The sequence below is a fragment of the Drosophila arizonae genome, chromosome 4 (genome assembly GCF_054131065.1).
Source record: "Drosophila arizonae isolate 15081-1271.41 chromosome 4, UAZ_ARI_1.0, whole genome shotgun sequence".
In the NCBI taxonomy this organism is placed as follows: domain Eukaryota; kingdom Metazoa; phylum Arthropoda; class Insecta; order Diptera; family Drosophilidae; genus Drosophila; species Drosophila arizonae.
The window spans coordinates 22925392-23185982 of NC_142924.1; the positions used below are offsets into that span (position 1 = coordinate 22925392).

Sequence of the window (260591 nt, forward strand, 5' to 3'; positions counted from 1 at the left end):
CTAGCAAATACCCTATAGCAGCTGTTGATTCAATTTGAGTATATAAAATTTACTTTTTATTTTATATAAAAACATTTAATAATCTAAAAGGCTTCAGCCACTTTTATAAGTATATATATATATTTTTAATCTTGCACCTTTATATGCTTATCGCTCTTTTCTCTTTGCATCTTTGACTCCCCGGAGCTTGGCCATCACACCAAATTTAATAAACTAGGGCAACATGCACATAAAACTGATAACAGCATTTCGAAGCAGCTGATTAAACACAGTCAAACAGAAATAAAAAATGTTTGACAGTCCAAAACCGTCCAACTTTCGGGTACTCTACAAATGCTCTAACAAACCTTAGTTAATTATCTATGCTAACAAATGCTTATATATGTACATATATATGTTAATGAGTTAATGTTAATATAGCATGAATGTTATTTCTTTTAGCTATTTTGAAAAAGAAAAGATTTGAATATATTTGTCTAACTCTTATTATAATTTATATATATAGTTTAAATATGTTTTCTAATCAATTATTTTTCATCTTTTTATATATATTTTTATATATATGTATGTATATATATAGTTGTTGTTTACTTTTTGATGCCGACGGGGCCTTATATATTTATATTTATATATAATTATATAAAACATCTCCCGGGATCGGCAGCAATAACAAATCACTTTTAAATTTAGTCATTGAACTTAACATTGGAAGAGGAAGCAGGTGAATGGCCAATCATAAAACATATATATACTATATAGTGCTGCTAGTTGCGCGACTGGCTAGCAACAACAATAATTTAAACATAAAATAAAAATAAAAAATAAAAAAAACCAAAAAGACCTCACATAACATTTCCCTGATAAGACCCACATCTACTTGATAAGCTAACGATTAGATATGTATAATATTTAAACAATGGAAAACTTTTCACAAATTATCTTTAATTTACATATATAAACTTCAACTTTCGTTTTGCTAAACCAATTTCATATCCTCTTTCATTGTAATTCAGACTTTTGATTTTCTGAAGTCTTTCCGTACCTAAATTATAAATAAATGTTTATAAAGGATAATTAATTTTTTCCATCAATACCTTTCAAAACCTTTCTTCATTTGCTTCAGACTCGGTAAGAGCTTTTCTTCACCTAGCTGATCTTTACTTATATATAGTATTCACCATATTCATTTACTTATAATCATGCATATAGAGAATGCACTACATATAAAAATGATCCCGTTATTCCTACACGTTGCTGTCAATCACAGACGTCGTGTCTATTCGATTGACGTCATAAAGGCAAATTTTCCAGTATTCACTATAATTTGTAACATTTGGCAGATAAGAGTGCCAACCCTTTACTAATTTCCATCAAATGGATTTAAAATTCAAAGGAATATTTTGTTAATTGTTTACAGGTTGCTCAATTACATAAATTCAATATTTAATCAATACTCTTTGTCCTGACTGAGTGACTTATTGTCTGACTGGTTGATGGATAGAGATTATAGAAGGTTTCTCTATTTATAAACAAAATATTTACATATGCTTTAACGAGGCTTACAATAACGTAATATCAATAAATTGAGAAATTATTTTGCTTCACAAATAGGAAAGATTATTACTTCGGCCATTGTGGGCATAGTAAATAGCTTATGTGAAGAAATAAAACAGACATCACCTTAAAAATGTTACCTTTTGTGGAAGAAAGCCCAGCTATATACTTTAGTCACATGCACTAAACATTTGACTGCATCATACTATGCATGCAATCAACCATCTAATCGCCTAATCAAAAGTTTCTAATACAAAAATAAACTGTTATCGCCTAGAATCTATAATTACTTTAGTAATAAAATGATTTATAAGCGTCGAAATCGAACGAAAGCCATTTAACAGCTGTTTTCAAGGAGATTATACTATAGATGTTTCTATTCGAGATCTTAATTTCGTTTATTTATTTCTTTTTACTCTTAATTCGCATTTAATGATAATGGAAATGAAGGAAATTGCACTGCTATCGGTAGTTATTTATAAACGCTTTTATAAAGACGCCAATATAATCATCATTTAATCATCATTAATGGGCCTGATAAGCCAAAAGGTGACCCAGTTGAGACGAATGGGTGCTGCAAAAAAGCCAGCTCTTTAAGAGTATATGTCAAATGGAGGAAAATCACATCGCAGAGACTGAGGTTACTCTATTCATGGGCATCAAAAACTGATGATGCTTAGGCATGCACTTATATCTTTTAATATCAGTCCCCGAACAGAAAAAAACAAATACAAATATTTTAGCTATTCACAATCGACTGCATATGCGTATATCATTATTTAATTAAAGATCACTGTTTTGAACAGTTTTCTAGCCACAATATTGACCCATTTTATCTTTACATATATCATGTGTAAGGATAGCATTTTTCAAAGACTCATATACAGATGTAAAAATTTCGTATTTCAAATATTGTATACTGAGAATTCGAAAAGTTGATTTTCCATCAGTACTCTCCTTATAAAAAATAAAAACTACAAAGATTAACTTTAACTTTAAATGGGAATCTAATTGAGATATTTCTACTTTTAGATCTTGAACTAAGTTTCCTAGTAGTTCAATTTCAAGCAGCAGTGTTGCCAAATTGGCTATATATAATAAACTATACTTAATATGAGTAAAAAATTATAGTATATTATATATTCTGTATTCAAGGAAACCACTTAGATTTGCCCAGCTAATGCAATACAAGTCACCAGCATAATGAAAGGACTTTGCTTATAGGCACATAGCTAAAAGCCAATATACTCACTTTTCACCTGGTAACGAGCATAGCGAACCATAAGATACAATGCCGCAGCCGGCATTCAAATAAACAAGTAAGTTTGCCAAGCAAGCAAATAGTACGGGAAATAAACAAACTAACTGCAACCTCCTCAATGGTGACCACATACTAAGAGAGTTCAATGAACTACGCAAATTGCCACGATATTATTTAATGATTCGATATATCTCATATACAACTTAAGGTTAATGATTTTTTCAGTTCATATGAATATTTGCGAGTCGAGTAAGTCAAATGCACAATATATACAAGTGTGTGTGAGTGTGTGTTTGTAAACTTATTTACCTGCCCCAACACGCTTTGTAAATTGTTTATACGAGTGACGCATTGGCGAGTCTAGTCTACGCGTTTCTAGCACTCGCCAGCTCTCAGATACATTTGTATCTATGTATCTGTGCAGTGCATTGCACGGCTGTAGCATTGAATGCAATGCTCGAACATGCTTTTTTTTCTCATTTTTAGCCTCGTTCGCTTTTATGTTAATGTCCCATTAAACCGGAACCGGAATGAAACTCAAAACGTATGCTGAGCATAAGTTTTATAGTTATAAATAGTAAAAAATATCTTTCCCAATCATAGTTTGGATCGTTTTTTTTTAAAGAAAGACGGAAGTTTATTTAAGTATATTAAATTAAAATATTTAGAAGTGAATTTTGAAATATTATATTAAATTATTTGTTTTACTTGCGACTTTCTTCTTTCTTCTATGAAATCTGTAGAAGGTTCTAAGAAAATAATCAAAGGAACAGCCTAAACATTTGCTTCTATTTTTGTTTATTTTTATTGACTGGTCTTAATACTCACTGGTTTTAATAATAATAACATTAATATTGAAATGTCAGTAAACCTGTTTACTACTTGAACTTAGAATGTATTTAATCTAAGCAAACAAAACTTAAAAACTCAATTTGCTGCTCGCCTCTGTCAATAGCTGAGCAAACAGATTTCAGACATATAAGCAAACATTGTGGCTAGTCTCGTCTGGATTGCTGCAGACTATAATTAGAGCCTCATTCCGAAAAAATAACTGAAATATATTTACATATATATCATTAGTTTGTCCATTGATAAGACCACGAACTGTTCGCTCGACTATGGACATGACGCGCAGAAGAGTTTGTTTTTTAGGTCTCGGCTGTTACATTGTTCGGCGAGGAGTGGGCTCGCTTATCAGCAGACACAATGGGCCGCTATGAGCGATATCATAATTACGAGCAGACGTCGCGTCTCTGCGATGTCAATGAAACAGATTTTTCAGATTCTCAAACTATTTGCTCTGGGTGTTTACTTAGGCGTTACTCTGCTCCACTCGATCGAGGGTGTCGATCGAACACAAGTGAAAAACGTGATCGGCTCGTGTTCGTGGCTTCGACCAAACCACAAACAAGGCCCGCGTCTTTAAATAGATGTAGACTTGCGACGCTTAATTGTATACATTCATATAAACATATACATATAGACATATGGACGTATATATTTGCATAATAAGTCGCATAATTAAGTTTCGAGCGAGAGCTACAATGGAAAATTACGAGGCAATATTACGCGATGCAAAACAGAAGCAAAACTGCAAAAAATAACACACATATTAATCGATCGACGATTATATTTTCTAAGCGCCTATTCCATTGACCCTCACGCCAACGATAACCGTTATTTGAAATGATTAAACGGCATTACATACACGACGCTAATGCGAATTGAATGCATGTAGTCGTAACCGATTCCTTTAGCTATTCAAATCGATTTCGAGAGAGAGGAAGATCTGTTGCCAAATAATTGATCACGCCGCGATCAGGTGCTCTAGGTCAGTTACGGCATGATTTTCCTCGGCCAAAAATAAATGCAGCTATATTTATGAATTCTGTGTTTAGTTTATGCTGCGCAGTTTATCAGCTACCCTTGCGCCCGCCCCAACTTGACCTCAGATCTCGCGCTCTGCCTGCATTGATAAGAGCTGATAGGCGTCAAGTCACACGCCTCGCTTCTAAATTTAAACTTTCGGGCGGGCATCGAGTATACGTTACAGTTTTACACAGTTCCACAGCTAAACAAGCTCTAGGTACGCCCATTTTTTAATAGACTACATAATCACTGACTATCACCTCACTAATCTCACTAATGGCGCCGACGATGTTGCTGATATTGACGGCTCGGCTGATTTCATCAGCAGGTTGTTGAGCGTTCAGGTCTAGACCCTTTGCCAGACAACGTGGACATTATGTTTGCAATATTTTATATTTTTTCTATTCACTAAAATTGAATTGGCTCTGTCGAGGGCACAACGTGGCTCTTGTTTGATTCCAGCGAAGAAATGTGTGTTAACATCGGTTACTGGCTGCCATTCACGCAGTCAGAGAGTGTTACCCGGCTCGAAAAATTATCAAATATCAATATCAAAGTATATTGGAGTTCTGCGAACAACCCTATGTATGATGTATATGCAGATACAGATATACATACATAGATGTATAATCGATTTCTTTTGGATTATTATAATATTTTGCCGCCTTCAAAGTGGTATTTCGATTAACTTTCTTCCTCCTTGTCTCTTGCTTTTATAGTACTTAAACTAGTTTTAAGCTAATATCTGTACTATGGCATATCAAGTGGATCTGTGTCCCACACGCAGGCCAAAACTGGAAAGTCGTCGATTAAATAATGCATCGCATCCGCTGTGCGTCTAAGGGTCTATTCACATACATACATACATTCATACGTATAACAGAAATAGACAACCAGCTGGCTTGGCTATATTATATATGATATTTGCAGAGCTTCAAGTGTACTTCATGGCCAACGCTTCAAAGGGCACTGCACCAGTAGAGAGACAGAGAGATAGAGAAAGGGAGATCAAGATCGGGCTGCATATAGGAATGATATATAGGCGAATGCTGATGAAGTGGCCGGAAAAAAATGCGGCATGCGACGCGAATCCAGAAACGATGCATGGCTAAACCGGCTTCCAGCCAAGGCGATCGGGTGGTGGTCAGGAAGGAGAGGAGACTAGGTGAACAAGTGCCAGACACACAGACAGCCAGACAGCCAGCTAGATAGCTAGCTTAATAGCCAGCCAGCCAGTCAGCCGGCCGGCCGGCTTGTGCACTCTGGAACCAGACTGCTGATGCTGTGGGGCTCGAAAGCAAATAAGTTGCTTGGACTTGGGGCGGCGTGTGCGACACCCCTCGAAAGTGGCACAGTGGTTACAGATCAATCGAAACACTTGAGCAAATAACTTGTTAGAGCCCTCCTCATGAAACTCACCAAAACTGCATTATCATTAGAGACTTGAAAGATCACGCATCGTGAGAGCATTTTCGTCGACTACCTAGGCACGACTAAGACCTAGGCCGCCATTTCTGAATGTCAACGAGTCACGCACGCCATACCCATACATACATGCAGACACACACATATTCACGCTATGTCACTTTCTATGCACTGCAACAAGAAATAGATTCAGTCCCCGACGATGCGTGGCAGAGACCGTCGAAAATTTCAGAGAGTTGTCGTCGTCATCTATGCTTCGAATGATGTGGGTACTTTAAATCACGAAATGGAACGCTCCCAAGTCATTTTAAATGGAATTTTAAGGGAAGTACTGGACAATTGTGATTCAACAGTTAGCTCATATGAACACAAAGTAACAGTACTTGTGATTAAGTGCATGATATATTTAATTGAATTTATAAATAGAATTTGTACTCCTCAAAATGCATGTTTGAAGTTTATTTTAATTTAAACGTATTCCAGGTGTATGTTAATTTAGTTGTTCAAATTTTAAGCACTACGATTGTGTCATGCACGTAGCACAATCAATATGCCAGCTGCATTTAAACGTAGCGCATGAGAAAGTCGATGAAAAGAGAAGATTACGAAGCGACAACTTTTACACAATTCCCCCAAAAAAGCATAATTGATTTAGAGCTGTCGACTCGACAGAGACAACGTAAAACAAACATAAATTGCATAAAGAAAAGCGTAGGCCGTAAAGGTGTTTGGGTTACACGATTGCAGCCAACTATGTATGTATGTTTGAAGGTATGTATGTATAATCCCCCAGACCTTACAAAGGAAAACCACTCGAACCATTGGAACGCCAGCAAGTAGTTGTGGGCACTCAAACGATTGAGTGGGTACTCGTTCGGTGAGTTTTGGTTTGTTGTTTTTTTATCGACCTGGCGAAAGGATGAAAGAGCAAAGTAAATGAAACGTATTGAAGAAAAAAGCAAAACAGCTGGCTACAAACTGCAGACGTAGGCACTCTTAATAATATGGAAAGTTGTTTGACATAACGACTAAATGTGTTGCGATGTGTGTGAATAGTGGCACGAGTGATCGTATTTATTAATAAAACAACAAATTTCGAAAACGAGCGCACGAGCTAATGATCGTTGCTGCTCGCTGATCATGTCCATTCAGCCTGACTGATTGACTGAGTGACTTTGGCTCTGTGGCGGCGCCTAGCCTGACGAAAATCGCTGTCAAACCAAACGAATCAAACTAAACTAAACTAAACTGGACGCCAGGGCAACAACTGTAAAAGCAGCAGCAACAACAACAGCAACTACATATAGCTGCACTGTCATTAAAATGCAGCCACACGCTTACAGCGAGAATAACGGACACAGTGAGAGAGGGCGGCAGAGGCTGTTAATGAGAGCAAGAGAGAGCGAGCGCTTTCCAGAGCATACGACGACAGCGCTGAGCGCTCAGCGCTCTCTGGGATCGCAGTGGTTGGTTGGGTAGGCCCGACCGCCAGTCTTGGCGGCGGGCTGCTCTAACAACATCAGTTATTCGTCTTTGAGTCGTCGAGGCGAACGGTACTCACAGTCGGAGTGCAACTGGCAATAACAAAACGCGATGCGGTCCTAATTGCTCGTGTCGTTGAAACCACAAATAAATTACTAAAAATAAAAATAACATAACATCAGATATAACTTAAGAAGAAAAACGCGCGAATTCTTACTTCCTACAGAATAGGGGGAAATAATTCAATAATTTTAAATTATTGTTAATCCGTTTTGTCGTTTTGTTTTGTGCGGTGCTGCCAAAATTGTGTGTGCCAGTGTGTTGAAAATTTGAAATTTTTTATAAAAATAAATACAAATTTTTATCTTTACACAACCCAAAATTCATTGTCTGACGCGCGTTGCCAAACCCATGAACAGCGCGCGTGATGCACATATGAAAAGAAATCTCTAAGAAGAAGTTGGGCTAAAAAAGAAAAGTGATACCAGAAAAAGTTCCTTAATACAGAGAGATTGATATATATAAACGGAGAGTAGGAGAAGAAGACACAGAGAGTGCGAGGAAAAGAGAGAGAAGGAACGAGAGCGCAATACACAACAAAGTCATAAAAAAGCAACGGTAAGTTTTCGAGGCAATGCCTATGTTGATCAGCAGCTCACTGAAACATAAACAAACTGTATAAAGTATACAAATATTGCCATAAAATAATAAATATTCCATTGCATTCCTAATTAGAATCGCTTTTGTAAACGTTCGCATTCAAGCATTTTGTTTATAGCTAATTCCAATTAACATTTTACGCTTCGGTTAAGATTCTTACCTTATCAATTTCTGTTTTAATTTTGCAGGCCCTGCTGCTAATTACAATCAATCAGAGTTCCTTGTTAGAGATCAATAGAGAAAATCCATCTATAAAATGATTTCGCACAGTCCACCTATATTCAGTCACAGTCCACCCGTTAGTTTCCTAGCGGACTATATGAGCGGACATCAACGTCAACCCCTGAAGTAAGTTTCATAAAATAAAATACAAATATATTTTCGGAATATGAAAGGAAATTGGGTTGACTAATTGAATTCAATTGAATACACGAGATTCGGCAACGAATCAAAATTCAATTGTTTTTAATTATATTTATTTATTCTTTAATTTTATTCTTTTTTTTTTGTGAACAGTATAGGTACACCTAAAAATAATTCTCCATTTTGCTAAAACCCTATAAACGAAAACTTTCTCCGTCTTCGAGCTAGCCTCACTTCTTAAATATAAATTGTGGAATTTCTCTTATCATTAGATAGCGAAAAATATTTTCTGATATATTCCAAATTTTGCCTACGTGTCTTACGGAAAAAAACTGAATGAATGTTAAATTGATTAAGTAAATCTCTGATAAATGGTGTATTACAAAATAAAAATGAAATTCTTTGAGGTCTAAAATATAGATTAAATTACATAACATACATAATCAATAATGAATCGGAAAATGTGCGATATTATTTATGACATCAGTAAGACCTACCATAAAAAAAGTAATACCCAAGTGAAATACATTTTAAAGATAATATAAACAGAAATGCAAGGAAATCGTTTATAGATATACCCATGTATTTATCTATAATCTGGAATGAAACTGTGCTAAAAGCTTGACGTCTCCATTTTGACAGACTCAATAAAGCCGTTACAAAATACCTTCATTCCTAAAATACAATATAAACAATGAGCGCGATTGCCTTATGCAGTATTTAAAGTAAATATGGATGTTTACCTTTCAGTCTCTGTCTGATTATTCATATGGATAAATATTGATACTTCACTTATACAATACATAGAAGTATTACTAAGGTCGGATCAACGACGGACTTTAGTTTTCGTTACGCCATAAGGTACTGCAACAGGTGCAAAAGGGTTAATGAAATTTCCTCCATACAGATAGGACTCAGTGCGAATGTACCGAAAATAAAATAAAATTATGTTTGGCTATGCCTCGGTTGACAACAGCATTTAAAAAAGCATTCTATATCAAGGCAATGGCATAATCAAAACAAACTTTTATTTTTTTGCCCAGATTTCGAGAGCAAAACTTGACAGCGAGAATTTCGCTTGAGTAAAAAAATAGCAGTTTTATGAGAGAGGGAAATTTACTGGTTCCCAACTGTTTGAGGGGGTCTGTGGAGCAATTGCTTCGAACCATGCTTGATCGTCGGCTAGAAGCTTTATTTGCTGCGCAGACATTTGTTGCATCAATCAGCTGACATTTTTTAATAGCTATACAGCGATACAATATATCAGAAAATATTCGGGCTATATATATGAATAATAAAAATTCTAAAATCGTCCGAAACAGCATATAGTTAATAATATAAATAGCAACTGGCCTAAAAAAGAAACCTACGCAGTTACTGAAAATATAAATTTGTTTATCTCAGTCGAGCTAAAAGATCTGGTATTTTCTCAAATGATTTATGTTACTCTAAGCGTACTCAAAAATTGAATTGTTTTTATTTTGCTCTAACTATATCTGTAGGTATTATAAAGTTATTATAATTAATACTTACATATTTTTTATTAATTTTTTATTTTTTTTTTTTAGTATCAATATAATTTTAATTACACTAATATTAGTATTCATGTTTTATTTATTAGATGTATTCCCATCATTATATTTTTTATAACCATCATCATTCCTATAATTGCTGTTTGTATTAATATGATTGGACTTCACAAACAGTGACAATTAAAAATTGATTGCCACTAAAAAGAAATTTGTTATCATCTGTAAAGTTACAAACTCTAATTGGCAATGAACTAATTAAAATTTAGTTCCATAGATTATGAAAAAATCGTAAGAGTTGGCTTATCAGGCATTGGCTTTATAGTTAGCCTATGTCTAGCCGAAATAAAATTTTTGATATGAATCAGCAAAAAAAATAAAAAAATTGCTAACAGTTTAATACTATCCCATGGTGTTTCCAAAATTAGAGCTCTATGATGAATCATAACAGCCAGAGAGTAAAACAAATTTGAATAGACACAAACATATGTAAATATGTTTAGACATATGTGAATATATGTGTGTACATACATAGGCAAAAACCTATCCACGGGGTACTATTCAAATCAAGAGCAGAGGTCGTGCGTAATAGATTCAACAACTTTTGCGCTTATCAATAATAGCAGAAGCCTGGCGCTATTTCTTTATAGATAGTGTAGTATGTATATGTAGGTATGTAAATATGTATATGGCCACTGAACAATGCCATGCTATTATCTCACTGAAATAAAAGACGGACCCAGAATAAAGACAGCCTTATCAAGCTGATAAAAAGAAAGTAAACGTGAGCGCCGCGTGGCCCCAAGCTCGTACGATTGCCGCTATAATGCGCGCATTATTTAAGAACCCATACGGATATATGTATATGTATATATAGTATTTATAGAAGTATTATACAGATATGATTGACGAACATAACAGATGTACTCATGTAGAAATTTCTGATCTTTGCTCTGTTTGCAGTTACAATGACGAGCCCAACAGCCTGAGTGCGCGCTATTGCCGCCCTCAAGCCGTAACTCTGGCCTCCAAAGCTATGGTCAACAACGCATCCAACGCTGCCCAGGGCCAACAGCTGCCCGCCAAAACAGGTGGCACGCCCCTCGGCGTGGGCAGCCGCTCTGGCCGCAGTTACCTGGAGCGCATGGTCTCTGCCCCAGCGCTCAACACACAGCCTAAATCGTGCCTCAGCCGCAAATCCTGCCTGCACAAAGCCAACCAGCTCCCCAGCATCCCCAGCACAGATGCCGCTCCCACGGAGAGTGCGGAGCCAACAGACGCAAGCAGCGACTCGGACGGTTTGGCCAGCTGCAAGCAAAGGTAAGCTGACTATATGCAGATTGCATAATGTCTCGGTAATCCGAGTCTCGATCCCTTTGACGTCACGTCGCAATGGCGCCGTCGACTTTTTTGACGCCCCCGACCGCAAGTTGAACTAGATTGCGGTTGGGGGCATGTGAACTGCGAGTCTGATTAAAAGTGAAATTCAATAGTAGGAATGTAGACTCGGCCAAGTCGTTTGTGCCAAATTTGGCCAGAACTCAAGAGAACCCAACACACAAATCGAAAACAAATCGAAATATTACGTTTGGTACTCGCCTTATAGATCCCATGGACGTCACAGCGTGCGCATGACGCCGAGGTAGAGTACATAATAAAAGTAGATATACTAGATGCGACATATGCAAATAACCTCAAACGTGTACTCGAAATATCTGATAGCAAAATATGAAATGAGATAACAGAAGGAAGAGAGTTTACAAATCCGGTCATTACCATCTTTAATCTTCCATAGAATTCACCGTGTCAGAGAGTGTTTGTTATGCTTTTAATTTTACTTATATTTTTATTTTTTACATTTAAAAATTCGCTTTCCATTCGCAATGCACTTGAATTTGGCATTTTGAAAACTGGCTATAAATAAAAGAAAAATACGGCGCAACTACACACATCAGTTGGAGCTCATTTTATAGAGATTTTATTTTTGGTGAGGCCATGTCTAGACGAGGCTAAACACCAGCTGATATCACCTAAAAGCAATGGCGACACACGCACACACGCATGCCTATTATCAATGTAAACCAGACACACACAATCACACACACACATGTCTAGTAATGCTTTTTGAGTGAGTGTGTTTACGATTGCGTATTGCACTAATTACATCCACTGCAGGTGCTGAGGTAGTCGAGAGTATGTGACTAGCAGATACCCTGTAGAAAAATGTTAATTTATTTAAGAGTCGGGATTGGTATGGGCTACCTTAACCTTTTATAGACATTGATATTAATGTTCATTTAAAAGTCTACCTTGCATTTCAATATAAAGCGCCCTAGAAGATATTTCTGTATCGATATTTATTGTTGCATACATATATCATTCTTTCAATAGAGATACTTTTATGTGAAACACCCATCGTTCCATCTTCTAGAATCGATATTTATCGATCGTCGTAATCTCATTGAAGAATTTAGATATTTCAATAAGAATCTCGCTGAAAGACCTTCTACATCAATTTGGCGAACTTGAAGCAAAGCCAGTTGACGTTGTGAGTTAAGTAAATATCATAAAAAATCATTAAGTTAAATTTACATTTACATATATTTGTAATGAAACAAAGCTCTTAAAATATTGCGATTCCTTCACCCGTTAATTGTGCTGTCATTTATCAGAATAAGAATTCCACTTCCTTCCACGAGTCTGTCGAGACATGCCACACTTTTAATTAGTTCACTGAGACAGACACGGGCCAGGTCAAGCCAAGGACACAGAACAGACGACAGAATCCACAAAACTAAAAATTTGATAATTGCGCCGTGTCCACTTTTCGGCTATATAAAAAGCATATTTCAAAATACACATGCACATGTACATACATAATTACATGGGTCCATAAGATGTAGATGTAGGCAGTGAGTATTTATAGATAGATTGTGCATGCGCCATTCACGTGTTCCGATGTGCTACAGCATCGAAAAGATTTCAAAAACGAAATCTGTAAATGTGTGTTCCGAATGTAATACACAGCTATGCACATACATAATATATATATATGTATATGTATATATTTATGATTTCGACTAATTATTGTGTCACCCACGTAAAATCTAATTTTGTGCGCTCTCCACAAAGTGTGAGCAATTTGCGTAAGTAAAAGTAAGAGCGCCGAGACTTTAAAGACGGAACCACCTTGTCGTAATTATGAGTTCAAGACTCGGACAAGGCTGTATGTAAAGGTCACCAGACGGACCGTCGGACGCAATATTTGAGAAGGTCATATTCATATAAATGCCTGTTTAGCGGACCTAAGGACTGTCGATAAGCCAACTATGTGTCGGAAAAGGTTTCACCTGAAAAACCTGTCTTATCATTTTCTAAAATTGGAGGCGCTTTTGTAATCCCTTTTTCTCTTTCTTTGTTTTGGAAAACTTGTTTCTCTTACACCATTTTGTGCAGTGCATATTAAGCAGTCGCACGTTATTTTATTGTGCCTGGGCGTCAACCGGACCCATATGCATTTATTTTGTTTTTATTTTGGGGGTAATGCGATCATATATATGGATATGTAAATGAATGCATGCAAGAAGTAGAAGAAGAGAAAACAAGAAAGGAATGTAAACTCGTTTCCATGTCCGCTGCTTCCTCAAGCCAAGCTAGCCTATAAAACCAGCCTGGCAACGGCATGGAAAATGTGCACTGGAAAATCGGAAAAATTATAATCTATTAAATTTGATATGCGACAACGCCGCAGCCACAAATTCAGCAGTTGACACCGGCAACGCGTAAAAAACGAGACAAGATTTCGAGGCGGTGCCCACACAAAGTAGAGACGATCGAACGATCGAATCGATCGCCTGAACATCGAGCAAAAAATTTAAAAAAAGCCAAACCTGTTGAAGAAAATGCAGCAAGCAGGCAGGCAGGCAGACTAGTGCACACGCCTTCAGCGCGTGATCAGCGATCGGCGATCGGCGATCAGCAAACGTTGGCAGCTCGAACAGCCGGCTGTTTGATATTGGCGTCAGACTAATAAACTGATTTAACTTAGCAAATAGCCACAATAGAAATTGTTGGCCACAAAGCGAGAGCGAGAGAGAGAAAGAGAGAGGGATAAACAAACATATTCCTACCATATTACTCTATTTGCTATTCATTAAAGTAAAAATATGTTTAATTACCTTTTAGCATATTTATTGTGTGAAATGCACTTCTTAGACAGTTCTATGGGGCCTGTCGGCTCAATTAGTTCTATGACAAACTTTAATACAAGAAATTTATTGCCTAACAAATTGCTTGATAAATATTAATCTTATCATTGAAATAGACATGCCTTCTTTCTTACAGTTAATATATACATTTATATATATACTTATATCTCTAGTAACTGCAATAGAAAGGTCTGTCTCATCCACTTACGAATTTTAGCAGAGTGTACTTCTAGGGGTATACGAAAAAAAAAAGTATAACGTACTTATCTCCAAATGTAGCAGAAATATGTCGACTTCCTGCCATAAAATAAGATATTTTAATGCAATGTGCTGTCTCCCGTTTATTTATTTGTTTTTATTTTTCTGGATAAAAATCTGGTACGTGGCTACCAAAATAGCACAATATATATACATACATACATATATACAGAAATATTTTGTTTGCGCCTACTTAACTGTGACGTAAAATTAAAAAATTAAATTAAATTAAAAATAAAATAAAATAAACATGAAATTTCTGTCTACATTGTGGAACGGAAAGATATACAAATAATCTCATTAGACGCCAATACAAGCTGACCAGGTCTTTTAGTATACAAGGTTGCCACAAAGATTATAGATTCAAGTGTCTTTTTTTGGGTTCAAATAGGGAAAGAAACGAAATGTTTAAATGCCAAATTATTGGCAATGGGCGGTGACAGCTTCCGATTAGCTCGATTCTCTGCCAACGCAGGTCACAAAGTAACAACAACAACAAAAATATCCCAATTGACTTTGTGTTTGTCAAATTTAAACATCGATTTGCTAAAAATAAAAGAAAGAAATATAAACAAATCAAATGCAAAGTCGCAATTTCAATATTAATTCCAAAAAATAAAGACAATAAACTTGAGTGCATAAAAGTAAAAATAACAATCGTAAAAGACGGGGGGTCCGAAACACGAGAGCTGATAAGGATAGGTTCAAGGCTGCAATGCAAAATCTCTCTCTCTCTCTCTCTCTTTCTATCCCTCTCAATTAGTTAAATATTTAAGAACTTTGGCAGGCAACCAGCTGCTTCAGCTTCAAATCAAATGAAGTCTCTTATCCACTCTCTGTAATCGAATTTTCTATTTTTCATTTTCAGTCACTTGCCCAAAAAGCATGTGATCTTTGCTGACGACGAGGGTCTGTCTTTGACGGAGGTGCGCGTGATGTCCGAGCCCTCGAATGTGCCGCCATACTGGAGCATGAAGTTTTTGGAGCAGATCACACAGGGACTAGTCAGCCCGCATCCGCCGGATCAGTGGACCGTGGACTTTAAGCAGCCAGCATCCGACTATTTGACATTCAGGTAAAATAAACCTCCGCTTCTAATAAAACTTACTTGAACTTACCCATTGACATATTGCTCAACAGACAAAAGATCGAACGTGACTTTGTCTCACTGGAGAATGTCATTGTAAAGGATGAGGAATCGATTGTGGTGGGCACCATCAAGGTGAAGAACATTGATTTCACCAAGGAAGTCATTGTGCGCGTCACCTGGGACAACTGGAAGAGCCAGCAGGACATATTTTGCACATATGCCAGAGCCTACGGCCCCGCCACCTGCGCCCACGTTGTCTTCGATACATTCTCATTCAAGATTACGCTGCCACCATCCTCCAAGCGTCTGGAATTCTGTATTTGCTATCGCACAAATGATAAAGAATTCTGGGACAATAATGATGTAAGTGCCAGGAACAAAATCCAAGAATTATCCAAGTAACATCTCTCCCATCTCTATCTCTTATCAGGGTAAAAACTATACCATCAGCAAACGGTCGCCCTTCTACTACAATGCCCTGTCGCCCTATGATAAGGGTCAAAATCGTAGTTCCAGCCAGCAAATGCGATCCACTTTAACCGATGCACTTGCCAAAGCACAACAGAAGAACTGGACCCAGGAACCAAATACGCCATATTGGTAGAACATATATACATCTATAAACATAGTTAAATATAGTATAGAAGGTCAAGCTAATCGTATAGCTAAGCAGGTCTGTGGCTGGATCGGACACTGGGATCTATTGTGATTCTCCCGATTGTTCGATTGCGCGAGAAATTTGATTAATGTCCATGCCAAATGGCGCTCCACCCAAGAAATCGCCTCTGAGTGTTACGTCCCACAATATTGAGAGCGACAATTCGTAATTTTTCATCGTACCACACCTCATTCATTTTCTTAAGCCAGAATCTGGTAAGGTGCCATTGAGTTGAGGTTTTTTTTCTACATACAATCAAACAGAAACTACTTTTATCTTAAGCACAAATGAGTTTTGCGAAGGAAGAGAAAAGAATATGAAGAAGCTCATTAAATTTCAAGGTCCATATCTATATACCCATATACATATCTCCAAAATATTTGTTGTAGTCCGTTTGATTGTGTCACGATATCGATATCAATTTTTATTTTCTGTACTCTTATGTTTACCTGTATGCCTGTGTGATTGTCTACCATCTAAACTGATATTAGCTTAAAAACGAAACAGCTCAAGTAATAATAAATTTAAAAAAAAGAAAAATTATAAAAAAAAGCGTGAGTTATCCTAGCAAACCATTGTTTCGAAATTCTCTTTATATGCAAATGAAGAAACAGAAAAACAAGAACTCTAAAAGAATATACAAAAATTTAGTAATTAAGATTTTGCACAGAAAATTTTATAAGATTTTTTTTTTTTTGTTAATTATTATTTTGGTTATTTGAAACTCTAAGACTGAAATGGCTTGTTATGGAAAACACGTCCTCATATAAAAACACGTCATAATAAAATAATACATATACTACAAGTCAAAACATGATTCGAAACATCACTCATAATAAATGATCTGTGTCTCTAAATGTTTTCATGCGTGTCAACCCGACTTTGAAACTTAGAAATTAAGCGATTTGTACATAGAACGTATATATCTATACTTGCATATATAAACAGATATGTGTATACAATATAGATAGATCATGCACCAGAAAATTGCCTGTTAAATACATTTATACATTACCTACGCGTTTAGTTTTGTAAAAATACCTAGCTCTAGTGCCTAGCGGTTATTTAATTATAAGCCCCAATACCACTTCCCGGCTTCTTAACAGCTGACGAGAAAAACTAATTCTCTTCTAGAAAACTTAATGATTATTTAGTTTTTAACAAACGCCAACTACAACCCAATATATGTACACAGAGAAATTATGATACAACGAACCAATATGTTACATAATTATTTTCAATGATTAAATATATATTTAAAAAAAAAAAAGAAAAAGATATACAATTGTATTTATTTCAAATGCTTTAACCCAGATTGTATGCTATTCCTGGAGCTAGACTAGTTATTGGTGAGCTATTTAAGCATATTAATATTTATGTATACCATGAAAAGAAAAAATTACCGTTCAAAAAAAGGTATAGTCATGGTGTACCATACCAAAGTACAGATATTTTTATTACTGAAATTTCTTACCTAATACTTATTATATTAATTCATGAAAAACAAGATTAGCCAAGCTTATACATATATTCATTCCGATTTGTCTGTATGCATATTGTGAAAAATATGTATGTACCACATAGTATATGTTTTGAAGAAGGAATCCTTAGACCAAATCAAAATGTAGTATTTACTGTAGTCCACGAGCTAATATTTGAGGTGAAAGTTATAGTTTTAGCTGAACGGAACTATAAAATTATTCGCTTGGTACTGAGATAGTTCATCCTTTGACTTGATAGACTTGACTGATAGACTTCTGAATGGAGAAGAATGGAAGATTATATACCTTTTATTAAACCGACATTTCAAGTTCGCACTCTTAAGAAATTCTTTTACATATTAGCTAAAACTGAAATCGTAAATGAACTTCAAATATCAGCAACATTTCCGGTTAGGTTCACGGGTTATCTGAAAGGTAAACTGTCTAATATACTGAACAAACTGCGTTTCGTTAATGCAACTGCCAAATGCGCAAATAAAACTCAAATATTTACTGTTGTTTGTATTTTTTAGTTTATTCAATGTCTGTGGAATTTTCTATGCGGCAATTAAGCGTTGTATTATATTATCTATTACATACCATATTCTGTAAATCGGTAATTATCATTGAGTTTGGAAAAACAACATACAAATAGATATCGAATACGAAAGACATTTTAGGGTATATGTAGGCTTATCAACGTAAACATACATATGACCACTAATAGTATGAATGTAGTTTTGGAATGGAGTACATTATAATTAGTTTAGATAAATAATTAGTTTTCTTGGAATCATTATGAAAAATCTTCAACTAGTAACATCGGAATGCATGATAGCCGAGAGTTGATTATAAATAAAATGCGAATCAAATGCACACGCATTGAGAATTAAATTAATATATGGTATGTTATCTTCGCTAACTCATTAATTTAGATTTGCCGTCCCGTTTTATACTATTGGGTTGATCTTGAATTTGAATTAACCTTAATTCAAAGATTTAGTTTTTGCTTTCATTGTTTTCGGTAATTATGAGCCATTTACTTGTTCTTCTCCTTGGCCTTCAGGCTGGCGGGCATCTCTGGTGGTGGTGGGCGGGGAATACCCAAAGCTACTTTGACGCCGTCATAAATGAACCATTGCAAGGCAGTGAGTGTACCAATCATAATGATACGTGGTGTCAATCCATTCCACATGCCCATGAAGCCCAGCGACTTGACAACGCTTCCGGCGCTGGCACCCTTGCTCTGGTTCAGCTTGGAAACGACCACATCAGCTGGATGCGACACAACAGCGCAGAACACGCCAGCAATATAACCAGCGGCAAAGGTAACTATCAATTGTTCACCCTTAGAGCACTCTGTACGTGGCTTGGGCACCACATATCTGCCAATCAAAACAAAAGTGTGTAAATTCAGCAAAATTCCCAACGTTCATATTGTCCTACTCACTTATAGAGAAGCTCCACAGTACGCTCGAAGCACGCAAACTTCATCATGGTGTATGGGATCTGACGCATCCACAATGGCACCAAACCCTTGTAGAAAGCTCCGATGCCCTCTTCCGACAACATCTTTGGTACTGCTTCACGGAATGTGTTAGCAAAGCCGGGAACTGTCTGAATCTTAACCTTGGCCGCCTCGAACGGAGCCAGCGCAATATCAGCGAATACCTCAGCAGATGCCGATGCGGCAAGATAGATGTAGGTGCGATACAAATATGCATTCTCCTCGCCAAGGATATCGGCGTACTTAATTTTGAACACCTCATAGAAACCGAACTTGCAGAGACCCTGAAATGTATACATCAATGCACGTGAGTGATTTAACGATTATTGATGTTATGTAAGCGTTAAGACAGTTACCTGCAACGAGTATCCAATCAAAGTTGGGAACCAGCCCTTGGCCAGACCAACAGCACCTTCCTCAGCTACCGTGACCTTGAAGCCATGAACTAGATTCTTATACTTGGCTGGGTCCACCTGCAAGCGACACTTGACCAAATCCAATGGCACCACAAATGTGTGAGTGGTACCACAACTCAAAATGCCACCAATACCACACAGCGCAAAATATTTGTTGCTGCCAAACTCACAAGAATCCGTTGACGCTGCTGCTGCGGCCGCGATCTCACGTCCAACAACGGGGCCAGACTGTCCTACCGCAGGATAAGCCGACAACTGGCCGACAGCTTTGCCCTCATCGCACTGGGCTTGGCTGAATGGCGTTTTGAATGGCGAATTTTTAGCGGCTTGAAAAAAAGACGAGAACATATTGTCTTTTTTTTGTGTCTACTATTGCGTCCGAGCTGCAAAGAGCAGAGGAAAATGCAAAATTAGAGAAGGTTTTTATAACTAAATCTGCTTCTGCGCGATTAGCGAATTTTCACAGCGTTCACCGTTCACCGTTCACTTGTGAGTTACATAATGTGTCATGCACATCTAAGTATCAATGGTTGCTTGTTGGAGACAATTGGCTTACATTTTCTCAATTCAATGAAAACTAAAAATTTGAACACAAATATCCTATCTATTTGAGCATGTGATTTATTTCTCTTACGCAATTAAAATTACATTTTATTTTCTCACTTACGTAGTGGCCGTCCGTGGCGTGGCGAGGAATAAGATTCAAAGAATGAGCTGTAGTGTGACCGCAAACTGCAATTGCAAATATACCAAAAGGTCGGAAAGAAAAATACCAAGCTTGGCTTTTAAAGCAAAAAACCGGTCGGAGGGGCAGCAGATTCGTCAAAATATGTAGGTCAGTGACAATAGTTGGATTGCGGATTATCTATTCCCCGAATTATGGATCGTCTAGAATTTAGCTCCACAGTGAACAAAAGGATTCAGGCTTCGGTCGCAGGTAAAGTGTTATTGGTTTGTACTAATATAAATACAATTTACATTTCAAGGAATAGCAAGCGATGCTCTACGCCTCGTGCAACCAGCCGTCTCAAGCATTCAACATAAAATAAAAACAGACTTACACGAGTGTAACATTGATATCTGTTGATACTTTTAATACTTATCGATAACATAAACGATGAAAGGCTTTGATGACTTACGCGCCCAACTTCGCATTTAAAATGTATAGCAATATATAAATTGGAATTTGTACTCAAAAAATATTAAAATCATTCTAGACCATCAAACTTTAGAAATAATAATATAGCTGCATCATTGCATCAAATATAAAGCACACCCTACGACCTTTTGTTGTTCTTAAATATATTATTATAATAATATCAATATAATAGATGAGAAGACCCTCAGCTTGAATTTATTATTTAAATGAACATATATAGTCACACTGAATAGCCACACATGATCTATTGATTTTTTTTTTAAATTGTGAGTATATTGCGCGCGATATAAGGGTAATAACATATGCACAAATATTTATTTATGTAGTTTAAGTTTTTAAGTTTAAGTTTTTAAAAGTATGCTACAGAAACGGTTAAAAGCTTTACCAACAGTGAACAAGAAAAGCTTTCATGCAACAGCGCTTTCTGCTGTTAATAGTTAAGTTGCTGCTGCTGTTAACAGGTGGTTCGACTTCGTGGATGTTAACAGGCCGCTGAGATAAAACAGTTTATTTGATTAAGCAGACATTTAATTACGCGGTTAACACGTTGCCAAACAAACGCTAGCATAGAATATAAAGATGATGTCAGTACTTAAACAGTGATGGACATCATTTACCATAAGGGTCAGCCCGCGAACCGCTCCTGAACAAGTGCTTGTTGCTTCAAATATTGCCGCCTGTGTTGTCTTTGTCGTCATCTTTGTCGTCGTTGTTTGGCTGTCGGCGTGCGAAACGCCGAACGGCCATTCAGTAGCCGTTAAAACGCGTCGCAGTGCGGCAGGAAGTTGAGTATACGACGCGTTGCCTCGTATTCAAAGTTAAACTGAAATAACTTTGATGTCTGCTTGCCAGAGCGAAGCGCGCCTTTTTGAAGTTAGCCTTTCCTTGGCGTCGCAAGGTGTTAATTGGTTACGTTTAAATTTATTTCAAAGAATTTATAAATAAGGTCCATAGTGCACGCAGGATTTCTCCGAAATAATGTGCGCGCGTTATATGCGAAACCGAGCCTGAATTCAAATTCTCTGCATAATTAAAGAAATTAATTTGAGTGAAGTTTTGACAAATTGAATTAAAAACTAATTATTTGCCCAGTTAAGCCCGTCGGAAACTCAATTAGCTCAAAAATAAAGTAAATATAAAAAATTGAGTAAGTGTAGAGTGTGAATAATAAAAATATATTTGAGATTTCAAAATACTCGTGAAAAATATATAAATATTTATATGCAAAATAAAAGTAATACTAGTGCGATGTAAGAGTGTTGATTTATTAAAAATTTAGTTAGTGTATAAATATATGTACTTATTTAATATATATATAAAATATAACTTAAACAATTACAACAAATCATGTAGGAAACCGCATATACTATGGATTCAAAGTAGGTATTTTTATTAATAAATATTCATTTAAATATTCTCAAATATAGCGAATACCCCGGACTCTGAGAATTTTTCCAGTTCTCTGGCAAATCTGGCAAAATTTGATTAGCCTAAAAACCATAAAAAGTAAACAGTTTTCAACACGGACTTTCAGATTTGTTTGCCAAAAATTCTGGTGATAAAAAATATCAAATCAAAATCAAATAAAAAAAGTTTTTTTGGCCAACCGTAGGAAAAATCGAATCGAATCAAGCATGACCTATTAATGTCACGTCCGGTGGGAGCCAGGGAAGAGCTAACAACTTTTGGGTCACGTTTGACATTTGGCCAAACAAAATGATGGAAACCAAACTCTAGTAGCCAAGACTTGCACATCCGCAGACACGCAGGCCAGTTGTATATGTGTGTGTGTGTATGTGGGTGTATGTACTAGAAGCTCAGCAACTACAGCAACATTTCGGACGCGCAGCAATTAATTAAAAAGTTTCAACGCGCCCAAATCAAATCAACAATATTCGCAGGTATTTTAGCGTCAATCAAGCTGGAGTTCGAGTACGAGTCCGAGCTCGCGTTCCCGTTCCTCTTCCCGTTCGAGTTTGGGCTAAAGATTTAGTTGACTCATTTAGTAGTAAACAGTAGCTCGCCGGATCGATGGATGGGCTCGAATGAAAATCAATGCGCATTACTGCAGCCTCGCTGCGCCCCAAAACCAGCGGCCAACCCGGCAAACTTGGCAGTAACGAAAATACATTCAATTTTTAAATACAATGCGCCGCGGGGGCTGGTCGACCAGGCGAGGCGATGCGATGCCATGCGAATGCTATGTCGTCTGGCTGAGGATTCGCCACTCTTGGCCAGCTCTTGACCCCAAACCCGAGTCCAAAAATAGGCGCATTGCCATGCCATCGTACACTCCTTGATTATTTTTAAGCTGCGCTAAAAATTTGCTGCGTAAAATTTTCAAAATATCTCGAAATTGCTTCTAATTATAATTAAACTAACAAAAAGATTTTATGTTAACAGATATTTGTGGCGAAAATATAAATTTGCTGCATAATCATTTCATTCATTGACCAAGTCAAAAGAATATTGATATATGTATGTCTGTCTGCCTCTGCAAAAAGAAAACTAAATGTGGCATTTTTAATGACAACAAAAAGGGAACATATAATCAAATAAATCTTTAGGAGGAATATACAAATACTTCAATTTTAGTTGTGTTTGAGCTTTGAACGAGAATGAGGCAGTTGGTTGAGCCCGACTGCAACTTCCTTAATAGTTTAGGTGCCTTATAAAAGGTTTATTAAACTTAAATATATAAATATAAATATGCATAAATAAATATTTATATCGAAATGTTTGATAGTTTTTCTGTATTGCCATTTAATTTGAGTTAACTAACTTGGTAAGAAACATTTCCCACAAGTCGCAACTATGCGAAACTCAAAAGAAATACACAAAATAGATGAAGAAGAAGGAAAAAAAAACAACAAAGGCCAAGTCTGCGGACACGCCTTTGGCTAATTGTCTACGTGGATGTATGTCAGCAAGAGTGTGTGTGTGTGTGCGTGTGTGTGAGCGTGTGTGTGTTTGTGTGTGGCTCTATGTCATAATCAAGTGAATGCCTCGCAATAATTTAACACGCAAGTCCTGTGTCCTGTTGTCGAATGACTAATGGCTATGACTAGGAATCGGGACGACAAGAATTCAAATGCGACTGCTGCAGTTCTTAATTAGCCATTTGGCGCATTATGTCGGTCGTAGGCATGTAATCGCATAAACTAGAACACCTGCTAGATTAGTTTAACTCAAACTGAGCTCGGCCTACATAATCAACTGCCACGAAACGTGTACGAGCAGACGCCAGTCAAACTTTATTAAATGCTAGACTTATGATACGTTTAAATAGCATTCGCTTTATTGTGATTGACCTGAAGATACCCAGCAAAGTATTGGCGAAAGATTCGTAATGGGTCTACGAGAATTTCTTTGTTTGCAAGAGAAAAACTATTTTTTTAGATGGAGATCTTAGCCTATCTTAGCTTATAGATTTATAGACATAATATATTGAGATATGATATTCTGACTTTATTATTATTTTTATACTTGGTAAATAAGATAATGATACTCTATACTATATAAACTTAGTTATCTTGCCAGCTTATCACTACGACTAAGATTATATAACCTATTAAAAATCTATATAGATCAAAGATTTTTCCTTCGGCTATTCACTTTTGGAAAACTAAATCTTCAGTAGCAAATCCTAAATTCTATACACGTTCTGTAACTCGAGTCTTAAGTAGTTTGAGGCTTTGACGCTAAAATATGCCATTCAGCTGTATAAATCAATGTTTATGAATTTAGAAGTAGTTTCTGTCGGATGACAAGTGCATGACAAAGTGTCAGACACTAGTCGCAGACTCGGGGCAAATCATCCGTCACTCGTGACGCAGGGTCACAATCACATTTTCGAACAGCCTTGACATTGACGTGTCTTGCGAGATGCCAATGCGGAGGCGTTGGCGGCTGAGGATGGGGATGAGGTTGAGGATGAGAGGGGAATGAAATATGTTTCATTCGTGTCATTCGTGAACAAGCTGCTGTTGTTCCCATGATTGAATCAATCAATAAGACGCATGCCGAAGGCCAAAGAAATGGACTCAAACGGACTTGGCTGCAGGCCAATACGAAGGTTGATCAGAGCACAGAAATAATAAAAAGAACGAAAGAACAAAAAAAAACCTGTTGAGTAAATTCCTCAACGGGTAAAGCACTAATCAAACTGCATTTCAATATGCCATAGCTGCGGGAATATGAATGCAATATGCCATGGCATTTAATGGACTCATTCACGCACCAATCACATGCAATTTAATTCAATTCAAGAGCAATTCGAACACTAAACAATGCTCAATTGTAGCACAAAGCATTGAAACTCGACATCGTAAATATATTGAGAAACCGAGAGAGAGTGAGAGAGGAGGATAGAGAGCGTGGCCCTCTCAGATGTACATTGAAATCGGCCCAGGCATCAATGTTGGAAACGAAGCTGTTAGAGCGTGTCATATGGCATAGACTCATAAGCCACGTGTCGCTAAGCAGCTCAGCGCAACAGGCAACAGTTAACAGGCAACAGACAACAGGCAACACGAGCTGTAAGAGATGCCCTGCAAACGATATGATAATAAACAATGCTGTCAGCTACTGGAGTAGGCCACGTTTATTAATTTACTGTCATGATGGGAGATCACATTTGGCTCTGCCGTTCTAAATTACGCTCCCAACTGAAACAAGTTAGAGGCGTTGGCTGCTTGGCCGACGGCCAGTTGGCCAACAACTAACAGCAATTATGGCCAAAGTCAAGTCGAGTTCGCTCCCCAGGCGTACATAAACGCGATATTCTCTCTCCTCCAGTTCTATTCGCTTGCCAGTGAAAGTGACTGACTCAATAGTTGCTTTGCCAATAGTTGCTCTTCTTCTTCCTCTTCGACTCCTCGTTATTTGTTGCTTTTCCGTATCTGTTTGATAGCCTAGTTTTCGACAGAGAAACATGTGACTCCAATAACCTCTTTGTCTTTCGCCATTCACTGCCTCCACACTTCGCTCAGCATAACTCATTCTGTTAGTCATTGTGCTTAAACGTATTCGCAGTAAAAAATCTTGACTTAATGTATTGTATTTTTCTCATAAAAAGCTGCTTTAAACTCCTGAGCAATTCTTAGACAATTAACTAAAATTTAATGGCAACACTTTTTATTTAAAAATTTATTTATTATTAAAATAAAAAAATTAAATTAAATAAAAAATTGTAAAATTGTATTTATGTTATGTGCAAATAGGTTTTATGATAAGACATTTGAATTTTATGCTTACTTATAAGATCTATAAAATACCACAAAACTGGAATATTGAAGTGCCTAATACAAATTTGGGACTCATAGTCTAAGAAATTTAAGCAACGGAGTTTGATTAGAGATCTAGTATAGAAGCTATTGATGGACTGATGATTCTGAATTAAGAATACTGCAATGCTACAATAATTTTCTATGGGTCGAAAACATCGAATTACTAGATATAAATATCGTGAATGCTTTCATTATATTATATGGCAAGATTTGCGTTTTTGTAACATATGAAAAATAATTTTAGCAGACCAATTAGCACTGAGCATTGAGGGGGTCAACAGTAACATATATATATATATATATATATATATATTCACGATATATATATATATATCGTGAATGAGCATACGAATTCGATATAGTCTTCTCTTCAAAGAAATATATGGCGCATTCGCAATTCTCAATTCAATATGGAAGTCTTCGCCGCAGTGCTTATCGTAAATGCCACTCTCAATTGCCCACAAGATTTTTATGTGCTCCATCAACTGTCAAAGTGCAAGTTCTTTAGTTTTTCAACTATGCTCAATGCACATAAATTGACTTTTATTGAGGGAGATATTCTCAAAGTTAAAACTAACGAAAACTTAGTGGCGCTTCAAATTATCTCTACTGCAGCAGAGTATGGATGTCTGCGGCACGTGCACGGAACTAAATTATTCACCGATTTTTGTTGTTGTTTACTTCTGTCTGTCAAATTGCTGTCAAGGCTGCAGTTCCGCCAAAAGCCAAAACGCCAAACACGAAAGAGCGAAAGAGCGAGAGAGACAGATCAGGGAAAGGGAACCACTGTGGCCAAAAACTTTCATTGGCTTTGCGAGGTTTTTAGCAATCAAAAATTGTTGCCTTTGTGCTGTTTGGGCGCATCAAATGCAGTCGGCCGACTAAGCAAATTAGTTTGGCTTTAATGAAAATGCCCAAAATCATTTAAGCCCCTCGGAATACACAAACAAATACAAAATGTGTGCCAGTTGAGCAAAGTTCAGATATGCAAGAATGTGTACATGTGTGTGTCAGTGTGTGTGTGTGTTTATATAGTTATCATGATGTGTTTGATTGAGCGCTTTGATTAGCAAACTGCAGTATTTCTTATTGCTTATGGATGCCCATTTAGAGGCAACCAACTTATAAGTAAAGCCATAAAAATCAGCGAATGACTCAGATATGGGCGAAGAGTAAGCACAGTTAGAAACTATAGATATACTGTGTGTAGATAAACTTTTATAGATATACGAAATCTGTGACTATGTAAACACGCACCGTTGTGTATACCTCTATAGAGAGAGTATTAAGAAATATCTATATGTATCTATATATACATAAGTAATTGTCTAAACAGAATGAATAGAAATGTCCAGAGAATAAAATATTAATGCCATATTTTAGTCTCCGACTGCAATTCCATATTGAAGTTAAGAAATTACTCCCAAATCGGAGTACGCCAATAGGAACAATCGATAGAGTATAGGAAAATCAATTAGCAAAGCAATTTCACTTAGGGAATATGAAATTCGACTTGTTGAAGGCGCTCATTTATCTTCGTTATATCATAAGATACCTTATATTATCGCCAACTATACAAATATGTGTTTTGGCTTTTGCTTTATTTTTATATTGTTTATCTCGGGCCACTGTTTTAATGGCCAAGCGACAGCAACAACAGTTTCATTCATATGCGTGGCATTTCGAATTCAATTTTCAAAATGTACTAAACAAAACTTCACGTCCCACATACAAAAAGAAAAGACATGAAAATACATATTTGCGAAAAAGTGGTTACGACTTGTGAACCGAACGTGGGGGAGCGTTGGGGGCGGGGCGAAATGTATTCAATGGGGCATTGCCAATAATTTGTTGTTGTCTATTTGCTAGCTGATAAAAATTCACTTAATACATTTTGTCTGTTTACTCGCCGCAGCGTAAAGCATTTTATATGAAGTGCCCCAGGGAGGAGCAGCTGGAGCTTAAATCGCCCGAGACCCACAGACAATGGCAACGCATAAAACTAGCCAAGAAATATGCAACTGTAAATGCGCTCGAAGGGGTGGGCACAATGTCTAGCCAAGTAACTGAAAGTTGATAGTACAAGAGAGGGAGAGGAGAGAGACTATTATCATGGGAGTGCAGCAACAAATAAAAATAAACAAAGAAGAACTGCGACACACTTTTATACCATTCATAGTGAATAAAAGGTATAGTTCTCGTTACTTGTCTGCATTAGTGGCAATCAACGCAAGGTGAACTCCTGACAGATTTGTACTTTTAGTTAACATTTAGTTAACATGGCTAACTTGAATGGGTATATGAATATCGCACTCTGAACGCTGACCGAGCAGTGGTTCAAGTGCCGCAAATATCATGAATATTAACGACAGCAAAAAATGCTTTTGTTGTGATTTGTTTACTTTGTCAAATACTTGGCGCCCATAGAAAAGAATTGTTTACTTTTGCAGCTTTTCGGCTTCTCTCATAAAAATATATAGTTTGATCAAATATGTTTATAAGATTTGACTATACGAGTGTGTGCATATAGTCATGTATGCCGAGTACGAATATATTCTGTAATACTATGAGTAATAAATAATAATAAATAAATAATATAATTTAATATTTTACTTTATTTATTATTAATTTTTTTATATTTTACTTCATGCTATATATATTTACTTACTTCTTCATTTATTATCATATCGAACAATCTTTTTTATTTGTTTATTCAATTATTAGTATTTTGATTATATTTTATTTTTTCAATTATAATATTTTTTAAATTTTATTTTTTTAATTTTATATACATTTTTTGAATATAATTTATGAAGTTTTATTATTTTGTGTGCTTTAATTCGGCACACAGGCCCTACTGTATGTAGTTATAAAACTAATGTACCGAAAGCTGATGAGGTCCATTAGGTATTCCCTTTATGAACTGACACTTGTTCGGTTTTATAAATGCCAAAAGGACAAATCCTTTGGCATTGCTCACTTTGTGCGTTTGTTTGTGGCAATTGTGTGTTCGTCTCCGCTCACAGTTGGTCCCACACATACACACGTATACATATATTTATATACATATATACACGCACACATACAAACGCACGCAAAGTGCATGTGCAAACACTGACAGAAGTCAACTGTCAACTATCCAAAGTACAAGTGTCCTCCCCCAAGTACTCATAGTTGTTTGTTATTGTTATTTTCTTTGTCTTTGTGCTTTTGTCCCACTGTGCGAGTTGTTTGCTTGTTCGTTTGCTGCTTGTTTGTTTGGCTCCTCTGCCCGGCCTCGTCGCTGTTGTCGTCATCGTCGTCGCTGTCTGTTAACAGTTCTGCAACGGCTTTTGATAAAACACCGATAAAAGTCGCATTAAAGTATCTTCAATGAAAAAAGGGGCAACAACTGCTGCATTAGCGCTGGGCGGCTAAAATAAACACAAGTTAAGGCCTCATAATTGAGTAATTAATTATACAGGCAGCGCACATCTAAATTTATTAATTTCCTACGTATTTACATTTCCAAAAAAAAAGCGAACCGAGAAAAACTGATAAGCGCACGACCGAAATAAATTTCGTAGGGCAAACGTAGCGGCAAAATTAAACAACAACAAAATTATACGTTGATGGTTTGTCATCAAACATTAAATAAAAAATGAACAAAAAAACCATAACAAAAAAAATTTTATAAACATAAAAAAAATTGTATAAAGCGTAACAAACAAACTTGGCTATCTTAAAGTAAATTCCTATTTAATGTTTTTATTTATAAAAAATAAACAATAAAGTCCATTGAAAGTTTATTTAAAAGCTGTAAACTGAATTGACCTAAATGTGTAATTTAATTAAAAACGTATGTCATCTTTGCATCACTTCGTACTCATGTTAGCGTAACAGCACTGCATGCATAACAGAAAAGTCTCATGTTACAGCTAACATAAGCAAATCTGGCTATTCAAATAGAAATTTTAATTTACAGGTCAATGTAATGTTATTACTTGTCAACACAAATGGTGCAACCACCATTAACAGCATTAACATGTCTTGAAATTAATGTGAAATTAATTAATATTAATTAAAACTAATAACATTTTGTGAAGGTCAGTAAAAAAGCTTCATTTACAATTATTTTATTTGAAATATAATGTTTTTCGCCACTTACCATATATTTTTACAATTGAAAAGACTGAGCTATTCAACAGTGGCATGCATATTTCAATTACTGTTGCACTTTCGTTATGTTGTACAGAAATGTAACTTAAACTATTAGTAATGGTAGAGAAACCTCATTTACTGTTGAACTTCGGTTATACTAATGCAATTTGGAAGTGAGTTTCATTTACCCCAAGTTTAATTATTAGCGACTTTTATCACTGTTAAATGACTCTGTGGGCGATGCAAAAAGCAGTTACACTTACATTTTTACTTGTTGCTGTAAAGCTACTTTGTAATGCAGCCTATAAAATGAAATGAAATATGCAAAGCAATAAGACGGCGTATGATTATTATTAATTGTGTTAATACCTTAACATTTAAAAAATTTTTATAGATTGCTAAAAAAATTTATAATGAAGCAAAATAAAGTAAATGAAAGAAACGAATAACAGCAAGTATATCAAATTAATGCAACACTTTTTTTTAGAATATAATTAACTTCTTTGCTTTGAAAGCGTCTGAAGCTTTCATTAATTCTGTGCTAAAAATGTGAAAAAGTCGAATAGTGAATCAGTCAGGAGGGGGAGGACACTCCTCGTTTTAACTTAACCCCATTTCATTTGCGCGAAAACCCCTCACTTAATCCTCCTACTTAATCATAATTTAATGCGCTTCGACGTCACTCAAAGTCAACGCAACTTAACATCACAATTATTTTCAGAGCAGATAACAAAGCAACCCCTCGCATTTCATTTTCCAGCGCACACGCGTCCAATGAGAAACTCTTTGTTTTTGTGCACGGAATAACAAGTGAAAGAGGGTATATTGGTTTATCTCTTTGGTTATTTCAATAAATATTCTAGTGAAAGAGCTGACCTTCCAAAGTGACCAGCTTAAATGCTTAACTAATCTAATAAATTATAATTGAAATTTCACGCTTTCTTTCACTCAGAGCAGGGTATTATGCAGTCCGTCAAGGTCAGCTGCAGTGAATGTAATGCTGCAGTAATGAATGCAGATTTGATCAGTTTTTTATTCTTTTTTTTGCATTTGTTATTAGTTCCTTTTATACTTTGGCACAATGCAAGCCAAAGAGGCGGAAGAACTATGACTGACTATGAAATACCTTTACAAATATGCAGAGGGTAATAACTCTCTTATTTGGATTGAAATTACCATAATATTATTATTATTAAGTAAGCCTTGGCAAATTGCGTTTATCGCTCTCTTTTCTTTGGTCATTGATAAATTCCAGGTAAGCATTATGTCCTTTCGCCCTTTTATACCCATCTTTAAGGTATGCAGGATATTAAAGGATTTACTTTGAAAAACCATACGCAATGCAACGTCATTTTATTTTGGATTATGCCATTGCGTTTTATATATGTATATATATGTATACGAGCTGGCATTTTTATTCTCAGATATTTTCTTCGCTTTTATGAGTTTGTGGAAATGAAACTTAAAATACCCGAGGCTCTCTTATTTAACGGCTGTCATTATTTAAATTGGATTCGCTGTTTGGAGTACGTCTTCCCTTAAATAATCCTAAATTTTATACATTCCATAAGCGACGCTGGGAGCAAATTTTATTTTGATTTTCTAATTCAACCCGTTTATGCAGTTTCCATGCTGTCGCGCTTCAGGGAAGTAAATAAAAGCACTTAGCCAACAATTTATGTTGATATAAACCAAAATAATGTACATTCAGCATTAACATTGTACCGGAATATTTTAGGGGGCAAATAATAGCTGCCTTCAGCACACCGAATTTTAAATACTTTGATTTAATATGAAATCTGACCAGGTTGGCCAGATGGGCAAGGTTGGTTGTTGGGATGAAAATCTTTAATAATTAAATACAAATAAAATATCTCTGTCTCTCTCTCTCTGTAACTCTGCTAAGAACCTTGAAATACGCCCACTGGCCTATTGGCGAATCTGTAAGTCCTTTTCCTCTTTTATAGATGAAACAGAAACGACTTTTCGGTAAGCACAAATCGGATTATTTCATAGTAACATCTGGGACAGCAAAATTATATAGAATGACCTCTTCCACTTCTTCTCCTTTACTTGCTGCCTTATCAAAATATTAACAGCAATTAAGACACATAGATTGAACTTGAATTGATCGGGCTTTAACTTGCAGAGAAATACTAAAATTAATATGCGATAAATTTTGTTACTGTTGCAGCCAAAACTCGATTTGCATAGAGCAGAATAAATACTCAAATATATATATATATATACATTTGTTGCGTATGCATATATTGAAAGCCAAACTTATCCAGTCATGCGTGAGTTCTCATTAAAAATTTCAAATCATTTTTGCTAGTTATTATTGCATTTGCCAATTTTTTCGTTCACATCAGAGCGAACCACATCCATTTGCCGAAATGCAGTCCGTTGGATAACTAATTAGCTCGTCATTTTAATAGCAACAACTAAAATAGTTGCCATATCGGGCGTAGACTAAAATTGAAAATAGAAATGGCCTCACGCATCACTGGATGCGATAAATTAATTCGCTTTACAACTCGGTTAGCTTAAGAAAAAAAAAAAGAAAAATATAAAAACCTTTTATTTACAGGTCACAGAACGAGACATTTTTCGTTTTTGCAAGGAAAAACAAATTTAAATTCAATATAAATTCAATTTAATTTTCAAAGGAATATTTTTGCGAAAACGGAAAATGCATTAAATAATTAATGAGTGACGTTTGTATGTGTGAGTGTTGCATAACAAATGGCCAATAATTAAAGCTAATTAAATGCGACATTTGGCAATAAATCAAAATAACAAAAACGAACCACCTGAAGCTTTATAACGAATTTTACGTAATTTATATTTTGTTGCAAATCAAATTGGTTCATTTTCGATTCAGTTGTTGCTCATCAATATTAATTAGTGCCGATTTATATATATTCAATTACATAAGTAAATGTATTAATGCTAATAAATACAGAATGGAATATTATCATTTGTATGCAAGCATACATGTAATATTCAAAGGGTTACAGCTTAGCATGAGTGGGTGGACATGGGGGGATGGAGAAGCCTGCTGATCATAGAAGCAGAAAGTTACTTACATATAGCCTTTATATATATGTACATATAATGAAAATACATTACTTGTCACATAATCGGCTACAGATCTAAGTTTCCATTATGAATATTTGCCATAAATAGAGTGGACATAGACGAGAAATTAATTTGGAACCTCTTTGTGAAAATAGTAACATTCTGTAATTTCAATATAGATTTATTTTGATATAGTAGGGGCAGTGACTGCAGTGACTGCAAAACTGTAACCTTTAATTTTCTATAATGTATAAACAGTATAATACACATTCAAATGTTTTCATTTGTTAAGCAAACGTGCTTATATTTGCTGCATTTCTTATTATTAACATTTTGTTTCAGCAGTCAATGAGTTTTGTATAAGATAACTGGAGATCAAGATTTAACAGTGCGTTTTGAAGGAGCAACTGGAACCTCGACCGTAATTATTTCAACTTTAGCTTAAGACAGGTCTTTAACTGAGCAGCTATCAGTGCTAATTACCTGTTGAAAATTTGATCATGTCTCAAGCTTTAACTGCATTTTTTTTAATAAGCACCTAATTACCCAACTAATATAACAACAGCAACAACAATACTGCTGCTGCTACTGCAGTTGACTGCGAAATTAATTGATATGTGCTTTGTGTTGGCCATCTACAAAGGCCATGACAAGTTTTTAACACGAGCTGTTCCAAGGAGTCTCACGACTCTCCACTCTCTACTCTCCACTTTACACTCTCCACTGTTAAATGCAACTGCAGGCAGCAACTCGAGCCGCACGGTCCGCTCGCTTTAATGACGACGCTGGCTGAGACTCTGAGGCCCGAGTCGCTTTTTACGCTCTATGGCTACATAAATCCCGGTGTTAATGTGAAAGCGCACCAGCACCAGCAGAGCAACAGCACCAGCAGAGCAACAGCAACAACAACACAAAGACTAAATGGAAACAACGAAAACAAGGGAAACAGGAGCAATGCACGTCGCAGGCTGCAGCCAGTCCTGGCTGCTATGGCTCCTTTGTGCATGTTGGCCACGTCCTTGGCTGTGGCGTGGCAAGTGTAGTTAGCGCACCTTTGTCTGCGACTGGCATCGTCGACATGAATCAAAAACTTAATTATTTTCAGCCGCACGATGGCAAAATGTTTTGCACAAACAAACAATTCAACAGGACACAACACAGCCACTGCCAACCCAGCAACAGTCAACAGTCCACAAACAACAAACAACAGCAGCAGCAGCAGCAAGAACAACAATAATAATAAATCGTAAACGTACATTTTGACGCAGCTCGCAAAATTTTACAACTTCTCTGCAGCGCCACAAAATAGCAACAAGCATATTTACAGTCAATTTGTTTAAGACCCTCCTTGATTCTTCCTCAAACGAATTATATGAGGATTGCTGTGCGTGTTTGCAAAATGCACGTGTGTACGTGTGCCTCAGTGTGTGTGTGTGTGTGTGTGTGTGTCGGCAAAACGAAAGGGTATTTCGACCATATTCAAGCAAGGAGCGTCATAAATTTCAATACACGTTTCTGCCCTTTCAAAAGGTGAGCATAGTATATGGGCTTGGGCTTTATACAAGTCCTGAAAATTCCACGACTAGCACATTCCCATTCTGAAGAGTTGCAGGAGGGCACATAAATATGTGTGTCTGTTTACAGTCGAGAGAGTGGATTTAAACTAATTTTATATATGACTAATAATCTGTCTTATATCTGTTAAAATCGGCTTAAGTAATAAGAGCGTAGCAACAGAACTTAATAACCTGGTTCTATCTTGACCAAAGGCTTCATGACTAATCCCATTGGCAAAGCTCTACCCTAATGATCCAAAAGCTCCTTTCAGAAATATTAGCATAGCTGAAAGGTACCATTGAACTGATAGGACACATAACGAACTCTTTCACAAAGAAGAAGAAGATCCAACTTTCGACATTGCTTTATTTAATTTTCATCTGAATGGTGGAAAAGCCTCGTTTACACGAGCCAACTAATGCAAATAGACATTTTATTATTCTACTGTAATACTTTAATACATTATTAACATTTAGCAACAGCAAAAACTAAATAGTGTTTATTTTTGCTTAAGAAAAACTAAATATAGTTGCAATTCATGTTTTTAAACATATTGTGTTAATCAACTACCTTAGAAATATCTGGGATGCCGTCAGCATTTTCAATCGTATTGCAAAGATATAATTAACATAATATTAATTGATAAATATATATTTAAATATTCATGTACTGAAAATAATCAAATTCTTGTTCACTTAATTTCAATCAACTTTGCTGACCAGTATTATCTGTTATTATTGGATAGATCTATGAAATTGATTTAGATTCATTTATATAAAATAATCATAATAATAAATAATAGTACATGTCTCCATCTTTATTGATTTATATTTTTAAGTTCAATGTGGTATAATAAAATTCTATTAAATTGATTGCAAAGTGTTTTATTAAGGTATATATTTAGTTTTTCAAGAGAGTCTGCTTATGATTCGAATCGACATATTCCATTACGTCTCTCTCTTTTTCTCTCTTAATAACCCGTAAGGTCGATGCTTTGGGAAGCATGAAATTCAAGCGGCATTCTGGTCATTAGTCATATCGATTTCCTACGGATTGTCGGATCACCAATTCGCGTTTTTGTTCAACTGAAACTTATAGGAAATATATTCTGACGAAAAATGAAACTATTAACAATTTCAGGCTTTATGTAAAATAATTTACATATAAATCTTTAAAATGAGAAATATAAACTGTGAATCATTAATTTGAAGTTTGTGCTTCAGCTTTTACGACATCAGCTGATAAGAATTTATTTATAAACTATTTCTGATTTGTGCGGCAAAGTACATTTATCGCTTTAAGCAAATTCAGCTGTGTTTATTTTATTCAGATGAGGGTTTTTTTAAATAGGTACATAAATGATATGCTGACGCTCTGAATTTAATATTGTAAAGAATAATTGAGCATAGAGTTAATCCACTGGACAGACTATATAGCATATAGTTCATACCCGTAGAACATTTATGTATATACATACGTATATCTTTTTACACTTACATAATGCTCCCCATATTCTATATTTTCTAAATTGGCTTCATATTCGATTGGGATCAATTGAGATATATCATTTTTATAGGATACAACTCGAAATTCCCAAATTGTTATGGTATAACCATATAATATATCTATAGATTTTTAGACTGTCCAGAATACGTCTTGCAAAAAAAAATGTTATACAAATTTTTGTTTTGACGTTTTTTAATATTCCAATGATCATACCTTAGAAAAATTTCTAAAATGCCTGCAATATCAGATTGAGGCAGCAGTAGGGTATCCACTGATCGGTCTCATTGTGCTCTAGTCCAACATGTAAGGTCTTGTTTATGGTAGCTTGAGCTTTTCAGCTCACAAATCAATAAAACCCTGTCATAGGGAATATATGGCTGCCTTTAAATGGAGCATATTGTAGCCATAGCTCCGGGCGCATTCAGTGTCTGCATGGCAAGTGCAGGATAAATGCCACAGCAAGGATGTAGCACAGCGTTGTCCAGGCACTTAGGTACATTGCGCCACTCATAAACTTGTTACATTGTCAACCAGCTCGACGGAAAATGCGTGAAAGAAATTGCTTTCCGTGCCCTCGCAGCTCGCTGTCGCAGCTGTCCGCCTGGACACCTTCCGCTTGACACGTTTTTTTCGCGCAACAGGATGCAGATTACTCCGGCAGCGTCCTGCTTTAAAGTGTGCCCCTGCGACTGCAAAGCGCCGGCCTTAAACGGTGCTTTATGGCGAGTGAGAGCGAGTTACTGCCATGAAAAATTGCCTTAAAATGCCAACGAGCTAATAGACAGCCCCGACAGAAATGCGATTACGCGTAAGTGCATCCTGCTGAAGCGCCTCAAATTGAGTTTTATGACTTAATAATGCGCCAAGGCGCAGAACACGGCCCTCCAATTAAGTGTAAATGTCGCTGCCCGCCGACTGCCGCCAGTTGCCAGTTGCCAGTTGCCAGTTGCTCGCCAGCTGCCATGGCCCAGCTCCGGCAACCTCAAACAGCATCGCCAAGTGGCCACCGAGCTGCACGCACTGATTCAATTGCAGCTGATGTGGATGTCGCTTGGCTGGCAATGTGGCCGCAGGGAATCACATGCCGGCTGCTGGATGCTCTGCCCATGCAACCGGATGCAAAGTGCTTTACATTCTCAGTGCTTGCCATGCACAACCAACAAATGTAATATAAATACATACACATGTACATACATATATTCGTTTACCTTTAAAGTTTCACATGTCAAGCAAATGCTTTAAACAGCGCTCGAATCACGGCTTTGGTAACTGAAACTCTTTATAACTGACCAACTGCAGAATGCACTAATTAATTAGATTACTATTTTAATTTGATTTACAAAGGCTGTGCTAACAGAGTTTTCATATTCGTTCACAAAGTAAAAGGTAAGTCTATATTGATTTTGTTCAATGTCCTGCCTGGCCGCCTGCGTGAATATAGGGCAATTTATAGCCATTGAAGCTTAACCCTCATACCTATCTGATAATGTGTCAAGAGTTCTCAGGTTGACCTTACCGGTTCTCAAAAAATTCAAAAATTAATAAAATAAAATGTAAGAAATGTAGTTCAGTAATCATATTAAAGTTATTAAATACGTACAAAAAAATTAATTGATAATGTGAGCAGCCTCTAAACATCACATACTAAAGTCAACTTCAAGATCAAGTCCCAATCTACCAAATCAGCTCAACTTAAGATTAATTGAGCTAAATTAATTAATAAAGAAACATTCATATTTTTTCTACATTACAATATAATTTTACTGTCAACGTTTTATGTCCTCCAAGTATTTGGAAGTTCCTATACAAGAATGAATTTTAATAATCATTAATTCTTAATTATGTTTTTTTTTTTAATAATATACATATTTAAAATATCTATTATATTAATAGTAAATAATAATATTTATTTTCAAATAAGCATTGCCGTATAAAAACACGCTCAGCTTAAAAAATATTTATTGCCGATATCATTGTCTTACCACCGGATAATCTATCCCGACTTCACATGTACAATCCGAAAATGTAAGATTGACAAATATATTTTGATTGATTATATTTCTGAACGTTTCAAGCCAGAAGAAACTATTTGTTTTACAGTTTGTAGAATCATATATCAGATCGGATCACAGCCAATCATTATTAATGATCTCCGATAATAGAATTAAAGCCAGCAGTTACATTAGTGGGCCAACTAGGCCTATGGAAACATTGATTTTCTTATCAACGTATTCATTAATTAATTAATTATTAAAGTTATTATTATGATTAATCATTATGATTATTCACTATATGTTCTATTGTAGTACTATTAAGCTGTTTCTCATTGAAGTAGAAGAATTGGTATTACTGGAAATCTAATTATATATTAAAGTGGAAGCCTTATAATTCTAAATAACAGGGGATCAGACTTAATCTCATTATTTCCATTTCGATTGGACAGGGATTTTACATTTTAGATAAGAGTTTATAAATAGTTTTGAATTTTAGATAAGAATTATAAAAGTGACGTGAAAAATTCTTTTTTCACTACACATAAGTTTATTTTATTTTTGACTAGATAGAATGCATTAAACTAGCAAAGAGAAAATCACAATTGGTAGCATGTACACAGTTATAGATTATAAAAAAATAAATATTACAAACAAACAATTGGACCGATAGATTTCGAATTTTATGGTATTATAAATTTGTATTATTGTACCTCACGACTAGAACAAATTTATGCAACTCGACTGCATATATTTAAATATATCAAATGAATTTTCGTATTCCATACAAAAGGGTATTCTCGGTGCGAGATTAGGCTTAGAAATCCTCGTTTGCTTGGCACTTCTTGCACACGCTTTTGCACTTGTCGTCGTTGATATACGAGTATTGCTTTGTAGAAACATTGTTTTTGTTGTTTTCTCATTTTTCAGTCAAAGCTGATGTTGTTGTGGTGTTGTTGTTGATGTGGCTGTTAGTGGTGTTGCAGGGCCTGCTATCTTGTTGTTGGGGACATGTAGTGGCAGCCACACTTGCCCCGTTTCCACTTGAAATCTGTCAACTGCAACTATTTATTAAATTATATACTGGCATTGTTAAATGCGAATGGCTTGGCTAAGTGGAGGGAACGGGGACAGACAGCAGACAAGCAGCAAGTGTCTCGGCCAACTCAGTGTTGCCGTTCATAGTCCTGCTGACAGCTTTTTGTGGAATTTTAAGCATTTATAGACTCGACTGTGAGAGTCATTTTTTCAAGTATTCAAGTATTATGAAATATATGCGATTTCCTGTTTATTTGCTTACAGCTCGGCAATTCTCTGCAGGCCGCGCCCAAATCATGTAATAGACAACCTCATCTGCCGCTGCTCGACGTCGCTGTGCGGTACTAGGCAAATTGACAACAGCTTAAAACGACTTTCAGCACCTTAAAGCAAGGCAAATATTGCCGAACTCGAGGATTCTCAACTGCTGCCAGCTGTCAGTTACTGGCATCCGAAAAAATCCTCCACCCACGCACTTGACGAGGAGTGGAAATCCACAAAAAACAGACACCAGGCACAGGCCGGAGGCAGGGCCCCAGCCAAACAGTACAAAACAATGAACGCCGAGCAGGAGGAGGAACGTGTTTGCCTTAGGTGAGTTCGACTCTGTCTGTGCGTGCGAGTGTGTATTAAATGTGTGTGGCTGGCATTGTTGTTCTTTAGCTGGCGATAATTTGACAATTGCACCAGCTCCAGCTCTCACCTTGGCTTTCATTAAATTTGGCCATTCAATAAATATACAAATTGCAAGAGAAATAAGTCGATCTTAAAGTTAAGCCTCTGGCATCAGAACTCTGGCCATTTCATTTCATTGACGTCCGCCCAGAGCAGTCAACTAAATTTAATCTTTCACAGCCGACATAAAATGTAAGCACGTACTTATAACATAAATCTGTTAATGAGCTTAGCATAGCTGTTGCCCACTGTTAAGAGACACAATATCACACTATCGTGAGCTGTTGTCCTTAACAGGGCGGAATTTATGTTAAGCGTAAAGGGGTTAACAGAGGGTGTCTGAGACAATTTACTTGCTTAATTCAGACAATTTCTTTGCATCCTAAAGAGATTCAATCTAAATATTGCCATTATATATTATGCTCTGAATTCAGGGTGTTGAATAGAAAAGTATGAATGTTTTGCATTAACTAATTTTTAGAAAATTATATACATATGTATTATATAATCATCCCCTTATTATTAACTGTTTTAAGATGATTGAAATGCGGTGATTAAATTGTAGAAATTCCACTTTAATATCACAAATAAATAAATAAAATAAAAATGAAAATGCAGTGGAGTAGCACAATTCCACTCTACTGCATAAGCTCTTCCGCGCTTCTTACACATAGCGTCGAGCCAATCGTTTGTATTTGTTACTACAATACACAAGTATAGGAGAGTCCCCGACTTAACAATAGAGTTGTTACCTATTCGCAGCTGTAGCCATAAATCATACTCATACACAGGCAAATATAATACCCGGAAATGTCCTAATGCTTGTAATGTTTACTCTGTAGCAATATATCAAATAATTGCCCATCTAGTTATAATGAAATATTGCTGCGATCCAACAAACTTCACTAAATATTGGACGGTCTGCCTGCAAGAGTGAGGTAAAGAAATTTTATAAGACAAACGACTCAATTGTATTTAAAGACCCATAGAGACGGAGGCAGAATAAACAGCAAATTGAATCGCTTAACAATAATGATCAATATAATACCTAGCACATTACTGGGTCAGCAACATCTATTTCCAGGCGTTACACATTAAGTAACAAAGCTATAATATACTCGGCAAGCGTATAATAAACGCTTCAAGCTAATGTATTTAGTCTTCATTTTCGACATATGGCCAGGGGGCAAGGGGCGCAGGGCTACAGTGGGCACGATAAATAAGTGTCCATTACACGCACACATAATGCGAGATCAACAAACTGCACTTGCCTTCATTTTCTAGTCGCTATGCTGAGAAATTAAATATGAGCGAGAGTCGCAATGCTGTTTGTTCATCTATTAACATTAATCAATTAGATGCTGGCGACAACAGCAACAAGCGCCGAGACATAACAAAAATATTGTCGCAATGCCACTGTGAAAGGCTCGCAAGCACAACAAAAGTGACAACAACAACAGCAACAGCAACAACAACAACATTAAATGGAGCAGCAGCAACAAAGCGTTGCTATTCAATGTCAATCTCATATTTCAATTATGTTTTATAAATGGCAGCAGACAGACTGGCGGTTCGCTTTCTATATTTGTTGGTGTTTGCTCTCCAGCTCGCCACTCAATGCCCATATTGAGAAATGGGTGCAGAATTTAAAGCGAAAATAGCTTAAGCAAACAGTTCTAGTTCTATTCCGGTCTACATTGAGCCACCTCACTGGCAGCCAAAAGTATGCAACAGAAATGTCACGCTCATTGAATTGCGCATACGCCCTGTTGTCTCTATTAACTAACTGCTATTGCTATTTCTATTGAATAATAATCAAATTGGAATCGACAAGCTAACTGAACTTTCACCCAGTCGAATCGATGACAGAGCAGTCAGGCTTTAATTCGTGGCTGAGCAATTCAATTGAATAAATTATAGAGATCAACAAGCTGTGCGGGCTGAGGTGTCACTCGTCTCGTCTACTCAACAACTGTCCAACTGGCGAAGGAAATGTGAACTTTTCAGTTTTCATCTGACGACATCTCGATTTCACAATTTCCCACAGAGCAGCTGTGCGCACCAGCCGACGACAGAAGACAAGAGACAGGAGACAACAGCGAAGACCTCACAATGTTGATTTGATTTTATGCTAATTTCTTTTTGCTATGCTAATTCCGAGGAGTAAACAACAAACTGCAAAGCCAACAACAACAGCAGCGGCAAATAGCAGCTTAATACATTCACTGATGATTGACTTGGCAATATCCTAGAATGACTTGCATTATTGAAAATTTAAATACATTTTAGAGCCCTCAACTCTTGTACTAGAACTTTAGCTAGTTTTTTACGCACCACACTTGACTTGAATGATAGCCAAAATATGAATTATATAGATCTGGAAAATCTCTAATATAGATATTTAACATACAATATGAGAAAAACAATTACAAATTGAGGAAAACTTAGGTATTATTTTGTATAGTTAGTGAATGAATGAGTTACTGAATGCGAACAGCTTTCTATGCTGCACTCAGCTGATTCAGAGACGGAGTAAGAACTGTTGATGTGCTTCATTTCACAAATTAATAAGAAAAGTCGCTTACAAATGCTTTATGCTAATCTCTGCTCTTTTACACTTTATAAGTAACTGTTCCTAATTATTTTTTGTTACCGTATAAGATCTTAAATGGCTGTGAGGTGCTCTAGTGTAGCAAATAAAATACATCCATCGATTTGACGATGTGATTGAAATATAATTATGTCCTTATTCAGGCTCCACAATTTGTTTAATTACTTTATCTTTAATTTGGAAAATAAAAATAAATAAAATATATATAAATATTTTTTTATTTTTTATTTTAAAGCTTAAAGGCAAACTAATCAAACATAATGTGGTAGTATATAACTATATACATATATATATGTGTATATAAAATGAACGAGAATGAGAAAGTTAACTAAAATAAAGAGCCAGGGTATATCGCCGTCGCAACTTCAACTGCTTAGCTCTGCTGTCCGCTGCCTGCTGTCCGCTGAGTAGCTCTGCTGACAGCGCCCGCAACACGCTTGGCTTTACAAGACTGAATTTTGACTTAAGAAAACTTTGCACTGGGCCTAGCGGCTCAGCGGCTAGGCCGATTAAATGTCAGTTTGCATTAGAGTGAGCTAAATAATATCGCTTATGGCACAGAAGTTTGCATAAAGTTCTTATCAAAAAGTACAAACAAGTTGCATTCCGACTGCGTGGGTCAAGCAGTTGCTGAAATCTGCAGTCAGAGGAAGAGAGAGAGAGAGTGAGAGTGAGAGAGAGGAAGAGAGCTGACCCCTCTTATGGCAAATGTCAAAAATAAATTGAGGTTTTCCAGTTTTATTGCTCGAATGTTATATCAAGATTTAAGAGACTTGAGTGCAATGGCAATTTATCAATTTTAATGCCTTTTGAATGGCTGACCAAATGCCTATTGCAAAAGGCTGTTTTCTATTCCCATTGTTGTTGTACGAGCGGTGGTTGGTGGTGGTGGTAGCGGTTGGTGGTGCGCCTTATAAAGTGTCCACTTATACGGCTTATTGCCTTTTTCTTTGCGGCTTTCGGCTTTCAAGAATTTGCGACCCGACTGACTGCTCAGCACTTCAGCATTCAGCCAAATCAACAGACGACGGCCAATGTAAATGCTTTGATTTAAGCGAATAGTCCTTGGCAAAGGACATCAAAGCGCTTGCTGACTTGGCTTGTGGGGGCAACTTAGGCACATTTTATGCATAATAATGCGTAACACAAACAAAAAGGTCCAAATATGCGTTTCTTGCCCAAGTCGTACCAGCTCCTGGCCCAAACATCAAGTGTTCCCGAAAACACAAACAACTAATTCTAGACCATGTCTAAAATTTAATTACAGCTAGTTTAGAATTACCTGTTACCGTGACTAATTTGAGCTCAACAGCGGGGCAATTATCTAGTGTGCGAATCGCGAGCGAAAGGGTAAGCCGGAACGTCTCTGGTCGTCCCTTTTTTCTGTGTGTGCCGCTGAGTAATTTTTCTATTTTCTGCTTTATTGCGTCCTTTCAAATGCGCACCCATGTTGACCACCGTTACAACATTAACCCAAATCCGCAAGATATACACACACTCCACTCACACAAACACACACACGCAGAACTACAATGAGCCTCGCCACTTTAACAGGTACTTCCCGTACGCTCTATGTCTCTCTCTCTCTCTCTCATTCTCTGTTTCTCGGCGCGTGGGTCAATGGCACTGCGTAAGACGCCGGTTCGCCCGCTTGTCTCTTTCAGCGTTTTATTGTTTCGTCCTCAGACTTTTAGCTAAATGAATCAGCCGCATAGCCAGCACAGAAGCCTAGGAAATATAAAAAAAATTGTTAATTTTTTTTGGCGAATTTTCCACCTGCTGCGTCTCCTGCGGCCATCATTTGGCAACCATTCAAGGCTCTACCGGAAATTAATTATGCCGACTCATCAACAATATTTACATAAAATACATTAATTGATTATATACACAGGTATGCTCGAGGAATGAACTCAGGCAACAACTTCTCATAATGATAATGCGAGTTTCCTTTTTGATAGAAATATATGTAACTTGAAATATACCTAATACTTATATTTAATACATTAAATATTGCAGTAAAATTAAGTTAAAGTTTTATATAGGCATAAAGACTGTTGAATATGCTCTAAAATTAGGTTGGCAATGGATCAAACTTAGATAATATTCCAGTATATTGAAAATTTATTTTTTTTTTAAATACTCAACGGTAAATATGTAGATTTTTTCGATTTACCAACTGACCTCAGCTGACATGGATAATTCTTTATCAATCTCAGGCATCGGTAGTGACATAAATATAGAATTTTACGCCTCTATCTCCAACACATTGGAAGATATAGTTTTTCCGATTTCTTTACAGCAGCATATCTCCCATTGTCCCAAGAGACCTCTTCTGTAGTCAGGATATACGTCTGATTAGAGAACCCTGGCTCAAATCAGAGTATCTAAATGTCGAATTCCTCTGACTAGAGTTTATGTTGTTTTATTTCCAAATTAAATTAATTAAAACGGAGGCTTTTAATTGAAATTAATTAAAATTGGGACTTCAAAATGTTGCTCAGTTCGTCCTTTGGCCTTTTCATTCTATGGTCAAATGTTTTGAGTCCACTTAAGCGGTCAAATATGTAGTTGCCCGCGTGGGAGAAAATTCCTTGTTGGGATGTTCAAAAAAATACTTTGCAAAGTATTTTCATAGGCTCCATGGCTGGGGTGCTCGAATCCTTGCCTCCATATATATGTTATGGAAACTGGGGGACAATTAAGGAAATAGCCAAATCAATCTTTATTATGCCACAGTAGCACTTTATTATTGGCCAATATAACATGTTCAGCGCTTGGCATTGCTCCCAGTCTAGACTAGTTATCTAATGGCCTCTGCTTCCTCTTCATCCCGGCCAGTTGCTTCCTCTTGAGTCTTGGCATCCGCAGTTAATTATCTTTAAATATTTGTTTGGCACGTTTATCCCGACCTCCCCCTTTGCCGTTCCCCTGCTTGTGGTCGACACATGACTCAAAGTGTTGCCACGCCCACCGCAAGGCTAAAGCGCTTAATAAATAAAATAAGCAGCTTGCGGAACATTGTTGTCATATCGATTGGGGCTGGCCTTGCCTTAATTGTTGCTGTTGCTATTGTTGTCGTTGTTGTAATTGTGGTTGTTTTTATTGCTGCTCCTCCCGTTAGCTGATGCTGTTGTTGTTGTTGCTGTTGTTGTTGTTGCCTAGCAGGGCATAATGCACAATTGAGAAGACAACGTTTCGCCTCGGGACCAAACATAAATATGTCAAGTGTTAATTGCTGCCACTTAACGCAGAGCACAAACTTAAACACACGCAGACAGACAGACACACATACATACACACATGTATATAGGTATGTACGGCATATAAATTTGACTTTAATCTACTTATGAGTAGCCAAGGCAGCCTGCCTCTGTCTCCGCCTCTTCCTAAAGAGTTTACACGCCGCAGCACAAAATATGAAAAGAAAAACAAACACAGCTCACAGAAGTTACACACACACACACACACACACACAACTCTCTCACACACACCCACACTTGTTACACACCCAATAATATGCTTTAACAAGTTCCTTATGGCCATAAATTCAACAAGCCAACAGAAGCTCATAAAAAGTGCCAATACCCTTCCGGCCCATAAGCTGACTGCCTGAATGGCTGCCTGGCTGGCTGGCTGCCTGGCTGGTTGTCTTTGCTGGATGAATTGCTGGCTGGCTGCTTGGCGACTTTGCAACTAACCCCGACAGCAGCAGCTGCCTACATACTTATATAAAAGCGAACGTTGCAGACATGCCTTGACATTTCATATCATATCAAACACACACACATACAGGTACGCTCAATGCGGAGAAAGAGGAATATCCTGCACATAAAAAAAACACTAAACTGCACCCAGGGCACAGGAGGCGCCTCAACTAATAACGTAACTAACACGCATTACAAGCGGACTCCGATGTGGACGCAACAATGAGCTCGGAATAATGAGCTTATCAAACATATTTATCGACCAAGTCAGTCAGCTCATTTCCTATTTTAAATGTCTTACTCCCTACATATCTATTGGCTCGTGGCTGATTGTTCTCAGTTCACTTCCTTTGGCTTCCTTCTGGCTTCTGCCTTCTGACAGGTGAATTGTCGCAGATGACGTTGGCACTGATATGAGCAAATTGGAAACTTAAAGCGTGTATATTTAAAAGGTACTACAAATGTAGGGAAAAGCTTTAGTAAAATTAATTTTAGCATAGGCGTGATAGTTAAGGTATATTAATTAGAGGTATAAACATATATAAACAATTTATCCTCTGCTACGTCATAATGCTTTACACTTAGTAAATACTAATTGAGAATCTCAAGTATTTTGGTGTTCCCATCACTTCGTTTTGTTAGTAACACACACACAATTACAAATTTCCTATTATAAATTCGTTACATATTATTCGATTCCGTGTACTTTAGACATATTTGTTGTAGTTTTTTTTTTTTAATTAATTTATTTATTTTATTTTAAAAAACTCAAATGATACTAAAATATAAATGTTTGTTTTATTGGACAATTTAAGAAAAAAAAAGTAATACAAAAAATAAAAGAACAAAATTGAATTATTGCCAAAATTTCGTGCGTTTTTCCTATAGCGCATTTTCGAAAAGTGTCTAATCATTTATTAAATTTAAATTTAAAAAGTATGTAATATATATTATTATTATTTAGAATACATAATATACACATTATATAATACAGAAAAAGAAATAATAAACATAATATATAATATAATATATAAATACAAATAATAATATTGATTAAAAATAAAGTGTCCCACATAAATAAATATATAATTATATAATATTGTATGCCATAAGAAAGATGTACAAATTAATGAAATATATATTTGTGTATAATCATTACCTAAGCCTACTTATTAAATAACTAAAAATATTACATCGTCAACGTATTAATCAATCAATTTGTTCAAATTTTTCGCACCTCATTAATTGAGTGCAGGTAACTTTTATAAAAATTAACCCTCGTCATTGCAAACTATTGGGATTGTTATAATTCTCTCTCTAATCCATAACAAACAAGTCACCAAGTATAATGAAAATAAAAAATTAATTTAAGAAAATATAAACAAATTCAAAGATTCACTTACTATAGAAGAAGTTCATATCATGCATTCAACTGCTTCAACTCTTCACTAAGTCAAGTCACTACAGGTTAATGAAAGCCGTTGAAGAGATAACTGTTTATGTAATTAGAGAGAACGCGAAAAGCTACTAAAAAAATGCTAAAGTGAGCAAAGTATTGGCTTAGCAAGCGGCCAACAGATTTCTCGCTCTCTATGAGAACTGTAACTGCTGTTTCATATGCGAGTGTCATATTTCATATTTGACACTATGTATATATACGTATATGTATATTCTTTTTTATATATTTATATTATGTGTATTTGATGCTCAGTTTTATAGGCGGTTGAATGGCGCTCTTGGCGCTCAGTTGCCCAACGCCAGTTCGATGTGAAAGACGCGAAACCAGTGGAGAGCAGCGCGTTCCCCTAACTTTATACAGAAATAAATAAATATGTAAATATTCAAATTGTGATAATAACACATATTTGCTGGTCAAATAAAGTGGTGCAAGGTCCAAGATTCGTGTGAGTCACAGCTCCATAAGGAAAACTAGATTCGGTCAGCGAACAGCTGCTCGGGGCTAACTCTGTCCGCAGCGTTAAATCATGGCCAATGCCAGGGCAGCGAATCGATTTTGTGTTTTGAATAGTGTTGCGCCATTATCAACGCATTTATATAAGTGATAATTATATTAGACGTTTATCTCGCCCGCGCGCTGCCTGCCTGCAGTGTGAGCCGAACGCGGCTCGCTTGATAAACAGCGCGTTTGTGTTCTGTTCTGTGCTCGGTGCTCGGTGCTCGGTGCTCGGTGTGTTTATCTTTCGGATTACTCATCCGAAATCAGCAATAAAAAGAAACAAAAAACCAACAAAATAGAGGTAACCAACTGGTTTAGTCCGCAAATACAATGCAGCTTTCAAGCTCAGTCGTGGTTCGTACGCATGAAAATCAACTTAGAAAATGTGCTAATCGCATATGAAAAGAAAAACAAAAACGAGTCAGCAGCTACGGCTGTGTGCCATGTGATGTGAGATCGCGTCAAAAGGTGTGTAGAGTGCGGATTATGCATTTGCGGCAACAATGCCAAACACTCGCCAAAAGCCAATATGCCCCACAAAGGCCAATTGTACTCATTATGGAAGTGTTAAAGCGCTCAAATTATAAACTAGAAATTTACACGTTGCCACGTTCACACATTTGAATGTGGCTAAGATACTTGGAGTCCATTTGACACAAATTGTGAATTTTGAGATATGTGTGTATATTATTATAGCATATTATTTATCTGATGCCATCAACTCAATCGCTTGTTATCTATACATTAATCGAACCTCGATTGCGAGTCGTTTGCCTTATCCGGCATTTGTTTGCCTCATTTGCCAAATGGCAACTGATAACGCGCCCAGACACCAATACAAGCACGAAAATCGAGCTGGAGCATAGATAACAATGCAACTTTCGTAGCTCCTAGAAAAGTGCTATATGATAGCCAACAGCACAAGGGAGACTGAAATAAATCGCGTTTCGCTCCGATATAATTATTTTTATATTTTTACAAAGTTTCTATAAACTTCTTAGCAACTTTTTCAACTTGTTTTTTCCAGTTGCGACTTAAAGAACTCAAACGAAAACATACACACACACACACGCATACAGCGAGCATACAAGCCAAATTGTATTTAAAAGTGCGAAAAGTAAATATGATTATATTTATTTTGTACATGCAGCAGCTGCCTTATGTCAGCATTTGCCAAATTTAATTTCGTGGCTCACATAGAGAGTATTTACATACACCCAGACACATACATACATACACATTGTCCTGGCTGCTGCGATTTATTGGAAATTTTTCTGTTGCGTCTACAATATTCGAGGCAGTGTTTGCTATGCCCAAAGTATGCTACGATTTCTATACATGTCGCATAAGAATGAGCCTGTGTTAATGTGTGTGCTAGTGTGCGTGTGCGTGTGCGTGTGCGAGTGTAAGTGTGGGTGCAACCGTGTGTGTCTAAATGCTAATTTGAATAATGACAACGACATCAACGCGACATTTTCTAGTTGTTAACTGTCAACTCTGCCGCTGCCTGAGCCTGGCGCTGCCTCTGCGCCGTTATGGTGAATTCAACTTGAATATATCGCATAGAATATTAGAGCGAGTAATAGACAAATCAGTAAACGATGCAGGTGTGCTGCCACACTAAAGACAACGAATCTTCAACGTTGAGCACTATTATCCCTAAACATTATTTAAAGATTCGGATTTAGCTCCAAAGAGCTGCGGCTGTGGAAAAACCTCAATTGCCTAATATGCTTACTTTTCCTATTTTCTCATACCTTAATCAATATTTGCCCTAGTGTAGAGTAAATATTGATTAATATATGATTTACATATGTATATAGGCTAATAGCCCGAAACGAATTGTATCCTTACACCTATTACAGGCCTTTGTAAACTATGTCATGATAAAACGCCCATGATATAATCAATGCCATGAAAAGCAGCGTAACATTTAATATATAATATGCATATACATATTGTATATCATATATAAATAGTTATTTTTTTAGATAATACATCCCGTTATAACGACTCCGCTTATGGCGTCCGTACGGCTGGTCCCCTGTCAAGAGAAAATTTATACGGTTAAAGCGTCTTTCGGTTATAACGATAGTCCCTTGAGCATCGCTATAAACAGATTCTTCTGTATATACATACATAAATATGAATATGCCCATATATGTATATACATACATTCTAAACACTTACTTTAATCCTTTATATTTTCAACACCGGTTTTTTCCTGGAAATATTAAGGAAAGTGGTGTGAATTAAATGTATTTCTGACTGAGGATTGCCTTCCTGTCCCCCCTACTCCTGTCAATGGGTTTTATATTTTTTAACGCAATTTATAATTTCCAAGAAGCTAAAAAATAGGTTCTAAGATATCGGTAAGCGTTTACAGCGATTATTGGTCCATATAATCAAGCCTCAAAGTATCCTAAAATCTTTATTAATATCAATTTTGTGGCCTGCGCAAATTTAGTAACTGCCCCATTGAGAGAGAATTCGAATTTGTGTGAGCTAATTCAGATGAAACCTTTCTCTGCGACAATTGGCTTAAACAATTTGCTGAAATGATATGAGATCGTTTTATTTCAATTTAAACGGGAACTTGTTCATGAGCTATAGTTTCATTTGGTTCGGTAGTTCATTAATTCAATAGAAACAGTAGTCTATAAAAGTTAAAAAAAAAATATATCGAATGGTTTATGTTCTACTGAATAAGTGCATAACTAGTTCATTTAGCTGGCACGCTCAATTGAACTACTTCTCTTATGCAGCTTCTCATAATGCAGCTAGGGGGAGTATTACAAAGTCGACTACCGCCAGGCAGATTTCAGACTGTTCTTTAATTTATATTTCATTGAGCTGCAGCTAGAGCTGGAGCTGGTTGCCTTTAGAAACGTTTGCTTAGCTTGAAATCAATTTCTGGCATTTTGCAATTGAATTTTCCCTGTAAGTTTATTAGTTGACATGATATGCTCAAGTCCTCGGTACTTTCAATGCAAAACTAACAGATGCTAATTTCGGGTAAACTTTATGCTTGTATTAGTCATTTTGCACGGAGAGTCTATTCAGTCAATCTATGACTTCCGCTCCCCTCTGAAGGCCAAAGACCTGACAGACATGGCAAATGACTTCACGCCTCGTTGAAAATGTTGGCGCTTGGAGACCATTTGCATTTGTGCCTGGCCTGGCCTGCCACGAGTCTGACTGCGGGCTGTGGAGGGGAAATGTTTGTATTCATTAGACTGTGGCGCCGCCTTGAAAGGCCTAGGAATAGCGAACGTGTTCGGTCCCAGCAATCAGAGTCGACTCACGCAAGCAGAATAAAATCGTTGACAACTTCAAAGCGCAAATTGAAAGTTAAAGCTTCCTGACAATGATGCTGATGATGATGATTAAGATTATGATGATGACGATGAGAATATGCGAGTCCCTCGCTTCCCTTGCTCGCTTTTCAATAACCAACCACTGAATATGTTTACTTCTTGCAGAACCGCCGAGGAGCAGGAACAGGAACAGGAACGGGAACGGGAAAGGGAACCGAAGCAGGAGCCGGAACGCAACATGGACGACGACGACGACAAACTGGTCTCGGACGAAGTGCATCTACGCCAACTGAGCTCAACGCCGGCCTCGGCGCTGCAGCAGCGCCGCCAGAGCAACAGCGTGACTCGCTCCGCGCCACCCGAGCTGACGCAGCGTGGCCCCAGCGTGCAGGAGCCGGAGAGCGAGGCGGAGCAGGGCGTGGTGCTGCGACGGGCCATGGGCAAGGGGGCCATTACCTTGGCACAAATAGACGATCTAAGACTGGAGAGCGACGACGACGACGACGAAGAGGATGACGTGAACGACTACGACGATGTTGACTGTGGCCAGGGCTTGAGCAATCCCGCAGCGCAGACCACAAATGATGAGCAGATTACAGCCGCAACAATGGCAGCTACAGCCACAACAATGTCAGCCACAGCCACAACCACCGCAGCAGCAACAGCAACAACAACAACAACAACAGCAGCAACAGCAGTAGCAGAGGTAAGCGTATTGTGCGGAGGCACTTAGAGCTAATTAAAAGCTAGACTGAAACAAAAAAAACAGCAGGAAGCGGCCGGCAGCGGAACGTGTACGCCAACCACTCTGGACATGTCCAAAATACCACGCCTACCCGGCGACGGGGCACAGATGGACGACAGCGGCGATCTGCCCCACTCGCTGCAGGCCTCCGCAGCCTCGATTTTATCCAATTTGCGCAAGAAACAGCAGGCAATGCTCGCAGTCGGCAGCAACGTCGGCGTCGGCGTCGGCAGCGGCGCCGCCATAAACGTTGACCGACCTGTCGCCGGGGCCATGGCCAAGCAAACGCCGCGGCGAGTGCAGTCCGTGCGCATCGTCGAGGACAAATCTGGCTATGGACCCAAGCGACGCACCGAGAGCTGCAGCATATTCGGCAACAGTAATTTCGGTAAGCACAATGACAAAATATCTCTCCATAAGGCCACAATTGACGGGGAAGAAGAATCGTGTGCAACACTTGCATTGCCTGTTACGAGGCTGGGTAATAAGCAGAGGCAAGTGAAGAACTTTCACATAGATATTGCTAGGTAAAGTTTTTCAAGACTAAATTTAGTCAAATGCAAATGGAAGAACTTAATTCGAATCGAGTTCAGCCTCCATTCGATGCATATCGAATACGATATGTATATCTAACAGAGGATAATTGGGTATTTAATTATAGAAATATATATTAAAGTTGCATCTTGATCCGCTGCTTTAGTCAAGAGTTTCCTAAGCCAAAAATAATTCAGAGCAGACCTCAACGAGTTAGTTGACTCTGACCTTGGCTCAATAAACAGGCTAAGTTCTGTTCACTGTTAATAAATTGTTTCGTTTCAAAGTCTATACTATTTATTCAGTAGGGAAAACAGTCAATCTAGCTATATTCATATTATCGTTTGTTGAACTACTCGTTTGCATTTAAGATTGCAAAAAATATAAATTCAAGTTGAACACATATTAATACATATATTAACTGTATTAGACACGACTTACAATTACAATTAAATAGTATTTAATATTTCATTTCATTTCATTTTATATATTAATTGAAGACTAAGAAAAGTTTGAAGGCAGCTAATGCGGTTTGCATTCGGTTTATTAGGCAGAGCTTCATTTGAGTCGTAATTTAATATAGCAAAATTAGAATAAGATACAGCAGCGGCTCAATAGAACGAACTGCGCAGTCGGAATCCGATAAGCCATAATTTTAAGAATAATTTAAATGCAATTAGAGTCTACGACGACAAAGCTAAAGCAAATGAGCTGTTACAAATAGTTTTCGAAAATATATGCCCTTTCAATCAACGTCAGTTGTGACAATCAGTCGACAATATAGAATGAAGGAAAATGTGGTTTCCCCCAGTGCTGAAGCTACTCGTACTATGGCTATTAGCTTCTGGCTCCTGCACCTCCCTTCAGGCGAATGTGCGACGAGTAAAGCGTCTCTCCTCACCAGAATTTAATACTGAAACATACACGAAACTCACCAAGTACGTGGTGTCCTTCAGGTCGCGCACGCCGGTAAAACACTTTGGCGACAATCACTACTGCGGCGGGTCGATAATATCGCCAGTGTTTGTACTGACTGCTGCAAGCTGCGTCATGGAGTACGTAAATATGCTGACTATATTGACTAACGATCAGAGCCTACAGAAAGTTTGTGTTGCAACAGCGAACGCAAGATACCCCATAGCAATCGAGTGCTGCAGATCGTGGCAGGAGCCCCGGACCGTCTGAGGGTTCTCAGAGGCAAGACCATCAATATTCCGATAAGAAAGATCTTTGTACCGGTCAACTATACCCTCTACCACACTTTCAACATTGCGCTTGTGAAGCTGGGCTTTTCCCTGCCCTCAAAGAATCCACACATCGGAATACTCGAGTTGCCCACAAGTCCGCCAATCCCTGGACAGCTGTACAGAGTCCTAGGCTGGGGTCGCATGTATGCCGTTAGTCTACTAGGTCTCTTATTGTGTTTGTTGTTGGTTGATCTCACGCCATATCCCACTGCTTGCAGGGCGGCTTTTTGCCAGCGAAAATCTTGTACATAGATGTTAAGTTGCAGACGCAAAAGACTTGTAGCTCGCTGCTGGAAAACTACGAGCCCGAAATGCTGTGTGCTGGCCAAATGAATGCCACACTCGATCAGCATCCCTGCCCGGGCGATACAGGCGGTCCACTCATGGACAATACCACGATTTACGGCATCGTTATTTATAGTCTCGGCTGCGGTCACAAGCGAATCCCATCGGTCTATACGAACGTGTGGTATCACTTGAACTGGATCATAGCAATTACAAAACGGAATGGCAGCACATTGATACGGAACCGGCTCCTCCTCTCACTGCTGAATGCAATCATAGCTCTGTGCTCTAAGATGCTCTATTAGTTCGTTGGGATAATTTCATGCATTTCAAGTTATTTTATACTCTTTATAAGTCTAAAATAAATAGCCTATTTCAGGCTAGATCTAGTCTTTGTGAAAGTTGCGTAGTCATTCTCCATTGAAAGTGGGTATGGAATGGAATAGCCAGACATTGAGGCAAACTATGCTGAAGTTCTAGTCCTTAAGAGAACTATAGAAGAGAAGAATAATTATAAATATCATAAATACCTTTAGCCTTGGCAAGCATATACTGTAGAATCCAGTTATAACGACTCCGCTTACGGTTATTGCGACGAAACAAAATTGTGGTCCCCAAACAAAATAATATGAGCAAACTTATACGGTTAAAACTTCCGAGTGTTATAACCGGATACAACTGTATATTCTTGACCAACCTAATGGGGTTATTGCGACGAAACAAAATTGTGGTCCCCAAACAAAATAATATGAGCAAACTTATACGGTTAAAACTTCCGAGTGTTATAACCGGATATATGATTGTCTGTATAACAGTCTCTCTGCCTTGCTCCCAGTCTATCTCTCAATAAGTCTCGCTATTGCAATAGAAGATCATTTAAGTTGTTTATATGTATTCAGCAGCATTCTTTAGGCATTTATATTTGAGTAAAACAAAGCAGAACTCTTTCAGCAGCAGAGACTGTTCCCATCGGTCGCTTAAAGCTCGACTACCTGGCGACGGACTCAACAGTTGAGCGCGACATTGGCTTCGAGTGAAAGTCGCCCTATATAAAGGGCAGCAGCTGCAGCATTTCTTCAGTTGCCCAAGCATAGTGGGGGTCAGTCGTGCAGTGCAATAAAGTGCAATGAATTGTGTGATCGTTCAACTAAGACTTGGAGGAACTAAGTACAGCAATTACGTAGAAGGAATACGTAAAGGAAATATTTATTGAAAAAACGTAATGGACGGAATACGTAGAGGAAATACATATAAGGAATGTTTAAAAAAATACTTGAGTAAAATAAATATTGCAAGTGCGTAAAAGGTTCTCTAATATTGCCTTCCACCACATTAGAAGTTCCGTTCATTTTGGCTCAGCCCTTCGCTAAGTTTATACATACATATGTATATCATTATGAAATCAGATCTATCACACTTTTGAAACAGTTATGTTTCATCGGTACTATCGATAGCGTCATCGATAGATTGAGCAGAATTTCTTTAAGAAGAATTAAATACTGTCAGAAGTTTGACAGTCACCCAGCAAACTTTAATTGTCTTGTCTTTATCCAGCCAGTAAATACCAAGAATATAATATATAATCCTTTAATCCCATATATATTCAATAATTATAATACTGAATGTAAGTTACACCTGGAATCAATCGAACCCATTAAACTATACCTGTAGGAAATAGACATTGAAATCATAAAGGATCACGCCATCACTGATTTTTACTGACCAACTGTAGGTCTTCAAGTCGAGCTAGAATGGATGCAGTTAGATAATCATACTTTACTTTTAAAGAGGTCACATATTTCCCATGATATTTGGATTTTTATTGACATCCCAACTATGTTTAATTTTTATAGACTATGAACTGGAATCGGGCCAATCGATTGCCAGCATGGCGGGTCCTCAACGCCCGCTGAATAATGAAACCTATTCGGCTTTAAGAGCGGCAATGTGGTCAAGGGTATACTCTGTCCCTCGCTGACCAACTCCTTCAAGCAGAGCTCGCTGGAGAGAAGCTACCTGACCTACACACACAGGCAGAGGCAGAAGTCGCTCATCATTGTGAACGTGGTGGACTTTGTGCTGAAGATCGTGATGGCGCTCATCTGGATGCTGCAGCCGAGGGAGGATCGCTTAGACACGGTAAGTGGAGCAAGGATCTAGAAATAACAGAGGTCAAGTAGTATTTAATCCGAGTGTGACCTCCGTGCAGAGCTCGAGCTATGCGAGCACAGCCACGTCGATTACTTGGTCAGTTTGCTGTGGGATTGCCAATCTGGCCATTTGCTTCCTCGGGTACTGGCGCTGCTTTGCCAACAATTATTTGCACTGGGCGGCGGTCTGCACGTGGGTGCTCTTCAATATACAAGGTGAGTGTGTGGGTAGAGGGAGGAGTGAAAGGGAGAGGGGAAAATGACTCGTATAAGGCATAAATCATGCGTCATATGCGCAGGCCATTAAATTTGCTAATCCTTTGGCCGTCATAAATGTTTTACTGCCTCTGCGACAGGATTCATCAGCGAAGGCGTCGGCTTCGAGAATCGGGAGTACCTGGTCTGGTACATTCTGTTCGTCATCTTTGTGCCCTATGCCATGCTGCCGCTGCCGCTCAAATGGTGCGTCGTGGGTGGCACAATCACAGCCAGCTGCCACCTGGCCGTAATTACCATCAACAAATTGCAGGACAAGACGGTACGAATCACCTACTAGACCTTATTGTTTTTGCGCGCTATATAAATGCGTGTATATACGCACATATTAATATAAATGTTCACAGACGCCACTGGACACGAACTGCGTGCTATTCCAAATCATTGCCAATTTCATTCTATACACGGCGATTAACGTGGCTGGCATGTATACCAAATACCTGACGGATCGGGGCCAGCGACTGGCCTTCATCGAGACTCACAAGGCCATGGAGCACAAGAAAGAGTCCGAAAAGGAATTGCAGCGCACTCAAAAACTTCTTGATTCAAGTAAGTGACAAGTTTTTAAAAGAATTTTATTAATTTGAAATATAATAACGCATTTTAAATATAAATATTAAGTAATAATTTTGATTTTTAAATATTAAAATTTATTGAAACGAACCATAAGTTAAATTAAAATATAAAAACAATATTAAATTCAATTAAAATGATTTTTGTAATATTTTGAATAATTGATTCAAGTACGGGACAAGCTTTTAAAAGAATATTATTAATTTGAAATATAATAAAAATAATAATCATGGTCAAATTTAAACAATAAATACAATTATAAATTAAAATTATCTTTTTAATTATTAAAAAATAATAAAATATTATCGGAAAAATTAAATGAAGCTAAAGTAAATAAATAAAATTAAAATATTTTTTAAATACAATAAAATATTCATAAAATAAAATATATAATATATTTTTTCACTGTAAAATCAATCAGAAAATTCCTTTTTAGTTTTTAAATATATGGGATAAAACTCATAAATAAGCGTTCAAAATTCAGCCAAATATTTAATATTTCATATTACTTAATTTTTATAAATATTGTTAAAACAATAATGATAAATAAAAATTATTAAATCAATATTCCAAATTTATAATTAAAAAAGAAGTAATTTAATTAATATATTTTTACGATAGATCTATAAACTATTATAAATTTATTTCGACATATACAAATCAATATAAATATGTATATATTTATATCTCTATCAGTCTACTCAAAGTGTACTTAATAGTTATCTGCATTATCTACACTCGGTAGAGAGTTTCAATTCCTGAAAACTCAGTCACAGGTAGCCCTGCAGGTATGCAGGTAAACATAGCAAAGTTAAGCAGAATTCACAGATTTGAGCTCTGCTCAGTTAGTTTCGGTTGCTGAACGACTGCAGGCCAACGTAGTTACTTAAATACCGATTTCTATATACACTACAATACTTGAGTTGAATTTGTAATTTTTGTAACCATTCGGTTTTCAGTTTTGCCCAACATTGTGAATAATCAAATACGCAGCGAGATGTACAAGGGCACGGACCCCACTGTGGAGACGCAGTTCAACAAGCTGTACGTTTACCCCATGGACAATGTGAGCATACTGTTTGCAGATATAAAGGTAAGCGAGGTGTGTTCCGAATGAATTGCTGTAATTAAAATTTAAATCACAAATCAAAAGGGCTTTACCGAGCTGGCGAGTAAGACATCGGCCCAGCAACTGGTAAAGATTCTAAATGATCTTTTCGCTCGGTTCGATCGCATTGCGGAGGTAAGTTGCCTTCTCCTGTGCATGACCTCTTTCACATTGTTTGCTGCCCCACCCAGGATAATCATTGCCTGCGCGTTAAGCTGCTCGGCGATTGCTACTACTGTGTTTCGCAATTCGAAAGCGACAACTGGAAGACGCGACCGGATCATGCGGTGTGCAGCGTCGAAACTGGGCTGCACATGATAAAAGCCATCAAGGATGTGAGGCTGCATACGCACGTAAGTGACAGGAAATCTCCCCTTTGTTTATCGGTTGTAGTTGATGAATGCTTTTTCATGCGTGAAGGCAGACAACCGATTTTTATTTGTTAGTTAGCATGTAAACCTTTTAAACGGGCGTATGCATAAGATTGCAATGTAAATTTACATACTGTTGCATAGTTTTAGGCGCTTTTTGAAATCAGAGTAAGCTAACAGAATGCTCTTAGTGCATTAGAGCTAGCTGATAGCGACAGTTAAACATCACGATTGAGTGTGTGTCTCTTAACAGTGGGTAAACATTGAATAGATTTACCAGAGCGGTAGAAAGTAAATCCAGACAACTAACAGAATGTGGTTATTGCAGAGCGCTGTTAAGTGGTGTAATACTTTAATAGCACTGCTAACATAACTAAAATTATATTAACATTCTACATAGCACTGTTGAGAAGAGTTGACTGCAATGTATTGGAAAAGCGTTTAGCGTTGGCTGACTGACTAACTGAACAGCGCCCATGCTGTCAGCATTTCAAAACTAATAAAGTTAACAGCACGCTGTTAGTGACAGTCCAACAGTTGAACTGCAGAAAACTTTTAAACGTTTGCGGAGTGGCATAATTTTTTGGAATTTAATGCCACAGATTTTTCAGCCGTCAGCCATTTTGGTGTGTTTTTTTTACAAATTTTGCACATTGTTTTTGCTATGGCCGCAGCGCCGCTTTATGTGGCCTGTCCCTGTACTGCCTGGTCGCTGGACGTTGCTGGACGTGTTGACAATTCATTTGTATGCAAATCTCAGCAGAGCAAAAGGCAGCCGAAAACGGCCAATGACAACGAAAGCAACAGCAGCAGTAGCAATAACATATGCTTGTGTTTGGTTCGTTGAAAATGTAGATACCCTGTAAAATAAAAAGAAGACAGTAATCATATTTGGTATTTTAGAGCTTATATTTTAAAAACTGGTTTCGATGTAAATAAAATTTAGTCGATATTGTAGCCGTTGAAGTTTTTTAATTCAAATGTAGCAATCCCCCTTCATCCAGCTGCCAGCGTTACAGGGTAAAAGAAACAATAGCAAGAAAAAAGTTGACACAACTGCAACAAAAAATAGAATAGATGCAGATTCGAGCAAAAGCTCAGCTTCTCTTCGACCTGTGGGCCTTTAAGCGCATTTAATGAATGCAAAACTTACCGTGGAATAACGACAATTGGCCGACGCAGCGTCCGAATGACAGTCAGTCCAACAGACATTCTGACAACTGCAGCGACCCAAAAAAAGCATGCGGCAGTTGCAGTTGCAATTACTGCTGCCGTTGCGGGTTGCAGTTGCAGTTGCAGTTAAGTTCGTGCTTTGCATAATTTGCGTATTTTGCGTTCGTTAATTTTGCAGGTCGACCTCAACATGCGCATCGGCATCCACAGCGGATCCGTGATGTGCGGCGTGCTGGGCAACAAGAAATGGCATTTCGATGTCTGGTCAAATGACGTTATCATTGCAAATCACATGGAATCTGGCGGCATTCCCGGGTAAGTCCAGTCACGAATTAGTTACACCGAGACCAATTCCATGGCTCACTAATTAGCTCGCTTGTCAACAACATTATGTGCGCCAAACAAGGTGCAGTAGCAAAAGCAAACCGCAGCACATCCAAGTAAACCTAGGCGTATTCAAGCGTATTTATTATCAATCAGACATCCTCAAAAATTATAGTTTAAGTATAACATTGATTTAAAATATATTTTCTATACTAGTAGCATCAGATAGGTGTAGAAGTATAAAAAACTATAGCAAATATAGATAAATGAACAAGTAAATAAATTGAGAAATAAAAATAATAATATGTCCTATTCGACATATCAGGAATGATATCTTCTTGATGACCTCAGTCAACTTTCTTGTCAATCATAATTTGAATTATAATTGATTTTTTTTTTATCCGTAATAGTGAAGATGAATTTATCACTGAGTTTAATTTCCACTTTTCTTAATAAATTTATTATAATTATTTCTTATTAGATTAATCAAGCAACGGATTTAAAAATTAATAATGCCTTTATTATTTATGATTTTGATTAAAAATTTCCTGTATTTTATAATATTAATAAATATTATATCTCTATATATATATATATATATATATATATATATACTAATAAAATGATCAAGCTTTTGACAGGAAATGAAGTTAAGTCAATTGAAATTGTTAATAGTGCATGACTTATACTAATAGGGAATTTCCAAAACAAATAACAAGTGAGGAAATGAAATGAACAACGCAAGGAAGACGCGTTTCTATTTGTGTTGATAGACGTACGGTTACAAGTATTTTGGCAATACGAAGTAACTGAAAGTCGAGGCGGTAGATAAGTAAGAAGTCTCAATCGTGGTTAATATAGAACTTAACTTATAGCAGTCCTATTGGGCGAGCTACAGCAAGAAATTTATCAGTCGGAAGAGTGATGTATTTTATTTTAAAATTTTTTTCAAGATTTTCCATGGCGTGCAATTGAAGCATAGAGCATGGGAATTTCCCATACGTCCCTATAATCTATCGTTTTTTAAATAGTCAAATTCAATCTTCATTCACCTGTTACATAAAGAATCGAGTTAAGCAAATCTATGACGGATCTATAATAATGTATATTCACTAAAACTATTAATTCTTAATTAATCATAAATCGAATCGTTCTACTAAATTTTGAAAAACATTTAACGAATCGCATAAATCGCACATTTTTGGCATGTCTACAAAAATATATATTCTCTATAATTATTATATATTTTTATTATTATTAGTTAATTACGAAATTAATTAATCCACTACATGAATTATTGCACTTTTCTAAGTTTATTACCGAATCGAGAGGCTGCTTGATCAGCATTCAATTTTAGCTGTCGCCCATACCTGCCCCAAAAAGTATGCTATATTTTGGCACACAAGTAAGATTGCTGAAAGTTCTGCAGAATTTTTTTTATTAAATTTGGCAAACAACTTCGCTTTCAACTATGCAAAAGACTTGGCTAGTAATTATATTTCGATCGGATTGCAGCTCAAGATGATTGGCAAAAATTCCGGAATGCAAAAATCTCGAATTGCTGCAAGCCGAAACGAGCTGCCAAATAACTTTGGCTGTGCTTGCGCTTGTGCTTGTGCTTGACTGTCTCAGTGCTGCCTTGGCTTAATTCGCAGTTGGCCACATTTTTAATTGGCCAATTAGGTATGTCCAAAGCTGGCAGCAACCAACAACCAACAATTGCTGCCGTAATTTTTGCTAGCTCAGCGTGCTCAGACACAAGAAACCAGCCACAAAGGCAAAGCAGAGACAGAGACAGAGAAAAGCAACAACAGGAGAGGACAAAACAAATCAGAGAGCAGCCACAAACCGAACAAGATGAAAAGCAAAAGGTTCCATTTACTGCAAAATGTTTTGATTTAATTGTGGCCTAGGCAAAAACAAAGCCCAGAGCCAGCAACACAGCCGCAACCAGAGAACTAGAGAAACAGAAATATAAACATAGGGCAAGGCAGCAGCAGCAGCATCGACCACAAGGGCGTCCCAATTATGAAAGGCACACAAAGGCGGCTGATGGGCGGGGCGGGGCGGGGCGGCAAACTTTACGCACAATCGCAGAAAACGTAGACAAATATTTGAATTTAATTTTCGCCAACTAACCGAGCCTCACCACCTTTCCAGGCGCGTTCACATCTCGGAGGCGACTCTCAACTGCCTCAACGACGCCTACGAGGTGGAGCCGGGCAACGGCGGCAGTCGAGATAATCATCTCAATAAGCTGAACGTGACCACCTATCTAATCAAGCGCACGGAACCATTGAGGTAAGTGCTCCATGGCCATCCCCTTTATCTGGCACTCCAAACACTCTGGCTTCTGCCTTCTCCGCACAGACCCAAGCGACGCTTTGGCACCCGCAGCAGCGTGCATCAGAGCAGCAGCATTGCCGCTCCCGCTGTTCCCAGTCCAGGAACTGCGCCGCTGCCCAAGTCCATCTCGGCCAGCGGCAGCGGCAACGACTGCAGCATCGGCAGCACCACAGCCGGGGCCATGGGCGACGGCAGCAGCATCGACGGACGCAGCTTGGACGTCGCCCTGGCCGTGCAGCCGTCCCAGCTGCTGCAGCAGCAGCAGAAGAAGAACATCTCGCTCAACTCGCTGCCCAACGTAGTCGAGGGCGTGGCCCTGGACAGCCGCCGTCTGCGCAACGGCATGGCCACCGGAAACGCCGGCAATGCGAATGCCAATGGCGCCGGAGCTCCTGCCGGCCTGTCCACCGTCTCCTCGCCCACGGCCATGATGTCCAACACGCTGGAGCAGCAGCTGAGGCCGCGCAACGGCGCCAGCATTCAGAATCTAGCGGACTCAATCAGCGCCAAGGGCCTGGTCATTGAGGACGAGAGCACGACCGAGTGGATTCCGGAAATACCATTTCGAAATGTAAGTAAGCTGAAGAGATGAGATATTATCTTATGATACCTACATATAATCTATATGAAGAAATTAATATAGACTATAGTAGACCAGAGATTCAGCTAGGCTTAGATGGTATATCTATATCGGGTCCAGAAAATTTCGAAATTTTAAAGGCGAACTATTTTATTAGCTTTTGTAGAAAATAAATCTTTTATTATTTCAAGTTCTTTAAAACTCTTAAATCTTAATAACAGAACTTTACATAAACAATAAACTAAATAAGAGCTCATAAACTGAGACCTGCTAAAAGCTGGCTAATATTTTTTAATTAAAAATATAATTATATTAATGAATATCTTTAGTTGAACCTTGAGTTCTCTGTTCAAGAAATACTCAATATTACATTTTACCGATTTATATGTACATTCTCAATGAAAACTTCCGATTTATAGGTTGCCAAACACTTTCTAATAATTCCTTTCATAGAAATATTTTGAATGATATTTTTGATATTATGACATGTTGAAGTCTATTTATGCCTGGCGATGGAATTCTCTCAATGATGCATTCATTAATTAGGTACAACCAATTTAGATAGTATAAATTTGCCGAATAGAGAAAGCTTAGATTTACGTATGAGTTTCCAGATCATACTAGCTGAGTTAGAGTAGTACGATCTAGTTACTGCTTACGAGCTATAGCTACTATTAATTTGTTAATGAACAATCGTAGTAGTAATCGTAGTAATATAATAATATATTATAACAGAAATAATAAATAATATTTCATCTCAATTAACATTTTCAGTTGACCAGTCCCGAGGAGACATTGAATCGCACAGACTCCATATTGGTAGATCCCAAGCTGGATCATCGCGTTTCGGTAACCCCCATGGATGAGGAGGTATGTATCATATAATATATGCTCACAGCTCTCCTATTAATCGAACATTCCACAGATCGACGAGTTCATCGAGCAGAATATTCAAATCAATTCGAATAAGGAAATACGGCGGGAGTATCTGAATGCCTGGACCCTGAAGTTCATCGACAAAAGCCAGGAGCAGAAGTTCTGTCAGCTGCGCGAGGATATGTTTCGGTGCGTATGGAGCGAATTCAATGTGAAAGGTCAACTTCAGCAACCAATAATTCTCTTTTTCTCTCTTTCCCTGCACTTTCTGTCTTTGTCTCTGTCTCTGTCTGTCTGGGCGTTAATTAATGAACTGTTGCTAATTGATTTCTACCATCAGCTCCAACATGCTGTGTGTGTTTGTCATTTGGATATTTATGGTGCTGTGCCAGGTCATAATTATACCGCGCTGCACCACAGTCATCATTTGCCTGGCGGCTGGCACTGTGGTGCTCACCTTCTGCTGTGTCCTGGTGATGGCCGAGGAGTTTCCAGGTAAGTCGATTGCTGACTAACTGCTGCCCTTGTTTGTCAATCAACTCGATCGACTTGCAGGCCTGCCCAGCTGCCTGAAAATCAACTCGGCCAAATTGGTTCATCAGCGTCGACGTCGCACACTCTTCATCTGCGGCGTCATCGTGTCCATGTGCTTGCTGAGCGCCATCGGCCTGGTGCTCTGCCCATCCTCCAGCTACAACGGCACGACGACTGACATGAAGCTCTCTAACGACTCCTGGGACAGGGAGGCGACGCTCTCCATCAAGCATACGATTCAGCAGAACATCACAATACGCACGCCGGCTATCGGTGGCTTGTCCATAGAGTCCATTGCCAATCTGACCTCACCGCTGGAGTCCTTCGAGCTGTCGCATCGACCGTACACCTTAGTCAGGAACAGTCGCAATCCGATTAGCATTCCACCGGATGACACCTTCCGCTGTGTGCACCGCGAGTATATTGTCTTCACCTGGGTGCTCTGCCTCGTCTCGCTGGCCACCGCCCTCAAGCTCTACTACTTGATCAAGGCAATCATGGCCCTGGGCATGGTCGCCTTCTACACCACCCTGATCTTCATCAGGTTCAGCACCGAGGAGAGCTTCAGCCTGGCCAAACTGCGGCAGTACGGCATGCCCCTGGGCGTGCAAATGCTAATCTTGCTCATCACCTTTCTCATCATGGTCTGCTATCATGCCAGACTCGTCGAGGTATGTCCAATATATAATACAATAGATAGGTAACATGATATGGACCTTTAGATACACACATTTACGTGCTTATTAATATTTAAATTATAGTTTTTATATAAGGTAGGAATACTTATAAAGATTTAAGACATAGCATTTTTGCCTACTCATTTTTGACCAATCCAAAGTTCTATTGGAATGGTTTGAAGATATAGGTCAATCATTTTCTTTTATAACTTTTGATAACTTCTATACATTTTGATCCGATAAGTAAGTTTTTCAATTCAACTTTTAAGATATGATCTGCATACTCTATTGAACATTTTCTAATTCAAAATAAATGCAAGCTCATTTAAATATTTGCTATATCTAATACGAGTGTAACATTTGTAGAGCTTCGATCCAAAATCCAGAATTGAAAGTATATTAAAAATCAAAATTAGGATCCACAACAGAACTTTCAAACCTGTAGTACTTGAAGGCGTTGAGATCAACTCGATTCAAACATACGGACGGATAGACATTGCTAAATTGCTGGAAATTGCCGTCTTGGTCAAGAATATATATACTTACGTGGTCTGCCATGCTTCCTTTGGCATACATCTTACCCTAATTTTCCATTTTCAATGATTATAAGGGATATACAAAAAAACAAGGGCGAATCTGTCTTGCACTAAGAGCATTAGTGTCTATGGATAAATCGATTCTTTGTATACATTTCCATTCCATATTTCATTGTCCATTTGCAGGTTACCTCCCGGCTGGACTTTATTTGGAAGGAGCAAGCGGAACGAGAGCTGAGCAACATGAAATCGAATCGTGCTCTTAATGACACATTAATTAAGGTAACAGTTGCTCAGTCCCCCCTCCCCCCTCCCCCGCCACTGCCTTCTTCGCACACTCCCCATGATTACTCATTAATTAAATGCTTGATTTAAATGCTGTCGCAGAACGTTCTGCCGGACCACGTGGCCGAGTACTACCTGTCCGACGAGCACACGGACGAGCTCTATTCCAAGATGCATAATCTGTGCGGCGTTATGTTTGCCTCCATACCCAACTTCCAGGACTTCTACTCGGAGGACATCGACAATGGCAAGGCGTGTATACGCATTCTAAATGAGATTATCTGTAAGTTGATTGATTAAATCCAAATGTCCAAATGGCTAATGATGTCCGGCTCACCCACCCAGGTGACTTTGATGAATTGCTGGAGGAGCCACGTTTTGCATCCATCGAGAAAATTAAAACAGTGGGCGCCACCTATATGGCTGCAGCTGGACTCAATCACGAACACCTGCGTCTCCGCGGAGAGACTCCCGAGGACAGCGTCTGTGACCTGGTGGAGTTTGCGTTCGCCATGAAGAAGAAGCTGGAGGAGATCAACGGCGACGCGTTCAACAATTTCCAGCTGCGTGTTGGCATCTGCAGCGGACCTCTGGTCAGTGGCGTGATTGGAGCACGCAAGCCCGTCTACGACATCTGGGGCAACACGGTGAACGTGGCCTCACGCATGGACTCCACGGGCGAGAACTGGCGCGTCCAGGTGCCAGCCAATACGGCAGAGTTTCTCTGCTCGCGCGGCTATACGTGTGTGGTAAATACTGAACTCTTGCGCAAAAAGAGAGGGCGAATGATTCTAAATCCACGTTGCTCTGCAGAAACGCGGTGAGATTAACGTAAAGGGCAAGGGCATGATGACCACCTACTACGTGCATCCAAAGGGCATCTCCGACAGCCAACTGATCTCCCCTGCGCGTATGCCGGCGGGCATCCCTCTCGCCCAGACGCCCAATCTGCAGCGACAGACCTCGCATCACGGCTCCTTCAGTGCGGTTGTCTTTGGCATGATGCAGGCCACCAAACGCAGCACCGCTATACCCGGCACACGTGAGTACCATGCGGACTGAGAGATAGAGAGAGAGAGAGAGAGAGAGAGAGAGAGAGAGAGCGAAAGTCTCTTCTTATACAAAATATATAATATCGTATATAAATTAAGACAAAACGAGCTCGGAATTCTCTTTAATCTTGATTAACTAACTCCTTCTAGCTACCGGCACGCCCTCTCCGCAAATACGTCGGGGTCATCGAGGCAGCACCTTCAGTTCGGTGCGTCTGTCGCAAAAGTCGACTACTGTTAACCCAGTGCGACGTAATACAACCCGAGTGCGAGGACGATCCTATCGACAGAAAAAGGTATATCTATTTGATCATGCCAACTGCATCTATATCTCTCTCACTTTTTCTTCTCGCAGAGCTCTTCGAACAATTCAATAGTCACGCAGGCCAGTTCCACGTATATGCCCTCATTCCGGCGGATCGATCAGATCGAAACAACAATCTCGAAAAGCCACAATGATGCTTTATAGCCTAGCATGCGCACCAATTGGGTTTAAAGATCATCAATTGCCAAACACTACTGTAGATTCAATTCCAGTATTCGAGTTCTTAGTCGAGTCCTAGCTACCGGAACTGGTGTCCTAATAGATATAACAACTATTTAATTACCATACAGAGCTAAGTCCGTAGAGATCAAAGTTGTTAGCCAATCTATATTTGTAATATATGTATAATTGTATAACATTATCTCAGCACAATTCTAAGTCGTATATATAAATGTATATTAAACTGTATACACATAATGAGATACCATTTTTGTTTGTTCTACTATGTACATTTTCTCCTATAAGGAATCAACGATCTTTTCTTAAACATCTACCAGAAAAATTGATCTTTAAAAATTATAATTATAAAGTAAACTTTCATTTAGCGTAATTTAATTAGAATAGTTAAAAGAAAATCACTTTTAACAATCAGAAGTAAAATAATGATCAAATTTTTCAATTACTGTACAAATAATATACCCCACGATTTCACTTGGCCAATCTCTATATAAATAAAGCACTTAAATATACAAAACTAAAATTAAATGTTTAAAAAAAATCCATAATTTAGTGATTTTATGTGTAAAACGCCAATAAATTTGTAGATAAGCGATCAAAAAACCACACACAGAAATCTGAAAAACCTAATGTAAAAATAATAAAAGCCCACATATGAATATATATGTATGTATGTATGTACCTAAATTTGAAAATTGATGTATGCACCGCAGTGTAATTAAATAAAGGTTACAGAAATAAATGTGATAAATAAAACAAATCAAATATCGGGGAAATGGAGTTTTGAACAAAACAACGGAAGTCAAAGAAAATGACCAAACGAACAGTCTCAACCATATATCGAAAAGATCAAATATATACCTAATAAATGAATGAGAGATGAAACCAGTTAGACGAAGTGGAAATAGTGAGTGCTTGACTAAGGGATACCATATGTTGTAAAAGAAAGGTTTCAAACGTTCCATATTTACATAGATTCGCATATTTACTTAAAGAAATGACTGTACTTCTCTTTTTCTAGTTACTTGAAATGCTGATCGATACTTATTGAGATCGGGCTATCGATAACAATAGATATATATAGCTACATATCAAATCATCATGCCCCTCTTTAGCACATACAATGGGTATAATAAGAAAACCGAAAATGACGCCAACACTCATCGAAATAAATGCGGCTACAATAACAAGAAAATCCAACAGAAAACTCTATTTTTATCACAGATGCAGACGAATGCATTTTGGAGCGAACAGCGGGCAAAAGGAAGGCGAAAGCAACTGGACGGACAGCTGGGCGCCGAAGCACTTGACGAGCAGACGGTCCGGTCCAACTTCCCACGTTGGTTACGTTTCGTTAAGCGAAATGATGAAAATGCAAATGTACATTCGTCCGCACGAACTTCAGTTAGCAACTGCACGGGTACACTATTAAATACCCTAATTAAATGAATGCCCTAGATATATGCAAAGTAAATCATTTCAAATGTGTGTAAATTATTCATGGAAATACATATTTATTTATATGCTATTACTAGAATTTTTATATAAGTTTACTTATATACATTACGTCCATATTATAATCTATGCAAGACGAGCATGCCATGCATAGGCTATAGAGTATGGGGTATGTACACATACGGAAACGAGAACAACAAAAACATCGCAGGCAAATGCCGATGCAGCAACCACTTGTGCACTTCCACTTATTGGCGGCGCCGGCAACGCCTAATGTGAATGTGTGCGGTAGTTGATAAGACACAGTTGTTGTTGCTGCTGCTGTTGCTCTGTGATGCGTGTGCGGTTCAGAGAGCAGCAGCCGCAGCAACTACAGCAAATGCATGGGACAAAACAAACAATGAATGAAGGCGAGTAAATTTTTATTTCAGCCGGTTGTTTTGTGTCGTAAACGTAGATTACCGGTTTCTTGGCCTCTGAACCGAAACACCCACCTAAAATAAAAATACCCTACATGTGAAAACGTAAGGAACTTGAATATATTATTTATTTTAAAAATATAGATAAGATTATTATAGATCATTAGAACTTCTATATCGTATTGATATATATACCAATAATATCTTCAGGTTTGTATATTGTTTGTATATTGATACAATTTTTACCTTAGTGTATTATTATAATACGTTTTTATTTATGTATTAACATTTTATTTATTTATTTACATATAAACAAATTTAAAAAAAAAAAAAAAAAAAAAAAAAAAAAAAAAAAACTATATAGGTGATGCTCACACGTAATTCATACAATGTGAATTCTAAGCATTAATAGAATTATATGTAGGTACATATTTGTACAGCCGCACAATGATTGACCGCCTGTAGCGCACTCAGCACAGCAAAAATGCCCTAACTTTCCCGGAACTCATTTTGCTTCCGCTTGGCGCTAAAGCAACATGTGTGCATCAGTCCGGGTTTGTTTGAATGTGTGCCTCAATGTTCGTCTATACATGTGCATATGTATGTATGCGTTTACCGGCGCAACCCCTGTTGCTAGGCATTCCAATTTCATTCATGAATGTTAAGTTGGCAACAAGAAGTTTACATTTTCCTAGCGCTGGTTAATTGCGCCTTTCATTTTACAGAAAAATATTAGGAGAGAAAAACATGAGAGGATCAAGAATGGGATAATGGTCGTATAATTTGCAACTATTCATTCCGTTTTTTTTTTTAGAAAAAAATACTTCATTCAAAATATTGCGCTATTTGCTCAGCTGTTCGATAACTAAAACACTATCCAGTGTTAATAAACAGTATTTTTTTTTTTTTGCTAACATGGCTCAGTATTTTTTTTTTTTTTTTTAAATTTATTTTTTGACTGGTCATAGAAGTTATATATCATTACAGTTTAATAAAAGAAACGTTGTAAGAAATTCTAAATTTTCAGTTTCAGGATCGCCAGCTATCCATGCATGAGGTTTGCATATCAAAATTTCAAAACATGGCTCAATAACTTAACAGAGTGTTTGAAGTTAACAGCACGCATGCTATCTCTGTCTGCTCGTCTTGCTTCTTCTGTTAGTTTGCTGTTCGCTCTTCATTATCGTTTCATTTCTCGCTTGCGAAGCGGTTGTGCGGTTTGGTGCGCGTATAGATGTGTAAGCATTTAACTAATTCGCTCTTTCACAAATCGAAATCGAAATATAATTCAGCTCTTTGCATTTTATACACCCATTCGTTGTCGTCGGCTTTTTACTATATTGAATAGAAACCCAAAAATTATGTGTATATATGCAAGTATTAATACACACAAAGTGCGTGAAGCAACAATAAAGTGATGTTAAAAGCATTGAAATACAAAAATCAACAAAAAAAAATCTCAAACAAAACGCATACGTCGTAGGTCGTAGTCGGTGTCGGTTGCGGTTGCGGTTGCGGTAGAACGAAATCGAGTTATTTCCATTTACAATTCTTATCTAAATGCAACCCTGTGAACTAGCACTAACATTATGCTGTTGAAAAAGAAGCGATATATGTGCGAAGAGCAGGACGACGCTATCGACATCGTTGCTGGTTTCGAGGCAAGCAACAACAGAAACACCAACGCGAACAACAACAGCAGCAGTAGTTATGGATCCAACATGGCTGAAACACGCGAAGTCCGAATTGAAGAGCAATTAAAAGTGAAAATTGGTATGTAAATCTGTGCAAATCAATGAAAACTTCAGAACAACTACTAAACGAGGCCAATATGTGCATTAAAGTAACTACAATTTGCACGCGTATGATAGTTTGTCGATGTGAAAAGTGTATTGGAATGTGAGCGCGTCGCTATGAGGCGCCCAAGCAAACGTAAAACAGTAAAATGAATAGCAGCTTTTTAAAAGAAAAATGTGCAGCAAAGAGAATAATGAATTAGTGATTCAAAAAATCAATGAAATGCAACTAATTGTTTAGCATTGACAAAATACAGTAACGAATGCTATTTTTTTGTTGGCTGAAAATGCATTATTGTGTGTGAGTGTGAGGCAGCAGCGTGCGGTGCTGTTTTCGCGCACGGCAAAGCCGTATCATGCCATCTCGCTCTGGCAACACTCGCGTGTGTGTTTTCTGATGCAGCAAGCAACAAACGAACATTTTACATTGTTGTCGTTACTGTTGCTGGCAAAGCCAACACGAAGCTAGTTCCGCTGCTGTTTTGTCTACCAGCCGACACCGTTGCCGTTGACTGGCTGAATGTTACGGCATCGCCCCCGCTGCCGCGTGCAGTTGCCCCTTTTTGTGAATGAATTTCGCTTGTGTGTTTGTGTGTGAGTGTGAGTGACGACGCTACAGCTACAGCGCATGTGCCAACACACTTACAGAGGCTCACATGCATACACACACATACATGTGCATATTGAGCGATGTGTGGGTTTTTTCATGAATGGAATTCGAATTCGGTGTACTTTTCTCTGGCGCTGCCGCCTACCACACGCACGCACACAAATATACATGTCATATTACCAACACAAACGCAAATGATATTTTATGAATGATTATCAAGAGCAGCTGGAATTGCGATGTACGATGCTGATAACCTCGATTTTGCCATTTGATTGCACATCCAAGTCCCGATAACAAAACAAAGTTTCTTCTTCATATCGATTAAAGTTTCCGCCATTATCAAAAAAAAAAAAGGTCAACATCTTCACTGGTTCCATGAATGGAGAAGAGTCGCATCTCTATACCTGACTGTCTCTCTCTGTCTTTCACACATACTCTACCTTCCTATATCTTCCTGTCTGGTCATAACTGTAACCACTTCAGCATTTGCGACTAGAGGCGACAGATTCTCGTGCTTTTGTTGCGGTTATTTTGTGTACTTGACTGGTTTTACATTTCCTGTATCGCCTTTTTTGTCGCTCTTTTAGCGTCTTCGTCGTGTGAATAGAGAATTATGAAAGCAACAAAAAAATTCAAAAATAAAACCACAGCCGAAACGTGGGACACAAACAACAACAACTACATAATAAAAAGGGTTACTTCTATTTATATGTATGTGTGTGTGTTTGTTTGTTTGTGTGGTGGCCTCATTTGCCTGCCGCCAGCCTGTGCTCGTCGCAGTCCGATCGCATTTCACACCTGCACGGAGCCCCAACGCTCTGCAAATAAACATATCTTGATACACATTTATTTATTTTTACCTCTTTTCCATATTACTTGTGGCGCGCTCTACCCGGTGCCTTGTTCGTTGCTTTACATTTTCATTTTCCGCCCAAACAAATTCAATCTTTTCGCTTCGTTCATAAGAGGCTTTTGCTACGGTGCTCAGTCGCCCCTACTGCATGCCCCCTAGCCCATGCCCTTGGGCTCATAAATTATATGCAAAGCATGCTGCAACAACAACAGCAAACATTGTAGCAGCTTTTGATTTCCGTTTCCCATCACATGAATTTCCTTTCTTTCGTGTGTGTGCACGGTTTCGGCTCGAGTTCTTTTGCCATAAAACTTTTGCTTTTGCATTTGCTTTGCTCCCCTTTCCAAGACATTTTTTCTGCTGATTTTTTCTTCTTTTTTGCATGCTTCAATTGTTTTCGCATGTGCTTGTGTCATTGTCGGCTTGAACTTTTTGTCTGTCTTCTCTGTCCCTTTTGCCAGCCGTTTCCTCTACTGCTCTTGCACCACAAACTCTCAGCTGTCTTTTTCTTCTTTCTGCTTTCCGCATAATGCTGCTGCCTCAGCAGCTTTTGTGCTGTTTACTTTATTATCTTATACTTTACTAAAGTTGGTGGTTGACGAGGTACTAAAAAAAATATTGTGACAAATATTATATAAATATGAGATATGAAAGGGAAGATTGTTAACACTTATACTATATATATAAAACACTTGAGGAATTAAGCCGATATATTATTATTAAATTGTATTGAATTAAAGCTCTCATATATGGCAATGATTCGATTATTAGCTAATAACTTAAAACCATTTATTATGGATTTCCCTGAATCCAAAAAACGATCAAATCATATCATATAATTAGAGTTCAACAGCAGTTCATTGAGTAAATTAAGGTCACATTGTGGCAAAATGTTGCTTCTTATAATATGAGCACCGTTATACACCTAATGCATGTTGAAGGTTCCCTTCATTCCCTTCCATCCATCCATCGCCGTCCATCCGTTCGTTCTTCGTATGCCCGTTTGTCTGGCTCTGTCTTTGCATATTTTCCTTCTCTCAAGTTTCATATTTCCACTTCATTATGCTTTGCATGCTTAATAATACTTCCACTTCGTGCTCAGTTTCAATTACACAAAGTTTCGCTTTTGTTTGTTGTTGGAGCTTTCCATTTTGTTGGCTGTTGCGATTTCTACACCACATCGCGCCAGCACTGACCGAAATTGGCGTAATACTTTTTCCACTTAATTAAAATGTTTAGCGCATAACCTAAATTTCGCTTTTTCATGCGATCGCAAATGCGAGCACCCTCTCCTCCTCTCCTCATCCACACATTGAGCATTTAGATGCCCAAGTTGCAAAGTTGCAGTTTTTTGTCTATAGAGGGCGCATGCAGCTCAGCTGCCAGTGACTCATAACTGACTCATTTAACGGGGATGCTAGAGACAAGATACAATGCACGAGGCAAACGCAGCTATGCAATTTATGCTGAAATATTGATGACAATTTACATGACGCGACGCCCAGATAACAACTTAGTTGGTGCTGGAAGTGGAGGAGGTGCTGGTGGGCAGGGCTATGGTATGTGTTGGATTAACATGGGCCACACACGCACTGCGGATTCTGTTGAACTTGAAAAGTCTAACAAGTAGCTGACAGTTTGTTGTAACAGGCATAAATGAGCTACGCATGCATACGTGTGTGTATGTGCGTGCGTGCGTGTGTGTGTGAGTATGTGTACAACAAGAAATAGTTTTGCCTAAAAAGGCAATTAATTAAAAGCCGGTTGGTTGTTGTTGTTTGGGTCCGAGCAGCAAATCCCAAACTGGTTGCCAACAACCAACCACTTGAACCACTGAGGAGAGAATTGTCCGACTGCCAGGGACTAAGTATTCTAGTCTCTGCTCTGATCTCTGTTGATCTTCGCTGCTTTGTTGACAATTAGTCTGCCTTGTCGTTTGTCGTGTTCCTTTTGTCTTTGTCGGTTGCTTTATTCACTCTTTTTGTTCGTTGTTTAATCATTTTTCTAATACATATTTTTGTCTTTATAAGCGTGTACGCTTGGCCAAAGAACAATTAAAATGGAATTTTTCATTAGAAAAACTCTTGAATGTTTATGCCATGTGCTGTGGTCGTATTTAAACACAACCTGGCACGGTTATCTGTTGCTTAGTATCTAAATGAAATTAATTACACTTAAAGTGTTCCAGATATAAGTAACTTAGGAAATTTAAAAAGATTTAGTAAATGTTTTTGGTGTTCAGCAAAATTTGACAGATTCGCTGTTAATTGAGAGTTCTAGCTCGTGTGTCATCACTAGTATGGCTTTATTCATGTCATACCGATGTGTATCGACCGATAACTATTGAATAATTGCATTGGGTAATTTTCCAATTTGTGCTTATTGGATAATTTATCGAAATTAATTGTAGTATATACATATATTCAATTTGATATTTAGGGTGACCTTAATAAAATCAAGTTATTTCCATTTGAAAGCTTTAGCAAGTAAATCCAATCTTTAATAAACTAAAAAGTAGTTTGCTCAAATATTTAGCTCACGATCTCAGTCCGATTTAGCAGTAATTAATTGCAATATTCTTTGTTAAGGAACTGTCAAGTGTGACCAGCTGCATTGCTTTAGAATAGTTGTTAGCAAAACTTTCAAAATTGCTGCTGCTGCTGCGCTGTTGTTGCTGATGTTGTCCTTGTTGTCATTGCTGTTGCTGTTGTACTTGTACTTCCAAAGAACAACAATTGCATGTAATTAGCGCGTTACTAAAATACTTTTTATCCAGGTCGCCATGCTATGCACTTTTGTGGCAATGTTGTTTAACTTGTTGCTGCGTCGATTAGCTGCTGCAACAGCTGACAACGTCATCGACTTGAATGCGGCAGCAGCTCGTCATGAGATGAGGTTGCAACTGTCGACACAGCTTGAATGATGAACATTTGTCTTTTACTTTCTTGCCCAACGATTGTAATAATAATAGTGATAATAGTAATGCATTCACCGAGAGTTTAACCCGCTCTCGCTCTGAGTCATTCCCTCTCCTTCCGGCTACCGTATTTTATGACTTAACGCTTGAACTCGCCTCGCGTCACTTTGATGTTCTTTGACTTTGCTTGGGGTCAGCCCTGGGTTGATTGTCTTTGGGCTCCGCTCTGCACCCTAAGCACCAAGGCTTTGAACTTCACGCTGGACTGGCACTTCTTTTTTTATATTACCAACCGACATTAATATATAAAAATTAACTCGTGTAATTTGTAATTAAAACTTCAAGTTTGCCTTTATGACGTTCGCTGACCATAACATAAATATAAATTTAATGCTCTCATTTATGTGCGCTTCGCTTGTTGCAAGTGTCGTTTCGAGATAGTGCTTGTCTAGCATGAAGAGCCATAAAGGTAGTTCGGGTCGGAAGTGTCATGAATTTATTACGTCTTCAGTTAGACTGATTTCTACAACGATTACGATTAGCTCTACTATTATTTTTTGGGGTAAAAACCCTTAAAGAACAATTCCCGTTTTTTTATATGCAGTATTCTCTGGCATGGAACGAAATTATAATCCATTAAAGGCATATTTTAAGAAAACATTTTAGGCCTTGTTAAAGAACTCAGTCGAATGAATGATATTAATATGCATCTATAATTTATACAATTATAGAATAAATATGAGATTTCAGGCAAGATTTACTGTATATAGATAGTTGATATAGTGAATAAAATTTATGTGATGCCATGTCAATCTGGTCAAGCAAAGTAACTCTCATATATATACAGTCGTTCACTATATTTACAGTGAACCCACGCAAGATGGGAACAATTGTTGGTTTGAGCTCGTGTCGCGCTGTATTGTAGGCGTTTTAGCAGTAGTTTATTTGTTATTGTTTCTATTATACACAAACTTGGCGACACAGCAACACAACTTTGTCATTGTTTTTGCTGTTGCTGTGGCTATGGCTGTTGTTTATTCAGAGGTTTGGCAAAGTTAATAGGCGTCTATTTTTGGTCACATCCAGAGGCCTCGACGTGCATTATGTTGTCGGAGCGCTGCTTTAGATGCGAGTCGTGTGTCGCTGTCGTTGTCGTTGTCGTCGTCGAGAGTTGGTGACAAAGTCAGTGACTTGACTGATTGCCAGGCATGGTTAATTGAAGGTTAATGGCGCCAAAAATGAGCATCGCAGGCTGCTTGGCATGCCACATGAGACCTGTCATAATAATACATTTATAATTAGTTGAAGTTGCACTGATGAAGACTCAAAGGAAAAACAGAAAGTCGTAGCTGTTGCTGTCTATAATAAATGAAACACAAGCGAAATACTCCGATACGTCATTGGAACCAACCGCAACCGCAACCACAACTAGCAATGACAAGGCAGAAATGCGGTTACTCATTGCCATATTGATTATATTAAGATGCTGACAATGGCTCAGACATGAAATTGATAACCAAAACCTGGAATAAGCAACTGAAAGCAACGGAACTCTGTCAGAAACGAGAGAGAAGATAGAGGAAATGATTTTTATATAAAAATGGAGAATATTGAATTTGCTGTGATTTCAAACGGGTAAAATCTATAGTGGAATGAATAGTATGTTTGATAAAATGCATACTTCTGTAAAGTATAACAATTATATTGTTCTTCTTATTGTAAACATACATAGTACATAACTGCCTTAATTTAATTTATTAACTAATATTAAGTGTGACTACTTCAGTTAGAGTCTAATCGACTCAAATCCAACGACAAGGGAAGCTTCCATTGCCTATTAGACGAGTCATACAAGTATAGGCTAGATAGCTGTTGGAAAGATAGGGGGCACGTTTACCGCATGTATCGGGCGACATCAAGTGCTTCATAAAAGAAACATCAAAACGGCGATCAACGATCTATGGATCGATCGGACGAACGATGACGCTAATGAAAAGCTGTAAACACGCGAGCAGAAGCCAAACAACAGACGAGGCAACAGGCAAGCGGGGCAGGCCAGACCAGACCCGGCCAGGGCAGGCGAAAGAAGAAAAAGAAGAAGATGATCATGTGGATGAGAAACGTAATCAGACCGGAAATCGATCGGCACGTACAGCAAAGCAACAGACAAAGAAAGACGCAACAGATGAGAGACAGACAGAGAGAGCATAGAAAGAGAAAGAGAAGACACAGACAAGCGCGGCAAACGAGCAGTGAGGGAGAGGGAACTTTTCGGTAAATGATTAAAATGTACTCATTTCATCATGAGCTGGAGAAGAGAGCATCAAATAACAATTGGAATTGCATATTTGGCTCGTTGTTGAAGTAAACTGGATTGCACGCCAACTAACCAGTTACTTCCTTTGGCTCCAATTAGATTGGAGAGTAACCCTTCTTTTGATGTGACCAAAAGGAAGTGGTAAACGGAAAAGGAAGTTGTTCACAGGGCCCAGGAAATGAACAGGCAGCTAAAATGTGCAACGATATTATGAATGCAACAAGAGGTACTAAGACCTATATCATAGATACACACACACAATCACAGACATCTGTTGGAGGGCGTACACCTTTGGCTCAAATCTGCATAAAGTGCAAGTAATCTTTGCTCGACAGGAAGCTGACGTTTAGACAAACGGCCAGAGACCCAGACGTCATCATCATCATCATCATCATCACCACATCAACATCGTTTGGTCTGTCTGTAAATCTCTCATCCGCTGACTCGGCAGTGCGAAAAAAATATATATCCACTCTACATATATAGCGCGAGAGAATTTATCTCTATTTCCGTTTCTTTTGCATATAAATTTTGCTGCCTCTTTTTCTCCTTTTATACACCCTTCAAAAGGGGTATTATAATATTATTTGCTTTTCCAACAAAAGCTTAATGTTAACTCTTATAGCTATAGGTATCTGCAAGGTAAAGCCTCAATAGGAATATTTATAGTTGCTATATTATATATGTATAGATGCAGATATCTGGATACATATAAATATATAGATTTTGAAAGAGTATTTCATATTCAGTTTGCCAATTTACAGCTGCTCTCTGTCGTTTTTCTTTGTTTTTAGAACATCCGCAGACCGCACAACTTCTTTTTACCCCAGTCCAAAGTATCTCCCGTTTTTTTTTTTCCTTTTATGCACTGCTCTTGAAGTAATCGCCTCATTAATTCGCGGGCGTTTCACGCTGCACTGAATCAATTTGCATATTGTGCAAAAGGAAAAACAGAAAATGGAAAACACACAGACAGATCTGGTGGACACGGATAGGCAGACAGCCAGAGGCGAGCAGGAAAAGCGTAGGAGAGTTGGCATCAAAATAAAATCTACTTACAAAGCCTTTAAATTTAATTTTCCTTTTGCCATTTCGGGGACCTGGAAATTGAAAGCATTTAATGAGTCTGTCGAAACACGAGGCGCGCCTTTTTGCGTTAACATATATATATAGCATACATATATATGTACATATAGAGAGAAAGAGAGTGAGGGAATGGGATATTCCCATCTATCTTTGAAAAGCCGATTCTCTTGCTGCACGAATCATGGCGTAATTTTCTGTGCGCCTGAATGACATTGACGGGGCACACTCCATGGGCAAATGTCAAAGTTGTTGTTGGCTTACGTTTTCTTCCCCTTCATCGTCGAGCACTCATTTGATGTCTATCTGTGTATGTGTGTGTGTGTGTGTGTGTGTGTGTGTGTGTGTATGACTGGCCTTAGATGTTGCCACATGGCACACGTGTAAAACGGGCGCTATTATTAGATGCCTCCATCAAGCCGAACCAATTTGGGGAAAAGTCCAAAAAAATATTGCTCTAATCATATGAGCATATAAGCTGATTCTTATTACAAAATATCATACATTATGCTAAGTACTTTGTAAGCCTTGTTATCAATGCGTATTTTAATTTTCAATTATCTCAAAACACTCGAGATGAACGAGAAGAAAGAACTTCTCGTTCTCTGAGTAGTTCAAGTTCAATTTTGTGACCTAGCGCACATATTTTAGAGAATGTGTAGATGGGTATTTCCAATTCCTAGCTTGATTCTTGCTAATATGACAATAATAAGTAATTTGTTCTATATTCTATATGCTATATATCTTTGTAAAATGCAATACAGGAAAAGCTTCATTTCCGTTGGAGTTCCTATCATTGACTGGCACATGAAAGATGATATGATTTATAAACCGATTTCAGGGACGTATAATCGAACGGAAAGCAATTAATTTTCGAAATATGAGTGTATGTGCATGTGTGCATTCTCTAGAAATTCGTTATCTGTTTAACGCACTACGTTGGGCCCATAGACTTTCCCTGCGATTAAATAAATTCGGTATAAAAGCCCAATTATAACGCTTAAATCTAGCCAATGGGGCAGTTCATTCAAATGGAATTTCACTATGTATATCTGCATATATTAGCAAGTGTGTATATTGTCATATAACAACTCACACATTTTATAGAAACATACACATAATGCAAGAGGAAGGAAAACATGCTTTAATTAATTTGGCATAAATAAAACGTCACAGCGCGCGCGTATTTGTAGACATAGTGTAAAAGCGTACAAAATTCGGCAGTTTGTTTGGCTGGCTGCGAGGAGCGTGGAATTCCCTCTGCCAACAAAAACAGCGGCGAAAAAATGTGAAAACGACACAAAACAACACAAACAAACAGCAGCAGTAGCGCGCGATGCCAATTCATGAATCATGAATGAATGAATGAAACTGTCTGTCTGTCGTGGTGCGGTTAGGAGAGCAAGTCGAAAAGAGACAGAGAGAGAGAGAGAGAAGAGAGCTTGTAGTAACGGCAAGCGGCATGAATATCAACCGAGCGGGAGGGACTGAGCAGAGTAAAAGTATTTTTTTATTTTGTCATTTGATTTGTATTTTATTTCATTTCATTCGTTGTCGCTGCTGCTTCGTTTGTATTTTTGCATATAAAATCTGACTCTGTATTGTTTTTCTTGTAGCATTTACGTAGCCTCTGCCATTCATAAAACGAAACTTGGAATGCCAAGACGAAAAAGAAAAACAAAAACAAAATAAAAGCAATGACGACAACCATCGGCTTCATCGTCTTTTGTTATCAGTCGTATTTGAGCGCACGAGCGAGCGTGAAAAGCAGCGTTATTTTGTCACTAATACTCGTACACAGGACAACCAGAGTACGCAAATATATAAGTATGTGTTATTGGTCTCTATGCCAAAAGAGACATTCGCACACACACGCTCTCACTTAGCTAGTTCACCTAGTCCAGCCCAGCCCAGCCCAGCCAGCTGTGTTAATAGGAATGGCCGCAGGGGCACCTTCTCCACTCGCCTCATGGAAAATCAAGAAGAAGAGTCGCACAGCACAATATTTTTGCGCATTTGGCTTTGCCTTCGCATGCCTACATGCTGCCTAGCACGCACACACATGCATAAGTATTCATCATACGCATTATATTTCCGCTCGACTGCCGCTGTTAATTTTTTAATGCTCTGCACAACTGTCAAGAAAGGGTATATTCGCTTTTTGCATCAGACTGTTAAATTTATGTTATTACTAAAAATTTATTTTTATAAAAATGCCATAAATTAAAACGATCAAAAGTGTTAATTTCAAAGTCAAAATGTTAAGTTAACAAGTCGAATGAAATGAATTATTTCTATTATTTTGACACTGCTGACAGAGTATAGCGCAATCGTTCGCAAGGTTTTCAATATTCATTGAGTATACTTTGACAATGCCCTTCCCGCTGGTCATTGCCTGATTAACTTGGCTTATCAAGGCAATAGCAGCAACAGTGAACTCTTATTATTAACTTTTAACACTCAAAAACAGGGACATGCCGTCTATACAAGCATCTGGCATTGTTTTTGCTGTTGTTGTTGCAGCTGCTGCTGCTGCGTGTTTTCGCCCAGGTGGGGCTGCGCATCGATAATGCAATTTATCGGCGCACAGGAAGTCACGTTGGTGTCGGCCTGCCCTTTGGCGGCATCAAAGTGAGCCGACAAAACGCTGTGCTAAAAATGTTGTATTTTAACTGAAACGATTTGTTAAGTGAACGCATAATTAAGCAACTACTCGCAATAGGATTTTGCAATATTTTTACCTTAAGACGTTTATCGATGTTAGATATGATATGATTGAAGCCAAAGCTAATTATTGCAATACGAAGCTGATTCGTTTCGCGATAGAGCGGCAAGCATAATTAAGCAACTATTAATGTCGCAATGAGATTTTTCCATTGTTATTTGAAGATGTCAATCGTAATCTTATCGATGTTAGATATGATTGAAGCCAAAGCATATTTATTGCGATAGCTAGACAGGAAGCTGATTCACTTAATCGTCAGGTTCAGTTCACGGAACAAGCGCGTTCATTTGAAGCTCGAGATAGAGTTTTTATTTAAAATGTTATTTAATGCTTTAGAGTTTTTATACTCAATATATATTTTTGACTTGCAGGTGAAGCAAAAAACCTGAGCAGTCGGAATGCAGCGAACACTAGTTGCAGCACTCAGGGCACTCGAGATGTATACTGCACCATTGCCTTGGACCAGGAGGAAATATGCCGGACGCCCATCAGCGAACGCACCCTGTCGCCTTTTTTTGGCGAGGAGTATCAGTTCAAAATACCGCGACGCTTTCGCTATCTGTCGGTCTATGTGTGGGATCGGGACATGAAGCAGGACAAGCCCATTGGCAAAATAGCCATTAAACGGGAGGAGCTGCACAAGTACAATCACAAGGATCACTGGTTCTCGCTACGCCCGGTCGACGCTGACTCAGAGGTGCAGGGCATGGTGCACATACAGGTGGCATTCGAGGAAAGGCCACAGTTGCTCACAGAAAGCATCGAATTGGTCCAGCTACAGCAGCATTCGCATCATCAGCGCGCCCATCTGAATGACTACAAGGAGAACAACGAACTGAGCAACATTCAACGAGCCGCAGCAGCGACAGCCGCGAGTGGCGCCAACTCTGCGGGCATGACACTCAAGACTCGGGCGGCAGGTCTCTTTGGACATGTGGCCCATCATCAGCAACATCAACAGCAGCTGCAGGCGCATCTGGCCACATCCTCCACGGATCAGCTGGCCAACTGGAAGAACACGCATTCCAGCAATGTGCGCGTGGCGATTCGTGTGCCGGCGTGCATAGACCTGGCTAAGAAGCAGGGCACCTGTGATCCGTTCGTCATCTGCACGGCCTACTACAGCAATAAGCAGGTGATCACGAAACGTACAAAGCAACGCAAGAAGACCGTCGATCCTGAATTCGACGAGGTCATGTACTTCGATCTCTCCATTGACTCCGAGGCGGGCAGCACGGGCACAACGAATAGCAACAAGTCGGCTGCGTCGCTGGAGTCGTCCGCCAATAAGGCGTACGCGATTTATCCACTGGGCGGTGCCGATCTCTGCGAGATTGCTGTCACGCTGTGGCATGACGCCCATGGCGCCATGGCCGATAAGGTATTCCTTGGCGAGGTGCGCCTCCCGATGCTGAACAATCAACAGCAGCAGGCGGTGCAGCCCTCTGCTTGGTACTATCTGCAACCACGCACCACATCCAGTAGTTGCCGTTCCCTGAGTGCCACTCCCCGTTCCTGCGCCACGCCGCCTGGCACGCGACTCAGCGTGGATTCAACCATTGGATCGTTGCGCCTGAACCTAAACTACACAGCAGATCATGTGTTCCCACTTGCCACGTACGATGACTTGCTTAACTTACTCCTGGAGTCGGTGGATCAGCGGCCCATCACACTGTCCTCGGTCTACATTCTCGGCGAGCTGGTGTCGGGCAAGACGGAGGTGGCCCAGCCCCTGGTGCGCCTCTTCACGCACACGGAGCGTATTGCGCCCATTATCAAGGCCTTGGCCGATCATGAAATTTCGAATCTGACCGATCCCACGACCATTTTCCGTGGCAACACACTCGTCTCCAAGATGATGGATGAGGCCATGAGGCTATCGGGTCTTCACTATCTACACCAGACGCTACGTCCGGTGCTGTCGCAAATTGTGGCCGAGAAGAAACCATGCGAAATCGATCCCAGTAAGGTGAAGGATCGCTCGGCTGTTGACACCAATCTGCACAATCTCAAGGATTATGTGGAGCGTGTATTCGAGGCTATCACTAAGAGTGCAGAGCGTTGTCCCAAGGTCCTCTGTCAGATCTTTCACGATCTGCGCGAATGCGCAGGCAAACATTTCCCACGCAACCGCGAGGTGCGCTACTCGGTGGTCTCTGGCTTCATATTTCTAAGATTCTTTGCGCCCGCCATACTGGGTCCCAAGCTGTTTGACCTGACCACAGAGCGACTGGTAAGCAAAGAATTTGATAATTCGTTGATATTCCTGATCTAATTCCGCCCGTTTTCTCTCTGCAGGATGCCCAAACAAATCGCACGCTGACACTCATCTCCAAGACGATACAGTCGCTGGGCAATTTGGTCAGTTCACGATCGTCGCAGCAACCCTGCAAGGAGGAGTACACCGGGGAGCTGTACAAGAAGTTCTGCACAGAGAAGCACGTGGATGCGGTCAAGCACTTTCTCGAGGTTATCTCCACGCCAAACGCCTGTGACACGCCCAGCAAGCAGTTGCAATCAATGCCGCAGTTGCCATTAGAACCAGTATTACTAAAGGAGGGGTAAGTTTTATCTGAAATTGATTAAATACACATGTGTGCATACTGGAAAACAATTGATAGTTTTCCAATAGATTGCAATATCTTGCTATCGATAGTTTTCCATCCTTGCCATTGCTCTCAGTGCAAACATATCTCAAAGTTTTGTATACACCACATTTGGTTGATTATGCTTTATTTTATTCTAATACCAAAACTTTCTTTGTCTTTCTCTTCTTTTACGCGCGTGCTGCTTTAAAAAAAAAAAAAAAAAAAAAAAAACAAAAATAAAAATAAACAACAACAACCCATATCATCACATCACGCCCAACAAATTCCCATCACCACACATCACACATCCACAACAAAAAACACACACACATACGCACATACATCTAAACCATTTGCACATACAAATAAAAAAATACTAACGTCTAGCGAGGGGTAAGAGAAAATTTGCTTTTAATTTTGGAACTATTAAAAATTCTGTTTTGTTGTTTGTTACATTTATATTGCAAAAAAAAAAAAACTAACAACTAAACATTAAATGCATAGCATTTGCTCATTTGTTTTCGTTCTCTTTCTTTCTCTCCTTGCTACTTATTTATATGTGTGTGTCGTGTCTCGCCGTCCGTCTCTCTATCCATCTGGGCACACAGCATGATGACCAAATATCCGACAAGCCGCAAACGCTTTGGAAGCCAATTTAAGCAACGTTACTTTCGCCTGACAACGCACTCGCTGAGCTATGCCAAGTCGAAGGGCAAACGACCCATCTGTGATATACCGCTCGAGGAAATCGGAAGCGTGGAGCAATTGAAAGACAAGAGCTTTAAAATGCAAAACTGCTTCAAGGTGAGTTGCAACTGCGGATCAGACTTTATCGATAACTATCGGCTAATTTGAATTTGAGTGGGACACGCCTCGTTGCAGTTGGCGGCATGAGGTGGGAAATGCAGACATGCATATACAGTGAACAGTTTTAATCGTAGACACTCATTTTTCTTGCCGCGTGGACATAGTTCATGCATAGCTAATATACCCAATTGCATGTAAGACAATAATACCGGAAATGCACAATTCTACAAATGAATTTTTATAAATAAATTAGGTGCAGGCAGCCCACACATGCTCAGCGCGCTAGTTTCGTTGCAGTATGAGTGTGTGTGTGCAGCAAGGTTGCCATATGTCTTACATATGTATGTAAGTATGTATGTATGGGCCACAACTATCAATACGATGAGAAACTCAATCTTTAATGTTAGTTTTTTAAACATTAATTAATATAGATATGCATATGCTTTTGTTTTTTCATTAAAATCTAATCAAAAAGTATATAATTTAAAAACAATTTGATTAATATCATGCGCAGAAATTAGTTGTAATTGCAAAGGGCAGCAGTAAAAGTGAGCTTCGCACAAACTTTCACTTGTCGTTTGAATTTCCATCTAGACGCGTTGCGTCCATGCAAATGACAAGCGCGCAATTAAAAATAATTAACATTATTATGAAAATGAGTTGGCAACATTTCCACACTTCTGCAATTCCCTCTCCGGCTACGGCCAACTATAGTTTCCAACACCAACTCGAACTCCGACTCAACCGCGCCATTGTTAGTCTTCTGCTTCGCCTTTTCATTTGTGTTTTGCGGCGACAAAAAGGGAAATTTCCAAACGCTTCAAGAAGTCGAGGGCGCGCTTGAAAGCAAAGAATTCGGTTACGTTGGAGGAGGCACGCGTGGGACTTTTGGCCGTGTGAAACGACAATTGCGACGGTTTCACTATGGCATTTATATAGGCTGAAAGTGAAAAGAACGCATATAATAATTTGAAAACATGTTCACATCTTCCATTCCACAGATCGTGCACAAAGACCGCCCGCTTATTGTACAAACGACGAACTGCGTGGAGGAGCGCGAGTGGTTCGACCTACTGCACAAGATCTGCCTAATGAACTCCATCCGGATGCAATACTTTCATCCCTCGGCATTTATCAGTGGCTACTACAGCTGCTGCGGGCGCTCCGATGAGAATGCGCCGGGCTGCAAGAACGTGTCCGCCAAGGAGATGGACTACTTCCAAATGGACTTGGTCACCGCACTCGATCCGGCACTGGATCTGCAGCGCATACACACGCTCATCATGTCCAATATGAATCTGCTGGACGCGCTGCTCGACCCGCTCGCCTACCACCAGCACCTGTCCATGCCCCTGCCACAGCACAGCCAGCAGCAACAGCAGCAGCAGAACAATCCGCTGGTCCCGCTGGCCAGCGCCCTGCAGCAACAGTCGCCGCAGGCATTTGTCGAGTTCAAGAAGACGATCGAGAAGCTGCGCGACAAAGCCTACGCGATCGATAGGGATCATCGGGACTACAAGCAGGACATCACACGGCAGCTGAAGTACGGCAGTCGGCAGGCTCCGATCGGCGATGACAACTACTGGCACATGATGCGCGCCGCTGGCCAATTGAATCTGCAGCATCATCACCAACAGCAACAACAACAGCAGCAGCAACAGCACCAACTGCAGCCGGTGCTGCCTCAGATGCAACATGTGCGCGCTCTCCCAGCGACAACGAACAGCAGCAACAGCAACATTAATGTGAACGCCTACTTTATGCACAATCTGCAGCACCAGCATCAGCGATTGCAGCTCCACCAGCAGCAGCATCAACAGCTCCAACATCAACAGCAGCAACAGCAACAACAACTGCAATATCAGCAGCAACTGCGCAACCAGCGACACAATAACAACAATAACATAAACAACAATAGCTGTGGCAACGCCTCGTCGTCGAGCCCATCGTCAACAGCGTCAAGTGTTGTGGCAGCCCCGCCCAGCAGTGTAGCGAACGCCCCCGTTGCAGTGGCAGCAACAGCTGCGGTGCTGCCAAAGCCAGCGCCGCCGATTTATTAGCGTTCAAGATTATGCGTATTTGCCATACCCAGAGCGATAATATTGACTCGGTGAATGCGCATAATTGCTCTACTATTGCCCCCATACCCCACTTCCCGTGCACAAACACACCCCCACACATATTCACAATCACACACACACACACACACATAAAGGTACTTCGAACACTTCCAGCAGCAACAGATGCGTTAAGCGTGTGCTTATTTTAAACTATATTTTTTTTGTACGAATTACAAGTTTAAAGTGTGTAGATCTAAGGTTTTTTAATTAACTATTTTTATACACATTTATATACTACGGAGTAACAAACAAGCTAAATGTTTAAGCCTATTTATTATTCTTTTGTATTTATACAACACCCACACACACAAATTTTTCTACTTTGATTTTGTGTAGCCGAAATATCCATACAAAGAAAAACTGATAACTATGTAAGCTGCTAACAACTGAAACAAAACAAAACAAACCAACTCCAAAATTGCTAAGAATTTTTAATTGCTAACTACTCGTAAGATGTGTAATAAGTTCAAAAACTTGAGTAATATATATTTAGAAGAAAACGTTGTATATAGCAAAAAGCAAAAGTAAAGCGAAGCCTAAACATACTTTAGCTCTATACTATAGATACATATATATTATATATATTTATATATGCATATATAATACATATACCAGTTATGCTAGGCGTAGACAAATTGCAACTATCTAAATTAGTTAGATACTTAAGATTGGTCTAGGCAACACCCACACATACACTTAACTCACATTCAAGAGAAATTAATTGTAGTGAATTGTGAAAGCGAATTCTACAGACACATACATGCAAACATATGTACATTTACATATACTTACACATTACACATATATACATTTACATATATATATTTATCTGTCATACAGCTAATATTATACATATATACTTAGGTATATGTATTTGAAGCTCTGGCACACAAAACAAAAACCAAGCGTTGTTAAGAACAAATTTACTTCCATTTTACATACACATACATATTTATTGAATGCATTTAATTTCTCATGTTAAATTTAAACGAAACAAAAACAAAAAGCAAAAAATGTAAATTGTTAATGCGAAATTATGTTTGTTAGCTTATTAACTTACTTCCACCGATTTGTTTCCAAAGCTCTTCCAATATTGCATAATCGTTATATTTAATAATACATAATTACATTACGTACATAATTTTTTTGTCAATTGCCATATTTAGAATTGTTTTTAATTTCTGCATTGCATAAATGTCTTCCTCTTCACAAACTTTTCGTTTTGTTTATGCATTCCAATTTCTTTGTGCATTTCTTTGTTCTACTGTTGCATAATGTAAATATTCACATACAAACACTAAGCATACGACATTTATTAAATCTAAACAAAATTTAAAACCAGAAAACATTTTTTTTTTTTGCTAAATAATTCATTTGCACTTCGATTCATAATTTTGTTATAAGTGCTTAATTTTAGTATAATTTTATTTACTTATACTACGTAGCTTAAGTTGTTGGTACAAAGAATCGAAAATCATATGTTTTAGCGAGAAAATAAAGCGTATCGCCAATGATTATGTTTCGTTTTTATTATCATTGCTATTATTTTTTAGATTACTTTATTTAGATGCTTTATTTATACCTCATTCTCGTGCTTTAGGAAATTTTCGGCATCCTGTTGTGATATCTTATACGAAAAGAAACAAAAATAAAAATATAGAGAACACACATCTATTAACTGTGTGTTAGTTGGTTGATGAGTATATTTGCAATACATTTATTGTACGTTAAAGCTGTTAAGTATTTACATATATATTCGTATTGTGACAATTAACAGAAAAGCAATTTTTTTCGAAAACTACAAAGAATACACGCGTACTCGCAAAAATACATACACAAATGTAGTTATATTTTCTATTATGTTTGGTAATTAAATTCACACCATCACAATCCGAAGGATACAAAATAAACGGAAACAAATGAAAATCCCTAACTTATAAGCCTGAAAGACAAATATTGACGAGTGTTGTGCTTGGTTTCAATACCATGGAACAGACAAAAAACGGATAACTTCCCTATTTTTTGTAAGCAAACCTTTTGAAATTAACTTTTACGTATAAATAAATATTTATATAAATATACAGCCTGATGAGTCGTATTTTAATACCGATAGTTTCCCATTTGAATTGCGCGCGCATGAGTGCTGCGCTGGTATGTATTTTTTTTAAATGCCGTCCCCTGCACGAAAATACTTCTGCTTGAGGATTATTCGCGATGTGTCCGCGTTGCGTAGTGAATGGCTGCACACCGTTATCGCTTGGAAAATGTACAGAAATTCTATTTTAGCTTAAAATAATAATTTAGAAAAACTATTAAATGCTAATGTGTGTGTGTGGCGAGTATTTACATTTGTGCAGCAACCGAATAATGAAAGCATAGCCTTCCATCCTACTGTAACTGCCACACTGCTGTTGCTGGCTCAGCAGAGTAAAAATAGGAAAAGGCGGGTAGCGGAAGAAGAAGCAATCAAGTGGCAGCAACGATAACAAAAACAACAGCAGCAGCCAGCAGCCGCTGCGGCAGCTCCGCAGGCAAAATGCAGAAAGTTAATTAGCGTGAACAGAATCACCGCTCCGTGGGTGGTCAGTCGCAATTTGTGTGTGTGCGCGCGTGTAGGTCAAGAAGGGTGGGCGCCTGGATGACATGGAGTTCGCTGATCTGATAAAAACACCCAAATTGGATGGGGTATTCCTGCATACCAATGCAACAAATGCAACAGTTGAAGGCACCCTGTGCATAACGGGTCACCATTTACTGCTCAGCGCACGCCAGGAGAGCACACAGGAGCTATGGGTGAGCATCCAGTGAAGCGAATAATTGCTTTTTGTCAGTTAACGGTTAATTGAATTATTGTGTGCATTTTCCAGCTGCTGCACAAGAACATCGATTGCGTGGAAAAGAAGCCGAGCATGGGCCAGAACATTGTCATGGGCGGCATCATAACACTAAAGTGCAAAGATTTGCGAATTATATCTCTCGAGATCAAGTACGCCAAAGACTTCTTCAACGTAGCCGCCTCCTTGGAGGCGCTCAGTGCAATACAGAACGTGGAGCTGGAGTATCCATTCTTCTACAGACCCATGTACTCAATACTGGAGGATGGCTTCACCATGTTTAGGTTCGTTCTAATATAATTATTAAATTACTCATAATAACAGTCTTTATCGCAGGCCTGAGCTGGAATTTGCACATCTTATCAGCGGCATGAGCATGGGCGGTGCCTCGTCACCAAATGTGGCAAACATAACAATTTGCACGCCTTCCACATCGTCTGTTGGCATGGGCCATAGCAGCATACCCCATCCGCTGCAAAATGGATTCGCATTGGACGCGGCGACTGCGTTAGTGGGCAGCTGTAGCGGAAGCGGCAACTTTGTGTCGGCCTGCGAGTGGCGAATCAGCCACGTAAATAGTGACTTTAGCGTCTGCCCCACATATGGCGCCACACTGATTGTACCTAAAGCAATTAGCGATGAACAAATCGCACTCTCCGCTGCATTTCGAGATGGCGGACGTTTCCCATTGCTCAGCTACAGGCATGAGAACGGCGTCAGTTTAATTAGATTGTTGATTTGTTTAAGGACATAATTGAATTAACCTATTTCCCGCACACAGGCCATACTGATGCGCAGCTCACAGCCGTTGTCCATACAGGGTATCAAGCGCTGTCGCGCCGACGAGGCGATACTCAACCTTGTGCTGGGACGCAGTAAAAAGGGCTTCATTGTCGACACGTGGGGCAAGGGCAAGTCGAACACGGAAACTGATCTGCACTACTCGCAGTGGAAGAAGGTGAATCGCGCAATCGGCAATGTCACCTCACCCGCCTCCATTCTGGACAGCTTTGCCAAACTGATTGAAGCCTGCAACGATATTGGATGCAGTACAGACAAGTGGCTATCGCGTTTGGAGAGCAGTGGCTGGCTAAGCCTGGTGCTCAATTCGTTAAATGCTTCGTGTGTGGTGGCCCAGTGCTTGGATCAAGAGGGCAGTCCAGTGCTGGTGCATGGCGCCAAGGGTCTGGACTCCACCCTGATTGTCACGTCGTTGGTGCAAATCATCTTGAATCCAGATTGCCGAACTGTGCGCGGGTTAGCTATGTCCCATCTTATTTCGTATATTATAACTACAATTATTGATGCATTGCAGCTTGCAAGCACTGATTGAGCGTGAGTGGATACAGGCGGGACATCCTTTCGCCGCGCGACATCGCTACTCCTGCTACACTCCACATCAGTTGAGGAACAAGAACTCGGGCGCCACCTTTGTTCTCTTTCTGGATTGCATATTTCAGCTGTTTACACAGTTTCCGTGCAGCTTTGAGTTCAGCACGCAGCTTCTTATATTGCTCTTCGAGCACAGCTACTTCTCGCAGTATGGCACCTTCTTATGCAACTCGGAGCGCGAGCGACACGAGCTGCAGGTGCACACAAGAACCACCAGCTTGTGGTCGTACCTTAATCGACCAGATGTGCTGCAAACCTTACTTAATCCCCTGTATGAGCCGAATTCCAGCGTGATTTGGCCCTCTGTGGCGCCCATTAGTTTGGAACTGTGGAGCGGTGAGTGTTTGTATATTATTTCCATTGAATTATTCACTCACATTTATTTTGTCTTCTTTATTTGAAGAACTCTATTTGCGCTGGGTGATTGATCAAGGCAATTTAGCAACAACCATGACACAAATACAGGAGCTGATAACAAGCGAAAAGGAGCTGAGAACCCAGGTGAAAGCTGTAACTTTCAAGTTATACATTTGAATTCATTAAAAAAATTTCTTATGATTCCATTCCAGGCATTCAAGCTGCGCAAACAAGCTGTGGAACTATGCCAGGAAGTTGCGGCACAAATACATGATCTGGATAATGCATGAGTGGGTTATCTACCTCACTGCGCAATTATCTCTGTGTCTCTCTAACCATATTTTATATACTATATATATATATATATATAACATACATATATACACTTATTTTTGATACTTTCTGTAGCCATTTTGAATCAATTGTTTAAGCAACTTTTATTTTGTATGAAAGTTCAACACTAATGACTAAGTCTCGAAAAGTTCCATTTAAAAACATTGCTGAAACAAAATCAAGAATCAAAGAAAAGAAAAAAAGATCTGATTTTCGATCAAAACAGAGTGCCCGAACATTTTTTCCTAATTGTCCATTGTAATCTATTGAAATGACAGTCTAATCTGTTAATCTGAAGCGCTCTCTCTCGATGTAATTAACAAGCGATCTCCCTTATCTGTGTACTTTAACAAAGCTCTCTTGAAACTAACTTGCACATAAGATTATCAAATGTCTAACAATTTGAGTCAATTTTTGACGCATTTACTTGTATGGAATTTTTAGTAAAATAAGTCTTCAAATTTACAATTATTACTTAACGATAAACACAAAACTCCGCTAAGCAGCTGATCAAATGTAAAATTGTTCAATTTAAAAAATTTGCCTTTTTCGAAAAGTTGGTATTTTGTAAATTTTGATTGAATCGCGTACATTTATTGCTTTTAAAGCGTTCATAAAAGAAGAGAGTAATATATACATAAATATATATTAATAACGTCAAAATCTAGCTTATGCTGTCTTTCCCTATTTGCATGTGTTAATATAAATGTTTGTAGTTAGAATGGTAAAAATATTGAATGTTTCTTTCGAATTGTGATCGTATTTGAAATCATAGAAATTCTTATGTAATTTATATGAAAATATTTATATATATCTATTGTGCGTATTTTGAGTGTACTATGCTAATAACAATTAAGTGCAATAAATGCGTATTATTTTGCCAACTCATCTATTTAGTAAATGCAATCTATTCAAACACCTGGCAAGACTTGCAACGCTGCTGCCACCTGTTGCACTTGAAGTCTCAGGTTTAGCATCAACAAATGAAACGCAGTTAAAATTTGCCGTTTTCTAAAAAGTAAATTAATTTATTTTGACTATACAAAATTGTTTCTTTCCTATTGTATTTGTATTTGTTTTATATATAGTTTATTTTCGGTATTTGTAAAAAAACTCACTTTAAAGAACTCTTAATATGCTCGATTGTTTGTAATTCTGCACAAAAAATAACGAAAATCATGTTTGAAGATGTGTTCATTGTTAAAAAATGCAATAAAACGATAAAGTGACTTTTAAAGAGAAAAACGCGATTAGCTTGTACAGTAAAACGAATAAACCCGAGTTCTCAAACAAAGCTGACGGCAATCAATTCTGTACATAATTACGCAGCCTCATCTTCCAGGAAGAAGAACTGTCCAGAGCGTTTCTGTTCCGTATCCTTGACCGAGTTATTCTTATTGATGCGCGGCCTGAAGTTGTTGGGATCTCGTCGGAAAGTAATGCCCAACAGCTCAAGGAATCGATTCATGCCATTGAGCAGAGATTGGGGCGAGTACGCAGTGGTCTTCACCGAGGGCTGACCCTCAATAACAATGACACGATCCGCCAGGTATGTAGCCATAATGAAATCGTGCTCCACTACAAAGCCAGTCTTCTTGGCATGCAGAATGTAACTGTAAATTAAAAAACCGTCATGAAATGAAATTGAATTGAATTAAGAAGTAAACTACTTACCGCTTTATCACTTTGGCGGCGACCAAACGTTGCTCAGAATCCAGATATGCAGAGGGTTCGTCGATAAGGTATACATCAGCTGGCTTGCCCAAGCAGAGCACCAGGGCTACACGCTGCAATTCACCACCAGAGAGGTTCTGCACCTCTTGGTCCATGATCTCTTCGATCTTCATGGGTTTCATGACATCCGCAATGAACTGCGGATGCACGTAGGCATCGCGAATCTTCTCGTGCAGCAGATGACGCACATGATTTTGGAACTTGGGTGAAATCTTTTGCGGCTTGTACGAAATGTTCAGCATTGGCAGCTCTACTTCACCATCCGGCTGCAGATTGCCAGCGAGCATGCGAATAAACGTTGTCTTGCCCGTTCCGTTCTCACCAAGCAGCACCAGGATTTCCGAGTCACTGAAATGACCCTTCTCTATGGTCAACTCGAATTTGCCCAATGTTTTAACCATTGAGGGGTAAACGTAATGATTCATGCGTTTGATCTCCTCCTCCGTGGCCGACTCGGATACCTTGAAAGTAAGCGACTCCGTACGGAAACGCATGTTCTCCGTTGGCACAAAACCGTCCAGAAAGATGTTGATACCTTCACGCACCGAGAAAGGCATAGTCACAACACCATAGCAGCCGGGCACACCATACAGGCAACAGATGAAATCTGACAGATAATCCAGCACAGATAAATCGTGCTCCACAACGATTATGAACCTGTTGAAACAGTAATACGTTAGCATGGTAAATATGGGCTTGCAAATCATTTATATACTTGGTAGGATGCAGCAACGAGCGAACAGTCAAGGCAGCATTCAGACGCTGCTTAACATCCAGATAAGAGGACGGTTCGTCAAACATGAAAATGTCAGCATTCTGTATGCACACCATTGCAATAGCAAATCGTTGAAGCTCTCCACCAGAAAGTTGCGCAATTTCTCTATCGCGAATGTGGGACAGATCCAACATGTCGCAAATCTTCGTTTGCAGATCTCGTTCATCCTTTTTATCGAGCAGGTCACCAACAGTGCCACGAACTGCTTTTGGAATCTGATCCACATACTGAGGCTTGACCAGGGCTTTAAGGTTGTCTTCCAGGATCTTAGTGAAATAGTTCTGCAGCTCGGAACCTCGGAAGTAGGCCAGGATTTCCGTCCAGTCCGGTGGGTTCGCATATTTTCCCAAGTTCGGCTTCTGCTTACCAGCAAGAATTTTCAGCGCTGTCGACTTGCCAATACCGTTTTGGCCAACCAAGCCGAGGACTTCTCCAGGTCTTGGGATGGGCAGGCGATGTAGCTTGAACGAGTTTTTACTATACCGATGCGTTGTGTGCTTATCCAAATTGCTGGGCAAGTTGATGATTGTAATGGCCTCAAACGGACATTTCTGTAAAGGAATTCGATTAACAGCTGTTGGGCAGGTAGTTGCGAAGAGAATGCATACCTTGACACAGATACCGCATCCGATGCACAGCTCCTCGGAAAGTGATGCTATCTTCGACGTGGGCGTCACTTCAATGCACAGTTTGCCCATGCGTACCACCGGACAGGACTTCTTGCACTCCTGCCGACAACGCTTCGGCTTGCACTTGTCATCGCTGACGATGGCAATACGCGTCTGCTTGTCCGTTTCCTCGTTTTCTTTCCTGCGCGACATGCTGGTGGGAGCGAAATGTGATTTGAATTATTAATGTTCCAACTATCATTCAGCTCCGCGCATTGGGCACTGTCAACGTTGCAAATGTCAAAAGCAGCCGTCAAAACAAAACTAGTGCAATGCGGGAAGGGGCGACGGACAGGGCAATCAAGTTGCGTGCAGTGAAAGTATAACCTCAAAACAAATGCTTTATAGCAAAATATCGAATGAGCTGTGGCACTTGCCGCGAATTTCCAATGATGCCGTGATTATGTTTATACACAAATTTACTTGTAATTTACCTGCGAACTTGTCTGAAATTTATTTTAAACAAGCAGAACGTCAACGCACGCTCTTGCGTTGTCAGCCAACAAGTTTCAAAGGGAGTGCACGATAGTGATTGCTAATGGTGGGTAAGCTCCAAGAAAACCGATAGCATCGATATATGCAGGTGTAGATAATTTTTGCAATTAAAAATAAGCACCTAATAAATAACTATTTCTTTAAAAAATATAATGTAACTGTTTTCACAAATAACTAACACAATCAAATTTAACAATCACTTGGTTACGGCTGAAATAAATGAAAAAACTTGTGATGTAAAATATCGATACTTTTATTTCATTGAGTTCCACCACCGGAATGGAAAACAATGATGACGTTTACGTTTGACGACCCGACCGTCGTGCATTCGTATATTTCTTAAACATCCGTGAATATTTACACGTTGTAGGTGTATTGTTGGCTTTAAAATAATAATAATGGTTGTTGAGGAACCAAGTCCAAATAATGCAGAAGCTGTGGAGAAAAGTGACAGCAGCACTCTGGTGCCAGAACCAGTGAAAATCTTCACAGTTGAAAGTGAGTCTAAGTACCCCACCACGGGAGCTGCTGACAATTAACCTAAAAATGTGTGGAAATTGAAAACAATATTTTTTTGGTGCAATTATTGCAGTCCTGCACATGATCAAGGATGCCCAGCAACAACATGGTCTCCGACACGGCGATTATCAACGATATCGTGGCTACTGCACACGCCGCATTCGACGTCTGCGCAAGGCTTTGAAGTATCCCCAGGGCGACAAACGTCACTTTAAGCGTCGCGATGTAACACTATCCCAACTGACGGGGAAAAAGGCGGACGAGCGATTCATACACATACCGCTGATAAGTGCGGAGCGTGCCTGGGCCTATGCTATGCAGCTGAAACAAGAGGCCAACACGGAGCCGCGAAAGCGCTTTCATTTAATAAACAAGCTGCGTCGCGCCTGTTTTTACGCTCTTCAATTACAGGAGCTGTGCAATGTTAGTAAATTGGCTACTTGTTGATATTACATTATAATAAACATATATATTTATACCACAGACGGAAGCGTTCGATGCGCGCACGAAGCTTGAGTGCGAGGCATATGTGGCCTGGATGCATGGTACATTGCACTTTGAACTGCAGCTGTGGAAGTCGGCTGGTGAGCACTTAAAGCGGGCCCAGGTGGTGTACGAGAATCTGGCGAAAGCACTGCCCGACGACGATCAGGAGCTGTATCGTGCCAAGGTGAATGAGTTTACTCCGAACTTGCGCTATTGTGCCTATAACATTAGCGGTGGCGCCAGCGGCGGTAAGATCGATGAAATCCTAGAACTGCGAGCTCAGGGCGTGTTGGAGAACTTGGATGTGCTGGTTAGTCAAACGAAATCGGAGAGCAGCGAGGGACTCCAGACGATCGATTGGCGTGGCCGCAAGGTCACCGTCCGTCCCGAAAAGGTACGCCTATTCTTGCTTAGCGCCCAGGAGCTGGACAAAGCACTGGCCAAGACAACGAAACAGGATGCCAAGATTGAGCTGATTGAACGCATATTGATGGATTGCAAGGATGCCATACAGGCAGTGCGGGATGAGATTAAACAGGATCCCAAGCTACGCTCTCTGACCACAGGTCAAACTGTTTCGGGCGTGCAATACTTGCTGGCATATTTGAGCTACATACGCCACAGCCGCACTCTGCAGCGCAATTTGTGCTTGGTTGATCAGGTAATTATCCACAGCCAGCTCTGGTGTCGATCACTTTCAAATAATTAATAAATTCATTTACCCAGGCCAAGCTGAACTTCGATGATCCCAATCAGCAGCAAGGGCAAGCTCAAACCGAGGGCAAACGCGTACGGCCGCAGGACTTGGCACGTCTGTACGAGATCATCTTGCAGAATGTTACCGAAATGCAGCAAATCAGCGGCATGGAGGAGGATACTCAGTATCAGAGCGAGGTTGCCAACCTGGCGCTCACGTTTAAGGCCTTCCGCTGCTATTACATTGCGCTCACTCTGATCGATATGAAAAAGTGGAAGGAGGCAGTGGCGCTGTACGAGCGTGCGTCCAACTACGCCAACGATGCGCTCAAGGGCAAATCCTGCTCTGAATTCGATTTGCAATCGGAGCTCAAGAAAATTGTTGCCTCAATCGATGGCAGCAAGTTTTCGGCTCTTGCATATAGCGTGCTGGAAGATGACAACAGCGAGGACGCGAGTGGCGTCTCCACCAAATCGCAGAAGACAACGAAGCCGCTGTACGAACGGCTCTCGCAATATAAGGAGGATCAATCGCTGCACACCCGGTCGCCTAATGTGTTCAAACTGACGCCCGACATGGAGCCCATACCCTGCAAGCCCCTGTTCTTCGATCTGGCCATGAACTACTTGGAACTACCATCCCTGGAGGATAAGCTCGAATCGCCCGGAAAGAAGGGTGCCTCCATCACGGGCTTTGTCAAGGGCTTCCTTGGCTGGGGCGGAAGTGGCAATAAGTGAGACAGTGGCTCGTTTGAATAATCAAAAGTCTACACCCCCCTGCTGAAATTCCATGTTTGCTTTTATAGGAACGTCCAACAAGCTTGTGCGTTCATCTGTTTTTTCTTTTAGATCATGGCTTTTTTATTATAATTACCAACGACCAGCCAACATAGAACACGTATCAACAAAATTCGTTTAAGCTACAATAGTGAGGAATCATTGGTAATAAAGGAAGCAACAAATGCTGCAAATGTCCTTGTTATAACGGGATTTCCCTTGACCAACTGCATCGCACTGAGATAACAGTAACAAAGTGGACTCAGGGATATTGCTTGTGTTTATTGAGATGAAAACAACTTGGCTTAAAGGGTTTAATAACTACTAGTGGTGCACCTAATCACACGCCCAGGTAGCCGTGCTCGTAGAACTCCAGGGCCAAATCTCTGATACGCAGATGATACTCGGGCGTCAGCTTCTGCGTACAGTTAATCTCTTTTCCATTCAGGTTCAGCTCACTTATCACATCCAGGTCGGGTATATTGTTGGGATCAAAGGTGACGGCAGGCAGTATCCACATGGAAATGGCCAATCCGTAGTGCACGTGACGCACATAGTCCTCGCTGAGGCGTTGCAAGGAGAAGATCTCACAGAGCTCAGCCAGCTGGTTGGCCGCCGGCGTATGACGCAGCTGCTGGCCCAGCTCCTTGCGCAGCGCCTCTGCGTAGGCAGCCAGCAGTGTGTCCGTGTGCACGTCGCGCAGCTGGCGGTGCGTGCTAGTGTATATGAAGTGCAATAGATCAAACACGGGCGAGGTGCGTCGCATGGCTTGCAGATCGAAGAAGATGACCTCCTCGGGTTGTGAGCGAAACATTAGATTGTTCAGCCAGAGATCGCCGTGACAGATCACGCTGAGCGGCGTTGCGGCTGCCGCATTGATGCTCTGATGGAGCTGGCCGAAGAGCTTCGGCTGCAGCTGCTCGATGAGGCGTATGGGCGCCGAGAGATAGCCGTCTGCATTCGACGCATTCAGGCTGTCCAGCGCCTGCTGCACCGATGTGTCCAGTATACGCGAATAGAAGTCGGCGGCATCCGGACAGTAGACAATCTCGCTCATGTGCGCGCACTGCTCAGCGAAGTGGGCAGATTCCAGATGCTGCGCGGCCAACGAAGCTGCGTGCAACTGCGCCAGTTTCTGCAAAATTTTGGATGTACATTGGGCGATGTCGAGGTTTGCTTGTTGCTTACCTTCATCACGAGCAGGCAGTGCCGCAAGTCGAGACCGGCCAAGCGGTTCATCATGCGGAATCCCAGCGCCTTGAGGTCCTGCAGCACGATAATGGGCTCGCCACTCGGACTGCCATCCGTATGGGATGCAATGTGGCACTGCGGAAACAGAGGCTGCTGGCTGTAGCGACAGAGCAGCGGCACCACATGCTGATACACGTTGATCTCGTTTGTGAACGCCTCGCCGCAACGGTAAAGCTGCCGACGCGAGATGCTCGCAATCTGACGCTTGATGATGACTGAGCAGCTGGCAGTTGCAGTCGCGCTCTCAGCAGAAGCTGAAAGAACCGAAACAAAACAAAACAAAACAGAATAATTCAAAGCCAGAACACAGCAAAACCCACACACACACAGGCAGAGAGCAACGCTTGCGCCTCTCTCACGCTCCGCTTCTCCCTCGCTCTTTCGCAAGCTGAACAGCTGACTTTTGTTTACGCGCCATAGTAAATTTTATGAATGAAGTTGTTTGCTCTTTGTCAGAATGTGTGTGCTTTTGTATGGATATGTGCGACTGTGTGTGTGTGTGCTGAGAGAGTCGCTCAGTTGCCTGCTGTGTGCGTGTGAGTTTACGTTTGTATTCGTGTGTGGGCGAGTGTGCGTGTTGACCTTTAGCAAATGTATATTACATATACATATATATATATATCTATATTGCATTTAGAATTCGTATAACAAGGTCAGTTGACGTCGCCGCTAAAAGTGTAGCAGCAACAACAACAACAACCACAAGAGCAACGCGAGCAGCAAAATTAATCAATAGGCTGAACGCAGCTTGACTTCAATTTGCTGGACGATGGATACAAGTCTGTCCAGCAAATCAGCAGCTTCTTTACCCGCATCATGGATTGTCACCCGCTTCACCAAGGACATGTAGTTGTCGCCGCTGCTGCTGCCCGCGCTGCACGAGATTCGGCCGATGCTGAACTTTGTTAAATTCTTCGATCGAAACAGTTTGCGCAAACACTCGATGTCCTCCACATATTGATTCGCTGCTGTTGTGCCGGCCTGATCACTGACTCCATTCGATGCACCTGCCGCCATGGCAGTCGTTGTCATTCTGCCCGCAGCCCAAACGCAACTGATTGAAAGTCTGAAGTGGAGCTGAAGCTGAATTGTGCGCCCAATTTATTGGTTTGTGCAACTGCAGCATTTTAGAGACATTGCACCACTGGCATGAATTTCCGAATTGGGCCAGGTCACTTGATCGCGGCTCATATGTTTATTGTCTTGTATTATGATTCTTTATATTTATTTTTGCCTATGCCATTGATTTTTGCTAATTTATGTGCACTAATTGAAATTTCTGTTTCAGTTTCAGTTGCAGTTTTATTCTGACTTTCGCACAGACGTGCAAATGCGCTGAAGTAAACCGACTGTCGGACGGCACAACGACAACTGAACCACAACGTCAGAACGATTTTCCACTGCATTAAGAATGCACTCAGCAACACCCAGACACACGCACGCACACACACACGGACGCACAACTCACAAGTGCATTTGCACTAATAGAGAGCGAGCGAGCGAGCGAGCTATTGCAAAGTTTCTCTTTAATCCTCTCTCTCGCTCGCTCTTTCTATTTCTCTTTCCTGCAGTTCATTTGGAAGCCGGCAGGCAAAGGAGGCAAACACCTCGCTCGCTCTCTTACTGTAGTTCGCTGTCGCCGTTGCAGTTGTTGTTGTTCGGGCTGTTACCGTTCAAGGTGGGGTCAGGCGAACTTTCGCTCATTTCACGAGTGTACACTGTGCGTATGCTTAACCTCAGCAATGGCAAAGCGGATATGATGTTGCTCATACGCCGTGTTGTGCATAGTCGTTTGCATTGTGCCAGAATTGCGTGCACTTGAAACTGCAGGCAACGGCCTTGGCGCCACTGCGCCCAGCTGAGTTATTAAGCTCTATGTGTGTGTGTGTGCGTGAGCTTGTGTAGGCTGAGGTGTTTAAGTAAATACAAGTCGAAATAATACTTGAAGGTTGCTCAGAAGCCACTCAAAACATAACTGTTATGTGAAAGTAAGATATTTGTAAATATTGAAAAACTTAAATTATGCGTAATTTATCAAACATCGCAATTAATTATTAATTATAATTATTAATTAATTAATTATTAATTGATGTTCTAGAAAATAGTTTATGGTAGCTAATTTCATTTAATTTTTATTTTATATCTTTAACTACTATTGTATATGAAAGTATTTCGAATGATGTAACGTACATAGTACATCTGAAAATATTATATTTAAGTGGGCTGTTATGGGTGATGGAAATGCTAATTACATATTATGATGTAATTAGAAAGAAATGTTGGCGTTTAGTAGTTATAAACAGGACATGTAAAATGTCAATGAAATGATTTGTAATATGACTTTAATCAAGAACACAAAGTTTTTATCTTACCTAAAATTCTCCCATTTCTATGCACATGATTTTTGGCAATTTCAAATGTAAGAGAGAAAATTTTCGATCAGATTACTTATAGTGTACATTTAAATTTGTACATGATCAGAGCGAATGATTCAAACTAATGAAAAGATGGCAAATGTAAACATATAATTTGATTCACCACATTACTATCTAATCAAAGCTAAATATATTTAATACCACAAAACCATGCGAGCGGTTTCGCTGTTAATCCCATGCTAACAATGCAGCCATATATAGTGGTATTTGAATAATATCTCTTAAATATGCATCTACAAATCACTATTCATTAAATATCGAATTCGACAGGGCCAACAAATAAACACCGATTTGTTAGACCACACCCTAGATATGAAGCCAAGCCAAGAGTCAGCCAATGTAATTACCACAAAGACATATTGAGCCACGCACCTGTGCCGCCTACGCGCTTAAGTTCAAGGCAATCGAAATACAAGCCCAGCCAGAGCCCAGCTGTTCCCTCGGCCACAGCCCCCCGGGTGGAGAGCTGCTTCCGCATCAGCTGACATCAGCGGTTGAATAACCCCAGCGCTGACTGCGAGCAGCCACAACAAATTAGGGTCAAACATGTGCAGCTTCACGTTCCGCTCCAGTCGAGACTGAGAAGCTGAGAGATTGAGCTGGCTGAGCATTCAGTTTCAGATTCAGTTTCAGGGTCAAACAACACTTTCAAAACTCGAAATTGAAATCGCAAAAGCAATCGCACTTGGATTTGGATTCCGATTCTAAGCAAATTACACATATACATAAGAGAAACAATAAATATACCCTGTACGCACAGCAGACGATAGAGTCGTTTGAGTTGAATTGACTTGCCTGATAGACGTCAGGGTGTCTAGCTTAGACAGTCTAAGGCAAAAGCTGAAATCAAAACAAAGTTTATAATAATACTCTGTTAAACTCTCAATAGATATTGCCCAAAGTTAACTTTATTTAATTAAATTACAGCTATATCACAGTACCATATATCTCTGCATAAAATGAAATGGATGGACAACTAAATGTCCCATTATTACAGTGTCTAGTAATCCATTTCGAAAAGTTCCCATCCATTTTACTGTACCATCCAAAGATCAGTTAAATAAAAATAGATATTAGATCTGTAATTGAAATAGACTAGCTTCAAGGAACCCGTAATGGATACAAGGAAACCATTTAGTTACAAATCAAATACCCTATGATATACTAGATGTGAAATTAAAGTAGTTTGAATGGAGATCACCTCTTCTCGGTACTTGTCCAGGGTGTCAACTAGTCGAGCATGATTGCCCTTTGCACTCTGTGCACAGCTGTAAAGCAACCGGCAACAGGCGACCTTTTTTGGCGGGCATTTTGTAGAGCATGAGAAACTTTACGGCAGTCTGAGCAAAAAGCTGACGCATTTAATTGCACAAACTATGGCCTAGGCCTAGGTCGACACGCAATTGTTGCTCTTTCATCCATAATTAATTGAATACAAAGTAAATACACCCATGTAGACGCCTTTCAAGCCACTCAAGCTTGCAGCGCTCGGCGCACAGCTTTGAGTGCTTCTCGCATGGATTCGACTCAACGCGCGTTGAGTGAAACTCGTTTGCTGTGGCATTCAACGTGAAACACATAAAAGTACGCCACCTCGTTGTTCGAATTTCAGTTACAGTTTCTGTGTCAACTTTGCCAGCCAGCCAGCCAGAGAGTCAGCCAGTCAGCCAGGTGCAGTGTTTGTTCCAGTTCCCCAGTGTTGAGTCAAGTGGTGGGCGGTACCAAAGAGATCGAGATTAAGATCACAATCAACGATGTTTGTTGTTGTTGTTGTTGTGTGTGCTGTTAATGTGCAACCTTGACTTTGGCTCCAGTTCTGTTCAAATGCCAAGCTGCGCGCCTCTCGTTCGAATGCTAATTTTTAATTGTGACTAAGACTGTGAAATATTTCAGCCTATGTGGAGCAGACTGACAATTAAGTCGCTGCAGCTGTCCGCTCTTATCATTCAGCCAATACATAAATAAACAAATAAAGAAACACAAACGTCAATTGCGAAAAGTTCATGGATAAAGCGCCAGTTACTGCAGCAGCAACAGTTGCTATTGCAGCAGCAACAATTGCTGCCAGTTAGGCCAGAGTCGTGCTCAGGCCTGTGCCTAGTCGCTCCACTTGTTGGCGCGATAATTGATTTTTCCGTAAATAATTTATGACGCACGTAACTGACAGTTTCTGCTGAAAGATTACAAATTGCCACTGACCAATGGCCAACGCACCCAAATTATTAGGCCCATAGCCATATCGTTTACTAGCCTTCAATTAAACCAAAATGGAACGGCTCACCTACAATAAGCTCTCCTCTCTTGCAGCGCCTACGATGTGGTCCACCCGCCTGTTTTGTGTGTTCGCCTGCCTTGCACTCGCCCTGAGCACAGCTCGGGCTCAGTTCTTCTACCACCAGGCACTGGGACTGCCAGCCAAGGCGGCGTATGAGCCAGAGTCGCCGTACACGGGATACGCCACAGCCGAGGCGCATCCGTCGGTGGTGAAGAACGCACAGTGGGAGTCGGAGCTGCCTCACGAGTTATCGAAGAGTGCCCGATTCTATGATGATCCCATCATTGCAGCCAATCTGGCCAAGGAGTCGCTGCTCACCCGCAAGGAAATGGCCGTTGTCCACCGGGAGGCGGAGAAGATTCCCCGCGAACAGGTCTACAAGCTCTTCAAGAACGCGGGTTATCTGAGTCGCAGATAAATGGGAAAACATGTCCCGTACCTCCTGTGCCTTGTTGTATTCTAGTTCGTACTTTGTTGCTTATGTGTATTATATAATTTGATATTTGTAAATATAATCAACAATTTTTTATTCGTATACGTTGAGAGTCATTCAGATAAGGAATTGTTGAGGCTATCCTAAGCTGATAAACGGGCTAAATTGTTGCAACTTTTCTGTTGACCTTGTAAACTTTTTATAATATTAATAATAATATATTTTAAATCGACTTAACTAGCTTTGATGATCAAATGGAAATTAAATATTTTCTCGGATAATTATAATTTGTTAAAATACGTTTGATACATTTATCAAGGATTAGTAAGCCTTAACAGAAAGGTTGCAGACAAATTACTTTTGCTTTCTAAGATAAAAAGGTTCGCGATTGAGGTCATCTGCTACTCGGAAACTTCTGACTATAGCATTCTGATCACAGTTGGGATTTTATAGACATAAGGTGTTGAGCTATAAAGATTTTTCAAATAGCTCTTGAACAGGTTTAAAGCGGTCATTTTTATTACTAAAGGTTCGCTTTATTGTTGTTGTTAATTACCTAACACAGTTTCCTATAGATGTGAGCAAGCGATTTTAGTAGTACATGTATTGGCGGTCTGGATTTAACTTATAGAGCTGACAATGCGAGAGCATGTGCATTAAAAGAGTAATAATCCTATCCACTCGATGCGCCGTGAGAACGTAACACACCCATTCAAGGGTGGAGAGAATTCGGTATGAATGGCCAATATATAATTACAAGATAATCTATAGGACGAATTGCCGCTCTTAAATTACATTGTTAAAATGCTATATTGATAGAGCACGAGTATTCATTCATAAAAATATGAAATCCGCAATTATATTGACGATTAACAATCATAATAAAAATTTAAATTTAAGTTAAAAGAAATAGAAAATTAGCTAATAAAGAAAATAATTATTTCAATTTATTTATATTTTGTACTCTTTTACAAAATTTGGGGTATTATGCATTTTTTATTATTAAATTCCATATTCCTTGCTTATATACATTGATAGTACATACATCTTCTTAGTTTGTATATGAATATACATTAGTCTTGTTTCAAAATAAAGGTAAGCTAAATTCAAAATAAGGTAAATTTAATTTCCCAATAAAATATTAAAATCATGATTTTGTATATTTAAAGCAATTTTACATGCATCTATATATTATAAGTAGTGGAACTATGATATGGCAAAATGTGCAATAGCTCAATAAAAATATTATATGGTGTGGCGGTGCTATATTATATACAGGTTTACAAAAGTGTCTTTGATTATTGTACAAATAGCTCGGCGCCGTTACTGGGGAATGTGGCAAAGACGACTTCATTGAAGTCGTTGGGCTGATAGCGCTCCAAGAGATGAGCAGGCAATTGAGCATAGTACTCGCGCTTGAGTACGTTGACGTAATCTGAAGCAGCCTCTACTGAGTCGCACATGGCCACAATGCAACCGCCCCAGCTGTGAACGGAGTTGAATGCATTTTTATTATATATTTGATTAGAGATTAGGCAGATTGAAATATATCAATAACTACTCACCCCGCGCCCGTAACACGTGCGCTGACGCCTTGCTTGACAGATAAGGCCACAAGGCGCTCTAAATCCGGATGTGAGCACTCGTAGAGCTCGCGCAGGCTTTGATGGGACTGCTGCATGAGCTGACCCAGCTGCTCAATGTCCTGTTTGCTGGAGCGGCGTTGCAGCTGCTCGCAAATCTGACGAAACTGGACCACACGCCCCGACTCTGTGGATAACAATTAGATAAATATATACTTGTAATAAATATGTAATTACTGAAATGCATTCAAAACTAACCCTGGATAACATGCAAGGCGCGTTGGCGCAGCTTGAACTGCTGCATGTGCTGGGTGCTGGACGTCAGGAAATCTGTTTCCAGCTCTTGTTCCGTGATGCCGAGGCCCTCGCAAATGTCCTCGCGTGTGTAAAGCGATTTTTTCAACTGCTGATCAATGAGCTTCACATATGAAGCATTATCCAAATGACAAGCCTCCTGGAGATCAATGAATCTAATAAGCTCCTTCCAGTTAGGCAGCTTCTGTGACTTTGCCAGCCAACGCGTAGCCAAACGACACTCGACGACACGTTCGTTGTAGTCGGAAGAGGCTGCTTTCCGCTTCTGCACAAGACTATTGGCGACCACAAAGCAACTTCCGGCGGGCAACGTAACGGGCGTTCCCTTTAACTTCGGATGGAATTCGATGTGTTGAGCGCAGCCCTGCTTCGCCAGATAGGCAATGGCTTGATCCATGCCACCGCTGTGGGTGCCAATATATTGCTCACAGCTTGCCGAAATCGAGGCTAGCTGCTTGCGATCCAACGGCATGCCCTGAGCATGTCCTGTAGCCAGTACAGCGGCGCTGACCAAAGCACTGGAACTGGAGAGTCCGGCGGCCAAAGGAACGTTGCCACTGAGAGCAATGCGCATACCAATTGGGCGCCACTTGTCATTCAGCTCTTCCTGTATGCCTTTGATGCCACATAGAAAGTAGCTGTACCAGGCCGGGCCTCCAGTCTTGGGCAGCTTGATCCTAAGAGTGAAAGATATAAATACAAATACATTTGCTGTCTGTATTTAACCTACTCAAGGTCATTTAGATCGCAATCAAAGCTTTGAAATTTGCCTTCATCCAGATGATGCAGCTCTAGTTGCGCCTGTTGCTTGTTTGTGCCCACGGCTAGAATAATGCTCTGCTCCACGGCCATGGGCAGCACAGAATACCCACAGTAGTCGACATGTTCGCCTATTATGTTGACGCTATTGCAGAATATAAACATATAAGGATCAGGATTATATAAATACCGTTATGATATCCTCTTACCGTCCGGGTACACGCACATAGAACTCTGGTTCATCGCCGTATTGCTCCTTGAAAAAGCCGCCCAGTGTCATTAACCGCTCATAGACCTTGGCATCGGGCTGAAGCTTTTGCACTGCGACATGCTCATCTCCCACCTTGGAGTCTGGGACTGTACCGTTTCCACTATTCAATGCCATTATTTAACTTGCGATTCGATAGAAAAAATATGTTTTCGTTATAAGAATGTGAACGTGTCACAATACCCCGTTAAGCCATAATAATAATAATACAGGCCCATTAAAAAGAAAATACGTACGTAAACAAAATTAACTACACACACACTCACTAGCATATGTATACATATAGGGAAGGTGTGCAAAATGACTGTTATCAGCGTGGCTCTCACCTTATCACAATGTCATTGGAGTGATTAAATATGCAACAACTTGCTAACTGGCAAATATCGGCTTCGGAAGTATATTAAGTTGCATCACTCGTTAAATTGACTGAAATTGCATTAATTAAATTGACCAAAATGACTGCAAAGTGCACGAACTTATCGCTTACATTTTGCACCGGCAAAACCTAACGCGCTCAGAGAGAGAGAGAGAGAGAGAGAATAGCTGAAGATAACAGCTGATATGAAGGCGTTGCCAGATATAAGATAAAATATTGCATTGGCGGGTTTTTTGAGTGTGCATCAGCTAATATACTTTCTCTTTTTTTTTACAATTCTATTAACCGAAAAAACTTTTTGTACACATACCAACTGTTATTATCAGGCTTTCAGAAGCGAAGAACACTTGGACTGAGTTTTTACGTTATCAAGCGATCAACTGAATTGTAGTTGATTGTGTGCGAGCACTACGACCGCTAATGGGAAACTGAGAGCTCAAGTCAGTCCAGTTTCCGTTTTGTTTAGGCAGATATCAAAAAAGTATGTGTTGCGTCTTATTGGTGCGGCGTCTTCTAGAGTTTTGTTTACATTAGCTGTTCGTTATCAGCCTGAATTCCATGTAGGTCATGCTCACTGTAGCCCTGCTATGTGGCTACACTTAAAAAAAAAGACATTTTGATGAGCTTTTAGATACAGGTTTGTACGCAAATGTAAATTTATTCACATACATGTTTATGCTTAAGTAAATATTCAAATCGAAATCTTTAAAATTCGTGCAGTAATCTGCTCAGTTATGCTCTCTTAAATTTTTTGTAGACTTATATATTTTTTATTTATTATGATAGACTCTGTCAATTTAAATTTTTTTTGAGCCGCCGATATATTTGATATGTTACTATCGATCAATATATTCGATATTCATACATAGATTGTACATCCACCTTTATGAATATTATTAACATAATAATTAATACAATTAAGGATGCAAATAACTACTATTTTTAAAAATATATTAATTACTAGCTTCTAAAAACAAATTCAAAATATCGATAAGTATTAGACAACAGCTGCTCTGTCATAGGTACATTTTTACTGTGGTTAGCATAAATTAGATTGTTACAAAGTCGCCAGTTTACCTGTTACAAGGTGCAAAGTTAATTTACGCCCAAAGAAATAAGGCTATTTAAACTAATGTTTAAATGAAATTAATGCAATTTATGCAGTCAATAATTAAATAATTTGTTTATGATTGAGAAAACTCCGTATTTTTCATTGACCCTCAAATTAGATGCACTGTTAATAACATATCAGCAAATGTTAAAGTCTTCTGGCGCCTAACAGAAGCGAAAACATAACGAAAAAATACAAAGATTTTCATATATCATCCGAAGTACTTGACAGACAATCCGTAAGCAATGTCAAGCTTACAACGTACAGTGCTTAAGTCAAAATTGCCACCTACCATTCCGGGTGGCCGGATTGGCCGAGCGTAAGTTTTTTCCGCTAATTATAAGCGTGTGTGTGGAGGATGAAGGACATGACATCTAATTAATATGCCATTGCAGAGATTCATTTAAAAAATCAAGAATCAGGGACTACAGGCCATGCATGTGGAACGAATTCTTCGCCGAGAAGGAAGACGTCGTCGTGGACGAGCACCGAATGTTTCGAGTCTACCGCACTAAAAAACCCGAGAAACCAGGCCCCATATTGTTGTTATTGCACGGAGGGGGCTATTCGGCGCTTACTTGGGCGCACTTTTGTGTATGTATACGTATCCTGTACATGTGAGCAATTATCATATTCCATCACTATCCGTTCTACCTTCCAGTCGGAAGTGACAAGCATGATACACTGTCAGTGTCTGTGCGTCGACCTTCGAGGACATGGTGACAGCAAAGTGGATGACGAGGACGACTTGTCGGCAGACACGCTATCACAGTAAGTGTTAGCCTGTTGCTTCTCTGAGTGTGTGGGACATGCCTAAGTGCTATGCTCTCTATGTACTTATAGGGACATTGGTGATCTAATCACAAAACTCTATCCCGAGGAAGTACCACAAATCTATGTGGTTGGTCACTCGATGGGCGGAGCCATTGCTGTGCATTTTGCTCATATGGCATTAGTGCCGACTCTGATTGGCATCACCGTAATCGATGTCGTTGAGGGCACAGCTATGGAAGCTTTGGCTAGCATGCAAAGCTTTCTGCGCTCGCGTCCTAAGTATTTTCAGAGTATACCGAATGCCATTGAGTGGTGCATTCGGAGCGGACAGGTGAGGAATGTGGACAGTGCCAAAGTCTCAATGCCTGGACAGATAATTAAGTGAGTGACGTCATTGCGAAGAGAGCTTTTATTTAAATTGATTTTCCGATTTAGCTGTACAACGAATAAATTGGCAACGAATGATCTTCCCCTGCCAGAGGAGGTGCTAGAGGAAGCGCATCACACGAGCATGTTTCCCAATGCATTTAGCATTTCTGAAGATGAAGAGGTAGGCAATGCCGGGGAAGAAGGAGCTGAAAGCGTTGACTTCAAGAAGCCCATGACAACTAAAGCTGCAACAGATGCGGCCAAGAAGTATGTATTTCAACGGTAAATTGGAAAAGCAACGCCGACATTTTGAATACTTCTAGCTACACCTGGCGTATCGATCTGGCTAAATCGGAAAAGTATTGGGTCGGCTGGTTTTCGGGTCTCAGCGACAAGTTCCTTAATTTACGAATACCTAAACAATTGCTCCTGGCCAGCATTGATGGCCTTGATCGCACACTTACCGTTGGACAAATGCAGGGGCGCTTCCAAATGCAAGTGTTGGCACGCTGTGGTCACGCCGTACACGAGGACCGTCCACACGAGGTTGCTGAGGTCATCAGCGGCTATTTGATACGCAATCGCTTTGCTGAGGCCGCCGGCGAGTTTCGATGCCACATGCCCTCCTGTTAATCCTCAATCTTGTACAATTGTAGCACAAAATGTCTATTTTTAAATGGAGCATTACAGACGTGTATACATATATACATATATATATAAACTTACGCACGGAAGCATAAGGAATAGGAACAGGAAATACTCTAGGCGTATTATCTATATATATTACCATATACTCCAATAATTTATTCGATTACTTACAACCGATTCATACGTATTTTCAATCGTTATAGTATTCGCTCAGTTAGCCAAACGCCCGATTACAAAAACTCGTAATTTCATTGAGTTGCGCTTCTTAAATTCTTAAGCTGTGAGTTTTTGTCTGTATTGAAAATGTGCCACGATTCAATTTGAACTTATACAAAACGATTATATTATATCAAGTAAATAATTTTAATAAAATTATAAAATTACTACAGTACACGCGCAACCCAATTGTTTCTAGCGCCCCAAACTATGCTTTTTAGTTAATTAAGTAGAAAAATAATGATTTGCTCAACGGTTCGCTCAATTTACTTGTATAACTATTTCTACACGTTAAACATTTAACATATTTTGCTTTTCAACTTCATTCTAGTCGACAAAGCGATAGCCTCCATCTGCCTTCATTTTTATCTTGGTCTCCAGGCTACGGATGCGATGTAAGCGCTCGGAGATTTGATCATGTATCTCCAAACGATATTTCTTACCCTGTCCCAGAGCCTCCATTTCGGCCAGCCATTCGGCACGCTCATTGATTTGATCCAGCACTGAGATGACATATATAGAGAGAGGTTCAAATCGACAAAAACTGATCTGCACTCACATTCATTGATTAGATCATTCTCGGTAACCAAACGATCCTCACGGGTACGTCGTAGCGGCTTGATGGCCGGATCCGGCAGCTCAATGCCAGCCATGGTGAACTGCAGCCTCGACTTGGCCTTGTCGCTGACCATGCGATTGTCCACTTTGGGGCGAAAGTAGGACCTCTCATAGGCGCCACTACTTTCAATCTGGCGCAGATTCTTGCGCTTGGCATTGCGAGCACGCTCCAGTATGGCCTGGGTCTCCTTGTCGATATCGTTGCTGGTATTGGGACGAGGCGGCTTAGGCAAGGGCAGTGGCTCCCCACTGCGCAAGCTTTGATCGATCTGCTTGCGCATAATCATGGACATCTTCGACTCCTTCATGAGCACTGCAACGCAAGCGGGGCAAGCTAAATGGCATCCCAGAACTCTAATTATACTTACGCTTGAGTAAATCAGCAGTTTCCTTGCTGTACTCCACTTTGGGAACATGGAAGGCACCGCTGCCGCCAGGTGCAATGCGTTCACTTGGCCACATGGGCAACTGCTCATTGTCCTTGTCTTTGTCAGTTATATGTCCTCCCTTGGGCAACGGCATCTCCGGCTGTGGCTGATGCTGCTGTTGGTGTCTGAGCAAGCCCGCGGTCAGCCCATCGAGCTGTACGTTATTATAGCGATGCCTGTGCATATTGTTAATAGTTCAAATTTTGCTCTCTATAAATTTTAGTTTTTGTCTATAATATGGATATATATGTTTGGATTGCTTTTCAACAGTTGTGTGTGCCCGATATGTCAGTGGAAAGGCCTCGCACGTTAACTTCAAACAACTTGAACACGCATGGCAACCTTTGTTGTTAGGCAACCAAGTGGGGGTATCACACACACACACGCACACACTCAGTCAAAATAAGCAGTTAGTTTTTGAAATAATTTATTTAAAATAAATAAATATATATATTAATATATATATATGCTTGTTTGTATATGTGTATTGGTAATAGGTACACTCTGAATGTTCACATTTGATAATTCGTTCTATGCCTGCGCCTTGACCTCTCATCTTCTTTGACTCGATTTATTTACTATTTATTAACTTGACTTTATGCACTATATTTTTAGTAGTTGAACTTTTACTTATTAAACCGTTTTTTTGTATTTTGAACTTTGCTATGGCTATCAAATTTGTTTATATATAATTTTTTTCAAGCTTCAACAGAACAGTTTCTTTTTCTTTCTTTTTTTTTTTTTGGTTTATGTGTTTTTGTATGTGTGTGGGTGGGTGTATTTGTGTGGTTGTTGTATTTTATAATTGAAATAAAAATCAATTTGTATATGTTTGTCAAGCATCAGCCATATATGTATATACAATCCTGCAATTCTCATGCATTTCGTTCAGTTTTTACACACAATTTTTAATTTAAGCTAACAATTTGTTTTAATGCTCTTATAATTTTCTATGGCCTACAGCGGTCCATTCTCGTTTTCTAGACTTAGCTTAAGCTTAGTTACAAAGCATTCTCGATCGACATTTGAAAAATATGCATATATACATATATCAACATATAAAGCAATTCTCAAAACAATTTAAAATAACATAACATAATCGATTGCCATCATTATCATAATATACAGCACAATGTTTACAATTGAACAATTCAATAAGCCTAAAAGCAAAACAAAACATATTTAATATTTGTATATATGCATACATACATATATGCAATACAATGTCTAACAACATGTGTGTGTGTTTTTGGCTTATATTCTTACTACTTATACAAAATACAGTATGTGTTGCATTAGCTTAATTAATATGCTCCTAAACCACTTCTGCTCTTCATTACAACTCGAACATAAGAAAATTTCTTTAAGTGTTTACAATTACAGTTTACAGTTTTGTTTTCAGCAATTATGTTCCTTTAAATTTAAAATAAATATGTGTATATATTTGTTTATATATTTTGTTTGTATATATTTATATATATATATATAGTTCATTATGTGACTTTCAGCAAGCAACGTTTTTGATTCGCGTATGTTGTGTGTCTCGTGTGTAGCTTCAAACGTGTTTCATTATTCCAGCTTTTCTAGTTCTTACATAGTTGCGAATATAATAATCTTAGTCAGTCTCATGGTCACGATGCAGAGTTCATAATATAATTTATTAACATATGCATGCACATATATATAAATAATTATATTTATGCATATACATTGTATGCAATTTCGTCGTCGACGTCTGTCTTAGCGGGTGCAGCCGTCAAAATAGCGTAAAATGTTGATCAAATTTGGCCAAATTTTCCTACAGAGAGAAAGGGGTTGTTGTTGTTGGTTTTGGATGCTGGTTTGTTCTTGGGTTGTTGCTGTTGTCTTGCATACAGTTTGCAATTAGTTGGAACTACTTTTCGACATATTCAACTTAAATATTAATAACATTGGCAGCGTTTACAACTGCGCCTCTGAGTCGTTTCTGAAGCTGTGCTCTAGCTGCCCCAAGGGGTCTTGAGGAGGGGACTTATCTGTCAGCTAGACCCTGTCAGTTTAGAACGGCCAGCCGTTTTACTTTGGTTGCAGTAGCTCCAGACTTACACAGCGGTCGCTTCATTTAACAAACAAATTCAAACACATACACTCACGCACATATACCCTAACACTAGATACAGAAGGTAAACTTAATATTTAAACAAACTTTTCAATATCTTACAGAACTAAAAACGATTACAAAACACGGTCAACCCTTTTGGGCTACAATATACACACATACTCGCACACACACGTACACACAAACAAACAGACAGACACAACAATTTAACATTGAGTTTGAAAAACATGATAAAATATTAATTGCCAACAGCCTAATTCATTGCCTGCTCAGTCATTTGGCGGCAGAGCGTCTCCAGCTGCTCCAAGCTCTTAAAGTCGTTCAATTTGTAATCATGCGGCGGCATATTAAAGCCTTCCTTAAGCGAGGCCATGCTTAAGTTAATAAGCTGCGGCTGAGACAGGCAGTGATCTCTATTGTTGTTAATATTATTAAAATTATTATTGTTATTGTTATTATTATTGTTGTTGCATATTGCGCTACAGGCAACGACGTCATCACCACAACCATCACCGGGACACAAACAGCCGCCATTACCTACGGCAGCGGCGGCAGCAGCAGCCGCCAGCAATTGCAATTGCTGATGATTAATCGAATTGTTGTTCAATAAATTATTGTTGTTGTTATTATGGTTGTTGCTGCTGTTATTGTTATTGCTATTATTATTGTTGCTGCTGATTAATATTTGCGGTGGCTGCTGCTGCTGCTGTTGCTGGTTGGATTCAGTTTGATTCACATTACTAACCATTACCACAGCGGCCATCGTTTTCTTTGGCTGCTGCTCCACAGTTGAAATTAAATTGGGTCCAGTGGTAAGGCCATTCAAGCTGGGCTTGCGCTGCTGCTGCTGCTGCAGATTGTCATTGTTGTTGTTGCTGTTGGTAAGAATCCCCTGGCCGGGCTTAAAGATCATTTGCTGAGGCTGCTGCGGCCCGCCTGCAACGACAATTAGATTATTCAGCGAGCGTCTGTGATGAGGCGGCGGCGTCTGCTGCGGCAAGGCTGGAAAGTGCTGGGCATGCTGCTGCAACATCTGCTGCATTTGCTGTGCATGCTGTGAATGATGCTTCGGCGGTTGTTGCTGCGGCTGCTGCTGTTGCTGTTGTTGCTGGGGATTATTCATAAAGTTGGGATACGAGGAGCTCTTGTACTGCTGTGTCTGATACCCGCCGTTGTAGTCAAATTGCTGCTGTTGTTGTTGCTGCTGCTGTTGCTGTTGTTGCTGCTGCTGCTGCTGATGATGCTGAATGGGATGCTGCAAACAGTTCAGCGAAAAGTTCAGCATATCATTTGAGTTCTTGCGATGATTGATGCGATCGTTACTGCCATTTTTGGGATCACATTTGCGAGCCTTGCCGTTCCACCTAACCAAGCAAGATAATGTATATTAGATGGATATTTCAGGATAGAGTATGCGATTTACCTGGGTTTATTCATATTGCTGGTTGGGGCACTCGTTGTCTTCACATGATGAAGCTTGGGCACCATGGACATCTTGATCTTGGACAGCTTAAACTTGAGCTCCTTCAATTGATTGGCATGATTCACAAATGCCTCGTTGTGTATGGAACGGTCCAGTATCCACATGAATACACCCAATGTTTCCTCATCCGGCACGCAATAAGGATCCTGTTGCAATGCATTGCTAACCAAGTCGATCACCTTAAGGAAACGCAACCCAATGTTGTCCTCGCCTGAACTCGATTCCAGTGGCTTCATGGGCGTCAGCACAATGTTTGTGAGTTCCTCGATAGCGGTGCTTATCTTCATCTGACCCGTGTGCAGCTCCTGCTCCACCCTGCTGAGAATGTGCGAGCGCTCCTTCAGCTTCTCAATGCACAGCGCCAACTTGTGAGACGCGCCCTTTGTCACGCCCACACTCTGCAGGAACTCCTCGCTGATTTGCAGCATCTCCTCGTAGGTCATATTCTTGAACAGCTCAATGTACTTGTGCAAACGGAGCGACTTCAGCCACAGGCCGATTCCAGACATTCCCACATTGCGCGTTTGGAACTTAATGTAGCTGGGCTTGAAGTCATCGAGGCGGGTGTCCGAGGTGCTGTTCGGCAGTGTACTGTTAGCGCGATGATGCTCAATGGACAGCGAGAAGCTGCGCGGTTTGTTCGCAAATTGAGCCAAATTCTCCGTCGAGTTGGAGCAGTTGTCGTTAACCGTAATCACAGACGAGTTCGATGAGTTTGACGAGCAGCTGGAGATCGTTTGAGTGGTCAGGCTGTTGGAGCGCCGTGTCTTCAGCGCGGCAATCTTGCTGTCCAGGCTCCAGCGATTCACGTCACCAAACTGATCGCCCACATACCCCATTAGTATGGAGGAGTATGCCAGCTGGTGCGGGGGAGGCGGCGGAGGCGGCTGCAACAGCTGAGGCAGAATTGCAGCAGCTTGCGAAGGAGTCTGCAAATAAAGATGCACACATACATTCTATTAGCTTTCGACTTGATATCAAATGATAACATAGCAAATGCTCTGTTAGACATATTTTACTTTTATTCTAATTATATTTTGTTAGCCATTCTTAGGAAGTGCGTTCATTATTTTCGACCTTTAAACACAGTAATTGTGAACATTGACTTTGAATTGTGACTCGTGTGATTTCTTACATTAGGTGTAAGGTGCAAACTGAAGTGGGTTCATGATTTGAGTAAATGTGTATAATACTAGTTATGAAAGTGTGCGAATTAATCTGGGAAGAAGCGTGCGAATAGGTAAGTGTATTAATTGTGCTGTTTTAAGTCTGAATTCGGGAAAGTTTGAAGTGTTAAATGGCAAGGCGTTGGGATGGTGGTGGATATGTTTCAGGTTTCCTGGCTAATTCTTATTTGTTTTAAGTATTTAAATTCTGCAATAAGCTGTTCACCTACCTGTTGTTGGCTAAGATTAGCGCTGCATATGCCGCTTGTCTCGGCAGTTCCGTTGCCAACGCCATCACTGTGCAGTGGCTCAAAGTCAAGGATTTCGGTGCCATTCTTGCTGAAGGAGGTGTCATGATCTTCGTTGCCACCAAGGCCAATGATGGAGCCCGCCGCAGCGCCAGCAACGACGCCATTGACCAGGGACGAGTTGCTGCCCAGGGAGAGCCCTAAGCTATTCTGACTAGATGCTAATTCGTTCAGTGTAATACCATTTAAATTATCACAGAGTGGATTGATCGAGCCGCAGGAGCCGCTCACACTGCCTCGCCATTCACCAGGTTGCCTGGGCAGCTGTTTGCTGTGGTGTCTGCTGGGCGGCGCAATCGTCTGCCAGTCAACGTTGCGCGTCAAATTGCCCAGCGATGAGGATGACGACGAGGAGCTGTCCGAAATGGCGCCCGTGGCCATCTGCAGCTGCAGCTGCAGCGGATCTGGCTGCACAAAGAAACTGCTGCGCTTGTTTGCCTGTATGTAGTCCTCGAGGTGACGAAGCCACACATTCAGCGAGCGTCGATCATCGCTGCCGATGGCGGGATGTATAAGCATATAGGAGAAGATCTGCTGCACCAGCTCCGTGGGCACCAGCTGCTGGGCGGTGTCCTTCACAGCGAGCGGTATCAGCATCATGTAGGTCTGTTTGGCCTCCTCGTTGCCCGGTTTTAGCAGTGGCAGCATGTTGAGCACCTCGTTCAGGATATCTTCCTTGCGTGCGCACAATTTGCGCTCATCGCCGCTCAGCTGGGCGGCATTTGTGCTGCTGGTTATCTGAAAGTCGCTGCCATAGCAGTGCATCGAGTCCTTGTCCGACGAGGAGGACGACATGCCCTCACCCAAATCATTGGGCTGACACGCTTTGTACGCACTCAACAGATTCTGCAAGTAGGCTGGATTATTCGCATTGATGTCAATGACGACGCTGTTCAGAGTCGACTGGCAGGTGCCCAGATTCTGTGTCAGATTGTTGTCTATGGAATACTGTAGAAACTTGAGGCTGGGATAGCGCAGTCGCTTCAGCAGTGCATACATGACCACTGTGCGCTCACAATCGTTCCACTTCTCGAACAGACTCGTCACTGTCGTCACCTGCTCGCAGAATAAAGCATTGCCTGACGTTGCAGTTGGCGTTGCCGTTGTCGCTGTCGATGTTGCAGTTGCAGTTGCAGTTGCAGTTGCTGGTGTTGCATCGCTGCTGCTAGCAGCATTGGTATCAATTTGGTTGCTGTTGCTAGGATTTGGGCTTGGATTTAAATTGGAATTTGAAGCGGCGGCCGTGCTTAGGCCGCAACTTGTCGTTGCTGCGAGTTGTTGCTCCTGCAGTTGTTGTTGTGTGGCTGTGACACCTGATTGCAAATCATGTAATGCATTTTGGGGATCGGTGCTGCTGTTGCTGCTGCTGCCAGTGGGCAGCGCGTTGTCTGTTCCTGCTGTATACTTCATATCGTTGTATCTGCACTTCTTTAATTACTCAATAAATATTATCGTATTGATCTCTTAGTTAATATTACAATCAGTTTTAGTTTAAAGTGTGTTGCTTATTTCGTTCAGTTGCCAGTACTGTAATGGGAAAACAACAACGTAATAGATAAGTGAAGGAAAATGAATTTATTTAGTATTGCACATATATATATATATCCAAAAAAAAAAAAAAATAAAATAAAATAAAAATATAAAGACAATTCTATTCGTTCATTGTTATTTATTAGATATATGTATATAATTAAATTTCAAATATATTTTATTTTTGTATCTGAATTCAAAAATAATATATTTAAATATAATGGTATATGATGAAAAATATTTTTTTAATTTTATTTTGGTATGAAAATAAATATATATAAGCATAAATATTAATAACATAAATATAAATATAATATATATATATATATATATATATATATATATATATATATATATATATATATATATATAAATAGCAGTATTTTAAATTCAATCTATTTTTTAAGTTTCGATAAAATTTTGTGCAAAAGTAATAATGGGGAGCATTAATGTGATTTGGAGCCACGTGATCCGCACAAATCACGTCACAAATGGAAGCAATTTTTACCCCTCTTTAGCAAGTGCTATTGCTGTTTCTGCTCTCATTTCGGGCGATAATAGATGTCAAGCGACTATGCCGACGTCGACGCCAACGCCGACGACGACGACGCCGCCGACAACATTCAAAGTTAATCAAATCAATTTTTTGCTAATTTATTAAATTTACAAATGTGGCGACAATAACAAGAAATTGCAACCTGACATATACACGACGGCGAAAATAAAAATTATGATTAAATGTGAAAAAGAAAAAAATTAGCATTCATTGTGGCCCGTTCCGAACGACCCTCTGTCCACCCGTCTGTCCGTCCATTGGACGTCGGGCGGCACCTTCGGGGTGGCTCTTATCAGAAAAATAAATAAATAAATAACGAGTTTGGTACATAACACCTTTGCTTGGAGCTTCGCGGCGGCGATGGTGGCGTTCGCAGCGGCGATAAATCAATACTAATACTAGACATCAAATTTTTCAAAATCATTATTTACCTATTAGGTTAAAGCGTGTCTAGCTTTAATATAAGGGCGCGCGGGAGGCGCGCGGCAACGGAAAGATTTAGAATAAGTGTGGTTAGGGCAGGGCTTTTGTGATTTACACTTTTCATTTAATTTTGTTGCGCTTTATTTTATTTCATTTGTATTTTCTTCTTTTATACGCTGTGCTCATTTCGAACGGGTATAATAAAGCTTGTTACAGTAGATGTTGTAGTTGTTTCGCTAGCGACTTTCTTCGATTTTTTCTTTTCATTGCTGTTGCTGTTGTTGTTGTTGTTGCCTACTGTTACAATTTTAAAGCTCTCTCGGCAATGCAGCTGTGTCAATGTACATACCTACATGTATGAATATGCTCTCTATGTATGTATGTGTGCACATGAGCAAGCATTAAAACATAACGGGCCCAATTACAGTATTAAAGAGCGGTCAAGTGGAATTTACTGGTTTTTTTTTACATTTATATTATATATTTTTTTTTTATTTAAGGTGGGATTTCACATTTTTGTTTAATTGCAGCACACAATTACTTGTGTACGATATTAAAGCTAAAATCGAACCCATTAAATACACATACATACATATACATATACATACATATTATTACATGCCGCGCTGCTATGTAACGGTAACTAGGCATGCCTTGCTAAGGAACAGTTTCAAAGATTGAGGTTATGTCAATGTATCACAGTTGCTGCTAATATTACACAGGCACCCACAATTAGTCAAAGTTCAATAAACGATACATATTTACAGAAATAAAATACACACACAGGCACATGAATCAACAATAATGTGGTACTCACAATTGTGCGGTGTTTCATATATAGCCAGCAGCGATCGCATTCGCTTAGCATTTTCTTTTCACGTATTTGTGTTTTGCATGCACAATATAAATTTGATTATCTGCACTCGAATAAACACAAACAGAAATGCGGATTTAACGAAACGAAGCCAGGCAGGCGGCACAGCCTATAATTGATGCAGCGGGCACGCTATGGGGAGCAGCACTGAGGATGGCAATGGCTGCGGACAACCCTAGAGGCAAAACCAGAGCATCAGCAGCAGCCGAGAGAATGACGTTGATTGGCGCTGGCGCTGAAGCTGACGCTGGCGTCGGTGGCGTCAGCTAATGTAGCTATCGTTTTTAAAAATGGTGGAGCCTGTAAAACTAAGTCTCAGCCACAGCAGCGCAAACGTGCCGAACGTGCGCGCCTTTTTCTGACAGCCGAAGGAACATGCAATGACGCTGATTCTGCTGTCTCTGCTGCCGCTATACGCCGACAGCGGGGGAGAACATCGCAATATATTGTAAACATGTACACATACATATACACACATACATGCTCACACAGCTGAGTGCGCTAGTGTGTGTGTTTGTATGCCTGCGAATGTAGCGGAATGCAAGCGACAATATGTCGCGCGCTACAAAACGACCTACCGACCCCAAAGCAAAGCGCGCTCACACACACAACCATACGCAATACGGAAACAGCCAGAATACACAAGTAAAAATTGCGGCAAATTACATGAGATTACAAAGCAGCAACAGCAAAGGCAGGCAGGCATTTGCACTCTTCTTTTCCTTCTTCTTCGCATTGCCTCTGCTTCAGCCTCTGTTGTTGTGCTTGCTTTCGGTAGTCAGAGCGCAGCACAATTGTTTTCATGTCGCTACTTTTCAATTGCACTCACTTTCCGTTCCGTTTTGGGCAAGTGCTTCTGTCGTCCATCCGTCCGCCCGTCCACACATCAGCGACAAACACGCTCGCTGTTTTGTTTTGCTGCTGCGACAACCAGCTGCCCCCAAAATCACGCCCCACCCACCCAATCATAGACAAAACGTTAACAACAACACAATAACATAGCCATAGACTATAGACTGCGCTCTGCGCTTGTGCCAAAATCGTTCTATTTTTCAATTACCTTTTGCTTTCTATTCGCTTGCTAGCGCTGCAAACCTTGAAATTATTTTCACACAGTTTTGATCGTTCCGATACACGAAATACGAGCATATTTCGTTAATTTGATATGCATATGCTATCGGATCACACATCCATTAATTTTTGTATAATTTTCACCTTGACTTGGCTTTGTTATTCTCTGCTTTTCAACGTCTTGCAAAATCATTCTACATCGCCTTTTTTAGCTGACTCTGGCATCACCACGACATATTTGCGCGTGCACGCAACACATTTTGGGATGAAATCATATAAAACTGTACACAGCTGTATCCGCTCGTAGTTGTAGGCATTATTTTTGTGCAAATATTTTTATATATTTTTTTACAGTTAATTAATTATTAATTCCCGCAAACGCGACGACGTTCTCGCTCGTAGAAAGTGCTGCTGGAGATGGAGATGACAAATAAAGTTAAGACAGTTCGGAGCGAACTGGCTCATGAACTGTCTCGCAGACTGATTACTAATTCGATATCTGATATTTCTCCCATCATATCATATTTCGTAAACTGTATTATAATTGTTAATAGTGTAATAATTAATGAACAAATGTGTAATTATGGCATTCTTAAGTAAGTGCAATTGAAAAATATTGCTAATTAATAAACCAATTGCACCATGCTATCGATGAATTCATCGTTATTTCTTCATAATAATGCTGCCACCCTGTTAGAATATTTCTTCAGCTCAACTTGTTCACATAAAATTTACAGTGGCAAAGGAAAATGAAAAATAGTTATTGGAAAATTGAGTGCTACTGCAAGCTGAAAATGCAATGCACATTAAAATAAAGAGTTTAAGCTTTAAATTGTTCAATTGCTGCGCAATATAACCCATCGAAATAACATTACAATAAGGAAAACAACAATCTAGCTACTCCTATCTAGAGCAAAGCAACAAAAACCACATAACACATTTGTATACAAAATGTTTGCACAAACAGAGTCATATAAAAACAACTTTTTGGAACACACAAAAGCTGCGCGGGAGGAGCGCGCCCTTGAGAAGCGGCGGGAAGAGGCTGCAATTTTGTTGCAAGCTACTCTTAAGGGATTTGTTGCCCGCAGCAAATATCAGAAATGCATAATGTAAGAAAAATCACCTATAAGTATATTTTTAATTTAAGCACATTCTTAAAATCACAGCAACGACTTCGACACCCTCTTTATGGGCGGTCATGGGGGCGAACAGGAGGAGAAGGATACAGAGCTGCCGCCCGCTCTTAATGTATATCCTGTGCTGCGTCGCTATCTAACACAAATCAAATTGGATAAAAACGATGGGCGTATGCGAGATCGCCTGGAACGCATTTGCCGCTATATGATCCGCGCAATGGAAGCCGACAATCCAAAGATATCCTATGCTGCATTGTGTTTGCACAAGGATCGCAGTTTGCCTTGGATAGGACACATCAAACAGCTTTTGGGCAATTGCATGCAGTTGCTGCCTGAGCTGAAGCCAGAGAATCATGCTGACAGCATATCGCTTGCTCTGTTCTTACACACTCTTATTGTGTTCACTGCGCCCAAGAGTTGGGCTATATTGCGTAATGCCCAATTTGAACGACTGCAGCCAGCCATGCAGAAGATCTGTTGCAACATCCAGGGACACTTGGTGCATCACGGATTCTACAAAACTATGCGCGTAAGCCTATCAGATATAGCTTCGATAAAGCCTTAGTTTGTTGTGGGTCCAATTATAACTATAATGATTCATTGCTATTCCCGTATTTACAGGTTATACTGCTTAAAGGAACTGCACGCGAAGAATTGTCTGTCAAACCAGTGACGCTTGTGGCTATAATCACGCTCTGTATGCGACCGTTGATCGATGGCGACTTCAGTCGCAATTTACTTTCACAATTTCTAAGCGAAATACTCTCAGTGCCGGCGCTAATTTATCACTTGCATCAGAGCGTTCCGCAATGCATTGAGCAGTTCAGCTCAATAGCGTTGCTAAAACGAGCTCTTGGCATATCAGAGGACTTGCAGTGGTTCGAGGAGCTCGCTTCGAGCATGTCGGGCACCAAAACGCTGGCTTATTTGGGCAACATTGTAAATATGTTCAATATAGAAAATTTGGCAGAGGCCAAGAAATTGGCCTATCCGTTGCTGACTGTGAGTAGACATAGCTTCGATTTGGTATATTTGATTTGTTAATATATTTCTGTCATTGTTGTAGGACACCGCTACATCGCTGCTGGAACTAATACCCAATACAGTGACCACGAAGGGCGTGTTTACTCAGTGGCACGAACTGCTAGGCTGGCACACACCCTGCGCGGAGCCGGCACAAAATCAGAATGTGGCACTCATTAAGAAACAGTTCCACATGCTGTGGGATCATCGGTGCATTAAGTTGTTGCTGGGTGACTTGCTGAAGGGAATCAACGAAAACTACGAACGAATCGAGTTTCACTCACCGCAGCAGCCATCAACGAGCAATTTGCTGCGGCGTGCGCTCGAACGCAGCTCCACACGTGGCAGTGGTTTATTGGCCACAGCCGCTGGCAAGCAGCCGAAGGTACAATGGCGCAAACTGGACAATAGCGATGTCGTTCAGGTGTCACGTATTTGTGCCATGTATTATGCAGCATTAAGCACACTCTCGCAAATGAAGCTGGACATACTGACGGGCATTTGCTACAATGACAACGTTTTGTACGACATTTGGTTGCTGCTAACCTCGCTGGGACCCAACTGCGGCATGAAGGAATATCTGGACCTTTTGCGATGCGAGACATCGACACAAAAACCACAGATAGCCATGCTGATGCTCTTCTGTGACTGCATGACGCACTATGTGACGTGAGTTTTAGTAATGATTCTAAATCAATAATTTTGGCTAATTTAACATTCTTTGCCTAATAGCATTCTGGACGAGTATGAAATGTACACCGAGCAGAATCCCTTTCGGCTTAATGACTACGTTATGCTTACATATTTTCTAAATAATATACTATACAAGCTGATCAATGATAATATTATGGGTATGGCTAGAGGAACTTCTCTTAAAATGTTACTCAATTAACTCGATTTCTTTTTAAAAGGCGCCAGAAACGTTGTAAATAATCCCGTATTTGTTTCGCTTCACACGCTGTTGCTCTGTCTATACCGTCGTGACTGTCGACGGCCCTTCACCCCCGCCAATCACTGGCTCATACCGGAGATCAAGCCATCGACTTTCATCAATGATCTGGAGAAGGCCAAGCGTAACGCAATGCTTTTGCTGGCCAAAATGCCCCACATCATACCGCACGAAGATCGCGTCAAGCTGTTCAGAAAGTTCGTGCAGAACGAGAAAGCTGTGATGGGACTGACAGAGAGTGCGTGTGCCTCGCCGCGATCAGCGCTGATTGTCATACATCGGGAGCGGATTGTTGAGGATGGCTATCGCCAGCTGGCCGCTCAACCGACACATGCGCTGAAAGGAGTGATTCGAGTACGCTTTATTAATCAGCAGGGCCTACACGAGGCGGGCATTGATCAGGATGGCGTTTTCAAGGAATTCCTGGAGGAAACCATAAAGAAAGTGTTTGATCCCTCATTGAATCTATTCAAAACCACTTCGGATCAGCGGCTATATCCATCACCCATTTCCTATGTGCAAGACAATCATTTACAGTTGTTCGAATTTGTAGGCCGAATGCTTGGCAAGGCGGTTTACGAGGGCATCGTTGTGGATGTGCCATTCGCTTCGTTCTTTCTCTCCCAGCTGCTGGGCCAGACCCAGCAAGCCCTCTACTCTTGCATGGACGAGCTGCCCTCGCTCGACAACGAACTCTATCGCAGCCTTACCTTTATCAAGCACTACAAGCAGGATGTGGCCGACCTAAACTTGACTTTCTCTGTAGATCAGGATGTCATGGGGAAGATAGTCACACACGAACTGCATCCAGGGGGCAAGGCACGTGTTGTCAACGATCACAACAAGCTGGTCTACATTCACTACATGGCCTATTTCCATATGAACACCCAAATTCGAGAACAGACACAAGCATTCAATCGTGGCTTTCGCAGCATTGTCAATCCGGAGTGGTTGTCGCTCTTTTCTCCGCCGGAATTGCAGCGACTTATTTCGGGCGATACAGTGCCATTGGATTTGAAAGATTTGCGTAAGCATACACAGTATTATGGAGGCTTTCATGACTCCCATCGCGTTGTCGGCTGGCTGTGGGATATATTGGCCAAAGATTTCACGGAGGAGGAGCGCAAACTATTCCTTAAGGTACGCTGAAGCATATATGTTTTTGGAAATTCTTTATAGAAAAACACATTTACAGTTCGTTACGAGTTGCTCCAAACCTCCACTGTTGGGCTTTGCACACCTTGAGCCGCCCTTTTCCATACGTTGCGTTGAGGTGGGCGATGATGAGGATACGGGAGACACGATTGGAAGCGTTATACGCGGCTTCTTCACGATACGTAAGAAGGATCCGCTCAATAGGCTGCCCACCTCATCCACGTGCTTCAATCTACTGAAGCTGCCCAACTATCAGAAGAAGTCAACGCTACGAGACAAACTGCGCTATGCCGTCAGCAGCAACACGGGCTTCGAGCTGTCCTAAAGCTGCCCTCTGGAGGTGGAGCTACATATCAGTTATGTATTGGAGACTTCAGTTTGGAGTCATTGGTGTTATATCTATTATTATCTATTCTATTCTCTTTGTTCGCGGTCCGAGATTCTTGCTGAAATGTTGTTAAATATTTATTATAATCAAAAGGCACTACTTTTTATATCTTATCAACATTTTTCATGTTGAATTTTTATACTTGTAAGTTTCTTGCAATTGTGTAAATGTATATGTATGTGTGTGAGTTTCTATATGTGCTTGAGCATATGTTGGTATTTTATAAAACACATTTTCAAACAGAAAGAAATTGTCAAACGAAATAATGCAATTCAATTATAAAATATATATCTGTATATGTATATGTTTAAACTTATAGCTGTGATAAACAACAAATTATAGTAAACTAACGATAAATACACAAAGCAACAGAATACGAAACTGAATGAATAACATGAAATACATAAATCATATAGCTAAATATAAATTATGATAAGATTTAAGAGTTATACCGTATTATACGTGGCTTGAGTGTGATGAATTCGCATATTGTATAAGTTATATGTATGTAAAACATTCAAAACCAAAATCCAAAGTAACAGCAACAATAAATCTAAATGTCTGATTCATGTGCAAAACGTAAGCTAAGCTAAGCGCATTGCGAAACAAAATATGGTAAATTGAAAGCCAAGGGGCAACAATTAGTGAATGAATGCTCAAATTTCCCCGGGTTTTTCCGGGAGCAGACAATGAAAGCCGAGAACCGAGCGCCGAGAACGAAATCGTTGCGCGACAGGCGCTAATGACGTAAATCCGTCTGGCCCGTGACTACTGTACAGGAACACTAATTGCCTGAGTCAGAGCTAGAGATAGGAAGTGCACTTAGTGCGGAAATGCTGAGCCTGGCTTCTGCAAAGCTAGTCAAATGACCGGATATTCAGCTGGCTAATGACCCGGACTGCGGATTTCTTCGTTGGATAACGGAGTTTCGGTTTCCATTTACAGTCATTTAGAGTCTATTTTATGCATATTATTAGACAGTTTTATATCGTACAGGACCTCAGATGTTCCGGTTGACCGTTGCGGTTTTTTGTCTGCTCGTCTCTTCGTCTCTTCTTTTTTTTTTTTTTTTTTGTGTGTAGAGTCTAGACAATAAAAATAAATTGTAGAGCCGACCCACAAACATACAATAATCATAACAATAATATCCAAAATGCCCGATAGACAGTCGGAAACAGTCGGCGGTCGGTTGTTAGCTGTCGCTCATCGTTCGGCCATAAAGTGCGCATCTTTTGTGCCCATTGTTCGCAGCAGCAGCAGCAACAACAACAACAGCGGCAGCAGCAGCATCCCTTTGCACAAAGTGTGATCATTTTTATGACTCGCCTGTGAGATGATGCCGACAATGACGCCGTCGTCAGTCATTTTTGTCATCCCACTGTTCCCAGGACAAGTGGCAATGCACACAGCAAAAGGTGGCTGAGACTGCGACTGCGACTGCGACTGCCAGTCAAGTGGACGTGGCGGCTGTCGCTCGGCCCTGGCGCCAGTTTGATGTTCCACAACAAATTGTTGCGCCCCTTTGCAGCCATACTAAAGTACCGTTTAACATTTGATTACGGCAGCTTATCGCCAGTCGCATCTCTCTTTGCTTTCGCTCGCACCGAACGGTAGCGAGACACAAACGGTATCTTGTATGCTGATCCTCGATAAGGCTTATGGACTAACTGATATCCTCTTCAGCCAGCTGGGAGATGATCAGTCGATTGTGATTTCAAGCCAGAGTCGAAACTCATGAATGTAGGATTCAAGAGTTACTTCAAGGATTTTAATAATAAGAAAAACACCTAGAAATACAAAAATGAAATCCTTTTGTAAGCAACTTTTAGATGAGAGGAAGCAATAGTCGTGAAAATATATATAAATAAAAGTTAAAATTACAAAATAAATGTTTACCTATTTCACATTATACTAAGTATTGTAGAGTATTGTAAATTAAATTAACATAAAATAATATTAGAGGTTAACTACTGAAACCGTTCTATTGTGGTTAAATATCAATACACAGTCATATATTACGTGCTAATTTTAAGTAATTTTTCAATAGTAAGTCTTAGTACATCTTTTCTTATATGAGAAATATAAGTTTCCATAAATATTATTATGACATCAATTTTGTTATTCAAGAACGTAATTGACATTTAACTAATTCTAAAGATAGAGATACATATGTCTTCGACGAAAACGATTTGAATGAAATAATTATAAATATATGCCTTATAACTGATGATAAACATTATTATAAAAATTCAATTATGTTATAATTAATTAAATTATATAAACTTGGTTATATTAGTTATGACGAAAAAATATCAGATCTGTACATTTTTTATTGAATATGACTGTTTAATAATTTATTTCGTTCGTTTTACAACATTTTTTTTATTCAAATTAGAGTTTTCGTTCAAGAATGTAACTTATGAACTTTCCAAAATCTCGAACCTATTCATTTGAATGACACTATTGTATATCTTCTCTATTTTTACTACAATTAACTCTAATTGATGATGCACGAGTTATATTAACTTTTACAAGAGTCGACAGTCTACAAATGTGCTTTTTGGCTTTATTTTTAGCACAGTAAATTTAATACCATAAGAAAAAGAAAAATCATTTACCTATTTCGAATTTAGAAAATCCATATTACGCTTTTCACTATTAGCTATTTTAGGCTAATAGGCCATTGTTAGTGAGCCAAATGTAAGAGATTTCCATTTTTATTACCATTAAAATCCGAACAGTTTAGTTCAAAGAGATTCCCCCCAAATGCAATCAATGTTATCAACAACAATATGGGCGCCCATCACTTAGCTCCGCCGGTGAAGAACTCGCTCAAAATGGCGCAATCATTGACAGGAGCGAGATAGCATGCTATGTGTCAGCAGCAGCGACCAATGAGCGCTCCGTAGATGAGAGAGCGCAAACTGGAAGTCGGCAAGAGCGGAGAAACAGGTTGTGCAGCTACCTGATACGACGGCGAAGAATGAGAAGTGAACTGACTGGATTCTGTTGGAATCGAGTTGTGAGCGAACGAATTTCAGAGCGCAACAGTTACAATCTGAACGGCAAGGCGAGCAGTTCGTGAGTGAGCGAACAAACGAAGAGCAGAAAAAAAGAACTGATCGAGATTTCGATTTAAATCAGAGTGAAACGCGCTTTGAGAGTGAACAATAAACAAGTCGTAAGCATTACTAATTGTCAAATATTGTGATTACAATTAAAAATATGTTGGCACTGCCGAACATTGCGGATCTGCGCATGCAGCAGCAGATTGCGCACGAGCTTTATCGCCAGCAAATTATGCAACGTCTGCCAGGTATGTTTTCAGCGTTTGAGTGTGCTCTGCCGACGGCTTTAACATCTCTGTTGCCATCTCCCTGTCCATTGCAGATCCACTGTGCGGCCTTTTGCCCAATTTCGGTTCGCATTTCGTGGCGCCAGCAGTGGCGCAGCCCTCGCTGCCTGGCGTGGAAGCGAAGCTCGAGAACAACGAACTGTGGCAGCAGTTCCACCACATTGGCACCGAAATGATCATCACAAAGAGTGGCAGGTATGTTGAGTTATCATTTGCATTAGCGTATCTCTGCGCCCGCTTATCTCAGACTCACAGCTGTGGCATGCAGAGCAGCGAGATAAGCCCTCGAATGAGATCATTTACCATGTTAGTAACCGCCATTGTAATTGCTTCACTTTATCCAGACGTATGTTTCCATCAATGCGTGTCTCGCTCAGCGGGCTGGAGGAGGAGGCCAACTATTGCGTGCTGCTGGAGATGGTGCCCATTGGCGACTGTCGCTATAAGTTCTCCGGATCCCAATGGGTGCCGGCTGGCGGTGCCGAGCCCCAGAGTCCACAGCGCATGTTCCTACACCCGGACAGTCCCGCAACGGGCAAGCATTGGCAATCGCAGGCTTTGCTGTTCAGCAAAGTCAAGCTAACCAACAATACGCTGGACAACAATGGACATGTAGGTGTAGTCTTTGCATATAATCACCTCTCAGTTACTTATCGCAAATATTCGCTTATCTACACACAGATTGTCTTGGCCAGCATGCACAAGTATCAGCCACGACTGCATGTGATTCGCACAGCCGATCTGACCCAGATACCCTGGGCCCCGCAGCAGGCCTTCGTTTTCCCCGAAACAGAGTTTATAGCTGTCACAGCGTATCAGGTACGTAGTCTTGGGCCTCAATTCATCAATTGATCAATTACTAATCTTCTGCTCTTCGCTCACAGAACGATCGCATCACAAAGCTCAAAATCGACAACAATCCCTTTGCCAAGGGCTTCCGCGAGACGGGCCAGTCACGCTGCAAGCGCAAGCTTAACGAGTCCACCTCTGCCCCCGCGCATGCAGAGGGTACGGGAACCGTCAACAACATGGAGCTCACAGCCTCGCCGTCGGCCAAACGGCTGCGTCTTCCCGAAGAGCTCTCTTTGCTGGCTCCACAGCAACAGCAGCCAGCGAGCGGACTGCTGATGCCGCGCCATTATCTGCTGGATACTCTGGAGGCCAATTTCTATCTGTCAGCGCCACCGCCGCCCCTGCCGTGCATTGATTATGCCAGACACATCGCCAGCTATCCAAGTTGGGCCTATTCGCCGCCATCGCCCGATTCGTCGCGTGCCTCCTCCTCCTCTTCTGGCTGCGATTCCGCCGCCGAGCCAGAGACCGATACCTTTGTAGATGTGGTGGGCACCACGACAAGCGCACCAGAGCCCGACTTGGAATCCGAATCGATTAGCCGAATCACTGGTATGGCCAACGTAGCTGTTGCCGCTGCTGCTGCTGCCGCCGTTGCTGTCGCTGCGGTGCCGAAGCCCAAACGGAGCAGCTTCAGCATCTTGGACATATTAGGAGTGAGCGTCTCGTCTTAGCTGTGGAGCTGCTGCCGCTGCTCCCATTTCAGTTGTTCAGCTGTATAGTTGTCGCTCCTAAGTGCCTTATACATTTAATTAGCGTTTAGTTGCGTAGTCCGTAGGTCGTATTGTGATATTTTGCAGTTAATTAAGATTTCCAGGTATTTGCCATCAGTATTTATCCTAAGTATTTATTATGCAATTTTAATTGTTTAAATGATTTCGTAATGGATTTATTGTCTTTGGCATTTTAATGCGAGTAAATAAAGATTTTTTATAAGAATTTCTGAAAAGTCCTTTCTTATTGAAGCATTAAAAAGGGCCAAGTCGTTGTTGATCTTGTTGGAACAACGAGAGAAATGATTTTACTCGACCACTTTGGGTAGAGAATATACGAAGTATATAAACAGAAGTTACTAGTTAGGTGTCAGGTGGGGTATGTATATATTTCTATAATTGTGCCATTAAATTCATAACTGATATTTTATTATACAATAGGTATAAATCACGACATTATTTTACATGAATCATTTTTATCTGGTGTCCCATTATCTTCATTCACCTTGCATATGAATTGTTACTCATTCTTGTTCTTCCCTTTCTGTATATGCATATATATTTTGAAATTATTTGGTGTGCTTCCATTTTGTTCACTTTTTGTTTTTGTACACATAATTGCGTCTTCTATCTTTCGCGTGCTGGCCAGGAAAACCAGTTCCCAGCATCACAAGCTCACGCTGGTTCGCAGAGAGGGCTGCACAATTCGCTCTCCCGCTTCACTGCGCCAGCAATAGCAACAACAACGAGCGCAGCAGAAGAAGAAGCACAGCTACAACGCCGACGACATGAGCTTATCAGCAGATCAGAGAGAGCCGCATCTTAAATGCTGGCGCCAGCGCCAGTGCCAGTGCGCTGATTGAGCGCGACGATCGCCAGGTAATCCTGGTGAGCAGTTGGCCGCAAGGTAAGAGCAAATGTAATTGATGTTTTCACGTTGTAGTTGTTTGCCATTTACATGCAAAATTGTTCGAGTCGTTGCCTCACACATGCAACTTGTTGCGCTGGCCAACGGAAATGCGGCGGCCCCTTTGAGAGCCCGCCAAACGGAGCTCAGGCCGAATCGATAACCGATAACCGGTAGCCGAGGAGCGAGCGAGACAGGGATATTGCCCAAATTGCAAATCTTCGACGGTGGCATTTCGTTTCATTTCAAATCGCGTTAACAAACAATTGTTAAGCGGCTGATTCCCCAACTTTCAGCTCCAGCTCCAACCACTAAACACCACACACGTAGGTCGCAACCTGTTTTGTTTCTTTTTCTGCAGCTCTCGGTGGGGACATCTGTTGCTTGTCGGCGGCTGTGGAGCTGCAGCTCCATTCATGTTGCCGCTGGAAGTGTTTATGGGCTCCACATTAGCCACACTGCATATTCATGTTAAACGTCGCCAAAAAGACTAACGACGCCAAATATCCATTGTGTTGCTGTTGTTGTTGCTGACTTGCTCGAGGCTATTTGCTAAAATTTATTGAATTCTCATTTGGGAGCCACGGCATCCGAGTGCCACAAACCTGAGACAAGAGGAGCTAGCTAGGCGCAGGTTCAAAAACGTTCGCATGTCAAAGGCAAATGAGCGCCGTTGCAGGTCCCGATCCCAGTCTCGGTCTGCGGCTCTCCAGCGGTAGATAAGCAAACTTTTTATCCCAGGCAGGCCTTGTGTTTGCTGTATATGCTCCAGCGCTTATTGTTTGTTATTTCCCTCTCGTTCACTCTGTTGTGTATGTGTAATTTCGTTGGAAATTAATGTTATGGCGGTCAAAATCAAAGTCGTGGACATTTCGCTGGCGACAATTTTATCGGCATCGCAATGAAATCATTTGGAGTAGAGTTGGGCGCCGGCTTCAATCATCCCAATGCGACATGCTCGTTCGTGCCTCCAATTGCCACACGATGCGTAAGCACTTAAGGAATGCAAGACAATCTGGATGCTCATGATGCCCTCCCGTTTGATTGAAAGTTTCAATTTATATTCGGAAATGCATGAAATTCAGCGGGTGATATTAATCCTGCACAAAAAGATTATATTCATATTCATACAAACCAAAAAATGAAATCGTTCTGCAGGTGATCAAGTTAGTTAATTTTCAAAGATGTAATAACTCAACAAGAATGACAGATTAATATTTAAATGCCCACATATATGTAATATTTAAATAAACAATCTCAGCATAATTAATTCTCATAAAAAGTAATAATATTCATTGTTTCGGTAAGCATTTAGGATGATGACATTTATAACTAAACAACTTAATACATCAATTAGTAAATAGTGGGCATAAGTAATACAAAACAAGAATTCAACTCGATGCTATGTGATATAATAGTAGAATGTATATTCATTGTTACTCTAAAAAAGAACTCAATCAGTCTTTTGAATATTAACAGATAATTCATATTACACGTCTGAAATAAAGTTTATTATTATTTTCATACTAATGCTTAGCTTTAGCTTGTTTCAAGATCTTAAGAATAGATAATAAATGAAAAATAGGTTGATACACTTCAATGTGACTTATGAAAATGCAATATCCGGCTTGCAATTTTAATTATAGTTATGGGTGATAATCGTTTCGAGTAGTTGGGCGGCGATGCCAATGATTGGGATCATTGTACTCGACCAGGTTAGTCAGATCAAAACCAGCTGGCACAGTGATGTAGGCATTGGGTCCGGTCAATATCATATCTTCATGCACAGTAGGCATGTCCTCGAAGGGCGACACGTACGGGGTGCTTTCGGAAACAGTTTGAAAGCTAGCCGATGTAGGGGTAGTTAACTGAAAATATAATTCTTAGATACTATACGAAAAGGAATAGTTTATTTACTTTGCTGGGCTTTATAAAATGTTGTGTGTTCAAGTGGCCCTTTTTTCGATCAAACTCCTTCTCGTCCGTCATACTTTCAAGTTTATTGATTTTTTTGTCCTTATGAAAATAATTATCCAATGCGGCTGTAAATTCCCGTTGCAGCGAACGTTTTTTTCCCGGATTGTTTTGTTGCTCTTCAACCCATATTTCGGTAAAGGCATACTTTTGCAATACTTCCGTGCCGATACTGATATTCATTGGATCATTCTTGTTTGACGGGGCTGCATTCATGTTGAACAGATCCATATCAGGCATTTCCGAATTGCCTTCCACCATGTAATGAGACTTTTTCAAGTTCTTCCTTGACGGCTGCAAGTCGGGGGTTTGATATTGGTTCGGATTTACAAACGACGCATTTGCATCCAAGCTACAGGTATCAGGTGACTTCGGAGCAGAATAGGCTGCCTGGAAGCTTGGCTTTATCTAGATGCGAGAATTTTTAAATAAAATGATAATGATTATATAATTAAAATCAATATTAATGCGCCAAATATATGTTTATGTACTAACTTTCTTATACGCATTCTTCTCGTATTTCGGTGATTCTGTTATGGAGTTTTCTATGTCGGTTAGAGATTCCAAGATGGCTGAATCGAAATCGCTCTGTGCGAAGGAGTGAAACGAATCATTGTCATCGTCAATTTCTTCGCAATACACTTGCTTATCTATATTATTAAAACTCATCGTCTGTACTTGATCTTTAAAAGTAAGAAATGTGTAATTAAAGCGCAAATTTGCATAGAGATGGGCGCGTGACTAAAGATGCGCAAGAACTAATTTAATGATCAAAGCTTATGACGGTCCGATTGGCTTTCGATAGTTAGAAAATGCAAGGGAAATTCAATGCAATAAAAAAGAAATTCTTAATATTCAACCGAAGACAAGAAAGGATTATGTTCAGACATAATAATCATAATCTTAAAAACTAATGAAAAAAAATTCTGTACTAATTTTCTGTACAAAAACAACACAAAATATTTAGATATATATTTTTAAAAATTTTTGAATATGAAATTTTTATAATTTTTCTGATGCTTGTTTTATGATTTAAGATATTGCAGTTGTAATATATTTGATTTATAAATAAATATATATTTATTATGAAAACATAGATACTGTTGATAGCTGGCATCACTTGACATTGCAATTGCAATTTACGTATCGACTCTTTATGATAATGCATTATCGATAAATCAATTGCTGCCGATATCTCTCTGGTTAGCTTAAGTACGCCCCTCTCAGGTAGCAAGTGTTTTTGGACAAACAATAATATGCAAATTATGCAGGGAACTAAAATACATCTATAGTTTGCACTCAATAGACTTGTAGACAAAGGGCACGGACAATGGGCGCAACAACGGAGAGCAGCACACGCACTTGACAGCGGGCATTGTTGGTGTTGCTACTTAGAATTGTTCTCATGGAATTGCTGAAATGAAGCATGGGTCGAATCGGTCCGGCAAACGTATGCCGTTTGCCTGCGTATGTGTGGGTGGATTTTTATTATCCGGTAATTGTTTGTGCCATTGTTCACACGCTACGATCGAAAAATTACACTCTTTGTTAATTGTCCCATCCCCGGACTCGGACACAAACGCGGACGCGGTCTCGCGCCCGGCCCATATGTGAGCCCATTTGCATAAACTGCTCTGCAGGCTTCCAAGTGGGCTTGGCTCCGCTCTAGTTTAAAACCACGGCTTAGGACTACGTTTGAAAAAGGCGAAAGAAAAGGTACATCTATGCACATGCATAGATTATGAGAGATTTGGCATTTATGGCTTGGCTCCGGCGACACGACGCTGAGCTATCTTCCTACCGCCGACCTTTGTTGCATTCTTCTGGCCTACAAAATATGTTTATTTTCGGCGAGGGATCAATGTGGTCGGCCGCTTCATTCGGTCAGCGAATCAAATACTAAATACAAATATGGTAACCTTTTTTCTCCTCAACTCTTTCCCTCTCCTCCTAATTGAAATCGTGTGCGCAACTGCAATGGCATCTACATATTTGGCAAGGAGTGGAAAATGTCTCGCTTGATGTCACAAGGCGCGCTATTTGAGTTTTTCTTTATAATGACTGATGCCACGCGTAAAACGATTTTCTTTCACATTAGCACTTGTTTTTGTTCGCCGGCAGTCAAGCAATTAACTTTCGTTTAGGAATCGGTAATGGTAATGGTTTCGTCATTGTTCGGGTGGCTCCCCATTTTGTGTTTACACAACAGCAATTGGCTGCAGCGACACAGTGTATCTAATTTCATGGGGCACACAAAAAGCAACAACGAATGTCGAGCCGTAAAATACAACAGCCAAATGCATTAATTACGCACACGCCGCACAACCTGCGACATCTGCCAGACGCCGATGTAGACGCAGACGCGGACGCAGACGCAGACGCTTCGCAGTTCTAGCTATTTAATGAGGCATTCAATGCACTTACAACCTTGCGCCTGTCAACACAGCCAGAGCGACATCTGTCACCCGTTCGGTGCGCTATAAAACCGCAGCCCGCTGCTGTTGCTGTTGCTGTTGCTGCTGCTGCTGCTCCCTGGTGAGTACAATTTAGAAATCGATTTGGTGGTAAATTGAAATTGTTTGTTTTCTCTATATATTCTTCTTCTGCATTTTTTGCTAGCCGTCCTCTGGCCGGAGACTACGTCTGCACACGCCTCCCTCGACATCCTCTGTTCGACTTCAGACGTGGGTGGTGACGCATGTCATCGTAAACTTCATCATTGGCCATCGAAATAAACTAGGGAACTACAACAACAAGCAACTGCATCTTACATAACGAAATGTTTCTGTTTCTCTTGTTTTCTTGTTTCTTGGCTGCTGCTGTTGCCGCCGACGCCGCCGTCGCCCTTAGTCTCAGTCGCTGCCCATTTCATAAACATCTTTAACCACTATGAGTCTCCAGAGTATTCTCATTGGGCTGCAACCGAATTTCATGCCTTGTCGAGCTATTTAATTGCAAACAAATTATGTTCTGGCCACTCGCTGCTGCGCGTCCCAGTCCGTTGGTGCAGTGTAGCTAATGGATGCTGCACCACCGGCGTCATCTTCGTCGGCTGATGATGTTGTTGAAATTCTAGCGTTTATCTTGTAAATTGGTTGGGATTAATGTTAAGCGGAAGTTGTGATTTGAGTTGCGTCTACTGGCTGCCGCTGCCGCTGCTGCTGCTTCTGCTGCTGCTGCTAGATGGTGCACCACCGATAAAATCCCAACTGACTGACAACATATTCATTTACCTACAGCAAAGTGTAGGGGCGTGCTGGCTATGAAGCATCCTTTAGATCTGCCAATTAGCCAAAAGGTATTTAGGCTGTCTGTCCTAAATACTTGGGATCTCCTTGTATTAAGTAAGTCAATAATCTAAGAGGCGCCTTCGAGTGCAGAGACTTTTATTAATGTAGTCATAAATATTAGAAAAGTATGTATATATTGATATATATTCATAAGTCATCTGGATCTCTGATGTAATTTTTATTTATCTATATCTATAACCATAGTAATATCTATCTACAATTCAAATACGCTTTCATCTCTGCTCTTCCATTTTTGTGATGTGATTTGATTTTTTCGTTTCTTTTTATTCTTAATTATGAAATTATGTATGAACTATTTATTTAATGCATAATAAGATAGATAACTAGACACTATCAAATATATCCGTACGATTACATGGATGCCTAAAGGGATTCAAATAAGAATTTATCTATTCTAAGATTTATAGTGATATCATTATACCCTGAACCCATTGAAAATGAGAAAGAGGGTAAAATGGTGGAGTACAATTTTTTGTAAGAGACAGAAGGAGGCGTGGCAGTTCACATAAAGTCTATATGTACATTTATGACCAAGATGACAAGCCGAGTCGATTTGTACTGTACGTCTGTTGTCTATCCATCCATCCGTCCGACAATCTCAGAACCTATAGAAACTAAAGACTTTTATTTCTTTGTAGGTTCTTATGAAACATATCGAGTTGTTTAAAGGAATATATAACTATTCCCGTTCCATTGCCTTCAGTTATAAAATTATATTATTTACATCTTTAGATCTACAGTCACAAATGTTGTATTTAGTTATATGTATGTATATATTATCCAGCTTTAATTCTGTATGTACTCCAACTATTATGAAATTATATAAATATGACGTCATTTGTTAATATAGAAAATATGTGAATGAGTTTATTTATTTTCCTATAATGACAAATATTCAATAGTATATGCACATTATATATTTGAAGTTTTATTATTATAATCTATACAAGATAGATGACCTTCAAGACCTTTGTTATTTATGAACGAATGTCAATCCATAGTTACTTACGCATTTAATTAGAATTTAATTTTCCAACACTCAGATGATTAAAATCAAATGAATTAATGAAATGATTTGATTAAAGATGTAGAAGTATTTATTAGGCAAACTTAACATTAGCTTATGGACTAATCAGGCAAAGTTCAGCTTACGTTTGTACACTATATAATATCAAAGGCATTAGCTCGGCACTCAGGTTGCCCCAGGCTGTTGCAACTAGCTGCCTCCGCCTAGAATGGCAGATATGCTGAAACCTTTTCGCTTAGCGGGTGCCTCGGGGGGCGGATGATGTTGTTGTTGATGTTGCTGTAGCGTGGTCGTTGTTGTTGGTGTTGTCATTGTTGATTCGCTGCCAACATCTAGCTCAGCATCGTCCGTTGTCGATTCCTCGTCAGTGTGCTGAACGGAAATGCTGTGAGGCAAGGCGAGGGCCGGAAGTGCTGGCAACGCGGCTTGCAAAATGGACGTTGGCGGATACAAATGCGACGTCGGCGTCGCTCCATTGTATTCATGTGCGGGACGGCCGAAGTAGGTGCAGGCGAGATCGACCAGTGAGGGTCGCAGCAGCGTCTGCATGTTCTGCTGAAAATGCTGCATGAACGAGGCGGTGGCAGTGGCGGTGGCAGCGGAGTTGGCGCTGCCAGGGGGCGATCCCAAGGAGCTGGCGCCAGGCCCGGCAACTGGCTCAGCGCCATCGAGCGATGACGATAACGAACAGGCGGAACCATTTGATCTCAGGCGCTTAATTTGCGGCCCATCTTGCTCGCTGTTGTTCGATGTGAATGTTGCCTCGGCTGTCGCTGTCGCTGCCGCTGCTGCTGCTGCTGTCGTCGTGGATTTGCCTGGCGACATGTCAAGCGAGCCAGAGGACTGCGAATGCGTCTGAGGCAAATCTTGATCATCATCGGTTGGCGATGAAGACATTTTGCGTTTGCAGCGCGACTGTCCCGTTTCGCGGAAGCCCTTCGCAAACGGATTGTTGTCGATCTTCAGCTTCGTGATGCGATCATTCTGCGGAAAGAGGCAAAAGGATAAGGAGTCAATGTAGCACCAGTTGCACTATTGTTGTAAATTGCATGAAATATGACAATTGCTAGTTGCTGACGCAGACGGAGACGGAGACGGAGTCACTATCACATCATCATCTTTGAAGCAACGGCCAGTAGCTGGCGTTAAGTAACAGGGCCACTTGACACCGCTGCCAAGGAGTCGTCTACTTGAGCCGTGGAGTCATGACTTGACAACTCTGTGAGGATGATCTGGTGGAAGTGATCACGCTAATTAGAGCCCAGACTGCCGACTGACAGCCGGACGACTGGCGACCTGCCGGCGCTGTCAATGGGCCCAGACATAGACAAAAACACAGCAAGAGTCAAAAGGATGTGGCTATCCAACTTCCTAAAATAACAAGCAACAACACAGGCAACGTGACACAGGCCGCCCGCCCGGGCCACTTGTGGCATTTGTAGACAAAGGGCGTTGCATGCTAATTTGAGACGTTGGTCAGGCTGCCCACGGCGTGAGCGATCGTTGCCGAAATTAACCAATTAGTGTGCCCAGCTCAATGAATTGGCAAATTCTGATCTTCCAAACTAACTATGCATTCCCTCTCTTTCTCTCTCTCTCTCTATCTCTCTGTCTCTCTCTCTCTCTCTCTCTCTCTCTCTCTCTCTCTCTCTGTGTTTATACCTTGAATCCATTGAAAATGGAAAATCGGGGTATAATAGTTTTGTGTAAATGTATTTGACAGGCAGAAGAAGGCGTGGCATACCACATGAAGTATATATACTTTCTTATTCAGGGCGACGAGCTGGGTCGATCTAGGGGTCTGTCGGATGCCGTAAGGCCGTAAAACTAAAGAGTTAAATAATAAATAAGTATAAGCAGTAAGAATTCGTCAATTGCTTTCCAATTTTTTGCTATCGACCAAAATCAATAACTGTTGGTTTACCTGAGAACCGCTAAAGTTAGAGATCTTCAATTTACTTTGTAGGTTTATTTGATGAATACAAAGATTTTTTAATTATCTAGATTTAGTATAACACGCGTTATAAACGAACTATATTTAAAATATTAGAGTTGTAGCAACTGCACTTATATTAATATATTTGTTAGGTCCTCAGTTATACTAAGAAAGTCTCTCTTCAAGAAAATTTTTAGAGCAAATAATTTACTATCGTCATGTGCCATTGCATAATAGAAACGTAGAATGACTGGAATATCAGTTCTTGGCTGGGATTAGGGTATCTGCTAGTCGAGTAGTTTCGACGGGAGCACTCTTGTTTATTTCTGTTTTGCTTTTGAACTTACCTGGTATGCTGTCACGGCCACAAACTCTGTCTCGCCAAACACAAAGGCCTGCTGTGGCGCCCACGGAATCTGCGCCAGATCTGCGGTCCGTATCACATGCAAGCGCGGCTGATACTTGTGCATGCTGGCCAGCACGATCTGCTTGAGTAAAGTAGAGTGAAAGAGAGAGCAAATGACATTATATTGACTAACTGACATCGCACTGCATTTGGTGGGAGGTACTCACATGACCGCTATTGTCCAGTGTATTGTTCGTCAGCTTCACCTTGTTGAAGAGTATGGGCTGTGCCTGCCAGTGGGCGCCCGTAGCGGGGCTGTCCGGATGGAGGTACATGCGCTGTGGGCTCTGGGGCTCGGCGCCGCCGGCGGGCACCCATTGGGAGCCGGAGAATTTGTAGCGGCAGTCGCCGATGGGCACCATTTCGAGCAGGATGCAGTAGTTGGTCTCGTCCTCCAGGCCTGAGACGCTCAGGCGCATCGAGGGAAACATGCGTCTGCAATCAGAGAAGCGGGTCAGAGGGTCAGGGAGAGTTTCAAATAAAGTCAACAAGGGCCAAATGAAAATGCAATCGAATTGAGGCATCCTTTGGGGGCGTTACAAATATTTAATTGTGAGTTGCTCGTGGCCCATGTAATTAGCCTAGGCAAACGCACCGAAAAGGGCAAACAGAAAGGAACAAATAAAGATCCAGATATCGTCCATATCGCTGGCTCTGTGTGTGCGCTGTGCTAACAAGGATCGCTCCGACCCTGCGCCTCTGCCACTGCCTCTGCCACAGAGGCGCAGCAGGTGGCCAGTGCGCTTGGCGCCAGCCTCAAAATGTTCTCTACGTTGTTTAGAGTCTCAGCATTCGAATTGTTGTTGTTGTTGTTTTTGCTTTTTGGCAATGATTTTGTATTTTTAATGCCTTTTCAGCATTGTTTTTTGGATTCGTCTGTGCTCTGCGCGATGATTAATTAATTTAACTCGACTTCGTTGCGTTTGCCTACATTTAATTTGATTCCTTTTCTGTGTGTTTTTTGTCCGTTTTTCTTGAATTTCATTAGATCGCAGCGGAGGCAACTGCGACGCTTGGCCAAATATTTCGACATTCGTGCGGTTTAGAATTTCATTTTCAATTTGCCCATTTTTTCATGCTCTGCTTGTAGACGTTGTTGTTGTTGTTGTCGTCGTCGTTGGAGAACTTCTCGTGCATTTTTGACAAACGATTTGTTAAGATATTGATCTTTGGCGCGTCTCCGCATAATTAACAAATGCAGGCATTTGTGTAGAAAACAAACAGAAATAAATAAAAACAAAAAACGAAAACCTGAAGAATATATCTGTGGCATTTTAGAGTATTTTTAGTTAGCTGTCAAACAGGTGCAGTTGAAACTATCCAGGTGAACATCGGGTATGCTGATTAGTATCGAGCATTCAAATTCGATAGTATTGATCAGCGAGAGGCCTTGAAATTGATATTGTGTTAGAAGCAGGACTAATGATTCGCATAATGAATTCATAACTCGAATATATATGTATGTATGTATTTCTGTGGCTTTGCTTAGAGGTTTCTCATTCATAAAGTAACATTCTGCGTTTGCCCTCAGCAGCAATAAATTAGCTAAAAGCATTGCTTAGTTAATGAATAAAAAAAATTAAATGGATTCTGATCCATTATTATCAACTATATAATAAATTTAATTTTTGTACTTTAAGGAGAATAGACAATATAGTTCTTTTATTTGAACACATAATAAACCGAAACAATATTGGATGATAAACACAATTATGTTTTCAAGAACCCTTTTTTTGCATTATTTATTTACAATCGTAAATAATCTAGCGACTCATTTTATTTTATTTGATAGATAATTCTGTTTATTAACTCAGAGTATAATATTTGTGTTTTAAATTTTTGTTTGTATTCGAAAAATTATTCTGATTATTTTTATTACATAATAGAGAAGCGAGTAATTTTTTAAATAAAAATAATGAACAAACAAGTAAGAAAGCTCTAGTCGAGACTGATCGACTACGAGATCCCCTGAACCCTTGGAGCAATAGATATTTCAATAATTTTTCGCGTCTTTCAGCTTACACAAGAAACACGCACACACACACACACACAGGCACGTACGCACACACAGGCACACATACACACACACGCATACAGACACACATACACACACACACACACGCATACACACAAACGCATACACACACACATACACACACACATACACAAACACATACCCACACAAGCACCCACGCATAAACACGCATGGGCTGCAGTGTGCGCTTACTATGAGAACTTAATAGTTTAATAACTTTTTTTATGGACGTACGATCTTCATGAAACTTTCAGATTATGATTATAACATGAATATGCATGTAATTGCCAAAGCACAAGTCTCTAGTATTTGAAATACGCTTTTTACAAAAGTGAGGGTGAGGGGGTGAATTTAGAGGTGGGGGGTTAATTTTAACAAAAACCGAAAGTGTATAAATTGCATGTAAGCATACATTAAAAATTTGGAGACTCTAGCAATAAAGGTGTAGAAGATATAATTTTATAACTGGTTTTCGATAAGGTTTTTTATCGATAAAAAAAGATCGGGATGAGTTATCGATTTTTAATGATAAACTTGATATGCGCGCTGTAATTACGGACATTCTAAAAAAAATTTGAAGTCTCTAGCTCTTATATCTTCTGAAATCGACGCGTTCATACATACGGACAGACGGACAGACGGACGGACGGACAGACGGACAGACAGACGGACAGGGCCAAATCAACTCAGCTCGTCGCCCTGATCAAGAATATATATACTTTGTGGGGTCTGCCACGCCTCCTTCTGCCTGTTACATACATTTCAACAAAACCATTATACCCTGATTTCCCATTGAAAATGGGTTCAGGGTATAAAAATGCAAGAAATAAAGGCTTATATTATTTCATAATATAAGCATGAAACTTAATATTTGAATTATTTATTTAAAAAGTAATCATAGTTGACACACAAATTAATTTCTTATATTTATTGTTTTGGTCAATTTCCCCTTTAATTTATTAGCCTTATGCACGAGACTTTCAAATGATTTGTATTTTACAAATGATCTTTTATATATATTTCTCTTAATTTCCTGATCCACATTTTCACATAGACTACTTGTTGCTATCTCTGCTCTCAGGTGGGTCCCTTCTCAGAGTTTCTCTTACTCATTTTACATGGAAGTGTCAGCAGCGACGCTTTAACGTGATTCACCGGTATTACGCCGTGTGTCCGATTGCATTTCAGTTCATTTAGTTGGGCTTGTGTGTTGGGCCGCGCTATGCGATTCTCATGGGCCGCACTAAAAGCTTCGTGACAGAGAGATTTGAGTTTGAAAAACTCATGCATTATACGCTCTGTGATACGCTTTGTTCTATCTATCTATCTTTTATGGTCGTCTGCGCATTTGCCACCCATGCGAACCGAAAAGCGATGCAATCTATGAGCATTTGACTCGGGCCAGGGCATGGGACAGTTGGGACAGGCAACTAATTAGTTTTTATGAGCGCCACTTGGCGTTGGGCATCCAAAGACACACACACACACGTACACAGAGAGCATACCACACGGTGGCACTGTGGCGCCTAATCATTAAAAATTCAAATCGATTGAACGCACAGGGGCTACAGAGTCGCCATCGTTGTCTGTCTCTGTGGCTGCATTTCACATAAAACATTTTTGATGGGCATAAAAAGTATTTAATACGCAGACTTTATGAATAATTCATGGCATATATGAATGTATGTGTGTATGAAAGGAAAAAGAGTTAACTGTCTGCAACTGTCCCAAAAGTTTATGCTAATGAGAAGGGAATCTCTCAGTCCCTCAAAGACTGCTCCGAGTTCCTGTATCTCGATCTTATCGCCACTTGTGCATCTCGCCGGCAAAAGTGTGAAATTGCTCGTATCTGTCGACAATGTGGACAAGCTGTGGTCATTCTGAACGCGCAACGCTCAGATACCGATACGAAATTGAATAGGAATACAAATTCGAGGGCAAGTGCAGCTGAGCCTGCAGCCGGGACAGCAGACAGGCGCCACAATAAAAACGCCGCGAGCAACGAAGATGACGACAAAGTATCCTTGACGCGAAGATTTATGCCACATGCAGCAGCAATATCAGCGGCATCAGCAGCAACATCAGCAGCAGCAGCAGGTCAAGCCATGAGGCATCGCATTCGCTCCCTCTTAAGAACGCCGACCGGCCAAGAGACCGAGAGGACGTCACACTGAGCTCTCTGTCCATACTAGGCCTACAATAAATTACGATGACGCCACTTTACGCACATTTGAGCAAGTGCCGGACACTTTTAGGTAGTTTACAACTACAACTACCACTCGAGAGATACAGCTACAAGATACAATATCTATGGGCGATTGGGCCAGCGCTTTGATATTCCGTGCCCGAGTTTCCTCCATCATGCAAAGAATGTGGCACTGAACTTGTTCGTTTTACGCCTCGGCCGAGATACTACTTGATACTTGATTGCTAGCCGCCTGTACCTGGCCACCAATGCCTCTCACATCCTGCAGCCTGCAGCCTGCATCCTTCCGCCGCTTTGTTTGCCTGTGAAAATTGTTGTCGCGACGTCCCTGTAAATAATTTCGCAGGCGCCTGCATCTAATGAGCATTTAACAGCGCCGACGTCGATCGTCGATTGTCGATGTTGATGTTGACGAAGAGCCTCAAGCCTGAAGCTGAGACTGAGGCTGAGGCCGAGACTGAGGCTAAGTGCTGACTGATGAGAGCTAACAGCTCGGCGCTGGCGGCGCTTTAAGTGCCAACGCCATTGGCAATGAATGCACATTGTTTTTCTTTGCCCAGCGTATTTTTTCCCGTCTGATTTTTTTCGGGTATTGTTTTTCACATGCGTGCTAATGCATCGGCCGAGGAGCAGCCACTTTCATTACATTCCAAAAGTTGTTTTGGGCGCGACTCGAAAGGTACATGCATTCCCGACTCCCGACTCTTATTTTTTATTTACGAAAAATGCTCGAAAACATTTTATTGGCGTTGCATTTCAGGCATATTGATTGTTTCGATGTATATATTTAGTTCGGGTTCCTTACCTGCCGCTCTTTGTAATGATCATTTCCGTGCCAATCTGATGGAACTGCTTCCAGAGCTCGTCGTTCTGCAGCGTCATCTCCACGCCGGGTAGCGAGACGCGTGGGGGCATTATCACGTGTCGCGGCATCGGAATGGGCAGCATCGGTGGAAATGGATCTGCATGGATGGGGGAAATACAATATGAATTAGGGTTTGAGTAAAAAGTGCTCACAATGAAAAAAATATAGGAACATTATTCTATGTTCTATGTTCTATGAGCTACGTGGAAACTTTGAAATGAATTAATGTGAAAATTGAATAATACTTAGCGAGAGCCAACTAATAGATCTAAGTAGAAATAAGTTAGATTAAGTCTAGTTGTCTATAATGCAAATTTGTTTAGTTCCAATTCAAATCGAACACGCTAAGCCAAGTGTAATGTATACATTAGAATGCGATGATATCTCAAAATGGCTCATGTATTTATTTATTCATAAGTAGGTATACTGTGATAGCTGAGTTCTCTAGAAAAGTCCAGCATTTTCTCTTTACAGAGGGCACTAGTGTCACATATAGCTCTAAATTGTTGAGATATGTGAAAAATGTATAGGTATTGGAATTCAAGATTTTCTATTCAATGATATTTCTTGGTATGTGCGTAGACTTGTTATATTAATCTTGTATATACTAATAAAGACTAAAGTAATAAAATAAAAATATTAGAGTTTAAATTCAAGTTTATGTATTTCATGGTATTGTAGGTATAGTTTATTGGCAGTTAAGATCTCCAGAAATTGTCAGCCTTTTAGTTATATATACAACTTTAAACAAAAAATTAAAAATTGTATATATCAGAGTATAATTGGTAGGTTTCATTAAATATGAAAGATCTCTAAAGAATTTTAGTTATATGCAATAGAATTCAAATATAACGTCTCTGCTTATAGCATCCGTACAGTTAACGGCGATGAAAATTCTGGTCCCAAGACAGAATTATATGAGCAATTTTATGGTTTAGCGTCTTCCGGCTATATCGACAGTCCCTTGAGCGTCGGTATTATCGGATTCTACTGTATATTTATCCAGTTATTTAGTATGAAAACAAACTGCGAGAGATATTTAATCAAATTAAAATTCAAACCTTTCTAATTCATAGTATGTAGAATTGCTAGTTTTTTACAGCTATAATGGAGTATATATTTAAGATTACAGTTAGCTTTCGTTGTAATTAGATCTATGCAAATCTCATTTGTTGTTTTTGCCACATGATAGTCCACATTTAAAATGCAGACTGTTTTTAAGTGACTTCCCTGCTGAGTTATGGCGGCTCCAGCAGCTACCTCGGCGGCCCCGCTGTGATCTATCGCATTTGTTTATGCAAAATCGACAAATGCCGTTGCCATATTGGTCAGCTTTATGGGTTAGTGGTCATAAAAGCGCTAATAGCGAGAATGCCCGCTGATATGCCCCAATGCGACAAAGCCAAATGTGGCTGTCATTAAAGCTAATGATCCTTAACAGCTTTTGTAACGATTTCTTGTGCCGCCGGCAGTGACAAAATGGCGCCTTGGCTAATGCACAACTAGAGTGCGGGGTGTGGGGGGACAGCTGCACTTACCCGGAATACGTTGCATTATCTGGTGGCGATAAATCTCGTGGGCGATGTGCTGCTGCATTCGCAGATCGACGAGCTCGTTCATGGTGATCATGATTTAAATAGATTTAGGTGGTGGGCACAATATGTTGGTAAACAGATTTCACACTTTAATAATTTGTTTAAATTTTGGCACAATTCAATCACAGATAACAACAAAACAACACACGAAAGCTGTCAGCATGAGCTCTCAGTTCTATTGTGCGGGCCACGAGGCGAATTCGATTAGCGTCAATTATGCAAATCACAGCTGGCAAAGTGGCGTAGTTATGGCAAATGTCTCATAGGCGTGTGGGTGTTAATTTGATTATGCCCACAACTGGTTGGGAATTGGAAACGTGTCTAGTCGAGTTTGTCAAAGATTTACCGACGCTCGCGTCTTGCGCTCGCCAAGTTCGCATTTCAACTGAGCAAGTTCGACAAAATGTCGCTGCCGCCGTCGCCGTTGCCACCGCCGCCGCCGCCGCCGCCGTCGTCGCCGTTGACCGAAAACGAGCTTGACGAGTTCGAGCCATTGATCGACATTACCTGCAAGATCTGTTCCGTTGTGAATGCTGCTCAGCAGCTCAGTTCAGATCATCAGGCCTCTTGCAGGTTGCCCTCAGCAGCACTGTGATTGGCTGCAAAACCGCAGCGAGAGTGCACAATGAGTAGCTAGCATGCCGTCTCTGTCTCTCACTCAGCACTCGCTCGCTTTGTTAGCGCCTCCATTTTGAAATTGACACCAGCTGCAGACGTTTTTTGTTCGCTCATTGTTAGCTCCGCCCTCAACAGATCGATTGCTTAAGAGAGAGGCAGCGCTCACCGTCCTTCTCTCTCTCTCGCTCTCTGTCACTCGCTCGCTCTTTCTAATTCTTTTTAATTTTGAAGTGCGAAGTTGCACAGGTCAGCAGCCGCTCCAGCTGAAGCAGACAACCACATGCTCCTCCAATACTACTGACTGAGTCTGTGTTGGAGTATGTGTGTGTGTCTGTGTTGGCGTGGTGTTGCCTTTTAATTACACACCATGATCGAAATTGTTTTTTAGAGTTTTCCTTTTTTTCCATTTGGCATCTTTTTTATACTTATTTATGCTTTGCCCATTTGTAGCCTCTGCCATCATGGTGGTCCTCTTGTCTTCGCCACAGTTGCTGCTGCTGTGGCTGCCGTTTTGCTGTTCATTTATTTGATTTTGGTTTTGACGCTGCGTCATTCGGCGGCATTGATATGGCGGCATACGCATGTACCTCGAGCTCCGATATGGACCGAATCTCCTACTCGAGCACGATATCGAGCTCGGCACTGCAGATGCAGCTGGCTGATTATAGTATTTCCCTCTTCCTCTTCTTCATCTTCTTTAATTGTATCTCCTCGTTCTGACCTTTTCGAGATTGACAAAACATTTGTTAAGCTGCGGAAACTCATGTCGTCTACAAATTTGCTGGCCGTTTCGATTCGATTGCATTGGTGCGAAGGCGGCCAACGGAAGGCAGATGAACATTTTTTATGTCCATGGCGGTCGTTACGTAGGGGATTTTACAGCTATAGATGTTCAAATAATCATCAATAATAATTAAATAAATAAATAAAATGACCAAATTCAACATTCAATGATAAATTAATAAAGAGTAATCTGAGAAAATAATTATTAAATGGTTTCTATATCATTGACATAGATATACACATACATATGCCTATTATTCCTACACATACACATGCGCATGCAAGTATGTCTATTATATAAAATATTAGTATTATATTATTATTCAATAGCCGTGAGTAATTTGTTTCCTTTATTATTTTATTTTCCTATCAAATATTCTCAAATATTTTGAATTTATTTGCTAAAACATACCATTTTTTATTTAATTTAATAGCTTATGTATCTTCGAAACGTTTATCAAGCAAAGGTTTATAATTTTACATGAGTCCACATTAATCTACAAAATTATTCCAGCATTATAAATGATTGCTTTGTTTTTAGATGTCATTAGAAATTAATACATATTAGTTTTTAGTAAATTATTCTTAGTATATTATTCTTCTATAAAATACAATTTCAGAAGAAGATAATTATATATAAATAATATGCCATAATATTATATATTTACATTTTTAAGTCACACAGTCGTTCAAAAATATTTTAATATCAACACAATAATTAACTATTATATCAAATTAATTTCCAAAAAAAAAAAAAAAAAATTATTTATGTGCTTAATGAATATGCTATAAAATAAAATTAATTTTCAAATAGCTTTATATTTACAAAATAATTAATAAATCTAAAAGATGTAAGTCAGGCAATATAATGCACAATATTTAGTATTTAATTTTAGTTCCCTTTAATGCATATACAAAATAATTGTATTTGATATATCTGTAGGATATAGTTTTCTATTATTATTATTAGTTTCAGTCTGGTATGCAGCACTTCAATTTTCATGAACACCCTGTAGCATATATCTAGTATTTAGATGTATTTACGCAGTTAGTATTCTATACAATTAAAATTTGTATATTTGCTTATAAAGCAAATTTGTTTGACCATCTGTTGGAAACTAATTAAATTAATCATATTGTTGGACTGAACTTTAGCTTTAGTGTTAAGTATACGCCACCTGCGATCGCTGCTAACACAGGAGAATAACTTTCGCTTTCAGTGCCAGCATCTCGTATATCCACAGCCATAATACAGGGCAAATATTGCAGCTCCAATCTCTGGGCAAACAGAACCACTTCCGTTAGGCTGGCTCAAGTAATTAAACATTGCCATAGCTTTGGGCTCTTATCTGACTGTCCTGCACTACTGCGAAATACTTGAGTTTGCATGATAAATAGTTCTGCCAGCTAATTTACACAGCACTTTACTGGCTGACACATCCACTTGGGCTTATGTTGTGGCAGCCAGCGGCGATAAGCGATAGAAATTAATTTACTATTAGCTGTTCGCTGTTCGCTGTATTCTGTTGGCTGTTGGCTGTTGGCATTGGCGTTTCGCCCAAATTACGTCTGCATAGTATATGGAGATACCCTCTGCCCAGCAGTCAACTCAAGGCACCGCACCGCACCTGCACCCATATGCGTGTCTGCGTTAATTTATGCCTCGTGTTTTCACATTTGGTCGCGCACGCTTCCGGTTCCTCTTTCCATATGCATTGGGCAAACAATTAGCCAAAGGTTCGTCTCTTTCCATCTATCTGTCTGTCAGTCTGTCTGCATGCCTGCCTGCTGACCAGCCCGGATCTAGGCCTGCGAGACGAGCTCGCCAATAGCTGTGCAATTTGTCAGCACTAAGCTAATTGGTGTTGCCCGAAATTATCTGCCTGCTGTTTGACTAATGCTCTAGGGCCTACTTCCGTTTCGTATCAGGGGCGGCTTCGGCAACCCAACAGGTAGCTCGAGCTCTCGTAGCTCTCCTTGCTGCATTCCTTACAGCTGACTCAGGCAGGAATGTATTTCATTTAAATACCAAGTTTATCAGCATAGACATGATAACTGACATGATACTTGACTTGCTATTGCTCTAGGTAAAAATGAAAATGGAAAAACACATGCAAAAGATCTACAATTGCATTCATATTTACAGTTGAATAAACAATTTAATAGGTGTATATGAAAAGTGAAAGACAAAACCTAAATATATAGATGACTTTAGTATTTGTATAGTTTAATAAACCATATAAGGAATATTTTTACTATATAATATAATATTTTATTGAAATAAAATTTTTAATAATTATAATAAATATTAAAATCAAAATTTGAAATTTGAGTCAATTCAATTCGATTCAGTTAACAGTTGGCAAATATTCCTGATCTTCCTGATTTTGTTTATTTAAGTAATTTTTTGTCCTATTTTTTTTAGTGTATTCTGTATATATCCCATTGATCCTTTTGCTGCTATTTTATAGTTTATACTGCGATCTTAGTTAACCTGAAAATATGTTTATATATATTTCTCTAACAAAAAATTGAATTACTATTAATAAAATCATTTAATATTGAGTATAAAATAGGAAAATGAAAAGAATCAAATTAAAAAAATAAATAATTAAATAAATAAAATTACTAATATAATTTTAATGCTTTTAATGAAAAAAAAATTCTTTTTTTTTTAATCACTTAAATTGAACTCAAATTATTTTAAAAGCTTATAATTTGAAAAATATATTAGTTTTCATGTAAACTTGAACTGAATAGCGAAATAATTATCTAAAAACTATCCAATTAATAAACAGTCAACATCGAGCTTAGAGGATTGAATGCGAAACATCAAGTCTAAATTCCTCCTCAATTCAGTATTCAGTTTAAATTTACGGGCTCGGTACAGCCTTTCATGCGCTGGAGAAATTATTAATTAACCGATCATTCATATTCAATATCTTATGTACTTCCTTCTCAGAGTCGTCTTAAGAATCAATTCAATCAATTTTAAAAATTTGTTTAACAATTAATTGTTTTGCTTAATGACATAGAAATATGAGTCGCATATTAACCATTTTGCTTAGAACGATAATCAAATGCATTGTACTATTATATTCATACTTTACATATGTATTTTAATGAAATGGCAGTTCAGAGCCTTCGATATTCTAAAATTAGACGTAAAACTGCGTTGAGCACGCGCCTTGTTCTCGCACGACTATTCAAATTAAAATTAGCATACAACAGCCTTGCGAAGTTCATGTAATTTTCCATGGAAAATATAACGAGTGCTCAGGCAGTACTTTTCCCATTTTATTGGTTTTCATTGTGGGCTTTGAGTGAACAGATGCCAAAATTTATTGATTTAAACTTTTAGCTACTCGATTGTTGATTGAACAAGCGCTCAGCTCCCAAGCGACTATTAACGGCTGCCACTTGTTGAATCTACATGGTTACAGCACCAGCCTCACGGAGGACAGAGGACAGCGGACAGAGGACGGATGATGGGAATTGGAGATTGGAGGATGATCTCTTCGACTAGCCCGATGCTTACCTGTTGACGCTCAACTGTCTGTCTGGCTGAGGCATGTAAATCTACTTTTGTATGCAAATTAAGTCACTCAATCAACAAGGCGACAGCAACAACTATTTGAACTGCATTCACAGCTGAACGATCCAGCTGTACCCTAGTATATTGAGTTTTCAAAATTAATTTAATTAACATCTTTAAATCTATGCATCCATAGGAATAGTATTTTCTATCTAAAATATTGCTAAAGAAAAGAATGTAATAGGGTATATGCTTCGTATCTTCTATTTAAATTATATCTTTAATAGGTAAATTCGTTTGTATTTCATATCTGCGAAATCTATACATACTGATTTGCCATGTGGCATATCAATTTATAGGATATAATTAACGATATCTATACATATACAACCTGGCTATGTGTTATTCCACTTTACAGGGTATAAGCATAGGCGATCATATCAAGTGATAGCTCTGATCGGAGACAGTTAAAAATAAGATTTAGCAAGCAAGGCATCATAATCATGTGGGTCTGTAGCTATAGCTAGGCGACTACAATGGGGCATAGCAGCCGGCCCACTTAGCGTCGGATGGTACAGGTAGCCCCAAGACCTCTGTGCGGGACCCCACAGCATACTCATATATGTATCTATCTATACAGATGTATGTGTATATAATTGAGAGGTGTTTAATCGTGTGTTTCGCTTTTTGTCTTTCTGCACATTCACGACCTATGGCGAGACAAGATTTACCTTTCCTTAACATCCATTGCCTCTGCTCCACTGTCGATTGCTGTTTGCTCTCAAATTATCATAAGCAAATACGGCCCAAAACCGAGCCCAAGACGAACGGTCGGAGAGACGGAGGTGCGGAGGGGCTAACGGGCTGTCCGACTGGCTGACTGTTTCGACTTTACGCGCTTCAGACTTCAACTTAAGTGCTAAAGTTGCCGGCGACGCGACGCGCTGAGAGGCGCTTCTGTTGTGTAGACACTTGAGTTATTACAATATTATACATATATTCAGAATTCAAGTGCTACTGGAGAGTCGGTTATTTTTTGTTTCTGCTTACTCTGCTGGCATTCTTCAACATCGTTCACAGTCTCTCTGGGAGCCAAAGAATCTGCATATATTTATAAATATATATGTATATGTGTGTGTATGTATACATTTATAGCCGTGTATTTATATTTTTCGACAATAATATTTGTTTATTTACCTTCGCTGCTCAATGAGCTGGCACTTGAATGGCTCGAACTGTTGGAACAGGGCTTAGTGCAGTGTGTAATAATAACGAGATCGCTCGATCGCTCGATTTAAATGTGATCAGCAGCTGGCCTAATCAGCTCGCTAAGTATGGTTTTTGGCATTCACTTTGCTGGTTAAATCAATTCATTAATATGCGATTTTCGATTCGGTTGAAAGTTCAATGGCCACGCGCTGTGAGTGTTGACATCAAAGCCAAGTCATCAGATCGCCGACAAATACAATAATAGCATAACAATGGCCCTGATCGGGCAACAAAAGTCGACCCAAAACTCTGAATCTGAATCCATATCTGTCTGCCAAGTCGCTGCCCAATCCAAAGCCAATCCAAGTCCGAGTCCGAGTCCCAGTAAGAGTCAAAGTCCAGTAGTCAAGAAATCATTTCGCCTGATAAAAACATCCATTATGCGTAACAATTTGACGGCTTCTTTGGCTACCTTATTTTCTCCACTCGGCTATTGTGTCGGTGTTTTGGCTTTGATTGAGTAGCTAGCTGACCGGCTAGCCGCGGGGTAATTGTTGTCGCACAATCCCTCTCTATATCTCAGCCCGTCCCTCTCTCTTTCTCTCACTATCTTCTCGTCTCTGTCTTTCCCTCTTTGGTCCAGGGCAGCGGGCATGAGTGCGCAATTACAATGCTCTAGGACGGCTTGATAAAAAAAAAAAAATGAAAACGAACAAACCTTCTAAAAACATGTTTGACGTCAAATAGGAAATGCCTTAATCTCTTGCACAGCCCAGCCAACTCAAACTCCAACTCCAATTCCAGCTCCGGCTCCTGCCCTCGCTCCCTTGCCCTACACTATCTATCTTGACTTGTGTTGGACATTTGTTTATGCTGGCCAATGCCTCGTATCATCATCTGCTCTTATTTGACTAGCTGCGCTATGGCTGCTGCTTCTACTGAGTATATCTCGACATTTTATTGCTTCTTCTATTTTTTTTTTTTTTTTTTCATTTACTTATGACACTAGTCACTCGTTGACACTTGTTGCCTCAGTGCTGTTGTTGTTGATTGCTTTAATGGCGTCAAGACTTTCGCTTTTATGGAGCACGCACTTCCACGAAGCGTATCTGTCTGCATTAGCTGGAACTTGATTCTCGGCTGGCAATTGGATTGTTTAACAAATATCGGAATAATCTTAAAGGAATTTACATGAAAAATAAATTGGTTAATTTCTTGGATTGTCAATTTAATATTCTTGACAGAATTAAGGTTTTCTATAACATAAGAAGATTACTTCAAAAACATGCTAATCCATATGGTTAAACAGCTTTGAGCCAAATCTTTATTGTTGGTATAACAAAGCTAATGGACTTAAGATATCATAAAACTAGACTAGAATCTGGCGACAGAAGTGAGAAGACGCTACCGATATCAAGTACACGAAAGCCTAAAATATGCTTAAGGCAAGCCATAACAATCTGTGATGCAAGAATGATAGAACAGCAGATACCCTGTAGTAAATATGTAGGACTCGACTGTGTTTTATAAAATCTTATAGCTTCAGTTTGTATGAAGACTACAGATAATAGACTTTTACGTATATATAGTAATAATCTTATGATTCTAAATCACTATGGAATGATAGAACAAGATACTCAGTTGTTATTAGGCTCGACTATGTCTTATTGCATCTTAAAGATTCAACTTGTAAGAAGACTATAGAGTCTATACAATTAAGTATGTATATATAGGAATAATCTTATGGCTCTCAATCACTATAGGTTGTTGCGATGCACGAATGATAGAAGAAAAGATACCCAGTATTTTAAATTCTATATATTATTATTAATCATATAGTTTCCATTTAGTTCAGGATATATTTTACGGTTCCAATAATTCAGAAGTAAAATGGTTTCTTCAGAAACTTCTTATTCTTCCGCTCTTCATATTATCCTAAGGGGTATAACAAATATGGCGTTAAGTCAACAGACACACGGCCATTACTCAAAGCGAGAACAATTTATGCCACCACTGCAATGGGCCTTCTTTTTTATTGTGTCTCCAATTCAGACTCAGCCTCTCATCTAAGGCGTCAAAAGCTCAAATATTTACAATTAGCCCAAAACACACACACAGACACACATACACTGTCAGAGTAGAAGTGAAACGAGATAAGGCGAAAGCGAAAAGCATGAAAATATTTGTTCAAAAGGCAAATAAATTGCAGCAGATAAAGATCTAATTTTGATTAAAATTTAAGCTTTTTCACAACCTTAGCTGCTACCGTGCAAGAGCCTACATAGATCAGTAGACCGAGAGAGGGGGCGTGCGGCAGAGGGAGCGAGAGGAAGCGACAGCTGGAAGCTAAGCTAAGAGTCAAAGAAGAAATTTGAAGATGTCGCATCTGGAATTTATGTTTGGCTTTTTCGCTGACAACACACACAAAATATACAGAGAGAGAGTGGGAGAGGGAGATAGAGAGAGAGGGAGAGAAATAGAGTTGAAACCTTTAATAAATTAAACTCTGGGACACACGCCTGCTTATCGCTATCTGGAGTGAAGTTGCACAGCATGCTGCTTCTCGTTTTTATAATTTTTGTAGACTTTTAGTTGGCATACATGGACAAACAATACGGTACTTTTAACACCAAAAACAGGGCCGCCTTAACAAAGGCCAAGACAGCACAGAAGCGACAGACGCGTAGCTGCCGTTCGAGCAGCAGCTGGCCCTTAGCGCTTAGTTAGAGATACATTTCAGCCACACACACACACGCACACAGATACAGACAGAGATACAGATACAGATGCTGATACAGATACAGATACAAATACTGTTGCACAGCTAGGCACATGGAGGAAATCCATTTGCATATGAATGTGGCAATGATTACAAATTTCGCTCGTAAAGTTTTTTTTTTGTTTTAATTTTTGGTTTTTGGTTGTTGTTTTTTTTTACCTTTTTTCGGAGGCATAATTAACTATGGATCGATCGAGCGTATGCGTTGCGGTTGCGGCAATTTATAGGCTTGTTGTTGTAACTGATTGTGAGATACGATCTTGTATCGGTTTTTATATACGTATCTACGTCTATATATATTATATATATGTGTGTGTGTCTGGGGACGCATGCGCTGTGTCTGCTGCCGATAAATGAGCAGTCGAATAATGTCAATGGACTTTGGTGGGAAAGTGTTGAGCCGTTTGCTGTTATGCAGATGAAGCTATTTTATTGAATGAACTGAAACTGAAGCCGGAGCTGAGGCTGAAGCCGAAGCTGTGGCCGTAGCTGTAGCTGAAACTGAAGCTGAAGCTGAAAGCCGAACCTTTCACAGCCAATTAAAAGCGACTAACAAGATCGATGCTGCTGCCAGATAAGCTAGCACCTAATAGCCTAACTGCATACTTAATAGATTAGCCATGCCTGATTCCCACCAGCACCTTCGCCTTCACCGCCAACGCCCACTGACAGCCCAGACCAGGCCAGACCAGGATCACACACTCACATCAGTTGTGTTGCTGTGCATCTGCGATCTACAGCAGCGATCCTACAGCCTCCACTCGCTCCGTGCTTGCCGTCATTCCTCATCTTGTGTTTATTATGGCGCGTTTCGTTAATTTCTTGGCGCCATCATCATCGGCTGCGACTCCGTCTCCGTCTCTGTCTCCGTCTCCTCCTCCTTCTCCTTCATCTACTTTGTCCCAGGCTTCTCTCTCCTTTGCTGCGTCATAAAATTAAAACTCTTCACTCCATCATTTTTCGTGTGCGAGTGCAACATTTGACAGGTAAACGTCTGGGAAAAAAATAACTTACCGTCTGACCGCCCGGTTAGCGCAGCCGCGCCCTACTGCCCGAATCTTTGCATACTCAGGCCACAGAACTCGAAGTACACTCTCTGATCCGCAAATACTCTTATCGATACAGCTAATTGTTAAATATATAATATATAAAATTTGATTTTTATAGACTTAGTGAATAAGCTCCAAGAAATTCATAAGAAAAGTGTCGAACGACACCTGAAATAATATATCAATGAAATGAATACTGTATTGCTCTCACTGATTTATGATTATAGTATTATGTGTATATTCTTACTGTACTGATCTCCCTAATCTCTTGCTTCAATAGAAGATATAGTATATGTGGATAGTAATCCAGAAATATTTTGTATTTATTTATTAGACGATAGAGTTTATATGAAATTAAGTCCTGGCTACTAGAACCTTTTACTTAAATATTTCCTATGTATATTAACTACCCATATTCCATATTCATAGAGTATACAAAAATCGCTGTTCCTTAAAATTCAAGCTTTTAATAAATTACCTAAGAAAAAAAATATATATTTTTCTCAGCCTTTCTTGTGTGTTGCTGTTGATGTGCAGTTAGCCATATTTTTGACAGATTTATTAGGTAATATTAATTTTTTATATGTGCAGCAAAATGTGGCATGGGAGCTGTCATTATCACCTGCACGCCCAGGAAACTGGGTGCCTGCTGTAGGTCAGCGACAAACGCCCAAAGGAATTAAGTAAATATTTATTTGGGAAGCAGAAGTGAACTCCAGCCTCCAGGCGTATCAAAGGGGGCAGAGTGCAGCAAATACACTGAGTGGCACTTTATGTATTCCAATCTGGATAGGAACCGTTGGACACAAGTCTATTTACCTGTGTTGAACGTGTGAAAACGCATTTGCATATTCAATCAGCGACACAATAAATATACGAATACTACATACGAATTCATATAGAGTCGTTAAACAACATTTACATACGAGAATCACAAAATTGTTAACAGCGGACCGCAGGTGGACTGAACATTCGGATCGTTCGACTCGAGACTTTTGCATTCGAATTGAAAGTGTCAACAGTTGGTAGCGCTTCTGGAAACGCAGCGACCCATAAGCCCTTGTGCCCAAATTCCAAATGCAAACTTGGAAACAAATTACAAAAGACTAAAAAATAAAAGCACGCGTTTGAGTGGCTCACGACACACGACTCCGATATACCCTGTGTTTCATCGTTATTAGGAATAGTCAGGCTTAATATATTGATATATTGGTGTAATATTTTGATATATTGATGTATTAATAATTATTTATATTGGTATTGATATGTTTGCATATTAGTATATTTATATATTGCATATTGATATATTGGCTTAACAATATATTAATAAATTGATACTTTGATATGTTCTTATATTGATACATTTTTATATTGATATCCATTGACTATGTCTATTCATCAAGAATAATATGAATTATTGCAATTGCCTTTCTTAGCCTGTTTCATACTGACATGATTCGTAATTAACTCTTTTCAAATACATGCAGGGTATTGAAAGTAAATAAACATGAATTCGCACATCTGCGACCTGGAATAGACACGATGATTCGGCAAAGGCGACGAAAAATATTTGCGTGGGCAGATGGAATATTTTGGTTTGGAGCTTTTCAGCTATTTTTGACCCGAATTTGTACTAAAATTAACAGCTTGCCCAATTTGGCAAAATATACCAAAAATATTGTTATGGCGGCTCTTAAAATTTCCATTATGAGGGAACACAACAATGGAGGCAGCTCAGATCTTGGACTATCTATGCTGCTGTTTGTAAGTAGTTTAGACATGGCGCCACGCGCTGCGGCACAGTTGACATTTCTGGCTACTGCTGCTGCTGCGGCTCCTCCTCCTGCTGCTCCTGCTACTCATTGCAGTTCACTTTCGGTTTCCGCTGCCATTGCTGATAAGCGCCAGTTGCAGCTGCTGGGCTAGGGCTGTGTACTTATCAGGCAGTATGCCGCAAGCCGCAAGCCGCAAGCCACATGCCCCGTGCCCCACACCCCCTGCCCTGTACCCCGCACCACGTCGCGCTCTAATGCATAACTATAAAAACAAATTATGAGCGATACGCTAAATCAACGAAGTGCATTTAAGCGCTGCCCGCCGCGGGGCCAGCGACAATCGAGAAGCAAATCTTTCTTTCTCTCTTTTATTTGGGAGGTACGTGGCACATTTGACTTAATGAAAATGTTGGCACTACAAGTCAAGTGCTTCGAGGCGCAGTCAAGCGCATACACACACACACACACACACACACACACACACTCGAGCTGCCGTGCTTGCAGCACGCAAGAGAAAAATGTTGGCGCCAGGCGCCACTAAAAAATCTTATGAATGAAGTAGACACATTTTTTGTTGCTACTGCTGTGCATATGTGTGTGTGTGTGTGTGTGTGTGTGTATGCTGGCCCCAAGCACCAAGCCGTGCGTCTACCATACCCCTCCCTCTCGTTTGTTTGTTTGGTGTCGAACGGAATCGCGTTTGAAGTGCATAGACAGAGAGCTCGTCTCTCGTTGTCTCAGCCTGTCTTCTGTCATTATAATAATTTTCTTAGAAAGTTCTGGCATTTATTAAGTTATTAAAATGAAATTAGAGCCTACTTAACAGAATTCCACAAATTCTTTGCTAATTATTATATTTATTTCGATGGTAGCTCGCAGACATAGTTTGAGAAAGAATATTGAAAGACTAATTTGTATAGGTATAATAATAGTAGTAGCAATGTATTGAACTAGGGTATAATAAATATTTTAGGATTATTTATTTTCCCTATTTTCTTTTCCTTTCAGATCAACCTAGTACTTTATATATTTTTTTACTTATATTTATAATATATTTATTATTATATCTGTTTTTATACGCAATATGTATAATTATACAGAGAAATGAGAAACGTCATTCTAAGATCATGATCAAGGTATTTTTCAATCAAATCTCTTGCACGTATCCTGTGCACAATAATTTATATTAATAATTAATAACTAATTATAGACAGTCTTTGAATTTCAATATGCAAGATGTGCTTCATAAAATATAATTAATTTATTGGAATTCAGAGTAACTATTTATTGCCATGCCTCTAGCGCCCTTTATCAATCGCATTTATTAGGGACTTTCCAAGACCCATTCCATTCCGTTTTGGGCTACCTGTTGATCGGCTGGCGAGCGAGCGTGCGATCCTTATTAAATCCACGCACTAAGAGCATTAATCACCATTTTCACGCGACGCGCCTGTCGCCCGGGAAGGGAAAGGGAAAGGGGAAGGGGAAGGAGAACGAGGCAGGAGGCAGAGGGAGGGAGGTGAACGTGGTGCCTGCGGCAAGTGCTTCCTGGAAAAGTGCAGCGCCTGCGCCGCCGCGTGTTGACTAATGACGCGCATTTAGCAGCGATTAATGAATTTTATGGGCCACCATAATTTTATGGCACATCAACTGGGCCGGCGGCCCGTCGGCCCGTTGGCCCGATGGAAATTCCAGCGAATTTCCCAGCGGCCGGACCATTGACGAGGCTGCGGGCTGGAAAAATGAAAAGCTGCAGTCTGCGGTTTTATTGTCCTACCTGTTCGCCCGGCTGGCACCGGCGTTACGCGCACAATGGCCGAGGTACTTGAGATTTTATGGTCACATGCGCACGGGCATCCTCCCTCGGTCTAGGCGTACTCGAGAACGTATTCAAATGCATTCAGATGCTAATCAAGTGCTCGGGCCGGTTGTGTGCCGTGCCCTTAGGTTTGAATAGGGCGTTTGTATGACAGCTAATGTCTCGCATAATAGAAATCACCTACTTAAGAATCAAGTGCAAATTGTCCAAGCCAACCCACTTGAGACTTCAACTATGGAATCTGGATCACTCTACTCATGCGCGCATGCACACATGCATACATCTGTGTATGTGTAATCCTTGTATAATTGAAACAAAATGCAATTTGTTTTTACAGTTTGTCGCAGGCTTTAAGATCCCATTTTTGGGTTTGTTTTCATTTCACTACAAGAAACAAGAGACAAGAGACTAGAGACGAGATATATAGGAGACAAGAGAATGAGCATGTCGTTTGTTGTTCTCAGCAAAGATTTGCTCAAAGGATTTGCCTCTGCCTTCGCATTCAACTGAGACTTCTTTCTTTCTTCCTGCGTATGGCTGCAGTCTCTCTTGGTTTTGGTTTATTTTTACTGCTGCTTAAACAATTTTCGCTTAAATTGTTTGTCGCAAATGGGATTTGGGTTCACCACAAGAGGTTTGGTAAAGGATAACAATCATTTTGCCATTGTTGACAATTCAAGATCATTGTTCAACCCAAGCGGGGACAATTGAAGGAATGTTGTCATCTGTTTGTCTAACTGTTTACTTTCGTAATGGATCCTATCCAAACAGCTGCTAACGATCACAATTTCGATCTTGGAGCGTTATGGGAGTACCAGACGTGAACCTAATTTTGTAGATGTTTAATGAAATTATATATATTGCATTTTCAAAATGTACACATCAACCAAAAACAAGTTATTCAAACGGAAATATCTGGAATTATCTTTCATCTATTTCGAACAAATATATTAGCCTTACTAAAAATGATTGGGTTTCGGATTTATGCTATGAATATACATATGTCTTTATTCTACTCTCCTAAATATTTATTATTACTAAAATTATCATTGGTTTTTTCTTAAGCACTCTTCTAAGGTACATAGTATTTTCTAAACAATAATTTTTATGTTTCTGTTTATATATAGGATTGTAATAATTTATCTGATTAATTTTTATATACTTTATCAAGTCATCAATCAATATCAGTTTTTATATCTATATTATATGTATTATATGTATTATTATTATATGTATTATTAATATTATCAATAATATTAAATTGATAAGTCAGTTTCGATATGCGAGTAGGATAGATAGATTGATAATTTTGAATACTAAATCTATGCTAGTAGATACGAGCACTTCTTTATCAGTTGTCTCACAGGAGCCAACTCCTGCAAAGACCATTAAAAATGTTCGAGCGTAATTAAAATGCTTGTTCACATGCTGTATACACAGGCTGTTTAAATTTTTCCCAGTCCAGGCACTTTTTATCCATGATAATCACGCCCGTACTGCTGCTTCTTCTACTTCTGTTTTTTTTGTTTTTGTTTTTTGGTAATGCATATTCAGATCTTTTCGGCATACCACAAACGATTATCTGCATCGAAGCACACTCATCGAAACGCGGCAGCGTCCTCTTCTTTGGCCACTGGACAGAGACAGCGCCGAACAATGGCAGCGGTTAAAGTACAAAGCATCGCACTTTATTAACTACTTGAGATTAAGTCTGATAAAGAGATAATCCCCGACGGTCGGCAACTAAACTCAAAGTGCACCGCATACTCCTACAACGCGAGAACTCTCTCGTGTCTGAGGCATAGGTAGATGGAGTATGACAGAGAGAGAGGAAGAGAGAGGGAGAGTGAGAGTTCCAACATTTCGGTAGCTGTGCCAGTGTAATAAGCATAACAATTTCGTTGTCCGCCCAATTGACAAGCCAGACCGTGGTAGTTGAGAGGCTGAGAGATCTGGAGCGCTGCCGTGTAAAATAGATCACAGGTAATGTTGCTGTCGCTATCGCTGTTGCTGCTCAGGTGAGATCAATAGCAGCCAGTCAAAGACATAGATGAGGCTTATCGCTTGTATTGACGGGCCGCTGCCTCAGCTCGACTCTCTCCGCCCGTAGCCAACCATCCACACGTCACTGCACTTTTGCTTGGCCTCGCATCTCATCAGTCCGTCAGTCCGTCAGCCCGGCATTCCGACAGCCCGACATCGTCATCGCTCCTCGCTATCGGGCGCAGCTGCCTTTGATCAGTGTAGCGTAATTTTAAGCCAAATTGGGCAGCCTTTTGGTGCTGCCGCGTTGCCTACGGGCCAACGGCTTTTGGCCTCATGCTGGGCTCTATTCGATGTCTCCTGGCTGCCGCTTGGTGCCAATGTCCTGGTTCCTCTGGCGTTGGCTGCCTCACTTTTTCAATGCTTTAGTGTGAAGTTGTAACATCTCCTAGTTAGGGTGGCTTTACTGTACTGTCTCCCTTTCTCGCTCTCTCGCTCTCTCCCTTTTCTGTTTTCTGTTCTTTTGAGGCGTGGAGCTACTGCTGTGTAATGGGATTTACCTTTGATCTATTGTCTATTCGCATATTTTATTAGAATTTGTTGTTCCTTACATTTTTTGCAATTTGGAGTTGGAACATGCGTTGTATTTTTTTCATTCTTTACATATAGTAGAAAATATTCCGGTTGTCATCTGTAAAGATTTTTATAAAGATTTGATTCATCTGAAATTATTTTTAAGGAATACTTGATCATGTCGAATAGGGTTTAATTTTGCGAATTGCTCGCAAGTTTAATTAGTAATTAGTTGAGTAAAAAGACTACTTTTACATATTTAGAATGAAATAGTTAGAAAATATTTTACATATTTTATATTTTACTTATGATTTTACGTCCTCAACATTATATTAACAGCATTACCATAATTTGTTTAAAGTTTAATTTGTGTAATTATTTGAAATTAAATGTATCTGTGAAACATCTTCGAATATATAATAAATATTTTATTAATTTAATTAAATAATTAATTGAATAATAATAAATATATATTCAATATTTTATTAATGTAATGTATATTGGAATATATTCGTTGGGACTCTCATAGAGGTTAGTTTTCCCGAACTCCCATTAGACAAGTGGACAATCAGAAAGTATCATATTTAGTTTAGTAGACAGATTATTATTTAGGAATCGAGGAAATTTGTAATATATGCTGTAATAGAATATAGTATATCGAATGGTATATAGAATATATAATTAAACAAGTAAGAAAGCTCTAGTCGAGACTGCCCGACTACGAGATCCCCTGAACCTTCGAGCAATAGCTGTTTCAATCATTTTTCGCGTCTTTCTGCTTACACAAGACACACACACGCATACACACCCACACACACACACACACACACACACACACACATACATGCACACAAGCATCCACGCCTAAACATGCATGGGCTGCAGTGCACTGCAGTGGTGGCTTACTATGGGAAATTAATTGTTCAATAACTTTTCTCGTGGATGTACTTTCTTCATTAAACTTTCAGATTATGATTATAACATGGATATGCATGTATTTGCTAGTATTTGAAATACGCCTTTTACAAATGTGAGGGTGAGGGGGTGAATTAGGGGTCTGGGTAAATTTTGACAAAAGCCGAAATTGTATAAAATGCATTTAAGTATACATTTAAATTTGGACACTCTAGCTTTAAAGATGTAGGAGATATAAATTTATTACTGGGTTTCGACAATGTTTCTAATCGATAACAAAATAACGGGGCAATTTATCGATATTTAAAGCAAAACTCGATATGCGCGTGCTATACATGGACCTAGGAAACAAATTTCTCTAGTTCTTATATCTTCTGAGATCGACGCGTTCAAACATACGGACAGACGGACAGAGCTAAATCGACTCAGCTCGTCGCCCTGATCAAAAATATATATACTTTATGGGGTCTTCCACGCCTCCTTCTGCCTGTTACATACATATAACAAAACCATTATACCCTGATTTCCCATTGAAAATGGGTTCAGGGTATACAAATTTTATAAATACGTCTGTTGGGGGCGTGGCAAGCCAGTTGGAAAATCTAAAAAGAAACGATTAGCTTTTGAGCTTATCTCTCAAATTTATTTATCTCTACGTTCTTGTTCACAATTTCCAGTAACTCTGTATATGTATGAAGTGAATAAAGAAGTTCTTATACTAATAGAAATGTAAGCGGTAACTTGCTTTAGATTATTGAGAGTTCGCCTTGGATCAGGGAACTGTTGAAATGCGTTGGCTTAGCTAGAGGCAGTGGGTCTTTCGTTTGCGAAAGACCAAATGAGGCATGACAACGCTTCAAGTGTTTATGCAAATGCATTTTAACACCTGGCTGCACAAATATTATCTAACTGCTCATAATAATATTGATAATTTTTATAAATACCACAAAAGAGCGAGAGAGAGAGGGAGATAGACGTAGATGGAGATGGAGATGGATGGATGGAAGAACTGAGTTCAATACATATAACTGTGGGGTGAACGTGAGGCGTAAATTAATTCTATTGAAGTCGCTTACAGTTCCATGAAACGGCAGCCGGGTCCGGGAGACAACAACAGCCAACGGATCGCAACTGAAGCGCTGAGCAAACAGTTTCATTGGCTTGGAGAAAAAAAGTGTTGAATCTGTTGCTGCGGCTGCTGCTGTTGCTCGTTGTGTTTACTTGGTTGCAACTTGGTTGATCGTGTCGTGGATTGTGTTTGTAGACGCAGCCGGGCCAAGCTCATTATGCGATCGCGTTAAGCTGTGAAATTTATTGTTTGTCTAGCCATAATAGGGGGGCAAAAACAGCAGCCAGAGGAGACGGAGGAGACAGAGCAGCAAGAGCAGCAAGAGCAGCAAGAGCAGCAAGAGCAGCAGAAGCAGCCAAAGTTCCGAGTCTCTAATCTCCGACTATTGACAAAAACTCAATACCAGTAGTTGTTGGCAGTTCGCATTGGCATTTATGAATTATGGAAATGGTAACTACGCTTAGAAGACGCCACTTCATGCTGGTCAAATGGAGCTGAGACTGCGACTCGTCGGGTCTGACTCGGACTCTTCGGACGAACAAATGTTTTATTAATGAAACGCTGATCATCAGCTGCATTTGTTTGGTGTGGGCAGCAGCAATGCCAGCAGCGGCAGCAGCGACGTTGGCGAGTCTCTAAGCGAGACAAATTACCACATTTCAACACATACTCAAAACTGGCGCTGGAACTGCCCCCTACAGCCCATGTAAACGGTTGCAGACGGAGTCTGGGTCTCGGTCTCAGACTGGGACTGGGTCTGTGTCTGCATCGGGATTTGAACCAAGTGGCCCTTTTGGCGCCCATTGCAATTGTGTGGCATCGGCTATCGTTGTTGTTGTTGTTGTTGTTGCTTTCTTGTTTCAGTCTCGCTCGTTCGGTGGTCATTAATAAAAATGTTTTTGTTGCTTTGGGTTAACTCCCATAAGCCATAAGAAAAACAAACAAATGGACAGGCGATCGTTGGATAGTTGACTGCCTGACTGGTGGGCCAGACACATACAGAGATCGAATATGTATATGAATATACATATATGTATGCACATGTGTATGTGGCCAGACCCCTACTTTAGGTCAAATAAGCCAAGTCAGCGACGTGAGCATGAATCAACCTGTCAAAAGTCTCGTTAACGCCAACAGCAACGATTTTCGTTGCTTGGCCTTCTTTTTGCTCTGGCAGGGTCACAACGAATATGCGATGAGCTACGCGAGGTAGCAACAAAACAGTAATGTACAAAAATATATACATGTGTGAAAGCTAGAGTTTTATGTATGACAGATAGCTAGTTTTTATATAACTTTGCTTTCTTATTTATTTATATCCTTTTGCAGGCCTTCCTAACAAGTCGTTAAGTGCCAGGCGCGGCGAGGCGGCCTGCTCTCCTACAAGACCTCCACACGTTGGCCCCAGCTTGAGACCCTAAGGCTCTGCCAAAACCTTTGTACAGCCCAAGAAGCAGGAACAACAGCGCAACGCAACACAATAACCATAACAATAAAAACAAAAGCTGGGAGGGAAATTTCATTAAATGCCACATTTGAGGCAGCCAAAAACTGGCGCCAGGCACAGCATCAGCAACAATAACAACAACAACAACAACAATAACATAGCCATATCCATGTTCACATATAATCTCGACAACGCAACGCAACGAGAGCACGAACAAATAAGCAGCAATTTCTTCATGTTGCGAGCAAATTTGGCTGGAATGCGGCGCACGGCTGATGTGGGCAGGGCTGAGTCGGCAATGAAGTGCGCCGTCGCGCTGCTAAACGATCTTGCCACCGCCCGTCCACACCATGCCACACACAAGCACACATGCAGAGAGTAAGCGAGAGAGCAAAAAAGAGAGAGAGAGAGAGAGAGCTGGTTAAGGACGGGGCACACGCACGAACTACGAACTTGATGCGGCGCCAGTTAACCAGGGTCTGGACTTTCGGGCCCTGGGCTTTGGGCCCTTCACTCGACCTGACTGCCGACAGACGACAGTCGACTGGCGCTATCGTCGTCTGGCTCTTGGCCAAGTTTTTGTTGTTGTTGTTACTGGAGTTGTTGTTGCAGCGACTGCTGCTGTGCCCACACCGAATTCAGAGGTGCAAATACGTTCAGACCAGTCTCCAATTTGTGCTGGCAACTGATTATTCATGGGCCAAAGTTGTTCCATAGTTGTTATATGCTCATGTTAGCATACCTATTACCAAAACTGAGAAGGGACTGATTGCGGGAAAACAGCTATGGGAAAAATGTATCTGCAAAGAGAAAGTAATGAAAATAGTTTCTATTATTATAGAACAAAATATATATATAGTGAATCTATCTATATTTCTATTATTAGAAAAAAAATATTATTAGTAACCATTTCTATGTAAAATAGTATATAATAAATCAATAGTTCAACTTGTTCTTGCTTCTTGCAGAGAAGATTAGCATGGCCCCCGCGCTTTCAAATATTAAATACGGTAATACAAAATAATTTAAGCACAAGAATGTAGCTTAATAGAATAGGATTAACATTTAATGTTTAAAAAACAATATCTTTTAATTGAAAACTTCGATATCCATGAAATGCAAAAACTTATGAGAGATAAAAGAGCCGTGTAGATGGGAAATACAAGCAAAAATATATGAATAATTTGGAATTTTCATTTATTTATAATTTATTTGTGTAATTTAATTTAAGAGGTAATAGCAATAGGAACTATATGTAATTTGACCACAGAATAAATAAATTGCATCATATCTTGAGTACAGATTCAATATAGGGTATACAAATTTCGTTGCTTTTTAATGAGTATGTTATCTGGCTTTTACTTGATAATGATTTTACGTTTCTGCCTTTCTGCTCTGTTCTTGTCGCTGTCGCTGTCGCTGTCGCCGTCGTCGTTGCCGTCGCCGTAGTCGAAGAGGAAATGAAATATTTGGCTGGCATAAAAGTTATCATTTTATTAAAAAGCAGAGGCAATCAACGCATTCACATATTAAAACCGATTTCCAGGCGACTTGTGGGATCTTGAGCTGAGAACTACAGAAAGACCAGAGGAAGCACGATAAGTTTATAGGTCGCAACGCACAGACACAGAAAGAGAGAGGGACACTGAGATAGAGAAAGAGAGAAACTGATTCATTTGGGTTTGGGTCAGTCGACATGCGACTGCTGGAGACAGGGGCGTGATTAAGAGAGACGTCGCGCCAGTCGTCGGGCTCGTCAACTGACCAACTGTCTACACAATTTTCCCAACATATAGGAGGATATATGTTATGTGGGCATGTCGTTGAGGGCTTGTCCTAGTTAGGACGACATTTAGTGGGCGTGTAGGCAACATATATACATATGTATATAGTATCTGCTTCTGGTTCTGATTGAAATGGTCTGGTTAAGAATTGATTGATGCATAACATAAACAAGGATCAGATCCCGCTTAAGTGCTGCAACCGAGCCACATTCAGTAGGCGTTGTGTGTGCCCGTCCCATGTCGAAGTGCAGTTTCGTGTCAGTTTTGACTATTTAGTAGACTTTGCATGGGCCTAGACATAAACGCTCATTGCTTGTGGCTAGAGTTTTCCAGCTATCGAGCGCTGTCATCGCATCTCAGCTTTCATAACTCAATAAAAAGCCATAAACAACTTTGATAACCCCACGGCATTTAGTCGGGGCTTCATAAACTGCCAATATAAATGTTTAAATTAATTACAGTCTTGCCATCAAAGATGCTATATTGTCCATGTGAGACAGGTTAGTGGCCAACAGGACCCACCGCGCGTCTCCAGCTTCAACTAGAGCTGGGCCGCTGTGGGGCTGCATAAAAGACAAAACATTGAAATCCAATTAAATGACGGTCATTAAACTGCCAGCATGATGGTGCCACAAATCCATTTTTAATTGCTTATTTCATAAAAAAGAGAGAGGGAGAGGGGGCTGGCAACAGGTACCCCGCCTAGACAGAGGTGCATATTATCATATTAACGCGTCTGAAAACCCAAAAAAGCTTCGGTTCCCGCAGCCCATGGCCATCAAATGGGGCCCACACTTTATTATTGTGTCAATGCAGTTAACAAACAACAAATGGACAGCCCTGCCCACAGCCACAGCCTCAGCCTGGGCCCGAGAGGAGAGCCAACAGAATTTTTGATTGATGTCCTTGGCAGTCAAACGCTCGCCTAAACGGCTGCAATAAAAAATTTACCACGTTTGGGGCACAGCGGGCGGTACGTTGGCGCCAGTGATATATTTCACCCATCGCTGATATGACTGCGAAGCATCGGCCACAAGCCGAGCGGCCAGAAGAACTCCGAACTGGCCTGAGAATCTCTGAGACAGAGACAGAGACAGAGATATAGACAGAGATGGAGATGGAGACAAAGACGGAGGCGACATTCGCTGCACTGCGAGCGCAGCCAGAGACAAGCAAACGAATTGAAAACGGAATATAAAAAGTTGGAAATGTTAAAATTTAATTATGGGTTCAGTTTTTGGGCTCTCAGCCAGATCACATGAACACATTCACACATATATGTGTGTATGTATACCACACCAATATCGAGACAATAAAACACAGTGTCCGAGTGGAGAAAAGTCAACAGAAATTTGTTTTTAATTTACAATTTAATATGCGTTATAAAAAATTGGTCTCAATGACGAGTTATAAATATTTATGAAGGCAGCGCCAGAAAGGCACGGCTGAGGGATACCAACTCGAGTATTTTGTTTCACTCACAATTTACGAATGCTCTACAGGATCATTGTGAGTTGGAAATATAACTTAATGGATAAGATTAAACTGAAGCTGACATATGTACAATATATGATGTAAAAGACATTGAGAGAACAAGCCGAAATTTATGTAAAGGAATATATCATTATGGCAATTTAGATATCAGATAATATAAAGAAAGAAAAAATAATACTGCTAAATGTCACAAAAACTTTTCTAATCAAATGTATTAATTTTCAACTAAAACAAATAGTAAATAAACAAAATAATAATTTGATATTGTTAGTATATAGAAATAAAAATAAAACTAGTTGCCATAGCTAAATCTAATATGCTATAATTAGCAAAAAGTTTTCGATTCGTTTCAAAATTCTTGTTATAACGAGAATGCCCCACTCGAAGATTTCTCACATGCAAGTGGACACACTCCAAATTATTTGTCAAACATTTTCGTCTCGACCCGTTCCAAATACTAATGCCACACACACACACGCACACGCACACAGAGAGAGAGAGACACACACACACACACAGGCACAGATCACACATCGTGGGGCTATCCTAACTCGCAAAATTGCTGTCCGCCTAAATTGCCAAACTTGGTGCCACTTGGAGTCATCAGTTCCATGCGAATGTGGATGTCGACTCGTCGACTGTTTTGACATCTTGGGGCGTCCGTTGTCGCCACGTTAGCGGGGCAGGGACCGCCACTCCGCCACTGCGACTGCGCCTCATTATTTATTATGAATTCTATAAATATTAATGGATTTTTAAATGCAATTATAACAACTAATTAATAATGTGCATTTTAAATCGTCCCGGGCGAGCGAACACGGTCTGCGCCACCGTCTCCATTGGAGCATTTGACGTATTACCTGACGTATTTATTGCATGTTTTCTCGCTTCGACTTTGGCACTTTGTGTGTTCGTTGGGCTCTACTCTAATGGAGAGTAATGCAAACATATCATACATTGTGTAACATTAGCTCTCTTTCTCTCTTTTACTGAGATGAAGTTCATATGTCATCTTTCTACTTATGATATTATTTTAATGAGACTGATTATTACTAGTAGGTTATTTTCAAGATCTTTAAGACATTGATAGCCCATATCCAATGATCCAGTGTATTTTTCATCATAGCTTTAATCCATTTATTACTTTAAGCTTCTTCTTATTAAGACATAGCTATAAGATAATTCTATTCTTATCAAATAAATTTCTAATTTGCAGAGTATTTGCCATTCGGCTGCTAGAAAGTCACTTGCAGTTTTTTATTCATTTGCTGCTGTTATGAAATGGGCAGCAAGTCCAAATGGAGGTGCGCGAAAAAATTAAACGAGAATGTCTGACAGAATTTATTTTAATTAGTGCGATGAAGTTGTGAGTGGCATGCTAAATGAGGGGCAGCCCAACTGGCTGGGCATTCGCGATCAGCTCATGGCCGATCGGGTCCATGCAAAGCGACTGCCAAATGGCCAATGGCAATCGTTGATCAATGACAAACTCAAGCGGATCGCAGCCGCCCTAGACTGACACAAAGATCACAGAGTGGAAGGCCGCCAGATGCTATACATAGAGCAGGAAGAGACAATAAACGATCGCATGGGCATTTGCTTGGCAAAGATCGCGATCGCGATCGCAAACGCGTTTGCTATTGAGATCGAGTTTGAGATTGAGTGAGATCCCGTATCGATTACATAGATCGACTTCTGTGCTCAGGTCAATTGCCGCTAGGCCAACGCAAAGGGAAGCCGCCTGCGCCTGCCCCTGCGTCGGGTCGGTCGTGTCGCGACGTTGTAATCGATATGGCGAAACGCTGGCAATCGATACCACAGCCCGGAGAATGTATCTTAAGTAGCAATGTAATGTGTCCAGATGCCGAACTGCTGATAAGAGCGCCCTGGTGGCGACGTCTAGATGATCGCTGTGATCAGCAGTAGCCTCATCTCTCTCGGGCCATGGCACTTGTGGGCGCCTGGCCATAATGCATCTAACAGATACTTATGGATTGCTGATCTTGTGACAGGCTCTGTCCGGGGTAGCCAGCTAAAGTGGAGCCTCACAACGTGAGAATCACAAATATGTAAAGAAGTGGAAAGGAAAAGGAAGGTAGAGGGAGAGGGAGAGAGAGAAGGAGGGGGCCATTTCTATTGGGAAAAGGTTGCAGCGATCGATCGAACGATCCAACGATCGAAGCAAACATCTTAACAAATTATAATGCCCGGCACTGGGTCGAGCGGTGGCTCGGTGGCTCGGTGGCTCATCGTTAAGTATCTCAACTAGTAGCCGCTAGGCAGCCACGAGAAGTGATCATCTCAACGACAGTCCATCGATCATTCAAAATCGAGTCTGACCCATGCTGGTGTTGCTTTTTCAGATTCTTCTCTATTTTGTTTTATTTATTTTTATTTTTTTTTTTTGGCTACACTTTTTTCGTCTTTAGCGTTAGCGTGGTAGAAAGCGTGATGGAAAATTAAATCATCGTCGGTTGGCTTGGGTCTTCTGGGCTGATGTTGTTGTTGTTGTTGTATTTTATCTTCTGTTGCCCTAATGATGCCCAACGCACCTTGAGCTGCAGCTTAGTATTTACCCAAAGATCTCTATCAGCGAGTTAACTCGTTTAGCATTTAGTTGCAGGCGCCTAAAACACAGAGACGTCGACGTCGACGTCCACTGAGACTGGGTCTGGGACTGGAACTGACGACTTATCGCATAGTTTGCATCTTTATGCTTGTTTTTCTCAGGATTCGGGGCTGGGCAACGCCTCGCAGTGCGGCTTATTAGGCGCAGACAGTGTCGTTTATATCATTTATATTATTTTATGATGCTCTTTTTGTTGTTTTCATAAATTATGTGTAACTTGCTGTAGTACAATATATATTGATGCTCCAACGGACAGGTTGTCCAGGTGCAGGTGACAATCCATAGCCACGGCCTTTCTCTGCGCATGGGTTAATTAGGGTTATCCATGATTTATTGATATGTTGTGCCCTCCAGGGGCAGCATCAAATGCAACCTGGCTGCCCATTGATTATGGCTCCAATAACCACAATGTTGATGGTCTTTTAATAAATGCATTTCGTTAGCTATTTATGCATGTCTACATATGTTATGTATATACATTCGAGTCTTTTAATTAGCCCTCAGATTTGACATGGTCTGTCCGCAGTCAATGTGGGCTGTCGCCCGCAGCAGCCGAGCTGTGGAGCAGCGCTGCTGATTGGCTCTTCGACAGCCAGTATGCTGATGGCTAACGGTAGCTGCCTCAAATCTCTTATCACAGCCAAACACATGTCGCCAGGCAGCTACTGTCCGAGCGCAGATGCAGAGTCGGCAGATAGCCACACTCAAAGGACTGCAGGATCTTTGCCTCTGGCGCCAAGCGCTCCTTGAGAGTGCCCGCTGCCAGCCACTTGTCGCGTCGCGCGACAAAGGACAATAGAATATTATTGCTTCAATTGGCAGCCGCTCACGTCCCATGTCCCACGTCCCACGTCTCTTTGCCAGGTACAAGCCCGCAGAACATCTCAAGTTGATTTGGAAACGAGAAATCGCCAGGCTACAGCTCAGTTCACACCATGGCCGAGTCGCCTCTTGGCTCTCGCCTCCTGTCCGCTCTGTGGGCGTTGTCACTGTCGCGTCGACGACCTTGCCCACTTTGCCTTGCCGATTGCACCGTTTAGTGACGCAATTACACCTGACTCAACTGGTCTATCCGGCTGATAAGCCATAAAAGTGCCTGCAGCAGCCCAGCTGCTCAGCTGCCCAGCATTCAGTAGTCCAGTCGACTGTCTGGGCCTATTGTTCCCGTTTGCCGATATTCTTTGTCGGTTCGCGCTGCAAGCAGGCGTGAAACGTTTCGATTTCATATCTTTTGTTCGCCTCCCTTTGTGTTTTTGTCAAATAAAGTTTGCGCTGGCTATTTGTACAAATATTTTACGATGCACTGGCGCCCGCTTTGGGTTCCATTGGCAGCCAACATACATCTGCCGCAGTCTGGGAGTGAATCCGAGTCTGATGGCTGCTTGGTTGGCTGGCCTGCTTCACCGGAAATATGCCGTCTACGCTGTCAAAAAGTGCTAATTTGTCCGAAATGCGGCAAGCGAATTCGCATTGCCGTTTAGCTGGAATCCTTTCTAGTCCGTTTGCAGTGAAGTCAAGCTCGAAATTATTTGCTTTTGACGTATCGCTTGAGGTGAAGTGCAAATTGTGTTGGAGACATTCCCATGAAAGTGTCGCCTTAGCCAAGGAGATGTCACGGCGACTGTTTGCATAGATATCATATATAATATACATATGTACATGAATCTGTGTGGAGTTTCTAAATATATTTGCGTATTTCTTCAAGATCAATGTCAATGCCAAGATAATGTCATATTTTCAGATTCAAACAATTTAAAAAATTATTTGTATTTAAATAGTGTTCAGATATGAAATACACCTTTTCATAATATTTAAATTGTGCTTTATAAGTAAGTATTATTATCAAATAATATCAATTTATAAGATAGTATTAAGCAAATAAAGTGGCATATTATTCGTTCATTATCCATCGACAGTTAAATTATTCGTGGTATATCTTAGAGGGAGCACTGTAAAATGGGAATTGTCAAACTCTGAAGCTCCAGCTCCAAAACTGAGAAAAATATATTGTTTTTCTTTTATTTTTCACACTCTCGATGGGCTAAGATATAAGTATGTAAGTAATATATAGACTCGAGATATTGTAATCTACAGGTGAATAATGTCTTCATACATCAGCAACTATTTTCTTTTGGAACGCAGAAAACAACATAGAAGGCTCACAGCTTACTTGACTCACTATCATATAAAGACATTTAACGAAGTAATTTTTTAAGAATTTATATAATCATTTGTTGTTAAAAATTATTTTGGGTATTTATTTAAATTCAAAATTAATTTGTTTGCGATCGCTGTTAATACTTTGTGTATTCCAAATTTAAAATTGTAAAAAGTAGACGGACAGAAAGGAAGACGGATCATCTGAATGCTGGATATCGCTATGTGAATAAATGGAGGACGTGTGCATTTAAATATATAATATACGATTTCTATTGCATATTTTCAGTTGAGAATAGGAAATCCTTAATGTATTATATGTCTCACATAGCTTTATCAATAAATCAGAATTAAGATTCTTCTCAGATATTTTTATTAACAATCATTGCTTGACAAGACCTTGCATTACCTAGAATCTCAAATCCTTATATGCAATATTTATTTACCTATGAATCATAGGAAAATCAACATTTTTTACATTAGTGCCGACTTCCTGTAGTCACTACCGACTTGAGATTAGGTTTCGGGGAAAATGCACAGCAGCAACTGTGATTAGAAGCAATTTTCGGTGCTGACAAGCACTAATCAATAGTACAGAACCTGCACAGGCCCAAAATGTATAAATTTTCGGGCAACTATGGTGAGCAATCTGGCAAATAAACAGAAACTGGCAACTGCCAACAGGCCTGTATATGGCCAGCGGAATTTCGAAATTCCGAAACGGGCAATTAAGAAAAGCAACAAAATTTATGTTTCACCTGTCTGCATAAAATACATAAATACAAAATGCCAGACAATGCCAGCAAGAGCCAAGATGGTGGCTAATTACACGGCACAAAAAACGGCGTATGCCCAAAAAGAAACAGATCCAAACCCAGAGCCAACGCCAGTTGCAGTCGCAGTTGCAGTTGTAGTCCCACTCACAGTCCCAAAGACCCTCATGAGCAAATCGACACAAGAGGGAGAAATGAAAATAGCAACGGGCATTTTTCCAGCCGTCTGCCGACTACTTTGTCTTCTGCTTCTGCCTTTGCTGCAGACAGGCGCGCTGTGGAAAATCTCACTTCTGAATTACAAAGCATGCCACATTGAAGTCTGACTGACAGTGCAACAGAGCGGGATAGCGGAATGGCGGGATGGCGGGACAGCGGCAGAGGAAGCGCAAAAGCCAGTGGCGCAGAAAAACACTGCGGCTGATGAAAATCAACAGTGCTAAGCGTTAACTTCGCCACTAGCTGCGCAGCACGGTCCACACAATTGCTGCTGCTGCCCCGGCTTCTGCCTCTGCCTCTGTCGCCAGCAGCTTCGTTTTCCTCTCGCATTTTCACACAAAATGGCGCACGATCGTCGTCAGAGCGAGTGCGCCATAGTCAAAGTCTCAGTCAGAGGCACAGTCACAGTCTCACTCTCAGTTGCAGCCACTGCCGCAGTCAGCGTAGGCGTCTGCCCAGTCAGCCAATCAGGTTGCGCCGCCACTCAAACCGGTCGAGCAGGTAGCTGCTGCTGCAGGGCTCTGGAACTGGAACCGGCTACGACGCGCACGCAGCTAAGCAACCGCTTCGCTCAGCTCAAGATCAGTTGGTTGCGAAACGTCGTGCGTGCAAGAACCCCGAACGTAGCGCTAAAGAAATACCCATTAGAAGTAAAGACAAGTCCAGCAAGTGAAGTCTATTTGTAGTGAAGTGAAGTGCTCTGTTTAATTAATATTTGCAACATGTTGTCCATGCACGAGTTGATGGATATGCAAATGCAACAGCAGTTGGCCCATGAGATATACCGTCAGCAGATCATGCAACGCATTCCAGGTAAGTTGGCAATAGCTGAGTAGAAGGGTTAATCAACTGCCGACGGTAAAGGCTGAAGATGAAGAGCCCTAAAAGCAAAAGTGAACTATAAAATATGATATTTTGTTCAGAGTCCTATCCTCTATATGCAAATTTATTATCATAGGTTAAAGTAATCTATCAAAAATGATATTTTATTCATTTAAATGCATATTCATATGTTTTATTAGGAATAATATTCTCTAACTGCGAAATGCAAACTAATGCATATATTTTGTAAAACTAATGTATATATTTACACTAAGGCATTTTAATAAAATTACAATTCGCTCGAATATTTAACTGCTTCACATACATGCTAATAACTATATAGAGACTTTTTCAATTCGGTTCAGACATAATTTATCTTCTGCATAAATCGATAAACAATTTTAGAACAAGTCGACAGCCAGCTAACGAACTAACCAAACAACTTCTAAGCAACACACGCTCATCACACACATATATATTGAATTCTAACCCACAGATCCCTTTCCGGCGATGTTGCCCCTGCACATGGCACAGCCGCAGCAAATTATGATGCCCAGACGGCCGACGCTGCCGGGCGTGGAGGCCAAGTTGGAGAACAACGAATTGTGGCAGCAGTTCCATCAGATCGGCACCGAAATGATCATCACCAAGAGCGGCAGGTAAGATTCCCAAGAATTGTGCCACATCCTATGCAAATAGGTGCGAGGTCGTCTATATACTCTAGAACTTGAAAAGTCAAGTGCATCAGCGGCCTATGTCAATATTTGCCATGACCCAGCTCGCGTTCTCTCTCTCTCTCTCTCTCACTCTCGCTCTGTCTTTGGTCGTGGCCGTGGCCTAATGTGGCGCCTAGCGATAATTCAAAACGCAGCAGGAGCTCGCTCGTTGCGCCGGCGACGGACAACAGTGACAACAACAAGTGCGGCCGCAACCGCCGTCCTGGCGCCGGTTCGCTCATAAAACGAAAGAAAGAACAAAATCTGTGCCCAGATTTGACAATGCTGCGAGACGAAGATGCCGACATGCCCTGGTCTCTGGGACATAGGGCTCAGCTTGGCTGTCTACCTGCGTTTTCACACGTTTGCCCACAATGGATCGCTTTGTTGGCCCTCGTCGAGTATCTTATGCATATTTTCTGATAGCTACCGACTACCGATCGCTGTCCGCTCGAAATTAACATAATTATGAGTTGACCAGTTTGCGTGTGTGTGTCTCTGTGTCTGTCTCTGCGTGTGTGTGCGTGGGGAGTAGATGCAGTGTGTCCACTTTCTCGGCTCATTAGGCATGCATTGACTGCTCGTAGCGCCACATTTGGAAGCCGTTAAGCTGCATGCCCGACAGATCAGATCTCAAATAATTGTTTGGCGCCATGCGCCGCGCTCCCTGCAATTAATCATAAGAAACTCAATAGAAGAACGAAAGCGTGCATTGTTTTGAGTCCGATATACCCGGTTTTAGGTATTTGTTTTCGTTACGTTACGTTTTAAATCGGTGCAGCGCTCGGTCGCTTGATCGCTCGCTCTCTGCCTGCTTCGCTGCTGTCCGCTGTTCATAATTACACACTTGTTAGGCTGGGCCACAAATCAAAGTGCCAGGCAACGCCTTCTTTGCGCTTAGAAAGAGGAGAGAACCTTGATTTATGTGACTACCTCAAACAAATACTGCTCACCTGAAAATGCATACCTATTGTGCCTTGGTCCACTTAATCAACTTCTATTATTGTGGTTCCCTTGCAGACGCATGTTTCCCTCGATGCGCGTCTCGCTGAGCGGTTTGGAGGAGGACACCAGCTACTGCGTCCTGCTCGAAATGGTGCCCATCGGCGACTGCCGCTACAAGTTCTCCGGCTCCCAATGGGTGCCCGCTGGCGGCGCCGAGCCACAGAGCCCACAGCGCATGTACCTCCATCCGGACAGTCCGGCAACGGGCGCCCACTGGCAGTCGCAGGCGCTGCTCTTCAACAAGGTCAAATTGACGAACAACACACTGGACAGCAATGGACACGTAAGTGACTTTTGATCCTGTGACACAATTTCATGATAACTAATGAACTTTCATTCCTATTCCAATCGAAACAGATTGTCTTGGCCAGCATGCACAAGTATCAGCCGCGTCTCCATGTCATCCGCAGCAGCGAGCTCACCCAGTTGCCGTGGGCACCGCAGCAGGCATTCGTGTTTCCGGAAACGGAGTTTGTCGCCGTAACGGCCTATCAGGTGGGTAACTCATGAGACTTTTCATCTAGCTAGACCAATTCGTGGCCAGCAGATAAATAAGATAGCTGCAGCCGCAGGGGGTCAGCGACTAATTGTCGCCCGCATGCGCAAAATCCACTTGAGCCGTCGTGACAGACGTCGCTCATTGTCTGCTGCATTGACACCAGTGCTCAAGTGTTTTGCTGCATGTCTATGACTACTCCGTGACGCCAGCCAGCTCGGATTGCAGTCTACAATAAGTCTAACCAAAATGTTGTCAATTTCTTGCCTTGCAGAACGATCGTATTACCAAGCTGAAGATCGACAACAATCCATTTGCCAAGGGCTTCCGCGAGTCCGGCCAGTCGCGCTGCAAACGCAAGCTGAACAGCAGCGCCAACTCCAGTGCTGACTCCGAAGATGACGTCTCAAGCGTGAGCAGCTGTGATTCGCCCCAAGCCAAGCGTCAGCGCACGGACTTCGAAGTGGATTCGCAGCGTAGCTTGTCACCGGGGTACTATCCGGCTGCAGCTGGGCCACCATGCCTAAGTCCACCCTTGCATCCGTATCGACAAGCCGTTGGTTATTCACCGGCCGCAGCCTTTCTACCAGCGGCCTATTTTGCTGCAGCGCCGCCGCCAATGACAACGCCGCCAGCACCTGCGATGACTCCTGCAGCAACTTCACCAGCAACGGCAGCTGCTACTTCCAGTGCATCCACGGCATCTCCAGCAGCTAACACTCCGACCAGTTCGCCGCGAGCAACAACTTCCACGAAGCGCAATAGCTTCAGTATTTCGGCTATTCTTGCTTATTAGATGCAGATGCGATGGTGTCGCCCCCATTTAAGCTTTAGTTGTGATTACAGTGTGCAGTATATGAGCCTTAAGTTGTAATATGTTAATTAGTTTTAAGCGCAGCTAACAAATAAAACAAAATTTCAATACAAAATGTTCGATAATGTCTTCTGCCTTAAAGTATCGAAAGACGAGAGTCGATAGTTTGGTCAATCGATAGTCGAGTCAAGCAGGCTAAGCAGTCCCAACAAGCCTTCGGCGCTTCCGTTTTTACAGGTTTCGCAAGTCGAATCAACTTTGGCGGGCCGCAGAGCAAATTAATGTGCTCCATCAGCGCCGCCGCAAAGCCAGAGAGAACGGTCGCTCGAACTGGCCTAAAACGAACTCCGGTAGTAGTTAAAACAATTCTCGCAGATAAGGCATCCATTATGAGCAGCGATTTGACGGCTTTGAAGGCGTTTGGTCTTTGCCGAACCTCTCGACTGTCGGCCGATGACGCAGAAGCTGCCGCTGCTGCTGCTGCGCTGCCGTTGCTGTGCATCTCTTTGCGGCTTGTGAAATTTTAGTTTTTTATCGCACCTTTTATGGCCGTTAGCCATTGGGAATCGGGAGTCGAGAGCAACTGGAAACTGGAAACTGGAAAGTGGGAAACGAATCGAGTGGTGTGGCCATGCATTATTATCGCGTCGAATGCGACAAATCTGTCTGTGGGACGGCGGCTGCCTTTTTGGCCTGCATAATTGCCCCGATAAGCCAGCGGGCGACATGAGTTGCCACGACGCATGCGTGAGGTCCATGGTGGGGAGGCCTGGCCAAACGGTGGCGCCAACCGTTTTCAGTTTAATAACTTTAATTAAGTTTTTTCGGCTAGGAATTCGAGTCTGATTACGGCTAAGTTCAAACAGCTTCTTGCCTTTTCCTCTTCAAATATTCATTGAAAATCATGGTTTCATTTATTCGTTCGTGATTTGATTTCATTCATACAAATCTTTGCATATTTTATGAACTCAATTTTTAGCTAGCGCGACTACAAGAAGTTTGGACGTTGTTTTCGAGCTGCTTTGGCTAATTTTGGCCTCTTTCATCTGTCTTGCTCTTAGTTTTTGTCACACAAATTTGGCTTTCAAATTTTGGTACAATTAAATTATGTGATTTGCACATTTTCACCCAGCAAACTGTTGGCAGCGGCAGCGCTTTGGAAGTGTTTTTTAAATGCTGAGCATTAATTTGTTGGGTTTATAAATATATGTACATATTGTATATTGATTTCGTTGTTTTCTTGTTAAAAACAGTGGCAAAAAGCGTCAAAATTCGTAGATTATGCGATAAAAATGCAAATGTTTTCGCTCACGTTTCTAATTTGTGTTTGTTTTAATATACTTAATGAATTTTTATGTGTGGGCTGTGCTCACTGTAATCCGGTTTTGCGGTCAAAGCTGTTGATAATGATAATTCCGATAATGATGCTATATTGTTTTTGTTTCTTCTTCTTTTATCTTTTGTAAAGGTGTTGCTCTGTTCGTACGTGATCGCTTGTTTTTATGTTACTAAATATAATATATGCAGATGATTCGACCATAAAACTGATGGCGTGCTTGGCTTAACGATTCAACAACAACAACAAAAAAAAAAAAAAAAGAAATGAGCGAAATATTTAATTAAATTTGAGATTAAGACCAAACTGGTTATCGAAATTTGAATAATAGCGGAAATTCGAACGGGTGTGTGTGTCTCAGCTACACAGTCGATGTTATATTGGATGGGTATGTTTCTTAGCTAAAGATTCAAGAAGGTGGTATGCTGTGTATTTACTAAACAAACTGTTATGCTGATTCGCCAGATGGCGCCACTTAGTTTAATATTTGAACATTCGTCGAGCTATTGCACCCTGTATAAAGCGACTGAGGTGCATTTTAAGCAAATCTTATTTGGTTTATTTAAAATGCAGGTAATCAGGACATTATGCTGTCAGCTTGGACAGCTCCTCTTGCAGTTCGGACGTGTCGATGGGCGCCTTTGGCTGCTCCTTAGCCCCGGCCAGCACAGATGCCAAGAGACGGGGACAACTCTTTTTGTGCATGAACCAATGCAGACGCTGGCACTCGCGGTCGCAGTACTTGACCGCCTTGCACTTGGAGCACTTCTTGTCGGGCTTCTCTTGGCCACACGTGCTGCAGTAGCTGCACTCGTCCTACGAAATGCAAAGGCGGAGAATTAGCCGACAGGATTTCGAAGGATTTAAATTCAGACTCACCACAAATCCGCGCAATCCGTTGATGGCGTTGCGGAGGATGACGAGAGCAGGAGGCGCGTCCTTCGCGCCCAGCTGTGTGGCTATTTGGCGAAAGATGGTGCACTCGCGGTAGGGAAACTCTCGAGCGCATTCACGCACAGTATACTCGACGTAGTCCAGCTGGCCGAGTTTGTTCTCCTTGAGGACACGCTTTATGAACACCTCAACGAAATCGTTTTTGTTGGCCTCGCTGTCGTCGGCCTTCTCCTTGTGCTGGGCCTTGAACTGCTCCTCGCAGCGCATAAGCTCCCTGACGATCCATGCCAAGTAGTGGAATTTAAATGCGAGCAGCTCGTTTATGTCGTGGGTCTTCTGCATCTCCTTCTCGCACATCAGCGACAGAGCCTTGCGAAGATTGGGCAGTATCTTGAGGAGACCCAACGACTGGGCATTTAGCGTGATTCGAACGGGATGCAGATTGATTTCCGTAACAAAGCTGTGGAAAGACCGCAGAAGCACGACTGGAATGTACGGCTCTGTTTGCTGACCATGCGGCTGTGTGTAGTACTCCAGGCTGGCGCGTGTCACATAGTTGTTAATGGTCTCCACACACGAGTGATTGCCCACAAAGGCGGCCATCTGCGAGGCAGTGCGATTCACGCTGTTTATACTGTTCGGATTGATGCCCGCATCCAGGAGCTGGCGGCACACGTGCGTATTTCCGGACAATGCGGCGAAGTGGAGCGGCGTATAATCAGCGCCATGTTGGTTCAGATTAATGTCGGCCCCCTATTAAGTTAATGTATTAGCGATTGCAATCACGCTCCGCACTCATTAGGCTGCCTTACCATGTCCAACAGCAACTGCACTGCTTCCTTGTTGCCTTTAAAGCTGGCGTGCGCTAGAATCGACATTCCGCTGTCGTCCACGAAGTTGACGCCGCCCTTCAGCTGGCCCAGCATTTGTTTGAAGCCGTTGGTGTCATTCTTTGATATACAATCGATTAGCTGTTGCTGCACTTCGTCCAGCTGTGACTTTTTGCCGTCTCCACTCATATTTTTCGATTTTTATCAAGAAACTGGTTAACGAAAAAGTTGAGAGTGACAGTGTGTACACACTTCGAAACAGTTATCACATTTTCGATTGCTCAGTTTCCAACACTGAGACGATAGCAAACTAGTACGGTGTTCATAAAGAAATTAGTTGCACATGTATATCAATAAATAAATCATTACTTACTTATTATATATATATATATATATTTAAATATAAATACATAAAAATATATTTATATATCAACTGATATTTTCGTTTACTCTAATAGTGCCCGTACATACCGTTTGTATTTTTCCTAAGCTGCGTACCAGTTGTGAAGAACAAATTTCCTTTACTTTTTTACCGATTTGGTCTGCCTGGCAGCACTAGGAAAGTAAAATTTAGTACGTTTTTAGCTGCCGTTGAGAGAGGTGGTTGCGCGTGTTGTGCGCCGTGTGATTTTTTGTGGTGCATGTTTTTATATTTTTAAAACACAAGCCTTGTGTGTTCGCTTGTGATGTTTGAAGCCTAAATGCAGAAGAGCAATCATTAAATAAATTTAATAAAAGGCAGCGATTGCGATACGCGAGTTAACGAGTAATCTCTGTGAAAAAGGTGATAGCGCGCAATTGTCCCTGGTTGTGTGTGTTTGTTTTTTTTTTTTTTGTATTCGACGAAATTCATGTTTTCGCTGAAATTCCAATGCAGGAATAATCCACAAATCCACCCTAAAAAACCATTGAGAAATAACAAAACTGTGTGCATATAACAAAACAGATAAGCGCGCAAAATAGCAGCAGCAGCAGCAAATGCAGTTTGAAGTGCGCGACTAGAAGTTACTCAGTACTTCGATTGAATATTAATTTGAATGTATATTAAATTGTTATCACCCCAGCTCTATTGCCTGAAATGAAAGAAAACATATGTTTAATAATAATATGGCTTCTCTTAGTGACATATGTTGTAATTTATAGGCTGATATATACATGTCATCTACCCCTTTCTGCAATAGCTGCAGGGTATTCAAAAGAGAAGTGACAGCCAGATAAGGCGATGCAGATAAACAAAGCCTCATTGCGATGACGGTAACACCAATACATGTTCACATACATATGGGCGTGTGTGTGTGTGCAATACAATAAAATTATTAATAAAAGACTCGCACAAACTTTTGGCTGCTTTTTCTTTCTCGCCCTATTAACTGAAAGACGAGTGGAGGGCGTGCGGATATCTAAAATGTTTACATGTGGTTGTGTGGCGAGGAAAATTGCCTTTTTCCTACTTGGCGTGAACATTGGCCTTGCGGTGATTGCATGTGTGTGTGTGTGTGAGCGTAGTTGTTTACTAATTTCGATAAGTTTTAGTTTCGCACCATTTCCTGCGCACAAGCAGCTCTCAACAGAACAAATACACACATGCTCCAGCACTCACACATGCACAGTGAGACACATGGCAAACAGCCTCGGTGCAGATCACCCCCCGCAATGCAAATGTCGTTGTTGCTGTCGCTAGCGTTTGTTAGTCTTCGCCCTCTCTTAATCTCTCTCCCTCCTACTGTCTGTCTTTTATTCCGTTAAAAAGAACTGTTTACTTTGTCCACTATGGAATCCTAGCAGCTGTTGCTGTCACAATTTATTAACCCTTAGGAGATAGCACGCACAACAGGTGCAGTGCTTCAGCAGCAGCTGGAAATGCCTAATGAATCGCCCCATTCTGCTTTACCTTTCAGAGTGAACAAGTGCACAATAGAGTGAAACGCAACAAAAAGTGATAAAAAAAAAAAAAGAAAATCTATATTAATATCAGAAGAAGCAGAGCAATACAAACATAAAGCTGAATATATTTAATAAGCCACATTTATAATAAATTAATTAATAAAATGGGCAAACTGCTGAGTCTGTTGTCACGCGATGATTCGAATTGCTGTGCCGCCAAATCCTACGATGTATTCCTTGACTTTGAGAATGCCGCGCCCACGGATACGGAGCGGGAGGTGTACGATGAGGTGGAGCGCGTGCTCAAGGAATCGGAAGTCGTTCTGGACGAGATACAAATCTATAAGGTGAGTGCGTCATCAACCCGTTTTCAAGTAGCACTTCGAACCAGTCGCGGTAATAAGTAGGTAACGATTAACGAAAACTAATTTCCGATTTTACTACATTCACTAAAGAAAATATTTCAAATTTAGTTGCGCTCTTTTTGCTACCCTCTCAACTGATAAGTTGAAGCGAGAGCGCAATAATCAAATGACAATGTGCGAAAATAACGGGGGGCAGTCAACAAATTGAGTATTTAACCTTTGCCTAACAGCGTCAACAGTTATTTGATCTCGCTCTTCTCGCGTGCTTCGCTCTCTGTGTGTCTGTCTGCAAACTAACGCTCTTTACATAGTGCTGCCAGAGTTCTCGTAAAATTTGCATTGGGTAATATATGCATACTATTTGTTTATTGATTATGAATACCAGTAAACTGAGAGAGATCCAGTTGAAAAATATATACATATATTACTTTATTCTGTTGAGTCTTAAAATTATTTTATGCTTTGCTATAAACTGGCAACATTACCTCAGGCTGACTCACACTATGCCTATGCGCCTACATGATCGGATCCCAATCGGAACCCAATCAGAGCCCAATCGGAACTCTTCATTTTGCTGCTTGGACTTTTGACGTCAGTTTCTGCGTTATATTCGCCGCGAAGTTCTTCGGTTCTCTTTTAAGCCTATTCTTTAGGAGGATTAGTCATGACTGCTGTGACGCCTAATGTTTATGTAATTGTTGCTTTATTGCTGTTGTTGCTGACCTTTGCTAAGCTGAAATTCGAGCTCGAATTGGATTTTGGTGTCGTGGTGCGAAATATTAATTGGCTTTCGGCCAAGCTAAATGAAATTTCTGTCCAGAGCGTTAATCAACGCAAATGAACTGGAAAATGTCAACCAAATGAGCTCATTTCCTTTGTTTGTAGGTGTGTGCGTGTGTGTGTTTGTGTAACGGTAAAAGTGACCAACATACAACAAAGTCGACCTCGTAACCATTTAAAGCCTTTGAAGCTCAAGCCCACTCGTCCCCCTGGGAGCTACTTGAAATGCGCTCAATTCTTTTTTCGTGCGCATTTATTTTCATTGCAGTTTTAGTGGAAGCATTCGCGACTTTGCGCTCCCGCAGACTGTGGGTGAGTGGTTTGGGTGGTGGACTGGTTACAGAAAGGCAATAAACTGGTTATGTGCGCCATGTCTACAGTCTGCTCCCCGATGACTCCTCTCTTAAGATTCCTGACACACAAATCTTTGGCCTGGCACGCTAAATATAGCGAAATATAAAAGGAAAAGCTTCACGTTCTGCACTTTTTGCAGCTATAAATAAAGTGAAAACTGCGCCTAGTTAAAAGAGAAAAGGCGAAGAAGCAATGCATGAAAGATGCAATACTCTTACAGTCCTAGCGCAATGTAACGATAGAAATGTGTATGACAATACATTGACAAATACATTGATCTTATCGAATCATCACTTTTTTTAATCAAGTCTATAATCGATTTGTGGTTGCTATGACAATATTTTGATAAGATATGTATATTGATCCAGTTGATAAGTGCGTAAAGTTTATGTTATTGAAAATTATTGTCAACTGCATTAGCTTTCTAGATTAACATTTAAGTCTTGAATAATATCAGAGCTGTCTTAAATTTTGTTTTACTTATACGATTTATCGACTGTTTTGTTGTAATTCTGATAAGAGAAAAAGCACTCGACGTATTGAGCACTTCTGTAAAAGTCTCTTTCCAATTAGTTGGCGAATCTATCGTAGCGCAAAGTTTTCTATTGTCAACTAGCTATTGTGGTCGAAACAGGCAGACTAAATCAACAAATGCGTCTTTTGTGTGTAATAAATAAAAACAACAACAACAACAACAACAACAAAAGTTGAGGGAAACGCAGCAGTTGCCAATGAATGGATACAACAATAAGTAGTAACTGCGTTAACTAAAAGGCAAGCTCATTGAAAGCGCTCGATGTCAACGACAATGGCAATACCAACAAAAACAACAACAGCAACAACAACAATTTAATCAACAACAACAGCGACAACTAGAATGACAATATCCGCCAACAGCGCGCACCTCTAACAATAATGATCATAAAAATAATATGACAGCTTGTGAAATATAGAACGAGATTGGGGACCCAGATAACAGATTCACAAAATGCGTGCCAATAGGTGTAAATCCCATTGAAACCTGACGAACTATTTCCAATTAATAAAAGAGTTCGCTTTGTGTCTGTTAATAAAAATATATATAAATATATTTGATCGAGTTATGCAATAGAGCTAATATCTGAGTTGCTGAAGTTCTAACTTTTTGTTTCCTTTAAATATGTACATACGTAATATTTATACCTTCATAAGCATATTATATATGACCATCAAAGTTTGACTGAATTTAATTTCTGAAACATTTTTTCATATTTTTCCTGGCTATTTTACAAAAATTTTAGTTAAATGTAAAATCAATTTGTTGAATAATGTATGCAATAATGATATACTGTAGAGTTGCTGAGATGTTTAACTATATATTTACATTGTGCGCTTTACATGCTAGGTAATAGATGCTAGTTTGACTTATTTAGCTCACCTGCTTTGAGCCTTCAATCACCACAATTCAATCTATTTATCAATATATGTGTGTCACTTATATGTTGTTAATATTTTGCCATTGACCCTTCAGTTGATTAGCACATAGTGTTAACAGCTTAAATATAAAATGTGTGAATTACTAGCTGTGGTAACCGCAGTTCAACAATGATTCGCATTGCCCATGTATATATGTATGTGCTATATATGTACATAATCCGAGTTCAATGAGTTCAAACGCTAATTGAGTCATCAAATGTGAACGAGCATTAAGAAATTATTTACTGGGGTATTCAAATGCGAAGCTTGTGTTGAAATGGAAACAAGGAAACTTATTTTATATCAATGACTCCCATGGTAATTACGATTTATTAATTGATAAAAATAAAATATGATATTCAAATCAATCCCATTATTTGATTTATTAATCAATTAAATTAAAATAAAATGAAAATATAAAATACTAAGTAATCAGAAAGCGAATAACTCACATGAAAACAATATAAATATAAATATATATAAATATATAAATTTGATTATTTTATGGGATTAGTGCATAACAAGATTCATGGATCATGTTTCTGATAAGAACAGCGTCGCTGGTTTTGTCTCAAGTAATCGAAAGATTTGTCGAGAGCCAGATTAGTATCTATTTTAAAGGCAACAATGAGATCCGTCAGTGATTTAAGCTTTTGTCTGAAAACACCCGCAGTGATGTCATGTTTATCAACGTTGATTGACCAGAGAGTCACAGCTGATGTACCTCTTCTGAAATTTGATTTGAAATGAAAGTGACAAATAATTGTGGACGCGTCTGGCGTCCAGATATATATACATATATGATTGCATATTGAGTATATGCATATATGGAGAAGTAGGCGTCCTTGAAAATCATCCATTCCCAAAAGTACAGATGAGACAACAATAAAATTAAAAATAAATATTCCAAGTTACTCCGAATTATTAATATTTGCATTCAAAATAAAAATATTGATCGCCTTTATGGTAGAAAGCAATATATCTAGACTGGACTTATCTACGACTGTGATTCTATAATTGGACATTTTTTTAGCGGGCTGAAATGATAGACCATGGTGCTCAGATTTGTACCAACGCATCAAATTATGCCTTTCTATGCTCATTACTCAATGTGCATCTACTTAATATCTATAAGAACCAATCCAGTAAAAATCTATTGTTATGTGGAAAAGGGAAGATGTAATATATCTCTATTGATTATAAAAGTGGTTATAATTAAGGCGGTCTAATCTACCATACAAAATGTTGAGATTTTGACGGGAAAAATTTTGATTCGCCGAAGATCCTCTACTTACAATGTATTCGACGCACTAAATTTTTGTTATTCTGCGAGGTATTATAATAATAAATCTATGCATCTTTTATCTATAAAAGAACCACTTTTCTTTTCCTATATTTCCATAGATCTTCCACAACAACGAAAGCACTGGAAACTCGGTATAATTTTATAACATTAGTCGCGTTACGGATGACTGTTGATTTATTTGATGTATGTGCAATACATTGATCTTTATTTTCAAAATGTAGTGCAATGTGCCTAGTGACTTTTCAGTCTTCAGAGCGAACTTAAATCGCCTTAAATTTTTGTATTTTTAGATTACTTATAAAAATAAAGACTAATTAAATACATCCAAGTTTCTAAAAGAATTTAATTTTTGAGCGTATATATATATGAAGTTGTATGTCGCCCTCTTCAGTGATAGATAACAAAACGATTTCCATCATAATGAAGTGCTTTTTCTTGCTCAACACAAACTTCGTGTTTTTTTAAGAGCTCTCGTTCCCCTCGGCTAAAGCGATTTAAACGATCCATATATCAAATGCTGCTCCACATATAAATGACCATATAGCCTCATATGCATATGAATAAACAAACACTTAAATGTTTAATGTCTGCTTTACAATGAGTGCGACAGGCGGCAGCAATAATCAGAATAATGACAAAATGAGCAGTCATTAGAGACTCTCCCCCTTTACCCTTTACCCTTTACCATCTACGCCTTAGCCATTGGCCGGCTGCATCCCCATTGGCATTTCCATTCCCATTCACGTTTTCAGTTCCTGTGGCCCCCGCTTAACCAGTTCCACGAATACGTTAAGCGATGCGCGGCCAATGCGAAAAAAAAATAAAAAACAGAAACAAAACGAAACGAAATTAGCGTCGCGTCGTCGCACTTCCGGTGCTGGGCAGTCGGTTAGCCAGTAAGCCAGTTAGACAGCTGGTCAGTCAGCCAGCCGATCAGTCAGGCTTTCCATATCATATATATATAAGTAATTACTATAATGTGCGTGCTCAACACGAGTCTTTGCGCATTATTCAAAATTATAATATTCGTTTTGTGGTGCCCTTTAAGCATGTCTAGGCCTCTCTGGATATGGTCAAGCCATCAAAAGCTATTGTCTGCGTCCGTCTGTGTGACAATTCAATTTCCGTAGTCCACATTTCACAGTTCGAGTATTTCACACAGCAGTTAACTAAACTGCAGGCTGGTGCAGGGGGTCACCTTCCATGGGCTAAATGACATTTGAATTTATTGCTCAATCGTCGAATGTTTTTTGGCTTCTCTAATTACATTTTAGCTAGCCTTATGGCGCATTTAGCTAACCTCTAATAGATTTTCGTAGACCCCAATTAGGGTCAAGTTAGGCTTCGATTTATCAGTTAACAATTATTCACTTTCTATTTTACGGCCCGTTTGTTTATTGAGTTTGGGCATCCACTGCGTGGCGTAACGCATGTCTTCAAACTGTTTAGAGACTGTTTATAAGTACATATATTTAATTCCCTATTTGAATCTCCGACGTCATCGGGCGCTCATTAATTGCGCAGGCAAAAAAGAAACGCACGCTACAAAAACAGTAAAGTAAACAAAAATTGAAACAATTTACAAGCGCAATGTTTATTTTTATTTTATACCCTGTACTAAATGAGATGGCGCAACAGACTACGAATCCACATATGAATATATATAAATTAATGTGCATATATGCTTGTTATAAGAATATATATATATATATATATATATATATATATATATATATATGTATGTATATAAAATTCTTATTTACATGCGGCAGTTCTGCTTGCATGTAAGCATTTCTTATTTGTTCAGTTTAAAATGGAATATAGAATCTATATATGTATGTATAATAATTTATTTGCCAACGATTTCCTTATAATGCTTATGTAGGCATTGCTTGTTCCTTATATACTCATAACAGAGGATTCTTTATATCATCCATTAATATAATAGATACTAATTAAATATGTATTTACGTGGTATCTAGTATTTGAGCAACAATCAGAGCAGTCGCATTAGTTTATTATTATGTTTGTCAGTAATTGCATTTCGCGCTTCAGCCGCCCACTTCCACTGGCAGAGGAGGAGCACTTGGATCAGCGTTGCTGTTGCCGTTGTTGTTGCCGTTGTTGCTGCCTCATTATGCTCTCCTCTCAGGTGGCAATTGATGCGCGCAATTTTGCATAAAACCATTTTGGCCTCAGCGCCCACAGTTTCTGTTGAATTGAAATGGCACTGGAAAGGCTTTTGGTTAGCCGAATTCAACTCAATTCAATTGAATAAACCGAGAACAATTTTGAAAACCAATTTTGATTGCGACTGAGGGCTGCGCCGTCTACGCCTCGATGTGGATAAGCTGAGTCGGGAGTCGCACAACACATCACACGTGACTTTTGCAAAGCTAAAGATTAGGATTAGCTTCTTAAGGGCTTCTCAGTATGCGACGTCTGCGCTTGTTTGCCTTGAACTTGACGTCTCTGCTGTAATTGTTTTGCTAACGTCTCTCAAGTGGCTCTAAAAATGCCAATGACCATTTAACTCAGTTTGTCTACAGCTGAGTGTTGAGGTGTATGTGTATATGTGTGTGTGGAAATAAATATTTCACTCTCTCTCTCTCTGTCTCTTACTCCTCACTCTGTCACTTTATATTTATGTATGTGTGAGTGTTTCAGTGTCTGGCAAGTGTCTGGCCTCTTCTCAACGCAAGTCTGGTCCTTTTCGGCATAAAAAAACCTTTAACTGGCGTATATTTACAAACTCTGAGTGCTTTCTTTTATTGCACCTTAACTATTTTATATCTGTATATACATACATTTATATGCAAGATAGCCACTCCAGCAAATGTCAGTAAAAAATTGAAATACTTTAATACGATGCTTAAATATAATAACTTATGGAAGAGATTTTGTGGTGATATTTTTCTTACATATTCTTTGAATTACAATGATTCTGCAAGGAATTTAATTCAAAAGAAAATTAATTTGAAAAGTATAGAGAAGAATGTTTGATAAATATTGCTTGACATTTTTAAAATGTTGTTCTGGCTATAACAGGCAGCAGCAGCAGAAGCGGAATGCACAAGACAGCTGAATGTGAAATGGGCCAGGAATTTTCTTGAGTTTTCATTTTCGATATTCCCATACAATAGCTCTTGCACATGTGCGCTTGTCGTCAAAGTCAATTAAAGTGACAACATTTTTCAGATTTGCCAAGTTAACCCAATTTACAGAAGTCATGGAAAATATGCGATGTATATACATATGTGTAAATGTATATAAATATATTTAATAGTGATCAATGTTAACAAGGCAGCATAAACGTATGTTTCAACTTTTATGTTATATATACGTATGTTAGAGTTAGCAGTTGGTAGAGTAGACTGAATATAGTTTAGGTTAGGATTAAGAGATTTATTTAGCTCTGCCCGTTTGTCTAGTCAGACGTATTGTATCGTCGATTTTGGAATGATTAAAATCTAGAAACATTAAAGCTTTTACATACAGATTATTGTTGGGCATCAAAGCATGAATTAAATCATCAATCAATTGTTTCAAATTATCGATCATTTTAACCATATCTAAGAAATCGATAGAAATCAAAGTTGAGGTATTCGCATATCTCTATCTCGCATATTTTAGAACTATTAATCATCCAGCTAAGTATGTATAGTATACATAATTATCGAGTACGACATTTGGAATTCCCCTCCACATTCATTCATTCTGCTTTGGCTCATCCACATTTTTTCAGGAGAACTCCAACTTGATTAGTCTAACTGGTTTCTCACTCTTTAATCTCTAAGGCGAATTCATAACAAAATACTTTTGTAGCCATGACTTACTGATAATATGTATGTATGCAAATTGTAACAGAAGAGCTTGTCTATCATATTTCATTTACAATTTTACAAATACTTATACATGCGAATAAATTAATAACGTTCCTTTGCTCTCTTATTATTATCGTTCGGTCCCCATATGCCTCTGTCTGTCCTTCTCTCGCTCTATATAGCTCTCTCTCTTGCTCACGCCATTGATAATTGACATGTTTATCTTATCTTTATGACATTGTTGTTGCTGTTGCACTTGGTTGGCTGCTTATTTCGATTATCTTGATAAATTACGACGCTCGTGACATCCAAGCTGGCGGCACTTAAAGCTTTTTCCCCGTATATATACGCTTGGATTTTTTTGCGTGTGGTTTGAATGGCCTAAAGCCCTTGAAAAGCGCGCTGAAAATTAGGCCATTGTGGTTATTTTAGTGCTAGCTGAAATTTACGCACCATTTGCCTGCTTTACATACGAGTTGTACTTAAATTAGCATCTGTTTATTGCGCAGTTCAGTGGGTCCATCGACAGGCCCTTTGTTCTCATGCCCCATGCGCATTATGTATTATTTTTGCCGTGTACTCGGAGCGCAAGTTAGTCAGACTGACGGACCCATTGTCATCATCGCCATCATCAACATCATCATCATAATGAGCAGCAGCCGTTCATTGGGTGAATGATGCATGTGATTCACTGAGCAGCTGTTTTAGATGCTCTATCATGATGCGTATTATCGCCCGATGTGCCCATACGTATTCCGACTTTCAAATGAATCTTTAATCATTTCGTTACGAGTGCAACTATTTATAGCAGTAGGCATCACCTGTGGATTCTGTCGATAGTTCACGATGCATTCTTGTGAAAATCGAAGCCAATTTACCTCAACAGCAATTACAGCCACAACAAAGCCACAAATGCCGCTTCGACACAAGTCGAGTATAGGAGAAGAGAAGTGAAGACGCGAGAGTGCGTCTGTAGAGCCGAGAGAACGATCCCAGACAACGATCGACTCGTATGACTCAGACAAGAGCGAAGCTATAGTTGTTGCTGTCATTGTTTCAGTTCTGCTGTTTCTGTATTCCTCCTGCTGTCAGCAGCAGCTATACAGCACAAAGCACAAAGAGAGTTTTGCAATACGCAGACATATGTTGTACTCGCTGGGCTCCCTTGTCGTGTTTGATATGGGGCCATTGAATAATTAAGAAGCCCATGTCAGCGGAAGGCGTATTACAAAGTGAAAAACAGAGAGGGAGAGAGAGAGAGACAGAGTCAGAGAGAGAGAGACAGAGTCAGAGAAAGAGGGGGTACTTAGAGTGAAACAACGAAAGCTGTTATGAAATATGTATGATTATATAGCAGTCGCACATACAATGGCGCTTGGGTTGCATTGGATTGGATTGGATTGAGTTATGCTGCGGGGTCTTCCATGGGAAATAATGTCACTAGGCTGTGGCGGCCAAATGTCTGTGGGAGCTGCTGCCACTGGCTAATGTTAATGGGTCTTTCCCATTAACTGTGACTTTCTGCTCAATAAGTATAAATTATGCGATTTTAATAGTCATCGTCGGCTGGTTTCCAAATGTACGTATGAATATATGTATGTATGTATGTATATAAATCACGCCTTTTCGTGTTCTCATTTTTCCTTAGAATTTGTTGATTTGTTTTGAGTGCGATTTCTTAGGAAACTCAAATATGGATGGAAGATAAAGTAATAATCTGGACTAAATGATTTTAAATTGTAGACCTAACAATGTTTGCTATATGGATGTATTATTCAAGAATAAGAACTTTTAATTTTTGAAGAAAGTATGTGTGATTTGGCTTAATAGGGATTTCTGAAAAGAAATTATAGGTATCGTAATGTATTAAATCACAAAACTAATATATTGACTCTCTATCAATATGGGAGAGTGTTCTAGCAGCGGAGTATTGTCTTTGAGATATAATATAGCTGGGTAAATTAGTAAAAGTAATTATATTGATTGTTGTAAAATCAAAAGACAATTGTTTTACTCTTGATAATTAAGTGAAACTATTATATTGTTCTAAATAAATATATTTGAAATTAATTAAAGTACATTCACACTTTTGTTTAAACTTGGATTTCGTATAGCCTAAATGTTATATATATTAAAAATTATATTGGAGTAGGGTATTTATTTCTTGCTTCTATATTTCGAACTGGGTTAATCTAGCCAAATTTCTTACTACTCATAAACGGTCAATCTCAGTAATTTAAATAGCAAACTGGTTAGGTTTAGCTCTATAGAGTTCTTGTTGTTATTGTTATTATACCCTGAACCCATTGAAAATGGGAAATCAGGGTATAATGGTTTTGTGAAAAAATATGTAACGGGAAGAAGGAGGCGTGGCAGACCCCACAAAGTATATATATTCTTGATCAGCGCGAACCAGCTGAGTCGATATAGCCCTGTCCGTCTGTCCGTCCGTCCATCCGTCCGTCCGTCCGTATGAGTGCGTCGATCTCAGAAGTTATAAGAGCTAAAGAGCTGAAATTTGGCATGCATACTCGTGAGTACCATACGCAGTACGAGTTTGTTTTATTTTTTCGATAAATTGTCCGATATCTTTTTTATCGAGAATAATCGAAAAATTGATTTGGTTTTTGCAGCCTAATTTGAACATTTTTAGACCTGGAGTCTTCAAATTTGCGTTGTATATAAAGTTAATCGATACAAAGATTTTGTAACTTACAGATTTTGGATACCACGCCCCCTTCTCCCCCAATTTGAAAAAAATTGCAAGTACTAGAGACTTGGGCTTTGGAATGTACACACATATTCACCATATGATTACGCTCTGAAAGTTTCATTAAGATCGTATGTCTACAAAAGAAATTATTCAACAAATAAATTCTCATAATATTGCCCACACTGCAGCGCAGCCCAAGCGCAGTCGCTGCTTGCTGCGCAGTTAGCAGAGCGCAGGCTTATGCGTGCGTGTGGATACATATGTATGTATGTGTGCATAAAAGAAGTGCAGAATGATTAGAATATCAGCTTGGAGGGTTCAGGGTATCTCCTAGTGGAGCAGTCTCGACTGGAGCTTTCTTACTTGTTTTGAATTAAAATTAACAAATCTATTATGCACTAGTGCTGCACAGCTCAAAATGTCCTCTGTAATTATATATAGTTCAAGTTTTAAGTTCCACATAAAAGTCGTAGCACAGCTGCAAATAAGGCCTTATCAAATGGTTTATGTTTGTGCACTTGAAATTTGCAGGCGAGTTGATTACACGGCTGTTCCTCCTAACCTTTATGTGTATAATTATCGAGCACAGTAATCGATATATGCTAAGTGAAACATGCAAATGGTTTAATGGCCCCCAGCACTGGCTGGGCGAGTGCCATCGTTGGTCTACACATCAAAGTAGCCGCAGCAGATGAAACACTCGTTTCCGCATTGAGTGTAATTTAATTTACAATTAAAATAAAAATAACAACAACAAGAAGAGTAAGAGCAGAAGAAGGCAGCAGCAGCAGCAGCAGCTGCCTACAGCAGGCAGCAATTACAACGCTTTTACTTCTTCTTTTATGCAGAGTGGCTGCAGTTCGCAAAGTTAATTAACTATGTGACGGACGTTATCTGTGTCTCTTTCTCGCACTCTCTGTCCCTCTCGCGCTCTTTCTGAATTAGATAAAAACGATTGAGTGCTTGTATGCCGCATTTGCTGTTGTTGTTGTTGCTGTGCACATTAAGTGTTAATTAAAAAAAAGAAGAAAACTAGAAACAGTTACAAAACGAAAACTGTTTCTTAAAAGTCATGCAAGTTCAAGTTTGTTGTGGTTGTTGTTGTTGTGGGTGAAGTGTGAAGTATTCCTGGTAAAATGCATGAAGCAGACACAGCACGTGCTTTGTTATTGGAGCATGTAACGTTTTATGCGATGCTGCAGAAGAAGGCGATGAATCAACAAATGCTGAATAAGTGAGGGGCTGTGTGTGTGTGCGCGAGTGTGCATACGTCTGTGCGAACTTCCTGTGACAAAGCTGCAAGATGCTGCACGGAGCAGCCGCTGCAGCAGAAACTCTTCTACCTATGGCTAGGCTCTTTGTTTTCGACTTGCACATGTCGCGATGTGAGATAAATGCCTAAAAAATAAGCAAAGGGGCTGAATCAGAAGCACGCCCACACACAAGTAGAAACAATGTTAAACATCTGAGATAGACACACACACACACACCTATAAATATGTATGTATGACTGCAGCAAAGGCACAATCTCAGCCTGCGAATCTGTCTGTCCACATAGCTCAAGCAGGAGCGCAGTTTCCGTTGCATGGCCAGCCATAAGAGTCCTTAGAGAATCGCAGGCGTAAACGAGACAATACAACAGCCAAGTCAAAAGAATTTACCGTCTCTCTCACTCTGCTCTTTTTATTTCTCTCTTTGTTCCTTGACTTGTTTGTTTGCACGTGTTAAACATTTGTGCAGCTTCAAGTGCAGCAGCCAACAGCTGCCGGGCGTCAAGGACAATTCCAGGCTGCGCGGACAGGTGTAAATGCTGCTCAGCACAGAAGGTAATGCTGCAAGTCAGCTACAGCTGCAGTTCTGGCTTTATGCTCCACCTGGGTCCATGTGTTGATTTAGATGCCGACGGTTGCATTTTGATTATGCCAAAGCACTCGTCGATGCACAGCAAGTGTGAGAGAATGTCTGAGGGTAGACCAGACTGCAGACTTTTGTTGATGATATGTGCAGCAATTTAATTACAAGCACACAACATGTGGCAACAAGAGTCCATGTAATTACAGCACAAACACACCCAAAAGGTGCCAACGAACCAAAAATAACAACGCTTCAGTCATGCAGACGATTTGAGTTGGGCTTTTCGGCTTTTGCTTTTGCTTCATTGCTATAATTTCATTATAAATACTATAAATGTTTAGTATATGTATATAAGCCTAGTTCACTTGCATCGAAACATTTTCTTTTGCATTCCAATTTGTAATATGAAGTCAAAAATTCGTGGGCGTGGCAGTTTTAATGGCTAAAACCAAGAAGACGCTATCAGCTTGCGTGTGAATTATCCATATTTTGTAATTGTTTGCGTTTTTAAAAGTATTTGAGCAAAAAATGGTTGTAAAATGAAACTGCTGTTCAACTTTATAGTTATTTACTATAATAATACTAATACAGTTAATAATATTTCTCTTACTTATAAAAATACTAATAGAGTTATTAGCTATAACTCTCATACCCCAACAATCGCTGGGATCTGCAAAATTTCAAAAGTATACAAAAATGTATAGAAAATGTATGTATAAAAAAATTCTTTTATTTATTTTTTAATATTGTTGATATTGCTCTTGTAAAAATTATATATGTGTTTTAAATTAATGCAATACTATAAAATAAGTTCATATGTCACCTGCTGTTCATAATATTTCCTTATAGATATTTTTCATGTTTAAGTAGTTTATACAAGAGTATCTATACGAGTTCATACATAATTTTAAATATTAATCTCAACTTCATCGTTTTTATTATTGATACACGAGTTTCCACATTACTCTCCTGCCTGACAGTGATCTTACAGTTTAATTCTTTAAAGTTGAAACGAATGAATATAAATGTTTAGTCAAATTCTCTTTCGAAAATTTGCAAGTAATATATCATAAATATCGTATTGCAATCTTTTCTAAACATTTTCGCTATTATCCCCAAGCCTTATTTTGCGGAGTAGGAAATGTTGATAGTCAGATTAAACTAAGTTCATACAAGTGGGTTAATTAACTTGCTGATGCGACTAGCCTTTTAGTTGCTGACAGTTTGAATGAAAACTTAACTGTTATTAGTGGCACTTGGCAATTGGACATGTGTCGATTAGAGACTGAACTGAAACGCCACTGAAATGAATTGAAATAATCAACGCAATTTGCTGATTGCCTATACGGCAGCAAAGTTTTCAACTTGTACGCGAAATCAACTTTTGCAAGCATGCAATGACCAAGCGTCCATTGGGCTTTGTGTTGTGTTTTTGTTTAGTTTGTTTGCCTTTGGAATCTAGATCATAGAGCGTCGATAAAATCGCAGCGCTGGTCACTGCACGCAGCGACGTCGCAGCGTCGTCATTGTTGCATGTGGCATAGACATAACAAAGCTTGCAGCAACAACAACAATGCAGGCTGTGTTGCTATAATAATAATAAAAAATCTATGAAATCTATGAAACGCGAGGAAAATCGTTTATTCGCTTATTGTTTGCATGTCAAGCGAACATTTGACTAGGCCCGGCCAATATTGAATTGAAACAAAAAACTAAAATCATTTTCATGTGTTTGATGCTTGCAGGGCGCCAACAAAGAAATACGCGAAGCCATCGCCGATCCCTCGCCCGAGGTGCAGGCCAAAGCGTGGTCCGCGGTGCTGCCACTGGTCATCAAGCTGAAACGGTGCTACGAGCACTCCCTGGAGCTGGACAAAATAGTGCCCAAGCTGCTCGGCCAGTTGGTGGGCGGCAAGCTCAATCCGACACAGCATCTGGAGACGCAGCAGGCGCTGGTCAAGCAGCTGGCTGAGATATTGGAATTTGTGTTGAAATTCGATGAGTACAAGGTGAGTTACACGACAATCATGTATATATGTGTGTGGATGTGTGGGTGTATGTGTGTTACAACTCTTGCCTAGTTTGGGCACACTTTACGCCCAATGTATAAACATATCGCGCTGCTTCAAGGCGCGTGGGTCAACAGTGTTATGTCTTCTTTGAGACCAGACCAGACCAGCCAGAGCAGCCAGACCAGACCAGCCAACGTTTGTTGTCGTTTGGCTTACCTTATGTGGGTGCAACAGCCGGTTAAAGTCTTAGCCAAGTCTTTGCCAACTCATTGCGCGCGTGGTTGCATTTTTAATTGACTGCCAGTTTGAACATCCATCCATCCGTCTCTCCGTCTGTCCATCTGTCTGTCAGTTAAGGTGAGCGCGTGCTGCTGCTCATTGATGAAATATCTTCAACGTTGCTGTATGCTCTGTACAGTGAAGCCTCATTTGGAGCGCACACACGCACTCATTTTAACGGCCTGGCCAAATGTCGGCGCTTCAGTGAGCACGCAAAGCAGAACGTTGTGTGTCGAGGCTGGGGCATATCTCCAGAAAGTCGGTTGGAGCATGTTGAAAATAATTTAAAACTGCTTAAAGAATCTCTTGCTTTTCTTTTACACATATATCGCTCTCCCTCTCTCTATCTGTATCTCCAACCATGTGTAATTGAGCTTCTTTTATTAGACACACTACGGTAAATCAAATTGGAAATGTTTTGAGCTTGGCTTTGGTTAGAATAAATGAAAATTATATTTATAATAATATAATAATATAATAATGTAAATATAAAATATTATACATTGAAATAGAAATTTCAAATTATTACAATTATCTATTATAATCTACAATTCCTGTTTAGATCACCAGAAATAAAATGTACATTTATCGATATGTTAGAAATAGGCACAGATATATCAAACAGCTTGACTTTTATTATCTCAAGTATCGCTAGGAACAGACGGGGCTAGATTAGTTTTAATTCGTATTTAAAATGTTCAAGTTCTTTAATAATAAATTTCACAATCGAACTGAACATGGCCTAATGTAGGTTAAACTCTTAGCTTTTGAGATCAGATATCTAACGTTCTATCGCGTTACTCCCCTTGACAAGACTATAAATGCGAGTTTTGTCGTATCGGAGCGAAATACAAATCCCGCGTTATCCCATTGCGCTCGCTTCCGTTCCGCAAAACTTTTATGAAACTGCAAGCTGATGCGAAAGGAGGAGGAGGAGGCAGAGGGCGGGGTAAACGGCGCAGCAACTCGATAAAGTTCAACGTCATCGTTTGATTGCCGTTCATGTCTGCAAATTTGTATGCTGAAGTTAATATGAAGGATCTTGAGAGAGATGATGATGCTGCTGTGTGTTTAAGTATCCATTCACACACACACGCACACACATATATGTATGTATAGATGGATAAATGCACATGCACTTGTCTTATGCATTGGCACTTCATATACTTATTTGTAGTGTCCAAACGTGCCTAGCCGTAGCGGAATAACTGTAATAGAAACAGGCATTTCCGTTTCTAGTTAATTGCTGTCTTTTCGCACTTTTGTTGCCCTGGGTGTTGCCCCTTTGCATGCGATTTTAGAGTGTGCCTCAAAGTATGCTACACGTTTTATTGAACCGAATACTAGAAGCAGATACACTCCAACTGCTCAAGTACAGTGAATGCTCTCTTCATGTAAAAAATATGAATATTAAAAATCTAATATATTTTATATTTGTAAATTATTTTAATTTTTTTTTATCTTATTTTTATTTTATTTTTTATTTGACTTTATTATTTAAAATATAACTCAACAATAAATTTTCTATACGACTCAACCCAACAAGGTTATCCGTGGTCCGTTTAGGGGTCGTTTACTGTTGTGCTTGCATGGTTTTGTCAACAATTAAGATACTTGGCACACACGCACTGGCAAATGGTATTTTTGGCACTCTAGATACTATTCAGCTGACACACTTTAAATAAGGTTTGGAGTACAACCCATTCCTAATCATTTGTCGATGAATGTGTTGGAATATTGTGGCTGCAATCTTCGGGGATATTTGCGCAAATAGTCGGCATAGTGCTTGGCATATTTTGCCTGAAATTCGCGTTGGCCCAGCAACAGAGCAGCTTCATAATAGTTTTCATTGTTTCTGTAGATATTGTTGTTGTTGTTGTAAGCCAGGGAGCGACTGCCTCCAATGCGAACTATTTGGTCTTCTGGTCGTCGGGTATCGGCTACAGTGAGCAGCTCTCGTTGGTCCAGCTCTTGTTGGCCTGGAGGCTGTGTGTAGTAGTAGGCGCCATAGTTGTTGTCATTGTTGTCGTTGTTGTTGTAATTGTGATTGGCAGCACGCGTGGTCGGCAGATTATTGTTGTTGTTGTTGAACCAATTTGGATTCGTGCTGTCCGGCTTCACCGTGGCATAGTCCTCTCTATTGTTGTAGTAATTAATGGGCAAATATTGACGTTCCTGCTGCTGAAGTATATTCGCCTCGTCATTGACAACAATGGGCGCACCAGACCACCTGGACTGCACAGGTGCAGAATAGGTCCGACTGTAGGTCAATGGAGCATCGGGATAGCCCAGCCGTTGCAATTGTAGTTGAATGTTGTTGTTTAACGAATGCCCATTATACGTGGGTGATGCATACTGAGCTGATGCCAAGCGAAGCGCCATTAGCGAGACTACGAACTGTCAAGATAGTATTGCACATGTTGAAATTAATCATCTTTGTGTTTAATTATAGCTTTTATTCAAATCTAAACTCACACATTGATAGGCTTTCAAGCTGCCGCTGCTGCTGATCCGTTCTGTTTGCCACATTGTTACTTACTGTTAGAACGATTTATGCTAATAACGTATTTATATAGGTTTAGTGCGCATATATAGTATAAAATGTTGTCATGTCTCGAGCGCTCCCTCAAGGTAAATGATGAGACAGCCGCTAGCTGTCGGGGCGGCTGGGCAGGCGGCAGCTCTCAGAAGTTTTTCTCACGCACGACTCCAGTGCAGCCCTGACAGCTAAATAGAGGCTCAAGCGTCATCCGATGTACTCGAAAATTGAGTTTTGGGCCTGGCTGAAAATTACAACGAAACTTAAGTGCGATTGCGATGTCACGTACTGCAATTAGATCTAAATTAGTCTGGCTTCAATTAAAGTGGGAAGCTAAGCAGTGCAGAGTGGTTAAAACCAAGAATACTAAGCAGTGCACTGCTTCATATATAATATGTATAATTAGTGTAACAAGCAGTGCGGTCTGGACTAAGTAGTCATAAATCGTAATGGTCTAATACGGGCCAACACACCATTTATCTATGATAATGCTATTCGATTCGCCATAGTTCATAAAGTTTAACAAAATTTTCGCACTTACTTTGCAGATGAAAACACCCGCCATACAGAACGACTTTAGCTACTACAGGCGCATCGTCAGTCGACAGCGCATCGACTCTACGGAAAATATGCTGGTCAGCACAGAGCTGGCGAATCGTATGTCGTTGTTCTATGCCCATGCCACGCCCATGCTGAAAGTGCTCAGTGAGGCGACATCGAAATTCGTGAATGACAATGCGGACGATGTGCAAAATACGACAGAAACGCTTGGCACAATGGCCAAGGTGTGCCTACGAATGCTGGAGAATCCGTAAGTGGCAAATGAATAACGATTTTCACAAGAATTATTGTAATTGTAAAACTTTGCTGGCTTTCAGAAAACTTCTGCAACAAATTGAGCGGGAAGAGACGCAAATGCTGGTGCTGCGCGTGATGGTCGGTCTGGTCATACTCTACGATCACGTCCATCCGGTGGGAGCGTTTGCACGCGGAGCCCACGTGGACGTGAAGGGATGCGTGCGACTGTTGCAGGCACAGCCAGCGATAAAGGCGGAGCCACTGCTGAATGCCCTGCGCTATACGACGAAGCATCTGAACGAGGAGAATACGCCGAAGAACATACGTAATATGCTAGCCGCATAATGCCGGATGGGGGCGCGGAGCAAGCCAAATCGTTTTGTTTATGTGTAAAATTTGTAACGTTAACTTTGTTTAAAGATTTAAACGGTTTTTATTTATGTAATTAATAGGCTTCTACTACGAGTATCTATATATATAGAAATGTAATGTTTGAATTGTGTGAGAATTGTTGTGCAGAGAGGAGGCAGCATTTAGTTTAATTTATGCATTTCCAGCATTTGTCGTCTTCATAATAAATAAATATATGTATATTTTTTTATTGATTGGCGCCTCCTTGAGAAGTTAGGATGCAAATATATCAACAACAGCAACCAGCAACAACAGCAACAACAAGAACAACAACAACAATATTTAGCTCATAATCTAGCACTAATATTAAGTAATGAACAAACTATTGCAAATTGAATAATAAACAAGAAATTAGCGCAAAGTCAAATATGTTAGAAATGAATATCCTAAATTTCAATTTCAACTACTAACCAGAGATTATAAATTTAAATACATTTTTAAATAAATACAATTAGCATATTTTTTGTACATGACTATATATACAATTACAATTAATTATAAACAAAAGGATACCAACTAAATGGCCTAAACCAATAACAAACTGAACCACACGCAGAAATATCGCAGATGCATTTATATTTTCACTTTGAAGAAATTAAAAAAAAAAAAGATTTGATATATATGTTTAACCTTTGTATGTCTGACTATAGAAGAACGCTGCGCAATAATATTTTAAGATTTACACATAGAAATTTATAAGAACTTGTATTGCAAAGAAGAAAAAAAGAAAAAAAAAAAGATGAAGAACAGAAATCAAAACTGCAAAACAACAATAAACTAAAAATTAATATAAATTATTATATTATATATTATTATACAGGATATAATGAGGAATATCTATAGCATATTTAATGCAAAATTCTATAACTTTTGATTAAGATCCTCGAACGTCTCGAAGATCTGTAATATTTATCTTTATTTTAATTTAATAATACTTCTTTTCACTGTCCTTCATTATCCCTATTATAGCCGACTAAGTGAATTAACGTTCAGAGGGACAATCAGACTTGGCCTTTGTCTTATTTAATACGTTATTTCATAGGATATATTATAGACCTATTCTATGATATATGATCTAGACTAAATTGAAAAGACTTCGACTTTTTGTAGATTTTCAAAAATATTCTCTCTTTATTTTGAGAAAGGTACGCTGCACGTTGCACATTGCAAAGATTGTGATGCTCAGCAATGCAATGCTGAACTGTTTAACCGCAACAGGCTTTGGGTGCTTCCTTTCCTGGTTCCTTTCCGTCCTGCGCAGGGCCTGCGGCACGGACGATCCTCTGATGCACAGGATCTGCGGCTATAGCATGATCATGATGATCATGGGATCCATTATGATCATGGCTATCAGCTATAATTAAAAAACTGAAATGATTACTCTGCAACAATAAGTTGAGCCAATTCCTTCGACTTGCCTGCCGACGTGCTGAAAACGATAGCCATGAGGAGTGCGAGCAGGAAGAAGAGCTTCATCATTGAGCTTGGATGACGAACAAAGTGTTACTATAAACCGAGAGTGGACCGCAGTCTATATTTATAGCAGTCGTCCATGGTTATGTAAATATTTCTTAATAAGACTTTTACGACCAACATTTGGCATCATAAATCCCACTTTGTTACAGCGTTACAGGCAACTAAACAAATGCATTCATTAACAAAACAGGTGAAAAATTGTTAATCAATAAATTCTATTGGAGAGCAACTCGTACTCATGCACTCGTATAAAGAGTTTATTTAGGTATTTGCAGACATATAAAGTGAACAAATATCTATAGAGATATATAAATTAAATTTATATATATATTATGCATATGTTGACTCTTCATTAATTTAGTACTCGGTCAGTATATGTTCTATTCACTTATGAATGGAATGAAAATGTGGCTTGGCCAAAATATGTATGAAATAGAAAAAGATAATATTCTCAGTATCAATTTTATGTTTTTTTTTATGCTCTGACATCAGTAATGTTAACATCTTCATCTGCATCATTAATCATTAAATGGTATATTATTTTAAATTAATCAATCAAACCTTAGATTCTGAGGCCACATAATTTTTTAAAGAATTTTAAAACTTATTTACTTCAAGTTATAAATATCTATATACATATTTATAGCTTCCCGGATTATGATTTTACATGGCACAAATTATATTATATTGTTTTAATAAAATAAGTTGCATATTATTAATTTTAACATCATGTCAAGTAATCCAGACTAGTCCATTTGTACATGATCATAATAATAATTTAAATCAATTTTATGGCCAGTATAATAACGTATTTATTTTTAGTTATATACATTAAATGTAAAATATAATATACATATTTGCATAGCTGGTATAACGGAGACATCCTTAACTTAATATTTCATAGAAATGTAGTATTTATTCATTGAAGTAGGTTTCGAAGTAGCTACATCCGCATTATTTCACTAACTTAATGGAATGTATGTCAAACCTCAAAAGTCTAGTAAATCAGGGAAATATACATATGTAAAGAATTCGCATTCGTTAATGCAATTGAGAGACAGGAAAGTCTGCTCCAAGTCTCAGACGGTATGCACACCTATGAACTTTACTAAACTAATACCACTATTTTAAGTGTTAGCCAGTTGTTTACAAATCAAACATAGAGTTTTAGTATTATTATTATTTTAATTTCGTATAGGGGAAGGAGGCATAAACCTGTTAGAGCCATGCAAAGCAACCCCAAAATGCAATTAATCAATGGAAAAGTCTTTCATTTGGATTTTCAAAATATTGCTTCTTTATTTATATATTAATTTAATACGTGGCGGTAACTTGGAACAGCATTGCGCTGCCATGACCATTGATGCATTGCATCAGCCGCAACAAGCCTCAGGCTTCTTGTGCTCGTGCACGGCGTCCAAGCTGCGCACGAACTTCTGATGATGTCCATGTTCAGCTGCGTCCTCCGCGTGCTCATAGTTGTGGGCTATAATTTAAATTGGTGATACAAATTGAGAAATATCTAAATGATTCTAGGACTTGCCTGCAGACAAGCTGAACACGATGCCCAGGAAGAGAAAAGCCAGAAAGAAAATCTTCATATTAATGCTGGAATGCTGGTCGAGTGGTAAATGTAGTACGATCGCATGGAGGGCTTCAATTTATAGTCGATCTTGTTACTTACACTTGGCACGACTTGCTTTTCTTTTTTGAACAGGTGAAATTATAATTAGTAAATAGGAATACCCACCTCGTAATAAATCAACTGTTGCTTATGAGCAATAATACTCGTAGTCTTGAATCTTGAGTACGTACATTTGTACCTGTATATTATATATTGCTTCTATTTCATTTGTAACTAAAAGACGCATATGAAATAAATTTAAAAATTTATTTGCATAATAATTATACAATCCTTTACAGATGAGAGCATATTGTTGAGCAAAGGACCTTAAATCATTATTATATTAAATTTGTTCAAATATGTGAGTTTCTTAAGCAAAAATCGTGTCAACAAAAATTTATTTCCAACCTCAACCTCCTCGTAAGGCCAATGGAGATTTTATATACATACATCATGTCGACCTGTAAACTGAGCAACAATTATTATACATATCATTAATTTGGTTGCGTGATCCATAAATCAATTAATTATATTTGTTTCTCTGCCAAGCGTAGCCAATAGGTACATTGTACAAGTGGAGTGTTTTTTGTTTGTATAATTTAACCAAACGAAAGGTGTCTCACGGTGATAAGATTAGATTAACTTGGATTATATGCATTTAACTAAGGTTTTCAGATGCGAAAAAACGATCAGTACGGAAGTGTGCATCATCAGGATCTAAATGGATATCAGCAAAGCAAACTAAATGTTTGTGTCTAGAAAACTTCATGTATTGCATCCATTGTTATTACTTTGCCGAGGCTTTAATATTAGCTTTCCAGTATGCGGTTCGAGATCGAGGGCAAAATCGGTTAGCACTGACCGCGTACGAGACGTGATTATCTGTGGCGCCACAACCAGCTTCTGTATACCGAATATAAAGAGGATTATTAGCGTGACTGTGGCCACTGTGAAGATTGGGTGTATCCATAGGGACTCGGTTAGCGGCACGACGGTTGTGCGCGGGTCTTTCAGCCAATACCAGGCACTGATTGCCGTGCATACGGATAATGCCGATAATATGACTGCGATGATAAGAAATTATATGTGATTATATATGTATTCGCGACAGATCTAATCAGGGATTTGTTTGATACTTACTGCGCCAGCGGTACGTGGGTGGCCTGTATGATGAAACCACCTCGGTTAGTCGCCGCTCGAATGCCTTTAAGTCCTCACAAGCTGATGGTTCCATCGCGCCAATTTCCTCGATGCTCGTGGCTGCTTTTATGTGTTTGAATTTGTCCAGCTTATATTTGTAATTTTTTCCTTTATTTTGATAAGATTTCACATTTAATTTGTTTTTGTGTTGTATTTCCTCTTAAATAATGCCAAATATAAATACCGAAAAATTAATACCATATACTAAACAGAAAAATGTCTTAAAATTAGTGCGGGATAAGCAACGAACAGCTGATAAAACGAATGTTACTTCCTAGCACTGTTTTTCTTCCATATTCCAACACTCTTTCAAGTGAACGACGTTGACTAAGCACTGTGGGAGTCCGCCATAAATAGTTTGCTGCAGAAATTTTGATCAAATATGAGCAGCAAAGAATGGAAGCGCGTGGTCAAGTTGGAGTATATGAAAATACGCCAGCAAAAGCGATACAAACGCGCTGACGAAATCAAAGAAGCATGGATCAAAAACTGGTAAATTAGCCGCACTGAAACACGTAACACTTAGCTGTCTACTTGCTCCGTTTATCTACTTAGGGATGAGCACAATCACAATGTGCAGGATTTATATTGCGACTCGAAGGTGTGGCAGGCAAAGCCATACGATCCTCCACACGTTGACTGCGTTAAGCGTGCTGAGGTGACTAGCTACAATGGCCCCAACAGCGGTCCGCAACGCGTGCCCATTTGCGTGATCAACGCCGTCACGCCCATACCCACAATGTACACATGGGCGCCCACACAGCAGAATTTCATGGTCGAGGACGAAACGGTGCTGCACAACATTCCGTATATGGGTGATGAAGTGCTCGACAAGGATGGCAAGTTCATAGAGGAATTGATCAAGAACTACGATGGCAAAGTTCACGGAGACAAAGATCCATCTTTCATGGATGACGCCATATTTGTGGAATTGGTGCATGCGTTAATGCGCTCGCACAGTAAGGACTTGGAGGAACCTACAGCAACTTCGTCTGTTAAAACAGAGACTGCAACAACATCAAAAGTAAAGGAGGAAGACGAAAAAGATGTGACACCGGCAATATCAGAGCCAACAACAGAAGTTTCTTCAGCTGTAGAGGACGATAAAGAAGAATCGGCCAATGCAGATGTGTCAGATACAAAGGGCAAAGTAGAGAAAGTCAAAGAGAAACTACCATTCCCCGCACCAATCATATTTCAAGCAATCAGTGCCAACTTCCCAGATAAGGGCACAGCTCAGGAACTAAAGGAGAAGTATGTTGGTTTCTGCATCATCAAAATTATGTTAATTGTGTCTTCTCATTTAGGTACATTGAGCTCACTGAGCATCAGGATCCCGAGCGTCCCCAGGAGTGCACTCCCAACATCGATGGCATCAAGGCGGAGAGCGTTTCCCGTGAACGCACTATGCACTCATTCCATACTCTATTCTGTCGACGCTGCTTCAAATACGACTGCTTCCTTCATCGTAAGTCGAATCTTTGTGTGTTGTCTCCAGTTGGGTTACTCTTAATAATGTTTTGTTTTTGCTTTTTCTCTTTATTTGGAAAACAAACAAAATTTGTTGCAAAATATTTCTTTTGTCTAAAAAAACTCTTAAATTTTGTTAAAATAAATAACTGCAATTTAGGTCACCATGTACAGGGTGAGTCGTTGTTGTAGTTGTTGTTCTCGATAACCACACGCACACACACTCATGCCGCCTAGGCCCAAATGTCGCCTTGCTCCACATCATCATCAATCTTTCCTATATATATATAAATTTTTAATGTCTGTGGAAATCGGCAAAAATTGTCTTGTGTCAAAATTTTCTTGGTGTTTCTCGCCTCATTTCGTGCGGCTTTTGCATCCCTCGTTAAGTAACGTATCTGACTCATGCTCTAACCCCGAATGTCTCATAGTCATGTTTTCTCTGTGATCCCTATCGAGCTGTGCTACATATGTTTACGTTTCCATTCACAGGTTTGCAAGGACACGCTGGTCCCAATCTACAAAAGCGTCGCTATCCGGAACTGAAGGCCTTTGCTGAGCCATGCAGTAACTCTTGCTATATGCTAATAGTAAGTCGCAGATTTCAATAATGTGAACAATTTGGGTGCTTATCATCATTGTCTTGCTGATAGGATGGGATGAAGGAGAAGCTGGCAGCAGATAGTAAGACGCCGCCCATAGATTCTTGCAACGAGGCCAGCTCTGAGGACAGCAACGACAGCAACAGCCAGTTCAGCAACAAGGACTTCAACCCCGAGAACGGAAAGGATAATAGCATAGCTGTCAACAGTGCAGAAATTAACTCCATAATGGGTAAGCTTACATTTGTCGGAAGTCAATGAGGCGCCCTGATACTAAGCAGCTTCTGATTTAAAACTCATTCCGTTCTAGCTGGCATGATGAACATAACCAGCACGCAGTGCGTTTGGACTGGCGCCGACCAAGCGCTCTTTAGAGTACTGCACAAGGTGTACCTAAAGAACTATTGTGCTGTTGCGCACAACATGCTTACGAAGACCTGTCGGCAGGTTTATGAATTTGCGCAGAAAGAGGCGGCCGAGTTTAGCTTTGAGGATCTGCGCCAAGACTTTACTCCGCCGAGAAAGAAGAAGAAGAAGCAGCGATTGTGGTCTCTGCATTGCCGCAAGATACAGCTGAAGAAGGACTCGTCATCCAATCATGTGTACAACTACACACCCTGCGATCACGCCGGCCCTTGCGACATGAACTGCTCCTGCATTCAGACGCAGAACTTTTGCGAGAAGTTTTGCAATTGCAGCAGCGATTGCCAGAATCGTTTTCCAGGCTGTCGTTGCAAAGCGCAGTGCAATACAAAGCAATGTCCTTGCTACTTGGCGGTGCGAGAATGCGATCCAGACTTGTGTCAGGCTTGCGGAGCCGATCAATTCAAGCTGACCAAAATTACGTGCAAGAATGTCTGCGTCCAGCGTGGATTGCGTAAGTAGCGAATCCTTAAGGACCATATGAAGTATCTCTAATCTATTTCTTCGCAGACAAACATTTACTGATGGCGCCGTCGGATATTGCCGGATGGGGCATTTTCCTTAAGGAAGGCGCACAGAAAAATGAGTTCATATCAGAATATTGCGGTGAGATAATCTCGCAGGATGAGGCGGATCGTCGTGGCAAAGTGTATGACAAGTACATGTGCTCATTTTTGTTCAATTTGAACAATGACTTCGTAGTGGATGCCACGCGAAAAGGCAACAAGATTCGGTTTGCCAACCATTCAATCAATCCCAATTGCTATGCCAAGGTCATGATGGTCACCGGGGATCATCGCATCGGAATATTTGCCAAGCGCGCCATACAGCCAGGCGAGGAGTTGTTCTTCGACTACAGATACGGACCTACCGAACAGCTCAAATTTGTGGGCATCGAGCGTGAAATGGAAATCGTTTAATGTGCTTACAAACAATTATATACAACAATACTTATCTACTCAACTAAATACATATTGACGCAAAATCAATCTACAATTACACAGTTTTGGCCACATTGGCTATGATTGGCTTCGGTCGGGCCTTAAAAATGAGCTTCTTTGTGCATATGGCACGTACAGTATATTCGGTTCGCTGGCGACTCTTGTGCTCCAGGGCCACTGTCTCATCCAGCAGCGTTCGTTCCGGTCCTTCGGTGGTATTCATGGTGCTTGCGTCCAGCGTTACATCAGTCGTGTTGAGTAGTTGGCGCCCTTCATTAGTTTTTGACTTCTCCAGAACTGCAAAAGGTTTCTCCAGTTTCTGCTCGCGTCCTTGCAGTATGTGATGGCCTATTATCAGTATCTGGAATCAGTAATGACGCATGTCTATGAGAAGATCTTTTAATAGCTAACGAAACTTACGGGCTGTCCATATTTGTTGTAGTACAGATCCCCTATGAATTGATCGTGCATGCTTTGATTGCTGCGCACCTCTAGATCACCTTGCAGCTCTATGATGGCCCACTCACCACTGCCGGCGTTGTGGCTAAAAGAAGAAGCAGATTACATTATAGCTTAAACCTATGTAAAGTCATCTATAGTATATAAAGTACATTTTAGTCTAAGCGTGTATAGAAAAACAACGTTTTACGACTGAGATACGTTTATTCTGTTGTGCACAGTGTCTTATCCCCTAAATTTCTTAAACAATGGATGTACGTTGCCATTATTCTTGCGCCGATGCTCATAGTAGACGGCATCGTCACCACCTGACATTGAACTGAGTCCGCCCATACGCTTCGCGGTGCCAGAACCACCTGGACGATAGCCCGGCTCGCCTGGCACTTTCTCATCCTCACAGTCCAAGTCGGAAGCAGACAAGACCAACTGCAAAAGCTGACCCTGCTCCTCTTGTGTTCCATACATAAGGTCAGTTTCAGTGTCCATGCCTTTAAGATGTGTGATGACCTTATAGCTATAGCCCTGATTCACCAGGAACCGCTGGCGCTTGCGCGAATAGCTCATCTCCATTGTATCTTGCGAGACGAGCGTGTAAAAGAATGCATTATATTCCTCGGCAATGGCTCCCTTTTTGGCGCGCAGAATACGACCCAGTCGCTGTGCTTCCTGGCGTCGTGAACCGCCGTGCGATGAAATCTGAATTAGTACGTTCGCCTCGGGCAGATCAAAACTAGTATCGGCCACCTTCGATACAAAAATCGTGTTGACCTTTGAAAAAAACTGGTAAATTAGTTGCACTTCGTTGGGAAACCCATATTCACATACCTTGGCATTAAATTTGAAATTCTGTAGAATTTGTATACGTTCATTCTGAGATGTTGGACCATAGATGAATGGTTTGTTCATCTTGATGGCGTAGTGCTTCAAGGCGAACACATTGTCGGAAAAGACAATAGTCTTATCGCCACGCTTCTCGTGGTATTTAATAAGGAATTGGCAGCTGCGGAATTTGGAAGGATTCATCACATAAAGCAGCATTTTCTTGGAAGTTTTGGTGGTTAGATATTCGCGATAGAACTCCGGTGACATGGGACACCAGACCTCGGCGCACTGTACGCGTGCTATGTAGCCCTTCTTTTGTAGCTCCAACCAGTTAGCTTCGTAGAGCTTGGGACCAATCAGAAAATTCAGATCTGCAATTTTATCATCCTCACGCAAAAGCGTGGCTGTCAATCCCAGCTTGCAGTGGGACTGCACAATGGTCAGGACACGTCGGAACATCTTTGCGGGTATGGTGTGCACCTCGTCCAGTACCATGATACCCCATTCCTGCTCCTGCAACCAGCGCATCGTCTGCTCCGCCTCCCATGAACGCTTCTGTGTGTGCGTTATCATAGAGTATGTGGTAACCAGAATGCCACATCCCATGGGCTTATCTTTTGCCTCCGAGGTGAAGCGACAAATCATACTATCATCTGCTGTGGACCACATCTTAAACTGCTGCTTCCACTGTTCCACTGACACGCCGCTGTTGCACAGCACCAGGGCGCGTTTTCGCACAGTACAGCAGGCGGTGACACCCACCAAGGATTTTCCAGCGCCGCATGGCAGCACAATTACGCCAGAGCGGGCTCGCCCGTTGCCAAACATCTTGCGCAAACTCTTTTCTTGGTAAGGACGCAGCACTGCTGCTGGCTTAAGGTCAATGTTAATATCCGGATTATTGGTATCGTTGCGGAAATCATATTCTGCCAGCAACGGATGCTCGATTTCAATGCAACGCTTCTGGATAAGCTCAATTTTTTCCTGAGCTACCTCAAAGGACACGGTTTTAAGATTGGCTTCGTCCTCGTCCTCCTCTTCCTTGTCGATCTTCTCGTAAAAGTCTGTAATATCCTCAGGAACCGCAACGGTTGTAGCTGCACCCTCGGCTGTAGTCCCCGGTGCACCTGCTGCTCCTGCTGTTGTCGCTGTGGAGGTGCTAGCTGCGTCTTCTGCTGGATTGTCACTCGTGGCTGGTAACTTGGTACCGAACTGTGTGATTGCTTTGCTATCCATTGTGCCCTGTATAAAGCCTTCACCTTCGTTACGTATGAGTCGGCACTTCTGTATGACCGGATCTTTGAGCAACTTTTGCAGCACCTCCGGATGCGGAGACTCGATAAAGTATTTGTTATGCTTCAGCACAAGTTTCACCTTTCCATACGACAGCGTACAAAGGCGAATAAACTCCAATATGCCCTCGGGAATCGTGGTTTTGCTCAAACGTTTCAGATACTCTATAATGTCGTGTGTCTGCAGTCCCACAGACACAGCTGCGTACAAGCTGTACGCTGTCAGCTTGTACTCGTGTATGTGCTCGGGCCGGCAGACGGGCTCCGAAATAGCAATGAGAAAGTCATGGGCATGCTTGTAGACCGGCGAGAACGATTCAAGGAACACATGCCCGTTCGGTGCCACCCACAGAGGGCGATTAGCGTGGTCTGGACGCAATTGCATCTGAGCACGGTAATCCTTGGCTCCGTATTCGTCTGTGTTGATGTTCTCGTCATTAGTTTCTGCGTTTTTGGACGCAGCACCTGGCACGCCGTCCGCCTCGCTGACGCAGTCCTGGCTGTCATTATCATCGACCAGTTGGGTGTAAGCCTCATCTTCTGCGCGACGCTTCTTAGCTGTGAACTCGCATCAGTTTTACCGGATGATAGGAATACTCTGACATTATTGACTCTTACCAAATTTATCGCTCGAGCCCCGATCTTTTTTAGACTTTTTCGGTGGACCCATTGTGAAATTGTTTGTCGGTGAAACTTTGTTTCACAAATGAAACAGCTGTGTCCAGTGTTGCAAACTTAAAAATAAAAGCGAAAAAGGCGCGAGAATACACGAGAGCTGGCAACTGTTCTTTCTATATGAGCGATGTTGTTTACTTCAAAAACCTTATACAACTATATTTATTGAACGAGTAATCGTATTAGGTAACTTACGTTTTGACGATGATTGGCATAAAGGCAGCTTGTTTATAAATTTACTTGAGAAACTCTATTTTTCACTTATTTAGCACAAAGCAATTGAACAGCGTGAAGCAACCGTATTGACACTTTTAGCACTGAAGCTAACATTTATAAGCGTTGCCATATCGGCGAGCAAACATCTGTTTATGTTATATTAACAGACGGTGTAGAGTAACGGTTTGATTTAAATTTGAGGTACATTTTCTATATCCTACTCGCACATACAATCGAACGAAACTTGTTTTCTATTGAACGGGATCTTGAGCCCTATATACTTATTTATGTTATACTTTAATGATAGATAGTTCATGTGCTTTGTCATATAACTCACATTTATGTAAAATATCTACAGTTCCACTTCTTAACCCTGAATCATGGCCGTAGATAAGAATAAAAGGAAAACAACTACCAAGGCAAATATAAATTCAAGACTAACGCATTTCCTTCAATCGAGTTTATGGCAAATATGTCTCCTGATCGCCTTATGCGATTTGGGACATGCGCTTTTCTTTGTTGTCAATGCGACCATTTCATTGCTCACGAGAGTAAGTCAGACATTTGAATGAATTTAATTAGGCCCCTAAAAACTATTAAATATCAGTTCAATATATACTCCACATTGGCTCTTATGGGAACTGTATTTTGGGTGCTTGTTGTGGTACTATTAATCGTTGGCCTCACGATGGTAAGTTTATTATTATTGATATCATAAACATAATATATCTACATCTGGTATAATATATTACAATCAAGCGGCGTCCTATATTAGTAAAAATATGGCTTATCTTCTCAATAATTGGTTTCATTGTGGATATAGGATTTTCAATATGGGGCATCGTGTCGTCTGTAACAGTGGATGTGGATCACCTAAAAGAATTTTCCATTATATTTGTGGGAGTTTGTGTGTGAGAGTCCATAATTTTTGGATACATAATATATTTTCTTTTTTCCAGTTATCGAAAGCATCTGCATATATCTGGTGTATAGGTACTATTTAGGTATGGACCCGTGTCGGCTTATCGATGAGCCCGAAAGAGGAAAGAAGAGAACCACAAAGAAGAATCGGGATGACAGGGCGTGTAAAGGTATACGTTGGATTTATCATAATTTAAATATATGTTTACGTTAATCGATTTATAGATAGCCAGAGGAAGCCCAAAGCGCACGAGAAAAAAACAGTTAAAAAGAAACCGGAAAAGAAGAAACCTACAAAAAAATAGTCTTCCTTCTAGTCTCCTCAGCAAAATCCATATACCAATCTTATGTACATAAATATGTCGTAGTAGACTTTGTGTATACTCTCTCAGTAAATATATTTTTTATAAATTTTCCATAACATTTTTTTTTTTTTAATATCTTATTGGATCTTACGATGGAAGATCAATCTGAAAATATTGCATATGACGAGACCTGTGGCAGTTCGGGTGGAATAACTTTGGTGCAAATCTGTTATTTAATTGCAATAATTGATTTGGCCCAGTCACTATACTTTTTGGTTCAGTCAATTGATGATATGCGTTGGAATGTTCGTATGCGATTTGATTAGGTCTGCTTTGTATTAATTCAGGCCTATCTGAACCCCCAGGTTGGTATTTACACAATTGTTGTATTCCTAGGCTCGATATTTTGGATTATTATGGTTGTACTGCTTTTAATAGGTCTATGGAAGGTAAGAAGTTTAAAGATGCAATATTCAACTTTAATAACTGAGTTCAATTACTTTAGCATCGTCTTCGGCTAATTTCCTGTTGGCTGATATTTTCGATCATTGGCATTATTGTGGATATATTCATTTTTATTTGGACAATTTCCGTATCCGATTACGTAGACTGGCCGCAAATTATACAGTTCACCCTTTTATATTTGGGCATAGGTGAAGTAAAAGCAGATTTTGTGTACTGTTTCATACAATTTAACCCTCACTTTCTTTAGTTCTTGAATGGTTGTGCATTTATATTGTCTACAGATATTGTTTGAGTATCGTGAGAGTTCAGTTTGACGAGGGTAGCTCGAACAAGAAGAAATGGTTCAGGTCGTTATTAAGTTAAGCTACCATAAATCACTAATAATTTATCTAATACCGTACAGCTACTCACGTAAGGACCCTCAGAAGACTCAGGATAAAATATGGGAGTCTCGAGAGCCTGTAGCTAAACCCGAGCCGCATAAAGGAGATACTATAATTTACATCGGTGCCCCGAAACGGGATATTTAGGAGTGATTTGTATAGAAATGTTATATTCGTATATGCTCAGATGTAACACTAACTACTTATAACAGAATTCTTCCACTGCATTGGCTTTTATAGATCGTTTCAATTTACTGCCTAGCTCGTGTGCCAAAATCAATTCGAATCTGCCAGCACAAACAATAATAATAATTGAGTTTGATAGTTGTCTTTTTATCTGTTTCTGTTTCTGTTTCTTTTTCTCTCTTTTGGCAATGTCTATCTATCACGGAACTCTGTCCCGAAGGAGTCACGTTGTCAATGGGGCCAAATCTAATCTCAAAACGGCCAAGAGGCGGCAGCTGACAAAACAAATGCCGTAAATGAAAGATGGCCAGAAGACTTGTCGCAAATCAGAACAATGAACACACAGTGGTCGAAGCCTAATGAAACTTGTTCATTTTGAAAACATTTTTTATATGATTAGGGTTATTGGATATGCAGACAATTGTCTGATATATTTGATTAATGAATCTCGTTGCCTGTTGCATTTTATTTTATATATAGATATATTTGAATAAATGTATTATATATATTCATATTCCATAGCTGATTTTCTATGTTAAATTTTAAATTAGTTCTATAATTAATATGGATACGTCTATGTTTTACCTCTCAGAGAGTCTTATTAGTTACATATGAAATAACATTAATTTGACATTGATTATTTTTTAATTTTCCTATATCCTTTCTCATAGTTGCCATAGTGTAGACATACTGTCTCAAGGCCTTAGGCTTTTCACAATCAAATGCCATTAAGAAGCTGAGTTGCCAACAAACAGTATCTGCTTCTCACACTCTGCTCTATTGAGAATACGTGCTCATAATCATTATAGCTTTGATTTAGTGCACAGCCTTGCCCTCTGTTTTAACTCGAGCTCAAACGCTGGCTGAATGAAATGGAGAAATATTTGGTAGTTTGCAGCTACGCGATTGCAATTCTGGATCTATTGTCCGCAGTGCTGTTCGCCAGTGTCTCGTGTATGTTATACATACAGCACGTAAGTTGTAGTTGTAGTAGCGCAGGATAGGGTCTAGGTCGAACTGAACTACCTTGTCCACAGCACCATTGGACGTCGCTGGCTGCGCTGCTGTTTTCCTTCGTTTGGATCTGCATCATTATTGTTCTGTTGCTGGGTATTTATCGGCGCCAGTTGAACTTCGTGCGCTACTGGTTGGTTTTCACCTGCCTGGGCATCATGCTGGATGCCCTTCTCCTACTCTACGGCTTGACTCTGGCGGTATCCATAAACTGGGAGGGCGTTAAGATAACCGTTATGCCCTTCATTGGCTTGGGTAAGACTGTTCTCCGAACGCCTTCGCAATCAAATGTTATCTTGGCCCATTACAGCCGTCGAAATGACTTTCGTGTTCATTATATATGTCTTCTACCTGGATATGATTGAGTACGAACAGTGGATACCACTGGGTGGCAACAGATTTGAAGGCGGCCGCAGCTCCAAGTACAGCAAATTCACCTCCAGTGGGGAAACACAGCGTAGGGAGCGCAAGCGTCTGAAGAAGATGTACAAGAAGGAGGAGAAAGCGGCCTTTAAAGAGCTGCACCGTAAGCTGCGTGGAGGCCAACATTAATGACCCCAGCCAGCCCACCTGCTTCTCTCACCTCACCTACGATAATTTATGCTTTTCTGTCAACCCGGGCAAAATGAAATGGGAAAGTAGGCCAAGTGCTTATGGTGCTCAGCATTCCCAGATATCCTGTCAAATGTCGTCATGCAGCAGGACCGGGGCTCACTCCTTTATTGTGCCTATGCCATAGCCGTTTTCGATCTTCTCTGCGGGGTGCTCTTCGCTGCATTCAGTGTGACCAAATGCTCTTCACACGTAAGCTCCGATATAGAATACGCATCAGAGTATAATATATTTATATATTCCTTATTGCAGTTGAGCTGGCTAGCCATATTCGCGGTGTGCTTTGCTTTGTTTTGGGTAACGCTGATTGCTCTGCTCATCTCTGGCATTTATTGGGTAACTTTGAGTTAGTTTCCAATATGAAATAATTTGACTTTTGCGTTGTAGCGTAATTCAACGTTGGTGGGGTGCTGGCTTGTGTTCTCATGCGTGGGCATTGCTATTGAGATTTGCCTGCTGATTTATGCTTTCATCAGCAAGAGCACTTTCCAAGTGGGAATAGCTGAAAATAGTCTGATTCTGCTCCTTGGATTATGTGAGCTGCAGCTCTCCACAAATACATACAGCTTTCTTCATCTTGACGTCTTTTACAGTTGTTGAAACAATTTTTGCCCTGATCATCTATATGTTTTATCGAGAACTCCCGGAATGCAGCCCTGTTGTCCAGGATAGAAAGCCGCCTTGTTACAGAGACCCACCGCTGGAGCAGGTTCTGTCGCCGCCACAGGAAGCGCCGCGACCAAAGCCGGACCCAGAGCCAGAGGCAGACGCTTGTACTACATCGCCCAATCGAAGCAAACGTTCCTACAGGTGCAACATCTTGCAAACTAGATCCGTTACAAGTCCCTACACCTGTGGCTCGAAGCGCAGCCCATATTGGTCTCCTGTGAGGAGCGCAAAATGAAGAGCCTGAAGGTTGAAGCAGCGAAGCAGCAAGCCAAGGGTCATTAAGTGGATTTTGAGTTGATTTATATTTTTGTAATAAACGGGTATTAAGCTATATATGAATGAGTTTCATTTAAGAGGAAGCTCCATAGCTGTTGGTGAAGCGCGATTAAGCTGGAATCAGTTAAGTCTGCGTGTTTTGATTGTATTAATGTGTGCATGCGTGTACATAATCTTACCTTTGACTAGCCAGCGAGTGCTTTAATATTATTCCATTTAACATGCCGACACACATCTACATATACGCACACATCCACAGCCACCCATTTGGCAATGTTAAAAACAAAATCCTTTTAAAATAATTTGCACTGCAGCAGCAGTAGCAGCAGCAGCAGCAGCAGCAAAAAACACAAACAAAAAGCGTTTGCGGAAACGGAAACAGCAACTCAGAACTCGAAGCTGGCGCAGGTCTGGGGCGAGCTCTTGTCTATTTATGCAAAAAATGTGTGCATAAATACATATACATTTATACTTATAATGCCAGGCTGATGAAATACGTGCACATGCATACGCCCGTACCCACACACACATTCACTCACACACATTGACACACACACATTTACGTGCCTTTCCTGATGTCAAATATAATTTACTTTTTCGCGCTCATTTCGCACGCAGTCAGCCCGTGTAGATCTGCTGGCTGGCGCAAAATCAAGAGTTTGCAGCAGTTTTAACTTTAAGTTTTGTATGTCAACACAAAATGAGAAAGAGAGAGAGAGAGAGAAACAGAGGGAGAAGTACGAGTTGAAGAAAATACAGATTTCGGTGCAAAGCGAGAATGGTGAGCGCATTGAATGGCTTTGGCCTGGCCATTGGTTGCATGGACATCATAGGAGCTTTGTTCTTTGAGCTGATGATTATTTTCATGATGCGCCAGAGCAAAGCCAGAAAAGCAAACCGGACAACAGCCAGTGAGCTGGAGCAGTCGACGCATGTGACAAGTGAGAGTCTGAACGGAATGCATCAGTAGAAGCCAGCACCAGCATACTAACTATAACCAACTTTTCAGCGCTCTACAGCAACAGCCTAAGTCCTTGGATGCTGGGGATTTACCTGCTCCTATTGAATGTGTGGATAGCTGTGTCAATGCTGATGCTCGCCGGCATCATATTGGTGGGTAGTCCGACCTTTATTCAAATGCGTTGCCCACTTACTGAGAGCGCCTTTCGCAGCAAAAGCCACAGCTGCTGTTGTTCTGGCTCATCTGGTGCGCAGGAGGGCTGATATTCGACTTTGTGTATGTGGTGCTATGGATCCTGGAGCTACTAGCGGGCGATGCCATTGAGGCGCTAACCAACATCCTGATGTCATTGCTGACTATGGGCAAGTTAAGCATCCACAGCTACGATCTACGACCTAATCTGATTCCCGATCCCCTCAGCTGTCGAATTCGCCTTCATATTTATTGTATACCACATTTACATTAACTTAAACCATCCCCAAGCCGGACAACAAGTCGCTAGGAATCCTTTGCTGCGTTTCTCACAATTTTTATTTTTTTAATTTTTTAATTTAACAAAGATTTCCGAACAATAAAAGCATTTGTTCTGCGTAGTTACTTCAATTTCAGCTCATCTGTCTTTTGCTCAGGCTGCACGCCGTACAGCCTAGTCTTCTTTGGTTCTAGGGACTTGAAGAATCTGTAAACGATCAATATAATTCCAATGCGAGCCAGCACTTGACCAATGATGGGCCCATGCACATCGGACAGCTCCGTCAAAAACTCCTGCTTGCTCTTGTTGTGCTCACTGAAATAGTATTCGTATATGAGGATGCTAACGTCTATTACACCTTGCCATTTGATTTGCAAATAGGCTACGACCAACCACAACCGAATCGCGAACCTGTAACGCTGTTTGTGCGATGCATCATGAAGATGAGGTATGCATTAATGTATAGCAGCTTGTACTTACGCCAACGACACCAACGGCGAGAAACCCAAAGGTAATGAGTTTACACAAGGACTGAAGTATAATCGTAACATCCAACATATCAAACTGTTAAACATGAAATCCTTTACATGTTGTTGACTGATCGCCTGAATTCTGTTTGTCTTACCTTCATGATTTTTGCGAATTTGATCATCTGAACCATAACAAGGAATGCCGCGGTGACCTCATAAACTAGCGCCATGTAGGCAGAACAGTTAATAAACACCGACATTTTGGTTAATTGTTGTAAAATGGTATAGTATTATATGTATATAAGTTGGTTCGTTTGCTCAAAAATTGACTTGAATTGTGAACACATTGCTCGGTAGGAAATATTTCTCAGCTCCTACTTGCTGATTTAATATCAACAGCCTGCTGACATTTTACAACACGTTAGCGAAATTTCATCTTATCAGCATAAATTTCATTCACAATCATTTTGAACAAAGCCTTTCAACTTTTCACTCTATAAATATTATATATGTATAAAATAAATGATCAAAAGACTTTTTCAATTCCGAGGTAGACTTTTTACACTTTTTATCTTGGCTCCATTTTTAATTGGAGTCTCTATAGTTCCTTTGTGCCTCAAGTGGCTTGTACATAGTTTTTAAATGTCTGGCCCACGGAAATTGATTCATTTCCGCCTTGTTGTTCAGCACTTCCTGCCGGAGTCTGGCGCCGTCTTATGGAACAGACACGCACGCAATCAGCTTAAAGCTAACACAGTGGGTAATCCAATATTTAAATGTCGGCTTAGCTCCAATCAAATTCTCATGGCAAAGCACAGTGAAATCAACGGCATTGTCAAATGCCAAACTGTCATTTGCATGTCGCAGCTAAGCAAAAATATAAAATACAAAATAGATTTTTATTCTTTAATAAAGAGTGCTTAGACCACTTATTGGGTGCCTTTAGCTCCACTCCGCTCCACTCCACTGCGTTCCTCGCCGTTCCTCGAAGAGCCACTGGCTGGCTGGCTGCCTGGCTGTTCAAATTTATTGTTTGCAAATTGAAATTCTTGTCGACACGCACGAGCAACTGCAAAATCCATTGGGAATGCCGGGCACCAGGCAGTGCCTGCTGTCCTCTTAGCTGATCCAAGCTTGTCAACCCGGGCAACGTCCTTGCTGGCCTCCTCTGGATGGCTGGATGGCTGGAATGGGCAGCAGCTCATCATGCCTTTTTAGTATTTATTAAGATTCTGATATGCCAGGCAACATATTTCCAAAAAATAAACAAATATTTTATAGCTGCGTTAACACAGTCTTAAGGGAAATCGCCGGGCTCCCCAGATGTTCATACAAAAATAAGTGCAGCGGATACCTTCCTCAGAGCTTAAATAAATCCAATGAAATTTCTGTCAGTCTGATTTTTCTATGGCAGTCTTATGTTGTGGTTACGCGGAGGTTTAGAAAAACAGATTCCAGTTAAAGCTTAAAGATTTTATATTAAATCTATGTTTAATAAATAAATTAATAATAAAATAAATAAATAAATAAAAAAAACTATCACGTTAAATATTATGCTATCAGCCTCCCCTTTATTCTGAATATGTTCTTTGTGACTTGGCATCAATTTCTTACACAAAAGTTTTTCCAGTAAATCCATTATTATTTAACTCGAAATGCGCCTTGTTATACCCTTTATAATTGCTGCAATACTTTAATAATTATAGAAATATTTGTTTATATTTTTGTTATAACTTAATTTAACAATTTCAGCCGCATGATTTATATTTTTGCTATAATGCACTTTCGGATCAGGAATATGATACGAAACATGTCTGGCAAGCTGTTGAGTTCAAGTAAGTGATGTTAAGTGAGTATATTCTCTTATAACTTAAACTCCATATATTGGATATCCTTTAGAGTTTTATAGACTCTCCTATTGTTAGGGATATTTATAATACCACTATTTATATCAATATTCTACTCATACACACACACTTATTAGATTGATCCACATATGATAGTTGTGGAGTTACTGTTTGCAAAGTAAACCCAAGTTCTTTGTTCTGTTACTGTGTGGGTGAGATTTGTGCTTATACTCGTAGCTCTCAAGAGAGAATGCTATAAATCTCTTTACGGTAGCGTGAATCGTGAGCTTTCCATAAATAGAGCTAAGCTGCATTGATTTCAGTCAGTATTGTTTAAGATGCGGGCTCTGTCGCTGTTATTATTGCTGTTTGCTTCCGGCACTGTTTCGGGCTCCTACGGCAAGTAAAGCGCATTAGTTTCATGACAAATATGATGAATTCGCAATTTTTTAGGCGAAAACGGTAAAATATCAGGCGCAGGTGTGCTTTCGAGCAACAGGCTATCGAGCAAACTAAATGAAGGGTATCGATTCAAAGGTATAAATTAAATATGTGTCGATTTGAATAATGTGACTAATATTAAATACCATAACTCCTGCAGGCACTGACAGTTCAAAGGTCGGCAACCAAGTGGAAGTCGTAACCATTGCAGTGAGGGTAATACGTACTGGTAAGAAGCCACGTCGTAGACCTACACAGTCTGCTGATGGCCCTTCACCAATTTTTAGAGTACACTAATCAGCACCAGTTGGAAAGTGAAAATCAATATGCATATATGACGGATTGAATATGAATCTAGTTCACGCGTGAGATCTCAAATGATACAATGATTGAAAACAGCTAAAATATATTAAGAGAATGTCCTCTTATTCGGCTTAAATATAGAGGAAAACACTTCAAATCTTGACTGTTCTCTAAGTCGCAAATGAGAATAGAATTTTATTGGATAACTCAGCCAAAGCATATGCGCTTTTTAGTGCATTTAGCTGAACGATAATTGAATTTTGTTGCGATGTCTGGTGCCGCTGGGCAAAGTGTTGTAGTTGACATAGCTTTTAATAGATCGATACGTTCCGATTGCGTTGTTTTTCACTTGCCTTGCACCGCGCCAGGTGCGCTGGGAAAGCAACTAAATTGGAATGTCTATGCAGGAAATTGATTGATTTCCGTTTGGTTGAGTGAAAAGTGGAAAAGTGGAAGAGCAACTCAAGCGACGGCCACAGAAGACAGTCGCGTCGAGATTCTGGTGAGCCACTGTAACAATATGAACAACTACTCAGCGAACAACCAGTACAAGCTAAAGTAACATTGACACCCTCAAGCCATAATGTTGGTTTGTAATTAGCCGTTTATGTGGCCGGGCACTTTGTTGCACTTGCAAGCCAATATTGTCTATGGTAGCTGTGCTGCAGCTGATATGCTCGCAGCGAGCATAAACTCTGGCAAAACATATAGCACGGCGCATATGGTTTTTGCCAAAAACAAGCAAAGCCTGGGTGGCTGTCAATGCGTGCTCGCCGAGGCAAGGGCAGCCAGTTGCTAGTTGCCAGTTGCCTGGACTGCTATTTGGTTTTGTATATACATATATACTTTGTATATACAAATATATATATATATATATTATTTTCGCAGTCATTGGCAGTGGCTTACGGTGCGTATGTGTGTTGCTAAAAGCATACGATTCACTTGTTACATGCTCAATTAAGCCAGAAATGACAGCAGAGCCAACTAAAGTCACGCTTTGTATAGCTTTAAATTTGGCGCATAACTTAACGACCAAAAGCATACTCACAGACATGCACAAATTGTCCACTATATGTGTGTGTGTGAAGCTGCATGGCACAGAGCCAGCTAAAGGGTGAGTCCCTTTTTTTAGTGTGCGGATGTACAAGAGTTTTTAGTGGAAAATAGCAACTTGACAATTTTCATGTTTGCTACCTTTTGCATATTTAAAATAATTTGTATATATATATTTTGCATATGATAGATTTTATTCGTATAGAAATTAATATACATAACTGATTAGAATATTTAGGTCTAATCTTATCAATTCAGGCAAGCAATATAGCTGTAAATATTATATTTCCAGTGGGTGTGGTATTCAACTCGCGAGGGAGGTGATTCAAAAGGAAAAATAAACTCATATACTATTTATCACAGAGGGATTTTATTTTACTTATATTTTCAGATATGTAATTCAACTCAATTTAATTTGAGCATTGTTTGTTATTTTTAGATGGTAAAGGAAAACCTTTAGCTGCGACTTAAAAATAACTTCAAACTAGAAGGGAAGGCACTTTGAACATTATTATATAGAATTAGTAATCCATATCTTCAGTTAAATATATTTTGTAATTATTCATTTGGCTTTTGAGTGAGTGATGAGCTCATCAATAGATTTAATACTCGCTATTTTATGCAGAGATAAGGCTCTCTGATATCGTGGTGGATTGAAGATCATTTTTTTAATATTTCATTTTGAGCAGCTTAGACTTTTCTCAAACGTGTTAATGCCGATGTGTTCCATATTTCAGCTCCATACATTATCATGGAAGTACTAAAAGATTTGTTTGTTTTCAGATATATATTTAGATATATTAAGGCAATATATATTCAGATACATTTAGGCTATCGAATAGAGATTATCGTAATAAATAGGTACACTATTCAACAATTTTTCTGGCAGTAAAGATCTCATCTTCAATACCTTTCTTGCCTGCTGGGTGACGCTCTAGCAGACGCCTATCAAATAGCCTGTCAAGGCACATCTATGTATTTTTGAAGCGGGCTGCTTTGTTGTGCTTTAACATTGGGTTTCATGGCAATTATACAATTTAAAAATATGTCACCATAATTAGAGCCGCATCCCTTTGTCCTAAGTTAATTATCGAGTATGCAAAATTGCTTTGCCAAGTCGAGTAGGACAAAGCGGCTGGCAATTAGCGCTGCTCGGCATGATGCAGACTTGCTAATATGCTTAGTCAGGCCTTGTCCTTTGGCAGAGTGACGCAGGACACGTGCAAAATACACACACACACACACACACTCAAGCATACAAGCACACCAATACCAGGCCATACCTATGTTTTGCTCTGGGTGCAAAAAGGCTGACATTGTTTTCTAGGACATACTCGTAGTGAAAAGTTGTGTCTTGGCTTCAAGTTTGAGGTGACGTTCTGAAGGGCATGACACATACACTCATGCACACATACTCTCAGGCACATATTGGCACACACTAGGAATTGCAAATCAGTCGCCTAATGTGTACATAATCAGTCATGTCGCAACATGTGAATTCCATTAGTGAATACACGGCTCAAACAAACAAACGAGCATTAATCAGCGCAGGAAGACGACGAAAATGAGTGCGGGAAAGTGAGGCCATGTAGCGGTCAAGCAACGTAACAACGTAAGCTCCTGACCAGCAGCGTTTGCTGCCGCCAGCAGTATAAGCTTTCTTCGTTATTTATGTTTCTTTTTTGTCTTAGCCATTTAATTATGCACACATACATCTGGCATAGCAAGAGGAAGCCTTCTGTAGCCTACTTAAGAACAGAACCCACACCCCCACATACACAAAGAGGTTACACCCACACATATTAACATGCGAATTACAAATTGCCCCAACTACCTTGATTTATCTCCCGATATCAATGCAATGCTGCAGTGGCACTGAAAGCCGACGTCTTATTAATATGCCATTCATTTGGCCGCTTCATAGTTCATTAAAGCAGGACCTGAGCGTCCGAGCAGTGCATCCTGGCGCCAGTCCTGGCCGCAAAGTGCAGCCAGCAAAAATTATGCGGCTCGTTTGCCACTGCCTTGTTTGTTGCTTCAATCCATGGACAGCACGAAGCACGAAGGGCTGACTACAAGCAGAGCTCTGGCTCTGGCTCTGGATCCGGGCCATTCGTTTATTCCTTTGTTCTCATTTATTTGCATGCCATTTGCTTTGCTTTCTTCTCTGTTTTCTTTCTCTGTACGTGTGTGTGTGTGTGTGTGTTTGTGTACGTGTGTGTCGGTTGTTTCTTCGGTCTCGTTTGTCAGGACACCAGTTACTTATGACTGCAGTGTGAATTATCAATATGCATTGTTTGACTACGTTTCACGCTCTATACATATATGTTTCCAATATTTTTGTTCTTCAATTAATTGGGTATTCAAGATCAATCTTCAAATAAATAATTATATTTACATATTTTTATTATTTTATTTTATTTATTTTGTAGGTAAACAATTTTTCTTTTTTAATTTTTAATAGAATATTGGTTATTTTCAATTTAATAATTTTGAAAAAACATGAATAAAACATAAAATAATTTTTTTTTTAAAATGTATTTATATGTTATATGTTTTTACAGTTTTTTTTTTTTTTCCAGATTTTTAATTTCAAATCTGGAATTTGATATGAAATATAAAGTATAGTGCCTGACTAGAAGTATCTTCTAATATCAGGACTAGAATATTCTTCAGAACACTCAAGATCGTAGATGCCCATAGGTACTGTAGAGTGCTGCATCATCATTTTAATAACAAGCTCACATATTCCACATAGGTATTTTATTTTGTATATATACAACATTGCCCTGAAGCACATACATACTCTGTATAAGAGAAATAAAAAGCATTTGCTTATTTACACTTCCTTTGTGTTGGGATCTCCGAATTGCACTCTTAATTAACGAATTCGTTTTTTATGGTTTCCGGCTTATAGAACAGCAAAGAAATTGGCAAGGAAAGCGAAATCGCAACGAGCAATTCTTTAATCATGTTGTATGTGTGTGTTTTTTTTCGTTTTTAAAGTCGTATTTGATTTTTTCGAAAAGCTGTTGCTTTTTCAGTTGCTGTTGCTGATGCAGCATTGTTGCTTTGTTAACCGAGTCAAGTCTGAGCCAGCTTCCGTTGCTGGAGCCGCTGTTAATGTCGCAACAGTTGCCATTACAGCTCTACCGGCTTCTACCTCAACCACTGTCACTGGCATTATTCTGTCTCTGTCGCCGTTGTTGTTGCTGTTGCTGTTGCAGTTTCAGTTGATATTTGTGCGCCAGGCGTAATTAGTGCTCATGGCATAAGGCGCACTTCCTCTACGCGCAGCTCCTGTTGTTCTATCTGAGCTGAGAGCTGCCATCGCTCGTATTGTGGCACTGCGTTGCCTTCCATTCGTAATCAGTTTTTGCAGGCTCCAGCGCTTAGTTCCGAGGATTAGCGAACTAGCCAACGGCAGAGGGCAGCCGCATACAATCACGTTATACCGACGCTCTTTTCGTCATCACGCTGCGGTCCTTGTTGCTCTTGGTATTTAAATTTTGGTTCATTAAAGCTCTATTCAATGAGCCAATTAAACCAATATTTGGGTTGAGCTTTTCAAAGGGAAATATTGTTAGCTTTCAGCACGCACAAGTCTCGAGTTATATACATACAATAACAGATAAATAATCAAATCTCTTTAAATTAACATTTTTCATAAAGAAAATATATTTCAGGTAAGTATACAAGGATTTGGCAACAGTGACTGTCAATTGTAACGACCTACAATTGAATTTATATAAAAAACGTAGGGGCCATGGCTACGCAGGTATTACCTGAAAATAATTCAGTCTATTACACAAAATCTAATTTTATGTAATTTCATATACATATCTATTATAAAAGAAAGTGTGTACAAGTGAAGACTGCTTTAACTGATTTGGTGAACCATTTCTGTTTTGATTGTTGGATTGTCTCCGCAAGAGTTAGATAGGTCTTAAAATCTGAAAAAATTGGAATACTGAAAAAAGTCTTTTTCCATGTTCAATTTTTTTTACCCAGTAGGCTTGGTAACAGTGACAGTTTTGACAATAGTGTAGAAGTAAATAAACAAATGTAGTCAGTCAGTCTACGGTCTCCTGACCTCGAGCAGACCTGACTATTCAAAAAAAAAAAAAAAAAAAATTTTTTTCAAATCAAAAGGAAAAATATTTCAAATCAAAAATCTGCAAAAAATCAAAAGATTAAAACCTGACTGTTCAAAAATAAATAAAAAATTAAAAATTCGAAATTAAAAAAAAAAAGGTAATTATTAAAAAGTGTATTTTGGCTTTTTATATTTTCGGACTTTTAAACTTTATAAATATTTCAAATCAAAAATCTGCAAAAATTAAAAAAAAAATCAAAAGATTAAAACCTAACAATCAAAAATAAATAAAAAATTCAAAATTCAAAATTCGAAATTAAAAAAAAAAGTTAATTATTAAAAATTGTATTTTTGGACTTTTACAAAAGCTAAATATCTCGAAAGTTCAGGTATTTGTTTGTCTCAAACATAAATTTGTGTAAATTATTTATATTTATATTTCTCGATTGTTTTATATGGTTTTGTGCGAGGGCAGTATTACTATTAATAAAAATGCCGCGTCCTAGAAGATCTAATCTTTCCCGGCGGACCCATAATGCAATTAGGCAACGGAATAGCGCGAGTCAATTATCTGACGAAGAGCGAGAAATCGCCCGAGAAAGGCTCCGCGTTAGTACCCAGGGAAGAAGGGCCTTAATTCGTGCTTCTCAAAGAGAGGCAGCCCGTGAAATGGCAATAAGAAATGGTTCAAGGATTGATTTGAATCGAGCAGCGTTTCGATATGATTGCACCATTGATTACAGCTTGAATCGTTTAGTTTGCATTGGTCCAATGGACGTTGTTTGCTAGCATTGTGGCGCATTGAAGTTTGCTGGTGAAACGCCCGGTTTGTGCTGCCTTAGTGGTAAAGTGACATTGCCATTAGTGGTCTCGCCACCAGAGCCGTTGCGTTCCCTGCTTTATGGCGAAACACTAGAATCACGACATTTTCTAACGAGCACTCAAAAATACAATGCCTGTTTTCAAATGACTTCATTTGGGGCGGAAATTATTGGTAACGGATATAATCCGACATTTAAGGTAATTTACGTTAAAAATGTTATTTTCTATGACTGTCAAAATAAAAAAAAAAAAAAAAAAAAAAAATTTTGGAATAATGTAGTTTGTTAGATTTATGTAAAAAGTGTTTGTAAATCTAACTATAACTATGGCTTTGAATTTAAAGATTCAAGGCCAGATTTGCCATCGCATTGGATCATTGCAACCTATTGAAGATGCACAGCAAAAATTCTTGCAAATATACTTCATGGGCAATATGGAAGAACAACTTGACCGGCGTCAAGAAATGAACACAGCTATGAAAAGAGCAATTCTCCATGATTTGCATGCTTAGAAATTTAAACCAACCAAAACTGAATGAACTGCAATGGAACGCGTTTGGTGATAAGAAAACTGATGAGCAATGTGATTCACGCGTTGATACTCAAAGGAAAATTTAAAAATGAGGAAGTTCTTATTCCTAGGATTCCGATGAGCTCAACAGATATGCCCTTTGAATTTAAACAAATTCAATTCCCGCTTCGTCTTGCCTTCGCCATGACGATCAACAAGTCACAGGGCCAATCTTTGACTATTTGTGGCCTCAATCTAGAAAATGTGTGTTTTTCTCATGGTCAATTGTACGTGGCATGCTCACGTGTTGGCAAACGATCCGCATTATTTGTTCTTGCACCCGACCAAAAAACGAAGAATGTCGTTTACAACAAGGTGCTTGAATGAAAATCCGATTAATAAATTTATCAGTGTATCCCAGCCTGAACAACATAGCTTTCAACAATTTTTTACCTAGAAATAATATAGAGGGCAATGCAACGTTTGCCGGGCCAGCTAGTAGATTATATTTTTTACAAATTCTTTTTTATTTATCACTGAACCCTAATTTGCTCCTAAGATCTGTGCAAAACTTTTTGCAATGACGTACTCTTATCTAATAAATGTCATTAAATAAAGTCTGGAACATTGTAAATATTTAATTTAATTGTTCAACAAATGAATTTCGAAGTGAGCGAAGATAAACTATGGATTTTCATTAACATTGCTATTGTCCTTGAGATTTTCAAAATTAGTTTTAATGAAATAGTGCGCTTTATGCGTATTTGAACAAAATCGTTTCACAATTTCAGTCACTGTTAGCTGACTAAATATGAGACACATTTCCAGTTGTACACACAATTGTCTTGGGCTCCCTTGCTGATTCAACTTTCAATGCTAATTGGCTTTTGGCAACTTTCGCGACTTCAAACTTTGCTTCCCACTGGACAATGAAAGGATGCCATTCTGCAATATCTTCTTCTTTGCCTCTCTCTCTCTCTTTCTCTCTCTGTGTGTGTGTGTGTGTGAGTGTGCTCGACTACAACTCGATTGCCGTTTGCTTTGGCCATTGTTTGAGTTCACGCAGCCTTGCCATTAATTTCACAATTAGTTAGCAGCCGCTGCTAAAGCTGCTCTGAACCACCAGGGAGCCACCTGACGGCAACTCAAGACAAAAGTCCAACAATCTTTAATTAATTTTTACAGCAGCTATATAAACTGTGTGTGTGTGTGTGATGGGTATATGTACTAAGTATAAATGTGTGTGGGTGTGTGCGTCTGTTGATTTCTCGCAACTATTCTTCAATGAGCTGGAGAACACTCGCCAACTGCTGTAGCTTTGCGTCAGCATTGCCTGATGATTTTTGCTGACTAACTTTTGACAGCAACGTCAGCAGCAACAACAACAACAGCAATAGCATCGACAACACTGGCGACAACTACAACAATCGGACGCGCATAAATTTAAATTTATGTGTTCGCGGGCTGGCTGCATGTGTCGGTCTCAATATATTATTTATGCATGCTGCCACCTTCTGCGTTTCGCCTGACATTTGCTTTTAGTGGCAGCAGCAGTAGCAGCAGCAGCAGGAGTCGCGGCAGCAACAACAAAATATGCGTCGTCTGCTACGTGGGCTTAGAGCGAACATTTCTGCTGATGCCGCATTGTCAACTTTCACTTCAGCTGCAGCTGAGGACACCAACACACACATAAACACACACACACACCTCAGAGAGAGAGATCCTTGATACGACGTTTCACTCTCGTCGTCATATTTAAGCATTAGCCACGAATAGTCAAATATGTTTGATCACTCATACGCAACGTGGTTCACAGAATTCGCTTTTACGTTTCCATTTGATTTCCACTTTAACATGAATTGTGCGCCACGAAAACTTTTGCTCAAGTTGGCTTTATTTCGTCATCGTTGCTGTTGCTGTAGCTGTTGCTGTTGCTACTTGGGCGTTGATGTAATGAAATTCTGTGCAATTGTATGGCAACAAGAAATCCATTAAAGCTTATTTTGCGAGCAAAACTTTTGGGGTCCGACCATTTCACTGATTGATTGGCATCAACAATGTGCTGCCGGGGTGGCAACAGCCTGTGGAGAAAAATAAGGGGCGGCTGGGCAGATGTTCAGCTGGGCGGATTTGTGGGTGGTCGGTTTTGTGGATGGGCGTGTTGGCGTGTTGGCGGGCAGCCAACACACTGTTAACGCTGCCAAATTTGCTGAGCGTGTGTAAGACAATAAAAATAATTGAGTGCGTTGTTGCTTGTTACACTTGGCCCTTGTATTTGGATTGTCAACGTAGTGTAAATTGTGTCGCCTGCTTCAATGTGCCCCACTCAGCAAGCAGCACAATTGGGAGCGTCGAGCTGTGCAGATTGGGGCCAGACGATAAGCCCACGTCATTACCGTGTAGAGCAGGACACTGCAGTGGGGTAGTCGTTATCCTGCCATGATACCCATACCCAAACCCCAACCCACGCCCGATGCCGCTTGCTAGCTGTCTAGCTAACTGACTGGACTTGAGCCTTGGATTTGCGGCCGGCTATTTGTTGAGGCAAAGCCTGAGTGCCGCCAAGCAAGAAACTCATTAGATAAATGTGTATGTGTGTGCGTGTGTGTGTGCTTGTAGAGACCTCATTGTTTTTTACGCAATTGTTGGCAAATTAAAGAGGCTATCTCTAAGACCAACTGCTTTTCAGCACATGCAACTTAAATTATACAAGAAGTAGAATTGCCTATCTTGGTAAATGGGATAAATAAAGATTTTAATTTTATTATTGTTTGCATTTTCACAAAAGATTTCATATCTCCTGCCATTTTAATTTTTGATTTGCTTCCACTATTCAGCTTTAATTGTATTCATTCTAATTAATAATTAAATTGGTTCAAGTTCTTAGCCCTTTTGACGTATCTTATGCTTGTCAGTCTCTTGCAACTCTCGCTGTAATTGCATAAAACCACTCGTTGGGCTCACACACCCACCACACAAACACACACCACACACATAGAGAGGACTTCAAGTGAATTGCGCGGCGCATCATTAAACTGCTTAAAACTGCGTGCTAAAATGCCATCTCTCTTGATGCGGCTTGCTCTGTCTTCGACTCTCTCGCTCTCTCTCTCTCTCTCTCTCTCTCTCTCTCTCTCGCTCTCTCTCTCTCTCTCTCTCGCTCTCTCTCTCTTTATGAAAACTGTTGTCATTTGTTCATTCGGCGCCATTGTACTTTAGGTTAAATGGGGTATATTGGCTAGCATTCAGGTTATCAAAATATAGTTCTTATCTAACTCTTTTAGCTACATAAGATAAAGACATGTCTTAAAACTCACTTAAATACGGCAAATTTTCATAAATTAAAGCAAATTCAGTTCCTTATTGAATTTAGTCGGCAGTGTGTACAGGGCATCTGTTCGTCGTATATATTCAAAGCATTCGCGCTTGTTTATTTTTGCAGCTTCAACAAACAAAGCCAACTGCCACAATCGGCCACACCTCCAGCTGCTCACCACCCACCGCCCACCGCCCATCTCCCATCTCTCATCTCCCATCGCTCGTCGCCCAGCGGGCAGTGAGCCGCCTTCTTCTCTGCGCAGCACTTGCATAATTTGCATGGCTAAGCGAGCAGAGAGTCGTCAAAGTGAAGCTCAGTGCTGGCAGTGCTCCGGCTAGTCCTTTTCTGTTGGCTGGCGGAGCAAGGGGAGGCGAGGCGTCGCTTTGATACTGTAGCCCAAATGTGCGTCCATTTTATAGCTCAATTTTAATTGAATTATGCAAATCGCCAGCTAAAAATTAGCAGGCGCAAACTATTTTTTAATGATGCATTGTACGCTTTTAATTAAAAGCGAGCGCAAATTAAATTAAATGAGAGCGTTTTTTCAAGCACTTTCCGGCTTTGTGTCTAGCCCAGCAACTTTTACAGCCATCCGGCTGCAGACTTTCACAGTTTATCATCGTCGCAAGGATTAGCCACTCCTTCCAGCTCCCATCTCCGCCCATGACCAGGCCACCCTCCACCCAGCAGTTGGGGCCAAGCGCCCCAGGCTGTGTGGTTCGTTTGCAAATGATTTCCATTTTGTGTTGCCGTCAAGCAGTCCAACCAACCGGACTGACGGGCGGACGGACGGATAGACAGGTTACTCTTAATATTTGTATACGTGCGTTTGCTTGTAAATTATGCAGTAATCCATGACTATGCGATGCATCGAAGCTGTTGTCATTGCCAGCGTCAACCGAGCCGACTTCCTCAAAGGAGTCACCCCACAAGCACATACGCATCATCAGCGGCCCAGTCTCTGCTAATCTGTCGTATATGTTACGGAGCTCATTTATTCTGCAGTCCACCGTGTGCTCTATGTGTATCAGTGTGCGTTCCTGTCCACGTCACTGCGTGTGTGTGTGTGCGTGTGTGTGTGTGCGTGCATAGGGCTTAGCCGGTGACACTAGGTTTAAGCGCTTGTGAACTGCCACTCAGTCTTGTACTGAGTTAAAGCGTCTTCCAGCTGGACACTGCAAATTGGTGTTGTCTCGCAGTTTCCAAAATACGAAAGCAGCTACACGAAATAAAAGCCAAGTGAAGTGGGGATACAAAGATACTCTCTCAGATTGTCAGAAGTTTTAACCGGATACTACACATCGAAATTATATTATGCAGGAGGTATTGATTTATTTTGTAATATATTAGTAATTTTAATTATGAAAACAATATTGTGCATATGTGACACATATATTATGTACTGTAATGTATATTAATAATATTAATAATTTTTTGTCATTCGATAGTTTATTGCTGTCGATAGATTATAGGATCAATCTACTCAAAAATATATGTGTAGAGTAACTCTGATTTTATAGTAAAAACTTTTCTTATGTAGTTGACAGCGCTGTTAAAGTAAAGGACATAAAAATTGCTAATTTATTATAAAAATAATTTCGATTAAATTTTTGCTAAATGAGTAAATTAAAGTTGTTAAATTTACAACAATTAAATAGATTTTTTTTAATTTAGATCTTTGTGCCCATTGTATTATCTGAATAGATTGTCCAATTATATGTGTGATTTAATTAAAACAAATTGATTTTAATACTTCTCCACATAATATATTGCAACATGAACAAAAGCAGGTTTTGGCTAGGCAACACGATAAGCAAATACCCTCTCATGGATGAAATTATAAGATATGTAAAAATCAAGAAAGGACTCACATGAAGATACTAGATGACTATACTAGACATTATTATATTTAACAATTTAAGGCATCTGTAATCGATGACCACAATTACATAGCTGCAGCTTTATTACGCTCTTTCTATATTTATATAGGGTATATTGTTCGCCACGTTCTTCTTCTAAATGTACAAATTACATCCAGCTACAAAAAAGAAAACAAGTCGTGAAAAAAAGGTGGAGAAAGGAAAGATTTATGCGCATTATTTAAACAATTGAATTTGCATATCATATTGGCGCTGTGCGTGTGCTATCACATTATCAATGCAGTAAAACAATTGCGTTTTAGGCATTGAATTATAGCCACAAATGATTGCGGAAATTTCAGCTTCATGAAAATTTATAAAGCCAAGCTCAAGAGGAACATAAATAAATGAATGTTAAGCAAATATTTGTTCAGCTTTTAGCAATTTTCTTTCCTTAAAGAAACATCAAATGTCGAGCAACGATTTTTAGCAATATTTGCAATATAATTTAAATGCTTATTCAAAATTTCTATACAAATATGTTTTTTTGTGAAAAGAATTTAAACTTATTTAAATGCTTCAAGGATTGTTGAGAGATTTGCAGACAGCGTTGAATTTCAATCGAGCAGCAAATTCTCTATTTGTTGCTAACAATTTGAAATACATTGATGTCGTCTAGAAGCAGCATCCCCTCATCTCCCTCAGTCTTCACACGGGTTTCCACCTACCAAAAAAATGAAGGGATTGCCGCTGCAGCAGAGCTGATTCGACACTCACACACTTAACGGTAATTGCAAGCACTCAAGTGGCGCCATTGTGTTGAGCGTGTTTGAGAGAGAGAGAGAGAGAGATGGGGAGAGTGATAAAGTGTAGGGGTAGCAGAAGAAGGTAGAGGAAAAATTCAAGTTGCATCGTTTTAAAATAATTTAACAGCATTTTGAAACGCATTGAAGTCAACTTCCGTTTCTGGTGCTCCTCCTGCTCCTGCTGCTGCTGCTGCTGTGGCAACTGCAGATGCAGTTGCTATTAGAGTTGCAGTTGCCATTTGCTGACTCGTCCTGGTCCACGTTGCTGCTGTCTGCCGTTGGCCAAGCCAGACGACTCGGCAATTTGTCATATGGCCAAATACAAATGGAAGATGAACGGTGTGTCGTTTATAAGTGGAGTAGAGTGGAGTCCTTGCCAGCGCTGGCTTGTGAACAGGGCCAACTGTTGTCGGATAATTGAATGAGTGATTGTTGCCGAGCTTAGAGCAAATAGCAGCTGCCAATGCAATCAGCTGCTAAAGACTCTCCATCCATAATTCTTCTGCTTCCAGAATCTGAGCTGTCTCTAACTACGCCAATTATTATAGCGCACAGCCCCACAATCAGTTGTAAGTCCATGAATAATAGACAGCTAATTCTCAGATAAGCTGCAAGTACATCCCCAAAGCACTCAATAAGTAATTAAGTAAAAATGTTGCAGCTATTTTTAGATTTTCGCATAATCAGTTGCCAAGCAGCACGCTGAGACATGCACTTCGAGTGGCCGGAGAAAGTGCACTTCGAGTAGAAATTTAAAAAAATTAATTGCTTTTAGTACCTTAGGGGCAGCGTCATCAGCGACTGGATCAGCGCTGGCTTCAGCTTCAGCTGCAGATTTAGTTTTCGTTTTAGCCCACGCTTAAATATTCATTGGGAGCACAGAAACGCAGCCGCCCCCTGCAGTCGCCCACTCACCCCGTTGACCCAACATCCTGTAGTCTCCGTTGTCAGGTGTACTATGCAAATAAGTTTGGGCATACAAATTGGATATTGGTTAACCCTCTAACGCTCATAAGTGTCTTGAGACACTTATTTTATTTTTAAATTTAAAAAAAAAAGGAAGCTTTTTTGTCTTTCAAATATTGCTTGATCGTTAATAAAACATTCAAATTTACTGAGAAAAAAGCTTTAAAAGCTCTCCAGTGCTTTAAACGGTACTTTTTATTTTCATAAACACAAAACATATGTTTTTTCGCGCGTGTAAATTGATCTGCTGCATGTGCTGTTGTGCAACAATTATTTTACAAAATCTGTGAAAGCAATCCATTTAAAATAATTTTTTATTGGAAGGTATGTTTATTTACAATTAAAACTAGTTTACAAAAATAAAAATAAATAAAAAATGTGCGTTGTAGCTTAAAAACAGTGATAAGTGTCTTGAGACACTTTTGGGGCTGCAAGCAACTTTTTTTACCAGCAGCTATTTCACAACTGCTTGCAATTTTGTGTGTACACTTATTCATTATATGGATTGTTTTACTAGAAACTGACATATTAACCATATAAAGATGGCAAACCGGGTACGATTCAAATTATCCGATTTAACTGATGAACAGTTGTTGGAATTGTTTGAGAATGTCCCTTCCGATGCAGAGTTATCCGAGTCAAGTGACGACGAGGAAGATGACTTAAATGTGGCAGAAACTCTAATAGCTGCTGTGGAGGATATTAGCACAATATCATTTGCTTGTAATGATGAAGAGAATGTGCCTGATAATGGTCAGTCTGAGCCTATTAGGAAATCCCTGAAAAGACAACGATCGCCACTACCAACTATTAAAGGTATAACATGCGTGGCTACCTGACGATACAATCATTAACAAAAAGCCGAGAGGGTTTTCGACTGAGTTCGTAGGCACGTCATACGGGGTAGAAGTCAGTAATGTACTTTGGAAGGATAACAAGGCCGTTCGCTTATTGTCAACTTACGTAGGTGTTAAACCGTTTGCTACGGAAAGTTTAAGTGAAAGAACACTTAAGATTGACCGTTATGACAAGAAGAAAAAGCAACATATTGAAATTGACTGTCCGCAAATAATTCGGGAATATAACTCACATATGGGCGGCGTTGATCTTATGGATGGACTTATGGGCCGTTATCACATCAAAGCTAAAACCAAAGATGCTGCTACTCGAATTTTTTATCATTGTATTGATATGGCAGCAACAAATGCTTATATTCTTTATAGGCGAATTCAAAAACAAAACGAAATCAGTGACAAATTGATGGAACTTCCCGATTTTCGCGAGTTAATCGCTGAAGGATTGGTGGCTTTTAGAAATAAAGCCCACGCAGGTCGTCCAGTCAGTACCGTATCTCTACAAGACCAGATGCAGTCACCATCTTTGCGAACAGATCGGTCACCTTTTTCACAATCCCCACGGGCCCGACCATCACAGCTTGAGCTTAAACTTGGAAAAAAAAACTTTACACCCAATAGCGGAATTACGTTTTGACCAAGTCAACCACTTCCCAAATTGGTTGGATCGGGACAATAAGAGACGGTGCAAGCTCTGCAAATCATCACAAACGCAATGCATTTGTGAAAAATGTAATTTACATCTATGCTGCACATCAACAAAAAATTGTTTTAAAACATATCATATGAATAATAAAAATTAACATTTCTATTAAATACGTTTTTTTTTTACTCTTAGATGCCCAAGAGTGTCTTGAGACACTTATTACCTTTTTTGCACCTGACGGCTAAACAAAAACTTCTATATTTTTTCTGAGTTCATTTTTGAGTTTAGAAGCCTAAATTTACTTAAAAAAAAATTGTTCCAATTATTTTCCTCCAATAGTTAAGAAAACAGCATTAGAGGGTTAAATGGCCTGAGCGGGGCTCTTTGGCAAGGATGCTCTGTGCACTCCTTCGGCTGCTTTCGTCCTTGTGCGACGCTCGCTCTATGGACTGAGTTTTCTATTGATCTGTGCTTTGTTTTCCTTTTCATTTGTCTATTTGCAACTACTATAACTCAGTTTTAATGCAAGCTGTGGGCGGTGTTGTGGGCGGTGATGTGGGCGGGGCAGGTGAAGGGCGACAAAAGTGGATCGTTTTGTAGCTAGCTTAAGTGCTTCATAATAATTTAACAGAAGCGCTTCCCAGTGCTCGGCTGCACTTGCCGCTCACTCAGCTTGTCGCTCAGGTGTTTTCAAACTTTTCGCCAAGTTTTCCGCGTTATCTCGCGCTGAAATGGTATGTAGAGTGGGAAGCTGTGGATGAAGTAGTGCTTAGCTTGTAGCCTCTTTGTTTTTGGTATTTTAATTAAAAAACTGTCGCTAGTTGCGCTCAAAGTTTAAATTATACCAGCGCAGCACAGTGGCAACTGCCAAGGGTCTTTGCCTTGGCCTGGCTCACTTTGCTCCTGGGTCTGCTCCGTGGCCATAACGCTGCCAGAAAAATCAGACATTGCTTTAAATTACATTGAAGTATTGTCAATCAAGTTCATAGAAATCTTTGCTAATTATAAATAACAATTCTAATCTAAATTCTCTGGATTCAAATAGGTCAAGATTGTAAGACCCTAAGGAACTTTTCTCGATAATAGAAATAATGGAAATTTACTCAATTAATTATGCTGATTTTCTTTTATATTATTATTATTGTTATCTAGACAATAGGGTATTCGGGGTAAATACATCCAAACAGCCAGCTCAGACTGTAAAGCATTCTCATTTCCCCAATTGATTACCGAATGACAATCATCTATAGAAATACTTTGCTCAATAAAAGCTATTTATTAACTCGAACTGGCCAACTGCTGCTTGAAGGTGAGAAGCTGGGAAATTGTTCTGCGAGCTGCTTTAATTAAAGCTAATGCTGGAAAATATTGTTAATCACAGAGTACTAATCGGTTTATTAATCGGATTACGTGCCGCTTACACTCTCACACTCGCTCACACACACAGTTGTCGGCAAGCGTGTCTGGGCGTGGCACGCCTCTCTGTAGCTGATTAGCCATCAGTGGACTAATTTGCACATTGATGGCATCTTTTATTGAAGCATTGAACAGGAAATTCTTCGGAATAGGCCAAGTCGAGCGCGGGCCAAGCATGTTGATTGCCATAATTAGTGCCGTGTGTTGCCAAGTATGTGTGTGTGCGTATGTGTGTGTGCGTGTGTGTATGTGCGTGTGCGTGTGCGTGTGCGTGTGCGGTTGCTATAATGCTATTTAATTAGTTTCAAACCAGGCTGCATTATGTCAGTGTTGTGCTGCCATCAGCAGCAGCAACAACTTGAAATTGCAACAACAACTTGTTTAGCTAGTGTTAGTTAAACTTGTGGTAAACAGACACACACACACGTGCACCCACATATACGTGCTGGGCGCTCTTTAGCATTCGTAGTTACCAGGCAAAGCCCAATGAAAGCCGGGCAATAAAAGATAAGCTCTCTCAACTTTACCAATGTGTGTGCTAGATACTAGATGCACACTTATACGCGTGCACGTGTCTGTGTATGTGTATGTGTGGGAGTGCGTATGGATGAGGTACGCAACTCATTTGGTTAAACTGTGAGGCGCAATCGCCTGGGCACTTAAAGTGCATATTAACTGAATTCCAGTTGCGAAACAAAACTCATTAAAGGATGTTGCAAGCTGCGTAAGTGTTTTTGTTGCCTAAGTGGAAAGCAGTGATAGGGGAAAAGCTCTCATGTACCTGGATGTAAGTAATCACACCTGATGCCCCTGGGAGAGAATCGAGACAATTAAACGAATGAAAACTGTACCGAGCAGATTCAAAAATTCGAAATTGTAGTCAGAGAGAGACAAAGAGGAAAAAGGGAGAGAGAGAGAGAGGGAGAGAGATGAATTCAGGGACTTTTTCTTTTTTGACTGATTAGCCAATTCGAAATGACAGTGCTGCAAATGGCAGCACGTGATGCTGAACAGGGTCGGGGGGCGTGGCGGGATTTTCTGCTAGTCAGCTAGTCAGCTAGTCTGCTAGTCTGGTCTGGTAATCGGCTAGCTATGCACCTGCATAGCATTATCAAGAGCACGTTTTGTTGCGAATGGCGAAAACATTGTCGTCCGCCCATCGTAGCAAGAGGAATGCTCTTGTGTATTCATGCCATCACTCATTCAGTTGCTCATTCATTCATTTAGTCGTTCGTCCATTCATTTGGCGCAACATTGTTGCTGCCCCAACAGCGACGGCAGCCACCTAATGAACGCTGTAACCAAATGCCCTACCTTTTATTTCACATGCGTCCCAGCCAGGCAGGACGAAGCCAGTGCAGTGCATCCGGGTCCCAAGATATTTTCATCAATTAAACTGATATTACGGCTGGGGTAGACAGCCACATGTCAATATGGAAGATAAGCTCACAGAAATGCATTAAACACGCAAATATCTGCCCAATCCTCCAGGGCGTTTCACGCAAATGAGTTCGAGAAGGCAGCGGGAGAAGCAACCTATCGTTAGCCCAGAGCGAATCAGAGCTATCGCTGCAGCACGTAGCCGCTGCCACTGCACCACAATGTAAATTTCTGTCTGTGCGGCTAAGTAGCGCATAAAAATGAATGAAAGAAAGAAGAAAAAACAACGAAAAGCGAACTGAATGGCAAATAGTGCAAGGATCAAACAAATGTAAAATATATACGTATATACATATAAAAAGAATTGCAGCGACCATTCGCAACTTTTGTTGATTTTTTGGGTTTGCCAGTCAGAATGTGACGTATCAATTTGCATAGCGCGCTCGCTCAGTTCCTGCTTGCCTTGCATACATCGGTATATATATCCGTATCCATCTATATACATACATATATAACTCTTTTTGATCTCTCTGCTTTTTGTTAATTTAGCATAAGTGACGAGTGAGCGACTTCTGGCAAGCGCTTTGGGCAAAAAGTTCGATTTAGATTGATTAGAGCGTAAAAATTGTTGGCGTTTCGTTTTTTCACATCGTTCCAGAGCTGTTTCCCATCCGCTCACTCTACACATTTTTTATTCCACTCACACATTTTTTTAGCACTGCTCGTTTTTCATCTGCCACGGCCGCTGTCAATGGCACATCGATTTTTATGAATATACACGAGCAGAAATCAGTGTTCATTATTAAGGAATGAATATATGCTCCGTGGCAAAATATAGTTTTAATATATTATAATTATGACAGCGACAGCTCTGACATATATTGTTTGAATCGTTCATTTGAATGAAACAAATTTAATGCAAATGTGTTAAGCAGGCTCGGCGCACCTGGCGTTTGATTATGAATTATGCATAATAGCTGACTTCTCTATGCGGTGGCAAATGTCAGCCAGAGATTGTTATGATATATATCATTTGCATAATATTAATATATATTAAATAGGGCATTTTCCAAATGTCAATTTCTTTTTATGCTATTTACAGCTCTTCATTATTGAGTATCTAGCCTCGTCCACTAATGAGTTTTAGGTTGGCTGGTCGGCTGGCTGTATGTTTACCTGTTTCCACAGAATGTTGCGTAATGGTCACTGACGGGCAGAGGCTGCTGCATGACCCGCGCGGCATCAATCATACGCTACGTAAACCGAAAGCCGAAATCCGAAACCCGCTAGTCGAAAGCCGCCATTTTAAGCTGCATATTTATTGCTAAGCAGAGGAGGCAACAGCCCGGGAGTGGGTGGGCAATGGGGCGCGGGGCTTGCATGCAAAGTGCTGCAGCTGCGTGTGCAGTGAACGATAAGCGAGAAACAGAGCAGCTCCCAAGGGTTGCCAACGACGAGATATGCATGTTAAGTTGCGTAAAGCAAAGTTATGACCGGACAGGAGCAACAGCAGCAGCAGCAGCAACTGCAGCTCCAATACCAGCAGCAGCAGCGTTGTAACTGTAACTGCGGTTAAGTCAACAAATTAAAACTTTTTTAATGCCACTGCTATGCCCGCTCATACACACGCAAAGTCCCAACGCTCATCTAACGCCAGGCAGGGGCAAAATGAGGTGGGGTAGCAGCGCAGAACTTATGCAGAAGTTATGTGCATAAAGCTCGGTAAGGCAGTTGCAGTGGCAGCGGCAGCGGCAGCAAATATAAAATATTATTTAATTAAAGTTTTGCACGTGGATTGTTTGTCTGGCTGGCAGTCTGTCTCAGCCTGCAGGCCAGAATTTATAATTATTTTAATTCAATTTTCACCCAGCTCTGTAATGCTAATTGAGTGATAAAATTCAAATGCAGCGCAGAGAGCCAGAGACAGAGATTGCTCTTGCACTTAGAGGGCCAATTTCTATTTATTTACACATACATACATATATACTTGAACCATTTCGATAGCATGTATTCATAATTAAGGCATATAAATAAGAGATTGTGGTTGGAGCACGCTGCTCATTTGTACAGCTGGAGCCGCTGTCTTGGCGGGCCACGCCCACATCTCTCTGTGGGTATATAAATTGTTTATACGAGCTCTGTGGTCTGCTGCTAAAGGGGTGCATGCTCGGCTATATAAATTGCTTGTGAAATTGAATCTTTATGGCTCAGCTGGAATATTTTGGCAGATAGTCTATAAATTATGGCCACAAAGGGCATCACGCAAAAGTTATTCTGCCTGTGTGTGTGCATGTATGAGGGTATTTTTCTCTCCTTTTTTTTGCTTTTATTTTTCGAAGGGGAAAACGGATTTGTTTTTGCGTGCCTGACAGGGCACTGTCTGTCTCTCCCATATGTTATCGCCACAATGCTCTTCTTCCATTGTTGTAAATGATTATCTTGGGCCCACGCCGTTGAATTGTGCGTTGAAGTGCCACAGTTTTGGGCCGTATAGTTCTGTGGCTGCCAAATAGTTTCTAAATTAGTTTGCAAATGTTTTTGTTGCCTGCGCCCGCTTTGTCTTACATTCGGTTAACATGTGGCGTATACGTAATATTTCGAACAACACATTTTTGTCTGCCGCAGGATGAGTTTTCGGGGCGAGCATAAATGTCTGTGGAATTGTTGGGTGTTCTAGCCCTTGGCCCATTTAGATTTGTGTGGGCTAACTGAGAAAAACTCAAATAGTTTTGCATGAAAAATATATACAAATTGCAATTAAATTCTCTTTGCTGACTACTGTTGCACGTATCTTTGGGGCAAAACATAAATTGTGACCATCGCTTTGATTTGTTCTCAATGTATTCAAGTAAAATTAAAATAGGTAACAGATAGGTGTGAGCTGTGGTATGAGGATTTCCACACTGACTTGCTCAGAAAACGCACTATCGTACACAAATTCAGTCATATATACAAATAAAATATACAATAATTAAAATTTAAAATAGAAAATAATATTCTTTTCAAATCACACTGTTCACATTTGTTTGAAATTGTTTCGAGAGAGAGAATCAAATACACCATTTCGGAATATATCAATTTATCAGAGCTACGTTTTGCCTAACAAAACAATACAACAGTTTCAGCTTGTATACAATTTTGACTTGAAAATTTTATTCAGATCGCTTAGCAAAGGCCAAAAGATATACAACAATGAATTTCCAACTATGTGAAGCAAAGCAAAAAAAGAATAATAAAACTGCAGCATTGTGCACAGTTTGTGTATGCATATATGAGTATAATAGGAAGTTGGAGAGTTTGCCTGCTGTATCTGCTAGAAATTGGCTGTATATGAAATATCTCATGAGCACTCTCGAATTGCATTTATACATACATATATGATGACTATTGGCAACACAGAATTAAAATTGTTTTTCATTGAAAGCTAATTGGCTTATAGAGTTTCGAGTTGTCTGCAAGCATGATTTACTTGCTGATAGTACTTAATAATATATTAGTATTATTAAATGCTGAACAGGTTTACAAACTACTGATGAGCGAGTTGTCCTGTGAAATGGAAATTGTCTGTTGTCTGTCTGATTACAGATTAAAGCAACTACATCAAACTTGCTCTTCCGAAATTCGATTCAATTGTGATTTAATTTCTTTTCATAGACATTAAGCGCAGCAGAAGAGCCTTCCTAAGACGGGGTATGTTTTAGTCATGTACACTTATTTAGAACACTGCAGCTCGTTGTGATTAAATTATACAGCACTTGTGTATAGGCTCCTAATGCATGGATATGCAGCCAAGCCGCACAAACTATAAAGTTTTCCTACTTTCCTATACAGAGAGCCCTGTTAACAAAAGTTCTAAAGCATTCATTTCAGTGCATTTGCATGTGGAGTGCTTCTGTTTTTACTCTTCGCATATTGTCGGCATATTTTTGTAGAAAAACTTGCTCAGATTTAGGTCTGTATATGTGGACAAATGTAGACGAGAGCGGTCTAGTAGAGCCTATTAGACACTTGAGCAAGTATATATTTATTGAATTTCAGGACCTCTAATAAATTGACTCGTTGTTTGTTGAGTGCGATTTGTTACACTTACTTTGCAGTATTCATCGCTCCCTCGGATCCCTCCAACTGCAACTCGTGAGCCAATAAAACGAGTCTGGCGAGGGACCTCTTTGTCTTGGGGCTTTTGCTCGCTTACAGCTGAAAGTGTAATAAGTGAAATGTTTTTGCTAGAGCAACAGCAGTAAAAACAACAACAGCAACATCAACATTGGTAACATCTGGGCTGAATTGACAGAGCTCACGCCCTCAAGTTTGTGGCTATTTTCATTGAAAAGTTTACGAAACGTTGCAAAATTGTTTGCGGCCATAAAACTGTGTGAACCGGTCCTTCCACACCGAGGCCGAGGCCCAGGCCAAAGCAAAAGCAAAAGCAATGCTAGCCGACTCCCGAAAGGCCCCCTCCCAAATTGTAAACTGAATCACACGCCAGGCAGTCTCACATCATGTCGACAGCCGACAGGACCCATGGGCATTTGGCAGCTCTTTAGCTCTTTGGCTCTGCTGCCTGCCCTTCGAGTTTATCTTTGGCTATCAAGTTATTAAGTTTATGTAATTGTTGTTACATTTTGTGCCACACTGCTCCTCAAATTGTGCGTCGTGTGCATTTGTATTTGTATTTGTATTTGATTTGGCATGCTTTGTGGCAGATTACGAAGGCGTTACTCCAGTGTCCAGCCAGCAGTAGCTGCCAGTCGCTCACGTCTGCCTTGTCTGCCATGTTCGATTCAAAGCTCAAAGTTTCTATACCCTGTTCAAATTGCAAGTGCTTTACGGAGTTGAATATACTTATATGCCAAATAACCCTGAGATTTTTCACGATCTGCGCATTGTCCTCACATTCTTTACCTTTTTATCTATTTCGTTCATGGGAATCAACTGATCAGTCTCGGCTAGTTATAGGATATCTGCATCTTCATCAACTTTTAATAGTTTGCGCTTTTTGTTTGTTTATTTCCGGATCACTTTGATTTAGACTCAGCTGTGCACAGACCTGCAAAATAATGTGTCAAAGTGTTGAGTCTCTGCCATTTCTTAGGCGACGGCAATGCCAATGGCAGTTGGCATAGACACATCACTGGAGTTATGTACATCAGGTGCAGCTTCAGTAAACTTTGCTCCTCCATTCACTCACATTTACATTTACATCGTCGCTTGCTTTGGCTTTGGCTTTGGCTTTGGGCTTGGCTTTGGCTTTGTCGATAGGCACGACGTCAGTTGATTAATGATGACAAAAGCGTGTGCTCTGTGCCTCGTAGACGCAGCCTTAATCAACAAATGTGACATTGGTTAAGCCACACGTAAGGCCAGACTCCATCCTCTATGAAGGGCACCAACCATGCCATGGCACTCTTCATCAAGGCCTCCGCGTTGCCTCGAGCGTAAAAAGTGGGCGCGGCTCTCGGTTGCTTTGATGTCCCTCACGTAATCGACCCGCCTCCTGGCGCACGGTACGCAGCATAAATACGTAACGCGACTTAAATTAACAGCGCATGAACTCTTTTTTTAAAGGAACATTTTTTGCTTCAAGCAAATTAAAATTTAATATACTTTTCATAGGCAAATATAAAAAGAATACATTAAATAGCTATATGTAAAATCTCAATCAAAAACTAAATAATGACTTGAGGCTATGATATCGGTTAATTTTAATTTTTTTGAATATCACACTAAATAATAAATCATGTTTTCTACTATGGTTTTTTCTAATAAACTATATAGCCGAGTATTTTTAAACATATTGAATCGTCATTCTCATTACTTTTTTAAATACCCTTTCCATTTCATGGCATTGACATACCCAATTATCAAGTGAAGTCACGCTGAAATTGAAGCCTTCTCCACGGCATGTCCTTGGATATTATGATCAATGAATTGCTATGATGATCAGGTCGGGCGATTACAATGCAGCTTATCATTGTAGGATAAAAACGAAAAGTCACCTACCAATTTAATAGAGTTCCTATAGATATCTGTAATAAAGTCATTTTCCAACTGACAAGAAAAAATTGCTTTTTTGTCATCAAAGGACGCAAAGTATGAAAAATACATTTATGGGCAATAATTTTGTGTTTCCTTTTTTTTATACCCTGAGCCCATTGAAAATGGGAAATCAGGGCATAATGGTTTTGTTAAAAGTATGTAACAGGAAGAAGGAGGCGTGGCAGACCCCACAAAGTATATATATTCTTGATCAGGGCGACGAGCTGAGTTGATTTAGCACTGTCCGTCTGTCCGTGCGTCCGTCTGTCCGTCTGTCCGTATGTTTGAACGCGTCAATCTCAGAAGATATAAGAGCTAGAGACTTGAAACTTTTTCCCTAGGTCCGTGTATATCACGCGCATATCAAGTTTTTCTCTATATATCGATAACTACTGTCGATATTTTATTATCGATCAAAAACCTTATCGAAAGCTAGTTATTTAATTATATCTCCTACACCTTTAGAGTTAGAGCTTTCAAATTTTAAATGTAGACTTATATGTATTTGATATAATTTCGATTTTTGTTGTAATTTACCCCCCACCCCTATATCCACCCCCTCACTCTCACCTTTGTAAAAGGCGTATTTCAAGTACTAGAGGCTTGTACTTTGGAATTAATTATCCAACAAATAAATTCTTATAATGTTGCCCACACTGCAGCGCAGCTCAAGCGCAGTCGCTGCTTACTGAACAGTTAGTAGAGCGCGTTTTAATACGTGCATGTGTATGTATGTGTGCCGAAAAGAAGTGCAGAGTGATTAGAACATCAGATTAGAGGGTTCAGGGTATCTCCTAATCGAGCAGCCTCGACTAGAGTCTTCTTACTTGTTTTTGTTTGTAATTTTTAGATTTGTATGTTGAGCGAAACCATTTTTCGGTCAGCCTTGAAAAGCTCTCTGGGGCCACCTCATTTATTTTTTTTGCGTTTGATGTCCTTGCCGTGTCCGCTAGGCATGTCAAATTTGTTGATAGAAATTGCAATCAATATGTAAAAATGAGTTTTACATTTCGTTTATTTAATTTCATTTTATGGCACTTTATGGCGCATAAGTCAAACGAGGCTATAAAACCCGTGTTCCCGCCCGCCTGCCTGGCTGCCTTGCTGCCTGGCTGCATGTCCTGCCTGGCAGCCTTTTACTCGTATTACGCATTCGCCGTGTTGAGCACGCAATAAAAATACCAATTGCAGTTTGTACGCCCACACAGTGAGAGGGTGTAGGGAGGAAGGTCGTGGGCATATGAGGGTGGCGGGAGCAGGTTGAGGAGCAGACGGTTTGCTATTGTTTCGTAATGTAGCTGCATGCAAAATTTATTGTTGATTTTATTTTCAACGTCGTCCTTTTTACACAACACATTTTCCGCTTCCTTTTTATGCCTTTTTATGGGCATAAATTTACAAGCAGCTACCATGGGGCACTGGCAACTGGCAACTGGCAACTGGAGCTGGGACCCAGTGGCCCCTAGTGATGACCAGGTAGTATTGCCGTATTGCCAGCCTTGACCGCCGGCGAAATCAGCGACCAGCATAAATCGAGCACACGGCCAAGCTGAAAAGTTAAATAGCAGACAGCAACACAAACATCGACTGCGTGTGTATGTGTGTGATTGTGTGTGTGTGTGTGCTGGGCTAATCCTGCCAAAGGCAAAGTAAAGACCTCAAGATGCTTGTCTCTGGCCACGTCCCAAACCCCATACCCAATGCCCTGTGCCCAGTACTTCAACGTCCTTGTTTGCCTACCTCTGAGCTGTAAGCTGCGAGCTCTGCGCTCTGAGCTCTGAGCATTGAGCTTGCGTGCTGTGGCGCCATTAGGACTACGTCGATGACTGCTGAGCACGTGGCAGTGGCGCAAGGTAAAGGCAAATATCCTTATTCTTCGCAGCCGCCTTGAAACGAGCGTGAAAGTATTTGCAGCCTTTTCGGTGTAACACCATCCAATTAATAAGCTGACCCCCAGTCCGCCCGTCCCCTCCCTTCCTTCAGCCTATTGATTTTCCCCAACTGGCTGGGGTCACAGTTTTCGGGCGCATGCCCCACAATTAATTCATCTCATGTGGCTCAGGCGTCGCGTGTAGCTCTGTTGCTTGGTAACATTTCAAGTGCGGCTCTCCAGCTCCAGCTGCAGCACCCACACTCACACACATACACACACACACACACTCAATCACACACCTACACAAACACATAATTTATTTCGCTCCATTGCGGCGCCCGTGTAATTGCAATATGTAATTGTCTGATTGGACGGGCTCACAAATCGCGATGGCTCGCACGAAGGTACTTGGGGCTGGGTTGACTCGCTTTATGAGGCGTTATAATGCGCTTATGCCGAGCCATAGCCAGAACGGAGTCGGCTAATGCAATTAGGCAGATAGCGCGTCCACGCATGTTAAATACACCAGGATCAGGGGAAGGGGGCGCCGCATTGAATCTGTTTAAATCACTGCACTTCGGAGACGCGTGCGATGGGTGCTTATCTAATTGGAAAATCCAATTCAGCATTGTGCAATTTATAATTGAATGTGGTTTTCTTTGATGGATATCAATGTGCAAAATACTGGACAATGAAAATTAGACAATGCAAGAGCTATGTGCTTATCGCTCCCAAAGACGCTCTGGCTTATTGGATTCGCCTCACAATTTAACTGGCATTTGTGGAATGCACAATTATTTGCTTTGTTTATATCTGAAACTAAGGCCTTGCATCATTTTAATTAAAGTTTTCAAATAAACATTTAATTGTGAAATATGAGCATTCAAAGCTCAAACAGCTGCCAAAGTAGCTATTGCATTGAATCCATCGAGAGAAGGGGAAATTTGGGTATGAAGGACTTCCTAACAGGCATCAAGAGGCTCCTATAAACGCTTCTTTATTTATTTCATTGTTTGCTGTTAATTGATTTAATGGTTGGAATTTAAATTAGATCAAAATTCAGCTATAATATTAGATCCAAGATTTCGGAATTTTGGAATTTCTGAAAATAATCCTTAGTATATATTATACACGCGTTTGTTCAATGGGCACAAATGAAATGCTTATTCAATGAATCATAATTGTCTCAATCGCTACGTCAGTTTAGGTTTTCTGAATAGCTCTCTAGCAGAGAAGTAGTGTGGTATTTGATGATGTTGAAAATGCTGGGTGTCATTATTCCCATTGTTTTTATTTTTCATACCCTGACCCCATAGAAAATGGGAAATCAGGGTATAATGGTTTTGTGAAAAGTATGTAACAGGCAGAAGGAATCATCGCAGACCCCACAGACCACATCCCCGCAGATCCCATCCCCGGACCGCCTTCCGTATCTCAGAAGATATAAGAGCTAGAGAGCTAAAATTTGGTATGCATACTCGTGTATACCGAGGCAAGTTTATCTAATTTTTTCGATAACTTCTTATTGAAAAGAATCGAAAAATCGACTTTGTTTTTCAAATTTGCGTTATATATAAACTTAATAGATACACGGTTTTGTAATTTACAGATTTTGGATGCCACGCCCCCTTCGCCCTCAATTCGTTAAAAATTCATTTCAATTACTAGAGACTGGGCTTTGGAATGTACATACATATTAACCATATGGTTACCCTCTCATTCATTAAGATTGTCCTCTACAAAAGAAATTATTCAACACATTCTCATAATATTGTCAGCACTGCAGCGCAGCCCCAGCGCTGTCGTTGCTTACTGCGCAGTCAACAGAGCGCGTGATATACATACGTGTGTGTGGATGCGTGTGTATGCATATGTGCATAAAAGAAGTGCAGAATGTAGAATATCAGCATGGAGGGTTCAGGGTATCTCCCAGTCGAACAGTCTCGACTGGAGCCTTCTTACTTGTTTTACTCTTAAAACATTGAAAGAATGCTAGAGTGGTCCACCTTCTGTCTCGGCTCCAACTTTTCATTTTTTACTTTTTTAAGAAAATTTCCTTTCTGCTTTAAGAAGTACATAACTGTGTATATATAAAAACCCTGATCGGTCAGGATTTTAGGGTATCTGGAAATGGAACTCCACGACTAGAGTTTTCTTACTTGCTTTAAATACAATCGTCAAATGGAGCACTCAATACTTATCTTGATGCAAACTGCTGCCAAAGTCGCAATTAGACTGTTTTTTTCTCTCTCGGTAATCGCTGTTCACAGAGTTCGGCAACTTGTTGGCTGTCGGGGGCTTGGCAGCCATCTCTCGACTTGCGGCAGTCAACAAAAACTGTCACAATTATTTTAAATGACTCGAGATGCAAATTAAGAGTGCAATAATTGCATAGTGCGAGTGCCGTTGCCAGTGGCAATGCCGGTGCCGGTGCCGGTGCCAGGGCCCGAGCCAACAGCCAATCGGCTTTGGCAATTGTCCAAGTGGATTTGAGTAATTCGGGCTTGTTCCAATGCCATGCCAGGCAGCTCAACGCATTCGGGAATTACCTCTGAATGGTCAACGGGAGCAGTGTCAACTGAGCTCTGAGGCGACAGCAGCAAATCCAAAGCCGCTTAAAGTGTGTGTTAAGTGCCGTTGAGCTTATAATGAAAGAGACACACACAGAAACACACAGTAACTCGAACTACGCTCCAACACATGCAGCACTGCTCACCTCTCTGCCTCACCTGCGCTCACACCTCAGGCTCTTGGCCAGCTGCGGTTAGACGCATTCCGGTAGGCTTCTCACGCAACTGCCACGCCCACATCCGTTAGTTTATAGGCTGTGTGTAGGTAAAGAGAGGTAAATCGCTAAAAGCCTCGACCACTGCCAGCAACCACAAAAACCACCAACAATGACAGACACCAGGGCAAACATGACAGATATATAAACCCACACACATACACACATCTACACCCACACACATACACTAAACTAAACGCCCGGCAACCGCAGTGGGGACAACGCCTGGAGCCTTTTGTTGTTCCAGTTTAGCTGAGTTTTTTTATGATTTATTCAGCGAGAAATCGCACAGTTCCAGTGATTGATGTGCCCAGAGCTGTGGTCGGATCCTCTGGCCCCAGTTTCAACAGTATTTTAATAAGTCTGACACTTGTAATTAGCGTAATTATTTGTCCATCTTCTGGCTGCCACTGGATGCTGGCAGTGTGAAAATATGCTCAGCTTTAATCAAAAGCAACATCCGCCATTGCCTCCAGGGCCCAGCCATAAGTTAATGTTACAACAAAATGCTTCGTAACGCTGTTAGAGCTTCAAAGTTTTGACGCCTGATATGTGCACCCCGCCTGGCCCTAGGGGCTGTCAATGCCGACGTCGACGTCGCTATCGACATTGGCGTCGCTGATCACACAAATTGAATCACATTTACAATTGAATTTTTGAAAAATGGTTGCTTGGCAGCATTGCATAATGCCCTGCACACACGGATACACAGACGAGGGGGAGAAGATGGTGGCGGGAACCACGCCCCAGTTTAAGTTATGGCATTTCTCTAAGGTCAGAGCCAGCAGCTGTGTCTGACGCGCCACGCAGCAGAGCCACAGAGACTTGGGAGCGAAAGTCTTACACGATGCGATTGACAGCTCAGGATATTCAAGGATTTTCTAACGCCTGCCACCCGAATGCATTGAGGCGGATATTGCCGTAGGTCAAGGAATAAATATATATGTACGTACAACAAAATTGATTTAAAATTTCATTTGCCTGTATCAATCAGCAAGTCTAATTTATATTTACCTTTTACAATTATCCCACCGGAAGCTTGTTGTGCTGCCCATCAGAGATTCGCTTTTGAGGCACTTACCAAACAATTGCTAAACTTGAGGCCAATCAGCAGTGGCCAAGCATGACTTTTAAGCCACATATTGTCAATATTGCACTCTTAAAATTAAATTTCAGCTCTCATAGACGGCGTGTCAATAGTTATATTCGTAGGTAAATAAATGCCACAGCTGGAATTTAAATTGAAACTTATTTCACGTTGAGAACTTTGCAAACCACATCGAATCACATGGTATGGGCACAGCTGAGTGAGCCGAGCATCGAGGGATTGTTTATTAATTTCTGCCCATTAGGAAAATTGATTCATGTATGTCTCTTTATTCAAGAGCCAAACCAAAATTGTTGAATGACAATCGGCAGTTGAGCTGCACAGACATTTTTGCGGCTCGGTTGCCAGGGCATTCAACGAAAATCAACAACTCGCCGCAGCCAATGAAAAACCGATGCAAATTTGTTGATTGTCCAGTGTGCAGCCAAATATTTACACAATCGAACGAGATTTGGGGCTGTCGTCTGACGATGCATTTATATCGTATTTAAAAAGCTCAAAGCAAGAAACACTAGCCACAGCAGCAACAGCAACAAGCACTAGACGAGCTGCAATTTCTGTGAAGGTGCCAGACGGCAAAGCAAATAGAAATGAAAGCACATACACATGCAAATATATGCATACATACATATGTATACATATATACATATAATGTATATATCTATGCACAAGCAAACTAGATCCAGACCTGAATTGACGCTCGACTCGGTTTGTGCCAATGAATCCCATTGAATATTCTGAATTTGTTGCCTCCTACTGCTGGCAAAGCTCACAATAATATTCGTCCTAATTATAATATTTAATAGTATTAACTGTAAGTTTAATGGTCTATAGCTGCTAAACAGAATCAACACACAAGCACTTAAATACGTAAATATCGAAATGAACTATGGATGTTTAGCAAAATAAGATTTCGGGTATGACCAGCTAAAAATTTAGCACGTATCATTGAACGAAAATTATAAAATGTATCATATGCAAATTTGTAGATCTCTGAGCTTACACAATAAAAGAGAGAGATATAGCAATATATACATAGTAATATTTTGTATAGAATACTATGTATATTATATCCAGGGTTAAATACGCCGTACTGGATCAAGGCAGCCATTTGAGAGATATATGTATTATTAAAAAATAAATCCCGAAGACCGTCAAATATGGGCAGTTTTGTGAGATTGCCAGATATGTCAGTCGAATATAGACAACCTTGTATAAAATAAATAATGTTTACTTTTTCTATATAGTTTATAAAACTATGTATATACTATGTAAACCTATGAATGTACTTTAACATATATAATTTATGATATATAATATATAACAATATTTTAATACTATATATACCCATCCGTTCCACTTTACAGTGGACAGAGTATAAATCTCAAGGAGCTGGGATGCAGCGTCGCAGATTATAAAGTAGCAGAGTCTTTCCCGTAATATGTAAACTCAAGGAACTATTGTTAACAAGTGTGGAAATTATTATTCTCAATGATATTTCTCCTTAATGAGAGTTCTACTTGAATTTAAATGGACCAAATTATAATATGAAAAATAAACTGTAAGTGTTTTAGTTCCATCATTAAAGTACGAAATAAAAAGCTAGTTAGATATGTGTAGGTCTGATAACATAACTCATCCTCTAGTTGTACTTTGGATTAGATTTCATGGGGCAACAGCTATTTTCTGGTATTGAGCGATGCGATACTGCTGCATGCAGTGATTGGAGCACAACTTACAAAGTGAAAGCGAAAATGCAAAGCCAAAAACCCTGAGCGATTTTTTCCTCCACTTTTAATTAAAAGCGCAATTTGGGCAAAGGAGAACAACGAACGCAAAGTGCACACACTCCTCGTCTCTAGAATTCGATTAATTAGACATTTTGAGCAATTGTAGATCTCGTTGTTGTTGTTGTTGTAGTCGATGCTCACAAAGCTGCAGGGCTTAAACGATGTCGATGCGAACAATTACATAAGCTTTAAAATTCATTTAATTGAAATGCGCGTGACAATTACTCTCTTAATAACAGAGAAATCTCTACCTCACTCAGACTGCGTGTGTGTGATTGCATGTGTGTGTGAGTTTCGGGTTGGGCATTTTTATTGCGCTGCAACAGCAATTAACAGACAAATACGAGCAACAATAAATAGCGGCAAGCGATGCGGCGCTTGCAGCTGTTTCGATTTTTATGCTCAACGCTTGCCACTGAATTATTGGTGGTTCATCTTCCCTGTTGCATGTTGCATGCTGCATGCTGCATGCTGAATGTTGCATGTGGTGTTTCTTTTGTGCTGCCAGAGCGTAACGCAGCTGGCGGCATTAATCCAGCGCTCACACACACTGACCCAGAGAGAGACAGAGATGCATGGAGGAGGACGCTGGCATGCACTGGATGCGACTCGTAAAGCAACCAACAACGCCGCATTGCCTGGTTTCCGGTGGCTGTTGCTGATCTGAAGCTCCAATACCGATGCCAAACCCAGCTCCAATCACAGCCCTAACTGCTGTTTCGTTGGCTCGATACATTTTCGCTTGTGATTTGCGTGGCACGGCCTGTCCTGCGTTGCCACGGACTGTCCGGGTGCCCACATTTACATACATACATACATGCATATATACGCAGATATGCACATATATCTGTGCGCACGAGGGAAGTTTTTTGACCCCATCCGCACTTTCAATTCAACCGTAGCCTGAATTGCCTTTTGGGGTCAGCCGTGGGGGGCATACGCACTCTCTGATTGCATCAACTCGGAATAATGTAATTAGTTTTTGCATTGCGGTTAGCAACGCTCATGTGAAACCATTTTTCCCCGAATGCAACCTTTAGGGAAATGGACCAACTGATTGCTAGGTACATTTTTGAAACATATAAAGTTGTCTATACAAAGCATTTGCTGTAATCCTTTCAAGACTTTTCTAAATTATACAGAATTATATAACGACTTTTTCTAAAACACTTTAATCAAAGAGCAAACAAAAAATATATATGTTTAAAAAGACATTCAGTTCATTTTATTTATTGCTCGAACTCTACTCTTCAAATATTTATTTCTAATATTCAAAGAATCTTTTTTAAATAAGCTTAAATATTATAATATTTACTTATACATATAAACATATGTTAATATACAAAGTTTTTGCCATCTGTTTTGTTTGTAATAAAAGTTTTAATATAGAACACTTGAGTTCTTCTATATCTTTTATAAAAACAAAATTATTGTATTTACAGTAAAATAACTTCAAACTTTTAATTTGGAGTTGGACTAACTTTGAGTGGCTTAGTAGGTTTCTCCTTACAAATTGTATATGCTTTCAAATAAAGGAATAAACCTTAGAATTAACAAACAGGAAAAATTTTATGCTCATTCACAAAAGTGAAGCAAGTGTATTACTTTAGACCAATGTCTGCCTTGCTGGAAAGTTCATTTTCCGGTATGCCAGAAATAATAACATTTGAAGAGCGAGACAGCTGAAATTTATAAATAAATAAATAAAAAAAAATAAAAAAAAAGAAAAAAAAATATATATATATATAATATATATATATATGTAGGAGGTACATATAAACTTTTGCTGGTTGCTACGCACTCAGTGGGCCATATACAGTTTATGAGCTGGAAGCTTAAAATTTAGATAGTTGACTTACTGATAATCTCTTCTATCGATGAACGAAAAATTATTATTACTTTATTATTTTCACATTTTTGTGTACATGTATCTATACCTGGGGAGCGTGGCAATGGACTAAAAGACCGGGGCTAATTAATTTGTCAAGTAGACTGAATATATAGTTTGTCTAAAAAATATATGAGCTAAAAAGCAAAAGAAGTGCAAGCTTCAGTTTTCAACTTGAGTCATCAGACGTAAGTATTAACCTCTAAAATTGTAGGACATCACCATCCTCGATGGGAGAAGCAAAAATAACTCAGGATAGTATTAAGTTTCACGAATACCTTTTAATTTAAGGGATATATACATATAGTATATGTATGTATGTATAAATAAATTAAGATTTAAATCAGCAAAAACTGTAAATTTGAAAGGCAATAAATAAAAGGAAATGGCGCGGCTGATAAGCATATCAAACACATTTTTAGCCATTTGTATGAGAATTCCATTTCTGTACGCTAGAACTACATTCATGGTATGCAGTGATCATTTTCATTTTCATTTTCATTTAACAAAGTGTATGAGTGTATTGGTTTTCTTCAAAGTCCGTTTTGCTGTCCATTCGTTTCATTTAATTTTTGTTCTGCTGTTGTCCTAGGCAACTTGGTCCACTTCGTTTGCAAAGCACTAACACTTAAGTGAACAGTATTATATCAACATTCTCTAATTTGGACGGCTGTCCGCTGTAGCCGGAAATCAGAAAGCGAAAGAGGCCAATTTAATGGTTGCCATGTGGAGGCTTCGTGTGACCCAAAGCCGATGCTAAAATTATCGCAGCTTTGTGCCGTTTGCGGAGCTGTCAAATAATTAATTAGAAAATAATTGCACGTAATAATTCATGGGGGCCGGAGAGACATTCAAATACACACGTAGACATAAATAGAATGGACGGTAGACGCACATATCTCGGGGCAGGCGACGTTAAAAGAGCTTAAAAGAAACACAAACTTTGATTTTCCTTCTTCTTTTCCTTTATTGACTCAATGGGAAATTCAGCAGTGGATGAACGTGCGTGTGTGGGTATCTGTGTTTGGGTGTGCGCATCTGTAATGGCCAATTCCAAGCCTCATTCTGTATGCATTTGATTGGATGGCCCATACCTCGCCGGCTGTCACGTTGTCATGCAGAACTCAAATTAATCATTGCTATGCAGCATAATTTATTATGTCACACTGCGGGCCACAGCCGCGAGGTCAGAGGGCACAAACTGAACTAACCGCGTGCAACTAGGAGCTGGGCCATAGGCGTTAACTTCCTGTGGTCGGCCAGTTTGTCATGGCCCATTTAAAACAGCGGATGTCTGGCTGTTTGAGTGCATGTGCGTGTGGGTTGGTGTTGGTGTTGGTGTGTTGGTGGGCAGTGGCTTGAATCAAATGTGAATCAAATGCGAGGCTCTGAATAATTAGAGGCCCATTGCGAACTCGCTGCGCGCCCCACTTGATCTAATCGGGTTAATAGCCTTTGCATGTCGCGCACTCTGTGTTAGGGAGGTGTTAAATGTTTGTAATGACCGCACATCAACTTTAATAGGCATGAATTGAAATGGAATGAAGAAAAATTGCCACAGCAAATGTTGACTGATCAGCTTTTGTTGTGCGTGTGTAGGCAGGAGTGTGCGTGCGCTCATGTGTAGGTGTCAAACATCAAAAGGTTTCCGTTTTGCAAACACACAAAGATTTGCATAATTATACTCCTTCAAAATTTTGATGAAGTGCTTGGCGTTTTGTTCTTTTACCAAGTAACAAGAGTAACAAAACAAAAGTGTATTGTTCTTGTTTTCATGCAATTACTACATTTTGTTGGTCGTCTCTTAGAAGTTATTTTCAGCGCTATTAAGCTCTTAACATCTCTCTTAATTTTGTATGTACTGTGGTACATATTCTTTAGGTTAAGTGTAGGAGTACGCCCATGTAAGGGTTCTCCCTCTTGGTGTAATCAAATGAGCGTAAATTAGACAATTACGATATTGTACCAAAATTGGTTTAAAGGACGCCTGATCAAGTCTATCAACATCATTTTCCGAAAGACAGCTTAGTTCATAGAGTCAGATCTCTTAATCCGCACGCAATTAACTAAATTTTAAATAAATTTATATAATTGTTTGCAATACATATCACATAACTTTTTTATAATTTCCGTTTTAATATTTCTTTATTTACCAATTAATCTGATGCCTTGATAAATTTTTATATACAGCTCAAAAATCCTCAAATTAACTCATCTTGAGCTATCTGTTGAATGCGAGCAGAATAATGTTTTAAGATCTACAGAATGTAAGCATACATAAACCTTTAATATAACAATAAAACTGACCTGTACTTAAAAATGATATATAACAATGTCAAAATTGACTAATTAATACATTTTGATGCAATTTTCCCAATTATTATATAAAATTCCTCATAAATCATAAATTTGAAAGAGTAGCACATTGGGCTTTATCATATATTCCTTGACTTTGTTAATACTGTTCATCCAGAACTATAGCTGTTTATTAGTAGTTCCTCATAATCGAGGCAATCTAATACTTACGTGCGTCTGTTCTCTTTAGTACCTGTAGATATTCAATACATAAATTTTCTCTGCGCAGTGTGCAAAGTATTTCTGAGTTAGGCACTCCCCACTCTAGCTAGCACTGGCATCTCTTGCCATTCAGCAATACTCCACGTTAAATTGTTTTCTAATAAAACAGTTCAACAGATGCGTTAAATAGCCAGCGAGATCCAAATCTTTTTCAACCGCATCCCATCAATAGCTTTCGTAAATAACAAATGCCAGTTAAGGTTGTATTTTATATTTTTAAAATTTATTTTTATTGCATTTTTTCTTTTTTTTTTCTTTCGTTT

At 40.0% G+C, this 260591-nt stretch overlaps 32 protein-coding genes and 9 long non-coding RNA genes across 55 annotated transcripts; 21 read left to right on the plus strand and 20 right to left on the minus strand.

Annotated features, from left to right (window-relative positions):
- The first annotated feature begins 7610 nt into the window (after positions 1-7610).
- Positions 7611-16909, plus strand: Gbs-70E (Glycogen binding subunit 70E). 2 transcript variants are annotated; one of them, XM_018008386.2, is made up of 6 exons: positions 7612-8209; positions 8440-8599; positions 11107-11463; positions 15478-15684; positions 15750-16062; positions 16130-16909. In XM_018008386.2, the coding sequence occupies exons 2-6, from the start codon at positions 8508-8510 to the stop codon at positions 16301-16303; spliced, it is 1143 nt and encodes a 380-aa protein (XP_017863875.1). In that variant the 5' UTR covers positions 7612-8209; positions 8440-8507; the 3' UTR covers positions 16304-16909. The 2 variants fall into 2 exon arrangements, with proteins under 2 accessions (XP_089322593.1, XP_017863875.1); XM_089466467.1 differs by lacking the exon at positions 8440-8599 and having other exon boundaries at positions 7611-8209.
- Positions 9074-9723, minus strand: LOC149269422 (uncharacterized). Its single transcript, XR_016269620.1, has 2 exons — positions 9358-9723; positions 9074-9289 (listed from the first exon to the last, which is right to left on the minus strand). It is a non-coding gene; the product is annotated as an uncharacterized LOC149269422 (long non-coding RNA).
- A 1438-nt stretch (positions 16910-18347) lies between the features above and the next one.
- On the minus strand, positions 18348-20580 carry Mpcp2 (Mitochondrial phosphate carrier protein 2). 2 transcript variants are annotated; one of them, XM_018008718.2, is made up of 4 exons: positions 20429-20580; positions 19702-20144; positions 19289-19629; positions 18348-19223 (listed from the first exon to the last, which is right to left on the minus strand). In XM_018008718.2, exons 2-4 carry the CDS (start codon positions 20107-20109, stop codon positions 18878-18880), a joined length of 1095 nt encoding a protein of 364 aa, XP_017864207.1. In that variant the 5' UTR covers positions 20110-20144; positions 20429-20580; the 3' UTR covers positions 18348-18877. The 2 variants fall into 2 exon arrangements, with proteins under 2 accessions (XP_017864207.1, XP_089322594.1); XM_089466468.1 differs by having other exon boundaries at positions 20318-20450.
- Positions 20581-21638: 1058 nt separating this feature from the next.
- On the plus strand, positions 21639-68760 carry Ac78C (adenylyl cyclase 78C). The gene is given in 25 exon segments (XM_089466883.1): positions 21639-22299; positions 39786-40115; positions 51951-52491; positions 52555-52918; positions 56450-56524; positions 56527-56735; positions 56806-56962; positions 57103-57284; positions 57370-57571; positions 58555-58688; positions 58749-58838; positions 58895-59056; positions 60426-60562; positions 62732-62872; positions 62942-63488; positions 64272-64367; positions 64423-64562; positions 64714-64868; positions 64929-65578; positions 66307-66402; positions 66508-66688; positions 66751-67154; positions 67219-67447; positions 67608-67753; positions 67813-68760. Coding segments are annotated over 24 exon segments (5217 nt in total). The 5' UTR covers positions 21639-22299; positions 39786-40077; the 3' UTR covers positions 67954-68760.
- Positions 53402-55002, plus strand: LOC149269423 (putative trypsin-6). Its single transcript, XM_089466936.1, has 3 exons — positions 53402-54119; positions 54185-54461; positions 54530-55002. Exons 1-3 carry the CDS (start codon positions 53860-53862, stop codon positions 54899-54901), a joined length of 909 nt encoding a protein of 302 aa, XP_089323062.1. The 5' UTR covers positions 53402-53859; the 3' UTR covers positions 54902-55002.
- A 2088-nt stretch (positions 68761-70848) lies between the features above and the next one.
- Positions 70849-89164, plus strand: RasGAP1 (Ras GTPase activating protein 1). Its single transcript, XM_089468117.1, has 5 exons — positions 70849-71606; positions 82506-84367; positions 84433-84695; positions 85331-85526; positions 86531-89164. The coding sequence occupies exons 1-5, from the start codon at positions 71423-71425 to the stop codon at positions 87587-87589; spliced, it is 3564 nt and encodes a 1187-aa protein (XP_089324243.1). The 5' UTR covers positions 70849-71422; the 3' UTR covers positions 87590-89164.
- Positions 80898-82469, minus strand: LOC149269424 (uncharacterized). The gene is made up of 2 exons (XR_016269959.1): positions 82151-82469; positions 80898-82081 (listed from the first exon to the last, which is right to left on the minus strand). It is a non-coding gene; the product is annotated as an uncharacterized LOC149269424 (long non-coding RNA).
- Positions 89165-89836: 672 nt separating the features above from the next.
- On the plus strand, positions 89837-93815 carry LOC108612415 (myotubularin-related protein 9). Its single transcript, XM_089468119.1, has 7 exons — positions 89837-90442; positions 90517-90767; positions 90820-91198; positions 91265-91740; positions 91799-92211; positions 92279-92376; positions 92445-93815. Exons 1-7 carry the CDS (start codon positions 90293-90295, stop codon positions 92520-92522), a joined length of 1845 nt encoding a protein of 614 aa, XP_089324245.1. The 5' UTR covers positions 89837-90292; the 3' UTR covers positions 92523-93815.
- Positions 93566-96391, minus strand: pix (ATP-binding cassette sub-family E member 1 pix). Its single transcript, XM_018008369.2, has 5 exons — positions 96177-96391; positions 95683-95896; positions 95015-95625; positions 94240-94956; positions 93566-94178 (listed from the first exon to the last, which is right to left on the minus strand). Exons 2-5 carry the CDS (start codon positions 95893-95895, stop codon positions 93887-93889), a joined length of 1833 nt encoding a protein of 610 aa, XP_017863858.1. The 5' UTR covers position 95896; positions 96177-96391; the 3' UTR covers positions 93566-93886.
- Positions 96392-96492: 101 nt separating this feature from the next.
- Srp68 (signal recognition particle 68) lies at positions 96493-98909 on the plus strand. The gene is made up of 4 exons (XM_018008692.2): positions 96493-96735; positions 96830-97179; positions 97241-97903; positions 97969-98909. Exons 1-4 carry the CDS (start codon positions 96636-96638, stop codon positions 98674-98676), a joined length of 1821 nt encoding a protein of 606 aa, XP_017864181.1. The 5' UTR covers positions 96493-96635; the 3' UTR covers positions 98677-98909.
- A 68-nt stretch (positions 98910-98977) lies between these two features.
- On the minus strand, positions 98978-101349 carry LOC108612416 (uncharacterized). 2 transcript variants are annotated; one of them, XM_089468124.1, is made up of 3 exons: positions 100735-101349; positions 99904-100209; positions 98978-99850 (listed from the first exon to the last, which is right to left on the minus strand). In XM_089468124.1, the coding sequence occupies exons 1-3, from the start codon at positions 100996-100998 to the stop codon at positions 99056-99058; spliced, it is 1365 nt and encodes a 454-aa protein (XP_089324250.1). In that variant the 5' UTR covers positions 100999-101349; the 3' UTR covers positions 98978-99055. The 2 variants fall into 2 exon arrangements, with proteins under 2 accessions (XP_089324250.1, XP_089324249.1); XM_089468123.1 differs by having other exon boundaries at positions 99904-100220; positions 100776-101348.
- A 91-nt stretch (positions 101350-101440) lies between these two features.
- On the plus strand, positions 101441-105213 carry LOC108612417 (uncharacterized). Of its 4 annotated transcripts, none has more exons than XM_089468131.1 (2): positions 101441-101954; positions 104709-105213. In XM_089468131.1, exon 2 carries the CDS (start codon positions 104717-104719, stop codon positions 105092-105094), a length of 378 nt encoding a protein of 125 aa, XP_089324257.1. In that variant the 5' UTR covers positions 101441-101954; positions 104709-104716; the 3' UTR covers positions 105095-105213. The 4 variants fall into 4 exon arrangements, with proteins under 4 accessions (XP_089324257.1, XP_089324255.1, XP_089324254.1 ...); XM_089468129.1 differs by lacking the exon at positions 101441-101954 and adding an exon at positions 101994-103151; XM_089468128.1 differs by lacking the exon at positions 101441-101954 and adding an exon at positions 103568-104072.
- A 1037-nt stretch (positions 105214-106250) lies between these two features.
- Galk (N-acetylgalactosamine kinase) lies at positions 106251-108876 on the minus strand. 3 transcript variants are annotated; one of them, XM_089468121.1, is made up of 7 exons: positions 108522-108549; positions 108361-108460; positions 107976-108158; positions 107738-107911; positions 106951-107684; positions 106675-106879; positions 106251-106594 (listed from the first exon to the last, which is right to left on the minus strand). In XM_089468121.1, exons 3-7 carry the CDS (start codon positions 108149-108151, stop codon positions 106408-106410), a joined length of 1476 nt encoding a protein of 491 aa, XP_089324247.1. In that variant the 5' UTR covers positions 108152-108158; positions 108361-108460; positions 108522-108549; the 3' UTR covers positions 106251-106407. The 3 variants fall into 3 exon arrangements, with proteins under 3 accessions (XP_089324247.1, XP_089324246.1, XP_089324248.1); XM_089468120.1 differs by lacking the exons at positions 108361-108460; positions 108522-108549 and adding an exon at positions 108721-108876; XM_089468122.1 differs by having other exon boundaries at positions 108271-108556.
- Positions 108877-109419: 543 nt separating this feature from the next.
- Positions 109420-111703, plus strand: LOC108612419 (protein phosphatase methylesterase 1). The gene is made up of 6 exons (XM_018005301.2): positions 109420-109840; positions 109917-110115; positions 110183-110292; positions 110365-110676; positions 110731-110931; positions 110988-111703. The coding sequence occupies exons 1-6, from the start codon at positions 109767-109769 to the stop codon at positions 111295-111297; spliced, it is 1206 nt and encodes a 401-aa protein (XP_017860790.2). The 5' UTR covers positions 109420-109766; the 3' UTR covers positions 111298-111703.
- Positions 111704-111769: 66 nt separating this feature from the next.
- On the minus strand, positions 111770-113248 carry LOC108612669 (UPF0193 protein EVG1 homolog). The gene is made up of 3 exons (XM_018005624.2): positions 112515-113248; positions 112088-112459; positions 111770-112031 (listed from the first exon to the last, which is right to left on the minus strand). Exons 1-3 carry the CDS (start codon positions 112756-112758, stop codon positions 111856-111858), a joined length of 792 nt encoding a protein of 263 aa, XP_017861113.1. The 5' UTR covers positions 112759-113248; the 3' UTR covers positions 111770-111855.
- A 147-nt stretch (positions 113249-113395) lies between these two features.
- Positions 113396-122535, minus strand: smg (sterile alpha motif domain containing protein 4 smaug). Of its 3 annotated transcripts, XM_089468116.1 has the most exons (5): positions 120956-121420; positions 117552-119156; positions 116096-117084; positions 115418-116036; positions 113396-114372 (listed from the first exon to the last, which is right to left on the minus strand). In XM_089468116.1, exons 2-5 carry the CDS (start codon positions 119037-119039, stop codon positions 114331-114333), a joined length of 3138 nt encoding a protein of 1045 aa, XP_089324242.1. In that variant the 5' UTR covers positions 119040-119156; positions 120956-121420; the 3' UTR covers positions 113396-114330. The 3 variants fall into 3 exon arrangements, with proteins under 3 accessions (XP_089324242.1, XP_089324241.1, XP_017864136.2); XM_089468115.1 differs by lacking the exon at positions 120956-121420 and adding an exon at positions 122073-122535 and having other exon boundaries at positions 113396-116036; XM_018008647.2 differs by having other exon boundaries at positions 113396-116036; positions 120956-121425.
- Positions 122536-122756: 221 nt separating this feature from the next.
- LOC108612420 (ubiquitin-protein ligase E3B) lies at positions 122757-126977 on the plus strand. Its single transcript, XM_089468118.1, has 7 exons — positions 122757-123195; positions 123253-123751; positions 123844-124224; positions 124289-124914; positions 124978-125096; positions 125157-126334; positions 126390-126977. Exons 1-7 carry the CDS (start codon positions 123035-123037, stop codon positions 126672-126674), a joined length of 3249 nt encoding a protein of 1082 aa, XP_089324244.1. The 5' UTR covers positions 122757-123034; the 3' UTR covers positions 126675-126977.
- Positions 126978-129147: 2170 nt separating this feature from the next.
- On the plus strand, positions 129148-131883 carry Doc3 (Dorsocross3). The gene is made up of 5 exons (XM_089468125.1): positions 129148-130053; positions 130128-130287; positions 130437-130704; positions 130774-130911; positions 130977-131883. The coding sequence occupies exons 1-5, from the start codon at positions 129963-129965 to the stop codon at positions 131616-131618; spliced, it is 1299 nt and encodes a 432-aa protein (XP_089324251.1). The 5' UTR covers positions 129148-129962; the 3' UTR covers positions 131619-131883.
- Positions 131884-134053: 2170 nt separating this feature from the next.
- LOC149269425 (uncharacterized) lies at positions 134054-135310 on the minus strand. The gene is made up of 3 exons (XM_089468126.1): positions 135034-135310; positions 134482-134946; positions 134054-134432 (listed from the first exon to the last, which is right to left on the minus strand). The coding sequence occupies exons 1-3, from the start codon at positions 135205-135207 to the stop codon at positions 134211-134213; spliced, it is 861 nt and encodes a 286-aa protein (XP_089324252.1). The 5' UTR covers positions 135208-135310; the 3' UTR covers positions 134054-134210.
- A 3618-nt stretch (positions 135311-138928) lies between these two features.
- On the minus strand, positions 138929-149861 carry Doc2 (Dorsocross2). The gene is made up of 6 exons (XM_089466981.1): positions 149733-149861; positions 147863-149419; positions 146265-146421; positions 141386-141653; positions 141160-141297; positions 138929-139860 (listed from the first exon to the last, which is right to left on the minus strand). Exons 2-6 carry the CDS (start codon positions 147951-147953, stop codon positions 139066-139068), a joined length of 1449 nt encoding a protein of 482 aa, XP_089323107.1. The 5' UTR covers positions 147954-149419; positions 149733-149861; the 3' UTR covers positions 138929-139065.
- Positions 149862-151677: 1816 nt separating this feature from the next.
- Positions 151678-157771, minus strand: LOC149269427 (uncharacterized). Its single transcript, XR_016269942.1, has 3 exons — positions 154053-157771; positions 153587-153956; positions 151678-151814 (listed from the first exon to the last, which is right to left on the minus strand). It is a non-coding gene; the product is annotated as an uncharacterized LOC149269427 (long non-coding RNA).
- A 4897-nt stretch (positions 157772-162668) lies between these two features.
- On the minus strand, positions 162669-164214 carry LOC149269428 (uncharacterized). Its single transcript, XR_016269714.1, has 2 exons — positions 164081-164214; positions 162669-164011 (listed from the first exon to the last, which is right to left on the minus strand). It is a non-coding gene; the product is annotated as an uncharacterized LOC149269428 (long non-coding RNA).
- A 10333-nt stretch (positions 164215-174547) lies between these two features.
- Positions 174548-175863, plus strand: LOC149269429 (uncharacterized). The gene is made up of 3 exons (XR_016269786.1): positions 174548-175209; positions 175297-175436; positions 175499-175863. It is a non-coding gene; the product is annotated as an uncharacterized LOC149269429 (long non-coding RNA).
- Positions 175864-177080: 1217 nt separating this feature from the next.
- Positions 177081-180507, plus strand: Doc1 (Dorsocross1). Its single transcript, XM_089469004.1, has 5 exons — positions 177081-177342; positions 177848-178010; positions 179088-179355; positions 179430-179567; positions 179843-180507. Exons 1-5 carry the CDS (start codon positions 177252-177254, stop codon positions 180362-180364), a joined length of 1182 nt encoding a protein of 393 aa, XP_089325130.1. The 5' UTR covers positions 177081-177251; the 3' UTR covers positions 180365-180507.
- Positions 180508-182254: 1747 nt separating this feature from the next.
- Positions 182255-183725, minus strand: LOC108612423 (ankyrin repeat and MYND domain-containing protein 2). Its single transcript, XM_089469003.1, has 3 exons — positions 183425-183725; positions 182598-183365; positions 182255-182534 (listed from the first exon to the last, which is right to left on the minus strand). Exons 1-3 carry the CDS (start codon positions 183629-183631, stop codon positions 182304-182306), a joined length of 1206 nt encoding a protein of 401 aa, XP_089325129.1. The 5' UTR covers positions 183632-183725; the 3' UTR covers positions 182255-182303.
- Positions 183726-184002: 277 nt separating this feature from the next.
- LOC149269430 (CYFIP-related Rac1 interactor B) lies at positions 184003-207124 on the plus strand. 2 transcript variants are annotated; one of them, XM_089469006.1, is made up of 5 exons: positions 184003-184226; positions 185341-185673; positions 199723-199986; positions 203356-203618; positions 203686-207124. In XM_089469006.1, exons 2-5 carry the CDS (start codon positions 185491-185493, stop codon positions 203948-203950), a joined length of 975 nt encoding a protein of 324 aa, XP_089325132.1. In that variant the 5' UTR covers positions 184003-184226; positions 185341-185490; the 3' UTR covers positions 203951-207124. The 2 variants fall into 2 exon arrangements, with proteins under 2 accessions (XP_089325132.1, XP_089325133.1); XM_089469007.1 differs by lacking the exon at positions 184003-184226 and adding an exon at positions 184580-184696.
- LOC149269431 (uncharacterized) lies at positions 191419-192970 on the minus strand. Its single transcript, XR_016269945.1, has 2 exons — positions 192394-192970; positions 191419-192320 (listed from the first exon to the last, which is right to left on the minus strand). It is a non-coding gene; the product is annotated as an uncharacterized LOC149269431 (long non-coding RNA).
- LOC149269432 (uncharacterized) lies at positions 201719-203006 on the minus strand. The gene is made up of 2 exons (XM_089469008.1): positions 202744-203006; positions 201719-202665 (listed from the first exon to the last, which is right to left on the minus strand). Exons 1-2 carry the CDS (start codon positions 202795-202797, stop codon positions 201979-201981), a joined length of 741 nt encoding a protein of 246 aa, XP_089325134.1. The 5' UTR covers positions 202798-203006; the 3' UTR covers positions 201719-201978.
- On the minus strand, positions 206761-207176 carry LOC149269433 (uncharacterized). Its single transcript, XR_016270096.1, has 2 exons — positions 207036-207176; positions 206761-206978 (listed from the first exon to the last, which is right to left on the minus strand). It is a non-coding gene; the product is annotated as an uncharacterized LOC149269433 (long non-coding RNA).
- Positions 207177-207369: 193 nt separating this feature from the next.
- Cnep1r2 (CTD nuclear envelope phosphatase 1 regulatory subunit 2) lies at positions 207370-208511 on the minus strand. The gene is made up of 2 exons (XM_089469013.1): positions 208257-208511; positions 207370-208180 (listed from the first exon to the last, which is right to left on the minus strand). Exons 1-2 carry the CDS (start codon positions 208348-208350, stop codon positions 207882-207884), a joined length of 393 nt encoding a protein of 130 aa, XP_089325139.1. The 5' UTR covers positions 208351-208511; the 3' UTR covers positions 207370-207881.
- A 156-nt stretch (positions 208512-208667) lies between these two features.
- Positions 208668-211807, plus strand: E(z) (histone-lysine N-methyltransferase E(z)). 2 transcript variants are annotated; one of them, XM_018007999.2, is made up of 8 exons: positions 208668-208808; positions 208872-209570; positions 209624-209784; positions 209947-209961; positions 210279-210376; positions 210440-210620; positions 210699-211265; positions 211322-211807. In XM_018007999.2, exons 1-8 carry the CDS (start codon positions 208699-208701, stop codon positions 211729-211731), a joined length of 2241 nt encoding a protein of 746 aa, XP_017863488.2. In that variant the 5' UTR covers positions 208668-208698; the 3' UTR covers positions 211732-211807. The 2 variants fall into 2 exon arrangements, with proteins under 2 accessions (XP_017863488.2, XP_017863489.2); XM_018008000.2 differs by lacking the exon at positions 209947-209961.
- LOC108614089 (chromosome transmission fidelity protein 8 homolog) lies at positions 211713-215332 on the minus strand. The gene is made up of 3 exons (XM_018008005.2): positions 215196-215332; positions 212173-212296; positions 211713-212113 (listed from the first exon to the last, which is right to left on the minus strand). Exons 1-3 carry the CDS (start codon positions 215213-215215, stop codon positions 211808-211810), a joined length of 450 nt encoding a protein of 149 aa, XP_017863494.2. The 5' UTR covers positions 215216-215332; the 3' UTR covers positions 211713-211807.
- On the minus strand, positions 212396-215059 carry hay (ATP-dependent DNA helicase hay). The gene is made up of 3 exons (XM_018007998.2): positions 214944-215059; positions 213037-214883; positions 212396-212979 (listed from the first exon to the last, which is right to left on the minus strand). Exons 1-3 carry the CDS (start codon positions 214993-214995, stop codon positions 212437-212439), a joined length of 2442 nt encoding a protein of 813 aa, XP_017863487.1. The 5' UTR covers positions 214996-215059; the 3' UTR covers positions 212396-212436.
- On the plus strand, positions 215075-216558 carry LOC108614086 (uncharacterized). Of its 3 annotated transcripts, none has more exons than XM_089469010.1 (6): positions 215075-215186; positions 215575-215767; positions 215824-215907; positions 215976-216123; positions 216176-216307; positions 216367-216558. In XM_089469010.1, exons 2-6 carry the CDS (start codon positions 215597-215599, stop codon positions 216492-216494), a joined length of 663 nt encoding a protein of 220 aa, XP_089325136.1. In that variant the 5' UTR covers positions 215075-215186; positions 215575-215596; the 3' UTR covers positions 216495-216558. The 3 variants fall into 3 exon arrangements, with proteins under 3 accessions (XP_089325136.1, XP_089325135.1, XP_017863491.1); XM_089469009.1 differs by lacking the exon at positions 215075-215186 and adding an exon at positions 215282-215417; XM_018008002.2 differs by lacking the exon at positions 215075-215186 and having other exon boundaries at positions 215481-215767; positions 216363-216558.
- A 36-nt stretch (positions 216559-216594) lies between these two features.
- LOC149269435 (uncharacterized) lies at positions 216595-217483 on the plus strand. The gene is made up of 5 exons (XM_089469011.1): positions 216595-216747; positions 216808-216891; positions 216948-217095; positions 217155-217254; positions 217311-217483. The coding sequence occupies exons 1-5, from the start codon at positions 216595-216597 to the stop codon at positions 217435-217437; spliced, it is 612 nt and encodes a 203-aa protein (XP_089325137.1). The 3' UTR covers positions 217438-217483.
- Positions 217484-218165: 682 nt separating this feature from the next.
- On the plus strand, positions 218166-219042 carry LOC149269436 (uncharacterized). The gene is made up of 3 exons (XM_089468023.1): positions 218166-218450; positions 218514-218745; positions 218801-219042. The coding sequence occupies exons 1-3, from the start codon at positions 218349-218351 to the stop codon at positions 219040-219042; spliced, it is 576 nt and encodes a 191-aa protein (XP_089324149.1). The 5' UTR covers positions 218166-218348.
- A 117-nt stretch (positions 219043-219159) lies between these two features.
- Positions 219160-220104, plus strand: LOC108614085 (uncharacterized). Its single transcript, XM_018008001.2, has 4 exons — positions 219160-219294; positions 219355-219438; positions 219490-219637; positions 219696-220104. The coding sequence occupies exons 1-4, from the start codon at positions 219184-219186 to the stop codon at positions 220004-220006; spliced, it is 654 nt and encodes a 217-aa protein (XP_017863490.1). The 5' UTR covers positions 219160-219183; the 3' UTR covers positions 220007-220104.
- A 600-nt stretch (positions 220105-220704) lies between these two features.
- Positions 220705-222260, plus strand: LOC108614087 (uncharacterized). The gene is made up of 4 exons (XM_018008004.2): positions 220705-220988; positions 221057-221160; positions 221220-221370; positions 221429-222260. Exons 1-4 carry the CDS (start codon positions 220826-220828, stop codon positions 221548-221550), a joined length of 540 nt encoding a protein of 179 aa, XP_017863493.1. The 5' UTR covers positions 220705-220825; the 3' UTR covers positions 221551-222260.
- On the minus strand, positions 221514-222372 carry LOC108614090 (uncharacterized). The gene is made up of 3 exons (XM_018008006.2): positions 222106-222372; positions 221961-222044; positions 221514-221899 (listed from the first exon to the last, which is right to left on the minus strand). The coding sequence occupies exons 1-3, from the start codon at positions 222208-222210 to the stop codon at positions 221603-221605; spliced, it is 486 nt and encodes a 161-aa protein (XP_017863495.2). The 5' UTR covers positions 222211-222372; the 3' UTR covers positions 221514-221602.
- Positions 222373-224119: 1747 nt separating this feature from the next.
- On the plus strand, positions 224120-224698 carry LOC149269437 (uncharacterized). The gene is made up of 4 exons (XR_016269941.1): positions 224120-224196; positions 224251-224334; positions 224399-224467; positions 224526-224698. It is a non-coding gene; the product is annotated as an uncharacterized LOC149269437 (long non-coding RNA).
- A 4908-nt stretch (positions 224699-229606) lies between these two features.
- On the plus strand, positions 229607-231456 carry LOC149269438 (uncharacterized). The gene is made up of 2 exons (XR_016269893.1): positions 229607-230079; positions 230166-231456. It is a non-coding gene; the product is annotated as an uncharacterized LOC149269438 (long non-coding RNA).
- Positions 231457-260591: the final 29135 nt, after the last annotated feature.

Bases quoted from the DNA above. Each gene is read 5' to 3' on its own strand.
- Gbs-70E (XM_018008386.2), top strand. From the start codon at position 8,508: ATGATTTCGCACAGTCCACCTATATTCAGTCACAGTCCACCCGTTAGT. The intron at 8,600-11,106 runs GTAAGTTTCATA...CTCTGTTTGCAG, and splicing joins CATCAACGTCAACCCCTGAA to TTACAATGACGAGCCCAACA. The intron at 15,685-15,749 runs GTAAAATAAACC...ATTGCTCAACAG, and splicing joins TCCGACTATTTGACATTCAG to ACAAAAGATCGAACGTGACT.
- Mpcp2 (XM_018008718.2), bottom strand. From the start codon at position 20,109: ATGTTCTCGTCTTTTTTTCAAGCCGCTAAAAATTCGCCATTCAAAACG. The intron at 19,630-19,701 runs GTAACTGTCTTA...TATACATTTCAG, and splicing joins TGATTGGATACTCGTTGCAG to GGTCTCTGCAAGTTCGGTTT. The intron at 19,224-19,288 runs GTGAGTAGGACA...TTTGATTGGCAG, and splicing joins ACTGTGGAGCTTCTCTATAA to ATATGTGGTGCCCAAGCCAC.
- LOC149269423 (XM_089466936.1), top strand. From the start codon at position 53,860: ATGTGGTTTCCCCCAGTGCTGAAGCTACTCGTACTATGGCTATTAGCT. The intron at 54,120-54,184 runs GTACGTAAATAT...GTGTTGCAACAG, and splicing joins GCTGCAAGCTGCGTCATGGA to CGAACGCAAGATACCCCATA. The intron at 54,462-54,529 runs GTTAGTCTACTA...CACTGCTTGCAG, and splicing joins GCTGGGGTCGCATGTATGCC to GGCGGCTTTTTGCCAGCGAA.
- RasGAP1 (XM_089468117.1), top strand. From the start codon at position 71,423: ATGCTGTTGAAAAAGAAGCGATATATGTGCGAAGAGCAGGACGACGCT. The intron at 84,368-84,432 runs GTAAGCAAAGAA...TTCTCTCTGCAG, and splicing joins ACCTGACCACAGAGCGACTG to GATGCCCAAACAAATCGCAC. The intron at 85,527-86,530 runs GTGAGTTGCAAC...TCCATTCCACAG, and splicing joins AAATGCAAAACTGCTTCAAG to ATCGTGCACAAAGACCGCCC.
- LOC108612415 (XM_089468119.1), top strand. From the start codon at position 90,293: ATGGAGTTCGCTGATCTGATAAAAACACCCAAATTGGATGGGGTATTC. The intron at 90,443-90,516 runs GTGAGCATCCAG...TGCATTTTCCAG, and splicing joins AGAGCACACAGGAGCTATGG to CTGCTGCACAAGAACATCGA. The intron at 92,377-92,444 runs GTGAAAGCTGTA...ATTCCATTCCAG, and splicing joins AAAAGGAGCTGAGAACCCAG to GCATTCAAGCTGCGCAAACA.
- pix (XM_018008369.2), bottom strand. From the start codon at position 95,895: ATGTCGCGCAGGAAAGAAAACGAGGAAACGGACAAGCAGACGCGTATT. The intron at 94,957-95,014 runs GTATATAAATGA...CTGTTTCAACAG, and splicing joins TCGTTGCTGCATCCTACCAA to GTTCATAATCGTTGTGGAGC. The intron at 94,179-94,239 runs GTAAGTAGTTTA...TTTAATTTACAG, and splicing joins GCCGCCAAAGTGATAAAGCG to TTACATTCTGCATGCCAAGA.
- Srp68 (XM_018008692.2), top strand. From the start codon at position 96,636: ATGGTTGTTGAGGAACCAAGTCCAAATAATGCAGAAGCTGTGGAGAAA. The intron at 97,180-97,240 runs GTTAGTAAATTG...TTTATACCACAG, and splicing joins AATTACAGGAGCTGTGCAAT to ACGGAAGCGTTCGATGCGCG. The intron at 97,904-97,968 runs GTAATTATCCAC...TCATTTACCCAG, and splicing joins ATTTGTGCTTGGTTGATCAG to GCCAAGCTGAACTTCGATGA.
- LOC108612416 (XM_089468124.1), bottom strand. From the start codon at position 100,998: ATGACAACGACTGCCATGGCGGCAGGTGCATCGAATGGAGTCAGTGAT. The intron at 100,210-100,734 runs GTCCAGCAAATT...GCTTCTGCTGAG, and splicing joins TGGACAGACTTGTATCCATC to AGCGCGACTGCAACTGCCAG. The intron at 99,851-99,903 runs GTAAGCAACAAG...AAAATTTTGCAG, and splicing joins ACTGCCTGCTCGTGATGAAG to AAACTGGCGCAGTTGCACGC.
- LOC108612417 (XM_089468131.1), top strand. From the start codon at position 104,717: ATGTGGTCCACCCGCCTGTTTTGTGTGTTCGCCTGCCTTGCACTCGCC.
- Galk (XM_089468120.1), bottom strand. From the start codon at position 108,151: ATGGCATTGAATAGTGGAAACGGTACAGTCCCAGACTCCAAGGTGGGA. The intron at 107,912-107,975 runs GTAAGAGGATAT...ATTCTGCAATAG, and splicing joins TATGTGCGTGTACCCGGACG to CGTCAACATAATAGGCGAAC. The intron at 106,595-106,674 runs GTGAGTAGTTAT...CTCCGTTCACAG, and splicing joins GCACGTGTTACGGGCGCGGG to CTGGGGCGGTTGCATTGTGG.
- LOC108612419 (XM_018005301.2), top strand. From the start codon at position 109,767: ATGTCAAGCTTACAACGTACAGTGCTTAAGTCAAAATTGCCACCTACC. The intron at 110,293-110,364 runs GTAAGTGTTAGC...ATGTACTTATAG, and splicing joins TCGGCAGACACGCTATCACA to GGACATTGGTGATCTAATCA. The intron at 110,932-110,987 runs GTATGTATTTCA...GAATACTTCTAG, and splicing joins GCAACAGATGCGGCCAAGAA to CTACACCTGGCGTATCGATC.
- LOC108612669 (XM_018005624.2), bottom strand. From the start codon at position 112,758: ATGCACAGGCATCGCTATAATAACGTACAGCTCGATGGGCTGACCGCG. The intron at 112,460-112,514 runs GTAAGTATAATT...CTTGCGTTGCAG, and splicing joins AACTGCTGATTTACTCAAGC to TGCTCATGAAGGAGTCGAAG. The intron at 112,032-112,087 runs GTGAGTGCAGAT...ATGTCATCTCAG, and splicing joins GAATGATCTAATCAATGAAT to TGCTGGATCAAATCAATGAG.
- smg (XM_089468115.1), bottom strand. From the start codon at position 119,039: ATGAAGTATACAGCAGGAACAGACAACGCGCTGCCCACTGGCAGCAGC. The intron at 117,085-117,551 runs GTAGGTGAACAG...CTTTATTTGCAG, and splicing joins CTAATCTTAGCCAACAACAG to ACTCCTTCGCAAGCTGCTGC. The intron at 116,037-116,095 runs GTAAATCGCATA...TTGCTTGGTTAG, and splicing joins AGCAATATGAATAAACCCAG to GTGGAACGGCAAGGCTCGCA.
- LOC108612420 (XM_089468118.1), top strand. From the start codon at position 123,035: ATGTTTGCACAAACAGAGTCATATAAAAACAACTTTTTGGAACACACA. The intron at 123,752-123,843 runs GTAAGCCTATCA...CCGTATTTACAG, and splicing joins GATTCTACAAAACTATGCGC to GTTATACTGCTTAAAGGAAC. The intron at 124,915-124,977 runs GTGAGTTTTAGT...TTTGCCTAATAG, and splicing joins TGCATGACGCACTATGTGAC to CATTCTGGACGAGTATGAAA.
- Doc3 (XM_089468125.1), top strand. From the start codon at position 129,963: ATGTTGGCACTGCCGAACATTGCGGATCTGCGCATGCAGCAGCAGATT. The intron at 130,054-130,127 runs GTATGTTTTCAG...TGTCCATTGCAG, and splicing joins AATTATGCAACGTCTGCCAG to ATCCACTGTGCGGCCTTTTG. The intron at 130,288-130,436 runs GTATGTTGAGTT...CACTTTATCCAG, and splicing joins ATCATCACAAAGAGTGGCAG to ACGTATGTTTCCATCAATGC.
- LOC149269425 (XM_089468126.1), bottom strand. From the start codon at position 135,207: ATGAGTTTTAATAATATAGATAAGCAAGTGTATTGCGAAGAAATTGAC. The intron at 134,947-135,033 runs GTTAGTACATAA...TCTCGCATCTAG, and splicing joins AGAAGAATGCGTATAAGAAA to ATAAAGCCAAGCTTCCAGGC. The intron at 134,433-134,481 runs GTAAATAAACTA...TTATATTTTCAG, and splicing joins ATTTTATAAAGCCCAGCAAA to TTAACTACCCCTACATCGGC.
- Doc2 (XM_089466981.1), bottom strand. From the start codon at position 147,953: ATGATCACCATGAACGAGCTCGTCGATCTGCGAATGCAGCAGCACATC. The intron at 146,422-147,862 runs GTAAGTGCAGCT...CCATCCATGCAG, and splicing joins GATAATGCAACGTATTCCGG to ATCCATTTCCACCGATGCTG. The intron at 139,861-141,159 runs GTAAGTTCAAAA...CTCTTTCCGCAG, and splicing joins TGGCCGTGACAGCATACCAG to AATGATCGCATCACGAAGCT.
- Doc1 (XM_089469004.1), top strand. From the start codon at position 177,252: ATGTTGTCCATGCACGAGTTGATGGATATGCAAATGCAACAGCAGTTG. The intron at 177,343-177,847 runs GTAAGTTGGCAA...TCTAACCCACAG, and splicing joins GATCATGCAACGCATTCCAG to ATCCCTTTCCGGCGATGTTG. The intron at 179,356-179,429 runs GTAAGTGACTTT...CAATCGAAACAG, and splicing joins CACTGGACAGCAATGGACAC to ATTGTCTTGGCCAGCATGCA.
- LOC108612423 (XM_089469003.1), bottom strand. From the start codon at position 183,631: ATGAGTGGAGACGGCAAAAAGTCACAGCTGGACGAAGTGCAGCAACAG. The intron at 183,366-183,424 runs GTAAGGCAGCCT...TTAACTTAATAG, and splicing joins TGCAGTTGCTGTTGGACATG to GGGGCCGACATTAATCTGAA. The intron at 182,535-182,597 runs GTGAGTCTGAAT...TGCATTTCGTAG, and splicing joins ACGGATTGCGCGGATTTGTG to GACGAGTGCAGCTACTGCAG.
- LOC149269430 (XM_089469006.1), top strand. From the start codon at position 185,491: ATGGGCAAACTGCTGAGTCTGTTGTCACGCGATGATTCGAATTGCTGT. The intron at 185,674-199,722 runs GTGAGTGCGTCA...TGATGCTTGCAG, and splicing joins ACGAGATACAAATCTATAAG to GGCGCCAACAAAGAAATACG. The intron at 199,987-203,355 runs GTGAGTTACACG...CTTACTTTGCAG, and splicing joins TGAAATTCGATGAGTACAAG to ATGAAAACACCCGCCATACA.
- LOC149269432 (XM_089469008.1), bottom strand. From the start codon at position 202,797: ATGTGGCAAACAGAACGGATCAGCAGCAGCGGCAGCTTGAAAGCCTAT. The intron at 202,666-202,743 runs GTGAGTTTAGAT...CTATCTTGACAG, and splicing joins GCTTGAAAGCCTATCAATGT to TTCGTAGTCTCGCTAATGGC.
- Cnep1r2 (XM_089469013.1), bottom strand. From the start codon at position 208,350: ATGGAACCATCAGCTTGTGAGGACTTAAAGGCATTCGAGCGGCGACTA. The intron at 208,181-208,256 runs GTAAGTATCAAA...TTATCATCGCAG, and splicing joins ACCCACGTACCGCTGGCGCA to TCATATTATCGGCATTATCC.
- hay (XM_018007998.2), bottom strand. From the start codon at position 214,995: ATGGGTCCACCGAAAAAGTCTAAAAAAGATCGGGGCTCGAGCGATAAA. The intron at 214,884-214,943 runs GTAAGAGTCAAT...GCGAGTTCACAG, and splicing joins GGGCTCGAGCGATAAATTTG to CTAAGAAGCGTCGCGCAGAA. The intron at 212,980-213,036 runs GTATGTGAATAT...TTTTTTTCAAAG, and splicing joins ATTTCAAATTTAATGCCAAG to GTCAACACGATTTTTGTATC.
- LOC108614089 (XM_018008005.2), bottom strand. From the start codon at position 215,215: ATGCCAATCATCGTCAAAAC. The intron at 212,297-215,195 runs GTAAGTTACCTA...TTCTTCTTTTAG, and splicing joins ATGCCAATCATCGTCAAAAC to CCACAACGCCGGCAGTGGTG. The intron at 212,114-212,172 runs GTAAGTTTCGTT...TACTGATTCCAG, and splicing joins ACAACAAATATGGACAGCCC to ATACTGATAATAGGCCATCA.
- LOC108614086 (XM_089469010.1), top strand. From the start codon at position 215,597: ATGGCCGTAGATAAGAATAAAAGGAAAACAACTACCAAGGCAAATATA. The intron at 215,908-215,975 runs GTAAGTTTATTA...ATTACAATCAAG, and splicing joins TAATCGTTGGCCTCACGATG to CGGCGTCCTATATTAGTAAA. The intron at 216,308-216,366 runs GTATACGTTGGA...ATTTATAGATAG, and splicing joins GGATGACAGGGCGTGTAAAG to CCAGAGGAAGCCCAAAGCGC.
- LOC149269435 (XM_089469011.1), top strand. From the start codon at position 216,595: ATGGAAGATCAATCTGAAAATATTGCATATGACGAGACCTGTGGCAGT. The intron at 216,748-216,807 runs GTTCGTATGCGA...CTGAACCCCCAG, and splicing joins TTGATGATATGCGTTGGAAT to GTTGGTATTTACACAATTGT. The intron at 216,892-216,947 runs GTAAGAAGTTTA...CAATTACTTTAG, and splicing joins TTTTAATAGGTCTATGGAAG to CATCGTCTTCGGCTAATTTC.
- LOC149269436 (XM_089468023.1), top strand. From the start codon at position 218,349: ATGGAGAAATATTTGGTAGTTTGCAGCTACGCGATTGCAATTCTGGAT. The intron at 218,451-218,513 runs GTAAGTTGTAGT...CCTTGTCCACAG, and splicing joins GTATGTTATACATACAGCAC to CACCATTGGACGTCGCTGGC. The intron at 218,746-218,800 runs GTAAGACTGTTC...GGCCCATTACAG, and splicing joins TATGCCCTTCATTGGCTTGG to CCGTCGAAATGACTTTCGTG.
- LOC108614085 (XM_018008001.2), top strand. From the start codon at position 219,184: ATGCAGCAGGACCGGGGCTCACTCCTTTATTGTGCCTATGCCATAGCC. The intron at 219,295-219,354 runs GTAAGCTCCGAT...TCCTTATTGCAG, and splicing joins TGACCAAATGCTCTTCACAC to TTGAGCTGGCTAGCCATATT. The intron at 219,439-219,489 runs GTAACTTTGAGT...TTTGCGTTGTAG, and splicing joins TCATCTCTGGCATTTATTGG to CGTAATTCAACGTTGGTGGG.
- LOC108614087 (XM_018008004.2), top strand. From the start codon at position 220,826: ATGGTGAGCGCATTGAATGGCTTTGGCCTGGCCATTGGTTGCATGGAC. The intron at 221,161-221,219 runs GTGGGTAGTCCG...CGCCTTTCGCAG, and splicing joins TGCTCGCCGGCATCATATTG to CAAAAGCCACAGCTGCTGTT. The intron at 221,371-221,428 runs GCAAGTTAAGCA...CGATCCCCTCAG, and splicing joins GATGTCATTGCTGACTATGG to CTGTCGAATTCGCCTTCATA.
- LOC108614090 (XM_018008006.2), bottom strand. From the start codon at position 222,210: ATGTCGGTGTTTATTAACTGTTCTGCCTACATGGCGCTAGTTTATGAG. The intron at 222,045-222,105 runs GTAAGACAAACA...CATGTTTAACAG, and splicing joins AATTCGCAAAAATCATGAAG to TTTGATATGTTGGATGTTAC. The intron at 221,900-221,960 runs GTAAGTACAAGC...TCGCACAAACAG, and splicing joins TCGCCGTTGGTGTCGTTGGC to CGTTACAGGTTCGCGATTCG.